At 43.4% G+C, this 280744-nt stretch overlaps 5 protein-coding genes and 1 long non-coding RNA gene across 12 annotated transcripts; 4 read left to right on the top strand and 2 right to left on the bottom strand.

Moving 5' to 3' along the window:
- The first annotated feature begins 2711 nt into the window (after positions 1-2711).
- RNF130 (ring finger protein 130) lies at positions 2712-84710 on the top strand. Of its 2 annotated transcripts, XM_045026980.1 has the most exons (9): positions 2725-3431; positions 21667-21861; positions 41627-41877; positions 52473-52544; positions 54533-54615; positions 67540-67636; positions 68705-68909; positions 71089-71182; positions 73458-73637. In XM_045026980.1, exons 1-9 carry the CDS (start codon positions 3170-3172, stop codon positions 73471-73473), a joined length of 1275 nt encoding a protein of 424 aa, XP_044882915.1. In that variant the 5' UTR covers positions 2725-3169; the 3' UTR covers positions 73474-73637. The 2 variants fall into 2 exon arrangements, with proteins under 2 accessions (XP_044882916.1, XP_044882915.1); XM_045026981.1 differs by lacking the exons at positions 71089-71182; positions 73458-73637 and adding an exon at positions 83460-84710 and having other exon boundaries at positions 2712-3431.
- An 18811-nt stretch (positions 84711-103521) lies between these two features.
- Positions 103522-149367, top strand: TBC1D9B (TBC1 domain family member 9B). Of its 2 annotated transcripts, XM_045027653.1 has the most exons (21): positions 103522-103681; positions 108931-109041; positions 113529-113647; positions 116022-116250; positions 118917-119175; positions 120042-120249; positions 122510-122722; positions 124025-124186; positions 125030-125180; positions 125689-125903; positions 126700-126817; positions 127784-128069; positions 129932-130061; positions 131685-131783; positions 132709-132777; positions 133598-133838; positions 134138-134203; positions 134627-134698; positions 144231-144284; positions 145942-146048; positions 146667-149367. In XM_045027653.1, exons 1-21 carry the CDS (start codon positions 103564-103566, stop codon positions 147363-147365), a joined length of 3726 nt encoding a protein of 1241 aa, XP_044883588.1. In that variant the 5' UTR covers positions 103522-103563; the 3' UTR covers positions 147366-149367. The 2 variants fall into 2 exon arrangements, with proteins under 2 accessions (XP_044883588.1, XP_044883589.1); XM_045027654.1 differs by lacking the exons at positions 103522-103681; positions 108931-109041 and adding an exon at positions 109984-110074.
- A 3436-nt stretch (positions 149368-152803) lies between these two features.
- LOC123375626 (MRN complex interacting protein) lies at positions 152804-161101 on the top strand. Its single transcript, XM_045026694.1, has 7 exons — positions 152804-152917; positions 156277-156336; positions 156435-156532; positions 157682-157754; positions 158150-158289; positions 158540-158642; positions 160424-161101. The coding sequence occupies exons 1-7, from the start codon at positions 152858-152860 to the stop codon at positions 161093-161095; spliced, it is 1206 nt and encodes a 401-aa protein (XP_044882629.1). The 5' UTR covers positions 152804-152857; the 3' UTR covers positions 161096-161101.
- Positions 161102-162474: 1373 nt separating this feature from the next.
- SQSTM1 (sequestosome 1) lies at positions 162475-171444 on the bottom strand. Of its 5 annotated transcripts, none has more exons than XM_045026691.1 (8): positions 171143-171444; positions 168224-168319; positions 166057-166301; positions 165694-165862; positions 165348-165431; positions 164187-164434; positions 163799-163880; positions 162475-162790 (listed from the first exon to the last, which is right to left on the bottom strand). In XM_045026691.1, exons 1-8 carry the CDS (start codon positions 171321-171323, stop codon positions 162633-162635), a joined length of 1263 nt encoding a protein of 420 aa, XP_044882626.1. In that variant the 5' UTR covers positions 171324-171444; the 3' UTR covers positions 162475-162632. The 5 variants fall into 5 exon arrangements, with proteins under 5 accessions (XP_044882626.1, XP_044882623.1, XP_044882625.1 ...); XM_045026688.1 differs by having other exon boundaries at positions 163673-163880; positions 171143-171428; XM_045026690.1 differs by having other exon boundaries at positions 163673-163880; positions 166183-166301; positions 171143-171428.
- A 12886-nt stretch (positions 171445-184330) lies between these two features.
- On the top strand, positions 184331-279551 carry MGAT4B (alpha-1,3-mannosyl-glycoprotein 4-beta-N-acetylglucosaminyltransferase B). The gene is made up of 15 exons (XM_045026128.1): positions 184331-184570; positions 249978-250157; positions 250766-250906; positions 251792-251925; positions 255045-255091; positions 258264-258377; positions 259907-259982; positions 260820-260934; positions 262024-262154; positions 266916-267023; positions 268470-268663; positions 270977-271055; positions 272837-272924; positions 275844-275956; positions 278326-279551. The coding sequence occupies exons 1-15, from the start codon at positions 184474-184476 to the stop codon at positions 278347-278349; spliced, it is 1641 nt and encodes a 546-aa protein (XP_044882063.1). The 5' UTR covers positions 184331-184473; the 3' UTR covers positions 278350-279551.
- Positions 198174-204068, bottom strand: LOC123375351. Its single transcript, XR_006581411.1, has 3 exons — positions 203651-204068; positions 202487-202610; positions 198174-198344 (listed from the first exon to the last, which is right to left on the bottom strand). It is a non-coding gene; the product is annotated as an uncharacterized LOC123375351 (long non-coding RNA).
- Positions 279552-280744: the final 1193 nt, after the last annotated feature.

Here is a 280744-nt window from a genome sequence, read left to right as displayed (position 1 = left end):
AGGGAAGGAGTAAATTGCCTCTCCTCCGTCCTGGGGCTGGTGCCTGCACCAGTGCCAAGATGAATCCAGCTGTTTACGAGGGCTGCTCTGTGAAAAGCGGTATTTCAACAGTAAAAGTGCTAGCTCTGAGTTTGCTTTAAACACCACAGAGCTGCTGGCCCATAAAATTAAACTGCCATCTGTATTCCAAGCATGATGAGACAGGGTTCTGGAACATTACCTATGAAGGCATTATTGAAATATAAGCATTTGTCATTACCGTTGCCTTGTGGTCCCTCCCCCTTGTATACAGGATGAAAGGTTTTGTAAAATGCTTAGAGGCCATTAGTGAAATCATTGTGGTTCTTCACCCAGCATTTCCCAAGCAGGAGAGGGGGAAAATATATGATGCGAAAGCAGAACATTCCACTGCTGCTTCAAAGACATTTCCTGCATTGTATTGACATTTCTATAGAGCTTTTCATAAGCAGCATCTCAGAGGATTTTACAGCTCCACAAGTTACATGCCTTTAGTGGGCCTCGTGGGCCAGTTTCTGCTCTCAGAGGCACACATCTGATTCCCACTACCTTTGTTGGAAATTACACGGACGTTTCCAAGGACCGAATTTAACCACTTGGTTACAGGTAAAAGAAAATACAGAACGTTCTTTCTCCTTGCTAGCTCACATGCATCTGTGACCAGGTGCATCACAACAGGATAAGCTGCAACTGTTATAGAGTGGAGCAGTTTAACCACAATATTTAAGGTTAATCACTACCCTTATCTTGAGGCCTTCCACAGCTGTTGGTAAAGTCATCAGGGAGTGCATATCTCAAAAGAACATCAGCACAATTATTTGCTCAGGAATTCAGAAAGTATTCTCAACAAAGGCCCTGTGAAGGCTGAAATACTGGATTACTAATTTTCCTTCCCATAAATAAGTTTCAGATACTTTGCCTATGTAAGACCTGGAAGGGTTTTTTTGGTGTTTTATTTTTGATTATTCCTGTGGCCATGCACAGACCCAGATCCTTGGAACTTCTATGATGTTATTTAACTGAAGAAATCTAATTATTCAAACCATGATATTACAGAATTCATAGGATTAACATTTTTTCATTTTACTACAGAAAACAAAGGCCAACTCATGCAGCAATGGCCAAATGTCCTGGCCAAATTCCAAATCAGGTTGTTATCCCGTAGTCCATACCTACTTAAATTCTCTCTTTAGTTTCAATTGGCTACATTATTTTTTACTTTCCCACATAACCCCTCCTTCCTCCCATGCATACAACACACATTTTTCCATTATAGACATGTGCTTTTAATCATGCTCACTGATCTGCTTGGTACTCAAGAGAACTCTGGATCTTAGAGGTAAAAAAGCTAAAAGAATAATGGAGACCCTCTAGGCACAGTATTTGTCCTTGTCTAAATCCCTGAATCAGAAAACTGAGTTAGTGAGCCAAGTATTTCTTCAATATAATAACTGTAAAGTATCTAAAATGGCCCAACCATTGTATTTAGGGCTCTTAATAGTCTATTGAATTCTAGTTTATGTCCTAGAGGCACTGACAGGGCTTCGGAGGAAGAATGGCAGCAGTTGTGTTTTGCAAATTCTTTTGTTAAGAAAATTGAGCCTGTCAAAGATCAGATGCCGTTTCAGATCAAAGTCTTGAGAGTCCAACCTGAGGGCATTGTTATGTCCTTCTGATTTTCCTTTCAGTACATTTAAGGCAGAGGTGGCAGTCTTGGAGACAGAGGGGCCATGTCCTGCTCATACATATCACACTATGAATCCTGACTGACTCTGGTGATTCACTGAAGTAACTGAGAGCAGAATCTGATCCTGTTGTCCAGAGACCATCCTCATGTGGTCCCAACCAGAAGAGACCTATCTCTCTAGGGGCGAAGGGCAGCTCTCTCCCCAAATCTACTCTTTCCCAGGCCCACTGACAAAGAGACCCATTGCACCTCCCTCCCTTAGGCCTTGCTCAGCTTTGTCATCCCTGCTCCCCTGGGGCAGCCAAATCTGTGGGTTCAGCCCCACCAGAAGGTGCAGCTCCCAGCACTTCCCAGCTGGGAAGGAGCCACTGCAACCCCTCAAAGGAAGTAGCTAGGATCCTAGTAGGAAGCACCCTTTCTCCCCAGCTCCTCCACTCCCTCTCCCTTGAGTGTGGGGTGCAGCAGACTGCTGCTAGCTCCACCCCTTTCCCTGACTAGCCCCGCCCCACCTGCAGGCACCTCCCCTCAGTGTAATAGCCATCCCCTTTCTAGGTAGCCTCGCCCCAGGGTGGGTGTGACTGCCTGAAGAACCGCCCCCTCCCCGTGTTAGCCACGCCCCCAAGCGGGTGTGACTCCTCAGAGCCCCGCCTCCCCCTCATGGCGATGGGCGGAGGTGGGGCCTAGCGCGCCTGCGCAGCAGGCGGGGAAGTAGGAGCTGGCTGTTGTCGGGCTCGGTGCGCCGAGCGCGGGCTCGGGGATTGCCTGAGAAGCGGGGGGCGGGTCAGCGCCTCCTGGAGCCCCGGCCCGGGGAGGGAGCTGCGGGGACGGGGACGGGCCCGGAGCCGGACATGGCGCGGTAGCCGTCAGCGGGAGCGGCCGGGCAGCCCCCGCGGCACCGAGCGGATCCCCGCCCGCGGGGGGTGGGGGAGGCTGCGAGCCTGAGGGGGCTCCTGAAGCGAGGGGGAGGGGCTGCGAGCTCCCGACGGAGTCCGAAGCGCGCGGGGAGGAGGGGGGGCGGGCGCCCCTGGCCGGTGCCGGCTGCGCGCCCAGCCCGGTGACCCGCAGCGGGGGCAGGCGGCTGGGGGCGCTGGCTGCCGCCCGCTCTCGGTAGCAGCGCGGGCACAGAGCGGGACTCCCCGCCCGCGGGAGGAGGGGGGAGCTGCTTCGAGCCGCGCCAGCCCTGCGCTGACCCCCGAGGCCGGGCTGTGGCGGGCTGCGCAGGAGCCGCCCGCGCCTGTGAGTCCAGTTTCGGGGGGGTTCCTCGGTAGCTCCCTGGGGCTCCCTGCAGGGCCGCTGGCCCCTGGATGGGCTGCCTGGGGCCCGAGGGCTTCCCTGCCGCCTCCCGAGCTGTGAGTCCGCGGCCCCTTCCTGCCTGCGGGGGGATAAACACGCGCGCTGGGCGGTAGGAGGCGCCTTGGCCTGTGGAGACGCTTCACGTCTGTGCTCGTTCGACTTCAGCTGAAGATGATGCTCGCGGAGTGGACTTCCCAGTATTGGAAGCGTCTCTCTTCCTTGCCCGTCTTGCTCCTGGTTCACTGTTGTGTCTTGCTGGCTAGCGCGGATAATACCAGCCAGGCGTATTACACAGCCCTCATCAATGTGACTGTATTGAACCCCGACCGAGTCAGCCCTACCTTACTGAGGATCGATCGTGGACGCTACGGGCAGGATTCCCCCAAAGTGGAGGTCAAAGGCCTGCTTCTGGCCCCAGTGCCTATCAACGGAGGTAAATATCGTTGACCACCTCTTTCCCTTTATTGTGAATGGAGGGGCTGTGCCTTGAAAGTGTCCCAGATCTTTGTATGGGTTTTGGATGGTATGCTTGATTATTGAGTAAGATGATGTTGGGTAGCGCACACAAAATAAACACACAGCTACGAACAAAATAAACTTGGCCGGATGCTGTCTTGTGCTGTGGTGACTAGTAGACGATCTAATCTGATCTCAGAGTAAATCATTCACTTGCTATCTGGTAACTGCTCTGTCAACAAGATATCTCTGTGTGTCAGGCTGGCAGATTTTCATTGTTATCTCTGGCAAAGAAGAGGAGGGAGGACTTTCCCTTGCTAGAATATTCATAATCTGTTTCTGAGTGTGCTAATACTGAGCAATTGTACAGGGGTTCAGCAAGTGTTAGTCATGTCGAGACTCATGCATTCTTTCTGAATTAATGGCAGTGTTTAGATATTAGGTATTTTTGATACATTACTTTGTTTAATGCACTATCCCCAATGTTAAAATTGCTAAATTGTCTCTTCTCAGAACTTCCATACTAGATATTTATCAGGAGAATTTTATGTGTCTAACTGCATGAAACTACTTGATTGCGTAGTCACTTATACGCTTAACCCTTATTTCTATGTATTTGCAGTTACAGGATGGTTGAAGTCACTAAACTTGCATCCTGGTGTGTCTCAGACACCCACAGTATGCTTGCATCTGATACAAGCAGTACACCATATATGTGGCTCTGTAATTACGCCTTACCCAGATTTCATCTCTTATTAATGTGTGCACTATTTTTGTAACTAGTATGATATTAGCATTTTAAATAAAATGTGAATGTAATAGCTTTAACTTTTTTGTTGGTTGCATTCTGATAAATAAAATGTGAGCTTCTTAGAATATTAACCTATTCATGTTGTTCTTTTAATGATACTCATTTTGTCAGGGCTGGAATTAAAGCCATTAACTAGGAGTACTTAAGCAAGTCAAAATAGTAAAAATTTTAAATGGTATTTCTTGAATTAAATGATGTATCACGTGGTTTGCAGGCCTGCTACCTTTCTTGGATAATGGGCTTACTTGATGGATCGAATCTGGCTCCTAGCATGTTTTCTGGATGCTGTACTTCTGCAGAGAGAGAGAGGGGAATATAAAATAAATTAATCTTCTACTGCTTGTAATGTAAACCCAGAAACTAACATCTAGTATTTTGGGGGAGGGGGGCAAAGTGTACATTTTTTAAATAATTGAAAACATCTTTTGAATTGTCATAATTACCTGTCTCAAATCCTAACATCACAATATTATGTTTTGATGTTGAAGGCCACTTATAGGGTTTGCCTTGACTAGGCTAAAATATGAGTGGATTTTTTGTCTTTGTTTTTTGGAATGTGGTAATATGTTTTAAAAGTCTAGTGTAGTGTCAAAGCAAGTTGTATTTTAGCCCATGCTAGCTGGTCTAGTTGAAGCCCTGAGCTTCACTAGAGTTTTTAGAAGTGTTACTTAGACCATGCTAGAATAACACATTCTGAAAAACACTTTTTTTTTATCATAGTCAAAATAAAACCATAGAATGATTGTTCCCAAAGGGCACTTGGGAGGGATGGATTTTGAATTCAAATAAAGGCCCTCCAGTGGTGGTTGACCTCTTTTTTTGAGTCTCTGTTCTCTCCCACTTTCCCCTCCTTCCTCACCCCCCGAAAACTTGACATGAAATTAAGATGCTGTCTTGGTGAAGTGGAAGGAGATGCAAAACAATGTCTTATAGATGGTATTGTATCTCTTTAACATATATTGTTTTTAGTATATGAAAGAGTCTAGCATCTGGATTTCCTTTACCGCAAAGTGCTGCATCTTTTATCAATAAAAATTATTGATGAAACAGTCCTTAATTCTATTTTAGCAGTCTTTTCCATTCTATTCTGATAGTCATCTCCAAATAGTTAATGAAAGTATTTGTCAAAGAATGATGGTATTTTCACTGGAATAACAAGAGAAAAGCTAAATAAAATCTTAGCAAGTCCATAAACAGCCTTAAAAGTATAACATGACAAATAATTTCAGCTAGGCAGCATGGTGAATCATGAAATTGCAGACCTGAATTATTGCGGTTTTGACATGCTGTAATAATTAATGTTTGATATGTCATCACTTGCTGAACAAGTTCAGTTCTGTCCTTCAGCTTGTCAAGAGAAATCTATAAAGGTAGACCCAACTGTCTTCCACTCTTCCTTTAATCTCTTTTATGAAGTGCTTTATACTCCTCTGTTAAAACCTTGCATATTTTGCTTTATTTGTGCAAAGACAATTTTCCCACAGGTAAAAATAATAGTATCGCACAATTCATTTAGTGTAGAGAAGATTGAAATATTTATTTCACAAGCTATAACTAACATACTTGTTTGCACACTTATAAATAGTCTTAAGGGTTTTTTTGTTGGTTGTATTGCTGTATTTGATAAGTGAGCCTTAATGCCTAACTGCTAATAGCAGTTGCCCTAATACCTTTATCATTGTCTGTTTAACTTGCTGTAAGAGTTTTAGAAGATAACTCTTAAACCAGAATAACTAGTGCAGTCCTTTGCTGAACTAGGACTGTACATCGACTCTTTACCTGCCACTTAGGCTGAGCAGAAAAGACCTTGTATTTGTGATATTATATATGCAGATTTACTGATAGTGAAGTTAGGGCTTGGTAGCAGCCCACTCAATCACTGTCTTGCATGGAATTTTCATGAACCTGGGTGCTCAGCATAATGACTTTGCTTATGCATATACTGAGAGCATCCATGTGTTGAGGACCTGAAATGCCCCTCTTTGTGTGCAAATGTTACTTCAGTGCACTGTAGTCTCTTGTTCATTGCATATAGAGAAGTAAATTACTTTACGTAAGTAAGTAAGTTAATGCCACATAGTGGCATTAGGACCAATCCTGAAGATATTTAACTGCCATAATGGGACTCCTCCTGGTACTAGGTAATTTTCATGACTTGGCTCTTTGTTTACTCAATATTTTTATATGCTATTAAAACAATTTTTTAAGATGCTGTAGTTCCCTGCAATTGTGTGGTGGTTTTCCCAGACATTAAAGATGTGATTGCATCATGCTGCAATTTTTTTTATACTTCTGCATTTTTCCCTTCTCTTCTGTCCACATATGTAGCTGAAATATTTCCGGTTTAATACTCTGTCCTGTTAGTATGCACATTAAGACAATTTGATTTCCCTATGCCTTACTAAAACTTGTGTGAGTTTGATATCTGGTTTCAAAAGCTGTATTCCACCCAAAGAAACTGTACTTGATTAGATGGTAATTTGCAAAAGTGATTCTGTGAACATAAATTGCTAGTGTAACTTGAATGATATGGCTATGTCACAGTTATCCCTAAAATGGAAATACAGCATAAATATATGTACACCTTTTGTAAGTATGATAATACAAAGGCTGAATAGCTCATCTGTTCTTGTGTTCTCCACTTACATATGTTTTGGGTCCTTTTCTCATTACTCCAAAAACTATAGTTGTTTTTTTAATTACTCAAAACCAAGTACTTAATTTTTATCCTGAGAATATGTAATTTCTAAATATAGAGATGATCATAAAATAAGTACTAATGGGGAAACCACAGATTACTTTGACATCAGTACTGAATAATTATGATGAAAGAATTTTTTTTATAGGTCTGTTACTAGCTTCTCTAGGACTATAGGTACAGTTGGTATTTACCATTTTAAAGATTATTCTGTCACTTTAAATGAGCAAAATTAACTCCTTATTTCAATATCGGTTAGACTCTGACAATGTAGTTTTCTAATAGATCTTTTTGTAATGATCCCAGTGATCATTACTGTGTTTAGAGTGGATTCTTATTGCTTGCTCTAACTTTGAAATTTTCTCTGGAAGATGTTTTTTTTTTATAAAGGAACTAAGTATTTTATGGAGTATATTTTTTTCAAAGTGAAAAATCTTGGGAATTGGGAACTTGTAGTGGTCAATATTAACCCATGATCACTTGTGTATGTGTACAATCCAGGGATTTAAAACAGACATAAAATAAACCAAGGAAACTAAACCATAGGAATTTGGCTGTTGTAACTTGTTTTTCCCAGAGATGCTTAGCATCAATGGTTAGAAATGGTGTACTCCCATCCTGCAATTTCCTTGGCTTAATATGTGAACACCTTGAAACCTCTTGTTTTTCAGCCATTTTCTGTTGGAGGCAGACGGGTGAGACTTATCTGAATACTTGTTCCTTCTTTGTGTGAAAAAGAAACTATTGAGCAAAATAAGGATGTCCTTTTCTAGGGGTTGAATATGCTATTTTTGCAAATCCCAGTCAACCACATACTGTTGCATAGTACTGTTTTATTATTTTTTATTATGACAGCACCTATGGAGCCTGTTTGGGCTCTGCTATACTAGGAGTTTACAAATAAAACACAATGCCTGCCCTAGATTGTTCACAATCTTGAGATTTAGACAATATGTGACTGGTGACTAAACCAACTAACTGGAGCAGGGAGAGCATTGTGAGGAAAGGGTTGTGGCAGAGATGGGTGTGGATGCATATAGCCTAAATCATGTCAGACAATAGGGATTAGGAGATATAGCTAGACTAAAACTGTACTGGGGTTTACAGTTGTAATTAAAGTTTTCTGTTGAGCCACCAAGAAAAAAAAACAGATTAATTCTCATTTCGAAGTGCTTCTCCTAATCAATTTAGTTAAATCCAAAACACTGCCTTTTGTAGCTAAAATGCTCTTTTATGTAAACTCTGATAGTTTTTTTAAAACTGTTGACTAGGTCAGATTTTGTACAAGCACTGCTTTTTAAAAGACTATCACACACATGACAAAACCGATACTGCCTCTTTTAAAATAGGAGGAAGTAAGGTGACTGCTGCTTTTCTGCCATTAATTCTTCCAGCTGGAGTTCTATCCTCTCAATTCTAATGTATAAGTCTTATTATATTTTTGCTGCACAAACCTGCATGTTTGAATGTTACCTAAGTTAGACAACTTTTGGAAGAGCTGCCAGGCATTGATGGCCCTGTGGCACAGCTTGTTTTGAACTTGCTCATGTTAACAAATCCATATTTCTGTAGCCCTGCAAATAGCAGGTATCCGTGGATATCCACTTCCAGGGATGAGGATATCTGTGGACCATTTATGAGGAACCAGCATGGATACAGGTACAAATTTTGTATCCACGCAGGGCTGTGACGGTAAGAGTAGGTGAGCAGCTGTGAGGAACCATGGCGCGGATCCTCCACCTGCCCTGGGCGGAGTGCCTGACGGGCAGGGACAGGAGCCAGGGGTTGCTCGAGTCCTCCACCCAGGGCAGGTGGAGGGTCCGCCATGGCTCCCCTCAGCTGCCTGCCGACTCCTACTGTAGCTGGGCTGCGGCTCTGAGCCACCCCCTTCCCGAGCCAGGTCAGGGAAAGCCGCGCTAGGAGCTGTGGGGAACCCGAGTATCTCCACCTGCCCTGGGTGAGCGGGCTAAGGGACAGGGAGGCTGGGGGCAGGGGCCGTGGGCTGCTCGGGCACCCTGCTCAGGGCAAGTGGAGGGTCCGCCGCGGCTCCCCACAGCTGCCAGCACATCTCTCCCCGACCGGCTTCAGAGGCGGGGGGTGCCTCGGAGTCTCAATCCAGCCCCCAGTGCCCTGCAAATCCACGAATATCCGCATCCGCAGATAATTTCTGCGGATTAGATGCGGATACACATTTGTGTATCCACACAGGACTCTACATATTTCTTCAAAGCAGATCCTTTTTCTTCTAGGTTGTTCAGTTTCTACAGCTTTCATAAAAGTTCTTGCATTCCTAGTAGCAGCCCTCAGATAGCAAAAGAGCCCTATCTCTCCCTTCCTGGACAACTTGTTAATGAGGGTCCCATTTACAGACAAAGCAACAATGGATACCCAGCATGCAACCTGGTTTCTGGAGGATTATGTCTTCATGTTGCATCTAAAGAGACAAATATTGATTGTGATTAAAAATTGAGACACCACCTACAGTATAAGGTATTAGTGTCATAGGAGAGGTGAGGTAAGTTAAGGGCACTCACATGAGAAGTGAAACTACAATGCATTGGTGACCTTCCAGAAAACACCATCCTAGCCACCATGGATGTAGAGGCTCTCTACACAAACATCCCACACACTGATGGAATACAAGCTGTCAGGAACAGTATCCCTGATGATGCCACAGCACAACTGGTTGCTGAGCTCTGTGCCTTTATCCTCACACACAACTATTTCAAATTTGATGACAATATATATCTCCAGATCAGTGGCACTGCTATGGGCACCCACATGGCCCCACAATATGCCAATATTTTTATGGCCGACCTGGAACAACGCTTCCTCAGCTCCCGTCCACTCACACCCCTTCTCTACCTACGCTACATTGATGACATCTTCATCATCTGGACCCATGGGAAGGAGACTCTGGAAAAATTCCACCACGATTTCAACAGCTTCCACCCCTCCATCAACCTCAGCCTGGACCAATCTACACGGGAGGTCCACTTCCTAGACACCACGGTGCTAATAAGTGATGGTCACATTAACACCACCCTATACCGAAAACCTACCGACCGCTATGCCTACCTTCATGCCTCCAGCTTCCATCCCGGACACAAGCACTGAGGTACAACCGTATCTGCTCTAACCCCGCAGACAGAGACCAACACCTAGAAAATCTCCACCAAGCATTCTCAAAACTACAGTACCCGCACGAGGAAATAAGGAAACGGATCAACAGAGCCAGACGTGTACCCAGAAGTCTCCTACTGCAAGACAAACCCAAGAAAGAAACCAACAGGACTCCACTGGCCATCACATACAGTCCCCAGCTAAAGCCCCTCCAACGCATCATCAGGGATCTACAACCCATCCTGGACAATGATCCCACACTTTCACAGGCCTTGGGTGGCAGGCCAGTCCTCGCCCACAGACAACCTGCCAACCTGAAGCATATTCTCACCAGTAACTGCACACCGCACCATAGTAACTCTAGCTCAGGAACCAATCCATGCAACAAACCTCGATGCCAACTCTGCCCACATATCTACACCAGCAACACCATCACAGGACCTAACCAGATCAGTCACACCATCACCGGTTCATTCACCTGCACATCCACCAATGTAATATATGCCATCATATGCCAGCAATGCCCTTCTGCTATGTACATCGGCCAAACTGGACAGTCTCTAAGGAAAAGGATAAATGGACACAAATCAGATATTAGGAATGGCAATATACAAAAACCTGTAGGAGAACACTTCAACCTCCCTGGCCACACAATAGCAGATCTTAAGGTGGCCATCCTCCAGCAAAAAAACTTCAGGACCAGACTTCAAAGAGAAACTGCTGAGCTTCAGTTCATTTGCAAATTTGACACCATCAGTTTAGGATTAAACAAAGACTGTGAATGGCTTGCCAACTACAGAACCAGTTTCTCCTCCCTTGGTTTTCACACCTCAACTGCTAGAACAGGGCCTCATCCTCCCTGATTGATCTAACCTCGTTATCTCTAGCTTGCTTCTTGCTTGCTTATATTTACCTGCCCTTGGAAATTTCCACTCTTGCATCCGACGAAGTGGGCATTCACCCACGAAAGCTCATGCTGCAAAACATCTGTTAGTCTATAAGGTGCCACTGGATTCTTTGCTGCTTTCACATGAGAAGTCTACAACTTCAGAGACCTCAGTCTCTGTCTCTCAAGAATGTCATGCATAGATATGCCAGTAAGGGCCTGAGTCCCCATGAGGCTTCTTCAAAGGTTCTGTCTTTTCCATACACTCTGCTGTCTTGTTTAGTAATGAATCTCTCTTCCCCCCCCCCCCCGAAACTGGCTACCATGTTCATCTTCTGGTGATTGAAGGACAGACTTATAAAAGGATTCCTTGTACGTGAGGCAGATGGAGCAGTCATAATGACCAGTGCCAATCTAGGAGAGTGGAGTACTTACTGAAGAGCAAAGATCAGAGACCTGATCCCAGGAAGAGAAGAGGCACAATATAACTGGCTAGAGGTCAGGGCCATCCAGTATGGGTTCACAGCATAGATTCCTTCTGTGCATTTTCCATAGTCTTGTAATGACAGACCACATCTCTGCCATGGCCTATGTAGACAAAATGAAGTATAACCACATCTTCATCTTTCCAGAAAGACGCAACTGTTGGTGTCTTGGGCAGAGCAAACCTGTTACCAGTATGCACCATACATAATAAGGGAAAGCTGAATACCACCACAGTGAGGCTTGGCACTAGGAAGAAAAACAAAGACCCATAACACCAAGGCAATGGACCTGTTAGCCTTTTCTTGCAACCACACAGTGTCTAGCTTTTCAGGAGGAGGGTTCATGAACTTGGCCAGCAGCCACTCCTCAAATAGTTAAGGGATTGGAAGGAAAACACACTTATACCTCTTCTAGGACCACTACTTGTTGAGGAGAACTATTCAACATGGCAAGTAGGTCTACCCGTATTTCTACTACAAAGGGACCTGCCTGTTGTCACAAGGGCCAATCTTGCACCAAGAGCTAGATAGGCTTGAACTAGCTGCCTGATATGAGAAGAATTGACTGTAAGAGGATAATCTGATATGGTCACTATGTGTTTGGTCTCAAGGAAGACATCCAATATGACTTATTTCATTATGTGGTCAAGCACTGGTTTAGGGATCTGTGATACTCTGTACCCCAAAGCAACACCCTGGCACCTCCATATTCACCACTGTCAATATAATTGATATATTTTGTACAAAGTATGCCTTGTGAGGTATCATTTTAATTTTTGATCTGTTTAATATTAATATCCTGTTGGATTGTATGTGCTATCATTGTTTGTGAAGTTATGAAGTTTGCTATGTGTGTGTTACTAAAATATGTTGTGACGTTGGAAACACCCACAACCAGCCTTTCAGGTACAGAAATGGTGCAGCCAGACACTGATAATGGCCCATTAAGGGGAATAATTCACACGAGGACTAACCCAGGAACTGTATACAATGGAGACCTCTCAGAGAAAGCACATAGACAATGGAGACTGCTTGACTCATGTCATAGCAAAAGATCTTTCCAGCAAGCTGGAGGAACCTATAAAGGAGGGGAAGTGACATCATCATTTGGCCTTATTTCTCCCCCACCCCCAAACTCAACATCTGGAAACACGTCTGGAGGACAAACAGTGAACTGGGGAGGTGGTTCCAGGCTAGAAAGGAGAATCCCAGCCTGTGTATTAAGGAATTATACCATCAGAGTGAGACACTGATTTAAATCCTGTCTAGTTTATAGAACTCAGATTTACTTTTATTTCTTAGGTAATCAACTTTGAGCTGCATGCTTATTACTTATTATCACTTTAAATCTATCTGTAGTTAATAAACCTATTTTTATATCTAAAATTGTGTTTTGCTTGAAGTTCTTGAGAAATCTGATCAGGAACAAAAACTGGTGCATGTCCATTGAGGGGGGGGCGGACTGGGTAATAAACTTACACTGGTCGGGCTTCTAACCAGGGCAGGACAGTACAACCCTGAGGTCCTAGGCTGGGGAGCTGTGGGGAGTCGGCTGGAGCCTCTGTATTGTTGGTTCATGAGTGGCTGGTGAAAGTATTCATGTAACTCAGCTGAGTGTGTCCCTGCCTGTGGATGGCTGTGTCAGTGCAGTATTTGGAGTGGTTTGCAGCTTGTCACAGCATCACAATGTGAGAGGGAGCCCAGGTTGGTGAGACAAAGGGCTCAGCGGTTCCCCAGTCCCAAGTTGCACCCTAGGGATCCCATCATAGGATCAAGGCATCATTTCATCAGAATTAGCCAAGGTTAGGGGAACTTGAAGGTGGTGGCCATGTAGTTGTCTTTTCACACATTTTCCAATTCTGTAACCAGGACATGGAAATGTCATCTGATCTTCCTTTTGAGAGGAGCTGTGCTGTGACCTTGTGTGCGTGTAAAAATGTGTACATAATTGTAATATATCTGCCTTCAACTGGGTTCACATTGCTAATAAAAGACCATTATAACCGATGTAGACCTTAGACAATGAAAAGGAATATTTCTTATCTGTACTTACTGGAAAAGTCCTTTTGTTCAAATAGTAAGTTCAGACTGGCCATTCCTTGGGTAGAGTATTTTCTGTTGTGAACTTGGATCAGAATTGATCTTGGTTGAAGGAAGTTTTGTTTTTATTATGTTCTGTATAAGGAGACAGAAGTGCCCATAGTTACACTTAATTCAAGAAAGTAATTTCCTTAATGGGGTAGTGAAGATCCTTATTTTTGGTTATGGAAATTGCTTATGGAGAGGGATGCACCCCTTTGTGCCAGTGACTGATGATCACTTCAGTCAATAGACTTGTTATATGCAGATTAATTGAAACAGAAGAGGAGAGATTTTTATGGCTAAACATTAGATTCCACTAGTTATGAAATGATAGTTTGCTAAATTGACTTTTGCTATTATCTGTGAGAAGGATGTCCAAACTGCATCACTCAACAAGTTCACAGTACAGCAGCAAATATAGGGAAGGGGATATGGGACAAATACTGATTGTGCCAGTCCTAAGATGGACCTATATGCTGGTAACAGATCACTTTGAGTTAGCCCACATAATTGCACTTGCATCTGTAGTGAAAAGTACAAAAATAGCTTTCTGTTTATTGATACTTTTTCTACAATAATGAAATGACATAAATGACTTCTGATCAGATCTCTTCATATGTAAGTGATTTGTATTAGCAATCATTTAAATTACTCTTAAATTGCTTTTCATTATGTCATGGAGACCATCCAGCTGATATATTCAAGTCCTAAGCTTGTGAAAAATATTGTACATTCCAAATGGCATCTGAATAACTGAGCATAGATGACGGATGATAATGGACAACTATTGACAATTAAACTTGCTGACTTAGTTCGGTTATCTGTCCCTTACAGTGCTGATTGATATGCTCAGCACTAGTGCATAGTAGATATTTTATAAATTCAGTAAGAAGGGGGAGTGATTCACTGTAAGGCTTAGATCCTCTGGAGTGTATTAAAAACCATAATAAAACAAAAAACCCACCAAAAAGTACTGACTCTCCATTAGTGTTCCCTGTACACTGTGCAGTTGTCAGCAATAACAGACTTTATGGAACTTATGCTACGTACATCAGATGGTAAATTTTAAAGATGTTATAATGAGTAGTGGTGCTGTATCTCAAACAAGGATATACCTATAATAAAATTCTGTTCTCATTTCTAAAATTTTTCAGACCCTGTCTTCTCACGATCAGTTTGAATACTATTCCTTAATATGTTTTGACTGCTACAGGAAACTGTGCACCTTAGTACAGTTTTTTTTTTTTTAATTTTTACCACTTGTAATTTCTGGTTTTGGTCATTAAGTGCTGCTTACAGGATTGCTATGCTACATTTTGTCCCCCTCTTTTGTATTTTGGATATTCTTGTACCTCTAAGTTTCATGACTTCAAAATTAATTTTTTGCTAGAGATTATACTTGTCTAATATTCGTAGGATATATATTGTCCAGGGCATAAGTAGCGTTTAAACAAATCAAGTTTCTGGTTAAACTCCTACAAGTGGAGTTTTTCTGCTGGTTTTAGGTCTTTTTCTTCAGGCTCCCTTTAATAGAGAATTTGGCTATAATCTTCCCACAGTTGCTTAGTAGGGGTTGGTAAAGGCTTTCACTCAATCTACTGTCCTTACCAACACAGATCTGATGTGGATGATTATATCTTCTCTACTTGATCAGAGCTTTTGTCAGATTTACTACAACTGACATGCCTGAAGTACTGTCTCAGATATCTGACTTAGATGTTTCCAATATTGGCCATAAAAACTTTTGTCAGGCTTGTTGCCTCTTCTGTAGGAAGGCCACCTAACTGAATCAGTAAGTTACAGCAGTTTATTCCAAGCTTCTAGCGAGAAATGCTACAACAGATTTTTGTAGTACTTAGTTGTCCCTCACATGGACTGCTGCATTTATTGTGCTGTCGTACCTTAGGTTCTCAGTTCTGGGAACTTTTGTATTTTTCCCCAGATTGCTTCTCCAGATTTCTGTGTTGCTGAAGTACAAAGTATAGAATAAAGCAACAAAGAGTCCTGTGGCACCTTATAGACTAACAGATGTATTGGAGCATGAGCTTTCGTGGGTGAATACCCACTTCGTCAGATGCATGGGACAGATCCAGACTAACACGGCTACCCCTCTGATACTTAAAGTCTAGAATGTCTCAGAAGCACTGGTTTACACAATTGGATTTCTGCTTCTAACATGCTCTTTCTCTTTGGAAAAAGTAGAGCTGTTTAGATTTCTTAAGGACACTGCATCAAGACCACATAATATTGTTTGACATTAAATAAATCAGTACTGCTTTTAGATGAATTCAAGACCTTGCTTATAGTTTGGCTCACTTGTGAATGAACACACAGCTGCCTCCCATTTCCTATTCATTGAGAAAATAGGGAAAAATCTAGAAAGAATATTTTTGTTCCGTACGTGAACAGCAAACTATGTTGTCTTTCACTGCTAGAGATCATAGCTAAACATGGTTTAAAAATCATAAGTGATACAAACATACTGAGACTACTACATAATTTCCTTTTTATGAAACTGGGATATTTCTTAACTCCACCATAATGCCAGACCTTTTATTATTCTAGTTACTCCATTTTTAGCTCTTAATTTCTATTTTATTTTGCCTTAAGTGCTCAAAGGCATCGGACCACTCTCTAAATTAGAGAACTACTTTGAAAAGTGAAATTTTTTTATGTTGTATACGTGAAATCATGACCTATTAATAAGGCTCAGATTTTTGTCACGGATATTTTCAGTAAAAATCACGGACAGGTCGTGGCAATAAACAAAAATTCACAGAAGCCTCTGACCTGTTCATGATTTTTACTAAAAATATCCCTGGCAAAATGGAGAGAGGATAGGGTCCAGCATCCAAAGTGGCTGGGAGCTTTGGGGTCCCGTCACCCCCCGCAGTGGCAGGGAGCTCTGGGGTCCCCACCACAGCTGAGCTGCCACAAGGGGTACCTCCCCTGTAGCTGGGCTGCCACAAGGGGTCCACCTGCTGCGACTGGGCTGCTGCAGGGAGCCCCGTGGCGAGTGGGAGCTCCAGGGGATCCCCGCTATCTGCCACAGCTGGGCTGCTGCGGGGAGGGGTTTGCCACCTGCCACGGCTGGGATGCTGCGGGGAGTCCTGCTGTCCATAGCTAATTGGGTGCTCTGGGGTCCCCCTGCTGCTAGGAGATGGTGGGGGCCTGCCAGCAGTGTCTGAGAGCTGCAGGGCTGCCTGCTGACTGACAGCTCCAGCCCCAGGGCAGAAAATGTCAGAGGTCCCCGGAACTCACGGATTCTGTGACTTCAATGACCTCCGTGAAATAATCGTAACCTTACCTATTAAGCATACTAACAAACATACCTTTACTAGACTAGTATACTTGCATTTCTTACTGTAAAAAGACATTGTGGTAGTTACAATGGATGATACATTTTATGCTACAGCCCATTAAAACTTTCTGCAGCTGGAAGAGGAAGATGATGGAAATGTGCACTAACCTTTGCTCTTATATGACTAAATCTGTCCATTTCAGTTTTCATTCTGATTTGAGACCAAACATTACTGCATACTCTGTTTCCTTTTGCTCTTTAGGAAGTTTAACAAAGATAACCTTATCACTTAATGAGTTAGTCATTCTAATTCTTTCAATGTAGTACTTTAAAACAAAACTAAAATTTTGGGGGAATATTTTCTCTCAAGTCCCAGTAGTTCCTCTCTTAGAATCATAGACTATCAGGGTTGGAAGGGACCTCAGGAGGTCATCTAGTCCAACCCCCTGCTCAAAGCAGGACCAATTCCCAACTAAATCATCCCAGCCAGGGCTTTGTCAAGCCTGACCTTAAAAACCTCTAAGGAAGGAGATTCCACCACCTCCCTAGGTAACCCATTCCAGTACTTCACCACCTTCCTAGTGAAAAAGTTTTTCCTAATATCCAACCTAAACCTCCCCCACTGCAACTTGAGACCATTACTCCTTGTTCTGTCATCAGGTACCACTGAGAACAGTCTAGATCCATCCTCTTTGGAACCCCCTTTCAGGTAGTTGAAAGCAGCTATCAAATCCCCCCTCATTCTTCTCTTCATAAAGCTTAGTCAGAAACATCTAGTGTGAGAGAGAGAGATCCTTTTCTTTCTCTCTTACGTAGCTCCGGTACCGGTAATAGATCCTGCATGAGTTACTCCTGGGGGAATTATGCACCAAAAAATTATAAATTCTGCGCACAATATTTTAAAATTCTGTATATTTTAAAATACCCGTCAGCAAATTTGTAACAATAAAGACAACACAAATTTAGGAAATATTTTTTGACAAATAGATTCCTTACTAGGCATATTGAAACAGAACTTTGAGTGATAATTCATTTAAACCAGGGGTTCTCAACCTTTTTCCTTCTGAAAACCCCACACCCCCAATGCTATAAAAACTCCACAGCCCACCTTTGCCACAACTAGTTTTCTGCATATGAAAGCTAGGGTCTGCACTAAGAGTAGCAAGCAGGGCGATTGCCCGGGGCCCCACACCACGAGGACGCACCGCAAAGCTAAGTTGCTCATATGGTGGCTCAATTTCCTTTCTGAATGTTCTATAATTACTGAGGGAATAACAAAATACAGTGATCCCATCAAACATTAATAAAGCAACATACAAATCAAATTGTTTTCTGACTTTTTTTTTCTTATCCTTATCCGAACAAAAGATAAAACTAGCCCTGAAGTGGTAACTAACAACAAATAGTATTTTCTATTGCTGTAGGTACTAGTTCTATTCCATTATAAAATAGTTTAAGGTTTATAATGCTTTTTTTTTGTGTGCTAAATTTGAGTGATGTGTGAAGGGATAGTGATTTGACTTAATGTAAAAGATGTATGGCTACAATTTTCACACAGTTTCAAAATTCTGGAATGAGGGTCTAACTATAAAACTTCTTGTAATAAGAAAACTTTTAGGCTTCCATTCTAGTTTCAGTGGGCCTGGCAGCACTGGGTGATCTTAACATCCTAGATAGTACAGTATCTAATTACAATGGAATGTATTAAAAATGGAGCAATTGTCAAACTTTCTTACCTCATCTATTTAATGTTAATCTTCTGATGTCTTTGTTTCCTATCATAATTACTTTGTCTTGCCTCTTGCATATTGCCCATCTTTGCTCCCAATACTTCTTAGCCTTGATAATGATTGCAATGAAAAAAGTAATCTCATAATCTGATTAAACTATTATCCCAGGATAAAATTTGCATGCATTTGCTTTTAAAAGAAAATGCAGACTTAATAATATTGGATATAGCTTCTGCTTTGAGCTGCAGTAGTTAAGTTAAAAATAGGAAATTAGAGAGAGTAAAATATCCTGTGTGTTCTCATTGTTAAGCCAAGGAGTTTGTGTGAAATTCTGGTTTTACATTGTGCTTCATCTTTGGATGTGTGTATGGTATGCCACAGTTATTGGAATCTGATTTTGCTGAAGAAAAATATATATGCCTTTGGCCCTGGGAATTTGAATGTTTTATTGCCCTGCTCATGATATTCTGTTTTTTCCAGTTCTTAGACTACTTCTCTGAACAAGTGGGAAGTATTTATTAAATAGCAAACAGCTTTATCTAAATGGAGATAGTCAAGGTTGGTATGTCCAAAGCTTGACATACTTTTTTGTCCCTTTTGCAGAGTGCAATGTAATTTGAGGGATTTTTAAAACAAATACATGTGCTACTTCTGCTTTTGTAACTGGTTTGTTGTACTTTTAAATAAAAACACGTGCAATACACAAAGTACTCTTATGATTATCGTAACCTGATACAGTATCAGTGCTCCTAAAATACTTTTTTGTGACTCAGTGCCAGTGATTAATGGTTACCATAAATCTTAAAATAGAGGGGTTATGTGTCAATGTAATGGAAGAAAACACCTGATTTTAAAGCAAGAGATTCCAGTTTCAAACTTCTAGATTTCAGAGTTTTGTTATATACAGAGTTCAGAAAAGAAATGAAATTCAGATTTAAGAATTTGGCTAAGTAGCTTTTATAACAATGCCTGAAGTATTCTAATCTAACCTTGCAGAACCACCATGAAGATGTATATAACTTACTTAACTAATTCTTACAATGTTGATGGGAAAACTTAATTTCCTGTCAAATTACTTGCCCCAGGCAAGTGATCAAACAATTTTTTGTAAAGATGTCCCTAATACAGGTTCGTCCACCCAAATGAAACAAGGATGGATGGTAATCTTTAAAATTTCAGAAGAGATCTTTTAACCATTTGAAAGCCCCATTTGTCACATTCTCCTGCTCTTGGAGAGAGTCGCCTCACTGCATGTTAAACAATGGGGACCTTTGTCTGGCTTGTTGAAGGTTGTGTTGCCCCTTTAATGGCAGCTAGAGAGTTACCTGCTGTGTGGAGACAGCTTCATACCAGGTCAGCGTGGGGACGCTAGGTGACCAGAAGAGAAGGGAACTGTTTATACCCACATCTATGCAGTAAAAGCCTCTTTTCACCTGGACCAGGCTAAGCAGTGCCCACCTTCCCACTCATGGAAGTAGTTGAAATGCCAGGTTTCATCATGATCAGCTGTGAGCATTATGCTAGTCTCCCCTTTTCTTGGGGGGTTAGGAAGGATCTTTTCCCTTACCACCAGATTGGCCAAGACAAGGTGGATTTGCTTGCCTTCCCCATAGCAGGTTGAGGGCTTAATGGGGGACAAAGAACAAAAAGGACAGGAGTTAGGCTGTGATTATGTAAGCTTGGGACGGATGTCCAATACAGGTGCTTCATAGGGAATGGATATGGTGATCAGATAAAATGGATTGGGAAAGCAGCTCCCTGGGTATATGTAGATGAGTATGGAATTACCTGCACTGAACAATTTTATCTGCCAGATTCTGCTAGTCATGTAGAAATAAAGTTTCAGCATAATTAAAGCATATCCAGTGTCTGCTGTCCTTCCAGCATAGCCGGACAATGCTTACAAAGGCCTTCTGTTTGGATTCTTTGTTACATGTAGTAGGCTAGATGGTGGTGTAGTAAATGTCACAAATAGACTTGTCTAGAAAATGCAGGTTGCCATGGAGAAGCACATTTTATTACCTTTTTAAAGGGCACAAAGTTATAGCATACTTGACTTAATTTTTTTTTATTAAGTGCTATCTGAAAAGCTTTCGGAAGCCTTACTGCGTTTAAACAAAACCACTGTTTTAACCTTATTGGTAGCTAGTGATATTTTTACTTTTTGGCAGTTGAAGAGCATAACATTGACTCTTTTTTAAATACTATAGATGTTACCACTTTGCTCTCTTGTAAGTTACTATTTAATAGTGCTACAGTTTCTTGAATAAAGCAAGCATTAGTTTCTCTGTCTAAGCAGTAAGTTTCCAGCCACATGCAAACAGAACCATTTTTCACTGGTGTCAGCTGTTGTACCACAAGTGATGTATTGTACCTTGATTTTTGTGGGCTGGTTTCTCAGTGTCCCAGGAGAAATTGTATGACACTTGCACTTTAACTATAGGCTAGGTGAGGGGTACTACAGGAAGGCTCTGACAGAGGTCTTGAAATTAAGTATAACTGATATTTTTTTATTCTGACAGTATATTAATTCTGTAGTAGAAACCTCTTAAGTTGGTTAATTAGTTGCTCCAAAATGTTCTTAAGATAGACCAGTGACAATTATTAACACTAACTAGTCTGTACTTGACCGAACTGGTTTAAAAGCTTGTTTTCACATCCTCCTTTGTTTAGCCATACTTCACACTGGAATGATATTTATAACTGCATTAAAAGGGAGAAAACCCTGTGTGGCTGAGAAACAGATGCTTGGTAATGCCTATGGCACATAAACCATATTTTAATGTTGTTTTTCCCCCTGAGCAAGTATTGATTCAAATATTAATTCATTGTGGAGTTAAAAATATCTTTGTGGTCACTAAATTAATTCTCAGGCATATGTATTCACAGCTCCTAATGAGTATGAGGTTTTAAAAATATTTTTTGAAGGGGACTTTCCCTTTAAGCATGCAACTTTGTTTTAGGCTTTGGTAGCCAGAGAGTAATAACTATCAAGTATAAGACAACTGAATTCTTTGACAAATGTTTTTTTGTTTTCCTTCTAACTTTTTTGCCAGTTTGAACAAATCCCTGATGTATAAATTTCTCCTGTTTTAGTGGTGGATCGTCTGGGCTGTGATCCTCGAACACGTTTCCATGTTCCTCCGAATACCAAGCAGTGGATTGCCTTGCTGCAACGAGGAAACTGTACATTTAGAGAGAAAATATTGCGAGCAGCTTCACATAATGCCACAGCTGTGGTCATTTACAACAATATATCCAGTGAGGAACCTGTCACTATGACTCATCAAGGTAAATAGTATGAAGTCAGTTTCCCTTTTGTCCCCTTTGCCCTCTGGATATTTTTCTGCCATATAAACTATTTTTAAAGCACTGTTGACCAGGGCTTTGGAGCTGTGCTCCGGCTCCGCTCCAGCTCCAGGCAAAAACCTGCAGCTCCATTGCTCCGGAGCTGCTCCGCGCTCCAGCTCCGGGCTCAGCTCCAAAGCCCTGTTGTTGACGTAGTATACAACTACTTCTTAAGTGTTTTTACCCTTGGTTCTTTGCAAATATGAGCAAGTACACAATATAGTGAAATACAATGAATACATCTGGAACTGTATTATTTTTTTTTAAACCTCCAGAGGGATACTCTTATCCACCGAGTAACATTTTTTCTTTCCCCTTTTTGGGATCTTAGAGCTATCACTTTTGTTTCAAATCTTAGAGCTATTGCTTATTGGAGAGGCAGAAAACAAAACAGTGTATAACAGAGAAGAGCTGTAACTTTATACAAAATATCTGAGAGTGAAGAATTTTTATAGTAATGAGACTTATAGTGGAGTTTTGAAGGCTCGGTGTGTGCCCCTGTTTTTTTGGCACAAGCATTCCTAAGTTGGTGTTGGGACCCATACCAGGCTGAGATCATGCATATGGCCCACAGGAGCACTTCATCCTGGGTAGCTTCTGTTTTCTTTGCTGTGCTTCCCTGGCAAAACAGAATACGCTGCTACCTGGTAAGCAATAGGAACAAGACCCACTGATCCATATTAACATGTGGAATTGGGACAGCATTGGCAAAATAGATACTACACATCAAAAAAACAGGGTTTGGGTCAAAATAAAAAGCATAGGTATATTCATGCTGTATATCTCAGGTTGTCAGCATCGTTTATGTAGTTATGTAACTTTATTAAAATACATCTCTACCTCGATATAACGCTGTCCTCAGGGGCCAAAAAATCTTACCGCGTTATAGGTGAAACCGTGTTACATCGAACTTGCTTTGATACACCGGAGTGCGCAGCCCCGCCCCTCCAGAGCGCTGCTTTACCGCATTATATCCGAATTCGTGTTATATTGGGTTGTGTTATATCGGGGTAGAGGTGTATTGTCCCATTTCCCACAGGGGTGCCACTTCAGATTTTGGGGTGGGGAGGTAACTTCCAACCAGGGGTTGAATCACTTGGATTTTTTTGAAAGAGAAAATGTCTATTTTTGGAGCATTTGTTTCGATTAGTTCCTGTATTTTTAACAGTACATATAGATTTATTACAACAAAATTAACAACATAGGGCAAATAGGCAACTTTTAAAGCTAAGCTAAGCACCTTTGCATGCAAACCCAGTACCAAATAAAACCTAATTTTCAAGTCTCTAAAGCAAAGTTCAGAACACCCAAGAGAAATACAATAAAATATTACTGATCCCACAGCCTTGATGTATAAATCTTTTAGCCTTTACACAGGTGGCAGTGCAGTCATATAGTATGATACATTGCTATTATGAAGCAAACTTGGACAAATTGCTAAGGAGTACAAAAGAATAGCACAGCCATGTAGGGGCAAAATCAGAAAGACTAAGGCATAAAATTAGTTAAATGTATCAGGGAACATAAAAGGTAATAAGAGGTTCTTTAAATACATTAAGAACAAGAGACAGACAAAGGAAGTATAGGTCCTCTACTTAGCAAGGAAGGAGAGCTAATAACTGGTGACATGAAGAAGGCCGTGGTGTTTAATGCCTATTTTGTTTCAGGTTCACTAGAAAGGTGACTAGATACTCAACTCAATTAATAGTAATAACAAGGGGGAAGGAATGCAAGCCAAAATAGGGAAAGAACAGAATTAAAGAATATTTAGAGATATGCACTTCAGCAGGACCTGATGAAATTCATTCTAGGGTACTTAAAGAACTAACTGAAGCAATCTTGCAACTGTTAGCCGTTATTTTTGAGAACTCATTGAAGTTGGGTAAGGTCTCAAAGGACTGGAAAAGGGCAAACACAGTATCTATAGTTAAAAAGGGGAACAAAGAAAACCCAGGGAACAGTAGTCCGGTCAGCTTAACTTCAATACCTGGAAAGATAGTGGAACAGATTATTAAACAATCAGTTTGTAAGCACCTAGAGGAAATAGGGTTATAAGGAATATCCAGTATGGATTTGAAAAAACAAATCTTGTCAAACCAATCTAATTTCCTTCTTTGACAGGATTACTGGCCTACTGGATTTGCAGGGAAGGAACCAGTAGATGTGAGATATCAAAAGCTGTACTAAAAAATCAAGATGATTCTTGGGGTACCCAGTACTGTGAATCACATCGTTACCCCCTACCTCCGTCATGAGGGAGTCTTGCCTATGCCTGGTTGGGTGTCAGCTCCTTAACACCACCAGCCTTTCTCAGGCTCTCGCTCGGACACTCTCCTCTAGGCGGGGCCAGCCCTGTTTTCATCTTGCAGGCTAACAATAGATGCACCCCTCTCCCTAAGTCCCTTTGAAGTGTTCCACTGAGATATCCAGCCCCTTTAATTGGCAACTTACAGAAATTCCAAATCCTCTGCTCCTGGAGGAGCAGTGTGCCCCAGTTTACTAGTTTTACCTTAAACCACAGCTCCTGTAAACCAGTGGTTCTCAACCAGGGGTACGCAGAGGTCTTCCAGGGGGGTACATCAACTCATCTAGATATTTGCTTAGTTTTACAACAGGGTACATAAAACGCACTAGTGAAGTCAGTACAAACTAAAATTTCATACAGGCAATGACTTGTTTATGCTGCTCTATATACTGTACACTGAAATGCATGTACAGTATAAAATAAATCAATCGGAATATAAATAATTATGTGGTAAAAATGAGAGTAAGCAATTTTTCAGTAATAGTGTGCTGCAACACATCTGTATTTTTATGACTCTTTTTGTAAGCAAGTAGTTTTTAAGTGAGATGTAACTTGGGGGTATGCAAGACAAATCAGACTCCTGAAAGGGGTACAGTAGTTTGGAAAGGTTGAGAACCACTGCTGTAAATCACACAGCACTGATAAGCCCTTATAATAAAACAAAAGTAGATTTAACAAAGACTAAAGATTTAACTAGAAATGAGTGGTGGCAACAAATGGTTACAATACAAAACAAAATCATAAAATGCAAAACGCTGTCTACCCTTAATAGTTACCTTCCCTATCTAATAAAGTACATCCCCTTCCCCTGCCCCAAACTCTGGCAGTTGCAGAACTGGCTGGCTTCACAAGAACCAGGATCTAGTTTTTCATGAGATCACAGTATTCCTCCAGGTGTCTCCTGAGTGAAAGGATCCACAGGACCTCACTCCTCTGTTACATTGAAAATCATTTGGTTCTATACACTGACAGGGTGAACCCCTGTCTTGTTTTAATCGTGTTTTTTTGTTTGTTTTTTACCTTTAAATTCAGTTATTTGCAGTTGCTACTCATGGCTTTCCACTGAAAGTCTTAGTATTGCACAAAACTATACAACTGAGCCTTGCATTGTGTCACGTCCCCTGGTGACTACTTTCTACTCCAAGTCCATAAAGCATACTTTCAGTATAAATAGATTATTCCTTAAATATTACCCATATATACAGCTTGCAACATTTATAAATCTTGAAAAGTTACAAGCTTTCTGTAGATATTTTACGTGTTACTCCTTATAGCTAAATATCCTGTAAGATGTGTTTGGTGTAGTGAATTCTTTGCAAAGGAGCATGTGTGTCATGGGACAGCTTACTTGACCGAAATGGTGCCCCTGATTCTCCAACTAGGCCCACAGACCTGTATCTTTCTAACTCATAATGGCAACTCTGAGTCCAGTTTGCCCTGTAGCCTCAATCATTACCATCTCCCTAAAACTCTTTCCAAAGAAAAGCCTTGACAAATATGTATAAAGAGACTAAATATGTAGGTCTAATAGCATGTACTGAAAATCACCACATCCAGTCACTGAAACAAATTCCATAGCAGCCAGGGGACCCTTTGCATTTCCCACCTCAGATTATCTCAACTACTGTGGTATCTTGTGGGGAGAGGTAGTTTCTTGGGTACTTGGGAACCAAACCATTTGAGGCTTGGATACACAAGTCTTACACATAAAAATAGAGTCCATAAAGATTTACCTTGAATGTTTTGGTGCTTTTTGAAGGGTACCTGTCCCCTTGTGGATTTCAGCAAACAATCATCCCTTAGGTTAGTTTCTTTTGGCATGGTGAAAAATATTTCATCCAACTCATTCTTTCCATTTCATAGCTGAATATAGATTTAAACATTTGAAATCTATGGAAACGCATGTATATGCACTTTCTCAATATACTTCTCCAGCAAAGAACAAATCTTTTTTGATGGCCAGATATCAATTGTCACTCTCCAATCAATATTTTCATCATATTAAATGAAAACAATTGGCATCTTTTACAGCAAAAGGTGTTTGATTTTATGTGCTCTGGTAGTATATTAAGTCTCTGATGTTCAGGTTTTAATGCTACACTGTCTCCCAGGGCCAACTAGCGAAATAGGTATTGACCTCAGTGAACTTGTATCCACTAACAAAAAACTGCTAAGCTTAGTTACAACGGGTGTTTTTGTTGTCTCTTCCCTATCTGTATCCCTATAGTAATATGTTTTTATATATATATATCTCCACATATTGTGGTAAATGACCTCTCTTGGGTAAATGAAGGACATCTTTCCCAGAGCAGTTTATATTAGAAAGGTTGGGACATTACTGGCAGGAAGGCAGCTTTATCAGTGGTTTTGCTTCCTTGCTTTTCTTTTATTCAAGCAGAACAAATAATATCTAATGCACAGAGAGAATATGTGGCAGGGGAAAATATTTAGTAGCTGTCTCTTTATAGTCAGTAATGGGAATAGGAAGGAAATGCAGGTAGAATAAAAGTAGTGTTAATATTAATTTTTAAAAAATGTGCTTGTGTAGTAGAAACTTAAATTTAAGTGTTACTAAATCACTGATTTATTCTCAAGTTCAGGTAAATCTTGAATTTTTTTGTAATTTTAAATCTATGTAAAAGTGCTGTAATCTTAAATTTGAGATTAGCACAGCTTCTGTCCTTTTCATCTACATTATCATCTTCGCCTTGTTAGTTGGGGAGGGTGGCTCTTTGTCTTGACAGGAACTATTGAAGACCAAGTGTTTCTTCCAAGCTGACATCGACATTCTTCATGTCCTCCTTTAGCACCTAGAAGCACATTTTTCTGGGTCTCTTTCATGGTCTCTGTCCTGTGACTACTAGATCTTGTACTCTGACCACCATCTCCTACATATCATTGTCTCATATGACCCAGCCATCTCAGTTGATGCTCCCTCAGCTTTTTCATGATGAGGGCTACCTGCAGCATGGCTCTTACTGTTTTGCGTCTTAAAATAAAATTTATTTAAATGAGAACTAAAGCACCAAAATAAAATTACTAAATTCCATTGATTACTGATTCATTGTTGTCAAAGTTACAGAAATTTTCTCCTTAAGTCTTAACACTACATCTAGCATTACATCTTTACATCCAATGTAGACTTGGATTAAGCCTTTAAAGTAATCAGAACAAGCTTACTGCTTCATTGCATCCTTGGATAAATAATGCATCCCTTTTTGAGAGAGAGAATATCCATTCAGTGATGTACGATTGACTCTTTTCATTCTGCTTTTAGAATTTTTAGAGGATTAATCTTACACCCCACCCCATCCCTCCCAAACCAGGAAAGTGTATATTACAGATAAAGGGGAAAATATATAAAAATCAGATTATATTCTCTGATAAAAGAATAATGGTTGATGGAGGAGAATTCATGCTTGTTTTGAAATGTGCTCAGAGAAGATGGGTGTGTTCTTGGTTACTGGTTCAAAGGCAAAACGGGCAGTGGATGTCAATGACTTCAGGTCACTAATGGCTGTTTAGGGATCTCAGTCAAGTTCAGAGTTGACAGGTCTCTAAAGTTCATGCTGCCACTGCAGTTGCCATGGTAATGCTTGTTGGCAGGCACTTGGACATCAAGAAGGGGAATGGATACAGAAGCAGAACTATCCTCTCTCCAAAAAAGTGGTGATTTCAAGTCAGGATTCAGGGATATTGGTGAAACAATTACGAGAAGCTTGAACCAAATCTGTTCTTGCTATACTATAGTTTATTATTCCAAGCAGGCATCAAAATTTATTCTTAAAAGGATGTGCAAACATGTTGGTAGAAAGCTGCATAGGTCTTAAGCACTCAAATTTATCTTATTGTAGATCTGGAGTATCCAAAGCCAGTAGAATAATGGCAGATCAACAAGAAAAATAAGTTTGGGGGTTGCTAATGCCCATTAAACCCACTTGAGCATAAACAGTCCATTGACTCAGACCAAAGCCTTTTTTTTACCCCCATGGATCATTGAGAATTCCACCCATGCATTCCCAAATTCAAAGTGAATTTTACTCTAGCCTGCCAGGCTTATGCAAAAATGAAACAAAAACGTAGTGGTACAGATTGTGTCATCTTAAAATTTAGCTCGCATCAACTTGTTTCTCCACTTGTGTTTTTACTTGTTGAAGTTAGATAACATGATTTTAAGGCCATGCGGTCGGTCTGACTTTCTTTATATAATCTTGAGTCTTAAATGATGCAGGATGACAGATCAGAGGTGTGGCTGGCTTTTCAGGCTGCCAGTGGAATATGAAGAATGGGATTGGGCGTTAAGATCAATAAACTGAGATAAAAAATAAACTTTTCTAGTAGTATGAACTCATATATATGGCGTTTAACATTTTATATATTGTGTGATTCTGATAATAAAAACTATTTTGGTAACACACAGCAACTGCATCATATTTAAAGCAGTCTTCTCACTGTATCTCCTAGAGGCACATAATCAAAGTCTATCATGCAGTAGATGGAGTTGTCTGACCAGATAATGGGTCCCAAACAGGAGTGTGTTTGAAGCACACACCTTGGAGCATAAGGGAGCTATTGTCTCATTCTAACACAAGCGAGAAAATCTGTTCCATAGTATTAGGGAGACTGGGAAAGCAATCTGGGACACTACCAAAGTGCTTTTCATGTGGTGTGTATTTCAGCCAACACTGAAATACCTGTAGCCACTGGTAGAACTGGCTTGTTTTCAGAGGATGGAGAAGTTACATCCTCTTACCATTGTGAAAAGGCCCAGGAGATTGTTAATAACCATAAGCAGTCAAATATTTTTTCTTAGCCACAAACTAAACCTCCAGCAATAGAGTGCCCCCAAGTTCCTTGGGTTTGTTTGTCACATGGTTTTGTAGCAATTTCAGATTCAGATAAGGTTGTTCTCTTGCCATTCCTATTGTAGACTTAGCTATACTTATTTGAGAGGACTCTTAGATTGAAGTTTCTCTGTAGGGATATATTGCCTACAAGCAAAAAATATCTCTTCAATAGGAATCCATTATTTTCTGGCTCCGAAATCATTTGGAGAAAATTGAATCCGCTATCCAGAAATAGCAAAGATGGAGTTGCCTGCTAGCATCACCTCACTGTTATGGGATGAATGAAATTAAATATTTGGTTATCAAACTAAAAACATCTTGGTAAGAATCTGTTCTCATATGGCCTGCATTAAGCTAATACTTTGATTTATCAAGATTATAGATTTTTTTTTAAAGCAGATTTTGGATGTAACAATAATTATAGGCCCCAAGGCTATAACTTTTGGACACTGTTCTATTGACAATTCTACCCAAATAAAAAGCTTTAAAATATGAATATGAACTTTCTATGAAATAGGAAAAAATATTTCACATAAAATATTGAAGTTAGTTGTTGAGGACAGAGGCATGAGTCTAACTGATAGTGATAGCTGCCTTATTTAGCTTCCTTATTCTGCCCAATGACAAGGTTATCTTCCTTCTTGGTTCAAAACTAAAGATCTTAACACTTTGTACTACCCTATGTCTGAACACAGATCCAGTTTTTAGAGTTTCATGGTACATTTAAAAAGTTTGTCTATTAATCTTGTCGTATCACTCTTCCTGCCCTTTGGCATTTCTTTAAAGACTGGTAAACTTTTACGACACAGAAGTGGTGATTATTAAGAAACAGAATGCAACTATTCATTGTGGTTTTATTTTTAAGATCTGTTTTTCTCCCCCATGCCTTATTTTCTGTGTTCATTATATTCTACCCTGGGTAACAAATAAGCTACATTAGGTCAGAATGTAGATTGTGATAAGCACAATACTGAAATCACTATTAGAAGACATCCAGAAAATGCTGTTGAACTAGTAAATACTTAACACTTAGTACTTTAAATGTATAAAGCACTTTACAAATCTTATAACTAATCCTTGCATTACTTGCATACCTGCCGAACAGGAGTATTATCCTTCTTTAACATATGTGGTTAAATGACTTGTCCAAGGCGCCACATACTCAATGGGAGTTCTAGGACTAGATCCCAGCTCTCCTGATTTGATCTTGTGCCATAAACACAAGACACTCCACTTCTTGTCTGGTGAGCACTGGGTTGGCTGGAAAATTCAACTATGTACAGCAAGGGATGTTGCTGTTAGTCACAGAAATGAAAGCTGAACAAGAAGTAATGCTAATGTAATAGAAAATGAAGAAGTGTGTGGGCTAGTGTGAGGAGACCCACTGATTATTCTCAATCTTTTGAAATGAGTTTTTGTAGTTGCTACTGAACTGCGGAGAGCATATAAAGCAAATATTGAAGATGTTCCTTGCAGTGATGGCCTGCTATTGTAGCTTATCTCCAGACGTGTTCTACTGTGCTGAAGTTAAAATTGTTTGTTTGAAATATTTGCTAATAACCTTTCAATTGAAGTCTTCTCTTGTGTTAGCTCATTTCTGTATCCGTAACCTTGTGGATCCAGACTACCATCTGTTTGCTCTAAATGCAAAATCTTAAGTGACCTCATACTCTCTTGTAATAACAGACGGTCATATCTGACTGGCACAAATTCTAGGCATTCAGTGAATTATTGTGCCTTAACATTGCTGAGGTCATGCTTAAATTTTTGTGTGTGTTTGAAATTGGGAGCTTATTTTCAGTATCTGTAGGAGATGGAGTTGTAGCATTATAACTAAGGCTACGAGTATGTCACGGAGGTCACAGAAGTCACGAAATCCGTGACTTCTTGAGATCTCTGTGACATTGGGGCGCTGCAGCAGCCCAGCCCCCACCGGCAGCAGGAGGGCCACAGCTCCCTGATGCTGCATGCAGTGGGGCAGGGGGCAGGACCCTCCTCCCTCTCCATTTTGTCAGGGATATTTTTACTAAAAGTCAGGGACAGGTCACAGCTTCAATGAATTTTTCTTCATTGCCCGTGACCTGTTCATAACTTTTACTAAAAATGTCCATGACAAAATCGTAGCCTTAATTATAACTTTTCCATTAACTTGTGTGTAAAAGGAGGTATGGTTGCTCACATTTGAGTGCTTTCTTGGGTAGGGGATTCCAGCCTTGATCAACAGAGGTGGTAAAATGCCTAGTAATTACTAGAAGTGAGATATGAACACAGGGTTTCCTCTTCTCCAACTCATGTAACTTGCTCTAGGATACAGGCTATTTGATTGATAGCTTTCTCTCTCCCCTCCCTCCCATCATGTTGGTGTATTTATAAGCAGTAACTTAACTGCAGGAACCACCCCCAAAAAAGAATGGGGACCCACTTCAAAGCGATATTGCCCTAATCAACATATACAGAAGCAAAAATCAGGTCCCAGATGTCAAAATGGATGCCAAAAAGGTGACTTCCCTTTCAAATATTTTTAAGTAGTCACGTCTGACATCTTATTATTCCATGTGTAATTAACCCAATCTATACCATACCATACCAAATCAACATGAAAAATTCTACTATGTGAATTTTAATTTGTTTGCCATTCTTGCAACATTTCTTAAAAATAAGTATAACATTCTTGTTGGATTGACTGCAACCTTAACTTTGGTATTGCTACTGTTCCCCTTTATCTAGGGAAGTGGAAGAGAGCTGTTTGTCCATTGAAGATAGACTGGTGAGCTGGACTGGTTCACCTACCATACTGTTGTATGATATAAATACCTAGATAATTAGAAACATAACGTTGAATGTGGTGGTCAGCTTGAAGAATATCTGTTTGTTTCTATTGCAGGATCCTTGCTCCTTGAAGGCATTATATAGAAATGTCCTGAGTGAGTACTAGTGTTTTCCTCAGGACCACCGAATCCCAAAATATTTTGATTTGCATGTCAATCAGTTAGGGCACACCACTTTTTTATTTTGTTTACTTTGTTGAGTTTTAAATAGGGTTAAGTAGTAAGTAGAGTAGATTTTTAGCATTGATCATTTTTCCATTTTCATTGCAGCTGACCGAAATGCATTCATTCTTAATAAGCTATTCTGACATAAAAAATTATATTTGCTCAGGGTTTTCTGTGTCATTAACATTTTTCATTCCCTGATTGTTAGCTTTGCTTACTTCCCAACAGTAGAAACTACATTTTCAGTCCCAATGCAAGTTCATTCCAAATGTTTTTGCTATGAAATATCCAATAAAATTTGTGCAAACAAAGGTGGTAAATATAGATGCAAAATGGGGGGAGGGAAAAAGAAAGATCTGTCTATCATGGATTTTTTTTCCCCTCTGAATAAGAGAGCAAAGTGAGAGCTGCTGCTTCTCCCAAGGCCAACCAGCTGTTCACTACATGAGCCAGCATGAATGATGCCTTGTTTGTAAATAAACATGCAAACTAGATCTCCTGAACCATTTCTTTTAGATTTATTAGCCTCTTTTCCTTTATCAGTTGCTTTAGTTAAGAAATGGAAAGTGTTCCTTTAACTTATACTTTTGTCATGGTAGCCACGTTAACTCACTTGATAAAAAAACGTGGTGTGCTACAATGCAAAAGTTCTTTAAATATGTTTCTTAAAAGGTGACCACTAGCTAAGATGCAAATGCTTAGAGGCAAGCTTTCAAATCACTACATGGATATTACTCACTGATGAGAGATGCATGATTAAATGGCATTGTCCTCCTATGAAACTTATCTTTTAGTTCCTTGTCTCCCTGGATGCATTTTCTTCTGATCACACCAGAGTTTGAGTTCCTTTTTATTCTGGAGGCAACCAGAGCTATCATTCAGACATCCTTGAAATGTTAATAGGGATGTTAGTGGTACTGGAGGAAGCAAGCATGGAAAGGGCTGTCAAAGTAGCTTTAGCTGCCTTCATATAAACATATATTAAAATCGACTTTGGAAGATCACAGGAAGTGAGTATATCTCCAGGGCTACAAAATTCCTAGGCAAAAGAGGTTTGAGCAACAGATAGGAAAAGAAATACTTCCTCTAAGAACTCTCCTCCATCTTCCATAGAGCACTCTCAACAATCTGTTTCAAACTTTTTTAAATGTATGCTCTTCTCAGAGAGACCTCATTCACTGTAAAAGTGATCTGCCTGACTTAAACTGGTTCTCAAAAAGGACAACCTAAAAAGGCAATGAATGCATCACTTGAAAGTCAGATGTTAACAGACTACTGTATATGTTTCAGAAAAAGAGCAATCACGTAAGATAAATGCCGTGGTAAAGTTAAAATCAGAGGTTCTCAAACTTTTTGTATTGATGACCCCTTTCGAACACCGAGCCTCTGAGTGTGACATTCCCCTTAAAAATTAAAAACACATTTTTGATATTTAACACTATGTTAAATACTAAATTTAAACCCTATTGCTTAAAATGAATTTACCTTTTCTCACTGCTTTTAAATTAAGACTAAAACACAGTGGGTGGCAGGGCTAGGGGCTGACAACCTTGTGTACAGGGGTTGGGGCTCACAGCATCCTGGATGCTCACAGCCCTGCTCCTGGTTGGGGTCAGGGCTCACAACCCCACATGGCAGTCAGAGTCGGGGATCGCAGCCCCGCTCCTGGCCAGGGTTGGGGTTGGGGCTCGCAGCCCCATGTGGGGGTCAAAGTTGGGGCTCACAGCCACGCACTGGGGTTGGGGCTCATAGCCCAGCGCAGGGGTCAGGGGTGGGGCTCACAGCCACACACAGGGGTCGGGGCTCGTAGCCCCGCAGCTCCACATAGGGGTCGGGGCTCACAGCCATGCATCGCGGTCGGGGCTTATAGCCTGGCACAGGGGTGGGGGCTCGCAACTTGCAGCCACACGCTGGGGTCAGGTCTCATGTCCCCTCACATAACCCAGTTTGAGAACCAATGCTCTACACCTAGAGGGAGGATGCACAGTACAAGCAAAATGATTGGTCACATCTGTTTGACTATCTGAATCTTAGAATAAGGCAGTAGGAGGAAGGTGGAAAAAGAGAAACTTTCCTTACCATTTTAACAAAATCAATTTCAGGTCTGAAGAGGATTTATAACTTTTTCTGTGGTACTCATCTTATCTGAGCACAGCACACCATGAATTTATCCTCCTGATACTCCAGTGAAAATTGTATTGAAAGCTTGAAGCTTAAAAAACACAGACACACAAGCTGTTCTGTTGGGAAGGGTATTCCTGTTTAAGGCTAGTAAATCTGCGGGGGATGTGAAAATGCCTCAATTTGTCACAGGCTTGTTAATCTGGAATGTAACACAATTTCTTTAATTTACTTTGAAGGTGATTTCCCAGTGCCATTCTTTGGAAAGCTGCATATACTTTCTGGATTTGTGTTCTTCTTAATCTCATCCCCTCCCTTCTTAAAGAAGAAAGAAAACAGGAACTGAATTAAGTGCTGACATTTACATTAGCAGTGTAATTGTGAACTTTAAACCCCAGTATAGTGAAGTCTGTAGGCCGATTTTCATAATACTGTCCAATGCCTGTTCTTGCTCTTATAAACTAAAATATTTGACATTTCCTTTTGCATTCTAATTGCACTATTGTGCTTACTTTTAAGTGTCTCTTTTGTTTTTGTAGGGCTCTAGAATTGACTATTGCAAACAGTATTAAGGAAGGGTTCTCGTTGCATTAGTACAGCTGAGTCAGTGAGCCTGGTTACATCCTGGTTCTGTGTATATCCATGTCGTCCTAGGTAGACAAGTCAAGAATTCAAGCTTTAGCATCAATATTGCTGATTTTTAGTTGTCAAATAGGTCTAAACTGCTATTAGAAATAGCAAATAGCTCCCTGTGTCTAGATGAGAAGCCTTCATATTGCAAGTCACTGTTGGGGAAGTTCTTCACATTTCCAAAGTTTTAGCCTGGTTATGGAACATGATCAAGATCCTATCTACACTAGAAACTGTGTGCTGCCCCAGCTCTGCGCAGATAGCTGACACAGCAGACCCCTGAGAGAACCCCCAATGACCACAGACTCTAATAAGGTATGAAGGCACCCGGCTAGGTTTATTGTCAAATGAAGCACAGTAATAGTTCCCCGCAGATTGTACAGGACATACTACAAATATGTGCCCCCTGACAATGGACCGGTTCAGTCAGTGGCGGGATACTCCACTGCCCCCTAGGCCAGACAAAGAGACTGCCTCAGGGATGCGTTCTTATACATAGATACAAATTACACATCACTCCTGACATATTGAGGCGCAACCCTTCTATGTAGTAAGGTACAACCCTTCTACACAGTAAGTTGCCGCTTCTCACCTTGTACATGTTGGTTCGAACAAAACAACTCTATCCATCATATTACCCTTTTGACCCTGTCTTTAGGATGGGTCAGCTTGTTCCTTGTCTGTGTGGAATGTGCAAGTATCCAAATGTTCTGATATCTAGTGTCCAGTACCTCTTAGGTATGTATCTTTTTGCAGCATCAGCCCTTTCCTTGCCAGCTTCTGTGAGCAGGGCCTGCCTCTGGCTCACGGCTTAACTTTGCTTTATGTTTAGTAAAGTCTTGACCATTATTTCCGGTCTTAGGCCTCATACCAGGTCTCTGATATAAGGGTTTGTTTCAGGGCCTCACCTTACTACACTATATATGTTTTCCTGCTCTGATAATTGAAATAAACTCTGCTCATCTTACAGTGGTGTAAGTGACAAATTTCCACCAGGTAGTTAGGGTGACAAGTAATGGCCACTCTTTAAAACTGTACAATGCTTATTTCAAAGAACAAGACTAAACAGATGAATGTTCCCCTTTTAAAATCCATTGTAACACACACTAACTTTACAGGTTTTTATTAAGTTACTGCCATGGAAGGACTGACACCATTTAAGTCTGGTGACAGCCTACTCTTTTTTTTTTTTCAGATGGGTTTTGCAAGAGTCAGATACTCACAAAACATTTATGTGCCTCTCATCATGTCCTCACCAGACACCGACTTGTTCAATCAGATGCTTGTGGACACTCCAGGATGTTAGCTGAGAATTTGTCAGACAGTAGACGTCTACTAGCTCTCCTTTGGTGTCAGAACTCTGTTATTGCTAGCACTAACATAGGGACATAAAAATTGCGATACTGGATTAAATTTGACCCATGGTCTGTCTTATACAATAGCCTGATTCCTGCAGTGGCCGATTCAATAAATTTCGAAAGAAGATTCAGTAGCCTTAGAAGAAAGTAAAAGTAGGAGGGAGTAAACCTGAGACTGCTACTGGGACAGTGGAATATATATGAGAGAAAATGAGGATTCTTCTTTGAAATAGCTGTCTGCCTTTTTCTTAATCTTGTTTAGATTAACTAGGAGTGAACACAGTCACTCTGTGATAATCCAGGGAGCTAACAAAATATAAAATTTTGGTAGTTGACAAAACTTAATCTCACATAATTTAGTATGGGGGGGAAATTCTTGGTCTGAGTTCCACTATTTATTCACTATCTTCTTTATCGCTTTTTCCTTCCTCCTTGCCCCATTGCTTTTCAGTTCTTCCCTTTCTTTAGTTCCTTTTATCACTTTTTGATTTGTTTCCCCTCTATCAAATAATAATTAAAAATTGTGTAATGATATTCAGCAGAGCATTAACCCCATACATTTACAGCGAGGCCTGCTGACTTGTATTTAATATAGGAAAAGCTACACTAATAGGAAATATGAGTCATTTAAATTAAATGTTAGCATCTGTGAATATTGCATCCTAGATCTAGTGTCTGTCCTTAGTTCACAGCCTGTGGCTGGTTTTAGTGAAAATCCAGTTGTCTTTTTCCTGGAGAATAGCTTTGTTCTTGGCTGACTGAAATGTTGGCTCTCATTAGCATTTTGGGATGTGACTTCACTGTTAATACATACTCTTATTTCTATAGATACTTTCAAAATTTTATGTTCGGTATTTCAGAGGTTTTTCTTCCTCTCTTTTGTAAGATGTGAAGCATTTGATAGACTTTTTCTCCCCTTCTCCATGGGTATTTGGTTAATTGGCTTTGTTAGTGTTAGCATACTAAAGAACTTTCCATCTTACAATTTCCACTGATTAAACATACAGAAAATTTTCACTCATAGGTATACAATCTGTTTTCCTTTTTTTCCTTAGTTTTTTTTTTCGGGGTGGGGGGGGGAGGCTTTGTAGAGTCAGAAGCAGTAGAAGAGGTTTCTGTCTGTTTACCTTTGAATTCTTCCAGGTGTAAATTATATTGCAGTAGTGGTGAGGAATCCCAGTCATGGACCAGACCCCTTGTGCTAGGCATTGTACAAACACATGACCAAGACAGATTGTCATAATTTTGGGGCAAAGACCAAGTAAAGGCTTCTGCAGTTGATTGAGAAAGAAACAGGCTAAGCTACTGAGATTTTAGTCAGTTGTGCTTTGCCGAGGCTCCATAAATAATTTTGTATTGGAACACTGATTTGGCTATTGCTGGATGATATTCTGATGCTGCTGACAAGCGGTGTCATCAAGAGGCGTCGCCCCCGAATTTCTGCGGCATTTCGGCGGCGATGCCTCTCGATGATGTCGCTTGTCGGCGGCAAGTGACATCATCGAGAGGCGTCGCCGCCAAAATGCCGCAGAAATTCGGCGGCATTTCGGCAGATGCTCCACTGCCGGCCAGGACACGGGCTCACTTAGATGCCCCCGTGGGCGCCAGGGCACCCACGGGCACAGCGTTGGGGACCCCTGCACTAAAGTGATTCCAGGATGGCAGTATGTAACTAATTGGGACTCATAGCAAGACAGGGTACTCGGGCAGGGGTTCCCAAATTGTGGTACATGAGTTTAATGTTCCGTCAACTCTCTTCACAACTCTTTATTGGTTCATATACCACCTTCTTAAAGTATGAGACCTGCTGTTCTAGGGAAAACACTGAGCATAAATAAATGGTCTGCTCTTGATCATCGCGTGACATCTATGAGCCATACTGTTCAGGGTTTCAGAAATACTTAGTATATGCAGCACTGATGTGTTAACAGAGGTTTCCTCAGCCAAGGGACAGATGGCTCTTGTCTTGTACTCTCAGCTGCAGGTATGGACTGGGCCACTCCTGTACAGGGTAGGAAGCCAACTAATGCCCTGTTCATAGAATTAAGGAGTTACGGTGCTGACTGAGAATGGAGATACTGAAATAGAGGGTTTGGGCTTTCTGCTCTCTTAATTTCTTCAACCCCTATCATCTAGTAAATATCACCGCAAATGGTTTGTACATTTTCATGTGAAACTGAAACACCCAACCTTCCCCAAGCATTGAGGGAATGCCTGTATAGGACAATCTACAGTGGATCTTCTGTGAATCTCTTGTGCTCTACTATTCAAATTAATTTTCTGTAACTTATGTTGGTTTCTGTTTGTTTAAAGCTTCAGATGAGTTATGTCTACATTTCTTTAAAAATACTCCGTTCCGAATGAATTACTGGATTTTGCCTATTTTGCGCTCGCTCTTTTAAATGTGATGGTTTTATTACATTCCTTCCATCCCTACTCATTTAAAATACCATAAACTGTTAAGCAATTAGGTCTTGTGGGTTTATGGGGTTTTTTTGGGGTTTTTTTTGGTGGGAAACCCCTCCTGTTTGTTCTTGATGGGCTACGGAATTTGTTTTCAAGTAATTACCATGTATATCAATTCTGATGGTAGGGCTTTTCTTCTCTACTGAAACTGGGGTCAGGTACCATTCTGTCAACTATGCTTATGACACTGAGAAGCTCATTAGGACAATTTCTTTGAGAGCTGTACACAGTGAGTCTAAGCATGAGCCATCATTACACTTCCCTGTTCAATGACTGGTTTTCATAATAGGGAGTTCAGGGTTTAGGAGAGTTGTTAAATGTGTTCTCTGTGCTCCATTCTATAGAGAAACATTACATGTTCTCTCTTCCAACCAGAAAGCAGGAGGTAAAAAGATTGCACTTTTCTTATCTAAGGCAAGCCCTTCCTCCTTCATACTGGTGTAAAAAACTGTTCCCCTGCTTTTCTCCTTTTCTACAAGAAGAAAGGGAGACAAAAAAGATATGGGTGAAGAGAAGCTGTTTGGAACATAAGAATGGCCATACTAGGCCAGACCAAAGGTCCATCCAGCCCAGTATCCTGTCTACCGACAGTGGCCAATGCCAGGTGCCCCGAGGGAGTGAACCTAACAGGTAATGATCGAGTGATCTCTCTCCTGCCATCCATCTCCACCCTCTGACAAACAGAGGCTAAGGGCAGTATTCCTTACCCATCCTGGCTAATAGCCATTAATGCACTTACCTCTGTGAATTTATCTAGTTCTCTTTTAAACACATGGCTCTCTCCATCTGAGCCATGTAGTCTCTCAATTTGTAGAGGTTCTTGACAGGTAAGTGTACTTCCCTCATGCTGTCCCTCTGGGCTCGCTAGCATTCCTCCCTCCCCCTGCCTCTTCCATCCTTTACACAGCTTCCCAGACTGTTGTTGGGGAGGCAATTTTGAGCCTCCTAGTTTACTTACTCTGACCCCCACCATCTTTTCTGCTGGGCTTTTTTCTTTACAGGAGCTCTGTTTCCTGCTCTTTCTTTAGCTGCTTCCACCACATCTAGGGGCACTGTCTAATCTGAGCCAGCAGCTCTGATTGTACAGCTGACAGGCCCTGCATTCAATCCTCTGCTTTCTGCTGAATCTTGGCATTTGTTCTTCCCCCACTCTCCATTCAAACTTATTCCTTGCTTTCCCTTACTCCAGAGTGACCTGGCCAGAAACTTACTTTTGCTACTTCACTAGTGGAGTCCCCGTCTTCCATAGCTCTCTGTCCTTCCTTTTGCAGTGGCTTACCTATGGTCACCAAGGAAGTCAGACCATTTTAGGGGAACCCTGCATCTTTCCAGAGCAGCTGGAATTCCTTAGGACTAATTCCTTAGCTGTCAACAGAAGCCTCATAGTACTGGATTCCCTAGACTAGTCAGAGTGATCCTAAAACTATCTCCAAAGGGCACACAGAGAAAAGGACTTGGTACCTCAAGGAAGTCAAGACCATTGAAGGGTAATTCTTTATTCCTTAGCTACTCCTTCAGATGGACCACACCAAGAATAATCCATCATTCCTAAAGATTCTCACCCCTCTTCTAAGGTCCCTTTTATGCAGATCACCAAACTGTTCCACACATTATGACGTTTGAAAGGTCATGGCTGATTTCCTAGGCTTTCTACCTGATGCTGTAACATGGCAAAGAGATAAAGCAGATGATGAGAAAATCTTGATCTGTCTTTCTCTTCTTCACTCCATGGCTTTTCCTGGTCTAGAAATATTCAGTCAGATTACAAAGAGACAGTGCTCTCTTTATGGGCAGTGGCGAATTGTGTAATTGTTTACCTCCTGCTTCCTGGTTGCTTAATTGTGAAAATCACTGTAATGGGTTATTCTGGGAAGAGATTGGAGCCAATGTTTTCATTAGTAGCCATGTGAGGTAGAATTTACGCACTAGCTACTGCAATCGCATTTTTTATTTGCATGGATAGAATTATTTCTTAGTTTTTGGTTCCTCTGTAGATAGAGATACAGGGGCAGAATTGTGGTTGTCCAAGTAACTTCAGTTACAAAATATGAAAATACACAATGTTTGGGTTGATTTAAGTATGACTTTAAATTTGAATTTCCAGGCTTTCTGACGTTTATCTTTTGATAACTATAGTAGTCTATTAAAGGCTTTCCCATGAGGTAACAGATCAACAGCTTCATATCTAGATTTAGTTCTTTGATTGGAAACTTTGTTGCTCATTTGAGCTGGGAGCTTACCTACTTCAGTCACTTAATCTGATTAATTGACACTGCAGGGGAAGTTTACCATATTCTGTGTTACTTAAATTTTATAGGGCTACAACTTGGTAGTTAATTGCATGTACTTTGTAGAAACCTATGCTGCTTCCCTCCCTCTTCAGATTGCTGCCCCACTTGACACTGTGGTGCCTCCTGAGGGGGAAAACAGAGAATAACTTTTTTTCTCCCTTAATTACCTGACTTCCTAAAAGATGTAATTATTCTTTAAACCACATTGCACTTTACATGGATGAGACCTATGAAGTTCTGTAACAAAACAAAAACCCTAATAAATGCCATTTATTTCCTGTAGAAGTGAAAATTTCTAGTGGGATTTCTGTGGAATAGTATTTAAGTTTCAGGAGAATAAATATCTGCTCTGGTCTCATGGCTGAAGTTTTCAGGGTATCATACGTAGATAAGAAATGTACCTTTTTACACTAGTTCAATACACACACAGTTTAAAAAAACAGCTCCCATTGACAATCTATAAATTGGTAGCATTCAAATACATGGTAGCACTGTGGAAACCTAGCATCACAGTTCAGAGATCTGTCTTCAGTACAAGCCATGAATGCTAAACAGCCACAACGTGTTGAGAAGGGCTAGGTGCATCCTTTAAGACAAATCATCAAACATCTGTGTAATAAAATTTTGGTGTGAACAGCATGCCATGTTAATTGTAGATGTAAAGAGTGGATTTTTCTTTTATCTGTCTTTTTTGTAGGAACTGGAGACATTGTTGCTGTCATGATTACAGAGTCCAAGGTAAAGGAGATCCTAAATTACTTGGAAAAGAACATCTCTGTCCTGATGGCAATAGCAGTTGGAGCCCGTGTTCCTCCAAAGAATTTTAGTCGTGGCTCTCTAGTCTTTGTGTCAATATCATTCATCGTTTTGATGATAATTTCATCAGCATGGTTAATATTTTACTTCATCCAGAAGATCAGATACACAAATGCACGTGACAGGAACCAGGTAAGATGCCCCTTGCTTCTCTCTATTTAGATGTTTTTATTTTTATATATTGCTGTAGTTAACTATCAGATCATATATGTAGTAATTATACTATGCTATTAACAATGAGCCCTGTATTCCGAAAGAGTGTATACCAATGGAGGAAAATTTTATCTAGCAGATGCTTGCTATGATGAGTAACAGTCATAGAAAATCTCCATACAAAAAACAGGAAGGAATACTATTTGATACTATAAGTTACTCTAGTTAATTGTCATAGCACGTTCTTTATTATTGGGCCACAAAGTGAAGTGTGATTGACTTTTTCAAATTATTAGTCTGAAAAAGTAGATCCTGGGTTTTTAGATATCCATCACTCTTAGCCTGAGAAATTTAAAGTTAACTGCTCAAGAGCTGTGTGTAATAGTATACAATGAAAATCCTAAAGAAAGAATGTATCTCCTTATGATTGTTCTTTAGTTTTTTGAATCTGCTCATTAATGTATGTGGGGTTATTTAAAGTGAGAAATTCCTTCCTTAAGAACTCTAAACAAAAATGACCCAGTGTTATAAACTGTTGTGCAGTGCAATAAAATATTTTCTGCTGTATCTTCAAGTAGTGTCCCTATGGATGCTCTACTGTAGTTGTATCTGCGACCCTGCACTGCTTATCGGAGAACTTTGGTAGCAGTGTCCGTTCAGCCTGCGCATGCGCTGCCCCCCCACGAGGCCAACCAGCACTGTGCAGGCAAATCCTCCTCTGTTCCTTTTCAACTGCCCCTGGCTAGAGATGGAGCTTTAGCTATTTGTTAGTGGATCATTAATCTCTTTAGAATTGCTAATCTTTAGCTTTTTTTTTAAGCTTCTTTTCTTTCTTTACTCCATTTATCTTTTATTTGGCTGTTGCCCAAAACAAAAAAGACTTCATTTTTTCCTCAACCCCCTGTCTGGGGACCCCGCCTTGGACAGGGTATTTCCGGCTCTCTAGGCTTCAAGAAGTGTCTCAGGTGCAAGGAATCTATTCCAGTGACTGATGGACACTCTCAGGGCATCTGCTGCCTGGGAGAGGCACACATCCCACAGAAGTGTGGATTGTGCCAGCAACTGAAGCCCAGATCCAGAAAGGATGGAGAACTGAGGCTGAAACTCCTACTCACAGAGGCAGCCCTTCAATCATCCGAGTACCCCAGATGCCTGAAAACCTCACCACAACTCTCTACTTCTAAGGGAGGTGAGCCCAAAGAGATGTCCAGGAGCCACTCACAGAAGGCCTCTAAGAAAAGGGCCATGAGTCCCCACAGTGACCCCTGATTGAGGCAAAGACTATCTCCGGCTTGATTGTCTGTACTGACTGCACCAAAGCTTTCTAAATCCAGTACCCAGGGCTCTCATGGTACTGCCCCAACAGAGCATGTGGGGTTGCCTAAGAACACAATGGGCACAAGCAAGGAACCATCAGTACTGTCTGGTGCGACAAACACAGAAAATCCGCCCTGGGGAAGGCTCCTGTGATATGGGCGTAAACATCGTACTGCCTGTGGCACGCCAGGCACAGACGGACCATACTACCAGGCCCACATTACTGACTCCTTTGGTGCAGGCATCTCAGTACCGACAAGCACTACTGGTTACCGATGCCTTCGGCACCATCAGACTTCTGCTATGCGATGGACCTCTTGGTGTCGCATGTGCTGGATTTGCCTCCGGTCAGTACTGGGGCCCCGCTGCCAAGTTCATCCAGAGCTCCTGACTCACTGACAACCTCATGTCATGCACTACCCTTCTCATCCACTGCATCAGAAAGTGAGCAAGAGGACTTGGTCTCCCATTGCTCCTCTCACCCTCCATATTGTGCCCAATTCCATCATGGACCACAACCATACCATCCACCTGATCCACAGCCTCCCTTGTATGGACAGCCTTGGTACCAACCACCTGGCCCCTCCCTGACAGGCTCAAAGACAAACATGCCTCCCATAGCTCTAGTGTGGCCTATCAGCAACTGAGGAAACATCCTCCTTCAGCTGATGCATCAAGGGCACCTGAGCCCTTGAACTGACGAGGGAGGAACAAGAGGCTGAAGCCAAGGAGGAAGTTACCCCTCAGACTAATTTCTCATTGTCATCACCAGATGAGATGGTGATGTTCCCTCCACCATCGATGGCAGATGACTTTAAACTATTTCAGGACCCGGCCCAGCAAGTGCCAGAGGCACTACAGGAGGTGAACGAGTCACACCACAAACTATTGGACATCTTACATTCTCCTGCCTTGTCCAGAGCAGTCCTCCCTATTAATGAGGCACTCTTGGACCCTGCCAAAATCATATGGCAGACCCCCACATCCGTCCTGCCAACATGTAAGCAGGCCAACAAAAAAATTTCCTTCCCAGCAAAAGACAGTTTCTCTTCTCCTACCCACCTCCCAATTCGATCATAGTGTATGTGGTTAACTCAGAAAGCCCCAGCACCATTTCACATCCAGCCCTACATTTGAGTCACCCTCTTGAAAGTGTGTGGCAATAGTAATGGTCTAATAATGTGGTCAGTCAAAAAGAGAAATAAAAATATTTGGCATGCTCTAAATAGGCCTCAGAATCATAGAAAGAAATATAGAACTGAAAGGGACCTAGAGAGATCATTAAGTCTAGTCCCCTGCATTGAGACAGGACCCAAGTATACCTAGACCATCCCAGACAGTTGTTTGTCTAACCTGTTCCTAAAAGTTTCCAGTGATAGGGATTCCACAGTCTCCCTTTGCATATGTCTACTTCGCATTGTAACACTAGGGTTAGTGGGACTGGAATCCGCTGACCTGTGTTAGAGAACCCAGGACTCGAGCATCTATGCTAATTGTTAACCCTGTGTTCAGAATTTTCTAACCCAGGCTCGAACCTGGGACTCTGGCATCCACACAGCAGCACGCATACCTGAGTCAAACCAACCATATCCCAGACTCCCAAATACTCTCCTGAAATGTGGCCATTCTAGCCCTTTGACCATGGTGCATAGTGGAAAACTTTACTGCCCACGCTGCATGTTTCAGGAAGTTTGAACAGCCTGCCAGCACATATTGCTGAGCAATCACTTTGCTGTGTGTGCTTCCAGCTACCAGAGCGAGCAACATAGAGGAGGTGCCTCTTGAAGAATTTTCCTTGATTGAGCTTTCACCCTTGTGTCATGAAACAGGCAGAGCTTCTGTGACATGCTATTGGATGTTTCCTCAGTGTTTTCTGACCCACTGAAGTCACTTGACATACCTTATGATGGAGAAGGAGGAGGCGTACCTAGGCATGGTAGACTCAAACTGTCTGATGCTGTTCATGACACACTATAGCTGCTGATGCCCCCTATGTAGACCAACACTTCTGGAACAGGGCCACAAGCACAGACTGGTGGGATCACATCATCATGCAGTTGGATGAAATGTGATCTAATCTAAGACACTAAGGGGTTAATTTTCATCAGATAGTCTCCATATATGCTTGAGCTCTTCTGGTGCACTAGAACCTGTGTATACACAGGATGGATTTTTCTCATCCAGTGTGTACAAGTGTTTGTGTACAAGTGTTAATGTACAAGGATGTGTACCTGCACTTACACATGCCTAAGCAGAAAATGAGTTGAGGTTCAGTTGAAAATCAAGCCCTGATACTTCCCCAAGAGCACTAGCTAATTTCATCTGATTTCAGTGCATCTCATCAAGTTAGTGTGGTGGTCTAGTACACATATGCTACATTTGACTGAAATAGAAGTTCCCAAGAAGTTCCTTGGTTCTAAGGATTGCTGGTCATCTGCTGAGCTATTGTAGGGTCATTTCAGGCCTGATAGTCACATAGCACACTCTCCTCATTTGCAACTACTAAATAGCTTTTTAAAAAAATAGCAAAACAGCATTGCTTTTCTAATATTATTCTTCCCTGTAAGCAATTGCTGGTGATGCCACAGAGCTGTTATTAGATTGCAAATAGAATGGTCGGTAATTCATGAGACACTGTAAGATGTTGTTCTTCTTATGAAAAAGTTTTGAGACCATAGTTCTACTGGACTTAAAAGTACAGTACCCTTGTGTGGGAAGGCAGAGATGCAGCTGGACAGAATTTTCTACATTAACGGCTACAGAGTGACTTGAAGAATGATGGCAGTTGCTAAATTAAAAACAGAATTTACTGCCCCCGTCATTGAGAGATGCGATTATGCAGGCTCAGTGTCTGGCTTGACATTCTGAAAGCTGCCTGAGGACATTCAGACCAAGAAATGAGTCATTAAAGGTCCAATCCTCTGGGGAGTTGAGTGCCTTCAGCTTTTACTAACTTCACTGGGCCCTGTACTCAGCACCTGACAGTGATTTTCTATAGTTCCAAAAAGCTGATCCTGAAACAGACCATTATTTTTAAGAAAATGTAGCCCTTATTTACTATCCTAGTTAGTGGACTGAGAACTGATTAAATTCATAATGCACTACACTTCTACAGTGTACTCTGTATAGATTGTCAAAGTGCACTCCAAACACTAAGGAATTAATCCTGTAATGCTCCTGTGAGTTAAATAAATATCCCCATTTTCTAGATTAAGAAACTGAAGCACAGAGAGACTAAGTGATTTGCAGTAACTTCTTGTGTGACCATTGGGAAAGCGTGAAGTAGTACACAAACCTCCTGACTCTCCCAGTCCTGTGCTTTAACCGCTATATTGTGCTGTCTGTTAGGGCTTCCTTATAGTGATGGGGATTCTAAAGAACCAAGGAAAATATTGCAAACCTGGCTGATGTCAATGCAGAGAAGGATTCTCATGTAGACTTCATGCCATTTAACTGTGCAGAACGCCTCTGACTCTTGGTACTACAAAACTTCATGAACCAACTTAGCCAGTCTTTGAACTTTATTGTGCTATTACTTTCTCTTTCACCAATATTTTGTCTATAGTTGTCTGTCTAAATATGGCTCCACTGTAAAAAAAATTCTTTAGTCACTCATGACACTTACTCAGATATTAATTGGACTCTGAAAGTGACAGCTTTGTTAAATGGACATGGGTCTAATGGCCTAATTTTTCTTCATTCTCTTCCTGCTTCTGTTCCCATATACTGTGCCATTTCTTTTATGGGGAAGGATTAACAAGCCTCAACAAATCCTGCGTGCATTCTTCTCGACATTCTCTTATTCTCCACGCGGAGGATAGAATTTGCAGTCTCTGTAGGTCCTCAGTTTGTTTTGAAACTCAAATTTGTTTGGCTATAGTCACTGCTTAAGTAATTATTTTCAAGAGTCATTAAAGTCCATCTGTGGTAACTTGCTCTGTGATGCCCCTTTGGATATGTTCCGTTAAAAAAATGACTCCTTATGGCTCCTTTTGAAGCTCTAACAGCTCTGCTAAATGCCACTTGAACAGTGCCTAACAAATGCAAAGCTTTTTAAAGCTTCAAAAGTGAGGCTGTCTACACTACACACCTTTTAGGGACACGGCTGTGTCACTACAGCCGTGCCGCTATAAGGCGCTGTTTGTTGGCAGGAAAGAGCTCTCCTGCTGACAAAAATCTTCCACACCCACCAAGTGGCGTTAGCGTTGTCGGCAGGAGAGCTCAAAGCGCTGTTCACACCGGCTCTTGTCGTCAACAAAACTTTTGTCTTTCGGGGTGGGGGGGGTGAGGTGTTTTTAACATCTCTGAACGACGAAAGTTTTGTCTTTCACTTGCAAGTGTAGACAAAGTCTGACTAAAGATTTCCTTCTCAGTTGTTCCCAGTAATAGTGGTTGGGGTGTGGTAAGCCCTATGCAGATCCTGCAAGTTTTCCTGGGATACATCATATTTAGGTGCCCACACTGTAACTGGTTACTCATCATGGTCCCTTTGGATGTTAAAAGTTTAAATATAATTAGTACTCCTTGGATATTCCTTGAGTGACAGATTATTCCCCCTGCATCCCATATATTGCTGTAGGCGTCTTCCCAATGCAGATGCTTTAAAACAGCTGCTCTGTGGGGAAAGTGCTCTTATGACCTTTTTTACTTTCTTTAGATTTTTTCAAAGGTCAGGAGAAACTTGATGAAATTTTTATGTGGTTTAAAAAGCGCAGCTTATTAAAGTTTAATAAGGAGGTGGCAGCAGCTAGAACTCAGTTTGAAGTGCTCAGATATATTGTAAAGGAGAAGCCAGAGCTTTTAGTGATGCACTAACAGCTAATTTCTGAACGGTGCAGGTTTTAAGCTATTGTGTGTAGAAGCACACTAGCCTTTCTACAGAAATCATTGAAAACAGATGCTGTGTTTCTTAAATAAAAGAAATAGGTAGAACTGTATGTTACAGGTGCCTTACTGTTAACCTCGTGCACTTCCACTGGGCCAAAATCATTAAACACCTTTTGTGGTTATTCAGTTTGCCAGTTAGTGATGTCTTTTTCCTTAAGCTAATATCAGTCATGAGTCTAAAAGCAAAAATTCCATCTACCCACGGTACAAATAGCAAGACTGAGGGACACAGGATATTGGTTCATCAGAGGGCTTGTCTACATTAGGGATTTTTGCATCAGTGTAAGTACATGAGTGAAAATCAAAAGTGTAAATACTCTGCACTGGTACTGTTTACACTGGTTTCAAACTGGAGTAAGTCCCACTAGTGCAGCACATTTATGCTGTTTATTTTCACATTGGTATAAACCCCTAAAGTATACAACCCCTGAAACTTAATGAGAGCTCCAAACAGCTATTAGAGTTACAAGATACCGTAGTTAAATGTGAAATGTTGTTAAAGATCAAGCTTGCTCTGTTAATTTTGTAGGTGTCCAAGTTAAATATTAACGTTTCCAAAAGAAAATGAACTCTTATGTGCCTGTGCTGAAAGTTATATTGTATGTATATGTTATTGTCACACAGTTTGAAGATCCAATACAGATCAGTGAGAGGTTGTCACTGCCTGCCCTGTAACCTTGGGTGCCTGAAATGCCCCACTGTTGTAGCTCACAACCTGGCACCAGCCGATAAGCCTTCAGGTCACATTCAAAGTGTCTGTGCACTAGACAGCCCTGTTTGAATAGCTTTGATCCACAGCCTATCTACAGCCCCTCTCTGGCTTCCACCAACCTTGGTTACAACCGGCAAGGTGACTCCAACACACTCCAGAAGTTTCCCAAAACTCTGTGCTCTGCAATGTCCAGCCCTCTCCTAGACAGTTCAGAGAAAAAATAAGGTTTGCTTGTTCCTTTAAAGAGACAAAAGCACATCAGTGTTTATTAACTTACCAGGGGTAAATACACCCTACCCAGAAAACACAGCACTGAGTTGGTTTATAGTAAAAATAAAACACATTTATTAACAGTATATAGGTTAAGTGATGCCAAGTAAAAGGAATAGGGTTAGAAAGGGAACACAAAAGTGAAAACACTCGTCTAAAACTTCATCTAGTAAGGTACAGGCTTTGTTCAAGATGCTTTCTCTCACCATTCATTCTTCTTTCCAGCCCTAGCTGACTTTCCCTTTCAGGACCTTCTACAGAAGTACAAGATGCTGGCTTCCTTTGTCTTCCTAGGTGAAAAATCTTTGTGTAGGCAGGTTTCTCTCCTATATTTAGTTTCCAGAGACTTCAAACCCTTCTGTGGCTGAAGGACCCATCTTTCTCAGCTAGCAAGAGCTCTGGCCTCTTGTCTGTCCAGTGATGGTTGCCAAATATGTCTTCTGCCCTTGCTTCTTTCCTCCAAAATGCAGTGACTTTGTTTCAAGAATAGGATGGCCTCATGTTCTTCTTCCCTTCCTGTGGACTTTCCATCCATCTGTATATAAATAGGGCTTCCATTGTTTTGACTTCACCATGCTTAATTTACATAGGAGTTAGGTACATAGCTGCTTTCTCTCCTTGTTGGGAGGAAACATGACTGGCCACAGATTTTAAAGCATAATATTTCCTCACTGTGTTAATACACCTCTATCTCGATATAATGCTGTCCTCAGGAGCCAAACAATCTTTCTGCATTATATTGAACTTGCTTTGATCCACTGGAGTGCGCAGCCCTGCCCCCCTGGAGCGCTGCTTTACCACATTATATCCGAATTTGTTATATCGGGTTGTGTTATATCGGGGTAGGAGGTGTACATACATTTCACAATATTAATCACCAGTGTCATTAGCTTTCAGAAAAGCCCTCACTCTGTACACTTTTATAATACAATAATATTGTACACAATCAGTTGATTGTTATTTATTACTTGAGGTTCAGCCCCACTTCTTTATAGACTGGTAACCCTCTGAAATTGATTCTTTTCAAGATCAACTCTTAAAGGTTTTTTTTCAAGCTCTGAGGAAGGTGACATGGAGTCTGGTGGTGAAGGAAACTCCATGCTCTTTCATCCCTAGCTGGTATTTGCTAAAATGCAAATCATTCTGTTTCCTGCAATCTACCCTCTCCTTGTTAGTGTGATAACCCAGTTTACTGCTTATATGTAAACGTACCTTCTTTATCTCTGCCTCCTGACCAGGCTGGGTAGAGCAGCAAACATATTCCTTTGTCCAGGGCAGACCTATTTACCAATTCCCCTTGACATGCCTGGTTTAAACACATTCTAGTTACAACCCCAGTATATATCCATAACTCTTAATGCACACTGTGTACGCACCTCATGCAAAAATATTAATCAGTGAGTTCATTTTCAAATGATACAAGGCATATTTTATACAAAGATTACAGTAGTGTGTAAGGTGTGAATACAGGGGTGCTTAGTCACAGTAATACCATAACACATAATTACATACAAAAGTCTAGATTCAAAGAAAGTTATTTAGGATGCAAAGTTACATGCATAATGGGACTGGACAAAGGTTTCCAGGGCAATATTAATTCTGGCACCTCCTAACTTTTGAGTGCTTGACTCTGCAATCTTAATGTCCCTTTAATGTAATTTTTCGGTGTAATGCCCAGTTAAAATAAAAAATTCTATAATGCAGGACCATATGGATCTCCAACACCAAACATGGGTCATAAAGTTGGCATTGGACCTTAAGATTTATAGCACAAGCTCTACCACTTGAGCTGATCAAAGTCATAAGCTGTTATCCTCTATATTGACCAGTCATTAGAAGGAAGATGGGAGACACACTCTGCCAGTGGGCTTCATAGTTATTTGCTGATAGCAGAGTAATATGGAGACCCAGGACTCCTGGGTTCATTTCCAGGTTCTGAAGGGGAGTGTTCTCTAGAAGAAAGACCCTTCTGCCCCTATGTCCCTGTGCTTCTGTCTGCAACACCCTGCCTCTTCTGGGTCAATCCTCACCCCAGATCCTATCCCCACCATATCTGACCCCTCTGCATTCCAGTCAGGTTACTTTCTACTCCTCTTCCCTGCCTGGTTTCCAGCAAGGGGAAGCATTGAAAATGGGGGAGTTCTCTCTGTTCCGTGTCAGAGCAGCAGCCAGGAGAAACAGCTGCAGTAAAGTCCTGCTCAGACCCTACCCCTGAGAGGAGCATGCTCAGTACATATTCAACAACTACTTTTGCTCAAGATTCAACTGTAAACAAGTCTCTCCTGAGCATGTGCAAACAGCAATTTTTCTAAGGTTTATAAATGGGCCAAATTTGGGTGGATTTTCACGGGGGTGGCTTAAGACACATCCCCAACACCAGTAGTAAAGGAAAGCTTGAAAATAAAATCTTTCCTTACAAGTTGTCCTTACAAGTGGTAACGGTACAATTACTGTGAACATTCTATGTGTGACTATAGACGTTTTTAAACGAAAAAATAAACTAACTTTTTTTCTCTCAATCCAATGTAAACCTCATCCTGTTTCTGTGGGGCGTTGTGGTTACTGAAACAAGGAAACATGAGCTTTGTTCAGCTCAAAGTGACCTGGCCCTGAAATCTGTGAACTAACTGGCAACTTGCCATTCTTAATTGGCTTGGATCAGAGCATTGCAGTTGGAATCAGCACTTTAAGCATAGAAATGGCTGTTTCCAACTAACGCTGATGCCCATTAAAAACAACTTGACCCTTTGCAACCAGATAAGTTTGTCTTGGAATCAGTATTCATGTGAGCTTTATTCAAGTATAGTCTGTATTGACTGAATTTTGATTTTATGGCCATTAAATTATTTTTTGGCATGTGTAGATACTGGTTGGTTTTATGTTGTATTGAGATAAATATTAGGCTTGGCTGTGAATCCTCTGCCTTTAGAGGTAATTTCAGGTTTATTCCCTACTCAAGGAAACCCCAAATAGAAAACTTATGAAGAGAACAAGTGATGATATACAGCTCATTGAATAAAAAGTAATTAGAACAGTGTACAGTGGGAATTAATGGAAGGGCATGAGCCTCTATTTATATCCCAGTGTATGTGTTTTAATGGCTTGTAGATGTGGCTTTAAAAAACAACTCAGACAGCGTATGAGACTTCTGCCATAGTAGATGATTACCCTGACTGCATGTACATGGTCTGCAGTTGAATTTTCTCTCCGATCTTGTGTGTAGGTTATCTGGTTGTCGTTGCTATATCCTCTGTACTTTGAATATTAGTCAATTATAGCAGAGTATTGTAGCCAAACTAAGTATTTAGTCAAACTAAGTCATTTTAAAAGAAAAATTGTTAGACTCTAAGCATTAATCCCTGTGTTCTTTTCTCTGTAAATTTAATAGCGTCGTCTTGGAGATGCTGCGAAGAAAGCCATCAGCAAATTGACAACCAGGACAGTAAAGAAGGGTGATAAGGTATAGTAATAAGACTTCAGCAAAGTATACTTGAATCTCATGGTTTATTTTGGTAGTAAAAACAATTCACTTATCTGATTTGTTTTTCTTTCTCCTCTCATCTTTGATGCTGGTTTACTTGCTGAGGAGTTCATCTTTTGCTACAGTATTTCAGTGTGACATCTAGAGCTTTTCTGTATACTGTAGCCTTTGCTCTCCCGAAGGAGAATTTCTCTTGCTTAGGGACTAGTTGAGCTCCATCTGGTAACTGTGATTGTGAGTGCTGTTCTGTGCTAGCTGGCTGAGTATTTCTGCAGGCAGGAGTGCAGAAGGCTTTGTATTGAGCCTTCATGACAACATTTCATTTGCTATGCTCCTAATAGCTCTGTATAAATTGTCATTACTAGAGAAAGGCAAGCTTAGTGTTAGTTATGTGGAACACTGTAAACTTGGAATGTTGCATATATGTTGTGCAAAATAAAAATAGAGGGGCTAAGAGGAAGAGTTCTTGTGAGAATTCACTTTTATAAATTAGTCTCTTGTGTTAGGGGAGAGGCATTTCATTTGAGTTGAAATACCTGAGTATGAAGTCTTGAGCTATGGGGAACTGTATTCGGCTGTCAGAGAATAATTGATCATGAACTGTGAATTAAAAAGCTACAAGTACTCATCAGTTCTTTATCAGTGCTGTAACATTTATTTATAGCCTTTCTTACTTTTCCCTTTCCTTTTGCAAAATGCACAGACCCGATTATAATTAAATGGTGTTCTGATTATGATTTTTCTTTTTAAAAAGAAAAACGTTTCCCTTTGGTTCTTCCACTGGCTCCCTCTCATCATCTTTCCTACCAACGAAACCGAAGTATGATAAGCCACCCCTGAATTTGCTTCTCTAAAGAGAAATATGAGAAAAAGGCTTTTCCCAAGCCTTTGCTTTTTTTGTTTCTAGGCAATTTTGTTATAAGAATCTTTTGCAGTAGATCTTTGCTGATGTGTGTATATTTAGAACTTATTAATACTACAAGGGAAGATGCTGCTTTCCTGACAACATAGACGCAAGATTAAGTGATATGGAGGTTGCAGAACAGGCAGCAGGGGACGTGTATGTAGTTGAAAGGAATACAGGAATAAACCTGCCATTCATCAGTGCAGCCCATCAGGATTCTCTGCATGAAATATTGACTGCCTGTTTCCAACAGTGGAGTTGTTAATTTTGTCTTGCTGTGGTTTTTGATGTCCTTGTCTCAGTACTTTGCTAGTGTTGAAAAGAATTGTATGATTTTGGAAGAAAGCACAGCCTGTGTGTCTGTGTAGCCCACATATTTTAGTGTATACCATCAATGCCATGGCTTTATCTACATGAAATCTGCCTTTCTCCAAAGGGAAACTTAAAATATGTGAAGTTATTTTTATCCCTTTAGAAACAGTAATCAGACTGTAACCTTTATAACAAAGTATAGCCAGCAAGTGATCCTGAGCTGCATGTCTGTATAGGAATGACATCAGTAATTCTTGGGTCTGAGGAGTGGGAAACACTGGACTTTCTGAAGTGTGAAATAAAGCAGGTTTTTAGCTCTGATTATAGGAAGAGATGAAAGAATTCTGCTTTATTATAATATAAATTATATTTTATGAAGTAATGATGTAGACTAGATCATAACTGAAATAAAGTCCTGTGGAAATAATATCTTTTGAGTCAATATGAAAAGTACTATTTATACAAATGAATTATGGCTGTCTTATTCTAGTTTAAATTTAAGATATACACAAATACTAGTTTTAAATGAGATGGTGACTTTGATATGCATATAAAGTGTGTGTTGTATCTTCTTTGTGAGGCATATTTGAATTTAATAACCTTTTCCCCCTTTTCTGCCTCTTCCTGTTCATAGCCACTTTGTATATTTGATCCTCACTGCCACAGTAGAATTCCTGTTTACTAATCATGTCTACTTTGCCTTTAATGTAGTCTTAACTCTTGACTTGAGTTTTCATGCTATTCATTTTAGGAAACAGACCCAGACTTTGATCATTGTGCTGTCTGTATCGAGTGTTACAAGCAGAACGATGTTGTCCGTATTCTGCCATGCAAGTAAGCTAGCAATTTCTCTTCCCTTGGTAATGGATTTTTTCCTAAGAAATGTTTATGCTGATTCTTGTTTACATCCCTTTGTTTTATTTTATCTAGCATTTGCTCTTTTCTGTTATATATCAACATAGGTGTGCATAATATTTTACACATACCTAGTTTAGACAGGTCCCTTGTCCTAGGAGCATGCAATCTAAATAAGGTTAATACAATACAATTAGGTGAGAAGGTGGGAACTGGCAGAGTTATTGATAATGGAGACTATGCAAGAAGAAGAGGGTCTGGAGGAATGGCAAGTGATTGGCATATGGGAAGTAGGAAGTGATTTTTTTAAGGGATGTGAAGACCATGAAAAAGGCACAAAATTGGGAGAGAGAGAGTGAGAGCTTTAAGGATTGAAGATTGGGCAGATCCAGTACTTGCATTAATTATAGTAAACTAAAGTATAGATGCAAAATTCCACACAGTGGATACTGCAACCTGGTATCCTGCTATGCCTGTGGGTCCCAACCCAAAATTATGCTGTCAGAATGTGTCAAAGGGTTAGATGGGAGACCTGTGGGGTAGGGCGGGAGGGATTCTGCCCACTGAAGTAAGGGGGGCTGGCAGGGGTTGCAGAGCCCACCCTGCATTCTGTGGCTCCAGTGCCATGAGGCTGGCTGGGCTTGGCTGTCTGCTCCAGGTGTTGCAACATGATGTACAGGGTCACAGCACTGCTTAGATTTGGCCCAGCTGCCTCTCCGTCATGATGATGAGGGACCAGACAGGCCAGATTTGACTGGATCAGTGACAGCATGCACCAGGTTACAACACCACTCTCTCAAATTTGACCTGTCTGGCCTCCACCAAACATGAGCAGTACTGCAACCCCAGAGATCACAACTCCCAGAGCATGGAGCTGAGCCCAGACAGCACGGTGGGACAGAAGCTGCAGGATTATGGTACTCATGGTGTACTTATTTAGTACTTATTATGTACGTGTGTATATTATGTGGGTAAGAAATATTTAGTAAGCCAGACATTTCTTTTACTAAAGGTATTTAGTGTTTTTGGGTTTGGGGTATTTGGGTTGTGATAGGCTGTCCTGAGACCAAAAAGGTGAGAACCAGAGGTCTAAGCAATTCCAGCTTGCTCAAGCATTTCCCAGTTACTAGAAATGCTGCCATCCCTCATCTCCACCTTAGTGTTGACATCAAGGATTATGTAAGAAAATTGTTTTGGCTATCCTGTACTGGCACTTAAAGTGTAGCAACCAAACTCTATCCTTGCGCTCTTGCCTCAGTCTTCTCATTTCCCCTCCATCCCAAAGATCTTGATTTAGAGCTATGTGACATTATTTCTGTAGCAGATTTTCAGTTGAACTGCTTTTTTTGTGTGGTGAATATTTTTGGAAGAATTATCTAATAATTTGTGGTAGCTTTGACTGTTACCAAGGATATCTTTCCCTTTCATTTTATAACACATTTTTCTTCTCCTCTTCCCCCCTTCAAAAGAGAAGTACTTGCATTACTATGCATACATGCAGCCAAGATCCAGCAACTTGGCCTATGTTTGGTATATAAATAGCTATATGCATGATACACTAAGAAACAACTAAGTCACAGTGTTGGAACCAGGCATCAGTCCCATGTTCCTGAGGGGCATATTGCAGCTCATTATCAGTCTTCTAAATCCTCCTGCAAGCTGTCCTAGATAGCTGGAAATTTTTTCTTCTAATGCATAATGAATTTTTGCTATTATAAGATTAAAGAAACAATCTCAAATTATAATTTATATATAGTAAATAAAAATGTCTTTACCATGGATGATTCTGTTAACACCTTTCTTTACTGGGGCAGGAAGATTTTATAAATCAATTCACTTTCCCTGTATTCTTCATTTACTTGCTTTTTTGTGTGTGTCTTGGACATTGAAAATCAATGAAATGTCTCATTTTTAGGCTTTCAGTGCTGCAGTGCTTGGGTAACAAACACTGCAGAGACGTGTTTGTTTAGAAACTATTTCCATTGAAATGTGGTGTTTAAAAAAACACCACTTGGGAGCATTTTTCTTGGTCTTTGATGTTGTAAAGGTTTGTTTTTACAAAGTCTAATTTTTTTACCCAAATTTGAATTACACTTTTAAAAATGCACTAGTTTTTATTTACTCTTATGCAACAATATTCTGTGCTCAAGGACCCTACAAATTATTATTAGCTGCTGGATAGAAATTTCAGAGACTGTTTGATTCTCTGTAATTTCAGGGTATAGTTCAAGAACCTTCAGTTACATCATAGAAACACAAATTTTGGGTCCAGGTTAGAGAAGATTATCTAGAGACTCCAGACTCTCCCACTTCTTTCCCTCTTGTCATTAAAATTTTTATTTAGCTGTTCTTTGAGTGATTCATGCTCATCTTCACATGTATGCCATTATCCTAGAAATTTTATGTTCTAACAGTTTTTCATGTGTAATTACCTTGATCTAAAGTCATCAAAGTTTTTGAGTACAAGTATTTTCAGCTTTCTTTTATATCAGTTTGCAATAATTAGATTATGGCTTAATACAGAGAGCCAAATGGTGTCAGATGATCTGTCCATGAAATGTGTTCTCTTATTTCACTGTAGAAGCAGGGATTTTTTTTGAGGTGTGCTTTTCTGAGACTTGTTTCTAGCTAGTCTTGAAAATCAACAGACTTCAACATATGGAATGTAAAGGGCATCTGAAGGGAATAAGGAGTACACCTAATTCTGAGAAGAACTTGCTTTTATTTATTGGGTTTCAAAATATAGGGTCTGTCAATTTAAATAAGTGTTAATGTGTTAAAATGAATATCAACCAATTTAGGCTTAACACCTGACCTCTTAAATGGTGATAAATTGTCTATGAATTTCCTAAATCTGCTTTGATCCCAGATAGGGGCAGCTCCAGGTTTTTTGCCGCCCCAAGCATGGCAGTCAGGCCGCCTTTGGCGGCATCCCTGCGGGCGGTTCGCTGGGGACGCAGATTCAGTGGCGTTTCTGTGGGTGATCTGCCGGTCTCGCGCCTTCAGCGTACCCACCGCCAAAGCCGCAGGACCGGCAAACCTCCTGCAGGCATGCTGCCGAACACTGCCTGACTGCCACCCTCACAGCAACCAGCAGGGTGCCCACCGCGGCTTGCTGCCCCAGGCACGCACTTGCTGTGCTGGTGCCTGGAGCCACCCCTGGTCCCAGAGAGAAATAAAAAAGTATCCACATTATTATTCACCTTAAGCAACTAACGAATCAATAATGTATCCCTTCTGCAGCAAGATGAAATACAATGAATGAAGTGTATGGCAGTTGTTTGAAACCGTGCAGGTTCAATTCCCAGAACTATTCCTGCTGACATTAACACTTAGAGCCCTAAAGAAAAGTAAACTTGACTAAGTTGGAGGGAGCAGAACAAAGTAAAATAGATTGTTTTCCCTCAACTTTGCTCTGCATCTCGAACTAAGTGCTTCCCAGCCTCCTTAGTCCTTCCCATCCCCAAACAATAAAGCAGGCATAGAGCACCGTGCCCCAAAAGCCTAATAGAGCTTCTGCTGGCTCCATGCCCATTCCTCCCAGATTGATCTCCACTCATAATTCATGTTTTCCTACTTCTGGATCCCAGCCTAACTGTGTGTATCAAGGATTATAGTAGTAGGCAGAAGAAAGGCCAGACAAGCTAAACTGTCTTTCACCAGTTTGGACTGCCTCTTTCAGCAGTCCCCAACTAGTTCTGCATCCCTGCCAGAATCCTACCCTCCTTTTCAGCTGAACACTGCACACGCATACACACGCTGAGTGAAACTCCTTCAAAATTGCTTCTAAAGTGTTAAAATAGCTACAGGTCAGCATAAAATCCTAGTGCACGGACAGAAGTAAATCATCGGTTACCATGTTGGCCTCTGAGGCACTAACAAAAAGATAACGCATGTTTACCAGATGGCAGAAGAAAAAATGATCATGGAAAAATTTATTTCTGAGCTTCTAAGACGTTTAACAATGGAGGGTAAAACATAATGTATTGTGGACATTTGGTAGTGACTCTTAATTAGAATCATATCAACTTCAAAAAAATATTAGTTTACCTCACCTACCATTGGTCCCCCTACAAATTTTTGTTGTCTTGCAACCCTAGCTTCTGTTTTTAAACATTTTTCTTCCCTGGAGCTATATGAAAACCTTAAATCCACATAAATGATACTATGAAACTGCTGTCGAATACACAAAGCAATCTGAAAGAATGTTTCACTGCCTTTTTCAGCTACAGTAATATAGATGTAATAATAGATACAAAAATTAGACTGGTTTCAGAGTAGCAGCTGTGTTAGTCTGTATCCGCAAAAAGAACAGGAGTACTTGTGGCACAAGTACTCCTGTTCTTTTTGCAAAAATTAGACTGACTGTTTCTAATTTTTTGCCTGAGAATATTTTGTATATTAATGGAGTATAAAATTGCCTGCTGATCAGCCAAACACAATTAGGATTCCCTGCAATTAAGTGGTTATCTTTGGAGGTCAGACTAAATGACCATAATGGTCCCTTCTGGCCTTATCTTTAAATCTCGCTTGTGCATCTCTCAGATCACTTAAGTATCTTGATTGGCTCATTTTTAATTTTTTCCTGATGGAACATTTTTTTAGTAAAAGATTGATCTCATATTAATCAGCTACGTGTAGTAACAAAAATTTTTTACTGATCTCTGGAAAAAAAGAGAGAGCATTACAAAGAATGGTATGTCAATGGCATAGTAATATTATTAGGGTACAGTTTTGCTTGCATTTTCCCCCTCATATCACTAACAAGATTGCACATTCTTTACATAGTACGTTCAAAAATTGTATTAAATTACAAAAGCAGTGAACAGAATTTCTTTAGATAATAGGCTTTTCTAGACTTGTTTGATATGAACAGGTAAGGAACTGGGTGTACTAGTAAATACCTTTATAAGATCTTAATCTCTCCCTTTCCACTCTCTTCTCCTGCCACTCCTCCTTCTAATTTTCATACCATATTTGTCATCGGTAAAAAAGCAATAAAAACAGTACAGTCAATAAGCCAGACATGAAGAAATATCTTGCAAGAGAATGTTGAGAAAAATGGATAGAGCTGTATTTTGACCAAGAGACACCAAATGAAAGAGTTGGCCTCTGTCTTTTAAGGAAGCTGTAATCATTGGACAGTGGGTTTCAATGACGTGACACAATGCAGTTTACTTCTTATAGCCCATTGTGAACGTAGCATTTCCTTTTGCTAGCTGCTAGAATTGTGCTCTCCTGTTTAAAGTCCTGGTCTGACAGTCTTATGCATTGGTACAATGAAATCTGGTGTGGCCCAATGTACAATATAAGCAAAGCCCTGTGTGCGCCGTAGCAAGTTGGACCTAAATTCTGTGGCAAAACTCTAGGTTTCTGGTGCACATTGGTGTTGAGCTTTGTGGCAGATAAAAGTACATTCAGTAAAATTCTCCTTTTTAATTAAATATGAAAATGACTAATATAAACAATATAGTATTACTTGTGCATATTGTAGTTAAAGGCAATGTCTCCTACACAGCCACCTCCGTGCTCCAGAAGCTGAAATGTTTTCAGTACTCAGAGCCTGTAAACATGGCTGCTGGAACTTTGTGCTAAGAGGACATAAGAGAGCCTCCATTTCTACCTAACCTCCCTCAACACAGGGTGACATCATTTTTAGACTTGTGAGCATTTATTTAAAATTTTTCTATTGTATTATCTTATTATATAAGTTTTAAAAACAAGTAATGAAACAAATGCATCAAAAAGACACTAACAAAAGACAAATCTCTTAAATAACCTCTTCACTTTTCTATCACAGCATTGAGGCTAGGAAAAAGAAGGGAGACCAGAGTGGCGATGGGGTGATGAGGAGGTAGCGAGTTGTCGGTGTAATGAGTGGTGTGGAAAAAAAGGAAGGAGAAGCTAAGGAAATGGTTTCAGAAGCGAGGAGAGAGGAGTTTGGGGAAATCAGATTGGAAAAGAAAATGAGAAAGGAAGACGGGAATTGAAAATGAGTCAGGAAGAGGGAGACACCAGAGGCAGGGAAAGAAAGAGTGGACAGAGGGAGAGAGGGAACAGATATTGAGAAACAGAGCAAAAAGAGAGGGAGGAAAGGAAGAACAAAAGCAACATAGCAAATTTTTAAAATGTATTATTATAAGGTTGAATGCCAAATTGATACAGTAAAATACAGCATGCATCCGACGAAGTGGGTATTCACCCACGAAAGCTCATGCTCCAATATGTCTTTTAGTCTATAAGGTGCCACAGGACTCTGCTGCTAAAATACAGTACATACAGATTTTGGGCCAGCTTCTTAATTTTCCTTTGCGCTAGGTGCAGGAATGGAGAGGGTGACAAAGATGACTAGCCATATCTGTGCCTGCCTTATTCTGGTGCTACTGTAAATTGAGATGGCTTGTATCAACCATCTATGGACTGTTATGCTGGAGCAACATCATTTGGAGTATACTGCATTCCACCCAACCTCCCTTTACTAGGGAATGGTAGGGAACCATTACACCAGCCAAAGAATCTCCCTATAATGGGGCTGTTTTGTGGGGGACATTTAGGCCTACTTCCTCTTTCTGGAATGGCATAAAGGGTGTGTCTATACAGCCTGTGGCAGCAAGCCTCCCAGCCCAGGTAAACAGTACAGTCCTTTGAAGTTGCAGTTCAGCCTGGAGCCTATGGCTTCAAAGCCTGAACTCTAGACGAACCGCAGCTTCAAATGCTGTCCATACAGCTATTTTTAGAGTGCTAACCTGAGCCCCACTAGCCTGAATCTGTCAACCGAGGCTGAGGCTCGCTGCCACCCAAAGAGGTCACGTTGTACAGTAGAATCCAGTCACTGTTTACATACCCACATGCAGAGGCTGATTGGCTCAGGCACTCTACGGAAAACAAAACTAATTAAAAGTCACTTGCTGGAAATTCTGCCAGCATGGGGGCGTCCTTTGCTGCCACAGAGCTGACGTCTGTGCCTCCTTTCCTGCAGCACCCTGTACAGGAGGAGGAACGGGGCTGGAGCACACTACACCCAGTTATCCCCTGCTGGTATAAGGTTTCTAGGAGACCATAGTAAGCTAATGTGAGTTAGAGCAGCTCCCTCAGAACTACTCAGGTTTGTCCCTTTGGAATGCTCCGTATTGGACTAATTCACATGTATTTTTGGGGGAGGAAAAGGTCTCTGTTGTGGATACAAGGACTTCCTCTTTCAAGCTCAACTTTATAAATTACTCATACTTGTGCATTATCGTCTTATCAGTTTTTGTATCTGCTGTTCAACCCCTGGAAATACAGAAAAACCTGGACAGATCAAGAGCCCCCATATCAAGGCCAGCAGGATATTTAAGGGAGGGAGAAATAGCAGGCAAAAATATGTTGATTAAAATTAAAATTTCGGAGAAGGGGGGGAGATTGTAAATTTTGGAAAACATTTATAAGGTTTCCCAGAGGTCAAGAGGTTTAAGAACCAATAGCAAAGAATGAAAATATCAGAAAAGTAGTTAGGTTTTAAATGCAGAGAAACACCTTATCAGACTGCTAATATCTCTTTAAAATAATCTCATAATATTTACTAGGTACACACTGGAATCCATATCATTCAGTGCCTGATTTGATCTGAGTGGTTTTATAGCACTGAGCTCTGATTAGCTGATAACAGCATATTAAAGCTGTTTTCATACTTATGTGGAGTCTTGATGTCTGCTGTTTCACAAAATATTAGATTGTTGTAAATGCATGTCCCACTCTAAAATCCAGACTACGGAGTTTTAAAAAGAAATACGAGTGACTAAAAGCATTAAAATGTGTAACACAACACAGTAACATAATTATATATACCATGGGATTCCAAGCTCACTTCTACCTCAGAGGACAGCTGAATAATCTTTTCTGTGCTCTCATGAGTGATACAAATAAAAAATTAATAACTATTGACAGCAGAAATAAGGAAATAGGGAGTGGAGGGGTTTTTTTTTGTATAGTTGCTCAAGAAGGATGAGCAGAGTACCTATCCCATTTTTCACACTTATGTTTATCCCACATTCATTGCCTTAATAAAGATTCTAGAATGAAGTAAGGACATCAGCAGGCTGGTTAATGGAGATTCTTACATTTTCTTGATTAAACAATCCAGCATATTCAGCAGTACATTTGTAGCTTGATTAATATAGCTCTCTGTGCCAGATAGCCGTGCCATGCCATGTCAAACCAGCCCATGAATGCAGGAGACTATAGTTCTGATGTCAAAAGTGACTGTAAAAATATGATCATAGAAGATTAGGCTTGGAAGAGACCTCAGGAGATCATCTAGTTCAACCCCACCAACACCAACTAAATCATCCCAGCCAGGGCTTTGTCAAGCCAGGCCTTAAAAACCTCTAAGGATGGTGTGACGCAGTAGGGAGCGAGGCGGATTGACCTGGGAATGTCGTTTGGTTTTGCTGGGACTGTCTGCATTGGGGATGGGATAGCAGGGGATGATTTTATTTGAGTTACCTGAGCTTGTAACCGAAGCCAGGAGGCGGGGGGTGCCAGGTGACACCTTTGCCTGGGAAACTGGACAAAGGGAGAGGAGGAGCTGGGGGAAGGGGGAGAGAGATAGCTAGAGGGGGTTTTTTTTTCTTTCAGTTTTGTGCTGGGTGGTGAAACGCAGGGAACCCCAAAGCTGGGGTCTAAGCTCCCTAACCCCCCCTCACCCCCCCAAGAAAGACTTGACTGAGGGGTCCTGGTTGTACCTACAAGTTCTGCTTGAGACTGCATTCCTGTTGTCTAATAAACCTTCTGTTTTACTGGCTGGCTGAGAGTCACGGTGAATCGCAGGAAAAGGGGTGCAGGGCCCTGATTTCCCCCACTCCGTGACAGATGGAGATTCCACCACCTCCCTAGGTAACCCATTCCAGTGCTTCACCACCCTCCTAGTGAAATAGTGTTTCCTAATATCCAGCCAAGACCTCCCCCACTGCATCTTGAGACCATTACTCCTTGTTCTGTCATCTGCCACCACTGAGAACAGCCAGCTCCATCCTCTTTGGAACCCCCCTTCAGGTAGTTGAAGGCTATCAAATCCCCCCCCCCCCACACTCTTCTTTTCTGCAGACTAAACAAGCCCAGTTCCCTCAGCCTCTCCTCTTAAGTCATGTGCCCCAACCCCTAATCATTTCCGTTGCCCTCCACTGGACTCTCCAATTTGTCCACATCCTTTCTGTAGTGACGGGACCAAAACTGGACGCAATACTCCATATGTGGCCTCACCAGTGCTGAATAGAAGGGAATAATCACGTCCCTCTATCTGCTGGCAATGCTCCTGCTAATGCAGCCCAATATGCCGTTAGCCTTCTTGGCAACAAGGGCACACTGCTGACTCATATCCAGCTTCTCGTCCACTGTAATCCCCAGGTCCTTTTCTGCAGAATTGCTGCCTAGCCAGTCGGTCCCAAGCCTTTAGCAGTGCATGGGATTCTTCTGTCCTAAGTGAAGGACTCTGCACTTGCCCTTGTTGAACCTCATCAGATTTCTTTTGGCCCAGTCTTCCAATTTGTCTAGTCACTCTGGATCCTATCCCTACCCTCCAGCGTATCTACCTCTCCCCCCAGCTTAGTGGAGTTCCATATTTCTCTTCATTTTTAAATGGCTTCCAATCCAATGATATATAAAATTATGTTGTTGTGTTGCTTTAGGATGGCAATTTATTGCTTTTCGTCTCTTAACTTTCTTTTTAAAACTCTAGTCTTGCTTTTAGAGTGAGACATGTTCACAATCTAATATTTTGGAAAATTGCGGATATCAGATGTACTCCTATTGCCAATAAAGTTATTTTTTCCTAACTGCCACCTGTGCAAACTCAACCTTGGTTATTAATGTCAAGCTGAAATCTTTCCTTGTGCATCATCACCAGTAGTAAAGGTTCTGCAGACCAGAGTAGACTCTTAGTTACACCTGTACATCCCCACTCACCTTAGTTGGTTTGAACAGGTACTACTGATTAAACCAGGGGTGGCTCTAGACATTTCGCCGCCCTAAGCATGGCGGCATGCCACGGGGGGCGCTATGCCGGCTGCCGGGAGGGCGGCAGGCAGCTCTGGTGGACGCTTGCGGGAGGGTCCGCTGGACCCACGGCTTTGGTGGACCTTCCGCAGGCATGCCTGTGGGAGGTCCACCGGAGCCGCCTGCCGCCCTTCCTGTGGCTGGCATAGCGCCCACCGCGGCATGCCGCCCCAAGCACACGCTTGGCATGCTGGGGCCTGGAGCCGCCCCTGGATTAAACATAATTACATTGATGCACTTGAATATTGCCACCAGCTTAATACCTGTGGACATAAAATTATTATTGTACATGCACTACTTCTTTCCTTTTTTACTGACAAACCTTTTCAGGAGCTGTTCTCCAGGAAGTCAACTTGGAGACTTAGTAACTTCCTGGTAACATGCCTCTTCTGTTCTGCTTTTAATGTCTCATATGGTAGAGAAGGAAGAATGAGCAATATTACTATGATTTTAGAACTCGGAGACACATGCCCTGCTCAGCATCTCAGGGGACACAGAATAGAAGGCAGAAGTAAAGGCAGCTATACAGTGCTGTTGCGCCTTCCTGATTCTGAGCTGCTCTGATGGCCAGCTATGGGTTGTTCTGTAGCCTGGAATAGATAGTGCACTTTACATTCTCTCGGGTATGTCAGAACAAAGCTGTTTCTCAACTAGCTATGCCCACCTAGCCTCACAGCCTACACCAAGAGGAGTTTTTCTTCTCAGGTAGGACCATCACCTTCCTGAATGATGTTAGCTACATCAGTGGAGGCTCTATTCCATCAACATAGCTGCATCTACATTGGAGATTTTGTTGGCATAACTGTTGGTCGGGGTGTGTGGTTTTTTTCACCCCTGACTGACATAGTTGTGTCAATACAGCTTTTCAGTGTGGACTAAGTATATTAGTGCATGGCTGTGTTGTATTAAGGTAGATAATCTGATACCATTTCCTTCCCCGACTACTCATTGTCAAAAATGTTCTACAAGTAAAGTGACATGTCAAGAAAGGCCAATCATCTTCCTTTGCCTGAGTGTGTTGTTACTATCCTTGTACAGTCCTTTCCTGTTAAGTTTATATCAAAATCAATGTTAATTACCTCTATATTAATCAATCTGTCTGAAAGCATGTCTTTGCAAGACACATGGGTGGCAATACAAATCTCTTGTCTAATTCAAATTAACATGCTGTGCAAGTAGAAGCCCATTTTGCTTTCTCATCTTTAGATTTGTTTTTACTATATAAGATGATTAACCTGTTTTTCTAGTTCTCAAAAGGTATGTATGATAGGGTAAAGCTTCTAAATGTTTCTCCTCCCTTTGACATACCTTTGCCAATTATAAAAGCCTGCAAAGAATTAATCCATAATAGGTTTGGTTTGCTTTTAATTGTAATATGGCAATTGATTTTTAGTTCAAACTTGACTTCTAATGGGACTGTGCTCTTGCCACTTAATTGAGAATAAGTCCTGGATGGAGCTTAGTGACATGGAAGGAGGAGGAGGAAAGCAGAAACTTGTGTGAAAGCAGCTGCTTCAGAGAGGTGCTACTGCTGCTCAGGGCTATATTTCAGAGACCCAGCTGTATTTAGGGGAGTCTCTCCCCTATCCCAAGAATCCAGCATGGAGAAGCCACAAAGTGTCCCAGCAGCTACAACTGCATGGGGAGGGAGACAGCCAATGTTGTTCAACCAGGAAAGGGAAGACACTGATGCTGCTGCAAGTTGTCACCTTCTGAACCTTCAAGAGAAAGCTCCCTTAAGGTGTCAGTGTCAGCAGGTTGGCCAGTGCCCGCACAAGCCATTTAAACTGATGAAAAGTAGAGGTGTGGCAGCTATCCCTCTTGACAAGCACAGAAGCACTAAAAACACTCTGCTTGGGAGAGGCAGCAGCAAAATCACCAAAGTTGATTACAGCACTATTATGTCAAGGTAGAGGAGATGGACACTCTCACCCCAACTTCCACCATTATTAGTTATTCTCAGTTGTAATGTTTCTGGCCCTGTTTTGACTACTTAATAACCCAGCTAGCATATTTGAACAATTTTAATGGGGCAGGTCCCTATTTGAGATAGAGCCAGTGCCTAAATACTGTTGCAATAGGTTCTTTTATAAATTGTTATACATATCCCCTTTTAAAATGTTTAAAATTAAGGATTATCGTGTGACACAGATACAGGACCTTAACTAGCACCGTGTACTAAAAGAAAACATACATGTAAATTTTACCCTGCAGTTTGTACTGTGGTTACATCCAGAAGCACCAAACTTAATATGCAGAAAATAATCCTGCAATGATCCAATTGTATACCTGATATTTAGCTAAATAATATATTATCAGTAATAAAAAATATATAAATATTGCAAAAATCTGAAGTATACTTAGAAGGCATCGCAGGTTATTTATTGCTACAGGTGTGTGTAAAGTTATTAGCACTGTTATTTGGTGGAATGCCTACATATTCAGTATGTCACAGTTTTACATCCATTAAGGACAAGGTTGTGTGGATCTATATAGATTCTGTAGTTCACATTATAAACTGATCCTGTTATTGGGGCTTCAGCAGGTGCCAAGGATCTGCGTGTGCAGAACCAGGGTTTTAAATCCTATTTTTCCTAAGTGAATCATAATTAACTGATAGCAAAGGAAAGCAGAACTTTAGATTTCCTTGGTCCAGACAGCACAGAACACTAAGAGGGATGAATTCTGCAGTTAGGTCCATGATGTTATTTTCTTTCTCTTTTAGTTTGTGTTGCAAGCTTCTAAATTGTTTTCATTGAAAGTTTCATTTCTGAAATCTCATCTGAGTGTGAGACTGTTCATGCTGTACACTATGAAACTCTCTGTGCAGGTTTATAAATTGTGTGCGCCCCTGTGTATTCTTTTTTTTAGGCACGTTTTCCACAAAGCCTGTGTGGATCCTTGGCTTAGCGAACACTGTACCTGTCCTATGTGTAAACTGAACATTTTGAAGGCTCTGGGAATTGTAGTAAGTTGCATATTTGTGACCTTTATTACATAACTGATACGGCCGTTCAAGTAACTTCTTCACACAAAGTAGCTCATAATAAGAAATCCATCACAGCAGGCATGGTGGGTTGGCAAGAACATATTGCTCAGCCATGTTGGAGCCCTTCTTCATGTGGTTTGAGTGTGGCCTCTGATCTCTGTCTTTTCAGCCAGAGGACCTCAAATGCATATAGAGAGGTTGAGTGCTCGGAGAATCCATTCTGCAAATACCAGCTGCTAGCTGATTCACAAAGAGACATTAGAGGATGGTCTCAAAGGAGATCTTTGTCCCATTTTCCTGTCTGGGGAGAAGTTCTGAGTGCAGTGGTGATTCTCAGGCAGATTATTTCCTGCATATAAAGGGGAAGGAAAAGCCTATGCCACGTCTGTAGTAACCATCAGGTCACGCACAGCAAGGGAGAAATCAGGCCCACATTCCTAGCTGTGTCAAACTGCGCAAACTTTCTAGAAATAACAGCAGATAACATATTGTGGGCAAGCTACTTTTGTAATTAACATACCTGAGTTGGTAAAGGAGGAAACAATGTAATTTGACATGCCTTGTCTAATACCTCTCACTATTGATGTAGAGTACAAAGAAATCTGCTTTTATGGCCCATGGTAACAAATTTCTTTACTGTTAAGAATATACTATCGTTGTGTATAGGCCACCAACATATTCAACTCCCTCTCCTGAATCATAATGATATTTTCTGATCTATGTACAGAAAGTTTTTAGCCTTGTTGTTGTAGCCTTATTGGTCCCAGGATATTAGAGAGACAAGGTGGGTGAGGTAAAAGTCATAAGCTTTTGAGCCACACACAGTGACCTGAAGAGCCAAACGTTTCTTTTCACCAACAGAAGTTGGTTAAATAAGATATTACCTCGCCCACCTTGTCGCTCTATGATAGAGATAGGCTTTTGTACATATTCAGTGTCGTCTTTATTTATTTTTATTTTTTTTAAACTTAAGCAAGGGAGACTTTTTTGCAGGCTGCCTGTGTATAGAATAATTAACATTTTAATATGGAAATAATGTTTTTCCAGCCAAGTGTGCCATGTACAGATAACGTAGCCTTTGATATGGAAAGGCTCACCAGAGGCCAGCCAGCCAATAGACGATCAGCACTTGGTGACTTTGCCAATGACAACTCACTCAGCCTGGAGCCCCTACGTACTTCTGGGATGTCACAGCTTCCACAGGACGGGGAAATAACTCCAAGGACAGGGGAGATCAACATTGCCGTAACAAGTAAGCATTATTTGTTTTTTATTATAGTTTCATGGTTTCCCTGTTGTGTGGTGTCTGGTTTGCTGTGGTTCTGCACAACAGGGCAGCGGTGAAAGCTTTCCCTATAGAGACAAAGGTGACCTCTCTCAGTGTAAGAAACTTACATTTTTTTTATTGAAACTGATAACTTCAGGGATTGTTGCAAACACTTTCATTATTAATGGTAAATTCATTTAGAACTGCATACAATTATTAGGTGAACTTCAAGAAGAAAATTAATTTGGTAACCAATGTGGGAAGCATGGTTGGCAAAAAGGCATCTACTATTTTTACACAGCAAAAATATACTGCAAGACTATTATTTAACTAATTAGTAGTTACTAAGTTGGTTATAGGTACTATCATGGTTACTTAGACGCTTTCTCAATTAGTGTGTTGCATTTGGAACCCCAAGGCCCAGGAGCAAGGATCTAAGAGATTAGCCCTAGTATTTGTCATGTCTGCCTTTATAACATACAGTTTTTGTGTTTGAGGTGAAGATCTTTGAACCCAGCGTAATCTGGATGTTTTGTGGTGGTATGATATTGTAGGACAGTGTAAGCAAACTATTTGCAAGGCTCTCGTCAAAGGAAAAACGGGAGGAAATTCCACTGAGTAGATTCCACCTGGGGTTTCTGGTGTATAAAGAGAGACTCTGAGAATACAGTATGCATGGCATTGCATCATTTTCTAAATGTTTTAGGGTAATGATTTGATGTATGGATAAGTGTTTGTTTCCCACTGCATCACAGAACTCAAATCCATGTTGGAGGCAGTCGATTTTCTCATATTTTCTTCATTCATATCTATTCACCCAATCTCATAAACTCAAGGGATACTGCTTATATTCTTACCTATGTTAATAAGCAGAGTTACTAAAAAAAGCTTCTAAATACAGTGCATTATGGAACATTTCTTATGATGCTACAACAAAGCAAACTTGTGATAGAAAACTTTCCTTTTTCCACTTTTCCCACCTTTCCTCCAAATTTACCAATATCCATTAGTGTGCTGGCCTGAGAAGGGCAAATCCAAACTCCAAATCTAATTCATTCACAAAACCAAGAAGTCACTTTGTTCAGCATCTGTCATTACTAATCCACCCCTTATTTAGCTCTCCCAAACACAGATTAAACCTGGTAACAATTTTTAATGTTCAAAGTGTTCCCGTCCAGGAGAGAGCCTGGTTTAGCTGCAAACTTCTAACTGCTCAACTTCCTTGAAGGCAGGTGTGTTGACTGTCTGTTCCATCTTTGAAAGGCAGGTACTACAACAGGGAATACCATGGTAAAGAAAAGAGAAATATAAGCACCAGTTCATTCTGATAGTGGTTATAAAATAAAGTTTCTTTAAAAAAGCTTTTCAGGTTTTAACTTTCCGTATAACACACATGTCTCTGGCACACTCAAGTAAAGCCTAAAATACATCTCAGTAAACCAGAATATTTGTAATTAAACCTATTTGCAAATGCAGAACTTCTCAGGAGGAGAGAGAGCATAGTGTCTGTTTAATAATACCTTTGATATTGAATGCTTTTTTTAAAAGGTCATAGCAAAATATTTCTTATTTTAAAGCATTTGTACATTTTTATAATCATTTGAAACTGAAATCTGTTTCTTTTCTAAATATCACATCCTTCCGTTATGTGGAAAATTTGTTAGTGTTGTGGTTTAGTGCTTGGCAACTGGCACTAACTTTGTTTAAATAAAAATAGCACTAAAGTATTTGCTTTTAAAAAATAATTTAATTTTTTATAAGTGTGTCTATATACACATGTATATGCAGTCACATTTTGGACTCCAGATCAACCCTGACAATATCCATATTAACCAGGAGGAGAGGAGAGCCTTCATTTACATTTTTCCTTGTCTTGCATTTCACTTTACTTCGTTAAATGCTCCTTCTTTATTGCTAGCCCTGGGGCTCAGCCAGGAGATATTGTTGTGCCAGGCTTTTTTTCCACACCTTCTCTCCACTTCTTCTTTGCTAGCCTTCTCCAACCAGTAACTCTGTGGCTAACTTCCTTCTGCTTTACTTCCTGGTGCCAGTCATGGCTTAGAACCCTGTAGCCTTCTGCCAGAGGCGTTTGAGGGAAATGTTCACATCGATTTGACATAAGCCTTCTCCCACGAGTGATTTCCTCCCTTTCCTTTATCAACAGAAGAATGGTTTATTATTGCCAGTTTTGGCCTCCTCAGCGCCCTCACACTCTGCTACATGATCATCAAAGCTACAGCTAGCTTGAATGCTGACGAGTAAGTAAATATTTAGATATGCGTCTATATATTTGTTTTTGGTGCTTGTGTCACAGGCAACACTGAGAAGAAGTGGCAGGAGGGGAAGAATGGGAGAAATGAGGTTTTTCAAAGTGTGAGTGCCTTCTCTATGTAAAAGTCTTTACTAGAAATTGTTAATGCACATGTAGCTAGATTTGCCTAAAATAGCTCCCCACAAAGGGGAAGTGCAAAAAAAGAGTGGGGTATCATAGAGCCTGGTTAGACCCTGTAGTTTTTGAATTAGCATTTAATCAGCTGATACCTTTAAATTGTAAGATTATATTTTTAGTCCACCAGGCCAGACTCTGCCTGATGGGGACCAGTAGTTGTTACCATCTGGTGGCTTTCTGGCAGCTTCAGTCTGTTTCTCAGATTTCAGCTCAGAAAGCCCATTTTCACTGTTGGAACTCCTTTTCACAGAGGAGGAAGGATATAAATGTTACATCACTAGAGGAGCTCCTTTCAGAGGATTTTGGGACTCAAGAGCAGTAATGGGAAGCTTGCACTGCTGCTTCTTGCTTTGTAGCTATCAAATTGCAGCTAGTTATCAGGGAGTTAGCAAAATTAGAGATGGTGACCTCCATACTTAAGACAGTCAGCTGCTGTGAAAAATAGCCAGAGAAACTGGCTAGGGAGGGAAGTTGTTAGGAGTTGTGTGCATGTGCCTGTGAAAAGCAATTTCTACATTTCTGGGCACTGCCACGTGCATTAGGAAGAGGCTAGAGAAAACTCAGACAGTGTACACTCAGAGAAGCAGAACCAGTTAAATTTCTGGCATTTCCCCTTCAGTTCCTCATCTTGTCTTCCTGTTGATGCTCTGTTGGTTGCGGTTCTTTCTTTTAGTAAGCAGCAGGAAGTATTGTGTTAAATTTCACACCAACTCTGCATCCAGCTACTGCATCCAGGGAATTTCTTCAGGACAGTATTTAAGTGAGACAGGCAAAGACTGCATCATTGTCATGTGAACTATCAGCAACAGTGGTAGAACTGAAAGCTTAGTCAGTATATTAAAAACACTATTTTAAAAAAAAAGAAAGTGAAATAGACTAGTGAAGATGGAAAGAGTGAAGTACAGAAAGAGGAGTGGCAAAAATTTGCCCCTTTCTCTCTTCATGTAACTTCAGGTACCTGCTGCAGCCTCCCAACCTCCGTGGCTTCCCCACTGGATTTCAGTGGAGTCTAAGCAACCTCTGACTCTGCTGTTAAGTTAGGCTACCTGGTTTAGGCCTGCCCTCTGTGTATGCATGCAACTATTTTTTGATTAATTGCTTCACTGCTGCCTAATGGGCAAAGTATGTCAGGCGAAAAGTTTCTCTTATGTTGGTCAATGTGCCAGATACGTCATGACTCTGTTGTGATTTCCATGAAATGCCACACTAGTATAGATACAAGAAAGGAGGAAAAGCAGAAAAGCTTTTTACTTCCCATTTCTCCCTATAAAAATGAATGTTGACAGTGTCCATGCAATCAGTGAACAATAATTAAACATGAAGGTAGGGATTTCATTTTCCTCTTGGAAGATGAAGCAAGCAGGAAGGAGGAGGAGTAGTAAACCAAGCAAGTGGAAGATGCTAAGCATTCTGTGATGGAATTCTCAGAGAGCATTTCTCAGTCAGTGAAACCCTTCCAAGGGACATTCCCTGCTGCTTGCTTCCTTGTCTGTCTCCCCAACTGTTCAAACAGATTGATTTAAGGCATTAGTTGCTGTGTTCATGTGCACGTACAAAAGATAAACAACGGCTCCAGACAACTATGACCATTTTTATAATAATGATAAGAAGGGAATAACGGTAAGGGGCACTTCATTAAATGGCTGCTTTCACTTGGCCTTAAAACACCTCATGATATTCCCAGGCTGGGGAGATGCTTCCAGGAACTGGTCTGACTTCACAACTGCCTTGCCTGTTAATTATTTAGATAATAAGCAAATTTTGCTCTATATCACCAGAAATAACCTGAGACTGGCCTCCCAAAAGCAACTGCACAACCACATTTCATAGTCCAGAGGCTCCTGGCATTGGGCAGTAATTTCCCAGTGGTTTAGAAGCAAGACTCAAACCTAAGGCAGTGTTGTGAAGAATTCTAGTAACAGATATTCTTCACTCATTATAGTAAGCAATGATGTGGGGAACACAGACTGCATTCACCATTTTTAGCTCTGTATAATTTTCACTGACTTTTGACAGTTTTTAGTTAAACATTCAGTATTAACTTTAACTAATATAAATATTTTGTCCTCTTTCTTACCCCACAGAGCAGAATGGTATTGAAGAAACACTTTGACAGATTTGCCTTGGAGAGACACCTATTTTTTGCATCATTTATTGATCATGCAGCATACGCAGTTATATTTAGTACATTTATTTTTCATTAAAGTTTGCTAATGCCAAAGCTTTGTACTAAGAAAAAAATGAAGAAATAAACTTTAATTATGAAAAAAAAATTCTGTAGTTGAATTTTATTTTCCATGAACCTTCTGCATTGAGTACTCTCTATCTTTAGTGTTTTGTGTGTGACATATTATTGCACTGTGTTTATTGTCTAACCTCCTGTCACAAATGGCTTCATCTTTGCTAGATTTTTATGCTTCTCTTTTTACTCTGGGACAGAAATAAGCATGACACCCACCACTTGTATGGTGATTAGTGACAGCATTACTGGAAACTGCAGTTTGTTATAGTTAGTCACATAACTGGTCCCAATGTTTGTAAATATCAGACTTTTTTCTTGACCTTTTTACATAATTGTTTTGAACTAAAATATTCTTTTGTGTTACCTTGGGACACATGTTACTTATGATCTCTTGTCTTCAGTCCGATCCCCACAGAAAGTTTGCAGTTCTGTTTTCCTTCTTCATAATGCATTGGAAGATTTATCTTCCTTGCCCTTCCCCCACCACCTCTTCCTGCCTAATGCTGCATGAAGAGGTGGTTTTTCCCTCCTCTTTCCGTTGCTGAATCTCCTCACAGATCAGTAAGCTTACTGAATAATGGTGCTGGTTCATGACACCTCATAGGTGATTATGCAAGATGGAAAGATTGATAATGATCTTTACTGTAATATGGTAACTCTCATCATGTCCTTTCCTGCCATTCTTGCTGGGGATTTTCATTTTCACGTAGGCTTATTTGTCCAACTAGACAGTAAGAAATAACCTAACATTCACTTCAAAAAGGCATACAGTCTTTGGTATTGGATGTACAGCTGCTGAACTCTGATTCCCAGCCAAAGGCTAATGTCAGAGTTAATGAGATTGGCTGGTGAAGTGGGCAGATCAGTTGAAGGGGGGAAAAAAGTCATAAGCTGATCAGAGTTAGAATCTGTTGTGGGTTTTCTCTGGTATCAAGATTTAACAGACATCCGAAATCTAACACTATAATTAAAATATACCAGTTATTTCCAGTTATCAGAGAGAACCATTTTATTAAACTATGATAGGATTTAGATTTTCAAATGTACTTGGAGTAGGGAAATTTTTTAGGTATAGGCGCTTTTGGAATTCAGGAAGGCAGCCAAAATCTGCATTAAAATACTTACTTAATTTGTAGCTGTCAAGGAGCCTTCAGCTGAGAAGGCAGCTTTTAGAAATGAAATGTATGTATGATAGTTTCAATAATGTTAATAGGGTTTTTGTTAGTGTCCTTGTGAAATTTTGAAAAAACATGAATGCAGTCAATGAAGAGAGCAGTGAATCTGTTTTGAAAAATCTGGGAAATCTTGTTGGATGGATTTGTGGAGGAAAAAACTCCTACGTGTTGTGCTCCAGGATTGGCTCATTTTAGAATCAGTGTTTTATCAGCTGAATGTTGTTGCCAAGATGGATGAATGATGTGCAGTATGATGTAAAGCACAGACTATACAGTAAGGGGATTACATTTTTCACCAACTTCCTAAAAGCATAAGGCAACTGAAATGGCTTTAAATCAAACAACACCTATACCTGCTGGGATCATGGTCTTAAACTTCTTTTCAAAGATACTGTGGAGAGCTAGCTGAGGAAAACCTGCGTGGCTCTAGAAAGCAGATTCTTCTTCGAGTGCTTGTTCACGTCGATTCCAATCAGGTATGCACGCGCCGCGTGCACCATCAACTGAAACTTTTTTCCTTAGCAGCTCCCGTTGGGTTGGCTGGGGAACCCCCTGGAGTGGCACCTTCATGGCGCTCAATATATGACCCTGCTGACCCAACCCCCTCCCTTCAATTGCTTCAGTTCCTTCTGTTGAAACTGCGTCTTGTTTGCCTTGCAAGTGCTCTCCTAGCTTAGTTATCTAGTTCTCTCTTTGTTTCTTGTATAGTAGTTGTCATTAGTGTAGTTTAGTATAGTCAGCATAGATGTTGGTGAGCAGGATTGTCCCTATCCCCTCACCCCTTCTTGGGCTCCGGGGCATGCTGCAAGCGCAAGGCTTTAAGTCATGCAATGTATGCTACAAGCCCATGCCAAATAGCAACCCCCACGACTCTTGCCTCAGGTGTCTGGGGAAGGTATATCAGTCCGAGTGCTGCAAGATCTGCAGGGCTTTCAAGCCCAGGACTAAAAAGGAGAGGGATTTCCATTTAAAGCAGCTGCTCATGGAAGCTGCGCTCCATCCAGCAGCCCCTGACCGCCAAGGCCCGAGCGCATTGGTGCAGAGCGCTCCTGCATCGATCTGTGAATTGGTGCCAAGGAAGGACTCTAGTGCAAGAGATCCTCGGCACCGGCGATGCCTGGCGCTGCTCTACTTATCCGGTGCCCCACAAGTGCAAAAGGGCTGACAGAGGGCACTCTCCTCAGAGAGCTACAGGACTGCCGGGAATGCCTTGCTACACCAGAGGAAGGACCCAGCTCCCAGGCAACAAGAGTCCATGCCATTGACTCTGGCGCCCCACAAGGCACCGTCGAATCCGGCTCACAGCGACTCTCCATCAGGGCAGTGCCAGATGGAGGTGTTGGAGCCACCCTCCACTCCAGACACTTTTGAGGCCGCAGGAAATCTCATTGAGATGACCATTAGAGACAAGCCTCCATACCGTCAAGACCGGTACCGTCCCGAGGCAAACCCGCCATGATGCAGAGCTCCCAGTCGCCAGACCGGCACCGCGCCAGGTCCCCATCGCCACACCACCGTTCCCTGGCACTGGCTTCACTGAGAACGTGCATGGCACCAGGGGCGTGGCGATCTATCTCCCCAGCAACGAGGGGTCGGCACTGTTCCATAATACCCTCACAGGACTGGCACCGGACCTACGGCACCGGTCTCTGTCACGAGATAGCTGCACTGATCCATGACACCAGTCCCCTACCTCCTCTACGCAGCACTGAGCACCAGCACAGGCGTCTTCGACACTGCCATCGTCATCGCCCTCGGGATCCTCAGAGTCTGATGCAGACTCATACTATTCAAGGCGCAGTCAGCATAGGCCTGGCAGGTGCTGAAGGGATGTGCAGGTGGCCTGGCAGCCATAGTGGCCACCCCCCACACAATGGCCCTTTTGGACCCCCTGGGCTTACCATCCGGCCCAGGGTACCCCTTCTAGGTCTGTGACCTCAGGATGCCATTTTTTCCCGGTCACCTAAAGATAGACCTGCCCCTCAGGGAGTGGAAGCTGCCCTCTCCAGACCGCCTTCTCAGACTACAGAGGTGTCGACGGTACCAGCCCGGGACTTACCCATAGCCCAGGAGACATCTGCCCCTGATGAGCTAGTAGAGGAGCCTAGTTCACCCCAGGAGCAACTTGGGCAGCCAGAGGGCCATGAGGACCCTGTACCTCCACTTGCCACATCATTGTCCTTGCCCGATGAGGAGGTGGCAGGAGTGTCAGTTTCAGGTCCCCCGCCCATCAACCACAGGATGCGCCAAGACCTGCTCCGCCGCATTGCCTGCAACGTGGGCCTGCAGGCAGAGGACCCAATGGTAGACATTCTTGCGCCAGAAAGTCCTTCCCGGGTGGTGTTACCTCTAATAAAGACCATACAAAATAATAAAACCCTGTGGCAGACTCCCTCAGATCTGCCCACCACCGGGGGCATGGAGAGGAAATACTTTGTCCCGTCTCAGGGATACGAGTACTTATTCTCTCACCCACACCTTTGCTCCCCGGTGGTCTCAGCAGTGAATGAAAAGGAGCGTTGGGGCAACAGGCGATGGCCCCCAAGGCTAAGGAGGCCAAATGCATGGCAGGAAAATCTATGCTGCAGGAGGCCTCCAGCTGAGGATAGCCAACCAGCAGGCTATCCTCAGCAGGTGTAACTTTAATTCTTGGGACTCTGTGTCCAAGGACAAGGAGTTGCTCCCCACAGAATCAAGGGTGGAATTTTCCGCCCTGGTTGAGGAAGGGAAGGCGGTAGCGAGGACCTCCCTTCAGGCCTCCCTCGACTTAGCTGATTTCAGTGGCCCATACCGTCTCCTCGGGGGTGGTCATGAGGAGAACTTCCAATCCTCTGGGTTACCTCTGGAAGTTCAGCAAACCTTGCAGGACCTTCCCTTCGAGGGCGCAGGGATGTTCTCGGACCAGACTGACTCTAGGCAGGGCAACTATGAAGTCACTGGGGATGCACATGTCGGCTACCCAGTGCAAGCATTTCAAGTCTCCACCCCACCCAAGGCAGGACTCCTATTGCCGTAGGAACAGAAATAACTGGGGCAGGCCTTCAACCCTGCCGTCAGGGCAGGGACAGGACCCGACCAAGCCACCATTGAGCTCCAAACAAGGCTTTTGAAGGGACGCCCGAAGATGGTGTACCCGCCACTATCCCAGATTCTTCCCCGTGCTTCCTGAACCATCTGTCCCACTTCTACTGTGCTTGGTCACAAATAACATCAGACTGCTGGATGCTTTGCACGGTAGAAGTGGGATATTCTCTCCAGTTCTGCTCCTCCCCTCCCTCTCGCCCTCCTTCCCCGTGCATCTCCAGGGACCCTTCCTCAGGAAGGTTCCTCAGGAGCTATGGGGCAAGGGATTCTACTCCCGATACTTCCTTATCCCCGAGGCAAAGGGGGGAGGAGGGGTCTCAAACCCATTCTAGACCTACGAAGACTCAACCAGTTCCTGGTGAAGTTGAAGTTCCACATGGTCTCCCTGAGCACGATCATACCTTCCTTGGATCCAGGACACTGTTACGCCGCCCTCGACACAAAAGATACGTACTTCCACATAGCCATTCGTCCAGCCCACAGACATTTCCTGAGATTTGTGGTCGACAACAAACACTATCAGTTCACAATGCTCCCATTCAGTCTGTTGCCAGCCCCCTGAGTGTTCACCAAGTGCATGTCGGTTGTTGCAGCTTTTCTCCACAAGAGGAAGGTACAGGTGAATCCTCACCTTGACAACTGGCTGCTGTGGGGGCACTCCAGGGAGCGGGTGGAGTCCCAGGTCTGGTTGGTCAGAGCCACCTTTGAGAGACTAGGACTCATCCTCAACGTTAACAAATTGATGCTGTCCCTGACCCAAAGAATAGAATTCATTGGGGCGGTGTTGGACTCTGTGTTTGCCAACCCCATGGTAGGGCATTTCCTGAAGGCCTTGGAAATTGAACCAACTGTTTGTATCAGCCGCAGACCGGATGAAAGGGCTTCCTGTCTCCTCACAACGCATTTCTTCCTGGATCACGGCCTGCATCCGTACCTGCTACGAGCTGGCCAAAGTCCCAGCCCCAGCTATTATGGCCCACTCAACAAGAGCACAAGCCTCATCAGCCACCTTCCTGGCCCAGGTGCCTACCCAGGAGATCTGCAGACCAGTAACCTGGTCTTCCGTGCACACGTTTACCATTCTCTATGCCATCACCCAGCATGCTAGAGAGGATGCAGCTTTCAGCAGAGTGGTTCTCCAGTCAATGATTCCTTAACTCCGACCCCACCTCCGGGGGAGAGCTTGGGAGTCACCTGATTGGAATTGACGTGAACAAGCACTTGAAATAAAACCGGTTACTCACCTTCTCATAACTTAACTGTTCTTCGAGATGTGTTCACGTCCATTCCAATACCCACCCACCTTCCCCTCTGTCGGAGTAGCCAGCAAGAAGGAACTGAAGGGGGGTTGGGTCGGCAGGGTCATATATTGAGCACCACTCCAAGAGGCTCCCCAGACGACCCGATGGGAGCTGCTAAGGGAAAAAATTTCCAACAACCATGCACACTGCACACGGACACCTGATTGGAATGGACATGAACAACACATCTCGAAGAACAACAATTACAAGAAGGTGAGTAAACTTTTTTCCCCAAAACAGGTCTGTTTCATGTCTCTTATACAGAGCAACAGCACAGTGGTGAAAAGTAACCTTTTAACTGTTACCAGGAGCAGTTTCTAGTTCCTGCCCCTCTGTTGGGAACTTTGGCCACCCAGGGTCCAGTTTCCTCCACACTTTGCATTGTTTTTGTGTCTTTTAACAATTTCATCCATTACATGCTCAAAAAATAGAGAAACTAGTAGACAGATGTCAATCAGAAATTAAAGGGGCGTCAACCCCAAGCTGAAATTAAAGATACAAATATCCTACTATTATCCCATCAAATGGACTTTACACCATCTTGTGAAGGTCGATACATTGCTTTACTCTGAACAAACAGGAGAAGCAAATTCCAGAGTTGTTCGCCGCCTTTTCCGGTGTAACTGTTTGGAGCAAGAGCACATCAGCTAATTTCATTGTTGGGACTGTGCACAAGTAAATAAAGAAGCATGCCCTTCAACAGCCTGTTTTCCTTTTTTCCAAATGTTGCCGCAGCGACTGGGAGACATAATGCTGTAATACTGTACTGCTCAGATGGGAACAACAACATGGTGTTAAACAGCCTACTTTGTGTAAAGGACCCTTTATGAAATAATTTCACTATTTAGAGTGGTTTTTTCCTCCGCTATGCTATATAAAACTCTAAGAGGTCTAAGCAAGAAAAAGGAAATATTTTGCTTTACACTGTCCCAGTATCCAAATAGATTACACCGTGGAAACAGCCTAGGGAGTACCTGACCTTATCTCAATGTCAAGAGAAAAGTCTCTGAAGGGATTGTAGAGTAGGCTCTTCAGAGCAGAGACCATGTATCCATATGTGTTTTCACAGCACCCAGCACAATGAAGCACTGATTAGTATCTCCGAGTGCTACTGTAGTATAAATATTTAATAAAAAGGGACTGCAGGGTAGCACTTGTTGTTTGTGCAACTAGTGTGTCAAAGCAACGCAGAGACTTTTCAATTGACCGTTTTGTACTGTACCCATTCCTGCAGCATACCCATAATGGTGGGGATGTTTTAGACTTCAGGCTGAGGTTCATGTAGAGTGGTTCAGTCTAACGAAATAATGAAAAATAATGGCAAGTATGACTTGTATACGTATTTTTGACCTGTTAAACCTGAAGTGTGTTTCTCCAGTTTGCTTTCCAAACCAAAAGTGCAGAAACCTCATTTCAGCCCATCTCCCCGATTTCATCAGTAGCTGCAGAATAGGGAGAGCAAGCTCATAAGTTTTCATTGGTGTGTGTCTGTAACTGTGCATGTTGCTGCTTGCTGCCAAGACACATTCGTGCCTGACATGGCAATGGGTTTATAAAGAATGTTTATGGCACAGTTGTAAACAAAGCTGGCAGTTTTCTGCACTGGGGGGGGAAAACCACATCTGTCAAGGTGCCGGTAATTCTTTTAAACCTCTAACACAACTAAGTATTCCTACAAACCAAAACAAGCCTGAGCATTGCTTTTCAAGCTCTGGTATCCTTACAGTATGTAAACATAGCTTGTCAAATTGAAGCCTCCAAAATAGCTTCTGACTGGAAGAAGATGCATTGCGGCATAGTGGACAGAGACTGGACTGGCACTCAGAAGACTGGAGTTCTATTTCTGGCTCTGCTACTAGCCTTCTGGGGGACCTGGGCAAGTCATTCAGCTCTCTGTGCTTCAGTTCCCCATCTGGAAAATGGAGATAATGATACTGACCTCCTTTTGTAAAGCACTTTCAGAGATACTGATGAAAGCACTATGTGAGAGCTGGGTGATATAAGATTGTTTGAGTATCTCCTCTGATATGACTTAGTGCAGAGTCTCTCTTTTAAGCACTCTTTTTATGTGTACTCTTTTGAACATTCCTTAGGCTCGTTTTCCAGGTGGAATGCTGCATAGTGCTATGTGGAAACACAGACTTCAGTTCTGAGACACGATTAACAATGAGATATGACTGGTGTGCTATTTTCTGGGGGGGTTGTGAAATTGTGGTAAACAGCAACAACTTCCAGCTTAAGGGACTGGTGAAAAGAGGAGGAAGGGAGCTCCCATCTAGTTGTGTGCATCTGAGGGAGAGAGTTTGCAATATTTGGTCTTTCAAAACAATGATATCCTTAGGGGCTGTATCTGGTGAACAAGCAATCCCACTAAGCAGGGAAGAATTTGAAAAATACTGTTTGGTGTAACTGATATTTGAATAGGAAGCATTAGAAAGAGAATGAATTATGAGTTCCAAGAGCGCTATTGAAGCTGAGCAGTCGGCTGTACCTGTATATATAAACACCACTTCTTTGGAGGAGGGCAGGTTAAATTCTTATCAAGAAGCAAGGAAACACAGAAAGTAGCAAAGAATTTTAGAGATGCTAAATGCAGTGTCTGCTTTCAGTTTACTGGTAATTAAAAAAGAAATCTGTTAGGTGAAACATTTATGGCCTTATGCCTGTTTAAAATTTCTCCATCAAATTTTGTATTGAAAAGGTTCGTTCTCTCTCTCTCGCACACTGATTGCCTAGGGTGTCTGCTTCCTAATTCCTTGTTTGATTTGGTGCAATAAAAACAAATAGGAGCAGCATTCAGTCTTTAGAGTCCCTTTGTGTTGCTTCTGCATTGCTTGTACAATATGTAACACTTCAGTGGGAGGAGAGAGGAAATGAAGCATTCATTACTCATTGCTCGTTTCAGCACCAGGGTAACATGGGATGCAGCATTCTCAAGATCTAAATGCACCTGATGCATAGTGACATTGGGCCAGGCATATAATGCAGGAGACTTCTGATATCAAATTTATCCCTAGTGGTTCCTAAGTAGGCGTTTCATAGTGGAGCTCAGGTTTGTTTGGAGAGTGATCTCTTTGGGAGTTGTCAGCCTATGCAGATCCATTTAAATAAATACATTTACATGTCTTTTTACTGTAGCATTGCACAGTTCCAGAAAGCTTAAGTGGGATAGGATTCAAATCCACAAACTGAGCACTAATAATTCAATAATCATATTGACTGGTCTGTCCCTATTCCAGCACAGTGTGGGGGGCGTTTTGTGTGTTTGTGTGGATATATGCTTTATTGGCAGAGTCAGCAACTTGACCCTGTGGAATTTAACAGTTTGTTTCACACTCACTGCAGCAGATTGAGGTATTAGATTATTCACAAACACTTTTTCCCCCCTTTATCAGGAGCATTCACCTTCAAATTGAATGGGTTAGTATACTGGCAAGTGAAGACCCGGGATTGACTGTGATTTAAGTCAGAAGTGGAGGGGAATGTTTGACAGTCTCAATGTGCTGTATTCCTTAGTAGATGTTTGTCTTTGTCACAAAACCACAGAGCAGTTCAGCACCATCGTCTCAGGACTAGAACTAGCAAGGCTGCTGCAGATCAAGATTGTGGTGTATTGTCAGAGCTGTGCAAGAGGAAGCTCACATGGCGCCAGTCCACGTTATTTCTGGCTCCAGCCAATACTGTTATTAGGCCTTCATTTTGATAAGCACACAATTCTTGCTCATTTCAGCTCTTAAAGAAAATGTCTTCCCAGATGAGCTTGCAAAACTAGCTTTTTCTTTTTAATACCAAAAGGAGGGGGAGGAGGGGAACTTGTTAAGAGGCCTGTTTGGTCTGTTATCTCCTAATGGAGAAAATTAGTTTGGCCATAGGCCAATCCTCAATAGACAGCTGTTTACCTTCTTACACACAGCATAGACCATGGTCCTGAGCAGAAGGAAAGTAGCATGAGAACACTTGAATTACAAGAGGACCACACCTGCAGTTCTGACACCTGAGGTATAAATATTTCCCTCCCTATCCACATGCATCCCTAAAATAATAATGATGCAGCAAAGGTTGGGTTTCCTCACACTTGTCTCCTCTGCCACTTCATACTACAAACTGTTACAGGTTACTTTAAAAGGAAAGTTAATTTTTAGGAGTATATATGTTTTTTATTAGAACTGGGGCAGGTGCAAGAGAATAGGTAACCACAAACAAGACCTTGCATGCTCAATCGCCCCGTTTTATAGCCATATGTACAAATTCCTAACAGGGTTGTTTTTGTTCTGCTTCCTGTAGGTGGTCACTTCTTTCACCACAATTCTTTGTCTCCTCGGAGCCTGGTCTATGAGAGTGAATTCTCAACAATCCAACCTGCCTTGGACATGTACGATGAGAACAAAACCTGAAAGGAATGTGTGTTGTGGTGTTGGTTTCTTCCTTTTTTGTTTCTCATTCCTGTTGTTGTGTACTCCTTCCATGGGTGTCCTTTTGTCTAAAGAAGAGCTGCTTTTCCCAGAATACAAGCCTGGTTCCAAGTGACAAAGATGAAGCTCAACTATGGTTGTCTCCAAGGACGACATCTCTGGGACAACAATGTGCATACACAAAATGGGCTGTTATAAATTGCAGAATTGAAGTGCAAGTTAGGTTTGTCAGTCCAGCCGAGTCTGTACAAAAGAGGGCTTGCCCTGATCCAGAGTACTTTTGTATTGAAAAGGTGCGTCTTAAATAAGCACATGATCTTTCCATTGTTTTAATCATGCACATGTTTGCTGGACTGTCAGACAAGATACCTGGTGGTTGAGGCGATTCCAAGTTCCAGTGGGGTAAAGGAACACCATTTTTTTTCAGTCTCCCCATGAGCTTATTGTGACATGTCCCCTTTCTGAGGGGAACCCGTAGAAATGCATTGACTTTCCTATTGTCCATTTAACTCTGGGTAATGGCAAAACAGGTTGGTACTAGAGCTACAGACAGGAGCTGTGTCTGGAGTATCCAGGAAAGGTTTCAAGTAACCCAATGCTTCAATTTTTCAGTTTCCACCGAAGCTGGACAAAGGTTTCCTACAACTTCAGCCATTCCTAGCCCTCCTGCCAAGTGAATCTCTTGACAACAGGGATGCTGCTGATGTTCATGGACCCACCATTTGATCTTCCTTAAAATCATTAGACTTCTTGAGAAATGTGCAGGTATCTAGCTAGCTATCTTCGTTTGATTTTTTTTTAAAATCCACCAGTGGGTTTTTTTTTTCACGGAGATTTTTTGAGAAGCCAACATGTTGGTATTGTACACGGAACAAAATGTAAATTTCCTACCCTGTTCTCCCAATGATACCTGCAGCAGTTAAGTAACAAACACTTTCTCAATGCTGTGCCCTTTCCTGCTGCCATCAGTAATGTGAATGCAGAAAGCAGAAGAATTAAGGAAAGCACCCATGCTTTGACACTTGGAGAAAAAACAGTTTTTTGTGACAAAGTGGCTGAGAAATGAATATTGTCCTAAAGCTTCTAAAAGGGTAATGTCGAAATAGAAAACAAGATTTTTTTTTAAGGACTCAACAGTGTTCCTTTAAAAAGCAGCTCTGGAGAGTAAGTCAGTGTGTCTAATGCACCTTTTCCTACTGAATGCTGTGTAATTGTTTAAGTTTAACAAATGTCAATATTTTCTCCATTGCAGTCTGAGTAACTGTAGATGTAGAAATGCATTTGTGTCCTTTGTAATGTGAACAAAATCTTCACTCTATATAGAAATTGTGATTTAGAACAAATGGCAAACTGAAAAGAAACATAAGAAATGTCCTGCTAATTTTGAATCTAAACAGCTTCTGCTGTAGATGGGGAAACTTGCCTTCTTTTTATAAAGCAATCAGTCTTCTTGGCATGTATTCTGACTTGAAATGTGTGCAGCTGTGACATTAACGCAGATGTTAAAAACAAAAGAGAACTCTAAAGTGAGGAAGTGAGCTTCTAGCAGAACAAACTTTGGCTGTTGCTGAGTCGTATTTAATTTGATAATTCTAGACTGGGTGGTGCAGAGTTTAAAGTGTTTTACCTTTTACAGCACTTTGTTTATATTTGACAGATTTTACTGTAGTCAGCTAACTTTAGAAACATTTTTTAAAAACTTTTTAAGAAGCACAGTTTTAACACACACACACAGCATTGAGGATATGAAACTGAAGGTTGGTGGACGATGTCAGCACTGTTATTCAAGTAAAAGAGGCCCACAATCAGCATTTGTTCCTCTTTTAAATCTGAGAAGTAGAGCAGATATTTAGTGTGTGAACAGTCCTGAAGCTGGTCACCTGAGCCCCAAACTCCTTGAACTAAGGGTATATCTACACTACCCGCCAGATCGGCGGGCAGCAATCGATCCAGTGGGGGTCGATTTATCGCGTCTAGTCCAGACGCAATAAATCAACCCCCGAGCGCTCTCCCATCGACTCCTGTACTCCAGTGCCATGAGAGACGCAGGCAGAGTCAACAGAGGAGCGGCAGCAGTTGACTCACGGCAGTGAAGACCCCACGGTGAGTAGGTCTAAGTACATCGACTTCAGCTACGTTATTCATGTAGCTGATTTGCGTAACTTAGATCGATTTCACCCCCTCCCCTACCAGTGTAGACCAGGCCTAAGACTCTTTCGAGTCTGACTGAGTTCAGGCACAGTGGAGCGAGAAGGGCTGATTGCCCAATCCCAGTTTTCATCATTATAGCTGAGTGATCGTTACATGCAGATCTGCAAAAACGGCGAGCTTCCCAAACCAGACAAAGAAATAAAATTCCCATCTTTCAAGGACAGAGAGACTTTTAGCAGAGCTTGTAATAGCAAAGCAGGGCAGGCAGGTTACAATTGGCTCTAACTAGGCACTCTCACAAGCTGTAATATTCTTTACTTGCATCTAAGGTCTTTGACTATGCAGGAGAGTCCAGCCCAGTGTAGCTGCAGCAGTACAAAACGTAGGCAGGCAAAGCTGCTATGAACTATTATTTGCACTGGTGCAATTTACTCTGATTTTAAGCAGGATTAAAATCCACTGTGCAAATCCTAGTTTATACAGCTTCTTTGCCTGTCTTGCTCTAGGGGTTGCCTCAGTGCAGCTGTATCAGAGCTGGTCACTGACAGCTGTAACTGGGGCAAATTTCCTGTGTAGACAAAGCAGCCTGAGCAGCACTCAAGAGAGGTAACAACTCCTTAGATTTGAAAACAATTCTATTTCCAATTCTAGCTTTTAAAACCCAGTGCCCCAGTGAACAATAAAGCAAGAGGCAAATCCATCAGCACTCACAGGAACAGGTTTTTTTTCCAAAGTAATATTGATCCTCTGAGCCCAGTGATCACTAATTCTGAATTCCAATCAGTGCTATCTTTCCTTCTGCTAAGTCAGTTTCTTTGCTCCGATTCCATAGATTAATTAAAACTTGCACTAACTTTTTATGTTTTGGATAAATTTGACAATGTTGCCAACTCTTGTGATATTTGCTGCTTTTTCTTAAAGCTCCAGCTGCTGGAGTCATGTGAGTATGTGAAAAATCTCAGCTTACTCTTTTTTAAATGAAGGAAGCAGATCCTTTGCTCCAGCTATGACTGTTTACACCAGCCAAGGATCTGCTTCTAATGTTTCTAAGCCTCATGGTTGTGGAGAAAATCTGGCAAAAATAAATCCTAAAGGCTCGGGGGGCAAATAAAAACTTCAGTACAATTTTAAAAATTATATTACTAAATCTCTTGATTTTTGTTTAAGCCAATCTCATGATTTTTGGGGGGCCTGGTTCATGATCTTTGAAAACTTGGGGATGGCAATACTACTGTAAGAATCTACTGGTGCTGTAGCTAGTAAATAAGTGAGTTGAGGGATGTGTTGGAGTTTTAACACTTGTAAATGACACTTCCTCATTTGGAAACTCCAGTGATGTGAGGAAAGCTAAATGTCAGTTCAAACTGATCCATGAATGCATGCTCTGACATGTGGTATTGGGAGTCCTTGTACTTGGTCGTATTAAGGATGTGAAAGAGACAGTGTAGGGAACATGGCTGATTTTTCAGAGACGCATTCTTAGTTTTGGGGTTTTCCTTTTAATATTAAAAGGAACTAGATGCCAGCATCATTGTCCTTTTTCTACTGTAGTGACACCGCAGGTGGTTGTCACTTTGCAGAAGTAAAATGTAGCACTGTGAGTGCCAGTTACTTGAAATAATATTTTTAAAGCAAATAAAGGGTTGATAGCTACTCCACCAATTTTAAAGCAAATAAAGGGTTGATAACTACACCAATTTTAAAGCAAATAAAGGGTTGATAACTACTCCACCAATTTTATGAATTTTATTAAAATCCTTTTTATCCCAAATCCTACATCTCCCCAGTTACGCTATAGTATTCCCCTCAATTTTTACCCAGTTCCTAATTATATGGAAGTTTTGCATCCCCCAAGATGTTTGTAAAATTAGGATTTACTTGTGTTCTCCAAGGGATATTCTCAAGTTAAAAACAACTTCTCAGCATGTTTCTTACCTATGCTACCAACAATAAAATAAATTATTACAAGTGAAAACATCTTAAAATCTAATGTACTTTGCAACATCCATGTTTACTTGCTTCATTAAGCTTGGACAATGAAAACTTTAACATTTATATTGTGGTTGCACCTAAAAGCCACAATCAGGTTGGGTCATACTGTGTTAGGCGCTTTATGAACACAATATGACAGTTCCTACCTTAAAGAGCTGATTTGTCAGTTTCACTTTCACCTCCCCTTCTAGCATAATGTTACAAGGTTTACATTCAAATAGAAAACTGAAAAGAAATCATTAAAATAATGGGTTTTATAAATGTGTATTAAAAAACAAATCCTGAGTTTTAGGCCCAAACTACTGGACAATGTCACTCTTATAAAAATATAATCAGCATGCCTATGAAATAATTACAAACATTCTTTCAAAGGACAAGTGGCAGGAATCAAATTCTTCATGTACAAGATTCTGTATATGGAAAATAATATCAACCCTTGCTAAAGAAAGTCTATAAAATAAGACACCAGGTAAACAGAACAGCTTTTATGGTGTGTGCTTTCCCTTGAGGTGCTGGGCTTCGACAACTACTTGTTACTCTTCCTAAGGAGAGCTTTGTGTCTGAGTCGTTGTCTATACAATTGAGAATATGCCCCTCAAATTCTCCCCCTAGGGTATTCAATCACTTTAATGCTGCAGCAGGACTGGGGTAGAAAAGACAAGTAGGAAATGCTTATGCAGCGAGTTCTGACTGGAGCCTAAAATTGAATACAGTGAGTCAGTGGTAATAAAAGGGTGCTAAGCATCTCATAGGATCAGACCCTAGGAGAGGGTACATTTTACTACTTTAGGGTAGAATTATAGTAGGCAAAATATTTCATTGTTTTATTACCATTGTAAGAGAAATGCAATGATCAGAAGCCTTTTCAACAACACTTTTGCAGGCTTTCAGTGCAAAGCTGCACAAATGCCAAGAAGAGAATATTACAGATAAAGCAAGCTAATGCATTACTGATCATCAATAAATAGACTCCACTGGCCTTTCCCCACCAAGATTTTTAGAGTCTCACTGATAAGGGAATATGAGGTTACCAGACTAGGATTTGTATGCATAAAACCTGTTGTGAGGGGAAAAAAAGAGCCTTTGAATTTTAATATCTGACCTCACTATTTCTTGCTTTTAAAAAGGAGTGTCAGTATTAGTATAATACTTGTGGGTTAATTGTGACCAGCTACTTAACACAATTAATATTAACAACAAAGTAAAAGAATCACAAGTCAAAATGGGGAAAGAAAAGGTTAAAAAAATTTAATAGGGTTGTCAAGCGATTAAAAAAAACTAATTGCGATGAATCGCATGATTAATTGCACTGTCAATAATAGAATACCATTTATTTAAATCTTTTAGATATACTGATTTCAATTACAACAGAATAAAAAGTGTATAGTGCTCGCTTTATATTTATTTTTTATTACAAGTATTTGCACTGTAAAAAAACAAAATAAATAGTTTTTTTTTCAATTCACCTAATACAAGTAATGTAGTGCAATCTCTTTATCATGAAAGTTGAACTTGCAAATGTAGAATTAGGTACAAAAAAACTGCATTCAAAAACAAAACAACGTAAAATTTTAGCGCCTGCAAGTCCACTCAGTCCTACTTCTTATTCAGCCAATCGCTAAGACAAACAAGTTTGTTAACATTTGCAGGAGATAATGCGGCCCACTTCTTGTTTACAGTGTCACCTGAAAGTGAGAACAGGTGTTCACATGGCACTGTTGTAGCTGGCGTCGCAAGGTTTTTATGTGCCAGATGCGCTAAAGATTCAGATGTCCCTTCATGCTTCAACCACCATTCCAGGGAACATGTGTCCATGCTGATGACTGGTTCTACTCAATAACAATCCAAAGTAATGTGAACCGAAGCACATTCATTTTGAGTCAGATGCCACCAGCAGAAGGTTGGTTTTCTTTTTTGGTGGTTCGGGTTCTGTAGTTTCCACATCAGAGTGTTGCTCTTTTAAGACTTCTGAAAGCATGCTCCACACCTCATCTCTCTCAGATTTTGGATGGCACTTCAGATTCTTAAACCTTGGATCAGTTAGAAATCTCACATTGGTACCTTCTTTTCATTTTGTCAAATCTGCCTTGAAAGTGTTCTTAAAACAAACATGTGCTGGGTCATAATCCGAGACTGCTATAACATGAAATATATTGCAGAATGTGGGTAAAACAGAGCAGGGGACATACAATTCTCCCCCAAGAATTCAGTGACAAATTTAATTAACACATTATTTTTTTAACAAGCATCATCAGCATGGAAGCATGTCCTTTCGAATGGTGGCCGAAGCATAAAGGGCCATACGTTTGTTTAGCATATCTGGCACGTAAATGTCTTGCAACGCCTGCTACAAAAGTGCCATGCAAATGCCTGTTCTTACTTTCTGGTGACGTTGTAAATAAGAAGAGGGCAGCATTATCTCCTGTCAGTGTAAACAAACTTGTTTGTCTTAGTGATTGGCTGAACAAGAAGTAGGACTGAGTGGATTTGTAGACTCTGAAGTTTTACATTGTTTTCTTTGAGTGCAGTTATGTAACAAAAAATCTACATATGTAAATTGCACTTTCACGACAAAGAAAATTGGATTTGTTTAACATCATTTCACTTAAATGCATTTTTCAGGAACATAACTACGTTAAGTGAGGAGTTACTGTAGTTATCAATGGGGCTCTGTCAAACGGGGGGGATTTATCTAGTGCGATCCTGCAGGGGTCTGTCCTGGGTTTGGTAGTACTCAATATTTCCGTTAATGACTTGGATAGTGCAGGGGAGAGTATGCTTATAAAATTTGCAGATGACATCAAGTTGGGAGGGGTTGCAAGCACTGTGGAGAACAGGATTAGAATTTAAAATCATTTTGACAAATTGGAGAATTAGTTTGACATCAACAAGATGAAATTCACTAAAGCCAAGTGCAAAGTACTACACGCAGGAAGGAAAAATCAAATGCATAATTAAACTGGGGAATAACTGACTATGGCAGTACTGCTGAAAAGGATCTGAGGATTATAGTGGATCACAAACTGAGAATGAGTCACCTGTGTGCTGCATTTACAAAAAAGGCTAATACCATGGGATGTATTAACAGGAGTGTTATATACAAGACCGGGGAGCTAATTGTCCTGCTCTACTTGGCACTTGTGTGAGGCCAGTATTGTGTCCAGTTTGGGCACCACACTTTTAAAAAACTGTAGATACATTTAAGAGTCTCCAGAGGACAGCAACAAAAATTATAAAAGGTTAGAAAACGTGTACTATGAGGAAAAACTAAAAACTGGGCAGGTTTCGTCTTGAGAGAAGACGACTGACAACAGTCTTCAAATATGTTAAGGGCTGTTACAAAGAGAATGGTGATTGATTGTTCTGCACATCCACCCAAGGGTAGGACAAGAAGTAATGGGCTTAATCTGCAGCAAGGGAGATTTAGGTTAGATGTTAGGAAAAACTTCAGAACTGAAAGGGGAGTTCAGCTCTGGAATAGGCTTCCAAGGGAGGTTGTGGAATCCCCATCACTGGAGGTTTCTAAGAACAGGTTGAACAAACACCTATCAGGGATGGTCTAGGTTTACTTGGTCCTTCCTCAGAGCAGGAGGCTGGACTAGATGACCTTTTGAAGTCCCTTCCAGCCCTACATTTCTATGATTCTGTAATGTCAGAAGATTGCACCGCCTTGGCTAAGTGGAAACTGAAACAATTGTGTAATAGTGAAAGAAATGCCCACTGTGCTTATGAATATATTATGAAACACTTATGTGTTTTCTTCCTTGTTTAAACAACACTGGAGTAATCTGACCCATTCCATTGGGCAAGTCAACATCTCTCTTCAGTACCGAAGACTTAGCTAAGTGATCTGACTGGCTGTCTGATCATCCCCATGTGCTTTATAAAAAATGAATGTAACCTACACTTCTGCAAGAAGCATCTGATAAAACGAGGTGATCAAAACAGCAGTGCTCATTTAAACCATTTCAAAAGCGTGGGAGAACAAATGTCTTTAACCACAAAGTTAGACACAGGGACAGCTACTCTAATATGCTGCAGCAAGAGTGCTCCAGAGGCAAAGTTAACGCTCTGGTATGCCCTTAACCACATTTTGAGGCTATATCACCACTCTGTGCCTGAGGATGGAGTTGGGGTGCAAGGGCAGAGAAATCTAGCTGGAGTTTCCCTAAGGCAGCTCTGTGCAATCTGCTTGCTGGTGAGTGGGTACAGTTAGTGGTGGGACTTGTGAATTTTTTGCTTAGAGAGTACTTCGTGTGCTTTTAAAACCAAAGAAGTCATGTGGCATCTCAGAAACCAAGTCATTCGGTGCCAAATAATGAATGTATATGCTAGGCTCTAATCCACCGTGGGTGGGGTTCTCTGCCCCTGCTGATGTGTTTACAGAAAGAGAGGAAAGTATTTAGAGCTAGGGAGGTAAGAAAACTACTTTCCCACAGAAAAGTGGAGGGGGGAATGTGTTCTGTCAAAACTTTCCTTAGATGTTACTTATTCATATAGTCGATCAGCTTGCGGGGCAGTTTGTAGCCTTTGAACTTGAGTAAATAAACAATGTGTTCCTCTGAACTACACGTCCTGGTAAAATGGAAATTAAACATACCAGGTGAAGCTTTAACTAGGTTTTTACCCTCTCTGTTATAACTCCCTTGTGTTTCTTAATTTCCAACCTATTAGTACAGAAGAATCAGTGGTATCTGAAAAGAGAGTTTACACACACGTATTTTTTTTTAAATAACTTTGCCATTTTTCTTCAATGCTGGGCTTAGTAAAGTGGGGACTACTATTGTATGAGAGGGAATTGAGGAAATACAGCTTTTAAATACATTCAGGGTGAAACCTTGGCCCCATGGGCTTTGATCACCATATACCAGGTGTGTTATTTTTTCACTGCAAGTGTTTTAAAGAGGAATATAAAAGATTAAGCTTTGTGCATATGTATAATGCTCCTATTTAATAAATGCAGAGAATGTCAGATTATAAAGAAACAATAACGTTTGTAGGGTAGGGAGTGAGTGTGATGCAGAGCCAATATGTCTTGTAAAATCAAAAGAAAACAAAGTATCCAACTCCTCTCTCATACTTACTAATGGCTAGATGAGGGGCCAGGGACTGGATTTGTCCTTAGTTCTGCCGCTGTGTCTCCATGGGAAGAATCAAGAATGCATAAGCTCTCTGTCGGTTGCCACATGCTTCCTCCTCCTCTTCAGAGAAATTGGTAAAGTTTTTAAAAAGTGCCAAAGAGACTAGACTTTCAATGGGACTTAAGCCTCCTGAGGCACTTTTGAAAATGTTACCCATAGTCTCTTTTCTCCTGCAAAATGGAGAAGTCTGTAATGAAGCTGTGACAAGTAGAAGAACTAGTAAGGGACTGGACTTCACTTCCTGGCCCCCCGTCATCTGTCATGGGTTAAGGTTACAAAAGATGACTACCCCATCACATGGCAGTGGTCAATATCAACTGATTCCAGTGGCTGCTGTTTCACTGTGTTTTGTCAGAAGGAAATAAAACCTAATACAACTAAACCTAAAACCTAATACAACTAAAAATAACCCCAAACTAAAGAGAGAATTAATAGAGTGGAGAAAGACATCCAAGATGGAAGTCTGGAGAGGAAACCTGACCTCTCTGACAGATGAGAGGATCATTCTGCCTCCTTTTGGACATCTGTCAGCTGCTACAGTCTCTGACCCTAAATGACTTTCTGATGACAGAGCCACTTCTTGTGCTCAGAACATGTACTGCCTATTTGGCAGCTGAAGTGGGTCTGGATCTGCCTCCTGGAGCCTGTGCTTGCTGCTCCTGGGGTATTTCATGCAGTGACTGGACAAGTATGTTACTTCTGCCAGGGCTACAGTAACAAAGGCTGCTAGGTCTGGATACCTGAGCTTCCCATCGTCATTCTGAGAAACCCTTTACTGTCAGCAAGGCTGCTTTCTTTTACTGCTATCTGAGCAGCCTGCAGGATGATTCAAAAGGAGAGAAAAGACAATTGCAGCCTCTCCCTGACCTGTGGGGTCTGGCTCACCAAATGAAGCTGTGGTGAATTTTCAGTTGCATGCAGTGACATCTAGTGGGGAAGGCAGAGTGGGTCAACTCCCAAGGTCAGATAAGAAGCTTCTCTATTGTCTTTTTATTTATTTATATTTCTCCCCTGCTTGTTAGGACAATAAAGGCACCATTCACTCAGTTCTCTGTCAGTCTGATGCCAGGACTGTTCAGATCTGACAAACAGATTTAGCCATGTCTGACATTGGGTATTTAGTGAAACAATCCATGTGCATTCCTCTGAATCAGCTATTTTATCTAACAAGCTTTGTCAGGTTTCTCTCAGCCTGGCTTATTCCCTGCTGACTCCCTTCCCCACACTGCCTGCTCTCTCTAAAGAAAATTAACCCTCCATGTGGAAACAGCAATACTGGTGCAGTGGAAGGTAGAGTGATCCCTTGTCATTCTCTGTTAAGTTATTAAATGGATAATGTGACCCCGATTTGCAAGACACTCATTTATGCAGATTATTACCCTTTCATTTTTCCTTCTGATCTCAGAGGAACCCAAAACGAATACTACAATAGAATGGGATTTGAAGTTTAAGATTGCAAAATTTTCAAATGTATTATTTGTATTGTGGTAGTACCTGCCAGCCCTACTCCTGGAGCAGGACCCTATTTTGCTAGGCACTATACAAACAGAGCAGAAAGGTAGTCTCTGCCCCAAAGAGTTTACAATGTAAGAATGAACTTTTAATTTTGATGTATTCAATTGTGACTGTTTAGAGACTGCAGAGGGGTTTTGTTGCATAGCTGAGTTAATATTTTATTTGTATTATTGTAGTATCCGGAATAGTGCCCAGCTGTGAGTGGGGCTCCATTGTGCTAGGTACTGGACATGTATGTAATACAAGAGAGTTCCTGCCCCCAGACGATTATAATCTAAATAGAGTAGGCGTGGCTCTTGTGCAGAAACTTTCCCTAGCGGCAAGCACAGTTGAGGGCTCTGTAGTGAACCATCAGATAGCATCTGGAACCTTGCAACTAAAAAAAAGGCTCCTCAAACCAAAGTTTAATAATAATCCACCTGGAATAGAACTTCCTGTGTACTGAGACTGCTAATGTTGGCACCATTTGTATTGGCACGTTGCCCTGCAGTACACCAGTCCGGTTGTAAGGTGTGAGGTATGGTAGGGACCTAGATTCTTTTCATCAATGAGAAACAAGAAGATAGTCATATGATTAGGGCATCAGCCTAGAAGCCAAGAGTTGTGTAAGCAGAAATTCCTGACTCTCTCTCAGACTTCGGGGGCAAATCAGACTCAGTATCTCAGTTTCCCTATCTGTAAAATGGGGGTGATAGCTACCTCACGGGACGGTGTGAGGCTTATTTCAGTAATATCTGTAAAGTGCATTGAACTCCTTGCATGGAAGGTGCTGTATAAGTGCATAGATTTATTTGTCATTTGCGCTTGGTGGAGCAGGTCACAACCTATTTGCTTATCTTTTTCCATCTGTCCTCAGCCTACTTTACACTTTGGCCACTCAGGAGCTGTGATCTGTTTTAGCTATGACTTGTGATCTGTTTTATCTGTTTACTCGGATGTAAAGTTTGCCTTTCTTTGCTGCTTTCTGCGTGTTCTGTCACTTTTGTTGCTTGGCTCTGGTTGTTCTAGACTAACTCTTTTGGAATATTCACAACACTGGACGCAGTAGAACCTCACCCAAGACTGGAAGCCGATTTGCTAATTACTGAACTTTGTCAACAGTTGAATGATGCTAAATGTAATTAATTAATTGATTGCAAAAAAAAAAATCCTCTTCTGTATCCTGAGGATGAACCGGGGACAATGCCAGGATGTGTCAGACAGTAAACGGAGCATTGATCCAAAGTCATTGCAGACTGTCAAGTTTGCAAATGACCAGCATGTGAATTAATGAGGTTGCACTGTGTTAGGGAATATAGACTCCGCTTAGCCAGCTGAGTGTCTTGGCAACTGCTTCATACTCCAGCACTGGAAAGTGAGGTTTGGAAATGACCTTGGCTCACTTGCTTCCAAGGCCAGTAAAGGTTAGCACAGTACATATGGGTAACAGCATCCCTGCAGTTCTGGGAAAGAGAGGCTTGATATGTGCAGATTCTTGGAATACTATAATAGCATCTGCCTCAGAGATGGCTGGCTAGATGATAATGGCCAGTGGAAGAAGTGCTCTCCCCATCCTTCCCTGACAAATGATCCAGATCCTTGCGTGTATGCAGACTGGAAGGAACATGTGGAAAGCCCATGCTTGGATGCCAAAAGAGAAATGTCACAACCAAAACAGAAACATCCCACCTGGTGATTATCTTATGCATTTATACGTAAGTCACGATGGCGATGAGACCGTCATGTTAGCCATGTACACAAGTGAAGTGAAATGATTTCTAATCTGATTGTCTAGTCGGACCTGCAGCAGTTAGAAGTAAAATAATAAAAAATAATTAATAACTTTTGTGTCCCTGTCTCTATCGGGATCACCTGTTATAGGCCAGGGCTAACTATGCACAGAACCAGCTGAGTGGGAATTATTTCATTGTAACAACAGAGAGGAAAACTCTTTTGGATCTGGGGACTGAAAGTAGTAAGAAAAAAATCTAATGATTTGTGTATGCGTGAAATAAAAAGGCAGGTTCTATGCATGTCAATTTGTTTGCCACAGAGTGGTCTGTATCGGTATGGATATATATTCTAAAACTGCAAGCAAACTACCACAGGTTTTGCAAAGTGAAATGGACGATGGCCTTGTTTAGAACCTTGTCATGATGAGGTGGTATGTTAGCCTCTTGACAATCAGATCCTTCAAGCCCTTGTGAAATTGTAGCTCAACAGCAGCAAAACCTTTTGGTCTACATATTTTGATGCAAATATAATACCGTATTGTAGCTATGTGGTATATGCCAATATGTTAATAGTGTATACCTATAATTTAGGATTTGCTAATGTAATACATTTAAATAAAAAGCTATTTAAAATACAAATGGTGTCAGCTTAGCGTCTTTCAAAAAGGTGTGTACATATGCATGTTGGGAGGATGAGATCGTTACCCTTGGACAGGAGTCCCAGAAGTCTATGGAACAGTCTGGCACATCTTTGTTGAAGATCCACTGGCAGAACTGGTTTTATTCTCTATATAGGAAATTATTGTTTTGTTATATTGTGATTGTGCTATAAGTCTCAAGCTCCACTGGTCTAAGTGAAGTATGAATATATAGAAATGGTAGTCCCTATCCCCAAAGAGTTTACAATTTAAAAGACTAGACATTACAGGTTGATGAGGCAAATAAGCAGGCAGTGAGGGGGAAAGCTGAAAGTAACAAATATGGGATGTTTTAGCACAGACTAGCTGTGCATGCAATTTTAAGCTAATCAGTGCCAGTAATCACAGTTCACCACTTGTCTAGTCATTATCAGACCACGTAGAGCCCCTGCACAAAATTGCTCTGTGATTGAAATTAGCTGATCCAGAGTGCAAGGAAAGTTTCTCTGCCCATTGTGGGCAGCACTGTGTTAGTCGTATGATGTTAATAGTCTGTATTACAGCAATTGGCTGCCAAGGCAATAGGTGCTGAAAAGGTAATAAAATGTCACTGTCAAACAATTGATGGTTTCACATTTTTTCTAGTAAATTTTACTTTGGTCCCTGTGAACCAAGTTTAAAAACCCTGGCACATCTGCTAATGTAGGGCTTGTTTTGGTTTTCACCATTTTGTTTGCATTGTTGTTGTTTCTCCCTGTCCCCCCCTTCCCTTCTTGTTCATCAACTTTTTCAGTTAGAGCGGGAAAATTGTGTCATGTGACTTAGGGATAGTCTGCCTAGTAATAGGGGAGTATAAAATCCCTGCGTGCCCTGTGAAGATCGCTATCCGCCCCAGTGGCAGCCCAGTGCCTGCCATACCATTAAGAAGATTGACTTATCTGTTCCCGAATGTGGTCCTGATTCTGTTCCTGGTTGTTCTTGATCCTCGTAATCCTGTCTGTGGTGTTCCCAATCAGTGTCTTCTCCTGTTCCTGGTCCAGTCATGATCCCAGTCATGTTGGTGTCTCTGTTCCCTTGTGTCTTTGTGAACATGGTGATGTACAGTTTTATCTTTTTAATCCACTTATAGTTTGGGGCCCTGACTTTATGCCAAATTTGTGTTAATTACTGAGTCATTCTAATAAATCCTACTGTTGTTTAGACCCCATTTATTTCTCCATTCTTTACTTGGTGGGGGTTTGAGGTGAGGGATCACTGCTGGTGATTGAGATACAGATCAAGGGGTACCTGTAGTAAGGAGGGAAGGGGAATTAGTTCTTGCTTTCATCTCCAAAACTTCTCAGTTGCATGTTGGTTGGAAGTTTAACAGTACAGTTGAATCAGCATAGTCATTTGTGTATTTCCCCATTTTTAAAAGGAACATAACTCTTGCTGATGGTGCTTCCTGCACTCTCAGGTGCCACAGCTCCTAAAACTAGCAGTCTCCACTGCATAGCAGCTTGGACTGTGTCATTTTAAAAAGCATCTTCCTGACTGTTCTCTGTAGCTAAATGGCAGAGTATGAAATTGGCGCTACTGGTTCTAGATTAGTTAGGGCTTCTGTAAATCCTGCTTATATATATTCTGCCAGTGAATATAGCTGTCATTAACCATTACCATTGGCTGTCCAGCATGAAAAGTGGATTACAATGCAATGTTCCAAGAAAAGCAAACATTCTTTATAAATGGAGGTCCTTTTTCCTTTCGCGGGGGAGGGGGAGGAGGAGGAGGTTACTTTGAGCAACTTTAAAAGTAAATCAAACCTTTACAGTCTCGTATTTGACCACATTTTTGGCAGTTCTGATCCAAAGTTAACACAAGACAATGGAAAGACTCCCATTGACTTGCATGGGCTTTGGATCAGGCCCTTATAGTCCAAACTTTCCTAAGACTTACAGGCAAAGTGGGTTTTTAAAATATATTTAATATATCCATATACCTAAATATATAATCTTTTAGAATCAGAACAGTTTAAAAGTGGCCTAACCAAAATCACCTGCTTTAAGGGCCAGTGAACACTCAATCTCTCTGGGCAATGGGGCAAGGCACTAAACTTCTCCTATGAAGCACTGAGTGGCCCCAACTTGTAAAATCTACACATGTTCTGCTAGGTGTTTGGGACCTTAAATCTTGTTTTTGTTTAAATGTCAACAGAATGTTTCCTTTGAAAGGGCTCTCCTGAACTGCCTGTTAGCTTCTATTTTATTTTAATCCTTTCATGGCTTCTGTAAATCCTGCTCCAATACAAAAATCTCTATGGGGTTGACTGTGAAACAGGCTGCTGATCCCTAGCCACTTCACAAAGCCATTTCATTTGTCACAAATTGCTGACATTTTTAGTAGAGGCTAAGGACTAAATGAGAGAATGAACCCTCCATTCACACCAAGATTTTATCTGCTTTTTTGGCCAGAAATTTCCCTCTATTGCTATCACAGGTTCAGCTCTGTTAGTAACAGCAGCAGTGAGAGCACTAGTGTAGACAAGGTGCCAGAGCAGGTGGTTAGAAGTGTTATCAATAAGCAGGGTTAGAAGATGTGGTTAAATGCTGGCTGCAAGACTACCCATCCCACCATTGCTTGCACTGATGGAACTGCATCCTTATTAACCCAAGAGCTTATCCTTCTAGGTCAGGGTTGAAGCAGTTTGGTGGGGCAGGGTGGGAGAAGCCTGCACTGACCTTGTGCATGCAGTACCAGTGCTGTGAATAAATAGAGGATTTTGGTTTCTAGCATCATCGATTTGGCACCTTTCACCCAAAAATAAAGGAATTGAGGCAAAACAGGTTACTTAATGTACTCATGCACATGCCAACATCCAGAATCCTCTTCATTCTATTCCAGTGCAATACTAGGGTCTAGGCTTAGGCTAGCTTGTTTGTAATATTAATAAATATTTTTTGTCATGAGTAGCTATATGAACACAGAAAATAAATGATCCCTGCCTTGAAGACATGCCACTGCCTAAAGAAGGTATGCCACTGCCTTCTTCCTGTGCATTTTGCTAGTGAGAATGTGATTGTCAATATTTTTCCTTCATGCCACTTTTGGAATCTGAAGAAATTCTCTCAAGTAACAGTTATAAAAATATGAAGGGAAACTCAACTGAGCATGAAAGTTCTCTGCAGATAACAGAGGGGAAATAGTCTATCCTAATCACCTTTCCTGCTTTGAAACAAAGATTGTCCTTCACAGTGTTGTTGCCAGAAATGCCTTAACACATGAAAATGTTTGGAGTTAGGATGAAAGCTCCACAGGCCTGACCAGGTGCGTAACAGTTCTAAAAAGGTTGGCGTGTCAAAGTTGAAGGGCTAGAGTGGAGGTGGTATGTGTACCTTTCAGATAGAAGTATAAAATATCTTCCTAAATCCTCAGCGGGGCAGATAAAGGCTGATACAGGAATAATCTAGACCTGTATAATAAATTCTAAGAAAGGCCCACACAATGTGAACACTGAGTTTCTGGGTTACATATTGCAATGGGAACGCTGGCTGCCCTAGAGTCCAGGTTTTGCAGTGGCTCTGAGCCCATTCCACACAGCCAAGAAGAAACTGAACATGCTCCTGTTTACTACGGACTGTAGCTGCTCTATGAAAACAAGAGAAGGGACCAGAATAAATGCTGGGAGTGGGAGTTTGACAAGAAGGCCTTTGCCACTTACAACACTGCTTTTGATGTTCCCTGCCATTAAGTAGCGGTGCGGACGATGGGAAAGAGCATTTAAACCAGTGGTAGTTAATGTCAGCTTCAGTGGACCCCAAGGGGGCTGCCGGAAATTTTACCATAGAAGTGCATTACTCTGGCAAATTATAGTTCTGATGGAAAGGACATTCAAGTGCAAAAGAGGAAATCAACACGAGTTCAGCAAATACCTTTTGTAAAGTAACTTGCTGCAACCACATTGTGTAGGCTGACTCCATAAATGAACGGAACAAGACTGAGGGGGGGGAAGGGCACCCATGTTTTCAGAATTAGCTTGCCAAAATATGAATATAAAATAACCTCACTCTAGCTATGAAGCTGCTGTTGGTTCCTTCCCTGAGGGCTGTAGCTGATAGCTCTGGGGGTCAGCAGAGCAAAGAGGCTGATCCTGGTTCCTCCAGGGGAGACATGACTGGAGAGAAAAATGAGGGCAATGATTCCTGTTCCTCTGGGCTGAAGGGCTTATTGTTCCTATCCCTGTTCTTCCAGTTACTGTATGAGGGAGCTATAATAGGAGACAATCCTTGCTCTAGATGGTAGATGTGAGGGGAAGGAGGCCAGGAACCAGGGACACTGAGTGATGAAAAACCTTCCCTCGGTCCCTCTTGTCTCTCCCTCAGCAGATGTCAGCCTTTTGGTCTCCACACTGCCCCAACAGGTTGTCCCTCTAGTCCATGGTAGCTGTGCTTTATCAATTCTGGGCCTCCTTCCAGGCACTCAGTTAAATCATCTCAAACCAGTTTGGGGCTGCTCCCTCCTATCCCACACAACCTGTTCGGCCATCTCCTCTTTGACCCCTTCCTTCAAACGCACATAAGGAGTTATCACCATCTTTGTGCCTCTCTATGCATCATCCTCAGACTACCCTCATGAGCCATTAGCCTGAAAACAGAAGTCCAAAATAGAATCATAGCACTGGAAGGGACCTTGAGAGGTCATCTAGTCCAGTCCCGTGCACTCCTGGCAGGACTAAGTATTATCTAGACCAGGCGTCGGCAACCTTTCAGAAGTGGTGTGCCAAGTCTTCAGTTATTCACTGTAATTTAAGGTTTTGTGTGCCAGTAATACATTTTAACATTTTTAGAAGGTCTCTTTCTATAAGTCTATAATATATAACTAAACTATTGTTGTAAATTAAATTAAAATGCAGAGTCTCCTGGCCAGTGTGAGTGCCACTGAAAGTTAGCTTGAGTGCCGCCTTCGGCACGCGTGCCATAGGTTGCCTACCCCTGATCTAGACCATTCCTGACAGGTGTTTGTCTAATCTGCTCTTAAAAATCTCCAATGATGGAGATACCACAACCTCCCTAGGGGGAACAGGGGAGAGCTGCTTCCTGTTTCCTCAGGGGCACAGGAGATGTTTGGGGAAATACTGTTTCATGTTCCTAAGGGCCTGGGCATGGATGGCATGGGGGAAGATGCATACTCTCCATAATCTGGCAAATGCTGGAAGGAACACCACAACCTGTCCCCACAGGAAGATGAGGCTTTTGTTTGTTTTGGGAGGAAGCACACTTTCTGTGGCCCATCTGGGTGAAGGCAGCATGAGGAGGAGCCCTCCCTAATCCCTTTGTAGGGGTAGGTGGAATGCAGAGGGTTCCCTTCCAAGCTACGTTCTCAGGGGTTCCTTTACCAAAGAGGGCTGGGATGTGGGAACTGTTTCTTGTTGCCCAAAGGCTGCAAGTGGCATAAAAGTGATGCTCCTTGTCTGTGGTAGGGAGCATTACCCCCATTCCCAGAGGGTCACTCCCTGGGAGTAGGGTTATATTTGGTGCAGAGCATACTCCCGTTTCCCCAGGAGGGAAAGGCTGTACCTGCTCTCTGGCAGGGGGAGTGGAGGGAGCACTGGGAAGGAGGGTGTGTCCTATTCCAGTGGTGCCAACTCTCATGTTGTCACGAGTCTCACAATATTTGGTGTTTTGCTTGAAGCCCCAGCTCCAGGAGTTGGGATTGCAATCTCAGCTTTTGTTTCACAGCTTTTGTTTCACAGAAAGTAAGTTTTTAATCCTCATGGTTAGGGAGAAAAGCCTGAAAACATGACCTGAGTTCACCCTACAGGTTCAGGCACCAGAATGCAAATACTGTATAAAGGACCCTGATTATTTTATTAACATTAATTATTGGGGGGGCGGTAAATAATAATATTTGAGTGCTTAGGCAACATTAAGCAGGGGAGGAAGGAGGGAGTTTAGGAGCTGGAGGCTGCGGAGGGGACTCCCTATTCTTGGGGGGTGGAGCTGGCACAACCATGGTGACCTCTGTTGTGGCACGGGCAGAAGGGCTATTCCCCTATAAGGGGATGGAGGCAGGAGGGGGCAATCTCTGTGTGGCACGCTGGAGCCTATTCCTCTGGGGGTGATCTCTGTCTTGGCATTAGGGACAGGGGCCATTCCCCCCAAGGGGTGGGAGGATGGTGTCTGTGTCACAGGGCGGAAGGGCTGTTCCCTGCAGGAGAGTCTCTGTGGCAATGGGGTGGGGGTCTGTTTCCTGGGGGTGGGGAAGGGTCTCTGCGGCACGGGGGTCCGTTCCCCGGGGGGTCTCTGTGGCATGGGGGGTCCGTTCCCTGGGGTGGGGGCTTTCTGCAGCACCGGGGGGGGGATCTGTTCCCCGAGGTTGAGGGTTTCTGCAGAACCGGGGGGGTCTGTTCCCCGGGGTTGGGGGTCTCTGCGGCACGGGGGGGTCCGATCCTCGGGGGGATCTCTGCGGCACGGGGGTCCGTTCCGGGGGCGGGTCTCTGCGGCACGGGGGGGGTCCGTTCCTCGGGGGCGGGGGCGGGTCTCTGCGGCACGGGGGGGGGGTCCGTTCCTCGGGCGGGGGAGCTGTTCCCCGGGGCTGAGGGATGGAGGCGGCCCTGAGGGGGACAACTCCCTTCCCGTCCCCCGGCGGAGACGCGGTGGCGGCCGCTGCCGTGAGCCGGCCGGGCCGCCAGAGGGCGCCGCCCCCTCGGTTGCCCGGGCTGAGCTGAGTCGGCTCGGGCCGCGCGCGCGGCCCCCGTGACTCGCCCGCGCGCTGCCCGGCCCGGCCCGGCCCAGCCCGCTCCCCCTGCCCGAAGCCGGCGGCCTGGCCCAGCGCGGAGCGGAGCCGGCGCCATGTGGCTGGGCCCCGAGGAGGTGCTGCTGGCCAACGCGCTCTGGGTTACCGAGCGCGCCAACCCCTTCTTCCTGCTGCAGCGGCGGCGGGGCCACGGCAAGGGCGGCGGCCTGACGGGTGAGGGGCCGGCCGGGGCCGGGGCCGGGACCGGGACCGAGGCCGGGGCGGCCCTAGGGTTGCTTGTAGCTGAGGGGGCGGGGCGGGAGCCGGGCCCGGGCCTGGCCTGACAGGTGAAGGGAACCCAGGGCGCCCCAGACGGGGGGAGGGTCCCCATGGGGCGGGGTCCCGCTGCCTTATTGGTGGCCATAAGCATCCCAGGTCTGGCTCCCCTCGCGTGCAAGGTGCGTGGGTTTGGTGAGCGACAAGGCTGACGTGCAAATAGTGACATGACCTGAGCTCGGCAGTGATCCCCAGTGTGCATTTAGGGGCTGTTCCCCGTCCCCAGTTAGGTAGGGCAGGTAGGCCAAGGTGCATGGATAGCTTGTTACATTTCTAAACGGGCCCCTTCCTGCATTCTCTTTTGCTGCCCTGCCTCACGCTTGGGAGACCTGACCTTAGACCTCAGTCCGTCCCCTGCTTTGCTGCACATTGGGCGACCCACATTTCCCATCCTTGCCTGTCAACTGCCCTTCTCTCCAAATTTTCCCATTTCATGTTGAGGTACTTGATGTCGTTCAGAACTGTTCGTTTCCATGTTATTCGCCATCTTCCTCTCTTTCTTCTTGCATTTTCTGGCTTCCATTCAAGGGTGGTATTTGGTAAGCGCGCTTTTTCCATGCTCAGTATATGTCCCAGCCACTGATGTCTTCTTTTGTAGATTGTTTGAGAGGGTACCTTGTTCAGTAATTTTTCCGACTTCTTCATTTGACTTCTTATGCCTATATGTTATTCACAATATTCTTCTCAGACATTTGTGATGAAATGCATCCAGCTTTTGTATATCTTTTTGGTAAGTTGTGATGGCGATAACGCTTGGGAGAAGATCCCTGTAAAGATCTGCCAAGCCATTTCATTGCCCTTCTTCCTCCTTAAAACTCTCCTTTGCACTAACCCCTACAAAAATCATGATAAAGGTTATGCCACTGGTTTGCTGTGACCCCTGCCAGTCATGCTGACCAATATTGTCTCATTGTTTCCTTGTGCTGCTCTGTCTGTATCCACGCATTGTCTCTTATACTTGGATTAGAAGCTCTCTGGGGCAGGGACCATCCTTTTGTTTTGTTTGTACACGGCCTTAGTGCAATGGGGTCATGACTGGGGCTTCTAGACGCTACCACAATATAAATAATAATAGAAGTAGATGGAATTTTTTTTCTGTATGGGAAACGGTAGTTATTTGTATGATATTCATATAGTCTTGACTTGCTAAAGTATCTTCCTTTTTGTGGATTTGTATGATTGGCAACCTTTGTATGAGTATGAGAAAGGTATTATAGTTTTAATGTGCACGTATGAGAGAGTGTTTTGTGATGGATGCAGTTGGGTTAGACTTTATAATTATGAATATTTTGTTACAGTGGCAAAATTGAAGTTGTTTGCTGGTCAGTGAGAATTATTCACTTTATTTGTGTGTGGCAGATTTAGGTATAAAACGTAGTGAGGGAAGTGATCATAAAGGGTTTAACTGATCAGAAACCAGTGTTTGCAATCACTTTCAAAACATCTCTCAGTAGAATACATACAACTTTCATTATGTGAAATGCAGAATTAGTTATGTAAATATTGCAAAATGTATAGGTCACATTTAAGCTAGTTTGTGAAATGTACAGTATAGTCAGTTTTTATATGTCAACACTTGTTAATCAAATGTACTCAATATAAGATGATGTAATATTTACATACATTGCTGTAGTTGTGCATTTTTCCACAATTTTTAAAGGCAAGGGGTTTTTATTCTGTTTATGTAGTGTATATCAGTTATTTGAAGAATCTTAATTATAATTTTTTTTATGCTGGAATTTCCTGTTTTCAAAAAGAAGGTATAAGAAGAGATGATTCTCTGGTGCTGTGGATCTCCTGAAAGTTTTAACATTTACATTAGAGAAATTAAGTGACTGAACCTACAAGCCAATTTGGTTCCAGTGCAAACTTTTTTTTAACATCTAAAAAGGATAGTGGCTGTCTTTGAAGTCCTAGACCTCTAGAAGCTACCGATAGGCACTGTCCTTGTTCAGTGTGTCTTAATGTTTTGGGGGAGTAGAAGAACATAGGGTTATGACTGAGTCAGTTAAGTACTTGCACCCTTAAAAGTTTGAGCACAATAGCATTTAATGTTTTCAGTCCAATATGCCATGTGTAAATCGTACACACTTGGCACTCAATCATGGCAAGTATTTAGAGAAAGTACTCTCTTATTTTAAAAACTAATATTCTGTTAACCAATTTGTACAAATATGTGCAAAGCATCTACACCAAAATCAGGCACCCATTGTGCTAGGTACTGTATGTATGCACTGTAAGAAACTGACCATGCCCCAAAGAGCTTATAGGATAAGGCTCTAATCTTGCAGTTGATAACATGTGTGAACCTAATGTCACTTGCAGGATCAGGGCCTCAATAGATAAGACAGACAAAGGGTAGGAGAAGGGAAGTATTGTTATCTACATTTTACAGATGGGGAACTGAGACAAGAGATTAAACAAGGAGGAGTCCTTGTGGCACCTTAGAAACTAACAAATTTATTTGGACATAAGCTTTCGTGGGCTAAAACCCACTTCAGCAGATGCACAGAGTGAAAAATACAGTAAGCAGTATATATATGAAAAGATGGGAGTTGTTTTACCAAGTGGGGGGTCAGTGCTAACGAGGCCAATTCAGTTAAGGTGGAAGTGGCCTATTCTCAACAGTTGATTACTTTTGTAGTGCTAACAAGGCCAGTGCAATCAAAGGTGGACATCACCCATTTCCTACAGTTGACAAGAAGGTGTGAGTATCAGCAGAGGGAAAATTACTTTTTGTAGTAATCCATCCACTCCCAATACATGCACTGCCATGTACATTGGCCAAACCAGCCAAAGTCTCTACGCAAAAAGAATAAATGGACACACATCAGACATCAAGAATTGTAACATTCAAAAACCAGTAGGAGAGCACTTCAATCTCCCTGGACATGCAATAACAGACTTAAAAGTGGCAATTCTTCAACAAAAAAACTTCAAAAACAGACTTCAATGAGAAACTACAGAACTGGAATTAATTTGCAAACTGGACACCATCAAATTAGGCCTGAATAAAGACTGAAAGTGGATGGGTCATTACAAAAAGTAATTTTTCCTCTGCTGATATTCACATCTTCTTGTCAACTGTTGGAAATGGGTGATGTCCACCTTGATTCCATTGGCCTCGTTAGCACTACAAATTTGTATCTAACGATCAGCAGATTAAAAAATTACCCAAAACAATTTCCATTAACTGTGTTTTCAAATATAGAGCTTGCAGGCTCTAATTTAGAATTTGTGTTTAAATGATCCTTCTCTCTAGTTTTTTGGGGTTTTTTTTATATTTCTTTCTGTACTCTTGTAGTACACCTCTACATCGATATAATACTGTCCTCGAGAGCCAAAAAATCTTACCACGTTATAGGTGAAACCATGTTATATTGAACTTGATTTGATCCGCCGGAGCACGCAGCCCCGCCCCCCCGGAGCGCTGCTTTACCGCGTTATATCCAAATTCGTGTTATATCAGGTGGCATTATAATGGGGTAGAGGTGTATATATTGCTTGGGAGACTGACAGCTATCAAAAATGAATAGTATAAAAATACAAACTCTGAAGCTTCTTGTACCGGTTATATGTAATAGAATAAGTGATAAACCAGCTTAGTGATATTTAGTAGCATTGAAGGAGATAAAATTTAACCATTATCCAATCTTTTGAATCAGTATCAAAGTTCTCAGAGTTTCAATTTATCCTCTTCAGTCATTTTCAAAAAAAATGATTTGCTGATTTTTATATCCCAGAAGATAAATGTTTTGGCTTGAAATTTCACTCTGAAGTTAGGAGGAAATGAAAATTCCATAAAATCTCTTTTGATCAGCATAAAGTCACCAATTCAGGAAAGCATCCATATTCAGGACAACACTGCAGCAAGAACTTAACTTTAAACATGTGCTTAAGTGTTCTAAATAGTGATGGAAACTAAGCATGTGCTTATGTGCTTTTTTGAATTGTGGCAAAGTCCTTCCACATCCTTTGGGTGGGAGTTTGTAAGTCAAGAAAAGGAAGTTTTCTTTTGCCTTGCAGCCTGAGGATTCATTCTTTCTTTGTGATAGGAGAGAGGGAAGTTGTTAGGCTTCTGATCCCTCTGTAACCTGCAAGGGAATTCTGTAACATCTTCTGATAGAAAGAGGATTACCCTTAACATTTAGATTTAGCATCAGTTAAACAACCAAACCACAAAAACAAACAGGTTTCATTTCCCCCCTTTCTGGCTGCTATCCCCAGTATTATCAATATTTAGTTCCAAAAGTACTTTCCTTATTTTAGTACAGTTTCATACTGTTCAGACCAAAGACTTCTCTGCTTGTGGCTCTGACCCCACTCCCATCTAAATTGCTAATTTAAGAAGTGATTAAATCAAATTTGCCTTCTAGAAATGTCACAGAGCTGCGAACATCAGCTTTTGCTAGTATTTGCTCAGATATTTCTCTCTATTTGGTTCTGCTCTGGTTGAGGGTATCATTTTACCTGCTCTTTGCAAAGGTGGCACTGAAAGCTGTGGCCTACAAAAATCCTCTGCTGTATTATTTTTGGATTTTGTCATAGTTAAAATCTCTCCTGATTTTATAAGAATATGAAATCTATAGGGTCTATAACTTTCGGTTCTTTTAATAATGTTTTAGGTACATCAATGAAAACTCCCCGGAACTACCCAAAAGCATTATCTGTCTTGGGAACTGGTCTCTACCCCTAAAAACTTTATTTATATTTTTCAAAGAAGGCTTATGGTTTGAGTGCTTGCCATTTGAAAAGTATTTATCTTAGACTTGAATATCTCCAGAAAAACTCTTTCCTGTGTGTTCATTACAAACACTTGCATAGGAACATCTCCTTCCAAAGAAAGTTTAAAGGGAGAGTGTCACCTTGAGGCTTATAATGGACATCTGATTGCAGCATTAACAATGAAGTTATTAACAGTGAGCTGTAGCTATTCAGTACAGATAGTTTGTTTGCTCCTATGACTGGATGTTCACCACACCCTCTTCCAAAGTTCCAAGACTGAGACACCATTGCTCACCTGTCCCCTAGGAATGCCAAGGGGCCATGCATATTGCTTCCACCATCCATTTGAGGCTACATTTCTCCTTATCCCAACTCTCTTATCAATGGCTCACTTTGTTTATCTCAAATCTTTTGTTTTCTAGGTCTGCTTGTGGGAACCCTCGATGTGGTTTTGGATTCCAGTGCTAGAGTCGCCCCTTACCGGATCCTGCACCAGACTCAGGACTCGCAAATCTATTGGGCAGTGGCATGTGGTAGGTACTACTGTGATTACTGGCAGGTGGCTATATATATATTATTGCACCATTCAAACGGTCAGTTACACTAAGGCTGAATGTTACAACTCTCACAGGAGTTATGGATTTTTAATGTGTCCACAACTTTTTTGTGATGATAATAGGTGAACCAATTTAATTAAGAACCTTGACAGCTCTTAAATCAAACTTCCAAGCAATATGGGTTGCTAAAACTGTCTGAGCTCCAAAATCTGAGGTCCAGTGAACTCTCAGCAAGAGCTTTAAATTCTGCAGGGGTTGTGCGGATTCTCCCCCCTCTGAGGTGTGCGTGTATGTATGCAGGAGCAATAATTTGGAGAATTTAACTGGGTTTACTAAGGACTCCTGTGGCAGAGCAACTACTGTGCTCTGATATACTCATTAGTAGCAAAGCACAAAATGGGAACATGTACAAAAATGTGAAAATGAAGGTTATTCAGGGTGCTGATCAATACCCATGATTATCTCTTTACTATATTGTCATGGCTTAGTCCTTTCCAGCCTAATTACTGCGTGATTTTTCCTTTAACAAAATGTAATGAGAACTCCAGCCCCACATATCTTTTGCATCCCTTGTATTTGTAAAGCACCATTGCTGTACTGGAATCTTAGCATTCCTTACTGCACAAGGCCAGGTGTGAGTTGGGTAATATGCCCTTTTAATATCTGATAGAGAAGTTTGGTCACTGGGAGGATTTCGGTCCTACTCACTAATGAGGAGAAAATTGTATTCAATTCAACCTTATGGGTCAGAGTGACCAGTGTATGATGGGAAATCTTTGCTGAAGGGAGGTAAAATGTGAGCCTAAAAATAATCTCCCTCTGATCCCACAAATATCAGTTTCTGCCCCTGTTCCCCTCCTTCCTCCAGATGGCCACGCAGTCTCTCCTGTAGAGCTGCTTAAAGCCTACAGGAGAGGAGAAGCTTAGAACTGCTGCGTTCCTCCACAGAAACCCATCAACTCCCATTTGTGGGGAAGAAGACACAGGAAGAAAGCAGGAAAGCAGAATGGTGGGTGAGAAACTCAGAGCAGAAGGAAGCAGCATTTTTATGGATGTACATGATGCAAATTGGGATTTATATAGCAATGTGACAACAGTAAATGGTGCAACTAGCCTCAGAATCTCATTATGCATGGAGCCCTGCACCTAAGGAAGAATGTAAAGTGCATGGGCAACAACATTAGTATCACGCTGTCAGGGGTGCCTAACCACTGTGAGTGACTATCTCAGGGCAGACTGTCAGAAAACAAGGGCAGACACACCAACCCTGGTGGTATGTTCTAGAATTAGATTTCACCAAGCTAAAAAATGTGAACTCCTGGATCATTGTAGCAGTCTTACAGAGGAGTCACAGTGAGTCCCCTTAGCCTCTCCAGCCTATCTTGCATGCAGGCAAACTGAACTTTGTGATAAAAGGTTATTAAAACCAAAAATCACACCACATCGGGTTTCTCCTAGTCCCAAAGTCACTTACCCTCAGATCAATTGATAGTCTGGATCTTACACCAGAGACAACACTGGCAGCCAATTCCTTAGAAAACTAACTAAAGGTTTATTGGCTAAGAAAAGGAATTAGAGTTATTGAGAGCTTAAAGCAGGTAAACCATAGTTTGTAACTCCAAATGGTGGCAGTGATGTAATAGACTGCCAGTTTCCCAAAAGTCGTTTCCAGGGCTACCCAGAATAATTCTGGGGATCTCAGTCTTCTCGTTCAGTTATTCTGCCCTGTTCTGCCTAAATATATACTAATCCATTTAACTCCTTTGATATTCACACACAAGTGAATTGGCCTATGGCTCTGGCCTGAGGTGGTCTGTCAGGGTCAAAATTAGCTTCTTAGTTAACTACTTTAATCCTTGAATTATGTCTAAGGCAGTGTTTCCCAAACTTGGGATGCCGCTTGTGTAGGGAAAGCCTCTGGTTGGCCGGGCCAGTTTGTGTACCTGCCGCGTCTGCAGGTCCGGCCATTCATGGCTCCCGCTGGCCGCGGTTCGCTGCTCCAGGCCAATGGGATGTGCTGGAAGTGGCGACCAGTATGTCCCTCGGCCCACACACTTCCAGCAGCTCCCATTGGCCTGGAGCAGTGAACCGCAGCCAGTGGGAGCCACGATCGGCCGAACCTGCAGACGCGGCGGGTAAACAAACCGGCCCGGCCCGCCACGGGCTTTCCCTACACAAGCGGCATCCCAAGTTCGGGAAACACTGCTCTAAGGAATGCAGTTTTGTGCACTAAAAGGAAATATATAGCAAGGATTTGGTTGCTTATAAAATTATTAAAATATATACTTTAGAGAGAACACTTATCTTTATTTACTGGGTTTTTATATTGATGTAAGAAAAAAGAATGAACAAAATTACAAAATGTTATTACATATGTATATTGAAGGTTGTAAAAATAGTATGTATAAGGTGCTCCAGTTGAGATTGAAATACCATGTGATTGTGCGTTTACAGCTTGTGTTATATGGTATAAGTATGAGTGGATAGAGTTATAGTTGCATATGCAGCCTCAACTTTTGTCCTTCTTGACTATTGAGTGATTAACTGTAAAGTCCTAACATTCTTGTAACATAGTGGTACGTATGGAACAATAATACTCTGCATGACTCTAGTGTCTTTCATAGAAAGATCTCAAACAATAATTAAGGGAAAAAAACAGAATTCCAGATTCATTCCCATGCTGTAAAACACTATGCTTCCTCCAAGTCCAAAGCACCAAGCAGATACTTAGGTGCCTTTAGAATAAGTCATTTAAGATTATCTGATCCTTGTAGTTTGAAAACATGTATCAATGGCTAAAGTTAGGCTACAGGTAAACTACGTCTTTCTTCCTGACTTTGAGTATATTTGTCTATACTCCATTGACCTAGTGAAGACACAATTCATGGTCCCCTGAGGCAGAAATATTTATTGCTGATTCTAGTTTCTGGTTTCAGATCTTGGGGTTATTTTGGTTTGTGTAACCACAGACGAGCTGGGGTAGTTTCATTGTTAGGTGTCAACTATAGACCTTTCAGCTGTGACTCATTTGTTGCCGAGGTTGCCTCTTAACAAGGCAAGAAATAAACCTTGTGTAGAGTAAGAGCTTCAAGGAGCTTTGTATCTTCCCTTGTCTCCCCTTCTCCTCCTTTCTTTCATCAGTCCTGGTGCAGGGGCTTCTATGCCTGCATAGAAATTGCTTGGTAGGATGGATGCCGTGTCATTAAAGCAATTGAAATGTTCACCTACACATTTTTAGGAAGCCCATTTCTATACTGTTTTCAATTGGGAGTGAGTCCTGTACATAGTTGAAGTAGGATTTTAGAACTTACTGGAATTTAATTGAGGAGGAAGTTTACAACATTTTAGACTTAAACATAAATGGATTCATCTTTCAGTTGCGTTTCATTATATTTCTTACTTTATCTGCTAACTACCAAAGTTCTTAGTTTTTCGGTAAAGGTTTTCGTCTATCTTCTGTGCTTTCATACTGCTCTGAAGTTATAACAATGAATATCTGATATAACCATTTCCATTACTCCATGGTTCTGACTTGAATGCAAAGTTGAGCCTGGGTGGAAAGGGAGAAATCTCTTACTAAAATGTAAATTTCTGAAATAAATAGCTAAAGGAACAAAACCACAGGCCAGCAACCCTTTCTGTAGAAATGTCCCCTCCTCCTAATTTGCTCCAGCATGAAAGGGGATTTTAAGACTTGAAACTTGCTGATGTAGTATTAAAGTGATTGACAAGTAAGCTTCTTTTGAAAGAGAGAAATTGTGCCAAACGTCCCAAATAAACAGCACAGCAGCATTTCAAATGTGAATGTTTCACGTTTGCCTTGTTTGTTTATTTCAGGTCCATCTGCTCTCTCCTGGCAGTCATGCACAGTATTGGAGAATAGCCTCAAACTGCAGGGATCCAGCAAGTCCTGTTTTTCTGAAATTAGTTTGTAGAAAGTTTTCCTAATATTCTATGGGGTGTAAAATACTAATTAAGAATTAAGAAAACCTTTCCAAGATGTGTGATTAAGGGGGGAGGGATAGCACAGTGGTTTGAGCATTGGCCTGCTAAACCCAGGGTTGTGAGTTCAGTCCTTGAGGGGGCCATTTAGGGATCTGGGGTTAAAAAAAAAAAAATGTGTCTGGTGATTGGTCCTGCTTTGAGCAGGGGGTTGGACTAGATGACCTCCTGAGGCCTCTTCCAACCCTGATATTCTATGATTTGGGGAAAAATAGGACTTATTGTACACTTGCAGGCAGGCTGACCTATAGTGTGCATGGCTGTCAATAGGAGGACCTGGCAGTGTCAACAGTTTGACTTTCAATATATTATTTTTTTAAATGACTCCATAGCATGGGTGTAGTTGACTGGTTACAGGTGCCCTGCCCACTGTTTTCTGCAGTGATGCTTTTATTGATTTTCTACTGTGAACTTGCAAGAAGAATGGTGTTCTGACTATTTCCTGTTTGTCCCCCTGTTAGGCTCATCGCGTAAGGAGATCACAAAGCATTGGGAATGGCTAGAGAATAACTTGCTGCAGACTCTCTCCATCTTTGATAATGAGGACGACATCACCACTTTTGTCAAGGGCAAGATACATGTAAGGGGCACATGTTTCCCTGCAGGTCATGGGGAGGTGGTGTTGAGATTTTTCCCCTTTTGGAGGGGGAAAAAAATTTCCTATAGATATTTCCATCTTCACCCTTCTCTGGACATAGGTATGCTTCAGATCTTCATATAACTTATGCTGTTTTTATCAGTACTATGTTATTGCTGGAATAGCTCAGGATTAATACATTCTGCAGTAGAAATCATGTGAAAAGAGCAGATCTCAAAGAGCAACCTGCCTTTGAGAATTCTCCTGGTGCAATAACTCACTAAAACCTTCTTCCCGTCTGATATCATCCCAGTGAGCTGTATCTTTGGCAGAGAGAAACAAGAGGACCACATTGCACTGCTGTGACCTCCCCCATGTTTGTCACCAGATAATTTAGCCTGTAAACAATGCACTTTCCCCTGCTAGGACTTTCCAGAATCTGTCTCTGGTGTAAGGTGACTGTATCCTAATTCTCACGGTGCTCTGTTTCAAACAAACACTAGCAACTCTGCTGGTTGAGAGGTTAACTAAGAAAGAATCAGTCTGAACTGTAAGTGGGTGGGGCCTTTGATTTTTTTGGGAACACTGAGTAAGTAATCTTGCCCCCCTGGTGTGATGAGGGTAGAGTCAGCTGTTGCCCAGTTAGTAGAGACAGTGAAGGAGGTGGATGGACCAGGTCTCTGAATGCTTGACAGTTTCTCACTAGGAATATTATAGTAGTAAAGACAGCCTGAGAATGTCAGAAACAGTGCTTTTGTCTCAGCATGTTGATATAGATTATTAATTCCCTAGATGATCTGGGTGCTCATTTTCTGAGACTTACTCTTCTCTTGTGTTTTATAGCAACAGTTGAACTTGGCTGATGTACCTTCACTGTCAGTCCCTAGATCCAAATGACCATGGGTTGCTGGCATTTTTGGTGAAGGGCCTTTAACTCTGGATTTTGCTATCCTGGTAGTGCCCAAAGCTAAGCTTTGGAAGCGGTGCAAAGCTCCCCTGACATATTTCAGCCTTTGCCTGAAGTCTAGGGTGGAATATGTTATCCATACTTTGGTTTGGTAGATGGAGGCATAGTTGTAGGTGCAGCCATAGATACAGTTGTGTCCACACTTCTAAAAATTGAAAATCAAGCTGTTTATAAACTAGACTGTAGATTTGAGAATGATGCTAAGAGCTAATGTGATGATCCATCCTCTAGAGAGATGGAGGTGATAAGAGCAAGAAATAACTAAAGTGGGCAGCTTGGAAACAGTAGCACTACCCACGCAGTGGCTCTGCCATCAAGGCTGCTGGCTCTAACAGAGAAGGGCATCTGTGCTTGCTGAAAAGGACACTCTATGCACTGATAAGCTAAGAAACTGATCTATTTTTAAAGGCCTCCTAGCCTTAAAATAGATCTGTGAATGTTCCAAAAAAATCCTTCTAATAGAAATATGATAATAGCACACATTTTTGAGTCACAAATTGATGTATGCTCCTGGATATTGGTAACACAGAGGCAGCTTCTTTTTCAGCGTCTTAGCTGTTGAATTTGAATTTTTTAAAGGGGGGGAATACTTGATTTTCAGGGTAGGAATTGCAAGTTGTGGACCATTGTCAAGGAGAAATCTTTATATTTTAACCTATCAAGGCTGATAGGGTCTATTTTTCTGAGGTCCTGAGGACATGCAACTCCCATTGAAGTTATGTAAGTTGTAGTTGCTTGTTGTCTCTGAAAATCAGACCCACAGTGTCACTGTAAGTCAGTGGTAGTTTTTTTAGATGGTATTGAAAGGGGAGATAAAAATCTCCATAAAGTAGGAGTGACTTGTTATTGTAATCTAGAAAACAAAACATTAAGACATCATTGTGAGTTGTGACTGTGAAAAATTGTTTTTCTTGAGTCTCCTTTGTATCTCTGTCAACTTCCTTGCCTGTTTCCCACAACTCTTGGGTTACTGGCAGTCCTTTCCTTCTGGTTAAACAGAATAGGACAGAGCTCTCTCTAGCATCCATTGGTGCTGTCTGCGGAACTCCAAGCCCTCTAGGAAGCATGCTCACTCTTCAGCAGTACGAGGAATTGACCTCAGGTCTCCTGCATGGCAGTATAGAGTGCTAACTCTGAGTTACCAGGCCAGTCAGGAGAAGATCACTGAAATGTTGTTTATGGAGGCTAGCTTTAAGTGTGTGTTCAGGCATAGGTTCACCTTTAACAGGATTCCAGGCTGTCTGATTTGTTGTTCTTATTAACCGTCTCTGTTTTGCCTTTAACCTGGATCTGGTGTGGATTCTCTTGCCATGTTCTTCCTCCCTATCTCTGAGATTGTGCTACTTTAACGCTGTAAGTGAAGGCAGCACTAATGTTTCCACTTTCTATGATCCTCTCCTCTCCCTTCAGGGCATTATTGCTGAAGAGAACAAGAATCAGCAGCCCCAGGGTGAAGAGGATCCAGGTAAATTTAAGGAGGCTGAACTCAAGATGCGGAAACAGTTTGGAATGCCTGAGGTGGAGAAGCTAGTCAATTACTATTCTTGCAGCTATTGGAAAGGGCGTGTTCCAAGGCAGGGCTGGCTGTATCTGACTGTCAATCACCTCTGTTTCTACTCCTTCCTGCTGGGCAAAGAAGGTAAGTTACCAGCTTGCTACGTGCTCTTGTCTGCCACTTCCCCCTTGATATAGTTGATCGTTGGTGTGCATGGGCGCCAACTTATATGGGCTCCTGGGGCTTTAGCCCCAGGAATATTCACAGACAGGGGCTCTGCTCCAGCAATATTTGGAGCTAGGTTTCTCCCCTGCTCTGCGCTGCCGGCAGCCCAGAGCCCTTTAAATCCCAGCCGCGGCCGGGAATCAGAGGGCTCTGGGCTGCCCGCTGCGGCGGGGAGCCCAGAGCCCTTTAAATCTCAGCCGCGGCCGGGAATCAGAGGGCTTTGGGCTACCCGCTGCAGCGGGGAGCCCAGAGCCCTTTAAATCTCAGCCGCGGCTGGGATTTAAAAGGCTCTGGGCTCCCCGCCGCAGCGGGCAGCTCAGAGCCCTCTGATTCCCGGCCGTGGCTGGGATTTAAAAGGCTCTGGGCTCCCCGTGGTTGCAGGCAGCCCAGAGCCCTCTGACTCCCAGCCGGGGCTGGGATTTAAAGGGCTCTGGGATCCCCGCGGCTGCCAGCAGCCCAGAGCCCTTTTGAATCCCAGCCCCTGGCCGCTGATTGCCCCCTCCCCAGACCCCTGCCCCAACTGCCCCCCAGGACCTCCACCCCCTATCTAAGCACCACTGGTCCTTGTTCCCCGATTACCCCCTCCCGAGACCCCTGCCCCTAACTGCCCCTTGGGACCTCAGCCCCTATCTAAGCCTCCCTTCTCCTTGTCCCCAACTGCCCCCTCCTGAGACCCCACCCAACTCCCCCCCCCCCCCGGGACCGCACCCCCTACCTGTCCCCTGATAAACCTCCTGGACTCCGATGCCTATCCAATTGCTGCCTGTCCCCTGACTGCCCCTTCGAACCTCTGCCCCATCCAACCCCCCCTGCTCCTTGTCCCATGACTGCCCCCCGGAACTCCCTACCTCTTCTCCAGCCCCCAAACCGCTTACTGTGCCACTCAGACCAGCGTATCTGGCTCCGTGCAGCTCCAGACAGTTGCTGCCATGCTCCCCCATGGAGCCCACAGCCTTCTCCCACCCCCAGCACCTGCCTTCCAGATTTGAACACCTCAAAATTCAGGAGTGCTCAAGCTCGGTTTGGGCAGCTTTTACTTCATTTCTCCCAAATCAGTTTCCCCTGCAAGGTGCCAACTGAAGGTGTTGGAGAACAGAGAGATCGGGTGGCCTCCTAATGCCTGGAAAAGATACAAAGGCCGGAGGAGGGAGTGTCAGTGCCTGTGCGGACTTCTGGGAAGTGCACGGTGTGGAAGGGGATGCTGTGATGCTTTGGAACAACTCCATACAAAGCCAGTCAGGACTCTGGGGGAGCCTCCTCTCTCGGAGCAGACTGTCTCCAGGGCAAGAAGCTTACACCTTCCTGGGTCTGACCTCGGAGCATTCAGCATGCCCTTCCACACCATGCGCTTTCTGCAGCGAGTCTGTCCAGGCGGGTCCTGGGGCAACCAGAGGGCCCTGCACCCCAACTCCGCAGTCAGATGTGACTCTCAGCCAGACAGTAAAACAGAAGGTTTATTAGATGACAGGAACACAGTTTAAACAGAGCTTGTTGGTACAGAAAACAGAACCCCTCTGTCAGGTCCATCTTGGGGGGTGGGGAGCCCAGAACCAAGTTCTGGGTCTCTCCCCGTTTCCCCAGCCAGCTCCAAACTGACACTCCCTCCTCTGGCCTGTGTCTCTTCCGGACAAGGAGGCCACCTGATCTCTTTGTCCCCAACACCTTCAGTTGGCATCTTGCAGGGGAAACTGAGGCACCCACACAGTATTCAGAGAAAATATTAAGAACATTCCCACTTCATCACAACAGGTGCAACAAAATATAATACTGTATATTGAAGTAGGCAAGTGCTGCTTCTGACTTTCCACTTTTAATTGACCCTTGTAATCTTGTGGCACTGACGCGTTGTAGCTTCATTTTATATCGGCTTACAGGGCGGGAGCGGGGGGGCACCACCATTTTGGGCCCCACCAAAAATTATACAAACCTGCCGCCTATGTTGGTGTGGGGTTTTTTGGCTGTTTTAATTTTTTTTCCCCATGGAAATCCTCTTTTAGCCCCAGCACACAGCCTTCAGGTCCCACTTTCACTTGTCATCTAGCTTTCTCATGACTTTATGGGTAGAATTCTCAAAAGCAACCAAAGTGATCTAGACGCCTGTGGCTATGTTTGCACTGCCCTGCAGTTCAGAATATGGGGGTATGAACAGTGCACATACAAATGCTGCACTGTAACTCCCCCATGTGGATGCTGCGAGCGAAAACTAAAAGGTTCCTCGTTCGCATTAATGTAGTCCTGTGTGGAGTTCTTTATTGGAGTTTTCAGATCTTGATGGCATTTGTCTCAGGAGTTACTCCGTTCTCCGTAGTTATCTGCTATGGATGAGATATGAAAACCTGAGAAGATATAATTAGGAGTATGCACTGATTCAGCAATATTCAGGCGGGATCCAGTATTGTTTCATAGACCAGTTATTCTCAGACGGTGCTTCCTTTATGGTGAAGCACTTGGGAAGAAAAAAAAAATTGCCCAACAATGGGGAAAGAAATAGCAAGTCTTGCTTGCTACTTTGTCTTCTCTCCTATTGGCTGTGTGTGTTTTGCATCACATTGTAATTGGTGGGTTTACTTTGGGTGCTTCCTTAGTGACCCTGGTAGTCCAGTGGGTGGATGTGACACAGCTGGAAAAAAACGCCACGCTACTGTTCCCTGAGTGCATTAAAGTGAGTACCAGGGATAGCGAGCTTTACTTCTCCATGTTCCTCAACATCAATGAGACCTTCAAGCTGATGGAACAGCTGGCTAATATCGCCATGCGACAGCTACTGGACAACGAGGGCTTCCTGGAGGACAAGTCCCTTCCCAAGCCTAGCAAGCCTCTAAAGAACATCTCTGCACTCAAAAGGTGTGTGTCTTTTCCAGCAGTGGAAATGGGGACAGGGGAAGGGGGGGAGCAGGAGAGTCAAAGAATAGGTGTACATTATTTGGTAATATTGATTAGCCCAAATCTTAATCAAGGCTTGATTACTTTAGGTGCTACATAATCTCTGACGTTCCCCCCTTGTAGCTATGCTCGTTTTTGTCCTGAGTACAATTCATCTATTTTTAGACAAGTTCAGTTTTCCTCGTGTGCTTGAAGGCATAGACTGAACTTTCAATGATCCCTATCTGAAAATAATCATGTAAGCAGAATTTGCTTCTATTGGAGATGACTTAATCTACGATGCCTTCTGCTTTGGTACAGTAATGCATGCCTTCCCCAAGTGCAACTATTTAGAAGCATGCTTTCAGGATCCCTATATTTCCCCCCAATCCTCTGCTTTGATCTCCTTTTATTAAAAGGTGAGAGTCTTTTAAAAAATCATAGTACGCTTCTAGCATTTTACATCTTCAAAGTACTGTACACATTTTAATAGTACCACTGTTTTGGGATGGAAGGTTGCACAGTCATTTAAATCCATCTGTTTCAACCTTGTGATGATTTCCCTCAAAGTATTTATCTAGAGAGTAAGGTATATTTTATGTTTATGAGATGCACCCGAGAGAAACCTTGTTTTATCTTTTAAGTACTTGTGCTCCAGAGAATGTGTGAGTGTTGTGGTATATCTCAGTTTGAGAAGTGAACAGTGAGAAGATGAGAGGCATTCCTGCATGCTGTGACTGGAATGAACCTTTGGTTGTGGTGTTTCCTTCTTAGGATTTTGAGGATGGAGGGTGAGGCCATTCATGCCTCCCAGTGTGGGGATTACCCTTCTCTCTTTTTTCCCCCAGAGATCTGGATGCTCGAGCCAAAAATGATTGGTACCGTGCCACCTTCCGGCTGCCCAAGGATGAACGCCTGGATGGACATACAGACTGCACCTTGTGGACTCCATTTAACAAGATGCACATCCCTGGCCAGATGTTTGTTTCCAACAATTACATCTGTTTTGCCAGCAAGGCAGAGGAGGCCTGTCACCTCATCATTCCACTCAGGGAGGTGGGAACCTGTTAGAATGAAAAGCCACTTATCCATCAGGACTGCAAGCTTTCAGTCTTTAGCTTTTGGGTGTTTTTGGTGCTTACAGGTTGTGAATCCTGACTCTTGACCACAGTAGGTTAATCCATAGGCTAAGAACATAAGAACAGCCATACTGGGTCAGACCAATAGTCCATCTAGCCTAGTATCCTGTCTTCCAACAGTGGCCAATGACAGGTGCTTCAGAGGGAATGAACAGAAAAGGTAATCATCAAGTGATCCATCCCCTGTCGCTCATTCTCAGCGTCTGGCAAACAAAGGCTAAGGACACCTCAGAGCATGGTTTTGCATCCCTGCTCATCTTGGCTCATAGCCATTGATGGACCTATCCTCCATGAATTTAACTAGTTCTTTTTTGAACCTTATTATAGTCTTGGCCTTCACAACATCCTCTGGCAAAAAGTTCCACAGGTCGACTGCGAGAGACTTGTGAAGAAATACTTCATTTTGTTTTGTTTTAAACCTGCTGCCTATAAATTTAATTTGGTGACCCCTGGTTTTTGTGTTATGAGGAGTAAATAACACTTCCTTATTTACTTTCTCCATACCAGTCATGATTTTATAGACCTCAATCATATCCCCCCTTAGTTATCTCTTTTTTCCAAGCTGAAAAGTCCCATTCTTATTAATATCTCCTCATATGGAAGCTGTTCCATAACCCTAATAATTTTTGTTGCCCTTTTCTGTACCTTTTCTAATTCCAGTTTATCTTTTTTGAGATGGGGTGACCACATCTGCACACAGTATTCAAGATGTGGGCGTACCATGGATTTAGAGAGAGGCAATATGATGTATTCTGTCTTCTTATCTATCTATCTAATGATTCCCAAACAGTTTCAAAAGAAATGGCAGTTTATTTAGGTACTGGGGGATTCTTCCGTAATGGGCAATGATTCTAGCAAAAGACTGAGATCAGTTCCTATTGAAAGAGAAATCTCTCTCCAAAACCCGAGTAACAGGGAAGGAAGCAAAGGTAGAAAACACAGAGAGACAAGTCAGACTTTCAGTGTTTAACAAAGTCTGTGGAGGAATAGCTCAGTGGTTTGAGCATTGGCCTGCTAAACCTAGGGTTTTGAGTTCAATCCTTGAGGAGGCCATTTAGGGAACGGGGTTAAAATTCTGTGTGGGGATAGGCCCTGCTTGGAGCAGGGGGGTTGGACTAGATGACCTCCTGAGGTCCCTTCCAATTCTAAGACATTGTGACTGTTGGCTTTCTGGTGCTTTGGTTTTTGTTTTCTTTTACATTTTAGATTTTGTTTTTTGTCTCCTGCTTGTAAAAGAAAGACCTCTTAGCAGCTTGAAAGTAGCATTTTCCCCTGTGCTACCTCGTCCGTTCCCATTTGGCAAACAGATTTTTTTCTTCTATTTTTAATTAAGCTGAAATGCATTTTGCTTGTGTGCCATCATTAATTAAATCTGCGCAGCTCCTTCAATAGCACTTGTTAACTACCTGTACCAGAGGGAAGGGGGAACACACAAAAAATATTTTGTTGTTCGCTCTTATGAAAATAAAAAAGCTTCCAGGGTGTCTTGCTCTGTTCTGTAGTAGTGGAGATAGGGCTACTGTTAGAGAATCAGGCACAGCTGTTTGCGCACAGTGCCGGTGAGCACGCTTTTCTGCCTTGGCATTTTCTCTCCTATTCTAGACAAGTAGCATTTTTTTAAACAAGCTCTTGTATTTTCTTATTTTGTTTATTCGCTCAATTTTGTAAATAGGAAAAAAGGTAAAATCTTATTCACACTGCATATGTTTTTATTCTTTCAATTTAAAAGGGGACTCAGCAGCTTGATGAGGGGCAGTGAAAAGTCTGTCCTTCAGCTGAGGAAACTGAGGAAAGCCCTCTGATCTTTCTGTATAAACCAGAGCACATGGCAGGCATGAGGAAGCAGGTGTTTAAAAAGCAAAGTAAACTCCTCTTTGTGGGGGTACTCCATCAGTTTTCTCCCCCTTCTTTCCACACCAGCTACCACTATCATTCCTGTAAAAACCACATCAGCTACAGCACAGGCTGCTGACTGAGACCAGTTTGCATGTGTCTTGTTAAATGTCTTGATGATGGAGTTGATGTGTTGGCAAAAATTAATACCGGAAGGATAATCCAGGTTATAAATGTTTTATAGCAAGTTAAATTTGGCCCTGGATCTCGGAGTCCCTTTTAATGATCAAATGGAAATGATGGAGTCCTGCTATATTCAAATTGCCTGTGACTGTCTTTTCCAGGTGGCAGTTGTTGAGAAAGCAGACAGCTCCAGTGTCTTGCCCCGCCCTCTCTCCATCAGCACCAAAAGTAAAATGACCTTCCTCTTCGCCAACCTGAAGGACCGAGATTTCCTGGTACAGAGAATCTCTGACTTCTTGCAGAGAACGCCATCAAAGAAATCGGATGGCTGTGGCAGAAAGTGGAAGGGGAGCTTCAGTGACACTGGATGTGAGGTACTAGGGCAGAGTTCTGGAGGGGGCTTTCCACCTTTCCAAAGAGACGTTTGTTGCATTGTCTACTCCAGCAAATGGCATCTTCCTATCAGACTGCTACTCTGAAAGCTGGAGGCTGACTAAGCTCAGACATTTCAGGTCTTTATAATGAGGAACAGTAGGAATAAGACGTATTTACATCAATTTCTCATTTGTGTCACCGTTCTCTGCAGATTAGGGAAGTTACCCATTTCATTGGTTAGAGCTGAATTATAATTTCTCAAGATAAAGAAAGCTAGTTCCTGTGAGCCTGAGCCTCACAGAGAAAATGGTGTTTATGCTGGGGGAGTGCTGTTGGCAAGGGGAAAGGAAGTAGGCAGCATCTATTGCTTTGAAAGGCAGGGGAAGAGATATAGAGGCTGAAATATCAGACTAGATTCTCTGGTCCGCTGTGCCCTTCTGCACAGTCAATCGGGGTACAGGGAGCAGAAACTTCCTCCTAAATCCCGTGCCGGGGATACCCTCAGCATGGGACAATCCCCAGGAAGTGTAAAGCGTCCCTTTCCACAACCCCTGGTGTGGGGGACATGTCAGGGTGGGCAGGGGAAGTGGCCAGAGCTAAATATGCTCTGGTAATCCCCAGCTGGCAGAGTTTGGAGCAGCCTCTGGTGACTCCTGTTTGTTACAGTCAGTGAGATCTGGACACAGCAGAGGATCAGAGGGGTAGCCGTGTTAGTCCGTATCCACGAAAACAATGAGGAGTCTGGTGGCACCTTAAAGACTAACCGATCTGTTAGTATTTAAGGTGCCACCGGACTCCTCATTGTTACAGCAGAGGATGTGGCCCAATAGGTCGCCTAAGGATGCACAAGACAATAAATCTTAATACATTCATGGATTATGGGTGCAGATCGTAGACTAGTTTTTAGAGCTAAGTAATGGATAGCTCTGGGGACTGGTAATGAGATACAGAAGTTTTTACTTTTAGGTTAGTAGCCAGAAGTGGCATTACTATTGTTCGGTAGCCTGTTGGCCATCTCCATCTAATCTTTGTTGGCAGGTGTCCACATCACAGCTGGCACCTTTGTTAGTCTAGGTAGAAAGTGGAAATATAGAATGAGCTTGGAGACTGAGCTCCTTTTTACTCTAGGCAGCAGTCCTGCAAGGGCTGGGTTGCGGTGTATTGGTTGGGCAACAGGGAGAAGTCAGCATGTTTTGTGGAGAGATCTTCAGTGTAGTATTTGACCACACAAAATGTGCTTGCAAAATAAACAGTAGAAGCTTATTATGCTTTTTTTCAGATTATATATTTTTGTTCTTCAGGAGTTTCCAGAGCTCTCTTCCTGCAGTCCACCTGCAGTCAGCCCAACCTCTACTCTCACCAACCAGTTGGTCAGCTTCTGTGCAGGGGAGGTGCCAACGGCCTCCCAGGGGCTACTCAAACTCTTCAGGAGAGACTCAGAGGAGAACTTGGGACCCAAAGGGGTATGCAGGCTGCTTACATATAATGTAAAATAACTATTGCAATGAGTTTGGTGTTAAAGTGAAGTGCTGACTAGAACAGGCAGGGATAGTGAAAGCTTCTTCATTCTATACTCCAAAGCTCCATCAGTGCATCTCCCCACTGACCTGTGTCACCAACAGCAGTTCCATTGCTAGGCTCCCATACAGCTCAGGAAATGCATCTTAGCTGTAACCCAAGCACTATCTTGATTTTCCAGTCGTGGGCCACTTGAGCAAAGACTGCCAATTGTGCTAAATTCTTGTGCTTTTGCGATATTGACAAGTACCCATTGAGTCAGTTTCACTTTCACTTGAGATTTCCAAGAACTTTAGCCTGGGTATGGGGACCTGGTAATTTTAACCATGTAGTAAGAGAACGCCCTGAGTTGGTTACATTTGTGTTGTAGATGAGACATTAAATGTTGATTGAGGCCACCAAACTCATTTCACTTGTGATCTATTTAAAATCAGATTTTTGAGATGAAGGGTGATGTGTCATGACTGCAGTGCCATCCGTCACCTCCTCAACTGGTGCCTCTTTTTATTCAAGTGAAAGCTGTGTCAATGTCACGTTTCAACCTACTTGCTTGCACATTTTGGCAGTGAATACTTAGAAACTTGATACAGATGATCAATTGTTCATAAATTATGTACATAGTGAATGTAGCACATCCTAGAGTAAGAAAGAAGGAACAGTTTAAATGTGGCACTGTATTTCCTTTGTCAAGTACAGGCTTGAGTATTATGAAACCTGCCATTCTGTAGGTGAACTTGATGAAAATGTTTTAGTCCATCCAAATGGCTCTGTTTGTTTTCCCCTCTTAGGCAAAGGAGAAGATGAAGGAAGAGTCATGGAATATTCATTTCTTTGAGTATGGGCGAGGAATGTGTATGTATCGCACAGCCAAGACCCGTGAACTGGTATTAAAAGGGATCCCAGAGAATCTTCGTGGAGAGATGTGGCTCTTGTTCTCAGGTAAAAGGCTCTACTGTACACTCAAGACAGTTCCCAGTTAACAGGTAGCCCTTCTGCAGTTAACAAATATCAGGCCCTCTGCAAATTTCCGAGGTTGGGAGAGTTAAATGGTCATATCTAAATGGATCACATTTATTTCTAAATTAATCATGTACTCCCAGGTGTACTCCATCTGCATGAAGCTTTAGAGAGACCCAATTTCTCTCACAATTTGTATTTAATATGCCAGCAGGTGCTTTCTGAAGAGATTATGATCTGTTGCCTGCTAGGATTGAATGACAGTATAGTGACAGGATATTCTAAATTCCCTCTTCTCCCAGGTGCTACATAGTCATCTTTGTCAGGATTGTGACATTCAGAAGCTGGGGAATTATCTGATTTAACTGCAGATTTGTTTCTGAACCTTGAGATCTGCTTGTATTCATTTGAGTCTGTGTACCATCCCCTATCTGCCCCTTCACTGAAACTTTGGGAACAAGCGAGTGAAGCAATGCCTTTGTCATTGTAGGGGCCTGGAATGAGATGGTGACGCTTCCTGGGTACTATGCAGAGCTGGTGGAAAAGTCAATGGGGAAATACAGCCTTGCCACAGAGGAAATTGAGCGAGACCTGCACCGTTCCATGCCAGAGCACCCTGCCTTTCAGAATGAGCTGGGGATCGCTGCCCTTCGGAGGGTCCTGACAGCTTACGCATTCCGAAACCCCACAATTGGGTACTGTCAGGTAAGAGGGGAGTTATAAATTAGCCACCCCACGTTTTGGACATTACTGAAAGCCAAACCCCCATTTTAAAGACGTTTCATACTGGAATTTGGGATCCTCCTTGATGATGCCCTTGTACTCTAGCAATAAGGCAGAGGCTGCTGTATTGTAAAACTGTAGCTGTCCTTTGGATGTGATGATAAATCACTTTGTTCAGCCTATCTCTAGTGACTGTGAGCCACAGAATATTTTATTAGATTGGGGAGGGGCCCAGTGTCCTGGCTAACTTTCCCTCACTCAGTAAAAGCACCTTCTAGTTTCCTAAGTAGTGCATGAGAACTGGCTGAGATTATGAAGACAGCTGTATTGACCGTGCACAGCCTGCATCAAATTCATTAATTTGTAAACTGCTATAGAATATCCAGAGTATGTAGAAACTGAATAGTTTTGTGTATCCTTTGGATATTTACAGCCTCCTTCACACTACTCTATTCTCTGCATTTTCAGTATAAATACCATTTTCAAGGTTTTTAGTAACCTGGTTAATACTAATATTTTGCATCCATGGATCAAACTGCTTTACAAGGATGCGTGGAGTTATCCCCATTTCACAGCTGCAGGAGCTGAGGCCTAGAGTGGTTAGCTGGAAACGGAACATAGATCGTCTGACTCCTAGTCCCCTACCTTATCCATAGGAGCATAGTATTTTAACCACATTTATCTCACATTTATAGTGTCCCATTACCTTCCTGAACATCCTCAGCTAATGTGGTATTTTCCTCTCCATGCATGTTTGTGTCGCTCTACCTTCTTGTAGGCCATGAACATCGTGACATCGGTACTGTTGCTGTACTGCAATGAGGAAGAGGCTTTCTGGCTCCTGGTGGCCTTGTGTGAGCGGATGCTGCCAGATTACTACAATTCCAGGGTAGTGGGTGAGTCTGTCAAATTCATCATGGGGGCTGGCATTTCCTTCTACTATACAATCAGCAGGAAAGAAGGACAGTCGTATTTATTAATAGACCACTAAACACAGCGCATTTGAAAGAGTGTGGGACACGAGCCGATGAAAGCTTTGTCCTCATTAGTGATGTGTAAAGAATTTCCTGCAAATTCTAAATATCCAGTTCTCCCTGGAATAATTCAGTTCTTAACCCTTCAGGACCAGACAACTATTAATTGGAGGGAAGACAGAGAAGAGAATCAGAAACGGGAGGGAGCTGGAGGGCTAGACTTATAGGGAAAGATTTAAAAGAGCTAAATGTGTACATGACTAGAGGGTGGGGAGGGCCATAACAGTCTACCAAGTATTTGAAGGGTGTAAACACAAAGGAATGATGGCAGGAGTTATTTAGGTTGGTACACGGGGGTATAAATAGGAATGATGGGATGAAATTAGGGGAAAAAAAATAGCCTATTAAATACTTCCTCATTGTGAGATCAGTTCAGTTTTAGAATAGTCTCCCAAGGGAAGTTGTGGAACCCCATTGGTTGGCACTTCTAAAATTAGACTGGATAAAGCTAAAGTATGTGCTGTAGGCGATTGTCCCACACAGTTCTTCAATTTTAATCTCTCTGCTTCTGTGACATTATTTTTTAGAATAATAATCATTCACCCCACTGCTCTTTTGTCTGGTGGGATATACAGATCAGTTAATGACTTGCTCACTCAGGCTCTACAGTAGCAGATCACATGATATTCACATGTGTATGCAGAATTCTTCAGTTATATTAAAGAGAGAACCAGGAAATACATATGACCAAGCCTTACTTGATTTCAGTTCTGTTGAAAACTGGCTGGTTTGTGACTAGAATCAATATTTATCCAACTAGCATAGATTTACATTACTTTATGCTCAGTCCCGTGATACCAAATTGTCACTTCCCCCTTGTCTTTTCAGGTGCATTAGTGGACCAAGGCATTTTTGAGGAGCTCACGCGAGACTACCTTCCACAGCTGTCAGAGAAGATGCAGGAGCTGGGAGTGATTTCCACCATTTCTCTCTCCTGGTTCCTCACCCTCTTCCTCAGCGTCATGCCCTTTGAGAGTGCTGTGGTCATTGTTGACTGCTTCTTCTACGAGGGTATCAAGCTTATCTTGCAGGTGTCTCTGGCCATCCTGGATGCCAACATGGAGAAGCTGCTAAACTGCTGTGATGAAGGCGAAGCCATGACTGTCCTGGGCAGGTAGCCCTCATTTCTCTTCTTTATAATTAAATGAACAGCAGGGGTACTCGCCCTTCCACTCTGGTGTAAAATCCTTAATATTTTTCGTGCTCTCACAATCTTCATTGCTTAACAGTTCGAACTGTCTTTACTAGATGTCACTGTGTCTCAGTGGGTCACAGCTGAGGATGCCAAATTCAGGACAAACTGCTGAGAAATAAGGCAGACTCCCCAAACTGCTGTTTATTCTAACATTAGATTACTTTTATTACTGGATTGGTATAAACTTCTGTCTCACCACACTCGTTAACAGGAAGTCAAAAATTCAGTCTCCTTAGGCATTCCATCCCTTGTCTCCCCACCCAGACACCGTCTAATGAGTAGTTACTGAAAACCAATTTAATAAAGTATGGGATTCTTCTAATCTCAAGTAATCAGCCATTTAGCCAGGTCAATATATAACTCAGATCTTTCAACCCAATAATCACACTGATACCAATCCTTTATTAACTAAAACTAAAGGTTTAATAATAAAAGAGAAAAAGAAGAGAATTGTTAACATTAATTGATCATATGCATACAAATAATTGCAAAATCCTTATATCAGGTTTGTAGCAGTGATGGAATAGACTGCTGGTTTGTAAAATCTCTCTGATAACTTCCAAAAGATTGGAAGGTCTTCAGTCCATAGTTCAAAATGCTCCTTTTAGTTGTAAATCCACAGTCCAGAGAATCAAGGCAGGAAAGAGGCAAAATGGAGCTAGCTCGGGGTCTTTGATCTCCTTTGCCATGTGCCTGGAAATTTACTCTCTGTTTTGGAAAGTTACTGGCCTAAGATGGAGTCCAGGGTCACATGAGCATATCGTATGTCCTTACATGGCTTGATGACTCTCAGGGAGTAGCCATTGCCCGTATTCTTGCTGAGGTGTCCACAGAAAGAGCTACCTGGGCAGAGTGAGTTTCTTCTGTGGCCCATTGGGAGAGCTACATGTCCTTGATGGGCCATCAATACATAGCTGTTTGGCCTTAATGTAAGTTTTACCTGGTGGGTGTTACCCAGGAATACAACACATATATAAGATGCCAGTGCATAGCCAATATTCATAACTTACAAAAATGATACGTGCATGTAAACAGGATAATCATACTTAGCAAATCATAATTTTTCCATCGACACCTTACATGACATACTTTGTACAAGATTTGTTGCAGTTGTATAACAGTGGCAATATCAATTATATAAATAGTCATATTCAATCATACAGCATCACACTATAAAGAAAGACCCATTCTGTCCTACCCTCAGGAATCCAAAAGCATTCAGTTGACTTTCTGCTACTGCATCCAAAAAATGGGGTCTTACGATAGAAAGCTAAAATCTGAAGAGTTCCATCATATTTCCCAAAGCCCATCCTGTCTTGATGCATCCCTGCTGTCTAGCTTGAGTTTGAAATCTGAAGGGTTGCTGCTACCAAATCTAGGGAGAATTCTGATTCACTGTCAGTACAGCTTCTAACGGAAGGAGTCTCCTAAAACCTGGTGAGGCAAATCTTCCTGTAATGTAGCAAATGTAAGAAGGTTTCCTGTAGCAAAGTGAAATGTTGATCAATTCCAAACATGTCACCACCTGCACCTTATTTTTCTGAGACTTCATTAAAAACAGGTGCTCTGAAGAATGAAATGAAAACTGATTGTACTAGAGTGAAAGAGACATTAGTGGAGGTAGGCAGGCTAGTTGGGAAGAAATAAATTATTCTAGCCAATGATATTGTCTGTCCAAATGAAGTGGAAATAGTATGTTTAAGATCTTACTTGCTTTTTTGTTAATTCTTGAGATTGTGTTAACCCAGAGCCTTGCCTTTGTTCTTTGTTTATCCCCACAGGTACCTGGACAATGTAATTAATCGACAAAGTATTTCCCCACCTATTCCACACCTGCATGCCTTACTCACAAGTGGAGATGAGCCACCGCTTGAAATTGACATCTTTGAACTCATCAAAACATCTTATGAGGTTAGTGGCGAGATTAATATTTACTTGAGTGATCTTTGCCGCATACGGCCCAGTCCTGAATTCCTTGTTCAGCCAAGACTCATTGGCTTTACTAGGGGCTTGTCTACACTTAACAGAGGATTGACACTGCAGCGATCGATGCATTGGCGGTCGATTTAGCGGGTCTAGTGAAGACCCACTAAATCAACCACAGATTGCACTCCCGTTGACTCCTGTACTCCACTGGATCAAGGAGAGTAGGGGGAGTCAACGGGAGACGCTCTCCTGTTGACATCACTTAGTGTGGACCCTGCAGTAAGTAGATCTAAGCTACATTGATTTGAATTACGCTATTCACATAACTCAAATTGCGGAGCTTAGATTGAATTTTCCCTGTGGTGTAGAGAGAGCCTAGGAATATGGATTATGCAAGGAATGCAGGATTGGGTCACTAGTCTTCATGTTAAATATGAGGGGACTTCAACTCTGTTGTTCTTTTCAGATTCCATGAAATCTCACCAACCATGCTAACTAAAATTGAAAATTGATTCTCAGTGCCTACTAAAGCTGATAGGTCAGAGATTCCCTCCACTCTGTGGAGAAAAGCTTTAGACTGTTGTTTTGCATATGAGGTTAGCCAATGCCAGGGAATTGTGGAGGTAACTTAATTACTGAATATTGGAATGAAAAAGGAATATTTGGGGGATAAACTTTTGGAGAGTTGTGAGTAATGTATCTGCACCAAACTCACAGTGCCAGCTTTGGCATGCCCATGAATCTTATTCTGTGGTGTCTGTGTTGTGATGAAAGCTGGATGACCTGAAGTCTCCTAACTTGGGAGTGGTGGCAGCAGCAGCCATGAATACAATATGCCATATTACAGAAATAGGAGGAGTTCTCCCTGGTTCCCAACTACACTTTTTCCAGAAGTAACTCTTCATGGATGATGACAACAGTATATTTGCATGGGAGAAAATAGCTTATTTTTATGTTTAATTACCAGGGCAGTCATCAGTGCAGACTTGACACGTCTTCTCCCTCAATGTAGTGAGGAAAATTGGGAAAAGACTTAGTTTTTCAGGTGGATTTCTTTTCTCTGCTACTCTCTTTCTCTCTGTCTTCTGTCATTGTCCTTTTTCCTCTCCCTTCAGCTCACCCGTATGCTATTCTTCCCATGCACCTTACATTGCTTTCTAATCTTGGTTTCTCACTAACTTGTGCCTGTTTGTCTCCTCAAGGAAATTCTGTTTCTGTCATTGCACTCTCTTCCTTCAAAGCACTACTCTTTCTGACTGTTCATTCCTTCTTTTTCCTTCCTTGTTAAAGCAGTATCATCCAAATCATTTTACTTGTCTGATTAGTGCTGTTGAGAAAAAGCCCGGCCTCCTTACAGGTACATCACTCAATTTGAACATGGATTCCTAAGGAGTGCTAGCACATCTCATCACATGTTCTTATACTTCCCACCCACCATTAACAAAAGAGTCTTAGCAGACCATCTCTATTGACAAAAAGGCATTTTTTCCCCTTTCAGGCCACTTCTAAGGTGATTCCTGATTTGCTGAACAATATGTCACTGAATGTGAGACTTGTCTCATTGGTAGATGGGGGGGTAACCCATGGTGCTTTTCTTCCTTACTATAGAAATTCAGCAACTTGAGGTCAGATGACATTGAGCAGATGCGCTTTAAGCAAAGATTGAAGGTGATCCAGTCCCTGGAGGACACAGCCAAGAGGAGCGTGGTATGTAACACCCAGATTAAATGAGCTACCAATTGGCATGTTAATGCAGCACATTTTGCTTTGAGTCCTCTGAAAATCTGCTCTGTAGCAAACCCAGGATGTGGTGACTAAAGGGATGATGGTTAATGTGGAAAATGTATCTGCTGACTTGAATAACTTCAATTTAGCTCTCATTGATCTAGTCTAACAAGTTGGGTTGAAGAGCAGAGGAAACAGTTGAAGTGCTAAGACATGATCCTGGTAGAATTATAGGCAAACCATTGCCAGTATGAACCACAACAGGCCTTGTAACACTTTCCACTGGTTAGAGCTGCCTGTATTTGTTACTTCTCATATTGGCTCTTTGAGGGTTGCAAGATGGCAGATACTAATGTCCTTCCCACCCAGAGTGTGTGCTATGATGTTGGGAACCCACAGAGGACTGGGGCAGAGGAGAAGCATCTGCATCTTACTGCCACTTTACTCTTCTATTTGTGCCAGTTGTGAAACCTGTTCCCTTTGCCCCTCTCACTGTAGCACCCGAGATAGATGTCTGATAATAAGTGCATTGGAAAGCCACAAAGTGAAACAAAGGCACTGAGGTGATATGTTACTTGTTCTCACTTCCAATTACAGTGCAGTCAGAGCAGGAAACATTTAATACTTTGAGCAGCTTTTTATTGTGTTTACCCTCCTTATTCAAGGCGGGTAAACAACTGTTCTCTGTGTTAGCAATTGCTGGCATCTTCCTGTCCTAGCAACTCAGAGATGTGAGACTGTTTTCCTTCAGTTCAAAATCACAACACTCCTTCCTCCCCTATACCTTAGTCAAGTCTCTTAGCCTTTTTCATGGTTTATAAAATATTGTTTCATATAGTAAGTGAATAAATTTTACAGTTTAGGAGTAATAAATAAATGTTCATTCTGTTTCTCTCCCTTACTTTAGGTCCGAGCTATATCTGGTGACATTGGTTTTTCTATGGAAGAACTAGAAGAGCTTTATATGGTGTTCAAGGTAGGAACCTGGCATGGGGAAGAATGTGTCCTAGTCACTCTGCCTCTGATACACAGAAAGATATTCAAGATTGAGTGGATGGGGAAGTAATAGCATTGTGTTTCTATCCAGAATCTGATAGAAGCAGAAGTGGGGCTCTGGCTACTGACTCTAGTATGTCTGATTATTTTTTTACAAAGATGATGGAAAACTGTTGACAGCATTTAAATTATATTCCTCAGGGAGAGATGCTGGCAATGTTGGAAAAGAATGTTTAGTGGATAGAGTAGGGGACTGGGATTCAGACGTCCTTGGTTTGATTCCTAGCTCCGCCACTGACTTGCTCTGTAATCTTGGGCAAGTCACTTAACCCTTCCATGCCTCAGTTTGCCCATATTTAATAATGGGATGATAGTTCCCTACCTCAGAGAGCAATCAGACTCAATGTTTGTGATGCCTTTGAAATACTCAGTTGCAAGATGTAGACTTACCAAAGTAAGATGGTATGACTTATTCATAAAACTTTCATTCTCGCTCTGTGACAAGTCTTGTGTACTCAAATCTCTGCCTGAGTCTTCATCCAAATCTGATAGTGCCTTTTGTTCTCCTTGAAATTAGTCTTTTTCTAGTTTGATCAAATCCTCTTCCTTCATTTCTCAGAGTTCAGCCATGATCACATATGACCTTAGGAATAAATAAGGGGAGGAGAAAAATAGATGTATGAGCAAAAGTTTCTTCTCTGGCTATGCAGTATCTTTGTTGTGAGGTATAACTGAGTCTCTAAGCATGAAGGTTTGTGTAACTATTAATGGTTTGACCTATTAACTCTTTCCCCTCAAAGGCAAAACACTTGACGAGCTGTTATTGGGGGAGCAGCCGCACTGCAGCCGCCCACCGAGATCAGAGCTTGCCCTACCTGGAGCAGTATCGCATTGACCTGGAGCAGTTCAGAGAGCTGTTTGACAGTCTAACCCTCTGGTCCTGTGGCCTCCACACACCTGTGCTGGCAGGGCGAATGTTCCGGCTTCTAGATGAGAACAGGGACTCTCTCATTAACTTCAAGGAGTTTGTTACAGGGATGAGTAAGTGTCTTTTCTAGAGATGCTATGGAATGTTTTAGCAAAGTTTTCCACCGTTCCGAGCACATAACCATAGAGAGACAATGGAATTCATCCAGGAGGGAGGACGATGTCATTACAGAATGAGAAATGCCTTCTTGCTAAACACAGCACAGATTTCATTCTGTACAGGAGCTGTAGCTGCAGAACTTTTCAGCTTCCCCTTGCTTGTATGGGAACTCTAGGGGTCTGTTTGATGGATCCTGTCAGCTATCAGTGACTCTTAACACTAAGGGCTGTGTATCTCATCCTTTCCCGCACAGGTGGGATGTACCATGGTGACCTGACTGAGAAGCTTAAACTACTTTACAAATTGCACCTGCCTCCCGGTGAGTGATCTCTTCTCCCTCCTTCTCTCAGACACCCAATGGTAGCTATCACACTGGCTGAGGAGGATCCTTATGCGTTTTGCTAGATATTTCAATAAAGCTTTTTTGTGTATTCCCACCTACTGAGGGGAATGAGTGGATATCCTACCTCAGTAGTTCTCAAACTGATCTATGAAGAATTTGCGGATGATCTGCAGAAAGCTGGTTACATAACCAGCCTCATTTCCAGCTACTAAATTGCACTGAAGGACAGGTAAATATTTTAAAAAACCAAAAACATTGATATATCTGAATTATCACTGTAAGTAATTGCTGTAGTTTCCACAGGGATGTTACATGATGGCAGATGGGAAGGGGGAGGTGCCTCAGTAACCTAATCATCTCTTTTTCTCTCTCTCTCTCTCTCTCTCTCTGCATGTACAGCTCTGATCTCAGAAGAGGCTGAGTCTGCTCTGGAGGCCACAAGTTATTTCACAGAGGATATCTCGACAGAAGGTAACATAACACCTGCTCTACCCTAAGAGATGAAGGCTGCAAGTGTTGCACAAGTCTGTGCAGTTTGAATGGTGACCCTCCAAAGCAGGGTTGATCAGTAGAAGTGTTTTAGGGTTGCTTCTCATTGTTGCTTGGGGGAGATGAGTTAGTTGATGTGCTGTTTAATCTCTGCTTTTGTAGAAGAGAATTCAGCATGCTGTGAAACACTCTCACAGAGACTGCTGAGTAGGAACGTTAATGATGCTATCTGCTTTTATCAACCCATCTTTCCTGTTTCTAAGTTCAGGGAGTCTCACTGTGTCTTTTTTTTTTTTGTTTTTTTTCCTCCTTTATGTGTGTCTCTGTGTCTGGCCCACTCTCTCTGTTTTCCCTTGGATTTACCCTGCCCTCAAACCCTCTCTCTGCTGCTCCAGTATCTCCTTTTGTCTCAGAGCTGGATTTCTTCTTGCACTGTGAGTCTCAAGGTCAGTCTCTAGGGTGTGTGTACGCACTGAGCTCTTTGTTATTATGCTAAAATAATCTGCCAGCACTGAAGCTCCATTTTAAAATACCATGAAACTATTTTATTGCTGCTTTCCGCTTGCACTCCCTCTATGCATGCAATGCTATACCTAGCACTTTGTTTGTTGGTCTCATGTGCATTTTAGATGCCTTTCAGTACCTGTGTTTATTCTGTCTACTGCGTTACATCTCTGTTATAGCCAAAGATGACTAATTTTAATTACAGGCTTTGGCCTTGAGAAAAAGTTTGACCTATAGTTCCTCCAGTGGAGTTTGGTAATGGCTATTCCCAGACATTGAAAAATTTACTTGACACCTACTAGACTGAGAACGAAGTCTACTAGCCAATGTAAAGATAGCAGTGCCTTCACTAGGGCTTCTCCAGAGCCTTGCAGCTTAAAGGAAAGAAGATTTGCTTACTATTTAATGTGTACTATAGCATTGTCAATCAACTTTCTATTCAATACGCTTTTTAAAATTAACTTACTACTATGGCTGATCAAATAGCAGATTAAAAGGATTAAGTATATTATTTGATAAATTTCACTAATTTATTAGCCAAATAAGGTATAACCCTCTACAGAGCTGGTTGAATAACCGTGTCAAATAAATTACTCAAATAACATTGCTGACATTTGAATAATCTATTTATCTAATAATGTTCCATCATCTTTGTGTGTTTAATTTCTCTTGCTTTTGTTGTATCTTCTTTCCTTTCCAGGGCTCATTCCACTTTTTCTTTCCTATAATAGATCATGGGGCTTAGTTAACTTCCATGTCTATTTCATCTCATCCTTCTCTCTCTCTCTCTTCCTTTCCCCATATTGTGCTCTTTTCTTACCTATCCCTCTGTACCATATTTCTCTTTGCCCACTTATCCCATCAATCTCTCCTTCTCTCTCTTTCCTTTCCTTTCCCTGCTCACCCCTATTCATTCACAGGCTGTGTATATGCTAACACTTTTCTTCAAACTTCTACCATTGCTAATGTCACGCTGTCCTGTGGTAACTCAAGCACATGGATAACAAGCTCAGGGCAGACTGTTAAGAAGCAGGGCACAAACCCCAAATTGGTTGTGAGTTCTGCACTTAGATTTCACTAACCTATTATCAAGTGTGAACTCCTCAAGCACTATACAGCCTTAACCTGGAGTCACAGACAGTCCCCTTGGGTACCCCGATCTGTCTTGTCACCCAGGTAAGCTTACTTTGTGATAGATGGTCCCTTACACCAAGTGCTACAGCAATATTCAGGTTATTCCCAGTCCCAAAGGACCAGTCAGTTACCCCAGGTCAATTGCACCTTAGATCTCCCACCAAAGACAACACTTGTAGCCAATCCTATAATAAACCATCTAAGGATTTCTTAACTAGGAAAAGGAAACGAGAGTTATTTACAAGCTTAAAGCAGGTAAACACATGCACACAAATGAGTTCCACTGTTTCAAAAGATAATTGAAGCTTCTATAATATGCAAGTTCTATATGTCCCGTAGGGCTAACCTAGGCCAAGCACTGGGGATCTTTTGCTTATGCTTACTAGTACTTGCTCCCTCAGAGTCTAAGGGTACGTCTATACTTACCGTCCGGGTCGGTGGCTAGCGTTCGACTTCTCGGAGTTTGATATATCGCGTCTAATCTAGACGCGATATATCGAACTCCGAACGCGCTCCCGTCGACTCCGGAACTCCACCACCGCAAACGGCGGTGGCGGAGTCGACGGGGGAGCCGCGGACTTCGATCCCGCGGAGTCTGGACGGGTGAGTACTTCGAACTAAGGTAGTTCGAGTTCAGCTACGCTATTCGCGTAGCTGAACTTGCGTACCTTAGTTCTTCTTCGAGTGATTGCTCCTATGCATTCCATTGTAGGTGTGCGCGCCGCGCGTGCACGGTTCTTCGGAACATTTTTACCCTAGCAACACCGGCTGGGCGCCCCCTGGAGTGGCGCCGCCATGGCGCTGTATATATACCCCAGCCGGACCGTCCGCTCCTCAGTTCCTTCTTTCCGCCCGTGACGGCTAGTAGGAACAGTGGAGTGCTCCTTTACCTCCACAGCCCTAGCGTTCTCAATAGTTTCCTGTATATAGTTGTTAATAGTTTGTTAGTTTCTTGTTAAAGTTGATAGTTAGTTGTATAGCATAGTAGTTAGGGAATTAGAGGGGCTAGCCCTCTTCTTCCGCCCCGGTGCGGGCTTATGCCCGGGGCACCGGGATTCAAGCCCTGCGTGGCTTGCCAACGGTCCATGCCGGTGAGTGACCCGCATGACTCTTGCCTCCGCTGCCTGGGGGAGTCGCACCGGTCAGATAAGTGGCCCATTTGTGTGGCTTTCAAGCCGCGTACGAGGAAGGAGCGGGACTCTCGATTAAAACAGCTCCTGATGGAGTCGGCTCTCCAACCTCCGGCACCAGCTCCGTCGGCGCCGAAACCGGCCTCAGTGAGCAGCGCACCGGCAGCACCGAGCCACTCCGGTGCCGGCGCATCTCGGCACCCGGCACCGAAGACCCGGCACCGCTCCCTCTCCCCGAGGAAGAAGCAAAAGGTGCCGAAAACGGCAGCTGCTAAACAACAGCACAAGCCGTCAGCCCAGCCGCCGACGACTACAACGGTACAGGCTGAGGCAGTGCACAAGAAGTGCACCGGGCCGTTGACTCCGGCGCCGCAAGGGCCGTCGAGTCCGGCACCGCCCGGCTCCCCGGTGCCAACCGAGGAAGAGCTGAGGCTCCCGTCTACGCCGGAGGCGTTCGCAACGGCAAGGGAGCTAATTGACCTCACGGACCAGGGCCATCAGCTACCGGCGCCGCCGGTACGGACTCTAAAATCCATGGGAAAGCCTCTGATGATGCGCCCTCCTTCTCTCGGCCGAGGTGATCGGAGCACCGTGATCCGCTCTCGCTCCCGTTCTCCTTCGAGGGGCCGATCACCACCGCACCGGGCCCGCTCCGCACGGCGGTCGACGTCGAGACGCCGCTCTCCATCTCATCGCCGCTCGCAGTCCCGGTACCGCTCGCAATCGCGGTACCGGTCGCACTCCCGGCGGCGTTCCAGGTCCCGGTCGCCGAGTCGCCGGCACCGCACCAGGTCCGGCTCCAGACATCGCGGACGTTATCGCGATTCGCGCAGCCGCTCAAGGCGCCGCCGATCGCGCTCGAGGTCAGTCTCCCGGCGCCGCCGGTCAAGCTCTCGGCGCCGCCGGTCGAGCTCCCGGCGCCGCCGGTCGAGCTCTCGGCGCCGCAGGTCGAGCTCCCGGCACCGCCGGTCGAGCTCCCGGTACCGCGCTTCACGAAGATCTCGTTCGCCGATCAAGCATGACGACCGGTACCATCCACCGGCACCGGAGAGACAGTTTATCCCGGCACCGGATGTTCACCCGGGTACCGCTACGGCCCCTCCCTGGCCTTCGAGGGAGCCCTCTGTTGCTTCTCCGGAGGGCAGCGCGGTGGACTTCAGAGCGGGGTCTATTCCGCAAGACCATGGACCTCAGCAATGGGGGTTTTGGGTACCCTGGGCCCAACATGAGCGGGGGCCTCCCCTTCCACCGAGGCAGCCTGGTTCGGTGCGTTCGGTGCCGGAGGCCACGGTGAGCAGGCCACCCCCGTCTCCCACGCCGCAGTCTGCCCCCCGTGATACTCCGTTGGGGCATGAGACGCTGGCACCGGACAGACCAGATGCGCAGCCAGCTCCTGAAGAGGTGCTGCCTGGTCACTCCTCGTCCTCCTCTCCCGACGAGGCGGTGGCGGGAGCGTCACCAGCAGAGCCCCCGCCGATAGACCTCAAAGCGCACCAGGACCTTCTTCGGCGGGTGGCGAAAGCCATCAACCTGCCAATCGAGGAGGTCCAGGAGGTCGATGATCCCATCACGGACGTAGTGGGAGCAGACGCCCCCGTAAGAGTAGCGCTGCCATTCATCCGCACAATCCAGCGGAACAATGCCGCCATCTGGCAGTCGCCCTCCTCCGTCCCTCCCACGGCACGCGGCGTGGAGAGGAAGTATTCGGTACCACCAACAGGGTACGAATACCTTTATGTCCACCCGGCTCCGGACTCGTTGGTGGTCCAATCCGTTAACGACCGGGAGCGTAACGGACAGCCTGCCGCTGCGCCGAAGTCTAAGGAGTCCAGGCGCATGGACTTACTGGGACGAAAGATTTACTCCGCGGGCGGTCTCCAACTCCGCATCGCTAATCAAATGGCCCTGCTCTCCCGGTATACCTTTAACATCCTGGGTTGCCTGGGAAAGTTCGCGGAGCTAACCCCGCAAGACTCCCGCCGGGAATTCTCGGCGCTTCTAGAAGAAGGCAAGTTGGCCTCCAGGACCTTGATTAAGGCTGCGGTCGACTCAGCGGACTCGGGGGCCAGGACTGTGGCGTCCGGTGTAACCATGCGACGCATCGCGTGGCTACAGTCATCCACTCTGCCACCGGAGGTCCAATATACCCTCCAGGACCTCCCCTTTGAAACACAGGGCCTGTTCTCGGAAAAAACTGATACGAGAATTCAGACCCTCAAGGACGGACGAGTGGCAATCCGTACTTTGGGGATGCATACACCAGCCACTCAGAGGCGCCCGTTCCGCCAACAGCTCTATCGGCCCGGACCGCAGGCCAGGTCTCGGCCATTTAACAATCGCAGGGCCCCATTCCGCCGCAGACCGTCGGGCGGGCGGCGTAACCAATCTCAAGGCTCGTCCAAGGCTCCTCAAGGTCCCAAGCCGGCCTTTTGACGGGACGCCCGAGGACGGCGCACCACTCTCCCCTCAGGATCCATCCCCGTTATTTTCGAATCGCCTTTCCCGCTTCCTCCAGGCGTGGTATTCGGTAACATCAGACGGCTGGGTGCTCAACACCATCCAGCACGGCTACCACCTACAGTTTACTTCGCCCCCTCCCTCCCACCCACCCTCCCAGTCCCTCTTCAGGGACCCCTCTCACGAGCAAGTCCTCTTACAGGAGGTCCAGACTCTGTTGAGCGTGGGTGCCATCGAGGAGGTGCCTCCCAACAGGCGGGGCAGGGGATTCTACTCCAGATATTTTCTTATCCCCAAGGCGAAAGGGGGTCTTCGTCCCATCTTGGACCTCCGAGAGCTGAACAAATACCTCTGCAAGCTCAAGTTTCGGATGGTAACTTTGGGGACCATTATCCCTTCTTTGGATCCAGGAGACTGGTTTGCCGCCCTCGACATGAAGGATGCTTACTTTCATGTGGCAATTTACCCCCCCCACAGACGCTACCTGCGCTTTATGGTCAACGAGGCCCACTACCAGTTTGCGGTGTTACCCTTCGGCCTCTCCACCGCACCACGGGTATTCACCAAATGCATGGCGGTCGTAGCTGCGGCCCTCCGTCGTCGTCGGATTCACGTGTACCCATACCTCGACGACTGGCTGATTCGTGGCCGTACCCAAGAGCAGGTGGCGGCTCAGGTATCCGAGATACTGTGTCTGTTTCGATCTCTCGGCCTGCTTGTCAACACCGACAAGTCCCACCTAGTTCCAACGCAAAGAGTGGAATTCATAGGAGCCGTCCTCGACTCCACTCTGGCCAGGGCCTGCCTCCCTCGGGGCCGACACGACACGTTGGCATCCCTGATACGAACACTTCAGGCCTTTCCGACAACAACAGTGCGGTGCTGCCTTCGTCTTCTGGGCCACATGGCAGCGTGTACGTTTGTGACCGCGCACGCAAGGCTGCGACTGCGCCCGTTCCAAATGTGGCTGGCTTCGGTGTACCGCCCTCAGCGCGACCCACTGGACATGGTGGTGGTGGTACCGAGTCCCGCTCTTCGGTCACACACCTGGTGGCTGGATCCGGAGACAGTCTGCGCAGGGGTTCCCTTCCGCCCTCCTCGCCCGTCGATCACCCTGACCACAGACGCGTCGGCGCTGGGTTGGGGGGCTCACATAGGAGACCTGCACACCCAAGGTCTTTGGTCAGCCCAGGAGCTCTCCCTCCATATCAACGTCCGGGAGCTGAGAGCGATCCGTCTGGCGTGTCTCGCCTTTCGGACCCACCTTCAGGGCCGCTGTGCAGCGGTGTACACGGACAACACCACAGCCATGTTCTATGTCAACAAGCAGGGCGGAGCTCGGTCCTCCCCGCTTTGCAAGGAGGCGATGCTCCTCTGGGACCTTTGCGTGACCCACTCGATTCGCCTCGAAGCGTTTTTTCTACCGGGGGTACAGAACACGTTGGCGGACCGTTTGAGCAGGTCCTTCGCCTCCCACGAGTGGTCCCTTCGCCCAGATGTGGCTTACGCAATCTTCCAGAGGTGGGGGTTTCCCCAGATAGACCTCTTCGCCTCCCGGGCCAACAGGAAGTGCCACAGGTTTTGCTCCTTCCAGGGTCAAGCTCCAGGCTCCCTCCCGGATGCGTTTCTCCTGCCATGGACGGAGCCTCTCCTCTACGCGTTCCCCCCGTTTCCGCTCATCCACCGAGTATTACTCAAGCTTCAGAGAGACAGGGCCCGCATAATACTCGTCGCTCCGGCCTGGCCGAGGCAGCATTGGTATACCCTGCTGCTCGAGCTGTCGGTTCGGGAACCCATTCCCCTTCCGCTATGGCCGGACCTCATCACTCAGGACCTCGGCAGGCTTTGTCACCCGAACCTGCAGTCGCTGCATCTTACAGCTTGGTTCCTGAGTGGTTGACCGACACAGAGAGGGTATGTTCGGCAGCGGTGCAGCAAGTTCTGCTGGAAAGCAGGAAGCCGTCGACGCGGTCTACCTACCTCGCAAAGTGGAAACGCTTTGCGCTATGGTGCGACCAGCGCAGTTTTAACCCATTCTCGGCCCCCATCCAGACCGTCCTCGATTACCTCTGGTACCTGAAAGGTCAAGGTCTCGCGATCTCGTCCCTGAGGGTGCACCTGGCGGCTCTGTCAGCCTTCCGGCCCGCTGTCGGAGGGCGCTCCGTCTTCTCTAACCCGATGGTAGCCCGCTTCCTTAAAGGATTAGACCGTCTCTACCCTCAGGTGCGTCCGCCTGCTCCGACTTGGGACCTGAACCTGGTTCTCGCCCAGATGATGGGCCCACCCTTCGAGCCCATGGCCACGTGCTCTCTGCTACATCTTACCTGGAAGACGGCCTTCCTCGTGGCGATCACATCCGCCAGACGAGTCTCGGAACTCCGCGCCCTGACAACGGGTCCCCCATATACCGTCTTCCACGGGGACAAAGTGCAGCTCCGACCGCATCCGGCCTTCCTCCCCAAGGTGGTGTCGGCCTTCCATCTTAATCAGGAGATCTTCCTCCCGGTTTTCTTTCCAAAGCCGCACGCCTCACCTCGTGAGCAGCAGCTCCACTCTCTGGATGTCCGTAGGGCCCTCGCCTTTTACATCGACCGGACAAAGTCCTTCCGGCGTTCCTCGCAGCTCTTTGTGGCAATTGCTGAGCGTATGAAAGGCGAGCCGGTCTCCTCGCAACGGATTTCGTCCTGGGTGACGGCCTGCATATGAACATGCTACGAGCTTGCTCGCGTCCCCCCGTGCCGCCTCACCGCACACTCGACGAGGGCGCACGCCTCGTCGGCCGCCTTCCTGGCCCACATTCCCATCCAGGACATCTGCAGAGCGGCTACCTGGTCTTCAGTCCACACCTTCGCTTCCCACTATGCGTTGGTGCAGCAGTCTCGGGATGACGCAGCCTTCGGCCATGCGGTATTACGCTCCGCCACGTCTCATTCCGACCCCACCGCCTAGGTAAGGCTTGGGAATCACCTACAATGGAATGCATAGGAGCAATCACTCGAAGAAGAAAAGACGGTTACTCACCTGTAGTAACTGGTGTTCTTCGAGATGTGTTGCTCCTATCCATTCCAGACCCGCCCTCCTTCCCCACTGTCGGAATAGCCGGCAAGAAGGAACTGAGGAGCGGACGGGCCGGCTGGGGTATATATACAGCGCCATGGCGGCGCCACTCCAGGGGGCGCCCAGCCGGCCCGCCGGTGTTGCTAGGGTAAAAATGTTCCGAAGAACCGTGCACGCGCGGCGCGCACACCTACAATGGAATGGATAGGAGCAACACATCTCGAAGAACACCAGTTACTACAGGTGAGTAACCGTCTTTTCAACCCCCCCCCTTAGTGTAGACCAGGCCTAGGCAGCATAAAAGATACAGTTGCTCCTTGTTACCACCTTTTATTGCTTCCCCCACCATCTGCCTCATGTTGCAAGTTCAGCTGTTGGGAGGAATTCAGTTGCATGTCTCCTCTTCAGATGGGGATGAGGAGAGCAATCAACAGTGTTTTGTCCTCTGATGTTCCACAGTGGTTTGTCTAGTGTTTATGGGCCTTCTTTTGTTGGACGGGAGATAACACCTCCTGTGGCAAGCTAGTATTTCACACTTGGTAATGCTTCTCTCCTGACTGGTGATGTACAGTTACATATGTATTATCTTATGACATAGGATATAGATATTATAAGTGAGATTAATGCATGCAGCAGTTTACAAGCATTCCATAAAGTCTAAACACCTTTTTATAACTAAGGCCTATTTTAACTCACTAACACATGGGTGAGCCAGGCTGGTTCCAGTTATGTATTTGTCAGTGTTCAGTTGAAACCTAGGGACCTTGACATGAACTGGCACCTAGCCTGCCAGTGTCACATCTACCACCTGTTGAGCTGCACCAGTGGAAAAAATTAAGAAAACTGCTATTTTAGACAATGTCATAAGGCTTGGAAATTTTAGGAGACACCTCACACGACCCAAGGACTTGACTTTCCAAATATGAGTAACAAGTAACCTTTGGAACCACCGGGCTTATGAACTTTTTAAAATGTAAACTCACATTCTGCAAACTTGATACGCACCTGGAAAAGCTTCTTACTTATTGTGTGCAAGTATATTTTTCAAGTTGTGACTCTTTCAGCCCTGCTGTCTGCTATAGGGGAATGGTGTAGGAAAGCTAGCCCTAATTTTATTAAAAATACTCAGTCGAGTACCATAGTGGACATGTAAGTTGTCTTGTATTCATTGCACACTGTGCAGTAAATAGGATATTTGCTGAGTCACTTTTCTAATATCAATGTTTGTTTAGAAGCAGATACTCAGGAAGACAGAGGAGGGAGAAATGAGGATTCCAAAGAAAAAGGTAACTAACTATTCCCTTATATGGACAAGTAGTAGCCTCCCTGGCATTTCCCAGTTTTGTCATACATGTAATGTCAAGTTTTTTAGCTCCTCCCCCTTTACCCTAGCATGGGAAACCTCTCAAGACTTCGCTTATGGCAAGAGGCACAATGTAATGTGGTCAAGGGAATTTTTATGCCTTGCTGATTCTGGTATTGTAACAGCCTCCCTGAAAGGGTCTTGATGTGCTAGGGAGGCCTTAACTCACCAGCCATGAACTGCAGAACTGCAAAATTTACAGAAGAGCAGAGTTTATTTCATAACTGCCAAGCTGATTGCAGCAGTGTTAGTTGTGCTCCTCTGCATCACATCAGAAAAACTGTCTAAAAGCAGAGTGCTCTTTCCTGTAGGTCTCATCTCCCGAGTCCTGTCAGTGAAACCTTCTAAAACAGTATTCTTGCCAACACAGAATCATGGAAATGTAGGGCTGGAAGGGACATCAAGAGGTCATCGAGTTCAGCCCCCTTGCACGGAGGCACAACCAAGTAAACCTAGACAATGCCTGACGCGTGTGTGTCCAACCTGTTCTTAAAAACTTCCAGTGATTCTACAACGTCCCTTAGAAGCCTCTTCCAGTGCTGAACTACTCTTATCATTAGAATATTTTTCCTAACTTCTAACCTAAATCTCTCTTGCTGCGGATTAAACTGATCACTTTTTGTCCATCCTTCAGTGAACATGGAGAGTCAACGTTTTTTTAGGCCTTAACATATTTGAAAACGGTTATCAGGGCTCCACTCAGTCTTCTTTTTTCAAACACTCAGTTTTTTTAACCTTTCCTCATAAATCAGGTTTTCTAAACTTTTTTATCATGTTTGTCCTCTCTCCAGTTTGTCCACATCTTTCTCAAAGTGCAGCCCCCAGAATTGGACACAGTATTCCAGCTGAGGCTACCAGTGCCAAGTAGAGCAGGACAGTTATCTCCTGTCTTACATGTGACACTCCTGTTGTGTGCAAGAATGATGTCCGCCTTTTCCACAACTGCATCACATTATTTACTCTCATTCAATTTGCACTCCACTATAACCCCCAGATCCTTTTCAGCAGGACTATCACCTACTCAGTTATTCCCCATTTCGTATTTGGACGCTTTATTTTTCCTTGCTAAGTGTGGTACTTTGCACTTGGCTGTTTTAAATTTCATCTTGTTGATTTGGGACCAATTCTCCAATTTGTCAAGGTTGTTTTGAATTGTAATCCTATCCTGTAAAGTGTTTGCAAGCTTGGTGTCATAAGCAAATTTGAAAAGCATACACTCCACGCCATTATCCAAGACCGTCATGAAAATATTGAATAGTACTGGGCCCACCTGTAGGACTGAACTAGATATGTCTCACCAGTTTGACAGGAAACCATTGAGAGCTACTCTTTGAGTACAGTATTACAACCAGTTGTGCCCCCATCTTATAGTAATTTCATCTAGACTGCATTTCCCTAGTTTGCATATGAGAATGTCACATGGGATAGTGTCAAAAGCCTTACTAAAATCAAGGTATATCATGTCTGCTGCCTCTCCCCCATCCACTAGGTCAGTAACCTTGTCAGAGAAGGAAACTAGGTTGGTTTGGCATCTCAATCCATTAAACCCCTGACTCTAATGATCCGGCTTTGCCTTGCAGAGGAGAAGGGTACCAGCCCCCAGGATTACAGATACTACCTGCGAATGTGGGCCAAGGAAAAGTATTCCAAGAAAGAAACCATCAAGGATCTCCCCAAAATGAACCAGGTAGGAAGTGAACTGAGAATGTGTTTCCAGTTGAGCGATTTGCAGCAGGGATGGAGTAAGGCAGGATACAGCAGGCTCGGAGTTCTGCCAAGACACTTTAATCCTTACTTGCAGCATTGCTGCTTGTTTCAATATTTAGAGTTCTAATAATGTCAGACTCTAGTGGTTCCATTATATGGACGTGCATCCGATGGGGAACTAGTTTGAGATTTTTACTTATAAACTAAACTAATTTTGTTTCAATCTTAAGACACATTTCCAGTGGTGAAAATCAGGTACATTTAACCCTCCTTCTCCTATTAGAACTCTAAACAAAGGCTCCCCTCTAGTGCAGTGTGTTTCAAACATCCCCTCAGTGCCATTCCCCTGATTTACACACTGCCTAGGGTTTCCACTACCTTTAGAAGATGGAGCACTATGCAAAATATTGGGCTACATATTAGTAAGTGTCCTGCCTCATGAAAACATAAGCTACTACTTGGAGGGCATGATCTAATACAGGATGATCTCTAATAGGAGTCATTGCTTCTTAGCAGGTGACTCATAGTTTCATCCACCATTGTAGATTTAGTGGAGGTTTTATAGTCTAACCTGTGGTGTCGTTTTCTGTTTTTCAAGGAGCAGTTTATAGAGTTATGCAAGACCCTTTACAACATGTTCAGTGAGGACCCAGTGGAACAAGAGCTGTACCATGCCATTGCCACTGTCGCCAGCCTCCTCCTACGAATTGGGGAGGTTGGAAAAAAATTCTCCAACCGACCCATGAAGGAGACTGATGACTGCAAAGCAAATAATACCCAGGATGCTGTGAGTGAAGAGGAGTCACCAATGTCTGAACACAGTCAGAATTCAGCAGTGGAGCAGCAACCCCAAGCTGACCCAGGAGACGCAGCTTCTGTCAATATCCAGGCTGGAAAAACCCAGCAGGAAAAACAAACTCCAGGAGATGGGGATGGTGGAGAAGGACTAGGATCTCCTATACAGCTCTTGTCAGATGATGAAACCAAAGACGATATGTCCATGTCTTCCTACTCCATGGTCAGCACGGGTTCCCTGCAGTGTGAAGATATTGCAGATGACACAGTCCTGGTTGGTTGTGAAGCTAGCAGTTCAGCTGCAAGGTATGGCAGCACCATTGACACTGACTGGTCTATCTCCTTTGAGCAGGTCTTGGCTTCCATGCTTACAGAAACAGCCCTGGTAAACTACTTTGAGAAGAAGGTTGACATTGGCCTGAAGATAAAGGAGCAGAAGAAAGTAGAGAGGCAGTTCAGCTCATCCAGTGACTATGATCTCTCCTCCTCAGTGTCAGGCTGAACTCAAGGAAAGCAGTAATGTCTCAGGTGATAAAGGGTGAGGCTATAGACATTGGGCAGATGGCAGGAGTTTTTTACCGAGACCAATAACTACACAACAACTACAGTAGATTCTGCTGAATAAGTGGCTTGTCACAGTGGCTGTTTAACATAGACACCTCTCTGGAGACCCTGCTTGGTGGAATTAAGTTACATTCTCAAGAGCATGAAAGCTATTAGAACCTAATAGCCCCTAAGGCTTGCAATTACCACTGTAAATTATGCATGTCTGCCTCTGGCTATCTTTTTTTAATTAAGTTTTATTTCAAAAATAGGCACTCCATGCCCTGCCCTCATTTGCTGTAGGTTCCTGGGTAGTTTTGTACAGAAGATGCAGCCCAGCTTGAAACTCTGTACGTCTTTGGCTGCCACTCTGTGATCTAAGCAGTATGTCTAAGCGCTCTAGGTCCTTGGCCTACAAAATAGTCTTATTAGGTTCTTAGATACTGTGCTGTACCTTGGCAGATGTATTGCAATTGTATCCCATTGATCCCAGCATCCGGAGATTTGAATGCAGTAGTTTCTCAGATCTGGAGGCTTCTATTGGATGTGATTTGCCATCCCAGTAGCATGTGGTTTTTCAGCATTTTACAAGAAGGTTTCATGTAAACACTGTTTTCTAAGCCTCTGTTTTTAACGCTTTGATGTAAGGAATTGGTGGTTTTGAATTGTGTCTGAAGCCACAAGCTCCTTGACATTGATTCATAAGAAGCAGTAGCTCTGTAATAGATATTGGGTCTGCCAAGGGGTTAGATCATGGATGCAATGAGGAGGCAAGTCCTGAACTGGAAATCAACTTATTGGATCTTAGTTGTTACAAGCTGTCGGTAGACAGATCTGTTTTTCTTACTCTTGTTGCTTCTGACATTAGTTTGTTGACAACCTTTCTGTCGTCACAGCCATTAGCTTTTAAAAGAAATATATCTATGTAATTATATTGCCAGGAAATTATTTACTTAATTTTAATATACTAGTGATGGATCCAATTTTTAATAAGATCCATAGTAAATTTGTCATAAATCAGTCGAATATCAATGTATGACCCAGGTTTACAGAGCCCATGTCAATCACTCAGTTATCACAGAGCAAACGTATCCCTTAGTAGAACCTTAGCAGATCAGTTTCTCACTGTGGACAGAAAATTTACATGAGCACCTGGTGCCACCTGTGACTGTTCCTTGTAGCCTCTCTGAAGTACAGTGCTTTCCAGGAGCTTGTGCATCTCCAGGCTGCCTGTACAACAGGAGTCCAAAGAGCTGTTTACACCTCAGTTCTGAAAAGTAAAGCAGCAGTGGGAGGAAAGTTGTGGTGTTCTCCTCTGAGCCATCACTCTAATAGCTGAAATCTGAACAGACTAGCTCACCTGCAAGTTTAAAAGCTTATATAGCTGGAGGGAGTGCAGCTACAGATTACTCTCTGCAAATTAACTGTGGACCAGTGGAAAGTAGATGCTCCATTTGGGAATGGTAACCGCCCTGTGGGAGGGCCTCGCCTCCCAGGAAGCATTATTTCTTTTCATACAGACATGTTCATCTCATTACAAAAGCATCTGTGTTCCAGTGGCATGTGCCTCACTGGCAGAGAGCGAGAATGTTGACATGTGGCTGGTGCAGAGCCAGTACTGAGGGTGAGCCACATTGATGCATCAGGCTGGTGTTCAGAACAGATTGGGATGACAAAGACTGGAGCCAGCTGATGGATGTTCCCAAGTAAGGTACCATTTTATGCAATGTTCAGTGTTACTTCCTTTTGTGGTGGTCTCTCTGTATTCACATTCACATGCGTATTTCTTAATTCTCTGCCTCCTCTGTCATGTACCTTTGGAGAGCAGCTCTAGTAAAATTGCTTTTACTAATTCTTCAGTAATTTATTGTAATTTTTTTTAAGTACAGATAATACATGTGATTTTACATTGTCTGTCTGATCTGTCATGTGCTCAATAAATGAACCAGAATACACACAGAGCCCTGGACTGGCTTTCACTTTATCAGCTGAACACTGCTTACCCTGAGGGTGTCTGAGTGTATTATTTTTCCTCACTCCATAGCTAGGTTGTATGTCTGTGATTGTTGCCTAAGGCAGCAGACCCAATGGCTGACCCGTGTCAGCTGACTCGGGCTCAGGGGTCTCAGGCTGTGGGGCTATAAAATTGCAGTGTAGATGTTCTGACTCAAGGGAGCCTCCTGGGGGTTGGGAGAAGAGTCCCAGTGTGAGAAGGGTCTCACTTTTCTCTCCCTATCCCTTCCACACAATTCCCATCTCCCTCACAGTATCAGTGCCAGGAGACTGCAGTTGCACACAGATTAATCATTATGGGGATGCAAAAACATGTCCCTTCTCTCTGGATTGCAGTGGTCACCTTTCACGGTCTGAGGCTTCTGTGGAAAAGCCTTTGCCAACTGTTACAGCAGTCCTGGGGCACGGAACAACTTAAACATTTGTTTTTGGTTTTTATTGACTTAGGAATATTAATACATCAGATGTTTCCACATGGAAGCAAGCTTTTTGAGTTAAGCGTACACCAAGAATTTTGGCGAATAATCCAGACGATACAATTTAGGAGGTGATTATTTTACAACTCCAAGGAACCACCATCAAGTATAAGAGATGCACTGTATTGTGCCAGACACTGTCCGGACAAGTTACAAATGATGGTCCCTGTCCCAGAAAGCTCACAAGTCTAGATTTTGGACATACTTCAGAAAGTGAATAGAACAAACAAATAGGATGGGGTGGGTTGGGAGGACATGATCACATGAACAGCAGAAACACAAAAATTGCAGTTTGCACTTGCCTAATTCAGCCAGCAGTGATTTGTATGTTTTAGGGCAGAAGCAGGTTTTAAGGAGGGACTTAAGAGGATAAAGTTCAGATGTTTTGATGGGAAGATTTTCAATACACAGCTAGTGGCGTAGTAGAAAGTATGGAGGTGCCTTAAAGATACATGGGCAATTGATGTTGGCAATGCAAGAGCAAAGGTGGGGTAATTGACAGCTCAGTACTTTAGATCTGATAGGGTGGGTGGGCTACATGGTAAAGGCAAGAATATCTAATACAGTAGAGCTTGCAAGCCATTTAAGACTGGTCAAAGAGAAGAGCCAGCAGCATTTTGAATGGACTTGGGAAAAATATAACTGGTATCAAGCGCAGAGAGGAGGAGATGGCAGCAACCAAGGGATGAGGAAAGGGCCTGACTCAAGACAGACAGAAGAGGCAGAGAGGAGAGATCAAGACAGATCTTGTTGTTTTTCTGTTTGAAAAGGTCAGAGAGATTCTGTGCAGAAAGGTTTTTGGACGCTTTTTGGTACTTAGGCAAATTTATGGCTGATTTTTAGAAATAAAAAAAAGTTTCTCTCCCGCTCCCCACCCCCCTTACATTAAAAAAAAAAAAATCTTCCAAAGTCACATGAAATAAGCTGCCAGCAACTCTGGGTGGCCTTATGTGCCCTCTAGCCCACTCCTGCTGGGTTTTCTCCTAAAACTGGAAATTCTAGTAATAACTCCTTGTAAGTACTATAGAAAGATTCCTTGTTGCCTATATCTATATTTAAGGATTTGATTGACCAAGGAAGCTATAGTTATCTTGCATGTACTCCTGTGTGATCTGAAATGGGAGAATAGAAGAGCTTAAAATCCTGAATATTTTTTTTCTGGTTAAAATCTTTAAAATGTCAGCTGCTTCTATGAAACAAATACACTTCTGGGTACATAGATTCTGGGCATTTAAACTCCTAGTGTGCTCATGAGTAATAGAGGTAATTACGTGGTGAGGAAGGGAAATAGCTTTGAAACACCCACAAGTGGTTGTCTTCAAAAAAGCTGGGAGTGAGGAAGAGCTGGGGGGGGGGGGGGGATTGATTAAAAAACAGATCTGGGGCTTCTTGAAAAATTTACACCAACCAACAAACCAGCCTGGAGGAGAGACATGCTGGGATATGAAGGAAATTAATGTTGGTGTGCAGCACCTAGCACAGTGGGGTGCTGCTCTATGGTGGGTTTCAAGATGCTGCAGCAGTACAAATACTAAAAAATAGCAAATAAACTTACTTTACTACTGCTGACTGCATTTGAAAAGTCAAGGAGCTGTGCTAATAGTAAAGGCAGTTTTAAGAACTGCTTTTAGGAAGAAAATTGTACTGATTAATCCCATAAAGTAACCAAACATCTAGAGCGAGGTCATTGGACCCATCAACACTGAACTGCATGGAATACTGCCTAATTACAAACTAAATCAGGGGTAGGCAACCTATGGCACGTGTGCCGAAGGCGGCATGCGAGCTGATTTTCAGTGGCACTCACACTGCCCAGGTCCTGGTCACTGGTCCGGGGAACTCTGCATTTTAATTTAATTTTAAATGAAGCTTCTTAAATATTTTTAAAAACATATTTACTTTACATACAACAATAGTTTAGTTATATATTATAGCCTTATAGAAAGACCTTCTAAAAATGTTAAATTGTATTACTGGCACGCCAAATCTTAAATTAGAGTGAATAAATGAAGAGTTGGCACAGCACTTCTGAAAGGTTGCCGACCCCTGAACTAAATGGATGAAGACAGATTCCATTTAGCCAAGCACTTGATACTCAATGTCTCACATTATATACCCAAAAGCAAATGTAAGATCTGCTTGCTTGTGAACACTAAAATTTCTGGATGAACCTTGAAGGTGTAATGACATATCAGTCTGAGTTGGGGAAGGCTTCTTGTGAGGTACCAAAGGTATCTGATTGATTATAGAATGGTAGAATTTGGGGCTAACCTAGAATAGGGCCAGTTAGTGCTAGGCCCTGTACAAAGTTAAACAGCCCCTGCCCCCAAAGAGTGCCCAGTGTAAATAGACTAAAGGGACACAGAGAAAGGGATGCAACATGCAAGCAGAGCGATGGCAAACGTTAGAGTGGAATTCAGTGTGGAGGGTGTGCTGAGCAGAAAGACGTGGCAAGGAAGGGGAGTGGGTAAGGGCCAGGGCAGGGGGAAGGAAGCAGAAAGCCTGCAGAGCAGCTGGAGTGGGGAAGAGGTGAAATGACACGGGGGCGGAGGTAGAAGCATCAAGAGGCGGTTTTACAAATAGACCTAAGCAGTGAAAACCACCCCGGCTTTCAGGCTGGTGCTAAGCTGCAGTTCCTCAGTCAGCCGCTGGGCGGCATGACAGTACAGCGGGGAGACAGACCAGTACCAACAAAACAGCGGTGGGGGGGGCCGAGCGCAGCCCTCTCCGCCGCGCCGCCGCCATTCCCCGGGCGGGGCTCTGCGCGAGAGGCGCCTCAGCAGCTCCGCCAGGGGGCGGGGTTGGAGGACTGGGCCGCAGAGCGCCCAGCTGGCAGGGGGACGGTCTCTCCGCCGGAAGTAGAGGCCAGTGTGTGTGTGACCGGAAGCCGGGAGTGGGGGGAGGTTCGGCGCGCGCGCTGGAGGGGTCTGCGGAGCGGGGCTCCGGGCGGCCGCTCCACGGGATGGGGCAGCGGTTCCAGGTGCTGAGGTGCTTCTCCTGCGGCACCTTCCAGGTCCAGCAGGTGGGGCAGCGTGGGGAGGTACGGGGGTGGGGGAGGGGTGCTTGGGGAGGTACGGGGGCTGGCCTGGGGCGGGGCGGGGCGGGGCGGGGCGGGGGGGGGGGTCGGTCCTTACTCCTGGGGGGATTCCCCGCCACAGATTTACAGTTCCTCTCACACAACCTTATAAAATTACATGTTTTATTTGTAAAACTCGTACAATACAGTCACACGAGTTTCAGTTAATTTGGTGATTTTTTTCAAAATACCCGTCAGCAAGTGTGTCCGTAACAATACAGACAACAAAATAAATGTTTTTTGGCAACTAGATTCCTTACTAGGTATATTAATACTAGGGCTGCCAAACGATTTCAATAATTAATCACGATTAGTCACATGATTAAAAAAAATTAAGTGCGGTTAATCACGTTGGTTAAATAATGATAGAATACCATTGATTTTAACTTTTTGGATGTTTTCAAATACTGATTTCAATTACAAAGCAGAAAACAAAGTGTACAGTGCTCACTTTATATTTATTTTTTATGACAAATATTTGTGCTATACACAAAAGAAATAGTATTTTTCATTTCAGCTCATACAAGTACTGTAATACAATTTCTTTATCATGAAAGTTGAACTTACAAATGTACAATTATGTACAAAAAATAACTATTCATAAGTAAAACAATATAGCCTACAAGTCCTCTCAGTCCTACTACTTGTTCAATCAGTTACTCAGACAAACAAGTTTGTTTAAATATATGGAGATATACCTATTTCATAGAACTGGAAGGGACCCTGAAAGGCCATCAATTCCAGCCCACTGCCTTCATTAGCAGGACCAAGTACTGATTTTTGCCCCAGATCCGTAAGTGGCCCCCTCATGGACTGAACTCACAATCCTGGGTTTAGCAGGCGAACGCTCAAACCACTGAGCGATCCTCTCCAATTGTCAGGAGATAATGCTGACTGCTTCGTGTTTACAGTGTCACCTGAAAGTAAGAACAGATGTTCTCATGGCACTGTTGTAGCCGGCGTCGCAAGATATTTACATGCCAGATGTGTTAAAGATTCATATGTCCCTTCATGCTTCAACCACCATTCTAGAGGACATGCGTCCATGCTAATGAGGGGTTTCTAGAACGATCTAAAGCAGTTCAGACTGACGCATGTTCACTTTCATCATCTGAGTCAGATGCCGCCAGCAGAAGGTTGATTTTCTTTTTTGATGGTTCGGGTTCTGTAGTTTCCGCATCGGAGTGTTGCTCTTTTAAGACTTCTGAAAGCATGCTCCACACCTCATCCCTCTCAGATTTTGGAAGGCACTTCGGATTCTTAAACCTTGGGTCAAGTGCTGTAGCTATCTTTAGAAATCTCACATTGGTACCTTCTTTGCATTTTGTCAAATCTGCAAAGAAAGCGTTCTTAAAATGAACAATGTGTGCGGTCATCATCATCCAAGACTACTATAACTTGAAATATATGGCAGAATGCGGGTAAAATGGAACTGGAGAAATACAACTCCCCCAAGGAGTTCAGTCAGAGATTTAATTAACGCATTATTTTTTTAACAAGCGTCATCAGCATGGAAGCATGTCCTCTGGAACAGTGGCCGAAGCCTGAAGGGACATACGAATGTTTAGCATATCTGTCACATAAATACCTTGCAGTGCTGGCTACACAATGCCATGCAAAGGCCTGTTCTCACTTTCAGATGACATTGTAAATAAGAAACCGGCAGCATTATCTCCCGTAAATGTAAATAAACTTGTTTGTCTTAGTGATTGATTGAACAAGAAGTAGAACTGAGTGGACTTGTAGGCTATAAAGTTTTATATTGTTTTGTTTTTGAGTGCAGTTACCTAACCAAAAAAATCTACATTTGTAAGTTGCATTTTCACGATAAAGAGATTGCATTATGATATTGTCTGAGATTAATTGAAAAATACTATTTCATTTATCTTTTTATAGTGCAAATCTTTGTAATAAAATAATATAAAGTGATCACTGTACACTTTGTATTCTGTGTTGTAATTGAAATCAATATATTTTAAAATATAGAAAAACATCTAAAAATATTTAATACATATGAATTGATATTCTATTGTTTAACAGTGCGATTAAAACTGATTAATCTTGATTAATCTTTTTGAGTTAATTGTGTGAGTTAAGTGCAATAATTAGGGTTGTAGATTAAATACAGAATTTGAGTAATTATTTTAAACTACAATACAGTAGCTTATTTACTGCACCCCTCAGAAGCAATACAAAGGTTTGGGGAAGTCAGGGTAATGGAGGAGCTGAGGGAGAGGGAAGTAATTGCTGGGAAGGATCCTAGGAGTGAACCTGGAGAGTTGTTGGGTGTGGGTGGAAGAAGTATAGAACAGTTGGGGTTTTTAGGTGGGGGATTGTTAGGGAGTTGGGAGCCTCCCCCATGCAAACTCTGGCTGACCCCTAGCCTCTCTTTCAGTCAGGTACATCTGCCCCCAACCCCATGTGTCCCTGCACCCTTACTCAGATGCCCCTTGTGTCACTGAGCTCTGCTCAGCTACCCTCATCCCCTTGTATCCCTGCACCCCCATCCCCTTGTGTCCCTGCAACCCCGCTGAGCCACCCCCGTTCCCATGTGTCCTGCACCTATTCAGCCCCCCACTCCAGTCTGTCCTCCCACACTAGCCCATCTGAACCCCAGTCTGTGACCCTCCCAGTAGCCCTGTGCACCCTGCTCTGTCTGCCCACCTCATATCCCATGCCTCCTGACCTGGCCCCGCATGCAGGGAGCTGTGAGGAACGTAGCCTCTTCTCCCTATTGCCTGCTGGCTGCAATGGCCGGTGAGCCAGCTGCCCTCTGTTCTGGTGCCAGAGCAGCCCCTGGTGGGAGAAAGGCGTAACTGCAGCGCCTCTCCAACATAATGTATTTTCTGCAGAGGAAAGAAAAAAATCTGCGGGGAATGTGAATTCTGCGTGTGCGCAGTGGCGCAGAATTCCTCCAGGTGTTGGTGCTTGTGGGAGGGGGTGATCTTGGCATGGGGGTCCTGCATGAGACTCTGGCCTGAGGGCTGGTGAGGTCTTGGGTTACAGGATGGTTAGGGTGTGGGGTTGAGGTCTTGGGGGTGTCCTGCAGCGGCTCTGGCCAAGGGGGTCTATAAGGGTGCTCTGGCCTCAGGGAGCTGAGGCCTGGGGAGGTCTGTTGAGGGCACTGCAGGGGCTCAGAGATCTGTCCAGCTGAAGGGAGACAAGCCGCAGCAGCCAGTGTTGGCCTGGAGCAGTACAGGTGGGTGATGTGTCCCTGTGTGCTGGGCAGTTGGGGCCTGAAGGCAAATGGCACATCCCTGCTATTAGACTCAGTGCTGATTGCTCTCCTCAAATCATTCTCTTAGGTTAAAAAGAGCAGAAAATGGAGCTGCAAAGTGTGTGGTGAGAAGCAGATGCTGCTAAAGGTGAGTGTGGGGAGACTGTTTCTTTGTGTCATGCTAGAGCTGGCGCGAGGCCTTCTCTCCAGCATCTCAGCCCTCATCTGTCTTAATTTCCTTTTTAGGCCTATGGCCAAGGCTCTGGGTCTGACTGTAGACGCCATGTCCAAAAATTAAACTTGCTGCGGGCTGGGACGGAGGTGGCAGCTGAGGGAACATCTTGGTAGAGTATTGAGTATTTCTTATCTGTTCCTTTGTTTTAATATGCAAGTCTCAGTGAATGCACTCAACGTATCAGACCTCTCAATGGAAACTACCTATGCTGATCTCTGGAGGGAGTGATTTTTTTACAGTTGCAAAGATGTGGAACACAGTCATGTCAAGCAGATCTTAGGGGCAAATTATCCATGGAACATATTGTCCTAACCTTGTTTTTTCACTAGAAGTCCTGTCAGATAAGTTCAGTTGATAAATTGCACAAATTGTGTTTATATAGTTCACATGCAAAAATGCAGTGGATGATCTTTGAAACTGGCCCTTCTTGTTTACTTCCTGACTGACTGTGGGAGTGGTGACCTATTGCCGACTCTGTTAAGCAGTGTTGCAATAGTGCAAGGGTGAGTCCCAGTACTGTCAGGTTGGGAGGCTAAATGAAAATCCCCACCTCCTTGTTTGCAGTGTTGGAATTCAAGTAGTTTCCATTAAGAATCAGTGGGCATTCCCCACCGCTAGTGCTGAGAGGTTTGTTTAATGTCAGCAGCTTGGGTGTAATGGCCACTGTGCTGGAAAAACTGACTGGTTTTCTGTTTCCATCACCATAGAATTCAGTTGTGGGAGACTGATCTCAAATTTCCTAGCTGTCAGTAGAACCTTCTGCTTGTTTGCAGTAGTCAGTCAAAACTAGCTGAAGTATGTGTAGTGCTTCAGCATTAGGCTTTTCTATATTTTTCTGTGTGGGGAGGAGATGATTTCTGATCTCAATGGGCTTTAAGAAGAATTTGACTTTTTCCCTGATTAGTGTAGAATCTGTGGGATTAAGCAGGCTGCCCTGAAAGACACACTCCCATATCACTCATGATGATTAAAAATGAATGGGTCATTTGAGCATTGACAGTTGTAAAGGAGCCTTACTACTCTGACTGGGTAGGAAAAAGGAGTCCTTCCGCCAACCACCCAGTCCACTTGCAAATATCTGGGAAATAGGGTTTGCCAGTGGAAACAGTAACGCCTATCGTTCGCATCTGTTCTTCTGTGGACTTGTTTTCCCACATATTTTTGTTCCTGCTCTCTGTCCCTGGTGCTAATGGTTAGGTGCATATAGATATAAGACAAATATCCTAGGAACCCTAGACTAACTCTTTTTTATTTTTAGGTGTATACAGGAACCAGTGAATAATGACAAAGAGAACACAGGAGTTCCACAGGAAGAAAATGTGGGCGGGCAGGTAAGACACTATGAGACAAATGGTATCTACAAAGCTAAATCAATTGTAAAGTAGCAAGGAGGGTGCCATGTAGTGCAGAGGCCAGTGTTCCCTCTACATTGTTCTGAAGACTGTGTGCTAGCTATAAAACAAATGGAGGAACTAGCCTTGTGAGTGGGGAGGCTCCAGGACAGTGTGTGAATGGAAAAGGATGTGTGGAAGCTCTGCTCCATGATGATGATGTTTTGGAACATAACCACTAATACAGCTCAGTTTGGGATCTCTTCCCATGACATGCTGAGCACACTCAATTCTTATTGAAGCCAATGAAAGTTAGGGCTTTTAGTATCTCTGTGGTGACTCCACCTGTGGGGGCTCCTTGGAGGAGTCATTCTGAGTCATCTACAACATTGTAGGAAGAAGACGTGGAATTCAGTCCCTTGGTCAGCCGGTGGAATAAGTATCTGCACAAGGACAGTGAAGATCAGGAGGAGGAGGTGTATACAGACAGAGAGCAGATGTACTCCCATAAAAGGAACATTGTGGAAGAACAAAGGTGCAAAAATAACTTCTTCCATAATGCTTATTTTAGCTTGATGGTGAGGATTTGTTGGGCGGTATTTTGGGCATGTTCACTGAACTTCGCTGAGACTGCAGTGATCAATCCAAACTGACCTGAGGAGTGTTGGGTACTTGGAGATGAGAACCTCACCTCTTGGCAGATCTGCACTTTTTTAATCTATGAAATTTCCCATCTGAGCTAATCTAACATCTCTATGAATTCCCATTTCCTGCTCCCCCACCAGGAAACGCAAGACCAGCTTCTGCCACAACGATGCTCAGGAGTGCTTTGAGGAAAAGGGAATTTATGGGCTCACTGGCCAAGCCAAGAAAGTCAAAACCTTTGAGGTATTTTGTTGCAGCAAATGCTTCCTACCTCTAAGTTATTTTCTTTAGCCTTGTGTGTGTGCTTCATTCAAAGGTTGTTACAAGTCATTTCCCCTCCTTCCCCCCACCCTTCCTTGTAACCATCTGTTTCCGGGGGAGGCAAGAGGCAAATCTGCATAACAGTAGTTTATCTTTGAAGGTTATAGTTAGTCAAATGTAGTGCTGTTTCTGTGTAAACTAACCCGCTCTGCCTGACTCTCCCATCAGTACAGCATGCAGTGAGTGCATGCTCCTCACCAGTAAGTTGGCTATAGCGTAGGGCTGCTGTCAAAATCTCCTGTTAGCTCAGCTTTTCCCTATTGACCTTGTATACTATGGTAATGGGCGGGGGGTCATGTACGTATCCTAGCACCTCACAACCTTATGTATTTATCCCTTGTTCAGAATGGGGATGTGCTAACCATCCCCAGTTTACAGATGGGGAACTGAGACACTAGGTGACTTGCCCAAGGTTACACAGGAAGTCTGTGGTGGAGCATGGAATTGAACCTGGGTCTCCAAATTCCCAGGCTAGCACTGGACTTGGCAGGCCTTCCTCACTGCTCCTGGTATCATGCTTTCCTTGCTCTGGCCACAATTGGGCAGTGACTGCTTGTTGTATCAAGCAGTAACAGTGTAGTGGGTGGCTTTGGCCCTGTGGTGCAGGAGTCAGTCAGAGGGTGGTGGTAATGAATATCAAGTTTGCTGAATATGCAGTCAGTGAAGAGATTTCACAAATAATTCTTTACTCTTCCCCTTTCTTAGTTTAGTTTCATTTGTCCTCTGGTTGAGAGGAGTGAAATACAACTTCAGTAAATAAAGAGCCAACCTCCAGCCCGTAATTCTTACAAGCAGGCCTCCTTTTACAAACCAGGGATTGGATGAAACTGCACCCTGGGCAGCTGACTAAAGAAGAGTTGCTGAGCTACACCCAAATACCAGATGTCCTGGTTTTCTAAGCTTTCCCAGTCTGAGCCCTGGTTGTAAACAATTTTATACCAGTATATTGTAGTTAGTGATGTGAATTTTTTTTAACCAAAATAATGAAATCAGTACAACTGCTAGTGTGGACCCCAGTTTAATAGGTGCAACTTATTCCCTCATTGAGGGGAGGAGAAAGAGGCTGGACATGGGAGACCCAGGTTCAGTGTCCTGCTCCGCTAGACTTCCTGTGGTACCGTGGGGTAAGTCACTTAGTGTCCATGCTCTCCAGCTGTAAAATGGGGTTAATAGCAGTGCCCTGACCCTGGGGGTATTGTGAGGGTAAATACATTAAAGATTGTGAGGCACTCAGATACTACAGTGATGGGGCAAGATGAATACCTAGAAAGATAATGTATGGACAGCCCAATAGAGGTCAGGAAATCAACCAGCAGGGTTCCCCTTTCATCTGCATATTTAGGATTATATGCTGGTGACTAATTAAGTGATGTGTATTTTTATGATCTTTGTGTAAGTGAAATGAAATATTTGGATATACTCAACCTCTAGTGAAATACAATTTCAAAACACCTCCTATTCTTTGGACAGTAGAGCTGAGCTGGGCAGAGTGGGTTCTGCTTCATGACTGTTCTTTTTCACCATACGTCAGAATAGCTGGCTCTGTACCAATTTCACCTCTCACTGGAAAGTGAAGTGATCAGGAATAGCAGTGAGGCTGGTTGGAAGAACAGGATTACTTCTTGTCAGTTCTGTGTTCACCAGGCTCACTGTAGTTAGGCTGTAGCACCAGCAAGCACAGCCCTTTTGTTTTCTTGTTACAGAGCAGGAAAGATTCAACAACGGTAGCTGACCAGGACGGTGGAGATTATATATGTAACAGCGTTGTGGTTCCTGCTATCAATGAGTTTTGGGTACCTGAGAATACACAAGCTCCAGAGTCAGCTAATGTCACCATGTCCAAGTGGGAAAAATTTCTCCCGTCTCCCAGCAGCTGTCATAATGGTAACATAACTCCTGCAGCACAGAAGAGCAGTTGGAAGTTAGATACACAGAGGGCCTCTGCAGGAAACTTTCTAATGCCTCATGGATATCCACAGCAGGAGGAAGATTCTGAATCTCCAGGCCCAGGTGCCCAAACTGAAAAGAGCTTCACCAACAGTAAGCAAACAGCACAGAAATATGCCTCAAAGCTTCATAGCACCACACTGGCTGCCGGGGGGCAGACTGCCTTTGATGTCAGCCATGCAGTTATTGGGGGCGTGCTTTCTGGAAAATATAAAGACTGCCTGAGTAGGGCAGGGTCTGGTGTTGCAGAGAACCATGAAGGCAGCTTATGCTTGGCAGGCACTGTGATGCCAGCAAACTGTCTATCCAAGGATGCTGTGACCTTTAGTTCTACAGATCCTTTTGCTAGCTCTAGTGGGGTGTCTCAGCGTCTTACTGCTCCAAGTACCAGCTTCTTTTGCACAGATGATGATTTTGATGATCTTTGAAAAGTTCCAGGCTCTGCACTTTGACTTTCTTGCACCGCCGCCCTCCCCCGGTGCCTGTTGGTGTTCCTAGTTTAACAACTCTCTAGCTGCCTATTGAAATGTTATTGGGAAGGACAGAATCTCAATTCCTCACCTTCTTCCAAAGTTAGAATTAACATGGAATGAATTTCCTGAGGGAAATATCCATGATCTTTCTCTGACATTTCTGTTTGAAGAAAAACTGACCTGAGATTTTTTCCTTTCAGGTAACTGACTGTTCAGAGCAATTATTGTGGGGTTTTACTGTTCACAAGTAACAGATTTTGTTTTCAATACAATAGGTTCCTCTGGTAGTGCCTTGTACTCTCCTAGCAGGTGTGTTTGAGGAGGAAGTTGAAAGGTGGGCTCTTGCCTGGCCATAAGCACTAGCTGTGCTTTTCCCCATACGGCCCGAGGCAAAGCCCTGCTGCTGCATAACTGTCACTGGCTGTAGTGTTGCTTAGGAGAGCCAGTACTTCACTAAGTGCACTGCTAGTCCCTGCTCAGGGAGGCCTGGGTGCTTTTCCCCTCTTGTATGGGTGATCTAATGTTTTGAAAAGTTAATTCCAGAGCCATGTGAACTAAGTGCTTCTGTGTCATTACCCCAATTGCTGCTCTTCCATTACAAATTAACAAAGAGAACATGTGTGTGCAGAAACAGTCTCAGCTTCTACTACACTTCTCTACAACTCAAGTAGGAGCCCTCACTCCTGCACTGACTGTTTTAATTGTAGGGCAGACATGATTCAAGCTAGTCATTCCTCCTAGGGGGAGTAAGGAATTTACTAAATGAGTGGGAAGTGTAGCTATTCTCTCCAAGGGCTTGGAATTTCCTTTGAACTAGTAGGTGCTATTGGGTTGCTGGCAAAATAAGGCAAAACCCCCCCTCTGATACTTGTGTAAACAGATATGCTAAGGTAGAGGAGTTGCTAGAGCCCTGAGAGCTGAAGCTGGGTTAGTCTAGGGATCAATTTTTTATGAGACAACCTCCTGAGTGTAAGCGTCTGCCAATCCAGGGCTGCTGTGTGTTCTGGAGTAGGTACCAACCCAGTTGTCTACTCTCTAAAGAGAAGTTAATCCTACTCTTTTCTAGAATTCTTGTCCTCCACTCCTTATCTAGGATTAGATCAAGCACCCAGCACTGCTGTAGATATAGAACAGTTGCTGTAGCATGAGAAGCAGTTCCAGTCACAGCTTCTAGAGCCCATTGATTAACTTCTTTACTTTGCCCAAGACACTGAGTTCTTCCAGGTTAGGTATTCTTCCTAAACTAAATTCCAGCCCAGATGTATTAGTGTGTTGTAGTTTGTCCCTGGAGTGGCTAGGTTACCATGCAGATTTTACAGTCAAGTAATCTGATATTTCACAAACAAAGACAGGAAATATTTATTTTTCCCCCCCAAACATGGAAACAGAGACAGACAGTGACCCCTCTGATAGGGAGACATGCATCAGTGTAGAACTGCTGTTCAGTTTTTCATCGGTTCAGAGGAAAGTGCTCTAGCCTACACAAATGCCATTAGGAATGAGGTGGTTGCTTGGAATACTGGATGGTATCCAGTGCTGCCCCAATGTCATATTTCTTTGCCTGTAGGAGACGGGTCAGCCATCCACCATCATCAGAAAAACCCATGGAGAGCATCTGAGACAGAGATTCAATCAGGCGGGGGTCTGCTTCTGTTAAATCAAGAGTTATGAGTACAAAGTGGGATTATAGTTACAGTTTAACAAACACAGCCAGAAGCTGAGGGAACTTGTTCTGTACCCACAAAACAGCAATTGTACTGTGTTATACAGCTAGTTAGTTACTTATCAAGGCTATATCCTTTGACCTGGTTTCCTAAAGAACTTAATTCTTGATGCCATATAGTTCAACAGCACATGCCTTATTGTAAATGCATGATGAAACTTGACTCTAGCTATTCTTCATGTAAGGATGCTGGAGATCAGGCAGTGGCTATTATGGCCCAGCATTCCATTACTGGCTCACCCTAGAAAGGGCCATCTTACTCTTATGAGCTGCTCCTTAATATCTCTGCCCCTAAGAAATGCTGTCCTTGCTTTCTGTTAATTAACTGCCTTTTTCAGGTTGGCTGAATGAACCATAGTTTAATTAGCTAACTGCTTATAGTTAGTAGTGGTGGAATATCTTTCCTAAGAGTCTCTTAATTGCACACACCCCACTATTTAATTTACTACTTCCCCATAAATCTTGGGTGTTCTCCAATTTTATTTAGTGCATGTGGCAGCATTGGTCAGTTTGTCTAGTAATTTTTCATACAAACTGAAGTGAGGTGAAAGTGACAAGCTACATGTCATCCAGAGCAATACAAAACACTCACCCTGAAGTTAACTAGCTTCTACCACCACTCCAATGAAATGCTGCAAGAGGTGGCAACAAGGTAGTCTTAGCTGTAGTGTAGACTTAGACAAGGTTTTCTGCTCTTTGTCCTTACAACCCATATGATGGACAGTGTTAAGGTCCTTCGGCTAGCAACCCAAGAAACAATAGGCTTCATTGGAAAGGGACAAGTGGTTGACCAAAATAAAGCTACTAACCTAGTGGGAGATGTGGATAGAGTGCAGCTTCTCGCAGTCCTGTAGGTCCTGGTCTAGGGGGAACCTGAAATGGGTCTAAAGAGCTAGGACCCTGTGTCTCTGGAATTTGGAGAGACTGTAGTTCACCTGTGGAGGGATCCACTTCTTTTGAAGTTAAGTGGGTCCAGTCCTCATCACCCCCTGCAGAACTACTGGATTCACCCTGTTCCTGTAAGTGTAAAGAAAAAAAGAGCCAATGTCTTGCACAGTTCTCCAGAGTAAGATGCAGGCTCTGCTATTATCTACCATCAACATGAAACAGGTTCATTCCTTTCCTTTAGTGAGAGGAGTTTATGGGATTGAATGCTAAGATCCCAACAGAAGTAGCTACTCACAGATCTATCTACACTGATTTGTGCTATTAAAATCCATTCCAATGATGCTACTTGGGTTCTTACTACTATAAACTGTTATGGCTGTGCCTAGTGGCAAAAAGGAACTTGTCATGTCTCATCTAGTAAAGGAATTCACGTACCTGTAACAGGAAATTGCTGACTTCCATATCTGTGGAAGGAGGCTCTATCACCATCTCCTGCATCTGCTCAGTAATAGAATCTTCTCTCTCAGTGACAGGTTCTTTACTACTCCCTTCTGGTTTGGTCTGGCCATTCTGGCTAGTGGAACTGCCTCCAGGCTCAGAATCACTCTTCTGTGAACTTGGAAAAGGGGGAGTCACTTTGCTTTTTTGTCCCCCATGTTCCACATCAATATCTACTTCAATGCCTAGGAAAAAAACAGTTGAGGGGAAGAAGAGTCAGTACATTTGTCTCCAAAGTACAGTCCTGGAAGTTCCTTCAGTAATCTCATATTAATCCTAGTTATTTTAAATGGGGGGAGGGGGAGTGGAGAGAGAGGAGAGGAGACCGTTCTGTTTTCATCTACAGCTTCTCATCCCCTCCGGGATACTTCAAGGTAGAAATCTAGCACTTAAAGTGCCAAGTTGAGCACCAACTCGGTGCACATTTTCATGTATACTGTTGTACACATGCTTCATCTGCTCATGTCAGAGAGCGCTGCTCACTACATTTAGAGCAGGGGTTGGCACACCACCTCTGAAAGGTGGCCAAGTCTTTAAATTAAAGTGAATAAATAAGGTTTTGCATGCCAGTAACACATTAATGTTTAGAAGGTCTCTTTCGAAAAGTCTAATATATAAACTATTGTTGTATGTAAAGTAAATAAGGTTTTTAAAATGTTTAAGAAGCTTCATTTAAAATTAAATTAAAATGCAGAGCCCCCCAGACTGGTGGCCAGGACCCGGGCAATGTGAGTGCCACTGAAAATCAGCTCGCGTGCCACCGGTTGTCTACCCCTGATTTAGAGGATGACAGAGGGAACTATTATTTACACTCAGAGGAGCCCGATGAGTCACTTGAGTCACCACTGATTCTTCCCAGTTAAATACTGACATTACACAGTAAAGTAGCATATGCCTCATCTTTTGCTTCAGTCTGAAGAATGACACTCAATGTCTCTAGTATGTTTGTTGGAGAACAGACCACATCTCAGTGAAGCAGCTGAGTGGCCAGAAATGGCTCAGGTCTCCTGTGAGGCAAAAGTAAGCCACTGTTCCTGTTGATACAAGCTATAGTAAAATGCTGGATTTGGGATAGCAGATTAAAATAAAGTCACTTACCAAGAGGACTCAGCATGGCTGCAACACTCTCCCCAACATTCTTCAAAAAGGTGACGTGGTCCTGTGGCTGACTGTTAAAGGCATCTTAAACAAAACCAATCACTGCATGTTAACAAAAATTAAGAGTACACTATGCATCTATTCTTTCCTCAAGTTCAAAGAGGGGTTTTGGTAATTCTACCAGACAATCCAATCACACACCCCTTTCAATAGTCATTACATTCCAGCAAATCTAGTTTAAAAATACTTAAAAGTATAAAACAATCTAAAGACTCCATACTACTATGCAAAAGTGATCTGTTATTTTACCGTGACTACTTCATTGACCAAGTCATTCCATCCTTACCTTGCTCAGGGTTTGGATTTTCGGGTGCAGCACTGCCTTGTGCCTGCCCAGAGTCCTGCTCAGGGTTTCCACATGGAGTGGCAGGGCCAGGGTGCCCCCAGCCATGTATCCATGCAAAGGGTGGAACCCCATGTCTCATCTTACGAAGCCAGCGACCTCTAGGAAGCCACTGGGGGGGGGGGGGGGGGGGGGGGGGGGGAAAGAGAGAAGAAGAAAGTTATGAGTCCACATATTTAGACAGAATATTTTAAGTATAAATCACAAGATACAGCTGCCTGTTACCTACAGTTTTACATTTAGCTGTCCTCTACAGGCTCCCCTCTAGACCAGTCTTTCCCCATGCTAGAAGTTAGTTTTGCTCACCTCAAATGGATTGAGCAGCGGGCTTTGAAACATGATCATGTTGTGCTCCTTGTGGATGCCTTTCCCCTCACAGGTGCTGCATAGGTCATAGTCTGGGCAAATAGTGCATTTGAATCGAGCACCTACCACTGGTCCTTCACAGCCATCACAGATCACATTGGGGTGCACCACATTGGGGGGACGCTCCTGGTTGCACTGTGAACGGTGCTCACGTCTGCACTCCCTTTTCTCTAAAAAGAAAATGCCTTTATAGTGCAAAAGAAACAGGTAGATTTCCATTTTAATTATTTAAAGGAATAGGATCGGTTGAAAGTTTCTATTTTAGTACAGAATATGCACACACTAGCTTTTGTCACTGAAGCCCTACTAATCAGAGGTGCCCGTGATGCCTACTTATGCCCTATTCATAGGAATCATATTGAATAGGAGGATTATAAGTGGAAAGTGATGGAAGGAGCTGTCTGCACTACGATAGTTTAAGAATCCCTGCATTAGTGTGTGTATGTATGTTACTTACAATACTGTTTAGAGGTTACAGAAACAACTGGATTTTAGGGGATTACTACTTCTGAAATAGATGAGCATTTGTTTGAGTCACATTCCCAATTATTTTAATTGATGCCTTATACCTCTCAATCTTCAAGCCATTATTTTTAGAGTAAAGTTCTCCATTTGCTTTCATCTTTCCATTAGCTTATCTGCACTCAGGCAAGAGTGCCGCTTTTAAAATTTAAGTGTAGTCCTAGTTTTAGGAAACTATGTGATTCCCTCCTGAGTCTGGCAAACCTTTTCTAGAACTCCATCTTAGACTACTGCATTAGAGGTTTGGCTCAGACAAGAATTGATGATCTTGCCCTCAACTTTTGCTGCATACCACAACCTCTAGTCTGTAAGAGCAATTATTTTTCTTTTGGTATTTTTCTCTTCCTTCATTAGTCAAGATACTGCTTCTACCATGCTGTTCGTTGTATGATTTAGACTAAAGTCATATGCGGGAAAAACCCAGCATAAATCTGGATCAGAGTATGATATTGAGACCAGTCTAGTCAATAGTTCATAACTAGTTCTCATGTGAATGGGTATTAAAAAACCAAACACGCAAGAGTCCTAGAATAAGAGGCCTGCATTGCTGAATGTATTGCAATTGCTAGTGTCCCGCTCTTAAAATCAGAGCCAGATGTCAGCAATGCCCCTCAAGTGTTATGGACCAGCTTCTCCAGATTGGATTTTTACATTGTTGCTCATATCACTCCAGTGCAAGAATCATTAGAGTACTGGTCCTCAGAATTAAGTTGTGCATTAAGGAAGTAGTTTTACATCCCATACCTACGCTTGAGAAACAGATTGTGTTTACATTACATTAAGGCTGAGAATGGATAACCTTTTTTTCCCCCACTTCATCAGCCTTATAACTTCCACAGTCTATTCCATTCCTTAACTTGTACCATCCCAGTACAAAGATCCATCAAGTTTGTGCCCCATTGTTCCAGGCATCATGCAAACATCAATATAAACTTTTCAGAGAAGTTAAGAGAAAACAAGCAGGTTTAACAGATAGGAAGGGACGGACCAGTGATCTGTAAATCTGCAAACTGTGCATGTGTCAGTCTTTGAAGCTATGTGACAAGAGTGAAAAAGTACATGTAAGCACTGACTCCAACCATCAGAGTGCTACTATAAAGGTATGTTAAAATGCTAGTAAAACCAGAGAGGAGTACTAAATGAGTCATGATTAAGAATGAAACTGCACACCCCTTCTCACTGGTGGATAGTGCTAGTGAAGGTCCAGCCATGTTATTTTTTTCTTAAAGTAACTATCCAATAGTGTGAATTTTGTAGTAGAGTAGAATCTGACAGTGGATTTGCTAGTTTATTCCCTGCTCAGCAAAATGGAATAGAGTTCCTCCAAGCCCATAAACACCCTTTATGCTTTGTTCACCCTTCGCTCAAGGGACCCATATCACAGTGCCATCCTTGTAGCAAAGGAGGGCAAGTGTGGTTCCTTGCCTATTGCTCCTGAAGCAGCCAGTGTGTGATACAGAGTACCCGAGGAAGGGTGAGCTCTGAGTACTACCTCTGCCATACTCAGTAACTCATGACAGAAGCACAAGCCCAACCATGTGTCTCTTTGTGGTGGTATAGAGGCTGTCAAGACCAAAAAGGTTACCTTTGATGTAAATACGAAAAATGCCATCCTTCACATATGGCAATGCCATCTTGAGTTCATCATCACTGGAGAAGGCAATCATGTCCCCATCTTCATCTGGAGAAAACAGAGATTAATAAACTGGATAGAAGTGATAATCAGGAAGAGATGCAAGTAAATCCTTGTTTTCATACAGTGACTTATGCTCAGTAGTCTTAAGTATTTTGCTAAGAATGGATACTAACAATCAAGCAACACCTCACTGCTTTGAATGTTAGAATCTGTTAGACTAAAACAGTGTTGATTATCTACCCTCACTTCACCAATGGCCCTTGGTTCTTACTCACAGAACCCAGATTAGGCAAAAGAGGACAGTCAAATCAGTTCCAGAAAAAGCTTTGTTATGTCATGTTGGGGAAATGCAGGGGTGCTGGTAAAGCAAAAATTCCTGTTAACTAAGAGGGAGGGAGTTTGGGTGCAGGAGGCAGCTTGAGGCAGGAGATGGGGGTGCAGGAGAAACTTTGGGTGCCAGATCCAGGCTGCACTCACCTTGAGGGGCTCCCCACAAGCAGCAACCTATTCTGTCTGCTCCTAGACGGAGGCACAGTAGGCGGCTCTGCACGCTGCCTCTGCCCACAGGTGCCACCCCCACAGCTCTCATGGGCCATGGTTCCCAGCTATTGGGCACTGCTGAGCCAGAGCTCAGGGCAGGGGCTGCGCGCAGAGCTGCCTAGCCACACCTCCGCCTAGTAGTAGCCAGGACATGTCGCCACTTGTGGGGAACCACCCGAGGTGAGCACTGCCTGGATCCAGCACCCCAAAGCCCCTCCTATGCCCCAACCTCTTGCCCCAAGCCCCTTCCTGCACTCAAACTCCCTCTCAGAGCCTGTGCTCCCTCCCGCACTCCAAACCCCTTGTGGCCGTTCCTCTGTATAGGAGCAGCAGAGATGCGTCGCTGCTTCTGTGGCACCACATGGAGCCAGGTACGGAGCCAACCGGACTTTCAATGAAGATCAGAAATGCTGGTTTATAGAACTTTCCGGTTGATAAAGTGCCAAATAAAACAGCTTTTACTGTACTTAGACCCAAAGTTTGACCTACTTGACTATATAGTGTTGTAGCCAAGTCAGTCCCAGGATATCAGGACCAACTTCTGTTGGTGAGAGACAAGCTTTCAAAAGCTCTGTCACCAACAGAAGTTGGTCCAATAAAAGGTATTACCTCACCCACCCTGCCTCCCTACTTGAGAGTACTGTAGTTCGTTTGGTGGAAGTATCTTCTGTTTACACACCCACCACACTGGCATAGTTTTAAAGACACACGCACTACAGCAATAGTATTTAAATAAGTCTCACTGTGTCTGCAGTACTACGTTGCCACAGCAGCAACTCCCAGGAAGAAGCTAGGTTGCAGAACGGTATGTGTTCTTAAGAACTGGCAGTGGTGGGAACTGAGAAAAATCTTACAAGGAAGCCATTTCACAATAAATGAGTTAAATATCATCTAAAGAAAACAGGCTTCTGAGTATAAGATACTTAAGAACTAAGTAGTTAGCACTGAAATATATGTGCTCTTTGATCTGCATAAAATCACTGTATGAATAATACTTTAAAGGAAGTTTGATACATCTCACAGAGAGAAGTGGGCAAGTCTCAATGCTTTGCCGACTTGCTAAGAGCTGGTCTAGAGGCTAAAGACATGGATAAGAAAGTGTGAGATGGATATTGTGTGAACTGAACTTCAGTTCATGTTAGTGAAGGGTTGGCAGAACAGCAGCAAGAGCTTTTCCTTCTGTATTTGAGCTAAGACAAGTCTCATTTTATGTACTTTCCTTCTAAGGCTGGTCTTCACCCACAGTGCTACAGCAGTGCAGCTATGCCATTGCAGCACTTTAGTGAAGACGCTACTATACTCCTGTCAGCATGGTTAATCCACCTTCCTGAGAAACGGTAGCAATATCAACAGTCCACATAAGGCTGTCCACACATCAGGGAGGGATGGGGTGTTAGATCACTATAACCAAGTAGCTCGGGGTGGAAAATCCACACCCCTGAGCGATGCAGTTATACAGACATAAGTTTGTAGTGTAGACCAAGCCTTAGGGTGACCAGGCAGCAAGTGTGAAAAATCAGGACGGGGGTGGGAGGTAATAGGAGTCTATATAAGAAAAAGACCCAAAAAATCAGGACTGTCCCTATAAAGTCAGGACATCTGACCACCCTACAAGCCTTAAGCATTTACAGAGGTACAAAAAAAGCTTATGGAACTGGTGTAAGGAAGTTAAGCTCTTAAGGCAAGACTGCAGCACAAAGCATTGTTCCAAGAGCTATTTGGTGTGCCTGTTTTCCTTCAGGGGAGCAGCCAGCTCCCCTCTGGGGCATATCGTATCGGATAGAAATTATATCAAGCTCTTAGTGATATACAGTGGCGTCCTGCCTTCCTCGTTGAGACATTCAACCTAGACTAGAACTGAAACTCTTATTTATCAAGAAGCCTGTGACGTTTCATTACTGCGTGTGTGATCTCTGCCGAAAACAACAGAGCCTGACAAGCCACGCCCCAGGCCTAAAATCAGCTGTGCCGCCGCCGCCGGGATCTGAGTGTAGACACACCCGAAGTCACGCCACCGGGTCGGCTCAGCCCCCGGGGTTACTGTTCAATCACAAGCACTCGCTACGGTGCGACCAAACCGGGGGGGGGGAGGAAATCGAGGCTTTTCTGCCCCCGCATCCGTGACCCCAGCGCTCTGGAGACAAGCCTCCTGCGCAGGGCTCGCTCCCGGCGGGTCAGGGGAGTTCGGGGGGCCCAGCCCGCTCCGGGCAGCGGCGGCCCCAAGGCGAACCCTGCAGGTGTCCCTCTGCCGCCTCCTGTCACCACACCGGAGACCCCGGGCCTCGGTCACTGGGACCCCCCCCCCCGCCGCGGCCGCGGGGCGCTCACCCTTGTAGTTCATCTGGAAGGTGCCGGGGGCCGCGCCGGCCCGCAGCAGCCCCGGGAAGAGCTCGCAGACCTTGTCGCGCACGGCCTGGTAGCGGGCGGGCGGCTCGAGGGCGAAGCGGCGGATCTCGCGGACCGTCTCCTCCTTGCCCAGCAGGTAGGCCTTCACCGTCAGCGCGGCCATGGCGGGGCTGTGGCGCAGCAGGAATTATTGGCGGCGGTGGCGGGCTGCTGAGGCTGTAGCGAGAGCGCGGCTCGGACCCGTCAGCTCCCTCCGCCCGCCCGGCCGCCTTATAGCCCGGTGGCGGGAGGCCGGGCCTGAGCCGGGAAAGTCCCCACCCCTCGGCGCCCCGCTAGGGGGAAGGCAGGGCGGGACCCAGCGCGACTCGGGCACCTTCTCAGCGCCCGGGCTCGGCTCGAAGCTGAGGAGCCCGCCCTTGGGGGGGGGGGTGTTTAGATTCGGGGGCGTGGTCTGGAGCCTGAGGAGACGGGGGTCTAGAGCGGAGGGGTCTGGACTCTGGAGCCTGAGGAGACGGGGGTCTAGAGCGGAGGGGGCTGGACTCTGGAGCCTGAGGAGACGGGGGTCTAGAGCGGAGGGGGCTGGACTCTGGAGCCTGAGGAGACGGGGGTCTAGAGCGGAGGGGGCTGGACTCTGGAGCCTGAGGAGACGGGGGTCTAGAGCGGAGGGGGCTGGACTCTGGAGCCTGAGGAGACGGGGGTCTAGAGCGGAGGGGGCTGGACTCTGGAGCCTGAGGAGACGGGGGTCTAGAGCGGAGGGGGCTGGACTCTGGGGCGGGGGCGGGCGAGTGAAAAGACGGGTAGGGGAGGACAGGCGGCTAGAGCCTGGCGTGGGGGGTGGGGGTTGGCTCTTGGTGCTGGGAGGAAGCGATACCCGATCCCCCGTGGGTGGCGACAGCCCACAGGGAACTCGCCTTGTGAAAGCCATAGGTAACTGTGACTCAGCACTTTCCCCTCTGCTCCAGTCAGAGGAGATGGAGGTGAGGAAGGCCTGCCTGGCACTAGCTGCCCATGCCCACCTGATGTTTTGGGTGGGGTTCAGGCCCCCCAAGAGCAATCGGTAACGCAAAGGTCTTGCTTGCAAGTGGCTCCATAGGTGATCAGAAAGACCACAGGATTTGGGACTGAATTAAACTGATGTTCACTCTAAGGCCAACAGTTTATCTTTACTGTAAAACCACTGAAGGTAATACAGATATAGTGGGGATGAATTTGGCCCATTGAATCTAAAGCACAATTTAGAAAGATGCAATTAGATTTAAAAGAATATTTTAGAAAAAGAAGTTTTTATCTACAACATCAATAACAAAGAGTTAATACAGTATTTGTGTTCTGGCAGCATCCACAGAACCAGGTCAGGACTGGGGCCCCATTGTGCTAGGTAATATACAAATACAATATAGATGGTACTGCTCTGAAAAAATGCATTTTAAACACCTGTTGTATGCCTCACTCTTTACACTATTTGTTTACCTTTTGTGACGCTATCTTATTGTTTTACTTGTACTAGTACAAATTACGAACCATCCATCGTAAGTCTATTGTTGATGAAACAGGAGACAGTTATAATGAAGGACAGTTTGTGTTTGCTATTTAATCCACTGTGCTCACCCCAAAAAGTAATATCATACAGATTCTGCTGTGTGTTGGACTCTTGCCCCTCCCTGAAGTGTTTTGAATACCAACAGGGAGTGAGATAAGTTGCAAGATACAGAAATCTGTACATTAGAACTGTATTCATATTATTCTTCCTTCAGTGCCTTTTTATCCTTGTATGCCTCTTGTGTGTTCTCCTCTTTCTGGTTTTCTCTTATCTTTCTTCCTTTTATTCTCTTTCCAGATCCCAGTCTTTTTTGCCTCTTCTCAACAAAGCCAGCAGATTCTTTTTACTTGACTCTGCTTTAACAGGGCTATTTAACTCCATGCTACCTTCAGATTTCAACTAGTCCACTTTTGGCAATAGATGTGCTGAGGAAATCTGTCTCCCAGCACAAAAGAATTAATGGTTCCAAGTGTAGGAGACAAGCAAGAGGGTGTTGGGTTCTTTTAATCAAAATATAAAACTCTAAAGCTCTATATAAGAGCTTCAAATGAATGAGTGACTACAGATAATATTTAATGTCTTCAGGTCTCAGTGTAATGGAAATATGATTCAGTTCACCTGAAAGTGATTTAACAAATCTTCAGCACCCTCCAGCAGCTGCCAGTTGGTTTTGATATCCAAGGCTTGTCAGTGGTTTTAAACTTGGTTAGTTAAATACAACAACATCTGTGCATCATTCAAGAACTTACAACACTGAGGAATGAAAATGAAATTGATGCTTCTGTCATTTTACAACACAGCATCCAAGAACCTCTGGTGTGGAGACATGACTGCCTGCATAACTTCTGCTATGCCACAGTATGATATCCAAGGACCTTCAGCACTGAGACACAGTAGTGTTACTGTACCTCACTCTATGGTAGATATGGCATCTGAGACCCTTTAGCCCTGACTGGTTGTGTTGCTTCCATAATGTTATTGAGCAATGATAGGCAGGACGGAGTGGTTGGTGGAATGGGGCTCCAAAATCCATACTCTTTGATAATCAGAAGGTGAATGTGTTAATAAGATCTGCCTCAGATTCAATAGGTAGCATATACCTGTCCTCCTCTTAGTAAATGTAGCTAAGTAATTATTCTAATCATCTCTCCTGGATCTGGATTTTTGGGACCTAAAAATAGCTGCTTGCTGACATCAAGAAGGATGTTTGCAAGCTTTCCAAGTTTGTTGGCAGCAATATTTGCAGATCAGATACAGTTGACAGGATCTTTAATCAGGTCAGATAAGAGTCCAGCTGGCAGAAGAAGCTGTCTGAACCTTCCAAGTATAATTAAAGCTGGATCAATGAGTATTAGGTTCCCAGTTGGTGTTAATTTTGTTTCGCCTTAAGGGCCTGCTTCCCTGATTTTTAGTGACACATACTTAACCTAATGGGAAATCTTGAGTGGCCTTGTCATGAATTAAATGCTCTTTAAAGTTAAGAGAAAGATTTATTTCTTTTTTAGGATGAAGAATTAAAAAAAAACCAAAGACATATTTTAGACTCATCAGTATATTCAGCCTCCCCAGTTAATCAATGAAATGTTTGAAGACACAAGTTGATTTTAAATTAATTATTACATGTTTTTTATTTTAAGTATATTTATTTTTATATTAGACAGATTTGCTCTTTTTTGCCTTAGGAAGAACCACTTGAGTTGCTTGGTAATAATGTTTTATGGCCATTGATCTGGCTTGAAATGATGAGTTACTGTTTAAACACATGAGCAGGTAAATAGTGCTGTGTCTGTAATGAAACATTTTACTAGGCTTGTAAACACAGGTTCATGGGGATAATGATCCTAAACATGAAAGAGTTTGTGGTCAAAACAGAGACATAATCCACTAGCCCTCCCTTTTTTTCATCTCATTTAAATTTGGGATTATTTCAAAATGTTGGTGAAAGTTATTGAGTTGACAAGTCATCTGTTTATCCACAAAATAGAAACGGCATATCCACCAGCAATGCAAAGATCCCCCTCCCCACACTGTCTTTGCCAGTGTACCTCAGTCATGTCCTGGCAGGCTCACCTCTAGGCCTATATGTACTTTCTGTCCTTTGTCTCTGTGCTGACACTGCCAGTAGCACCAATTAGTGTTATTTGTGAAGGTGGACCTTTGTCCCTACTAGGAAATGGTCTCAGAACATCAATTCACTTTCTATTGGCACTAACCTGGCCTCAGACACAGAAACACTAACAATTTTTGGTATTAAAAACCTGGGTAGTATTTAGACAAGTGAAAGAGAGGTGTATTCCATTCCTATTCACCCTCCACAAATGTTTGTCCTATAGAGTTCTTTTGGGATGTTAGGACTTCTCCATCCCTCTCACAGATGTGCTAAATACTGTTGCTCCAGTCTCCCAGATTAATTTATACATCCATAAAAAGCAAGAGCTGCACCAAATTAAAAACAGAAGCAGATCTAAAATTTGGCTAGTGTGAACTTTAACTCAGTTAGCAAATATGAAAGGTGGCCAAAAGCCAGAGGAAGTTTGCCTATCCTGATTGGTGTGTATTGAGTCATGCTAGGTCTTCTGTTTATGACATCATGCTCCTTCCAGAAGTTTCCTAGCTGAAACATGACAACAAAGGTAAGTATTTAGAATTTGCACTCTGGGGCCTCATAAAGGGTACTGTTATTTGCCTATCTTATCTGTCTGTAATTCACCTATGTCCCATATCACTGTCCTTTCTCCTCAAAGTCTGCAGAGCTTCTCATACGGAATCTGATCCAGCTAAAGCTCCCTTTCCCTGCACATAATTGTTGCCACAGGAACAGAAGTGTATGTGTGGAGAACTTCGCAGCTAACTGAAGATGACATCTAAGAATCTAAACTGAGTTTGACACATTCACTTATTACTGTGAATAATCCTCATGTTCTCTATAATAGAAGGTCCTCTCTCCCTCTAGACTATTCTCCTTTTGGAGAACAAGAGTGTTTCAGAAAAATAAGTGGATGTGAGAGAGATGAAATCTCTTTGGAAGTTAAACTAGGCTTCATCTAACATTTGTCTTGTTCTGCCTGTCCACTTCATATTGTTATTTAACTGAACAACTTCCAAAGAGCTTTTAAAGTAGTGATCCTTCTAGGGTCTTTGTCATGTTTGGCCAGAGACAGGAAAATGTTAAGGTTTGTGCACTTTTTGATTGTATCTCTGAAGTATGGAAACTCATTTAGAAAGTATTTTGTAGGGAACAATCCTGCATTGGGACTAGACTGAATTATGATAAAAATGGAAAAGATCTTATGTCTATGCGTCTATGATTAACCTTGGCCTTACATTTCTGGCTTCACAGCTTGCATATTTTTTCCTTGAGCTTTTGGGGTAACACATGGCTAAAGTTGGCCTGGAGATCTTAGGGTTCATATGAGCTTTGATAATTTTTCTTATGTTTGCTTATGGATGCTATTTTTGGCATTTCTATCATGAAAGCTTTCAGTGGAGAAGCCCAGGAAGAAAGTGTAATTAAATAAGGTTGACACCTGCCCTGAAAATTGCTGCAGTTTTCATTTTTGAACAAGCATTAACTCTAACAGAAAACAATAAAAGATACAGAGGGAGCTTTTAAAAGTCTTAAAGAGGTTACAGTCAATCAGATGATGAGTAAAGTACTGTATATATGTGTACAAGACTGGGGTTAATAGGACAGAATTTTGTGATACACTTGTTTTGTTTAGAAGCCTTTGTAAAAGACTGCTCTGACTGCTGATTTCCCATTCAAAGAGGATCACTATCTGATTCCACGAAAATCTACAATTCTGGAGCTATGTGAAGGAGAGAAGGGGCTCAGCATTTCAAAAAAAGCATTTCAGCTTTCCTACAATCTTCCTCTTTTCTTCCCTCAAATCCCGCTTAAAAACTGTCTTCTACTTTAAAGTGATCAGTCAATTCCTATACCACAGGCTCATTCGCCATGTACTGTGTGTGTCCAGACTGTTTTGTTTGTCTGTACAAAACTATAAACTCCTTGGCTCAGGTACTATCTCTTCTTTGTAAAGCACTAAGCAGAATGCTTATGCTCATGGAATAATGATACTTTTTCAGCTGAGCAGGGACTCTTGTATCAAAACAATCCTGCCCCAAAGGGTTTATGTGCACAGAAGGATGATGACATGATGTATTCTGCATGGTGTTGAGCTAGTGTTTGGGGTACCAGTTCCACCTACGTTAGTTTAATGCGGGGAAGGGGGGGTTTCAAATGTGGGAACTGCAGATAGCTTGGAAGTAGAGTTGAGATCAGCTGCAGCAGGAACTGTGCATAAAGCCAAAAACTACCTAGGCTGAGTCACTGTCTTTCTTCTTTATGTCAACATGCTCCTCTAGAGTTTTCCTAACTGAAATATATACACATAAAATCTTCCCACAATTTTCTGTCGGCCGTCTGGAACCCCCCCGCGGAACCCCCTTGGACTACTTAAAGGAACTCAGTCAGATGCCTGTGACTCAGCTGAGTCCCGTGATGATCACTTTCCTTTCTCCCCAAGGTTGGGGAAGGAACTGTAGACTGGGGATTAGATAATGCTTGGGATCAGTGATCTAACATTCCCCTCCCGCAGACATACACACAGACATTTTGCTTCGTCATTGGCACAAGAGCAGGTCAGTATAGGGTGATTTGCAGCCTGCAAAATCCAGGCTCGAATCAGAGTTCTTCAGCTCCTGTGTCTAAGAAATACTTACTGTGCTCCGTGGGGGGAGGCAGTCCTTTCTCCTAACCCTAGAGTATTCATAATTTCACAGAGAGACTATTTCAGGCTGGGATAGCAGGGAGTTTAGATCTGAAACGTTTACTTATTGCTGTGTTAGGTTGGGTTGTGTCAGAGCTTTTCTTCCTGCTTTCTTCTTATCAGTGTCAGCTCTCATGCAGTGATCTGCTTCTGCATGCCTTCTGGGGTCCTACAGGTAAATGGCCATAATCAGAAAAAATCTCTATGTAAGATTGGATGTAGAAGGATTTTCTTTCTCTCTCAAGGTCACAGGCAAGAGAGAAAGCAGCAGCCAGCTTTATTTTCATATTTTGAGGTTAACCTATCCTGAAGGATAGCTGTGAAATATCAGGATTCTTACATGGGACATGTCATCAGTCAACACCAATTTTAATTGGAGTATCATAAAATGTTTTTTAAGCACAAAGCTTTCTTCACGCTACATAGAAGATACAAAAGAATGTGCATGAGGGGGGACACCACACACCTAGCACACTCTTAGTGTTATACAAATATAAGAACTTAAGAACCAGAGAGCGAGAAATATATATATATATATACACACACACACACCAAAGTGTGTTCTTTAGGAAATGTTACCTGTGGCCAGCTCCTTAAATCAAAGAATTCAAATGTGGCTAGTTTTAAGTGCCTTATTTACAATATTGTTTTTGCTTTTCTAAAGATCATTCAAGAACCTTTATACAGTGGTAAAACAGTCTGTGGAACCCGCCTCTCAAGCACACTGACATGCAAAATAAACAGGAAGTGAGGTCACTTGTCATGGGAAAGTTATACAACAGCAAATAAACTAGCTGGAACAGCCCTGAACTGGAATGGGGGATGGGCCAAAGCAAAACCAGGGAGGGACCCAAAAGCCTTTGAGGTTTGAGGAAGTTAAACTCTGGATATAAATTGCTGCTCAAATCTATCTCTAGATTTAATAGATCTTTTCCATCCCTAATTTATACGATACCTTTATAACAGCCTCTAGATTTAAACCTCTCTTGGCTGCTGAGAATAGGGTTGCCAACTTTCTAATCACAAAACTGAACACCCTTGCCCTGCCCCAAGGCCCCACCGCTGCTCACTCCACCCCCCCCTCCCTCCATTGCTCTCTCCCCCCCCCTCACTTTCACCGGGCTGGGGCGGGGGTTGAGGTGGGCTCCGGCTGCGGGTGCAGGATCTGGGGTGGGGCCAGAAATGAGTGGTTTGGAATAGAGGAGGGGGCTCAGGGCTGGGGCAGGGGGTTGGGATTGGGGAGGGGGTGTGGTGTGCAGGCTCTGGGAGGGAGTTTCGGTGTGGGAGGGGGTTCAGGGCTGGGGCAGGAGGTTGGGATGAGGGAGAGGGTTCGGGGTGCAGGCTCCAATCGGGCAGTGCTTACCTCAGGCGGCTCCAGGAGGCAGCCAGCATGTCTGGCTCCTAGGCAGAGGGGCAGGCCATGGGGCTCTGCATGCTGCCTGCAGCCGTCCCACAGGTGCCACCCTTGCAGCTCCCATTGGCCACAGTTCAGGAGTTGCAGAGCTGGTGCTTGGGGCAAGGGCAGCACACAGAGCCCCTATGTCTAGGAGCCAGACATGCTGGCTGTTTCCAAGAGCCAGGGCAGGCAGGGTAGGGAGCCTGCCATAGCCCCGCTGCACCACCGATCAGACTTTTAGCAGCCTGGTTAGCACACACCAGGGTCCTTTTTTGACTGGGCGTTCCAGTCGAAAACTGGACGCCTGACAACCTACCTGACAAGGTGTTTTCAGTTGCAGGCTTGGGTCTGAAATGTATTCTGTATTGCCAACCCCAAGTGTTCAGAAATCATTAGACTGGCTTAAAAATCATGCTGATTTTTAAAAAAATATTATTTTTATTTGCCTTTAGGAGTTTGAGCCTTTGCAGTTCATATTTTCAAGCTTTTCTCTTAATTCACGAGAGTTAGAATCTTCCTTTTAAGAAAAATTAAAGCTGATTGTCTCATATAATCACATGACTTCAGGAGCATGAGGGGAAAGGGCTTTAAGAAAAACACCAAATATTGCAAGACTCATGATAAAATTGCAAGAGTTGGCAACACTGTTTTTTTGACAGGCTAAGTGTTGTTGACCTGCATTGTATGGTATAAATACCATCCATTTATTCAGGCCTTTATGAGGGAAAAGTGTGATTATGGAAATTATAAAGACCTATATCCTAGGGTGAGACCCTAATTAATTTGTCTATTAGTAATGTTTGTATATATACCCACAAAACAGGTAATAGGTGAATTTTACAAAAGTAAAAATAAACAGATTAGATATGATGCACTAAATAGTATTAAGTATTTTTTCTTGATCTCTCAGATGGCAACAAAATCTCAAGTGACATGTGCACGACCAGACCTTACCTGCTTTCTTCCCATCAAGTTTTCCCCCTTGGCCCTAGCTAAACATATTTACTGCTTCCTGTTTACCAGGTTTAACATGTATATTTAAATACAGGAGACAGGACCTGGTATGGCTTAAGGTTTCAACTATTTTCTGAAGGTGAAAACGCTGCTGCTGGTGTGTGGTTCCTGGCTATACCAGCTGTTATGATTTCACATGATAGGTTGAAGGTATCTGTATGGCATTGTCGTCTTTGGTATGAGATTAGCTCTTATCACATTCCTGTAAAGCACATTTCACTAAATGGCAATGTGGACTGGATTTGAACTTGCAACACAGAGATGACAGAATTCAGGGGTTAATGTCTCAATTGTCTTACAAGAGCAATCTTTATTCACTAGAATAGTACCAATTAAGTCAATTGGTAAGTAAGCATTATGTGTGTGAATAAGGTATTCAGGATCAGGCTTCTTTTGTTTAGCCTTGTTTACAAACAAACAAAATCAGTTTCAATATATTCATTTGCTCCTCGGCAGTAAAGAAAATGGGACAAATTAATTCTTTGTGTAACTCTCCTGACTGATTTAAATATAATAAAAATGACCATATGAACAGACAAAAACAGACCAAATCATTTAAAAATCTGATTACTATTGGTCAACAGCTTGGCAAACAACTTGAGGTTATAACCTTCTAGTTTCAAGTCCTTTACAAATTATGTTGCTTTTCCAGGCAATAGCTTCCCTTTGCCATGTTCATCCATCATTGTTTTATTCTCCGTAGACATTAGATGCCATTTCCTTTAACTAAGATTAAATGCCTTTGCTAAAATGACATAAAATGTGCACTGCAAAGCCACATTGATCAGGACATATTTGCATATTAAAATTTTCATAAAACTCTGCCAAGCACACCTGCAGGGACTTCAGTGGCTACATATATCTGGGCTGCTTGCTTGACATAGAATGGTCATTCTATTAAACTTACCTATTCTTAGAACCCACTAAATCAGTGGTTCTCAAACTTTTGTACTGGTGACCCCTTTCATATAGCAAGCCCCTGAGTGTGTCCCTCTTATAAATTAAAAACACCTTTTTATATACTTAACACCATTATAAATGCTGGAGGCAAAGTGGGGTTTGGAGTGGAGGCTGATGAAATCAGGCTGGTGGAATCAGGTAAGTTTTAAACTAGGGTAAACTGCACCAGTCCAAAACACACTGACTCAGTCATATCTACACAAAGGTGTTTGGCTAGAAATGCAGAGTAGACAAGGCCTCAGTAAGGACTATGGAATGGTAGTTTTATCACTCTGTAAACAAGCACATCACAGAGTACCTGTTGAGGAATCAGTAGTTTAGAAATAGGAAAGCTACATTTACACAGAAGTATCTTGGTAAAAGTCAATGTTGGGAAAGGAAATATGGGGAAAAACCAGTACATAACCATCTCATAAAATTTTAATGAAATATATTTTTTGAGAATCTGTCCAAGTGTAGCAATGCTCCCATGATGAAAATTTCATGACCATATTGTGTACCTTGGGGGAATTGCTGTGACTGAGCGCTAGCTTCTTGTGACATAATTCCAATTCCAGTTATGGAACAACTATAAACCAGTGCAGAATGTCATGAATCAATGCAGATATTCCATCATGCTCCATAACAAAGACTGCCAATCTACTCCCCCCACTTTGTTGTCAAACACTGCCTTCTTAAATCCTTGGCATATTTATTTATAATGATTTAGTTATTCTTCCTGTAATAAAACATCTTTCTGGTGTGCAGGGCCTTTGTCAATGACAGGCTGTTTTGTTCTGCACTGCTGCAGTGTATTTTCAGTTTCATACTAAGTGCAATGAGCTATGGAGAAAGCTAGAGAAAGCACTCAGAAATGTGCTTTGGATGATAAGGGTGACATATTGTGTGGGTGGGAGGGGTGATAAATTAGGTTATGACACAGAGGGTTTAATCCTACTTCTCTGGAATATTTAGTATTTCCTATGATGGAAAATAACATTACAAAATGAGAACATTAGAATTGAGAACTAAACCTATTGGAAAACACAGGATTGAACCATTATATATTGTGCTGTCTTTATTGCACATTGTTCCTCCATTTCCTCTCCTTCATCCCAGTGGAGACACATGTGTGTTGTGTCACCAGTGCTTTGTGAATATAAATCTAGAGAAGGACCAGAGAGAGATACACAATTCAGATCTGAAATCTGTATTTTGATACCCCCTTTCTCTGACAAAGTATGGGGCTGTCTGGATCCAGGGTTTTGGTTTGGCCCATTACAGAGGTGGGGATCAGCTTCAAAATTCAATTTTAGATCTGGATTTAGATTCCAAATCCCTCAAGTGTTGGGAATGTTTGATTATGGGGTTATAGTTGAAAGCCACTTCCTTACAAAAGAGCCCACAGGCATTCTCCCTTTCTCCTCCTCAGACCCCATCCATCAGCATAGCCAGGTAGCGCAAGGCCACCTCTTAACTTCCGTTTCCGAAATAGAATAGTCAGTGACTCCCCAAATACCACTCACTCTCTTCTCTCCCTCCGGTGCTCAAAGCCATGGAGGAAACAGCAGGTGGCGCTGCTGGCTTGGCTGAACCCAGTGCCGGCCATCCGGACACATCACTTCCATTCCATTGCATTTTGTGTCTGCAATCAAACTTTAGAAATATCAGGAAGAGGAAAAATCCATGCTGGTTTTTGTGCGGCTGCTTCTTCAGATTAACACAGAACGCAACCAATGATGCAATGTTTTTACTTTAATGTATCTTCTTTGCCTTCTGCTAGCAGGTACGAACCACTGTGAGGCTTTCAGGTGTATACTAATGATACAGGTGTATCCGCAAAAAGAACAGGAGTCCTTGTGGCACCTTAGAGACTAACAAATTTATTTCAGCATGAGCTTTCGTGAGCTACAGCCCACTTCATCGGATGCAAGTGAGCTGTAGCCCAGGAAAGCTTATGCTGAAATAAATTTGTTAGTCTCTAAGGTGCCACAAGGACTCCTGTTCTTTTTACTAATGATACAGTATTTTTTCTTGTATAGTGTTGCTTGCTACTAGCACTATTCCAGCTAAACGTATGTCTGTGTTTGTATTATAAACATTTCCCGCCCCTAAAATGACGTTTTAAATTTTGTCACGTAAAATGTTTCCCCAAAACTTTTAAGTACAACAGAAAAAATAATCCCCCTCACTCCGAAAGCTTCTCTATCAAGGACATGTTATCACTGATGAATTGAGGGGGCAATTTAATGTAGATGATACAGTCTTTTCCGTTATACAGTGGGGCTGAAAAAATCTGTAGGATATAACCCTGTTCCCCCCTCCCCAACATGTAGCACGTTTTAGTTGCCACAAAAGTGAGCATGCCTTCGCGTTCTCTAATGAAAAGTAAGGCTACACTTTTTAATATAATATCCCCAGCATCTGTGCAGCTTCACACCCTGAAAATTACATCGATGTTAAAGCTGACACCAAGTAAAAATATTGACATACTGACTATACTAATAAAGATGAAGAATGAGGCACTATAAAGTGATTTAAGGCAGTAAATAAGATGCTTGCAACTTAGATGTATGGTTTATTTACCCGCTAGCTGTGAAAGTATTTGCTTTCATTGTTTTGGGTGTTTCATAATTTTCCTTTTTATATTTAAATGTAAGTGTTAAAAGGCTATTGCAGAGTGAATATAATTTCATACAGCTATTTAAAAACCACTATTATATAAATAATCAAAAGGAAAAACAAACAGGACAGCGACTAATGAATAAGAGTTAGCAGTCTTATCCAATGTTGCATTACTTAATACAAGGAATCATATTTAGAATTAATCATAAAAGAGTGAGAGAGAAAATACCCCAAATGGGATTATTGCAGGGAAGCTCCCGTTTGCATATGGGAGAAGACGCTGTGTATTAATATTATTCTTGTTTTCGTTATTCAGACAGTGAAGTAAATCCCCAAAGCCGGTCGCCTGCCCCCGTGCATTCACCTGCCTTGCTGTGATTAGGTATCGCAACGGGCAAGGGCTTTGCCTGCCTTTTGTGGGGCAGCGTTAGAAGTTACCATCCCGCTATTTATTGTGTATCAGTAACACACACACACACACATCAGCACGTAGATTTCCGTGCACACTTACCCACACATCATGCACACGGTTGCCCTCGCACGCTCATATGAGCCCCGGAGCTTGCACAAGCACAGGGCCCCGTTTACACGAGCACGCCCTGGCACACTCACGAGGCCCTGTCTACGCGTGAATACGCCGCCACCTGTTCACGGAAAGGCGCGCGGCGCCCCTTGCACACGCACATCGGCCCCCCGCCTCCCTTGCACGTCCGCCCGGCCGCAGCATGTGCGCGGCTCCTTTAACTCGGTGCCATCTCCGCCCCTTCCCCTCCCCGGCGGCAGCCCCCTCCCTGCTCCGGGGGCCGCGCGCGGCAGCCCCATCCCGCTGGAGCTGGCGGCCCGGCCGGGCGCGGCCAGTGCATGAGGGCAGCGGGCGGAGGCGGAGGAGGAGGAGGCGAGTCCCTCCCGCCCACCGCGGCTGCCCCCGCCGCCTCCGCTCCTCGCCGGGGCCGGGGCCCGGGAGGCTGAGGCCGCGCCGCGCCCGGGACATGCGGCCTCCCCCCCCGCCGCCGCGGAGGAGGAGGAGATGAGGCTCCGCAATGGCACCTTCCTCACCCTGCTGCTCGGCTGCCTCTGCGCCCTGCTCTCGCTCTCCTGGTACGGGGCCTTCAGCGGGCACAAAGGTAAGGGGCGGCCGGGCATCGCCGGGGGGGGGGGTCTCTCCCCTCCCGCCCGCCCGCGGCCCCCCGGGCCCTCGCCGTGCACCCGTGGGCAGGGCCTTCAGTGAGCGCAGACCCCGAGCCCTCCCCCGCCGCTCTCTGGGCACCCAAGCTCCTGCCCCTCCAGCCTGGCACCCGGGACCAGGGTCCCCCCCCGCTTGCTCCTCCTAAGGCAGCCAGCCCCTTGCGAGCCCTCTTCCGCAGTGAAGCGATGTCTAAGGCTCACCCGTTCTGCTCCTCCGCAGTAAGGGGCTGGCGAACATTTCCTTTCTCCAGGGTGTGCATCCCAGATCCCTCCCCAGTACTCGGGGTCTGGGTCAGGCAGAAAGGCAAGAGGGACCTGGGCGCTGAATAGCTCCCTGGAGCTGCCCGCCTTCCTTCTACCCCCTCTGTGTCCAGCTGTGCCTGTCCTCTTCTTTCTGCTGCAGAGTGTGAAGTTCCCTCTCCGCCCTCCCCAGGGGTACCCAGGCACCCCCTAGGTGCAGTGCTGTATGCCTACACGCTCCAGGAGGCTTTCCTCTCTCGGGATTCCTTCTGCAGCCCGAAGTTCGTTCTCTGTTTGCAACCAATTCCGCAGCCTAGACTTGAGCTGTAAAGGTGCATCCCGTGGGCCAACGCTTCCCAACCAATGATAATTCAGGCTTTTTAAACTGGTACCCTGGGTCAGTGGTTCTCCACCAGGGGTCCAGGGCCTGCTGGGGGGGGCCGTGAGCTGGTTTCAGGGGGTCTGCCAAGCAGGGCCGGCATTACACTTGCTGGGGCCCAGGGCAGAAAGCTGAAGCCCCACTGCATGGGGCTGAAGCCCGGGCACCTGAGCCCTGCTACTTGAGGCTGATACTGAAGCCTGAGCAACTTAGCTGTGCAGGAGCCCCTGGGCAATTGCCCTGATTACTACTCTTCAACATGGGCCCTGGCATTTATATGCAGAAAAATAGTTGTGGCACAGTTGGGCCGTAGAGTTTTTAAATAGCATGTGGGGGGGAGGGACTGAGAAAGAAAAAGGTTGAGAACCCCTGCTCTAGGTTCCCCTTCCTCCCCTCTGAACTAGACTCTTGTTCTCCCCCATTGTGAACTTCCCATTGTTTATGTGTGCTCTGACCTGCGAGGATAAGACTGGTGTTTCGAGTAGCAAAAGCTCCTGTTTGGGGTTAGATCCCACATTCTGAATGACAAGCAGCAGTTAATGCTCGGTACAGCCAAGTTCTTAGTCTGGTAAACTGATAGCTTCCTGAACTCGCTGGGAGCCCGTTATCATAGGCTGTACTTAATTCTCTCGTTCCTGAGTAGCCTTGGCTGGAGACTGGATTTTCCTTTGCTTTGCTACCTTGTCGTCATCCTGAGCTGCTTTATTTCTCCTGTAGCTGAGTTCTGAGTGTGTCCATCTGTGGGTTAGCTGGTCTGGGGATTTCTTTTTCGTTGTAGCATGTAAGTATTTTTCAGTCATGGCTCACCCCTCTTTCAAACATTTCTGCTCCTCATCATGGCCACAATTCACGGACTGAGGAAGTGGATGCAGAGCTCTGTGGAGCTGATTTGATGAGAGGAGTCTTTGCAAAGTGATGTAAATCAAGTGCCTGTTGGTCAGGACCTGGATGAACAAATGAAGACATCTTTACCAAGGCTGTATGTGCTCTGTGGCAAGCATGACCTAAATTCTGTGGCACGGCCCTTGAGTTTCACAGCACTCCAGTGCAACAGACTGTAGATACTGCAGCAGCTGCAGAAAATTTAAAAAAGGAGTTTTGTATTGAATTAAATATGAAAATGAATAATAAAACCAGTGCAGTAATCCCTGTGTTATTTAATATGATATCAAATTAAATTTATTTTACACTTCCCTTAAATATTTAATTTTCAAGTGTGCTGAAATTTGCATTGAGAACACGTAACTGTATTGTTTAAATAATTGGGGGTGAGGGGGAGCTGGAGATTTTGGAAATGGAAAAGAGACATCTGGAGCTTTTGGCATGTGGAAAGGTGCAGGAAGCAGTTTGGGATAAGCACACTAGCTGAATGTTTGCTAAAATGATCAGCAGTGAAATAGTTAACAGTATTAGACACTTAATTGTCATCACTAGGTTTCAAAATTAACACCCTATTCACTTTCTCTTTGAACACATATTTCAGATTGTTTTAAAAGCCAGTCAGGTAATACACTGTTGATTTACAGCTCCAGTCAAATGTAGAACATTTTCTTAAGTATAAGGGCTAGAAATATAACTTAAAAAAATTAAAGCTTAGCTGATGGAGCACAATTCTGCAGAATACACAGGGTCCTGCTTTTAAGTTAGATTCCATTTACCACAGGCACCCCCCTCTGCCTGCAGTCACATATATACATATATACGAGAGATTCCTTACGTTTTTCTAGCAGCGTAATAGCCACCTTTCCCCAGCCTGTCAGTCACAGCTACAAAGTCCTGTTTTTTACTTGGCTAGTGAAAAATTACTGTAGTTGCTTCTGAATTGCAGATGTCTGTTTCTGGTTTGAGTTAGTTAGTGGGTACTGCACCTTCCTTACTCAGTTGACCCTTCGTTCAGTTAGTGTCTCTACTCTTTTCTAATTTTTGCTCTTCTAAAAGTCCTTAAGTCTGCACTATCCATCTGTCTAAGGTAATGGTTGCCCTGCTTCCTCTCATCCTCCATTTAAACGACGATTCTTTTTTATTGTTGTAAAATTGATTTTGGCTTTTTATGAAACATTATTCGGTTTTCCCGCATTACTCATCAACTAAAAGGTTCTGCTAACTGTTTCTAGCATGGTTTAAATCCCATTATAGCCACCTCCCTACAGAGCTTCAGATAGCAAGATTGCTGAGAATGATTTTAGGGCAGAAGTGTCTATAACTGTCTCATTGGCTGAATATTACTTTTGAGATTTTCCCCTTTAAAAATCCATGACCTGCTTTGTTATATTCTTTCAACCGAAAATGCCAAACCCTGAGGTAACTTGCCCATATGTATGTGTACAGGAATGGTCTGGAAAGCTGCTTTCCTCTGATGGACACAGATGTTGTTCGCTATTTTAAAAGAACCTCAAACACCTCACTGTATGAGCAGAATGGCTAATTAGTAACTGGAGTTTCCTGAAGTGTGGTTGCCAAGTTTAAAGAAGCAGATGTTTTCTGCAGTATTCTAACCTTTCATTTAAGGGATTATTTAGGGTGACCAGATAGAAAGTGTAAAAATTCGGACAGGGGGTGAGGGGTAATAGGTGCCTATATAAGAAAAAGCCCCTATATTCGGGACTGTCCCTATAAAATCTGGACATCTGGTCACCCTAGGATAATACATTTAGCCTTGGCACTGTTTTAGTTTGTCGTGGCATGTTAAAAGGATGCCTGCTTTTTCCCTCCTTCCCAGTCCTTGATAAGGTGCTAAACTGACCACACGAGACATAAAAGTACAGTAGAACCTCAGAGTTACGAACACCAGAGTTATGAACTGACCAGTCAACCACACACCTCATTTGGAACTGGAAGTACACAATCAGGCAACAGCCGAGACAAAACAAACAAAAGCAAATACACTACAGTACTGTGTGAAACGTAAAGTACTGGAGGGGGGAAAAAAAAGGGAAAGCAGCATTTTTTCTGCATAGTAAAGTTTCAAAGCTGTATTAAGTCAATGTTCAGTTTTTGAAAGAACCACCACTGCATTTTGTTCAGAGTTACAAACAACCTCCGTTCCTGAGGGCTCATAACTCAGAGGTTCTACTGTATCCCCATTGTATCTCAGTGCTGTTTTGGAACAACCATCTCTAGTGACCTGTTGATGCTCCAGCTGGAACTGTGATTTTGTTACTCAGTAGTGTCATGGCCACCAACTGATTACATGTAATAGGGTTCAGTGTGTGTCTATGCAGCAGCTTTCCTGCTATTGCAGTGGCATTTGCTCGGGTTGGGCCCGGCCATTACCTGTGATGGTCCCAAATACAGCATTGTCTAGGCAGAAACAGAGTGGCACCGCAGAGCCCCAGTTCCTGGGGGACTGGGGGCTTGATACTCCAGAAGGCCTGAAAGCCACAGATCATGGGGTGCAATGTCTCAGAGCAGGAACAAACCCTCCAGCCTCCTCCAGCCGCCCTGGGAGCTGCTGCTTCTCAGGGTTGGCCCCTTCTCCTTGCCCTCCACCCGTTCGCTCCGCTTTCTCCTCCTCTGCCAAGGTGCTGGTCTCCTCCGGCCATGAGTGGGGGCCATTGACAACCACCACTCCGCCAGCAGGGGGCTGGCGTCCAGCTCCTCGGCACTGTCTGCTTCCCAGTCAGACAGGGTGGTGCCAGGTGCTCTGCGGGTGGGAGCGGGACTTCCTGGGGTAGAGCCATGACTCAAGCTGTTCGGGGGGTGGCTGAACTTTTAAATTGTCCCTCCCTACTATCAATGTACACAGTTTGGGAGGGGGCGTTGCCTTCCCAAACTTCACCTATGGTTGTGCCGGCAGACCACCTTTGGGCCATAGCCCACAGTTTGGGAACTTCTGCCCTAGTGTATAATGAAAGAAGCATTTATGGTGATCTCTTAGGGGCATCCTCTCATACTCTTCTGGAGGAGAGAGTAGTCATGGTATCAAAAAGATTGAGAAACGCTGCCCTAAGCTATGTAAAAGAACCCTTGTGACTAAATAGTGGGAGCCACACCCCTGAGTTGGTAATGAGAGAAGTAGTTGGTCTTCCATTTCTTGTTTCTCTAAGTGAAATATTTTAGTAATTTTTAAAACAAAATTACTTGGCGCCCAACAATTTAAAATTACCCTTTTCAACTCCTGTCTTGGTCTTTTGAGTGACTGTCTGTGTGGCTCATAAGCTTAAAGTGAAGAGGATCTCTCATGAGGTTAGATGTTAATTGATACCATTGATATTTATTACAACTTAGCTCACTGTATCACAAACATTGCAATGATTCCAACTGTAACTTTCTAATGAGGTTTCAGTGGGGCAGGTTTAGAGACCATGTAAGGGGGCAAAATGGTGTTTACTTGACTAAAACTGGATTTAGACGTCACACTTGTATTGTTTTGAAGTGCTTGCTTGGTAGGTGATTCTGAAGAATAAGGCTCACTGGGTGCAGCTTCAATCCCTAAAGAAAATGACAGTCTGTAACAAAATCTCTGTATAAATATGCAAGCCAGTCTCTCCTCTATAGGCAGGAGGATCAGAGCTTGCTGTACTGCTAAATAAGGGGGTTTATCTTTTATTCCAATATGCAGGACTTTCCTCATTTCCCATGTGTGTTTCCAAAACTGTATGCTGATTTCCTTTCATGTAAATTGTGAATGCTCTTCTGAGGCCTTGTCTGTGCTGGGGATTTGCTCCAATTACAGTTGTTGTTGGCCAGTCACAGGTGTAGCTGCACCAGTGCAACCCACAATGTAGACAAGATAAATTAAGACTTGTACTGGTGTAGCTTTATCCCACTTGAAACTGGTGAATACAAAGCCTAAGAGTTCACCAATGTAAATGGTTCCACAGAACAACAATGGCAACACAAAAGTCACATAAAGTCAACACATAAAGTCCCAGAGAGCCAGATCCATACTGATTATCTACTAGAGGCCAACTCCTTCCTGGAGACTGCAGAATGTAGAAGGATATCATTCAAATGCGTGACAAACAAGCTGTGCGTGAGCAGATCTGACAACCATCTCTTGCACGGTATGTTGCTTATCATAACTCGTGTGATCGATGGCTTGAATGCAGCACGATTTGCAAATTGTTTTGCATACGATTTGCAAATTGTTTTGCATACTATTTGATGAGACTTAGCCTTGGACTGATACATTGCAGTCTGAGAAGACCTGAAGAACTTTTTGTAAGCTCAAAAGCTTGTCTCTCCGACTAACAGAAGTTGGTTGGGTAAAAATGTTGTCTCAACCACCTTGTCTCTCTAATATCCTGGCACCAGCATGGCTACAACAACACTAAGTGCAACATTGTGGCATTCACACACACTTATCAGAATGGATCCCTCTCTGTTTGGGGTCAGCTATACTTCTGTAACTTGTTTTGTTTCTAAGTTGGACATTCTTGTTTGTACTTCATTTACACCTTTTTGTATGAATTATAGGTACAGCTATTACTCCTATAGTGATATTCTGATGAGCTTGAGAATTTTTGGGGCAAGAAAGGATGGTCCAATGATTAGGGTACCTGTACTGAATTCCCTGCTCTGTCTCAGATTTTCTGGATAAGTCACTTAGGGAACTGAGGCACAGAGATACTATCTGTAAAAGGGAAAATAGGGCAGTGCTATCTCACAGGGGTATTGTGAGGAGAAATATTGAGGCACTCAGATACTGTGATGATAGGGGCCAGAAATGTATCTAAGATGGAAAGGTCATAACATACAGAAAGGAGGTGATAAACTGACCAAGATATATTTAATATTTTCCCTGTACTTGTATACTATGAGTCGGCCAATTTCTCATTCATTTGATTCAGTTGGATTCATTTAAAAGAAAACATTGATTTATGCTTATATCTAAACATACATTGATTATTTACTTGGTTTCAGCTAGCAAACAAGGGATTTGTTTTACATTAAAGTAACGCTACCAGTCATCTGTAGAAGGCTTTGAAGTCTGCAGAGCTGTGAACTAACTGCTTTAGTAATAAAACTGGTAAATGATTGATCTATCCCAAAATGTAACTACTAGTGAGTAAGTGGATGAAAATTGATTTAAAAAAAAAATAATCAAGGAAACTGGATTTTTAATTTAAAGTGGATTCTTTGATTTTATTTAAATCATAGTTTTTTTTCTTTTTAAAAATCTGTTCAAAATGAAATCTGAATTTAATACAAAATATGTTAAGGCCTAAATTTATTATAATCTCTTAAAACATTTAAATACAAAATAAATGGTAAATCCATGAGCCTCTATCAAAAACTTTGCATTAAAGGCTGCTGTTTTATATAAAGAAAAATGTTTTTCTCCTGATTCTAACTTTTGAGGTCACAGCTTTATAAATATGGCACAACAGTCACCCCAAGTAACTTCGGAGACTCGTTTTCAAGAGAATTAGGTGAGTAGGAACTTAAGCTCCAGTCACTTTCACTTAGGCATATTTAAATATTTTTCCCCGGGCTGAACTGAAATCATCAGTTTAGTTCACTGACTACAGTTAATCCCTCTCTTTAATAAATCATTTAATTGTAAATGTGAAACATAAACTTCTCATCAAAATATGTATCTAAAATATTTGTTTTATTAGTTTAATAAAATAAATTTTATATCCTGTTTTGTGTGTTTAATTAAAATCTGGTTACCATCCTAATACAGCTTGACACAAATCATAAGCAAAAAGTTATCTAGTAAATAAGCAATATCTCATTCACCATTTTCTAACGTACTAAAAAGCTACAATTAATAAGAATCTGAAAATATTATGAGATATAATTGCTTAAACAAATGTATATAGTCCTAGCGTACCTTCCTACGTAGCAAAAAGATGCACCAAATCTAGTGTAAAGGCTCTCATTAGTTGTAAATCAGCATGTTTTGGATATTAAGCAGTGAAGCCTCATTAAAAGAGAACAGAAATATAAATGGAAAGTTGATTAAAATGGGCGATTTAAATCGAGGCTTTCCACATGGTGATTTAAGTCACCTTAATTTAAACGAATCCACCCTGTCAGTACATTACCACAGATAGACTTTTGTTTGTCCATTAAATTTACCACAGTTCATTACAGTGACTTTTTTAACCTTTGCACCAATTCTCTTTTTATAGTAAAACCTTCAGTTAATCTAAATACTTAGATAAGGAAAATATGGCAAATACCAATTCTTAGTATTTGCATTACAGTAGTTCTTGGGGGGCCTTGAAAGGGTTTTAAGGGCTTGTCTACACTTGAAAGGCTACAGCTGCAGTGCTTCAGTGTAGACAGTCACTCCTGTGACAGGAGGGATTCTTCTGTTGGCATCGTTAATCCACCTCTCCAAGAGGCAGTACCTAGGTTGATAGAGGAATTCTTCCATCAACCTAATGCTGACAACACCAGGAGTTAGGTCAGCTTAACTACATCACTCGGGGTGTGGATTTTTCACATCCCTGAGTGACGTTTGACTTAACTTTTGAGTGTAAACCTGGCCTAAGATGAGATGCAGCAGGTGGTGTAATAAGCAATGAGAAGGAACATGGGAGTGGGGAGGATGAGGGAAAGGATGATAAGTAATGTAAAGCTTGTGATAAGATTACTCAGTTCCTCTTTTTCTGCGGTATTTTTTCAGCTATAGAAAATCAGTGCTGTGTAGAGGAATTAATTTCAAGCTGAAACCTGTAGAAGTTGGAGATTTGAAATTGCAGAGGGGTTCCTGTACAGGTGTTTTGCCTTGGCTTTGATATGAAATGAGTTCCAAGATACAGTAAATCTGTGTGGTGACAAAATTCCCTGGAGACACTTCTTGTTAAAAATTAAAAATCTTTATAATCCTCTTCTGCAAAGTGAGAGTGTAGTTGAGCTGTTCTGGAGTGTTAGCGAACTAAGATAGAAATGGGCTAAAAAAGTGTGAGTGTGTTTGAAGGGGAAAGCAGGTATGGTTTTTTTTGTTTTGTTTTTTTTAAAGATGTGGGAGAAGAAAATAGAATTTTTTTATATACTCTGTCTTCCCCCTTCTCTTCCTGTGAACAGACAATGTTTTGAAAGGCTTCTTCTCCTACCACTTTCCTTGCATATTGTGTAAAGTATACACCTGATACTGGGAAGAAGGAGAGAGCTAATTGTAGGGTTGGCGCCTTTTTCCCCCCCTCTTATCTCCACACTCCACAGTTTCCATCACAGAAGAGACTGCTCAGAGAGGGAAGGAAGAATGGTATAAATGTGAAGACACGTCCCATTACAAGTTGTGGATTTTTATTGTAGATGGATGAATAGCTAATAATTCCTGCTTTGGAGGTGTACCCAACATAATGCCATGAAGAAGACAGGAGAGCAAGGAAGTGTGGTGAATTTTCCCCTTTAGAAGCTGGTATTGGCGGATCACAAAATAATTTTAATTTGAGGTGGGATTTAAATAAATTTAATTTGAGGAGAGAAGATCTGTTTATAGTGGTCCCACCTGCATATCTAGCGAACTTCTCCGTAGGCCTGGACATTGGGAACCATTGGCCAATGTGTTACTACACAGATGGCTTTTAGAAGAAAATGTGTTTTAAGTATAAGTGATCACAAACCACATCCTCAACCCAGTAGTGATGTCACCAATACAAAGTTTTGGAAATTTGATGCAACCTCCTACTTTTCTTCTTTTTCCGAATCAACACCCTATCCTCCAGCCCTGTTGATTTAGAAGTAAAAGGAAAGTGTGTGTGTGGCGGGGGGGGGGGTATTTTTTCTTCCATGGAGAGCAAATATGATAAGAAAATGCACCACTTTTTACACGTTAAGATGAGAGATTCTAGCTCTGAATCTTAGAGGTTACAATGCAGACAAAAGGACTGGAACTGCAAAGTTATTTTTGGAATGAGAATGGGGAAGAAAATCATTAGATAAATCAAAACACCAATTTGGCAGAACCGCTACAGAAAAAAAGACGTAACCTGTTTATACACTTCTTTCCATTACAGGCAAACAGTGGAAGTTAAATATTGGGCAGCAGCCTAAACGGTTGTGTTGTGAACATGTTGAGCATTCTTTTGCTTTAAAATGCTAAACTTTAATCCTCAAGTAGTAACTGGCCAAATGTTTATTCACCATTGTTGTTATTTCCGGTGAGGTAAATGTGAGAGTCGGTTAGCATGTTTTAAATTCAAGGGTAAACAAACTCTAGGGTGTTCTAGAAAGCTCATTTTTGAATTTGGTGTCTGAGCAGACAACAAAACATTGGAGCAGGAAGCTTTATTACAGGTGTAGCATCAAAATCAGCTGCTTACCTCTTTGAGTTCCATTTGCAGTCGACTGCAAGTTTCTTTGCTGGTATCCCTTGGTGACATGCTATGTATGTGGAGGTATTGGAAAACCAAGGTTTTAATTTTTTTTTAAGCTGCTATTTGTTAAGGTCAGTTAGTTTTGGATTTCACTTTTTAACAAATAGAAGTCCATTAGGTCAGCTAGGCTTGGTGAGGGGCAATAAGGTTGCCACATAGGCAGAAGTTACTGATCAGATTAAAAGATTATGGAAACTGTTAAAATAAACAAAGGGAGCTTTGCAGCTGGGGCTGGAAGGTTAGCTGTGTTGTTAAAGAGACAAGGGTGCCCAGAAGTTACCAAACACAACTCTTAAATTTAAAAAAACCCCAAACGATGTATTATAGATTTCTGTTCCAATTTCTTTTTAACGGAGGCAAATGCAATTTATTTTCTGCCTCGTGGTTTTTGTATTTGACAAGGACAAAAATTTTTATTAAAAAGGTCAGTTTGATGTCTTTTTAAACTACCATTAAAAGACAATTTGTACCAGGCCTCAGACTTGAAGCGAGAATGTCCATAGAACAAAAAATCTCCTTAAGCAGTCATTTTCTGTTAGCTTTATTATGATAACCTGTCTGTTCATTCCCTTGGGGCATCTGCCATTGACCACTGTCAGAGGACAGGATACTGGGCTAGATGGACCTTTGGTCTGACCCAGTATGGCCGTTCTTATGTTCTTATGACATCAGTGCATTGCTATAGAAATGACTGTGCTGTCACAAAGGCAGCATTGTGACTTCATAATAGGATCAAATAAAATGGGATTATTGTGGTATCAGCTGCCTTGTTGTGCTAGGCACTGTACAAACATAAAAAGACGGTCAATGCTCTGAAGAGGAGAACACACTTCAGTAGAAGTAAAATATCTTAAAGTGGGCAAAATTAGGAAAAAAAATTCATACGAGTAGATTTGGGCTTTAATTCTAATATATGGAACCTTCTCCAGTCTCCTCACTTCATTTTTTTTGTTTTTATTTTATTTTGCTGAAATGCGTAATCAAGCCTGGTCATTGCTTTTCGTCCCTGTCCCTTGTATTAGCAACTGGTTAAGCATTGCTGTTTTGCTGCTAAGTCCTACCATGGTTACCTTGACCATAAGGAACAGGGAAGGGATGGCCAGCATGATTTCGGCTACAGAGTAGGCATAGCAGAAGATAAGTTACCTGCATTTCTTAAATTTGTTCTCAAGACTTTATGAATCACAAGTCAAAATGTTGCCTTGAAATTGCTGTTCTAGAGGTCTCTGTAGTGCTAAGAGCTTTCCGGAACTGGGGTCTGACCTGGAGATTTATACTGGGACAGTCTGACACCCAGTATTTGTAGGTGGACATGAACAGCCTTCTGTCACTGGTTCAGCTGACTACCCGTATGCCATGATACAGCAGTTTTCATAAGAACAACTTCACAATACTAACCAGAATGCATAAGTTGTACAGATATAGTCCCCAAATTGTCATACCTTTGTACTGTATAAATTACTTGTTGCAGCTCTCAAGAGTTTCACGCCTTGATATATTTGCTGTGAGGGCTAATGGGACCAAGGAATTTGCACAACCTGTAAATGCTGTTATATGTGTTCATAGAAGCAATAGCAACAATGTGAGATGCCTTGCTTGAAATAGGCAGGTTAATAATAGTACTTAGAGCAGGGATGGGCAAACTATGGCCCACGGGCCACATCTGGCCCATCATACATTTTAATCCGTCCCTTGAGCTCCATTGCCCCACTCACGCTGGTGCTTGCGCTCTGCCTGCCCGGCGCTCCAGCTGGAGAATGGGGTTGGGAGCTTGGCCCGCTCCGCCCGCCTGCCGGGAAGCGGGGTCAGGGGCTTGCCCTGCTCCAGCTGCCCAGTGCTCCTGTGTTACGGGCGTGAGGACATGCACGTTACTCCGGCTGCACAACCCAAACGCACCTCATATGCAATCAGAGCCTGGAATGTGCTAGCCCAGGTGCTTGCTATTTGTTGGCTTAGGTGACTTTCCTAGCACCCAGAGGCGACTTGATTGTGGGCTGTTGCGACCTACGTGGGAGGAGATTTCTGAGAGCAAGAGGCTGGTGAATCTCAATGAGTTCCAATGACTGGAAGTTGACGCCCGACCAATCCAGGCTAATATACAATTTGTGTTCAGACAGGAGCAACATTGTGTGGTAAAATCAACAAACAGCCCAGTAATGTAATTTTCTAACACTGCATTGTTCAACAGAATTATTTAATAGTGTTGATTTTGAAACAAACTTGTGTTGTCCCTGTTTGAACATGAATTGTTAATTGCATGAGCATTCATGGTCCGCCATACAATTTCCATACCCAGATGCGGCCCTCAGGCCAAAAAGCTTGCCCACCCCGACCTAGTGCATACATAGCGCTGTACCAATATCAGCTCGTCCTCTCAGTACTCATGTATGTGGCTTGGAAAATTTTTCTGACTCCTACTCAAGAGAGTGAAACAGACCAGTACTACAATCCCCTGCTCCCCAAAAGCTACACTCCCTACAGTTTTAAAGAATAAAACAATTGTACAATGTATTGAATGTAACGTTTGTCATTGACTTTCTATTATATTTTTAAAGATGCATTATATACTACTAATAGCAGAAGATGTATTTCTTTAATATCTTATTCCGTGTTTTTCACATGTATTTGCTGAGCAGTATTTGACTCTCTCATAGAGATGCGTGAACACCACGTACAAACGTACTTGTCAAACTATTCAGCTAATATATTGGTGAAATCTGAACAGTATTTTTGCCACCGTCTGTGTGACTGTTCCTGCTTACTTGAACTTCCTTGCTTTTGTTTGAGCTCCATCCTTTTCCTGCCTCAACTCTGCTCATTTTCCTGCCACAGATCATAGTGTATTTTTTTCTGGAGCTGTCTTTGGTGTCTGTTTCCTCTTTCCTTCTCTCTCCCTCCATCTTTGTACTCCCCCGGCCATCTCCTTCCCTCCGTTTCCCTTGTTGTCCCACTTCTGCTCCACAAAATCACTCTATTTTGTTGAATTTATTACAATAATCTTTCCCTCGCTCATCATCCCACCCACTCTCATCTACTCACCCACTCTGGAAACTTTACCAGACACTTAATAGAGAAGTAAACCTGTTAGCCCATAAGTCATACCAAAAACGGTGTGAGGATGGAACACTGCCCAAGAGGGACACTAATCCCAGCCTTTATGTTTCTGGGAAAGGGAAGGGCGTTAGGATTGCTTTCTAGACTGTTTACAAGAGCTCCATCTTTTGTATCCTCTTCCAGCTAGTAAGTTTGTGATGGATTTGAAGGGTACATGTGCATTTCACTCAGGGTACATGTGCATTTCAGCTGGAGCTGTAATTTCCAGCTCAAATAGATGTATATATGCTAGCTTTGACTGAGCGAGTATGCTAAAACTAGCAGTGTAGCCATGGTGGCGCAGGTGGCAGCGTGAGCTAGCTGTCTGAGTACAGTTTGGTGCGAGATCCTGGGTAAGTATTTGGACAGCTGGCCCGTGCCACTGCCCCTTCTGTTACACCTCCACTGCTATTTTGTAGCACACTCACTTGATCAAAGCTAGCATGTGTACCTCTACCTGAGCTGGAAATTACACATCCAACTGCAGTAGATGTGTACTCCTAGACTCCTCCAGCAATGATCCCAGTTTTTCCCCATGATTCTTCAGCAGCCAGGAAGGACATGAGAGTTCCCAAGTGCAGGCTGGTAAAGTGTGTACAACACTCTCAGTACTTAGTGAGTGACAGTAGGTAAGATTCAGGCAAAGATGACACTGGTCCCCTTAAAATATTTCCTTTCATCCCACTGGAAGCAGGTGACTCTTCAGGAACAAGTGTGACTTATCTGCAAAATAAGAAGAAACATCTTCCCAATGGGAGGAACTCGATTTGGGCACCACACATAGCCAGTCCTTGCTGCCTGTGCTGTGTGCCAGCCCCAAAACAAAGCTGCTGATTGAGTCTCTGCAGATGCTGTGGGGGGAGTCAGTTAAGCATTTCTGTGCCTCCTGCAGAACTGTAGTGAAAGAATTTGTCTCAATCAGCTTTGCTCCGAGATTTCTGCCCCCAGTACTTCAGCGGTCTTCCTTCATGTTTCAATTGTCATAGGCCATCCATAATTTAAGATGATCTTTTGAGGCTCAAGCCAGGAAAGGAGGAGTGGAGCGTGCATGGGCGGGGATGTGGGCACCTTATCAATGGCTGACTACAAAGAGCATTATAAAATTCCACCAAACCATTGATAGAGAGGCTGCTGGCAGGGCAGCATTTTCTCTCAGATCCCTCTGGAAACATTCAGGGTCCATTAGTTTCCTAGGGCAGTCTAACAAAACAGGTCAATTGCTCCAACTGATGAGTGCTCCTCACCCTTAAACTGAAGGAGGTAACAGCCCATTTGTGACATGAATATACATTGTCCAATCTCTGACTCCAGTCCCAACCCAAATGCTCAAACAAGAGTGAAGCGATCAACCTCTTGGGATAGCCGTTGCGGTAGCTGTGAAATCCTGAATCCAGTTGACTCATCCTCTTTATGGGCGTTTAAAGTCACCGCATAGTATCAGCTATGCACCCTCAGCGCCTCAGTGGTGAGGAACATCAACAGCTGACGCAGGGACTATGCAGTACAGTGGAACGGTTGATGTGCCAAAACCGTCCAACTGCCTTTATTCACTTTTTGTCTCTTGTCTTACATTTAGAATGTAATCTTCTCATGTCTGGGATTGTCTTTCTACAGGGCCCAGCAAAATGGAGCCCTACCGCAGTACAAATAAATAACTTAACTCCGTCAAGGGATTCTCATCAGAGATGGACACACCTGATCAATAGTGGAGTAGGACTATAGTAGCTCTCTGATATTGAGTATGTTAATAACTTCGAGCAAACCTCTACAGCAGCTCATCTGATTGAGTTTGCCTTTGTGAGAAAGCTCTGATGTCAGTGGAGAGAAGTTGGTCTTTATGAACATGATGAAGCTAGGGCAGGGAGTGTGGGGTGCTGGCACTACATCCCAGCTTATAGAATGACAGGTGGCTCTGAGGAGTAGGGTTTCCCATAACTCGAGGATTGTGGCTGAGGTAAATAGTGGGGGCGAGGGAATAGCACTTCCAGCAAATGACAGGAGAAGTCATTTGGTGCTAATGGCAGATACATTTGCAGATATCTGGAAACAGGATTAACAGAGTAAAGTAAAATATCCATTTAGAAAAAAATTTGGAAGTGCAAACTTCTTGGTTTGTATCTTTAAAATCTTGTCTGCTTTATTGTTCCAGTAAACTTGCATGAAGTAGCTATTCTGGCTGAGTATTATAATAGGCAAAAGCTGATGAGGGTGGAATGTGTTATATAGGGAGGGAACATAACAACAAGAATAAGGGCTTTGGGTTTGCTGCTTATAGGTCAGTTTGTGTACCATTAATATCTGGTTCTGCCCTGCCTGCTGGCTTACTAGATTCATTTATTACTTTTAAAAGTACCTCTCCAGTGAGTTGCTAAAATACCTAGACTCACTAGAAATGTTTAGATTATTTGGCATGTGCATGGCAAGCATTAACTATCTTGTGTTTATTTTGTGATTAAACAATCTTTTTACCTTGGCTGTTGATAAGGTCACCTATGGCCTTGATAATTATTTGCTAATTTTGAAAATAATGATTTAAGAGATCAAATTCCATTTACTTATTTTACAAGTTTCTTGGTGTGTTTTCCTGATAGAATGGAAGCTGTACTGCATCGTTAGAACTAGTTGTGAATATTTGGCATCTTAAAAAGCTCTCATGTCTTGAGAGAATAACAACCATTGCTGGTATCTTCATCTTAAAACGGAACACAAAATTATAGACAGATTTTTCTAACATTTTTATCAGTAGGAATGGCTAGACTCTATACCACCAAAATAAGAGGGGGAATAAAATGCTGATAGATGGGTGTTTTGTTTTTAATGTTCCACCTTATGTCCTTTGAAGAATTGTTTGCTGGTTGAGACTCATGGGGTAAATCTGTGAAATGGACTGCAGATATGTGGTGGTTATGAAGCAGCATAGCATCTTTATTTGGACGGGGGAGAGATGAGACATCTTCTGCAATATTTGTATGTTATCAAAGAAGTGTGTTAGAGTAGTGACGTATCTTGCTTTGGGGGAAACTGAGGAATGAAAAATCCTTCACTGGGAGTTAAGAGAACTGGCACCAGCTATCACTGTATCTCTTGTCTTTATAACTTGGTGTAAATACAGCTATGTAAGGCAGCTCTCCCATGGAAACAGTTGCAGAGCTATAAAGCATACCTGTTAAGGACTTGCGCTTGTTAATATGAGGTCTCATACATAACTTCTCAAGTTTCTAATAACTCTGATGGAGAAAAAGACAGATTTTTTTTTCCTGTTGTTCAGGAACACTTTCTTCACTATTACACTTACTTTAGTTTTGCCCTCTAGTTTTTCCTGCAGTGCATAGCCATAGTGAGATGAGATCTGTCATTAGGATAGGAGAATGAACATACCGTCTCACGCAGAGGCCAGTACCTGGAACAACGCTTAATCTCTGTACTAGAGACCTGGCCATTTGTGTGTTGAGGTAGTTGGGTGAGGAATCTCTTCCTGATCGCTACAGGTCTCTTAGGCTCTGAAGCAGGGGATTTTGTTGACTGTTGAATTATCTTGGTGTTATCACTTCCTTATCCGGAATGAGGTCCATAGATCCATGATGTTGGGCACTATGCTTTATGCAGCCTTGAAGGCAAACCAGACTTGTAAATCAGAGGCTTTACCTCTGGAGAAACCACTAGTTTTTGTTCCCTCTCCAGCTGTAGGAATGTTGATCAGCACCTCCCTGCTGCAGATCAAATTTAAAAAAGAAAAACAAGAGGGGAAGAAAGATTTGAAATCTCCAGGCTGTCAGGGTCTGCCTTTATTGGCAGAGAGAATTCCCTTTCTCTTCAGTTGCTAGGACTCTCTCTGCTCCCCGCTCACCGATGCAGAGTGCAGCATGGCAGAGAAGGCTCAGAACATATCTATGCTACAAACATCTGGTGATTCAAGCTGTGTCTGCATACAGCTGCTGAATTTTGTATATCAGTTATGCGTGTGCATACTTGGCTGCTTGGATTAGGATTGTGCATGCTTACCAGGAGGCTTGCTTTGGTGTAAATAGTGTGGTGCACCATCGTAGGTATCCCGATGTGCCACGTGCTGCCATCTGGCACAATGCCCTTTTGGGTATTTTCTCAGTGTTTTGTGGGATAGTAACAATTTGTGTGGAGCCAGCATGGCTGTTGGACACAAACGACAAAGGTAAGGAGGTAGGTGTGCTCACCAAGGTGGGCAATCGGGAGCAGGCATTTAAAAAACACATAGCGTTTTTAAAGGGGTGGGGAGGCGGCAGGGTTCTGGTCTCTGACCCATAGGCAGTGGAGCTCAAAATTGTGACCAGAGCAGTCACTATTATGGAGACTGAGGGCATTATGGGACGGTGACTGGAGGACTGTTAAGGTCAACACAGGCCATGCAGTGTTATACACGTACTGTGTATAGTCTTTATGGTGGTTTTACTATGGGATCGTAACAGAATGCTTACAGTGGCCAGATATGGGAGCAGAGCATTGACTTGCGTCAAGTGCCGATCATGACAGACAACACTTCAGCTGTGTCATATGTCAACAGACATAGAGAACAAGATCTACAGTCCTTCAAAGAGAAACCCACCTTCTGATGACTTGGATAAAGGAGAATCTGTAGTCAATGTTCACTCTTTACGTCCAAAGCAAAATTGAATGTTACAGCTGATTGGCTCAGCAGGCAAAAGTTAGATCATCCAGAATGGGAAGTACACAAAAAGGTGTTTGTTTAGACGTGTTCACTTTTCACCTGAATCACACGGTGTCAGTGTTACTCTCTTGCTGGTGGGATCACAGAGGCTATGCAACAAATTCCTTGTTTCAAAGATGGCCAAAATGGACTCTTAGTCTTCCCTCCCATTCCCTCTCCTCACCAGAATGCTGGAGAAGGTCAGGAGAGAAGCAGCACTCGTAATTCTTGTATCCCCGTTCTGGCCAAGGGGGCCTGGATTATCTGATCTCCTTGACAGGGTGCAAAGAGCTCCATCTGCTTTCCCTCTAGAAGAGATATTATTTTACAAGGACCAATCATGCATCAAAATCCAGACGCTCTGAGCCTAGCTGCCTTGTTTTGAACAGAGCCTCTTAAACCAAAGAGGTTATTCAGAGAGGTAATAGCCACAGTTTTAGCTTCCAGAAATGAATCTACTAACTCAGCATATTCAGTGGCCTGGTTGAGCTGTAAACATTAGTGCCAGGACAAGGGTTTCACCCCCCACCCTCCCCGCCCCATCCGCAATGATATCACCAATTCTTGAATATCTTCAAAAAGGACTCAGGTTAGGCCTGGCAGTTCAGACTCTCAAAGGTCAAGCATCCTTTGTACAGTAGACAAGAATGAATTTTATCTTGCCCAGATAATGCAGCATTTTTCTTATGAGAGCAGCTTCTCTTCTATATCCTCCCAACCAACATGCATACATTTCTGTTATGGGATCTTATCTGCCATAACAGGCCCTCCATTTGAACCACCGTGAGGATGCCTCATTACTTTCTAACTGCTAAATGCCTTTTTTTGGGGGGCGGGGGGGGAGGGAAGGGAAGGGAGCAGGAGGGGAAATCCGGTCTGTTCACAGGGTGTTTGTGTTGGGAGGTTTTTTTCCTGGAACCTCCATACTGCATGTTCCATAATGCTAAAGTGGTACTCAGAATTGACCCTGCCTTCATACTCAAGATTAACTGCAGCCTCCACAGAGCACAGGAAACTGTTCTTCCATCCTTCTCTCCAGTCCCAAAGAGAAATTGTGGGATGTCTTACTTGGGATGTCTGCAGAGCCCTCAAAATGTATATTCACCACCCAGCTCAGGTCAGATAGAAAATGCTTTTATTTGTGCTTTATCCAGTGTCAAAGGGAGAAAAAAGGGTTTGAAATCCTCCGTTTCCCTGTGGCTCAGAGATATTGTCTGACACAAATCAAAAAGCCTAACTCCATCTTCCAATATCACAGCTCACTCCCACAGAGCCGTGTCGGCCTAATGGGCAGAAAGATTATATGCCTTTATACAAGAAAATCAGTATAGCAGACATCTGATCATACCACCTTCAAAATTCTACAAGCTGAACATCCAGTCATCATCTGATGGTGCCTTCAGCAGATGGGTGCTCCTTGCTGTAGCATCTCAGTAATTATTAGGAAAGGGTTATCCATTTTTGCATCTGTACATAGTATCTTTATGTAGATCTCCCTCTGAATGGATACTGCTATAAAAATCCCAGTGTCATGGTGTCACGGAGTGGGGGGAAGTCAAGGCCCTGCACCCCCGGCTTCCTGCAATTCACCATGACTCTCAGCCAGCCAGTAAAACAGAAGGTTTATTTAGATGACAGGAACACAGTCCAAGACAGGTCTTGCAGGTACAGACAACAGGACCCCCCTCAGTTAGGCCCATCTGGGGGGCCAGGGAGGCCAGAGCCGCATTGGGAGACCAGAGCCCTATCTGAGCTCCCCTCCATTCTCTCAGCGAGCTCCAAACTGAAACTCCCTCCAGCCGTCTCACTCAGCCTCCCCCGGCTCCTCCCCAACCCTTTGTCCAGTTTCCCAGGCAGAGGTGTCACCTGGCCTCCATCCCCCTTCCTGGGTTCTCATGTTACGTGCTCAGGTATCCTCCCTCAAGGAAAGTCTCCCATCCCCAATGCAGACAGTACCAGGAAAACTCCCCTGCAACCTTCCCAGGCCAACACTTCCCACTCAGCATTCAAAGAACACATTAAGAACATTCCCAGTTCATCATACATGGATCTGTGGACCTCATTACAAATAAGAATAGGAAAAGGTATTCATGACTCGCCTGAAAAATTTCTTTCTTGTAGTAAGGAGGGTCACAGAACCCTGAATGCGTTGTTAATTGGGAAAATATATTTAATCATTAATAGGCACTCGATATTTGTTGTTTATTGCATTCCTTGCTCTGTAGAATGATTGTTCTATTTAGTCTTAATGCTTAATTTTCTTTACTGCTATAAAGTGATTAGTTTTTCCTAGGCTATGGAAGGGTCTCAAGTGGTGGTTTCTCGGAGGTAGAGCCGCTCCTTCCCTGCCTTTGACAGGTTTGGTCTGCCTCAATGCTGCATAGAGCTTAGTACTCAGTGTCATGGAGCTCTGAAAGTTGTGTCAAAGCAAGAGCAACCTACTAGAAGGCCACAAGTTAATGCAGCTGAGATAATTATTTGGAACCCAGGTGATAAAAGAATCTCAGAAAAGAGGGCACTGCAGCTAGTCTTGGAAAGTGTGTAATCTGTTCTTGATACCAGAGTATAAAGATAATTCCAATTGGGATTGAAACAACAGAGGGCAAATAATAGTTGAGGAATCCGCTTATAGTATTCCAGGGCATGGATAAAACCCACTAATGGGATAAAGAGGGATCCAAATAATTATCTCAGCTGCATTAACTTGTGGCCTTCTAGTAGATTGCTCTTGCTTTGACACAACTTTCAAGTATATAGAAAGTTAAAGCTGTCAAGATACTTTCAGGATCTAACTGGTTATTTTTTCTAAAATGGGGTATTTTCCCTTCAGGATCTGTATCTCTTTCCTTGGTGACCATCTGCATTACCCGTGCTTGTTGGTCCCAGTGAATCTGAATATGTTCTTGTCATGTATGTCTTGTCTTTGTATTGAGGATGGGTCATGCAAAGCCAAAGTTTTTGAGTCAATGTTTGTTCCTTATCTAAACAAAGGTTGAACAAATAATTACTCAAATAAAGCAATTGATCTGTAGAGTTGAGGTTACATTTTTGGCACTGTTGGTGCATTGCTCAAAGATTTGGCGGTGAGTAGTCAGAGATGGAAGATATCTCTATCCTAGTCCTCTTTTCTACAGGAGATTAAAATTAGGTGATGTGGATTTCATATAGGCCAGTTTTGGAAACCTTCTTTGTATCTTTGCTGTGATTATTTAAAAAAAAAAAGAGTAAAAACTTGTAGTTGAAGAGCTGCTTGTAACTTTAAAGTATATGAACACTCTTTAATTACATAATCACATTATTTTTTCCAAAGGACCCCTGCCTCATTTATTGCACAGGGTGGACTGTGCTCAGAGAATTTATCAGGGTTGTGTAGTTGATGGGATTGTTGTCTGTAGGACTCCTGTTTGATTTGTTGCTGAAGCTGTAAGGTGAGTAGGAACGTGGCAGGGAGTTGCAGGAAGAGAAAGGATGTCCTTGTAGTTAAGGCATTTGAATGTTGCCCTAGAGAACAGGATTGTATACCTGCCATAGAGTTCCTGTGTCAAGCTGGGCAAGTCACCTAAACTTTTTGCAGATTGACGCAGTCTGTATGTTCTTCATTTTCTGGGCGTCAATCTTGAGGCAGCTATTGTCTGATTCGCTGAAGTGCTAATCACTCACAGTGCAACTGAATCCGTGAAAGCTATTTTCTGAATCAGTAATATCTTATAAAATGCTAAATTCTCTGAAAAATCAGACAATCGGCATCTCAAATTGGGCACCCAAAATTCATTAATATTTGCAAAGCACTCAGATGCTATAGTGATGAGCATCATAGTCTCTTCTATGAAGAATTTAAAAATTCAGCCTTCAGAGGAGGGTTTGAATAGTGTGTGGAAAATAAGGCATGGGATTGCTCGCTGAACAATGAAGATGAAATAAAATATTGAGTAGCTGCTCATCAGTGAGTTCCACCCACCCAGTGCAATGAATGAAGCTGGAGTCCTGTGGACTAAACAATATGTGATGGTGCAACTACAGACTGTATCATAATGCATAGGCACAAGGTTGCACAAGCAGCCTTAGTTCTGCCATTTCCAAACTTCTGAGTGCTTGACTTCGTAATCTTAACGTTCTATTAATCTAGTTTTTATGTAATTATGTAGATTGTGACTGCATCTAAAACAGAAGTGCTTTCCAAACAGAAAGCCACAGTCCCTGTCCACAAAAGCATATCTGTTAACTTCTTATAATATTAAAAATGATTTTTTTTAAATGTAATGCATTTCTCACCATTCTTGTGATCTGCCTTATGAATTCTCTGTTGAACAGTTCGTATTAGGCTAGTCAGTTTAGCAGTGTGGATTCCAGCACATGCACTGTACCTGAGGTGTTGAGATACTAACATTGAAGGGGACTGTTTTATATCTAAGCAGACTTTGTTTAAACTTCATTTAATTAAAAAGAAATTCCAGTGTATCTTTTAATACTGTGTTGTAAATCTTTAAGCAAAGCCTACGTTTTGACCCTAAATTACCTAACAGTTTCTCTTCAATAGTCCTGAATTAGCAGCCTAGAGTGTTATAATATTTTCTATTTAGGGCTACCCTTGAAATCTATCTACAGAGAACCTCAGAGTTACGAACACCTTGGGAATGGAGGTTGTTCATAACTCTGAAACGTTTGTAACTCTGAACAAATATTATGGTTGATCTTTCAAAAGTTTACAACTGAACATTGACTTAATACAGCTTTGAAACTTTACTATGCAGAAGAAAAATACTGCTTTCCCTTTATTTGTAAGTAGTTTATATTTAACAAAGCACTGCACTGTATTTGCTTGTGTTTTGTTTTGTTGTTGTTTTTTTTTGCTGCTGCCTGATTGTGTACTTCTGGTTCCAAACGAGGTGTTGTTGACTGCTCAGTTCGTAACTCTGGTGTTCGTAAGTGAGGTTCTACTGTAGAGCATAGTAGCTCCACCTAGCACAGCTAGCTGCCCAGCTCCTGAGTGGTTTGGTCCAAGATGAGTCTTTGTATTGGCTATTTGTTAACTTCCAGATACAGTTCAAAGTGTTGGTGATGATCTTCAGCGGTCAGGTAAGATGATGACCCTGTAGTCCTTCATGGCAGTTGTGTTTACTGCTGGAATCTAAGTGTAAACACTCTATATGAGGGATTTCTTAATCAAGACTCTCCATCTTTTGCAGTTCATTCTCCTTAAAACATCAGAACCAAAGATAGCAGCCTTCTTATTTGTGTATCACAGTAACTAACGAGTGCCCTATTGTGCTAGGAGCTGCAGGTACACACAGTGTTAAAAAAGTAAGTCTCAAGACTGATGAGTTTCTAATCTAAATACAGTAAATAAGACTGACAAGGTTTGGAAGGAGAAACAGAGGCAGAAAGGGGAGATGTTACGTGACCAAGGAAATGTAGCAGATCTGTGACTGAACTGGAAATAAAACTTAGATCTGCCAACTTCCATTCCAGTGCCCTCTCCACTGGACTTCGCTGCAGTGATGCACACATCTTAAGTTTTGCATCATCAGAGCAAAATGTGTGTTGCTCAGTTCTTTGTTCTTGGTTTTTATGTCTTAATGAACCAGAGGTTTTCCCTGGGCTGCTTAAAGTTTTTTTTTCATTCTTTTGAATATCTTTGTCATGCTGGAGTACTTACATGAGCATAACAGTATTTGAAAGACTTTAGATGCTAGAAGCACAGGGCTGTAATTTCACTCTGAATACAAACTTCATTCTAAAAAGTTAAAAGGAAAGTAATGAGGTAGCAAGGCTCTTATTAGACCTACTAGACTTATCAGGAAACTTCTAGAATTGACTGGAAGCATAGACAAGAAAGGGAAATGAGTGAATTCATTGATGATTGGAGAGTGGGATGAGGCAAGGGCTAGTGGGTGAAATCAACTCTCATGAGATGCTAAACAGAGCAGAACGGATGACTTTTCCCCCAGCCCACCATGAAAATAGAAGTTTCTGTTTTTCTTTCCCCTCCAATTTCCAATTCATTCTCTCATGGGCAATTATCTGCCTGCCTAAATTTCCTCCAGCACTTTGTTGGATATAGTATTCTTTTCTCCTAAAATGCTCTAAACTGTAGCTGTCTCTGTAAAACACCTGCCACTTTCCAAACCTAGATGTGTCTGGACTTCACTGATAAGTGAAGTGATCTCTGTTTATAACATTTTGTAAAGCACCTTGGGATTCTTCAAGATGAAAAACGCTGTATAAGGGTAAGATTACAACCTGTTCTTACATTACACAGGATTTTGATTTCGGGTGGGGAAATAATGATCCCTTTATTAAGAGACCACTACAGGTAATATGAAAAGTGAGGCAGAATTGTCTTTCAGTGGAATATTAAAGCTTTTCATGAAACCTTAGTAGTCTTTTAATGGGGACATATCTTGCTGTCAGTTACATCAATATAAATCCTGAGCGACTCCATTAACGTCAATAAAGTTACCTTTAGGTTTATGTGATTGTAACTGAGAGCACAAACCATACCTAGATCTTATCTGCTGAAGTAATGCAGTCTTATCAAGGTTCAGTCTCAGTGCAGAACCAAATTCAGAGAAACTACTAAATTGGACAGTTGAACCTGCCCGTTTAGTAGTAATGTCACTGCTGCCCTTTTTTCCTGTACAAAGTTAATAATTGGGCAATAGTTGGGCAATAAACCAAAAGTATTTTTGGCCTTTTTTCCTCAATTGCTAACTTGTAGGGCTGTCAATTAATCGCAGTTAATTCATGCGATTAACACTTTTTTTTTTTTAACAAGTGTTAATTGCACACCTCTGGAGACGGGATTCAGTGGCAGCCAGGTGGGGAGGGAGGCACCAGCAGCAAGCAGGAGATGGCCAGGGACAAAAGACTCCATAATACCCCGATGAAATGCGCAGATTACTGAAATGCCTGCCAACTTCTCGGAGCTGGTTTCGTGCCTACTCCCCCCCTCCCCCCGGTGATAATCTAGTGATTTGTTTTACATGAGGGGAGAGGGCTAAAGGCAATGGCCAGTAGCCACGAGGACATGAAGCAGGGAAAGGGTGCTTTGGAGCCACCGTCGCAGGACCCCACCTACCCTGGGTGACTTCAGCAGTTTTCTTCACCCCATCCCCCTCCGCTCCGCTAATGAATCTTGATCCTGTCTGGTAGTCTGTAAATAAGAAGTGGGCAGTATTATCTCCTGTAAATGTAAACAAACTTGTTTGTCTTAGTGATGGTTGACAAGAAGTAGGACTGAGTGGACTTGTAGGGCTCTAAAATGTTACATTGTTTTTATTTTTGAGTGCAGTTATGTAAAAAAATCTACATTTGTAAATTGCACTTTCATGATAAAGAGATTGCACTATAGTACTTGCATGAGGAGATTTGAAAAATACTATTTCTTTTGTTTATATTTTTAAAGTACAAACATTTGTAATAAAAATAATATAAAGTGAGCACTGTACACTTCTGTATTCTGTGTTGTAATTGAAATCAATATACTTGAAAGTGTAGGAAACGTTCTATTATTGTTTAACAGTTTGGTTAAAACTGTGATTATTCACAATTAATTTTTAAAATTGCTTGACAGCCCTACTAATGTGCTAAAGCTGAATGAACTCTTCCATTATACTGGAGAAACGTCTCTTATGGTCTAAATTGGATTTAATGAGGTTGGAATTAAAGCATGGCTAACAGTTTAATGGTGAACAACGAATATACAAATCCTGGTTTGCAAAATGATTTTCTTGTACCTGTGTCTCTTATCAGAATGTGAAATAGCACAATTTATCTAAGGAAGTGATTTTTTTTTTTTAAGATGGAAGTGGCTTAATACAATCAATTTGAAATCTAATTTATTTCTCATTTCAAGCCTATTTTTTTTGCATTCCTTCACAAGACTTCCTGAATTGCTGATCAATAGTCCTTTCTGTATGTGCAGTAATGTGTAATATTGCATTCCTGGTAAATCTGTGTCAAAGGTCAATATTTATGGTAATACAAATAATAATATGTGGGATTGTTATATGAAGAACGTGCCCTCTTTGTGGCTCAGCCATTTAACAGATTGGAGTAATTTTATAAGAGAAGTATCTTAGGTTTGAGGAGCATTCCAAATAAACTCCTCAAGGACTCTGAATACAATATAAAAGTGCTTGTGGAGGCATATAACAAATCACAAGAGTGGTATTGACCAATGACCTAAAATAATCTTAGTTTCACCCTGTTCAGTAAAGTAAACATGGAAGTTGTAACTTTCTGGGCATTGGACAGTAATTTGTTATTCAAAGTACCTAATTTGATGTTGCTTATGCTTCTTGGCACCTTCCTACTTTTGAGTCTTTAGGAACTGAGCTATCATAGACTGAATGTGCTGACTTGCTGTGAGATAAAACTGTTTCCTAAGGTGGAGGAACTGTCACTTGGGGCATGTGACCTGTTATTTCCTGTGTTTCCTTAGGAAATGTCAGTTCCTTTGCTGGTATCTTAGAAGTGGTTTGTTTGGAAAAACTAAATCTTGTTTGTAAAAGTTGAGAGGGGTTGGGATTGAAGCTCCATCACTAAAGTACTGGGGCAGAGCAACTGTCCCAGCCATCACTGGTGTTGGTGATGGTGCCATGTACAACTCTAAAGAGAATTGACATGTGAGCATTTAGGACAGGGGTGGGCAAGCTTTTTGGCCTGAGGGCCACATCGGGGTTCCAAAACTGTATAGAGGGCCGGCTGTGCCTCCCCAAACCCTAACCCTATCCGCCCCCTCCCACTTCCCACCCCCTGACTGCCCCCTCAAACTTCCTGACCCATCCAACTCCACCTTCTCCTTGTCTCCTGACACCCCCTCCTGGGACCTCTTGCCCCTAACCGCCCCCCCCAGGACCCCACCCCCATCCAAGCCCCTCCCTCCGTCCCTGACTGCCCTGACCCCTATCCACACCCACACTCCCGACAGGGCGCCCCCCGGACACCACGCCCTATCCAACCCCCCTGTTAAAACCCCTTTCAGAATGCGAACATGGGGAGGAACAGGGGCAGCCGCGCAGCTGGAGAGAGGCGGCGGTTTCCCCTTCAAAGCGCCGCTTCTCTCCGCCCGGCTGTGCAGCCACCCAGTGCTCCTCCTGAGCCCTCTGCCCGTGTTCGCCGTGCTCCTGCCGCCCGCCTGCTACCCTGAGGCTGCAGGTGAGCCTCACCCCCTACTCTCTCCTGCCCCCACATGGCAGCCCCCTCCCGTGCTCGTGGTGCGGTGAGGCTGCGGGGGGGCAGCAGGGGAGGGGCTGGGGGCTGGCCTCCCTGGCTGGGAACTGAAGGGCCGGGCAGGACGGTCCCGCAGGCCGGATGTGGCCCGCAGGCCATAGTTTGCCTACCTCTGATTAGGACCAGATTTTCAAAAGCACCAAAGTAGGTTAGGTCCCTAATTTATTGATTTCAGTGGGAGCTAGGCATCTAACCTGTTTAGGCGCTTTTGAAAATCCCACTAGGTGCCTGTCTTCATCTTTAGACACTTAAATACCTTTGAAAACGTGGCACGTAGCTCTTATTGGCAGGGAGAGCTGCAGAAGCAGGTCGCTCAGATTGTTTAGGAGTGCCTTGCATCACTCTGTAGTGACTCTGTTCACTGACTGGGAAATGGCATTATTGGATTAAGAGGGGGCTGTGTGCATCCTTCTTGGCCTTGAAAGATTGTCTGACAGTGCAGGACTCTTGAGAGTTGGGGAGAGCAAAAGAGAGGCATGTCCTTGGAGTAACAGTAGAAGCTGCATGGGATCCCTGCAGAAGACATCAGTGTTTCTTGGTGCTGAGATGCTGCGGGTGGATTTGGATGTCAGGATCTTATTCCGTTCCCCTACATTTTGTACAACTAGACTATTGCTTTGGCAACTACTTCTTATTGCATAGATGTTACTGGAAAACAGCAGTTAACTATTAATTCACTCTAAGGTTGGGATGAGTAAATTGATTCTGTTTCCACAACAGGAGATACATTCTATATATAGGTCCCCCTAGAATCTGCTGCCGTTGCAAAAGATTGGGATAGTTTTTCTTTACATCTTTATAATACCTCTCGTTATCTCCATGTTTACAACCTTGTGAGTATTTGGTAGCCTGGACACTGTAACGTCAAACGATTCCTTGGTAGCCAGGAATGAACTGTTCTAATCATTATAGAAGGTGTTTATAATTCTTGGGCATTCCTCTTGCCTCAGAAGAGACACTGTCAACTTGAAATCTAGACAACTAAAAAAACTCCAAAAACTATGTCTGCCCTTGAGCAACTCTGTCAATTTCTGTAGTCTTCCAACCACACACTCCTATTTTTTTAAATAATGCATCTGCCATCCTTATTGCTTCGTGAAAGATCCACACAAATTGATTAACTTGTTCGCTGTGGAAAACATGGGAGACTTCTGTATTATTTCTATGACTATTATAGGTGCTTCAGTTTACTCGCTCAGTTTTGTAGTGCTGCGTATTTGGACTCACCAAGGGTTCTCCTATCTGAGCCATGGTCTGTCTATATGGGGAAGGTTCAGATAATGACTTGAGATAAGCCTAGTCACCATATTCAAAAGACAATACACATGTGAATTCCTTTGAAGGCCCACGTCTGATAGAAATCTGCCTGGGCTGGTAACACCAAGAGAGGAGTAAAATTCCTGGGGAGAGGCATAAACCGGTTCTGTCTAGACCAAGGGTTGGCAACCTTTCAGAAGTGGTGTGCCGAGTCTTTATTCATTCACTCTAATTTAAGGTTTTGCGTGCCAGTAATACATTTTAAGGTTCGTAGAAGGTATTTCTCTATAAGTCTATAATATAGAAACTAAACTATTGTTGTATGTAAAGTAAATAAGGGTTTTAAAATATTTAAGAAGCTTCATTTAAAATTTAAATAAAATGCAGAGCCCCCCCGGACCGGTGGCCAGGACCCAGGCAGTGTGAGTGCCACTGAAAATCGGCTCACGTGCCGCCTTCGGCACCCGTGCCATAGGTTGCCTACCCCTGCTCTAGACTGAGAGCAAATGAAAAGACTTGGAAGATGGCGACATGGGGGAAAATCTGGAACAAAGACCTTTGAACTGGACCCCTGTCACCGGTGTTTGTGTGTGTGTGTGTGTGTGTGTGTGGAGTAGGACTGTGGGAAATGCTGACTGGGAGTCAGAGGTAGAAGCGGCAGGCACGCGAGCTCTCTCCCCCAGCCCAAGGCTAATGGTTGCCTGGGCTAAGCAAGGCCTATGTAACTGAGGAAGGTCAGAGTCGTGCATACATTTCTCTGACTAGTGTTGACTAATAAATAATACTTCTTTTTTAAAAGGCTGAATGGTGCCTCTGCATACACTTTCTGGCTACAGAGCTCCCAGGAGAGAAGACTCCTGCAGGTCACCAAGCCCAATTGTCTCTGCTAAAGGAGCCACAGTGAGAAATCTGGGGTGCTGAAGCCCTGGGGCACAGCCTAAGAGTGCAGAGTTGCAGGACTCCCTCTTGAGTGAAGTGGAGGCTGAGAGAATGTCACTGGGAAGGGTGCGCTCATGGAAACTGCAGAGAGGTACAAGACACGGCATGTTCTGCCATCCATGACGTTATAAAGGGTAACTGGATAAACTGATCATAAACAAAGTGCTGTCAAATGCAATGTAAACAAAATGGGGACAACAATATTTATTCTCTTATCTCCGTTACAGGAATGCTATGGGGTTAGAAACTGTAGGAAGGAAACATTTTTAAGTAGAAATGATTTTTTTTCTTAAAATGACCTTTTGATTTCTAGGCACTGGCTGATGCATAGTTCTTTGTCTCTTGTTGCAGTGCTTGCTTTGTTTCTTCTCCATTACAATCAAGATAATCCAATAAAATACTGCACTAAGAATTTCAGCTATTCAGTTACTTTTCAGAAGTTGTCTTAATTGTCTCTTGCTTTGTTAAATGATAGCTCTCTACTGTACATAATCAGACAGACTGAATGAGGGAGCATTAAGCAGATAAAGGATTTGTTTCTGATAAGTAAATAAAGGCTTTTGAAATATTACTACTTACAATTGTAAATAGGGTAAATTACACAGAGAAGAATGGTCCTAGCATTCTTTTGGGCATAGCTGTATAACAAAGCAAGAACTCTTTGTTGCAAGCAGACATTGATTTTACTGTGCATTTCAAAGAAATCCAATCCTTTTCCTCTCGGATGTTTTCCTATATAGAAGACCAAAAAAGTCTGTGCTGCTGAGCTTAGTACACATAGTTTGGAAGATCCTAAAATACAGGGATTGATCAATTAGTTTACACCTCAGAAATTATGCAAATGAATGTGACATATGATGAATAATTCAAAATGAAGATGTGAGGCAAAGGGAGATTCCTTGGTTCTAAATGGCATATATATGAAAAATGAAGTTCTCCAATGGCAGATACTCTACAAATTGGTAAAGCAGGGAGCTCCCAAATTATGAGAGAATGCTAGCATTCTTTAGTCCTTTTATTTTTATTAGTCAGTAGTTCAAGACACTTAATAATTTATAGCAATTGAGGGGTCTTACTTCCTATTTACATGTAGGGAGGACTCTAGTCCATTGCTACTTATACATTGATAAGAAAACTCCCTATATTGTGAGGTGCAATACTAGGAGTGATGGAGGGCCGTAAGCCATGTTCAATGAGAAAGAATTAGAGTGTACTGGAAGTCAATGCACATTGTCTCCGTGTAGAAACTGGGCATGGGAGGTGAGTGGTTCCACAGTGGATGAAAGAGGCCACCAGGTGCTTGGACAGACAGACTCCATTGTGTTAAAGCGGAACAGTTCTGCACATGGTTTTATCCATGCAACCTCCTGACTTATAATGTTAACTAGTGTGCAATGGTAGTGGTTTTGCATTTATTATATTTGTTTCTGCCGCTGCTGTTTTATACTGGTGTTCATGATGCAAAGTACCCTTTTTTGAATCTGCCACATTCCTAGTTCACCTGAATAATGTATATTTTTTAAATAAAGTTCCCAAGCTCCGTATTTCGTAGTGAAATTAGATAGTGATTAATTTGAAGGGATGGAAGTAAGGAATATGTCCCCCAGCCTCTTCCCTCATCTCACCCCTCCCCCCCCCAAATCTGTTTCTGGGGCTAAAAACTCAGCACATTCACAGGAACGGAATGCGTATTCTCTCATTTCTCCACCCCCCACTATTTTTTCTGTGGTTTGTGTTACTATTTGTTAGCTCTGCCTTGCAACATTCCGCATGTCCATTAACCTGGGGTAAGTCACTTTGCAGTGCAAAATTGGTGGGTAAAATAATAAATACTAGGACTGTCAAGCAATTTAAAAAAAGAATTGCGCTTTATCACGCTGTTAAACAGTAATAGAATACCGTTTATTTAAATATTTTTGGATGGTTTTCAACATTTTCAAATATATTTATTTCAGTTATAACAAAGTGTACAGTGCTCACTTTATATTTATTTTTTATTACAAATATTTGCCCTATAAAAAAACAAAAGAAATACTGTATATTCTCGCTCATTAGCCCGTTCATTTATAAGCCAACCCCTCCCAACATGGTTAGGTCAAAATAGCAAAAACTATATGACCCTTTCATAAGCCTATCCTATATTTCAGGGGTTGGCAAACTTTGGCTCCTGGCCTGTTAGGGTAAGCCACTAGCTGGCCTGGACGTTTTGTGTACCTGGAGCGTTCACAGGCATGGAGCCCCTCAGCTCCCAGTGGCCGCGGTTTGCCGTTCTCGGCCACTTCCCGCAGCTCCCATTGGTTCAGAAAGGCAAACCGGCCACAGAGAGCTTCAGGGGCTCCATGCCTGCAGATGCTCCAGGCAGGGGTGGCGCAATCACTCAGTTTTGTGAGATCTTTTTGAAGTTCTTCACAGTCTGCTTTGGTCTTAACTATCTTGAGCAATTTAGTATCATCTGCAAACTTTGCCACCTCACTGTTTACCCCTTTCTCCAGATCATTTATGAATAAGTTGAATAGGATTGGTCCTAGGACTGACCCTTGGGGAACACCACTGGTTACCCCTCTCCATTCTGAGAATTTACCATTAATTCCTACGTTTTGTTCTCTGTCTTTTAACCAGTTCTCAGTCCATGAAAGGACCTTCCCTTTTATCCCATGACAGCTTAATTTACATAAGAGCCTTTGGTGAGGGACCTTGTCAAAGGCTTTCTGGAAATCTAAGTACGCTATGTCCACTGGATCCCCCTTGTCCACATGTTTGTTGACCCCTTCAAAGAACTCTAATAGATTAGTAAGACATGATTTCCCTTTACAGAAACCATGTATGTTGTTATGCACCTTAGGCTGCAGATTCAGGACTATTTTATGTACCTGTTCCCTTCTAGGAGTTTAATAAATAAATCAGTGAACCAAATCTTAGATTTGGCATAGAAGTGTGCATGTGTATGAAGCCTTGTCTCTCTTACTATACTTAATTGAAAACAGTCTAGAAATCGTGTTTGCCAAAGTGCCCCGATACACTGTTTTAAATGTGTTATTTTTTAAATTTCTGATAGTTTTCTTTGTGTAGCCATTGAATGGTGGTGTTTCCATACTATATCAAATAACCTAGATTTAATAATTTTACAAAGAGTTGTTCCATAGTAGTCTAGTATAGTCCTGCACCGGCAGACAGAGAGAGGACTAGAGACGATCTAACATAATTTTGTACACTTTCAATTCATTTTTGCCACAGTGGAGTTTTGCTGATCACTTTAAATACAGGATTACCGCCATGTTTACCACGCAGAAAACCATTTGATATGCAACACTTTTTGGTTAACATTCCTGTAACACTTTAGTTGCTGTATTGTTCGTAGCTTTCTCTGTATAGTGCAGGCTGGGGTGATGGGAGAAAACATTTTCTCGTGAGCCCATTTTGGGGTTTCCTTTGCTCTCAGGAGAGGGTATTAGGATGGAAAGCCTTGTACATTTTACCATCTGCACAGAAAGAGTGGAACATTTATTTTTCAAATGAAATTTTGTGTCTGCTGCATTACCAACAATGTTATTGAGTCGCTATTTTAGTGAAATATAACCTGAGAATTTGTATTGACCTAGCACTTAAAATGTAGCCAAAAGAAGGTGGAATATTCATCTTTATGATATTAGTTTTCCCCATAATGAGTTTTACTTCCTTTGTGATAGGAGTCATCTTGGGCCCAAACCTACTGTGTGCATATTCAGTCATTTCTTCCTGCTCTATTAATTTGTTCAGAGTCCTTTTATATGTGTGGATGCCTTTCAACTCATTTATAATCCCTGCCAACTGCTCTTCCCCTTTATGAAATCCATTTCTCTAATGCTGGGTATGACCCAAATTTGCTGGAGCTCTTAATGCAGATAATGTGGGTGTGAATCAATCTTGCCCACTCATTGCATTGCGACTTTCTAGTTTTCATCAGAATTACACAACTGGCTTTATTTCTCACTGAAGGAATAACATGTCTGCAGTAAAGAAAAATAAAATTGGAAGGAGCAACCAGAGTACAATAATAGCACTTACATACTGCTTTGTAAAGTCAAAACACTGTGAAAATGCTACTGCCCAATGTACACTAAGGAAATATTTTGAAATTTTTCCACAATTGCTAATGCTGAGGTAGCAATATTGAGAGCCCTTCTGTAAATAGACCACTGGCTATTATTGCTATTTTAACTACTCTGCCATATAAAACTTTTTGGGGCGGGTCTCATTGACATGGCTAAAATGGTGATGGGAGCTGGCAGCTTGGCTGCTGATTGTTATTATGAATAGACTTATGAATCATTTTATTATGTAGGTTGTAAAAGGGCAGACCATTGTGTTGCAGACTGACTGTTTTTTGTTGTGTGCATTGGGTGGTGAAGTATTGTTGGACTCTATGTTGCATGTGGAGGAGGATGTGTATCATGATGGTAGTGGGCTACTGCTTGGAAACTAGAATTGTGCTGAGTGTGGACTGTTCTTAATTTGATTTCTCTGATTTGCAGTATCTGTGTAGAAGTGTCTAGTAGAAATTATGATGCTCCTGACTGTTGTGCCATTCTTTCCCAGCTGTTTTAATCTATTGAATTTACCCATAATACTATGACCAACAGAAATTACTACCTGCCAATACCAACAGTACTAATACCCGTCTGTGCTTTTTCTTTTCCATTGAAGTATTGTGGAGTTCATTCAGGCTCTTATTCCTCAAAATAATTAAGCACATGCCTAACCTTAAGCATATAGATAGTCCCATTGAAGTGCGTGGGACAACTTGCATGCTTAAAATTAGATATGAGATTAAATACCTTTCTGAATCTAGGCCTTAATATCCCACTTCCATGAATAACAAAAGGCATCAGTGCTTTGTGGCACATTTTGATAACTTGCATTGGGAAACTTCATTTTATAGGTTGTTTTTTTTTCTTTCGGATTTCTTTCCTAATTCTTTATTACTAAGAATACTTGCAGAATCTGCTTTTAATCCTTTGACCACATCATCATTTCCACAGTGACCTACTTTGATGCCACAAACAGGATTATGACATTAAATGGGGAATAAGTTGCAGGACCAGATGAAGCTTCAAAAAAGATGCTTTTATGGCAAAAGCCTAAACAGATAAACTTTTAAACAAAGATCTATAGTTATGCAAGCAATAAATACCACATAGTAGAACAGCGCAGTCAGAAAAAGCTTAGGGGAAGAAAGTTCTTTTGTCTTATGGGTTTTGTTCTGTTCCTGTTGGTTAAAATAGTAAAACTTGTACTTCTGTCTCAATGGCTGTCTTTAAAAGATGGTGTTGGCCATTTTTTTTAATATATATATTTTTTTTGACTGGGCTTTTCTAAGTAGCCTAAGGGGAAATGTATTGAGATTTGGGAACCCAACTCCTTAATGCTTCTTTGAAATTCCCAGCTTATATTTTTTGTACTCAGATAAGAGGACATGACAAGGCTATATTGCTTTCTTGCTTGGTTTTTTCTTTTTCTTTCATTGTTTTTTTAAGGACATGACACATTTCACAAGCATGGAGTTTCATCCCTGTAGTAATTTCTCTTAGCTACAGAATCTGTAGAGCAGAGCCCATGACAGTGCAAGGTGCCTCAAATTGCCCCGCCAAAGTGTTTCAACCACAACCTTCAGGGACCACTTCTATCAGCGAGAGGGATTGGTTGGATTAACAGATCTTTCCTCAGTGCCTGGATTTGGTTTATCTACAAAGTCTCTTCTGACTGTTTAAGGTAAATTAGCCAATTAGGCCATACTGCTTATGTAGCTTTTTAATTTAGGAAGGAAGCTAAAGGTATGTCTACACTACCCGCCGGATCGGCGGGTAGTGATCAATCTGTCGGGGATCGATGTATTGCATCCAGACAAGACACAATGCATCGATTCCCGAATGCGCTCCCCGTCGACTCCAGAACTTCACCAGGGCGAGAGGCAGAAGCAGAGTCGACGGGAGAGTGGCAGCCGTCGATCCCGCGCCCCGTGAACACGAAATAAGTCAATCTAAGTCGATCTAAGATAAGTTGACTTCAGCTACGCTATTCTCGTAGCTGAAATTGCATATCTTAGGTCGATCCCCCCCAGTGTAGACCAGGCCTAACTGAATAGGATACAACACACATCTGGAAATAGTGTACCAAACATGCTACCACCATCTGAGCCAAGGAAACTTGAACAAAGTTATTTACACACACAAGATGCCCTTGGAACAGCAAGCCATAGGTAAATTTAGTCTTATTCCTGAAAAGGTTTCAGTCTGGAGCTTGTTCCTCTTCATAAATCAGGGCCCTGTCTAAAAACTCTTTGCACAAAAATTGGCTAGTAGCCTGTCCCTTAAGCTACATATTCATCTTCAAATGATCTTCCAGGAGCTTTGGGGAAGCATCTTATGTGAGTACATCCAGAGTACAGCTCAAGAGGTTACCTGATGTCTTAAATGTGAATTTAATTGTGCGTCTCATTCATGTGTGAATCGTAACAGATAGGTGTATGTTACTACTAAAATTGCAACAATTATTTTTCCTTGAACAGAATTCATGAATTGTAGGGAGGAAAACTAGACCAGAGGAGCTAATCAATGCTTTAGAAAGTTAATGGGATCTGTCACTTTGCTGGTCTTGGTAATGTAATTCTTTAATGTCTGTGTAGTAAATAACAAATGGATGTTGTAATGGGTAGAGTTATATAGTACAGCAATTCTGTGCTTCAAGAAACTTGGCCAAAACAGATTTCTAAGAAATCATTGCAAGTTTTAGGGAAACTGTCTTAGGTGTCTGTTCTGCCATTGATGCATATTATTCTCAGTAAAGGAGTTATGAGCATTAACAGCAAAATAGATTTCCCTTAATGTATAATGTTACAATATAACAGCACTTCCTCCCTTTCATAGTCTTGTAATCGGATGCTGAAGTCGAGAATGAATTTCCGTTAACATGTATAGTGAAACAGCTCAGTATGCAAGATGATGTATATTTCTATCTATGTATTGATCATAAAGGCTCCATCAATATACCACAGTGGAAAATCACATTTTAATGAATTCTTGAGTTGGAACTTATTATGTTGACAATTTAACAGAAGTGTCCTCTGTAAACCCATTCTCATTCATAAATGATCATGTACCAGGTGGTGGTGATATGCAGTTATTCTTGCCTGGCTATAAAATGTTTATGAATTCAACAGGGAAGGCCTCAGGGAATGCCAGCACCGCCACCATTGCTGCAACACCCACTCCCAAAAAGGATGCCACATCGCAGCACTTCATCCTTGCAGCCATTGGGCATATCTTCCATCTGTAGCCCCTCCACGTTACTCCAACAGATAGGGCTGCATTTTGAAAGCATTTTGAGTCACTTTATCTCCATTTCCCTACCTTGCCAGTAGGAATTAGGCAAGCTGCCTCCACGGTTCTGCCAGCTTCTGCTTTCCTCCAGAGCAGAGGGCCCCAGCTTCAGTCCCCCACAAAAGCATAGTATTCTATCATTAGACCACCAAGTTGATCTCCATGAGTGATGATCTTCAGGTATCCAAGGTAATTAATCTCTAAGTGCTATAGTGAGGACTCAGTGGGAAGTTTAGGTTACAGGGGGCAGGAGGTATAAAATAATGGCCCCTCCCAATAAATAAAATATTTGGTACCCCCCTGCCCAAAGGGAGAGGTTACATCTGTATTCCAGTATAGTTGAAGAGACTTGACAGGCAGTGAGTGTATAAACAATTTCCCCCGGCCATTGCAGTTCATTTGAATCTAACAAATCCTGCTTTCTCAGCACAGTAGGGGCTCAAATTGGAGAATCAAACCGTTCGTGTCTCGGGTTCCAAGCATGAGGCCCGTTTTTAATCTGTGTGTATTAAATTTGGTTTCTTGTCCTGCTCTATTTACTTGTTGTCTATTTTGATTATGGTGCTCTCTTCCCACTGGGGGATTTGCTCCGATTTCACCCATCAGTGCTCACTAAGTAAGCAGAACCAGCGCAAACCCCCAGTGTAGACAGGGTACAGTGCCATAAACCATAATTCGCAACAATGTAGCTTACTGTGGTTTCAAGCAGAGGTTAGCTTCAGCAGTACAAATAGTGCCCTTGGTTATCTAGACGAGGAGCTTTTGTTGTGCAGCTGCCCCAGTTACAGCTGTTTGGTAGAATATCCAAAGTATAGAACGTCTGAGTCTCTTTTTTTTACCTTTCCAGAAACTATCTGGACTAACCTCCCACCCCTCAACAGCTGAGTCCCCTTTATCAGTGGTGCAAGTAGAATTTCTTTCTTTCTCGTTTGCTATGCATGGGAGGGACACAAAGAGGGGGCACATGACCTCCCCATGTGACTCCTCCCTGCCCTGTCCTCAGCCTGTGGCCCCCACGCTCTCCCCATCCCACGTTACCTGGAGTGAGGGCCCTGTTCTCCCACTGTGCCGGATACCAACTTCTGAACCACAGCAGCAAAAGGAGCAGAACATGGGGCCACCGGGTGGCCCCATGCCAGCAGCTCCTCCAGCACAGCTGTCCTCCGGCGGGGCTGCACAGACCCCAGACAGGAGACGCAGCTGCATGGAAGGGCTGGGGACGGTGCAGCCGTGCCAGAGGAGCTGCCGGCCTGGGTCCGCCCGGCAGCCCCACTTCGGCTCCTGTGTCTTTCTGGCATGGCGTACCGGCAATACATGTCTGAATGGCACGGTGAACCGGACCGGACTGCCCTGCTCACACCACTGCCTTTACTTCGTCTTTTGTCTGTTTCCCAGCCCCAAGTTCTTTCCCTCACTGTCACTTTGACTCTCATCTCTTTCTGTTCCCCAAATTAAAAATATGTTTCCTCTTGTCAGAGCTTTAGAGCAAGTCTCACTGTCTCCAGTAGAATATAAAATTGATTGCAGTTTGTGTTTTTGATTATTTCTGAGATGTGGTTGACAGTGCACCAGGTTCATCCACGTGAAACTCAACTATACATGAAAGAGTGCATCCTCCTCCCATTGTCTGGATGTTTCCTTTTAACTTTGCCTTGGAATGAAAATGTCCTCTTTAAGTATTCATAGCTGTGCTGGTGCTTCCTGTGCTGAAGTCAGTCATAAGATGCAATTGTTGTTTGTCATATAAAAATCCTTTATGGGCTCTGACATTGATTGTTGGCGTCCATTTTGTGAACTCCTGTAAGAAGCTGGGTTTTTTTCTTCTTGAATGAAGAAAGCTCTTCTTGCATTTTCCTTGCAGCAACTAAATGTGTCAAATTGAATCTTGTTTTTAACATGACTTCCCTCTGGGTGTAAAGTTTGGAAAATTGAGTCATGGCACCACGTATAGTAATTAGCACCAGTAAAAGGGAACCATGTGTGAAATACTGAAAATCCAACTTTATGTACTTAACTAATTTAAAAGGGCTTGTCCTAGCCAAGTGGAATATCTGAAGAGAGTATTTTTGTAGATTTTTTTTCTTTGCAAAATGTCTTTGTTCTGATTTGATCTTCGTCCAGCGCTGATTCCAGTACTCTACTTACACTAGCCATGGGAAAACAGCGTTTTAGGGACTTGAGTGAAATAATGTATTGTGGCCTTGAATTTTGCAGGGCTTGTTGTATGATATAGATAGTGTAAAGGTAAGAACTGGTTGAAAAATGCACCAAACATCTGCTAGTTGGAGGTAGACACAAAAGAGTGAGAAGCACCAATAAGGTCTATCTTCCCAACCCTTGCCCTATCTGCCCACTTGAATTGGGAAGAGTGAGATTTCTAAGAGGATGATGTCACTGGACACTGGTTAGGAGCTCCATCTTTTTGTACATACCTGAGGCTACAAGGTGTCTGTTAAGATTTATTCAAGTTTTTCTTCTGCCATTTCTAAAACTGCCTGGCTGCTGTGAGATGGGAGGCTCTCCATTACTCTCTATCCCTTTCCCACATCATCTTGGGCGCAGGGTGGAAGGGAGAAAGGTCTTGCTAATGTACTACTCCAGCAGTCTGTATTTTGGGGTCTTTCTCCCCAGGAATTATCCCTGTCCTTGCTTCTGTCAAATAAGTTTCCACCACATGAAATTAGTTTTACTGCCCAAAAGGTTTTGAAACTGACTAGTCTTACTAATTACATTCTGCTGCTACTTGTAAATGCTTTGAACCAGCGGTCCCCAACCTTTTCGTCTGGCAGGCGCCAGACAAAGGACCGTGGCGGCGGTCGAGCATCCGCTGACATGCCGCCAAATTTCGGCGGCATTTCGACGGCGGCGCCTCTCGATGATGTCGCTTGTCGGCAAGTGGCATCATCAAGAGGCAATGCCGCAGCGGCATTTCAGCGGCTGCTCAACCGCCGGCCAGGATGCAGGCACATTTAGATGCCCCCACGGGCACCGCGTTGGGTACCGCTGCTTTGAACAGAAACAAGATACTAACGCTGTCTGTCTGCAGTTTCAGAAAGGAAAAAAAACAGAATTATTTGGTGGTCAGATTTGGAAGGTTCTCTTTGCAATCGTAAAGACTAAAAACTTTTAAAAAACCAACTTAAATTCTGAAGAAATCAGTAGTGTTTGGCCCCCTAGTTGTTAGGGAAAACTTTCCACTTGCTACGAGCCAGTGGATTTTTCAAGTCCTGATTATGTGAATTCTGTGTATAGGGTTTTATACTGTGCTCACCACGGTAGTATCTGAGCACCTTCCAATAGTGCAGTAAGCAAGGTGACTAAGGAGCCATAAGGTGCTGGGTTGACAACCTTGCAGTCAGGCCAATGGATAGTCCATATCTTAGTACCATGTATATTTATTTTATTTTTTATTTAGAATTAATAAGTCCCCACAAAGGCTCTCTAAGCACCCTGCCAGTTACTTAAAATTATGAAAACAAAGTGCAATTCTATCAGCTCACCTCATAATCTGTATGTGGTGGTTAAAAAGATGATTTTTTTCTACGCACTAGTACATCTTGTGCATCTGATCAGACATAGTACAAAAAAGGAATTGTAATTTGTTTGCCTAGGTAGAGAAGAAATACAGCTCATGGGCACAGCCAGCGGAGTTGATGTTTGGAGGGTACATGCTGAACACTCCTCCACTGTGATACAGTCTTCAGTGCATGATAAATGAGCTAAGAACCAGGGGTGAAATCCTGATTCCACTGAAGTCAGCGCCCATTAACTTCAGTGGAGCCAGCATTTCCCCTTAGATTTCGTGATCTGCCAAAGCCTTGCTGTATGACCTAGGGCAAGTCACTTAACGATTCTGTGCCTTTTTTTCCCATTTGTAAAATCATATATAAAGTGCTTTGAGATTCTCAAATGTGCTGAAGATCTATTATGCTGTTAGCTAAAAAAATTCCAACATTTCTGCTTGTTTCTGTTAATAGCTTCAGTGTGTAACACAAGCACTAAAAGGCCTTTTTGATGAAAAGGAACAATATCTGCATGTATTTTTTTGCAGGGATTATGATGAATTCAAGGTACTTTTTAAGGTGAAAAATACCACACTACTTAGAAGTATTTGAATATTCCAGAATTCCACTCTTGGAATAATTGGTGCTGCTTTCTTTAACTTGTTCCTCTGTGAGTTTATTGGAAAGGGGTGATAATAGCTTATTCCATACAATAAATTTACCAGTAAGTCTACAGATTTGGGGGGTTTTCCTCCCACTAATTCTCCATCTGTTCTGGATGCTGGTCTAGCTAATTCATCACTTACTATCCTAAAGTGTCAGTGATATGTCGTAGTTTGAAAATATTGTTGTTGGATCACAGTAATGTTACAAGAAGGATTAACAAGAATTTTATTTTAACTCCATCACAGGTAATTAGCTGCAGCTGCTGTTAGGGAGAAGGGAAAAGATGATTAACGGAGTGACATTTCCAAAGATCAGCTTGTCTTCCTGAAGGAATTCCTTTCTAGTCAAGCTTATGGGGGAGGTAGATTGATGTGGTGGTTCAGCAAAAACAAGATCCCTTTTCCTATATAATAAAGTTTAATTTCAAATTAAACACCAAAGTGCTGTAGAATTCTGGCATTGACTAGGCTTGAAGTGCTTTTTTTGAAAAGAAACATGTTCACTTTTCCAGTAAGCTATCTTTGTAGTACCATTGGAGCAGAGCAGTGCTGCAAATTCCAGACATTTGTACTAATGTCTTTATCTTAGGTTACACAGTTCATAAAATTCTGACTACTAATTTATTTTGGAACCCACTGTGAGCACTGTATTAAGAGGAAGGGGAGGACACAGGATTTGGAGGCTTGGAAGACCCATGTTGAGAGCAGAGTGAACTCTTGATTTAGCTTCGGGTAAACTAGCATTTGCAGGGACATGCAATAAACCCTAAAGCTGGTATCCGTAGGCATGTCATGGAGCGTGCCACTTATTAGATTCCAAGACCAGAAGAGGCCATTGTGATTATCTGATTTGTTCTACTGTATAACACAGGCCAGAGAACTAGATAATTCCTAGAACATGTCTTAGAAAAACTTCCAATTTTGATTTAAAAATTGTTAATGATAGAGAATCCACCACAACCCTTGGTAAATTGTTCCAATGACTGACAACTCTCACCGCTAAAAATGCTTCTTTCCAGTCTGAATTTGTCTAGTTTCAACTTTCAGCCATTGGCTCATGTTACACCTTTCTCTGCTAGATTGAAGAGCCCATTATTAAATATTTGTTTCCTGTGTAGATACATATAGATTGTAATCAAGTGACCCCCTTAGCAGTCTCTTTAAGTTAAATAGATTTAGCTCGTTGAGTCTATCACTAATCCTTTAATCATTTTCGTGGCTCTTCTCTGAAGCCTCTCTAGTTTATCAATATCCTTCTTGAATTGTGGGCTCTAGAACTGGACACAGTATTCTGGCAGCTGTCACACCAGTGCCAAATACAGAGGTGAAAGGACTTCTCTACTCCTACTCAAGATTCCCATGTTTATCCATCCCAGGATCTCATTAACTCTTTTGGCAACATTGTCACATTGGAAGCTCATGTTCAGCTGATTATCCACCATGACCCCCAAATCTCTTTCAGTTACCGTATTTATCGGCATATAACACGCACTTTTTTCCCCTGAAAATAGGGGACAAATGATGTGTGCGTGTTATACGCCGATATAACCTTAAGAAGCCATGTAATTTTCAATATATTATCAAGTATAGCAAAATACATGTGCATACCGTATGGCGGCGGCGGCGAGTGGATTAGTAGCGGCGAGTGGATCAGTAGCCGCCATTGGTAACTGCTCAGGCAACCCGCGCCTTCCTCTTCACGTCTAATTCTCGCGGCCGGCGGAGCGTAACCACGGTAACGCTCTGCACGGTTCGCGAGAGTTTTCAGCCTCGCGAGAGTTTGCAGCCTCGCGAGAGTTGTCTGAGGCAGGAGAGCTTGTACCCGTCAGGTACAGTTGTTTTTACTGTCCTTTTACATTATTTACCTTATAAGTGGTAATAATATTAATAAAACAAGTTCTGAGCTACCCTTATTTTGCTTCAAAGTCCTTTATTTGAAATTTAAGTTTTTTTCCTGAAATTTCCCCCTTAAAATGAAGGTGCGTGTTATACGCCTGTGCGTGTTATACGCCGATAAATACGGTACTTCTTTCCAGGAAAGAGTCCCCTGCTGTGTAAGTGTGGCCTACATTCTTTGTTCCTAGATGTATACATTTACATTTAGCTGTATTAAAACACACTTTTTTTTTTGCACCCAGTTTACCAAGTGATCCAGTTCACTCTGAATTAGTGACCTGTCATCTTTATTATTTACCAGTCCGCCAATTTTTGTGTCTTGTGCAAATTTTATCAGTGATGTTTTTATGTTTTTTCCAGGGTCATTGATAAAAATACAAAATAGCATAGGACCAAGAACTGATACCCCTTTGGAAACACAGCCATTTGATGATGATTCCCTGTTTTCAGTTACATTTTGAGACCTATCTGTTAGCCAGTTTTTAATCCATTTCATGTATGCCATGTTAATTTTGTAGTATTCTAGTTTTTTAATCAAAATGTCATTCAGCACTAAGTCAAACTATATTATGTGAACACTATTACCTTTATCAACAAAACTGATAATCCCATCAAAAATATCAAAGTTAATTTGACAGGATCTGTTTTCCATAAACCCATGTTGATTTGCATTAGTTACATTACCCTCCTTTAATTCTTTATCAGTCAAGTTCGGTATCAGCCTCTCCATTATCTTGCCTGGGATTGATGTCAAGCTGACAGGCCTATAATTACCCAAGCCTGTTTATCTTTTTAAAAAACTTTCTTCTAGTTGTCTTAAACTTCCCCAGTAATCCAAGATTTATTGAAAAGCAACATTAATCGTCCAGCAAGCTCCTCAGCCAGCTCTTTTAAAACTCTTAGATGCAAGTTATGTGGATCTGCTGATTTAAAAATGTCTAACTTTAGTAGCTTCAGTTTAACATTCTCCAGAGATACTAGTGGATTTAATGGAGACTATAGGCTGACAGGCCCAGATTTAACTATTTGAAATATCTCAGTTAATATCTCTGTTAATCCCTGAAAATGTGTATTGTTCCCCCAAATAAGGCTGCAAAATAAGTAAAATCTGTAGGATTTCCCTCAGAATATCTAGTAGCATATTTAGGGTGTTGCGATTTATGCACACCTAGCTAAGGCTAAGTGTGTTGTTTGGCAATTTGATAACTAGTGATTTATTAAAACAGACAAATCATTCATTTCCTGGCTTTTCTTGAAGGCAAGATCTTCCCAAAGGGCAGGTATCAAGTTAGACCAAATTCTAGGCCTCAGCTTTGTGTGCCCTCTTTAAAAATCCTGTAGAGCTATGCTTATTTTTAGGTTTAATGGCCCAGGGTTTCTGTAATATGTTGTTCACTTCCAGCACGTTTTTATTCCCCAACCAAATAAGAGCTTAAAAAAAAACAACAAAGCAAAAGGCTTTGCATGTGAGAAAATGCTTAGAGAGCTTTATTTGTGCTGCACAGATAGAATAATTAGATGGCTAATGAAGTTCTGCTTTGGAAAAAAAAATCACATTGCATTTGCAATATCCATGTAAACTTGTAATACTTGTAGGAACTTTCTGGCCCTGTTTACAAATGTTGGGAGCATAGGAATTGCTGCACTGTATAAGACCAGAGGACCATGTAGTCCATTATCCTGTCTCCAATGGAGGTCATTTCCGGGTGCTTCAGAGGAAGGTGTAAGAACTCCGTGGTAGGCATGTGTGGGATAATCTGCCCCCACATTACATCTTAATCTGATCTCTAAGGGTATGTCTACACAGCAATTAAACACCCGCAGCTGGACCAGGTCAACTGACTCGGGCTTTCAGGGCTCAGGCTGCAGGGCTGTAAAATTTCTGTGTAGATGATCAGGCTCAGTCTGGAGTCCAGGATCCTTCTCTCTCGCAGCGTCCCAGAGCCTGGGCTTCAGCCCGTACCCACATGTTTACACAGCAGTTTTTAGCTCAAGTCCCATGAGCCTGAGTGAGTGACCCAGGCAAGCCACAGCCATGCCATGGGTCTGTTACTCCAGTGTAGCTATACCCTCATCTATGGAGTTAAGCCCTGAAGCATGAGTTTTTTAATCCTTAAAAAAATGTTGTTAGCATTAATTATGATAACTCTGCATGTACTTTGTATCAGTGAAAATGTACAGCTCCTTTTGGAATCTTGCAAAGCTCTTGCCCTCAGTGACTTCCTGTGGCAATGTGTTCCACGGTATAATTACATATCATTTGGAAAAAGTGTTTCCTTTTTATCAATTTTGAATTTGCAGCCTTTTAATTTAATTGAAAGCCCCCCCCCTTGTTCTTATGTCGAGACAGAGGGGACAGAAGTGCGTGATCTACCTTCCCCAGACCATTCATTCTTGTATGTACTTTCTATCGTGATCCCTGTTGTTCATCCCCTTTCTAAGGTAAACAATCCCAGTCTTTTCAATTTCTCCATCGTTTTTGAGGCCCTTGACCATTCTTGTTGCCCTTCTCTGAATCATCTCTCATTCTGCAACTATCCTTTTTGAGATGGGTAACCAGTATTTCACATGGTATTCCAGATTAGGCCACATCATTGATTAATATAATGATGTCGTCCGTATTATTCTTCATCCCATCTCTTTATGCATCCTGACATCCTGTTTGTTTTTTCAGCTCCAATTGCACATTGAACAGAGCTCTTAATTCAGCTGTCTACAATGACTGCCAGATCCCTTTTCTGAGCTGGTAGTTAATTTTGAATCTTGTAGGGTGTATGAATATCTTAAATTTTTCTCTCCACCATGCATTACTTTGCATTTATTGACATTCAGCTTCATGTGCCTTCATGTTGCCTATTTCCTGTGCTTGTCTAGCTCTCTAAAGTTCGTCTCAGTCCCCTCTGGTCTTGACTAACCTAAATAACCTTGTTTCGTCTGTAAATTTTTGCAACTCACCCCTCAGATCATTAATAAATATATTAAACATTGGACTTGGTATATAGAAACTTGAGGCCTTCGTTGTTAACTGTGTGCCAGGGTGAAAATTAGTCATTTAATTCTATACTTTTTCTATCTCCTAGTCAGTTTTTGATCCATGGTGATACTTTGCATCTCACTTATTCATGAGAATACTTTGCTACTTAGTTCCTTTAGTGCCGTCTTGTGAGGGACCTTGCTGAAGGACTTTTGCAAATCTAAATAATAGGACTGTCAAGCGATTAAAAAAATTAATCACGGTTAATTGCGCGATTAAACAATAATAGAATACCATTTATTTCAATATTTTTGGATGTTTTCTACATTTTAAAATATATTGATTTTAATTACAACACAGAATACAAAGTGTACAGTGCTCACTTAATATTTATTTTTTATTACAAATATTTGCACTGTAAAAAAACAAAAGAAATTGTATATTTTGATTCACCTAATACAAGTACTGAAGTGCAATCTCTTCATAATGAAAGTTGAATTTACAAATGTAGAATTATGTTTTAAAAACAAAACAAAACACCTGCATTCAAAAATAAAACAATGTAAAACTTTAGAACGCTCAGTCCTACTTCAGCCAATCGCTTAGACAAACAAGTTTGGTTACAATTTGCAGGAGATAATGCTGCCCACGTCCTGTTCTCACATTCAGGTGACATTGCAAACAGGCATTCACATGGCACTGTTGTAGCCAGCATCGAAAGATATTTAAATGCCAGATGGTCTAAACATTCATATGTCCCTTCGTGCTTCAACCACCATTCCAGAAGATATGCATCCATGCTGATGATGGGTTCTGCTCGATAACAATCCAAAGCAGAGCGGACCGACGCATGTTCATTTTCATCATTTGAGTCAGATGCCACCACCAGAGGGCTGATTTCTTTTTTGGTGGTTTGGGTTCTGTAGTTTCCACATCCAAGTGTTTCTTTTTAAGACATCTGAAAGCATTCTCTACACCTCATCCCTCTCAGATTTTGGAAGGCACTTTAGATTCTTAAACCTTGGGTCGAGTGCTTTACCTATCCTTAGAAATCTCACATTGGTACCTTCTTTGCATTTTGTCAGATCTGCTGTGAAAGTGTTCTTAAAATGAACATGTGCTGGGTCATCATCCAAGACTGCTATAACATGAAATATATGGCAGAATATGGGTAAAACAGAACAGGAGACATACAATTATCCCTCAAGGAATTCAATCACAAATTTAATTAACGCATTATTTTTTTAACTAGCATCATCAGCATGGAAGAATGTCCTCTGGAATGGTGGCCAAAGCATGAAGAGGCATATGAATGTTTAGCATATCTGGCACGTAAATACCATGCAGCACCGGCTACAAAAGTGCCTGTTCTCACTTTCAAGTGACTTTGTAAATAAGAGGCAGTCAGCAGTATCTCCCATAAATGTAAACAAACTTGTTTGAGTTAGCAATTGGTTGAACAAGAGGGAGGACTGAATGGTCTTGTAGGCGCCAAAGTTTTAAATTTTTTTGGTTTTGAGTGCAGTTATGTAACAAACAAAAAAAATCTACATTTGTAAGTTACACTTTCAGGATAAAGGGATTGCTCTACAGTACTTGTATGAGGTGAATTGAAAAATACTGTTTCTTTTGTTTATCATTTTTACAGTGCAAATATTTGTAATATAATACTATGAAGTGATCACTCTACACTTAGTTTTCTGTGTTGTAATAGAAATCAATATATTTGAAAATGTAGAAAAATATCCAAAAATATTTAATAAATTTAAATTGGTATTCTATTGTTTAACAGTGCAATTAATCGCGATTAATTTTTTTAATGATTGATTTTTTTGAGTTAATCGCGTGAGTTAACTGCGATTAATCGACAACCCTACTAAATAAATTGTCAATTGCTTCTCTTTTATCCACTAATGTATTGACACATTCAAAGAATTCTAAGAGTTTAATTAGAGATGATTTTCGTTGACAGAAACTGCTGGTGGGACCCCATCATGACGTTTTCTTGTTCTTCAGCAATTTTCTGCAATTTAAATGCTAAAGCTAGAAGTGCAGGTTGAGGCTCAGCCCATTCAATCTGATTCACCCCCTTGGATCTGATTGAAGATTTGTCACCTAAAACCTGTTCTGGGAGTGGGTGATGACAATTTCATTGTTTCAAGTTCTCTCCCTTCTCTAAAACTGGAAGCGTCAGGCAGGCATGATGGATTCATCACCTCATTTTTCAAACAGTGAGTCATAGATTGCATGGATTATTATCCATCAGAATGTTACATCTGTCAACTGTATGCTCCAGCAAGCCTCTGCATCACAGCACTGAGCACTGCTTTGGGCCGTGGATCTAGGCGTTATCTCTGCAGACTGATTCTAGTCCCTCCCTTCCCATAGGGCATGGGATATGAGCGTTTATCTCCGGTATTCATATATATAGGGGTGTGTGCACCCATGATGGCAGTGCTGCCAGTCTCTGAAATAGAACGTGCTAAAGGTGTGTTTTTAATGTTTTCAGAAAGTGTGGCTTGCATAGTTTCTGAACGTAGATTTGAAATGCCAGCACCCACTCCTACTCTGGAATTTTGGAAGTACAATATGGGGTACTCATATAGTTCTATATATATATTTTCCCTTCCTTTGAGTGAGTGTGTGGTGGGATGAAACTGAAATCAATAAGGAGATGGATTAGAATATCATTGCACATTTTGCTGTAAAAATGGTAACTGTGTTATTGAGTGTTCCTCTAATTGGTGGTTCTTCAGCATCTAATCACACATTGCATTTCTAGTTCAGTCTGTGGCGTTGTTGCAGGTTGAAATGTTAAATATACCACAGGCTCTTACTAAATGACTAAATAAAAAATCCATACAGATTGCAGTCTGTGGGAGTGTTTCCTGCACTTTTTTTTTCTTTCTAACAGTCTGACATTTAATAAATCTCCTATGAAGACTGACATGTTGGCTCAGCACAATAGTGGTGTAGTAAGTGTGCTGATTTGTCTTTCAAATCCAAGAGCTACTGTCAACACTGGGGCTGGAAGAAGTGCTGTGAATCAGGGATCAACATGCTAGTAACATCAATAAGGTGCTGAGCCAGCATGTTGGCCCTTGGGAAGGCTTACTAAAAATCTGCTTGTTCTCTAAAAGGCTGAATTATATTTCTGACAATCTCTGCAGCCAGACTGTGTTTTGTGGGGTGAGGAGCTTACTACTACTTACCAATTTGATAAATCTACTAAGTAAGTACTCTAAACTCCACCTATGTGGAAATGCAGTCTCTCTTAAGCCATATGGCCCCAAAGCAGGAAAGCACTTAAGCATGTGCTTAAAGTTAAGTGTCATTGATGTCAGTGGTGCTTACGTGCTTTTTTAATTAGTGGATGCTTTCCTGAATCTGGGCCTTATGTGTTCAAAAAATTCACAAACATAAATAATCCCTGTTAAGGAAACTTGGAAAATTAGAAAACTCTCTAGAGTTCTTAGTCAATGACAACTTCTATGTCAAGGCAGTTGTTTAGTGAGAATGTGCCATACTGCATCAGCCAGGAGTTATTTGAAAATGGCTCACAAGAGGAAGTAACTTCCTGAGTTGTACAAACGGTGCCTTTGTATATAACTGCTCTTGTATAAAATAAGATTCCAGCCAAGTTAGGGTTTTTAATCCCATCTCTCTTCACCTCTTTGACAGGCTATTTCATAGACCTAGTTAGAGCCCTGCCCAGATACAAAATTTGTATCTGCATCTGATCCACGATTCACAAAAATGGTCCACAGATGGTCCATATCCATGGATATAAAGTGGTTATCTGTGAATTTGCAGGATTCTAGACATTGTAGTTACTTTGTTTAAATAATAAACCCCAATCAAATTTTGAGACCAGTGTCACTGCTCAGAATAGGGGAGGGTGGCAGCTTGACCTGCTACACGCTACATCTGAGCTGAACACGTGTGTGTTACAGTGATTTGGAAAATCTCCTGCCTTTTTTTTGTTGTTGTTGTTTTACTTAGTTTTGGATCTCCTAACTCCATATGAGCCTAGCAGTATTTTCCAATGATAAACAAAAATGAGCTTCCCAGTATTACCAGTGATTGTTGTCCATATTGCTTTACTATTGTGGCATAAGGTCTTCTAACACTGTAAAATGGGACAGGACATATCCCTTCTTTGGCTTTTGATTAACAATCTGGGATTCCTTGAGGAATCAGATGGGTGGTGAGCATGGAGTAATGATCACTTGGGATATTTACAAAGTGGGAGTGCAGATATCTTGTGAACAAATAATGGAAATGTGTCTCTTACTTAAATAACATTTATCCAGCTTTTGCAAATACAACATTTATTTAAGGGAGGCAATTAACTCAAGGTTACTCAGAGCTTTTAATTCTCTTAAATGTGGTGGTGATTATGGATAAATCAAAATAAAACTGAATTTAAAAAAAAAAATTATTTATTTATTTTTGTTAGGGGAAGCACGACAGGCTGTGATTGGGGGGCATAGGGAGCTGACAGGCAAATTACCTACTAGGCCATGAATAGTCTCACGGATGTGCAGACATTGGAAACAGAATCAGCTTCTGTGTGGCATAAAATGAGGGTTTTTTTTTTTAATTTTATTAATTGTTCCATAGAACGTGCATGGACCCAGGATAAATTGTTATAGTGCTAAATGTACATATTATAAGGTAGGTATAGAATCATAGACGATTAAGGTTGGAAGAGACCTCAGGAGGTATCTAGTCCAACCCCTTGCTCAAAGCAGGACCAACCCCAAATAAATCATCCGAGCAAGGACTTTGTCAAGCCGGGCCTTAAAAATCTCTAAGGATGGAGATTCCGCCACCTCCTTAGGTAACCTATTCCAGTGCTTTGCCACCCTCTTAGTGAAATAGTTTTTCCTAATATCCAACCAAGACCTCCCCTACTGCAACTTGAGACCATTGCTCCTTGTTCTGTCATCTGCCACCACTGAGAATAGCCGAGCTCCATCCTCTTTGGAACCTTCCTTCAGGTAGTTGAAGGCTGCTATCAAATCCCCACTCACTCTTCTCTTCAGCAGACTAAATAAAACCAGTTCCCTCAGCCTCTCCTCATAAGCCATGTGCCCCAGCCCCCTAATAGTTTTCGTTGCCCTCTGATGGACTCTCTCCAATTTGTCCACATCCTTTCTGTAGTGGGGGGCCCAAAACTGGATGCAATACTCCAGATGTGGCCTCACCAGTGCCAAATAGAGGGGAATAATCACTTCCCTTGATCTGCTGGCCATGCTCCTACTAATGCAGCCCAATATGCCGTTAGTCTTCTTGGCAACAGGGCACACTGCTGACTCATATCCAGCTTCTTGTCCACTGTAATCCCCAGGTCCTTTTCTGCAGAGAATTGCCACTTAGCCAGTCGGTCCCCAGCCTGTAGCAGTGCATGGGATTCTTCCATCCTAAGTGCAGGACTCTGCACTTGTCCTTGTTGAACCTCATCTGATTTCTTTTGTCCCAATCCTCCAATTGGTCTAGGTCACTCTGAACTCTATCCCTACCCTCCAGCGTATCTACCTCACCCCCAGCTTAGTGTCATCCTCGAACTTGCTCAAGGTGCAAACCATCCCATCATCCAGATCATTAATGAAGATGTTGAACAAAACCAACCTCAGGATAGACCCCCTGGGGCACTCTGCTTGATACCGGCTGCCAACTAGACATTGAGCTGTTGATCACTACCCATTGAACCCGATGATCTAGCCAGCTTTCTATCCACCTTATAGTCCACTCATCCACTGGTAAAGAAATAAGTATAGGAAACTTAAGTTACATTTTATGTCAGATTATTATGAAATGTCTATTTTGGACCAAGATCTTGTAATATCCAGATGATTCAGAATATTTTCAGCATATTATATGTTTACACAACGGTTCAGCTGATCTTTCTCTGAGCAGACACAACAAGAGCGTTAAATCTAATGTTGGCACTCCCTAGCATCTATCTTACCTGACATGGGGGAGAAGACTATTCGTTCTGTGGCTGAATGGTGTTGATGCTTGTCTTTGTCTGGACACTCAAGTTCTCGAAGAAAATGTGGTACTTGTATATGGGCCTGTTATATGGACTAGCTTCATGACTGTTAATGATTGGATGCTTTTTTCTCTTGTTTTGTTGTCTCCTGAATTTTACCTAAATACTGAAATATAAAGCAACTGATTCCAATTTGGGATTTCTAGTAGCGGTTGGGTGCCAGATTTTCTAAAAAGCTCAGTTTGCATTTAGGCACCAAATGAAGCAGCCGGATCCTCAAATGAAAGCAGCACTCCCTTGAAAATCCAGCTTCCGTTTTGGATGTTGTGCATTCCTGAAAATCTGGCCTTGAGTCATGATTAATTAGTTACATAGTTTGCTTCTTTACTGACTTTGAAGTGAGTTAGGGAGTTCTCTGTGGTTTTTGTATGAGTATACCTATCCCATTAAATTAAAATAGTTCAGTAATAAGATATAGTTCCCCAGTCTGTCTCTAGACTTTATGCATCAAGGAAGACACCTTGTCAATCAAGAATCTTCCTGGTGAGGGTAGTTACTGTGTTGTTGTGCTGAATTGGGCATTCAGCTAAGTGAAGGGGACAACTAACTATTTTGATTTCCTGGTAAATCAGTGCTTTCTTGAACTCACTCCGAATGCTACAGGCTGTCACAAGCATGATCTGTAGCTCCAGATGGTCCAGCAGAATTGCCTTCTGCTCAGGTTCCTTGTGGGATACATCTAAAATTGTGTTTCATGCAGCAGTTTTCCTCCTTCCAGGAACAAATTAGCAGATGGGAGGTCTTATTTAAAGACACAAACTTATTCTTGGTGGCATGAACAGTTTATTATGTAGTCATTACTGATACCTGTGTAATCCGTGCAGGGGTTTTCACGCTCATAGTTCTGGTTGCAATGAGGTTTGCATTTACAAAGAACTAACATTCCTCTTTTTCACACTTAAGTAATCGAATTCAGTCCCCAAATTTGGGACAATAATTTCACACACACACACACTCATTGGTTCTATGGAACTTGTTGAACCAGAACAATATACAGTGAGTGTAACTTAAGAAACCTACACGGACCCATTCATAACTCACTTAACTACCAGAACACGCAACCAGTAAATGTAGTCTGCGTTCAAGGGTACCTGGTTGGCTTACTTAGGATGAGGTTGGTGAGATGTGAGTGGCAGCAGGGAGGTAGCCAAAGTTGAGAAGGGGACTGAGGAGTGGCGTATTCTGGGATGTTGAATTACTTAGAAGCTTGTTTTTCTGCTTTCTGCAGTTTGCATTGGTGGACAATGCTGTCTAGCAACCTTTACTCAACCTCACCGTTTTTGTGAGAATTTTAAAGTACTGGCCTTTGCATTCCAGACAGGTCCACCTTGTGATACTAATGCAAAAGTGTCTGGAATTAGTAAATTGTATTGCAAGGTCTGCCATATGTAATTTGAGTTGTAATATTAGCTAATTTAGTGCCCATATCTGCATTATTTATGTCCATGAGCAAGGCCTCAGGATCAGATGCTTGCATATTAGAGCTACAGTGTGTTGGAGGCAAATATAACCTATTCTAGCTTGATGATAAGCATTTTACCCATATTTGAAGTAAAACCAGAAGGGGTGATCCTCTCAGATTAGGATTAAATTCCTTGTTAGAGAGTTCGCAGTTACCTGCACTAACTAGGCTTGGCTTGTAAGCAGAGATCTGGAACTTCTTTTCCAGCTAATTGTATTTGTTTCCTTACCTTTCTGCTCTTAGGAATGAGCATTTGCTTCACAAGACTGGAGAACTTGAAACAAAATAATCAAAATATACAGTTGCCCTCCCAAAACCAAGATTTTATAAAGACAAAAAGTCTGGGTTTTTTTAATTTTATAAAATTTTATTGAGTGGCAAATGCAGTTTGCAAAGACTTGGTATTCATTTGCTGAAAGACTAAGGTGGAGAAATCTCAGGCTTTGGACATCAATATGCTCTGCTGGGAAAAGTTATCTTCAAAGAACAAAAACAAAGCTAATTGGTCCTGAAATGCTGACTTATTTAAAATGCACAAAGGGCTTTCTGGGAGATTATGATGCGGTTTTAAAGACTAATACAGACCGAAGACATAAAACTCCTGACAAATGTGGATGTGGACTGGTCTCAGAGGCTCACAGGCCTGGAATTGTAATTGCACTTGTGATACTGTGACTCCCCTGCTTAATTCTAAAGTTATATCTCTGCTTCAACATTGAAACTGAAAACCTATGAGGAAGTGGTAACCTTGCTTCCTCCCCTCCCCAGCTAGCAAACATGGTCATTGTTTTTACAGTAATTTAAGAAGAGCAGAGCCACAGAGACTTCTCTGTGGTGGTGAAGTATTTGCACGTTAAGTGGGCACTGTCTTAGCTGGCCCAAAATTTTATCTGCTTCAGTGTTTCTGGTCTGTTTGCAGAGTCCATATAAAGCTTATTTTATTTCCCCAAACAAATGTTTCAATCTTCTTAAGTGAGTCAAGAAAGACACGTGGGTGGGTCCCACCACAACCAAGAAAACCATGATTGTATGCATGCCATTGATTTCAGTGGGGGCTGCTCAGCATCTCTGAAAATCAGGCCGCTTGTACAGGTGTCTAAATATGGACTTGGAACACTAACTTTAGGCACACTTTTAAAACAAATCTTGGCCATTGTTTTAAAGAGCAACCCAGTGCAGGGAAGGAAGCCAGAGAGAAGAGCCTTCTGTGTGAGATTGTAAACTATTAAAGTGATTCTGAAAGATGTCACTCTAGCTTTTCTAGTGCAGTTATCCTGACCGCCAGCCTCGTTGTGCTCCAATAAACTTTGTTTGTAAGATAATGAGCGACACCTTTTGAGAACTAGCTGACTGTCTGGGACTCAGTTGCTAGTCTGTAAACAGAGCCATCCCCTGTGTAGACTGTACAGCTGTACGGCCAACTGTGTTGTAGAATAACTTTTCTCAATTCTGACTTTGATTCCTGAATGGGGGTAGGTTTCAAGATAGACTGTCGCTAATGGCTAAGGACCAAACATAGCAACGTGTGAAACCTGGCATTCTCCCCAGGCCTGAGATTTTCATTTTGGCACAGAATGTTCACTGGGTAGCAGAATACCATGTCTGAGATATTCTGGTATCCCATTTGTTATCATCAACTCTCTCACCCAGCACAGACATGTACTACGTCACAGGTCAATTTATGTTATGTTTGCTTTCTTTGCAGCAATATATTGTATATTAAGAAAAGGGAAACCACAAAGTAACAGACACACTTTTGGTTTTTTGATATGTACTGTGAGAATTTGTATCTGGATCTTAGTGTGCTTGATTCTCCGGATACTTTACGAGAACTACCATTGCGATTATTTTTACACCTGGAGGCCATGGAAGAAAAAAATGTATTTTTTCAGAATCTGTCTATTTGAGAGGTGTAGCTAGGAGCTATTTTGAACAGACACTAGCACAGAAATTTGTTCAGCCTAATTAGAAGCAAGTCCTGTCTTCTGTGTTTTGAACTTGCTTTTATGTGTCGGAGCTAATTCTGTTTTTCCTAATGGCTTTTCAAAAGATACCTTCTGTCACTCAGGAATTGGGTTCTTCTTTTGTGAGGGCAAGGGTTGGAATCTTCCAACTACACATTATGTGCTGACATTTACAAAATTGCATGATTTGTAATCCAGAAGAAATAAAATCATTCTGTAGTTGCTTTAATGCTTGGTCCTCACTTGTCCAAGCAGGAGGCACTGTAATTAAATCACAACATCATGTGTAACTTCACAGGGAAGTGAAAAGCCTCCTATAGACATTATAGAATAGAAGCATTAAAGTTAGATACAATTTCACTTTTTCTACTGTTAGTTGGAAATGCAGCAAATTGCTACAATTGGGCATCAGCACTCCGGTTTAATGAAAAGTACTGCAGTCTGCTTGAGCAAGCAGGTCATTAGTGAATGAATAATCAGTGACATTTTCCATTTAACTCTGACATGAGCAGAGTGTAGTGCTCTAGAAAAAGCCATTAAGCAATGCCTTAACCCTGTTGCCAGTCTTTGCAGACCAGGCCCCAATATCCATCTTTAGTTATTAGGAGAGGAAAAAAAAATAGATGATGTTGTTTGGTTTGTTAGTACTTACGTTGCTACTGCAGTTGCCCCAACCATACTGAGAACCCATTGCACTAGGCACTGTACAAATATAGTAAATGACAATTCTTGCACAAAAATATTCAGTTTAAATAGCTCTTGTTTTTACTCCTTACTGGATGCTCTGTGTGTATTGCTTGGCTCTGTTAAAAGACATAGATTCATAGACTTAAGGTCAGAAGGGACCATTATGGTCATCTAGTCTGACCTCCTGCAGTTTGCAGGCCACAGAATCTCACCTCCCACTCCTGGAACAAACCCCTAACCTATGTCTGAGTTATTGAAGTCCTCAAATTGTGATTTAAAGACCTCAAGGTGCAGAGAATCCTCCAGCAAGTGACCTGTGCCCCACACTGCAGAGGAAGGCGAAAAACCTCCAGGGCCTCTGCCAATCTTCCCTGGAGGCAAATTCCTTCCTGACCCCAAAGATGGCGATCAGTTAAACCCTGAGCATGTGGGCAAGACTCACCAGCCAGCACCGAGGAAAGAATTCTCTGTAGTAACTCAGATCCCACCCCATCTAACATCCCCTCACAGACCATTGGGCATATTTACCTGATAATAATCAAAGATGAATTAATTGCCAAAATTAGGCTATCCCGTCATACCATCCCCTCCATTAAGCTTGATAAGTTTGTCTTGAAGCCAGATATATGCTCACCAGGTACAAAGCTCTGCATAGGTTTTCAGTAGAATTTTAACAAACCCTTGGATTCAGAGACCACAAAGTTGGGACCAAAACACTGATCTGAAGTGAAGCACACAGCAAAAGCAGATGCAACCATGAAGTGGAAGACCACAAATTTATACAACGCATAAATGGTATAAAAGCAATACTCTAGAGCATTTGGGAGTTCATGGGCGTCTGCTTGTATTTGAGTTAGACACCATCAACCTAAAAAAAGAACAAATGTTTCAGGTGCTACACCCTCCTCTGAATCCCCCTGCCAGTTTTTTGTGGTTTTCAGAATTTTTTAATGTATCTCTAAATAGTTCTCTCTCTTTTTGCAACATTGCAGTGTGAAAACCTCAAACACAAAAACCAGAGAAAACTAACTTTGGGGCGGGGGGGGGAGTAGAATGGCTTATGCATAAAGTGCTGTCAAATGCACAAAGTAAACAGGGAGGTGGAGGGGGTAAGTAATTTTTCAGTAATTTTAGCGGTTGCTTGTAAAAATAGATAAAACTTTTTTAAAGCAGGAATGTAATTTTTAAGTGAACGAGGTTTCTTTAACCATGCAGCACAGCCTTAATCCGAGTAGAGAGGATAGTCTGTTTTATATGAATGAGAGCTTCACAACTTGGAACAAATTTGAAGCCCTGGTTTCATCTGCTTAAATTATTAAACCTTTTAAAGTGTGTGTGTGTGTGTGTGTGTGTGTGAGAGAGAGAGAGAAAGAAAGAAAGAAAGAAAGAAAGAAAGAAAGAAAGAAAGAAAGAAAGAAATGGGTTGGGGGAAATTGGGAGTGAAAATTAACTTTCCCCTAGCTGGAATTTGCAGGGAAAGGATTAATTACAGAATTCACTGAAAACATGTCATGCCTTGGAAACAGCATTTTATAAGTTTCAGAGTAGCAGCCGTGTTAGTCTGTATCCGCAAAAAGAACAGGAGTATCTTGTGGCTGTAGCTCACGAAAGCTCATGCTAAAATAAATTTGTTAGTCTTTAAGGTGCCACAAGCATTTTATAAGTTATTTTCCACAGTTTTATGCAAGCTGCGTCTTATTTTATCATCTAAACTCTCTCTTATGAACCCCAAAACTGAGAATGCTCATGGAATCTTCTCTCTCATTAAGGGGCCTAAGCTTATACAGTATTTAGAATTGTATTTGGAACTTTAATTGTAATGTTTCAGTCCAGCCAGTTTGCAAAACTGCAGAGTGGTAAACTATCCGCAGAACCAAACTAAGCCTCTGGAGTCAACGAGAAGCTTACATAGCCGGTGCCACAGTCAGCAAGGTAAAAACAGAGCTCTTTTTCCTCTTTAATTCATTCTCAGACAGAAGTGCAGATTATATGTGATAGTGTTTTAGTTGTGTGTGACACTCTTGTTCTAAGTTAACGTTTTTGGGGCATTCATAACTTCTAAAAAAGAAAACCCATATTTAGCTTCGCTAGCTGTTCTCTTGCCTTCAGTCCAGGGTGACTGTGTGTAAAAGTTTGTTAAAATCCCATTTTTCCACTGCAGATATTGAAATGGGGAAAATGTGCTTTTCATGCTTCTAATAAACTTCCTATCATTTTGTGCATTAAACTTAGATGGTTTCATTTTTTAAATTAAAACTTTGCAATGCCTGCCTCCCTTATTAAGAAATCTGTGTAAAATAGGGGATAGTTTCGGTCAGGAATAGATAATAGAAAATCTGTACTTGTGGAGCACCCGTTGTTTATCAGTCTATTTTAAAGCCTGCACAGAATAGTATATCTGCACTCAGAAATAAAGGTAACTGCTGTTAAATCTATGCCTAGAAATACTTGTATGAGAACACAAGACACAGAACAAACGTTGCAGACTCAAAGCATACCAAATAGTGGTTTCTTGCAATCCTCTTCTTGTCAGTATAGACAGAGCCCTCATCCCATGTCCGTGTTTGCTTAACAGATATGCACTAATTCATTGTCTTTATTATGAAAACTGGCATGGCCTCTTGCATGAGTTAGATTTAGTAGTCTAATATTAGTTGAATAAATTTGCCTTGGGCTAGGGTCTAGTGATTCATTCTGTAGCTTCTAACTGTGGTCAGTCACACATGTGTAATACTGAATTGCCCAGTTTCATGAATAATAGAGTAAGAAGAAATACAGGAAAATTAGAAATGGTTAATTTATTAAAGTTTCTAGTCTGTTGTACGTGTGTAGTCAAATACTACTGAAAACAATTCTCTTTCCATGTCTGCTTTAAGAGAAAAAAAAAAAAAAGGCAGGTTGACATGTAGTTTTGCTTTGAAATAAGATTCCCTGTGTGTTTGTAGTGCACCCTTCACCATCGTATGAGGGGATCTATGGTTATATAAGCAACTAGGCAGTTTGTTGCAGGAGTCACTCTGTGGAATTCTTGGCCCTGCGTTACACAGGATGTTGGATTAGATTATCGTAATGATCCTTTCTGGCCTTAAAATCTATTAATGTGAACATACGAATGGATCCCTTCTTACGCACTGCGGTAGAGTGTGCTTGGTTGGTTTGTTTCTCCTCCCACCTCACCCTACTTCTCTTCCTTTCTTCTCACATTCTGTCTGTCCTCATTGAGCTATTCTAAAATTGTTGCAAAGAGAGAACTGAGGTTTACTGTTAGTTCCTGAGCATGGAAAGCTTCATGGCTATTCACATGCCTCATGGACAGGGGATCCTTCACCTCTTAGGGCCAACTACCATGAAGGCCTGTTTCCCAACTCCTGTTAGCCTTGTTCTTGGCATTGTTACCTTGATCGTTACTGATGACCACAGCTATGGTCTCAGAGGTAGCCAGGCCCAGTCTTATGTGAAAGCCTTGAAGATTAGGGTCTTGTGTTGAATCTCTTTTTGGAAAAGAGACTCAGTGCAGCATGAGGCATGCTGCGGTGATGTGTCTTAGTTGGCTTGTGTTGCTTAGAAGAGGGTCTACTGTGTGTTGGACTTGGGTCTGTTTTGTGAGAGTTTGTGTGAGTTCAATCCTTGAGGAGGCCTCTTAGGGATCTGAGGCAAAAAAATCTGTCTGGGGATTGGTCTTGCTTTGAGCAGGGGGTTGGACTATATGACCTCCTGAGGTCCCTTCCAACCCTGATATTCTATGATATTAAGTGTCAACCACAGGTTCTGTGCATTGCAGTAATTGATCTTGGAGGAGATGAGCATGTGGATCAGTCGCAGCTACATCTTATAGCAAGGAATGCAGCTTCCTGGCCAGTTAAATATGATAAAAGGCATTTCTGATTATTGGTGTCCTTTGGGTCCCTAGGAAATCCCTAAGACTGAGTACCACCTCAGCAACTGGAGGCAGATTTCCTGAATAGAGAATGTTTATAATGTTTTCCTCCTCCTAACAGTATTGCCTCTGTCTCTACAGGTTTTCATTTGCACCATCTAGTTGTTATTCAGGTGCTTATCTTCCTCAAACACCAGGGCAGCTGAGTTACTGGGTTCTGTGTCTGATGTGCATGTGGTATAGAGCGGTGTTTCACGTGTTCACTGGTGTAAAAGTCCATGTCCTCTCACAAGCTCCAGTAGCAGTTTTATTAAGTTGTTGGAGCAGTTTCTTAAGTTGAGGGGGAGAAGAGAAGGCTAGAATTGAGCCATGTGGGACTCTGCAGGAGAAAGCTATCAAGGCATAGGAGCAGCTTTTTCTCCATCACCACCTTTTGGGTAAGCCCTGTCTCAGTTACTGTGAAGCTGACTGCCTCCGGGTAAGTTCTAAAGCTTGTCTCTGTCACCAACAGAAGTTGGTCCAAGAAAAGAAATTACCTCACCTTCCTTGTCTCGCTAATACCTCTAATCAGAAACATAACTTACAAAATACTTTAAAAAAAGGCTGTTTATTAATAAAGTGTATTTCTTTAAATGCCCACTCCACCCACAAGTTTTTTGGGTGGTTGTTTTTTATCATCCCAAGAGCCTTCTTGTGCCATCTGACAAAGAACACAATCTGTGCAGGCTGAGGTCCTGCACCCTGTCCTTAATTATTCACACTGATCCACTTGAAGCAGCTGGGACCATGGACACAGCTGGAGATTTGGCTTTTGGTCCTGGCTGTGATTTCCATACCCCATCCTGGAGTGGGTCGGAGTGATGGTTGCACTATTTCTAGCTGTATGTCCAAGTAGTTCATATTTATGAAGCGAGGAAGCAATGTTATTACTGAGCTTTTAAACTAGAATTTTAATCTAACCAGTCTGTTTTTCCTTCTTACCAGCTTCCCCACTTCTTGGATGCCACACTGCAGTTGGTACATAGTACTATCTGGAGAGTGGAAAATAAACTGGAGAGTTTCATGCAGGAGACAGGCTATTTTTTGTGTCTTTTCTGGCTGCTGTTCTGAGTTGCCATAGTAAAAACAATAACATCGTCTTGTGTGGCGGCATCCCCTTTTGCAAAGTGATTTGAAAGCCGGTTCAAAGAAGTCCTGATAACTTCACCCTCACTTGGACATAGCTCTGTCGTTTTCAGAAGCTTCTGGTGCTGCTTCATATACGGAAATCACTCAGGGCAGCATGAACAAAAGATGAAAGTGCTGCCCTGAGGGACTCTTAAAGCTGTGACCTACAAAGGATTTTTTTTTTTAATTGGGCTCGTGCCTTCTTTGGTTCCCCTGTGATGTATAAGAGAGACCCAGGATGTGCTGTGCTGTGTTTTGTTTAAATGAAGTTCAAAAGTTTAAAAAAAAAAAAAAAAAAAGGGTGGAGGGAAGAGGGAAGGGAAAGAGAAGCCAAGGCTATCAGGAGCATCAAGCTGGTCTTCTCTAGTTTTGCTGGAGGAGCAAAGCATGTGTATCATGAGCACTCATGGCTTAATTCAGCCTTGCAGAACTACCAAGATTTGACAGGCAAAAATCTGGTAGCCCACCCTTCCCATCCACCCCACATACCACCCATGAACGCTCATTTGCATGTGCACACCCCCTCTTCTCTGACTCATAAACATCCCTTGGACATGTGCTCTCAAACTTGCACAGTCTTGGAGGCATGCGTATTGTAATTCAGACTCTCGTGTGCTGTCAGGTACACACACCTGGACATGCTTTCCATTTCACACACACTTGGAATGTCTCTTTGCTTTGTTTTTAAACCCAGCGTACAGGTCACCTTTACACCGTGCATTATAAAGAAGCGGAGAAGGGCAAATGCCCAATTTCTTTTCCCTTGTAGGAAATCTTTAACAACATGGGCAATTTTTATATAGCACATTTTCAACCCAAGGTGACTTTAAAATCAGCCAGGTTATATATTAACCCCCTGGAAAACTGAGTCGAAAAGAGAAATCGAGGTTGTGCTTTAACTATAGCTTTGCTACTATAATTGCCTGTAGATTCTGGACTCTTGCTCCAGGGTATAGACTTGAGGCAGAACTGTAAATATTTAACGTTCTAAATGGGATTACACACACAAACCAATCTTCAAAGAACACTATTAAGGTCACAAAGTCAAGCACTCAGTACCAGCATTAATGGTGCCTGTGCTAGACCAGGGGCTCTAAGGGCTTTCAGGCTCCCAGCTCCATGGTAGGAAGCCTGGGAACCCCTGGCATGGCAGAATGGCCCTGGAGCTGCTGGTCCCCAGCGGCCCACCAGGCGAGCTGATAGGGAACCTGGGCAGGTATCTGACAGAATCCTGCCTGTGTTTCAACAAAATTTCTTCAAACCTGAACTGTTTTCACAAGACATTTCCAGTTTAGAGTAGCATTTTCCAACAAAACTTGGTTTCATGGGAAAATTTCCAGCCAGCTCTATTCTAGATGTGAGTGCTCAGCACTTCTACAAGTCAGACTGCAGCGTCTCAAGTTGGGCATATAGAAATTGATGGACATACAATTAATGGGCACCTGTGAACAGTTTGATATAAGTGACTTGACCAGGATCATATAAGAGCTCTGTGGCAAAGGTAAGGATAGAATGTAATGATCCAGGACAGCACTATAAGACCATCCTTTCTATTTCTCACCCACTCTCTACATCCTTTCCAACTTCCTCAACAAATGAGGCAGGGATCTTACAGACCACAGTCTCCTTTACTACACAGTCCTGATTCAGCCATCCTGTGCACTAAATGAGCCAGGGGTCCTTTGGAAAAAATAGTAATTAAAGCATATCATAACACACATGCACAAGGTTGCAGAGACAGTCTTAATTCTGCATTTCCAAACTTTTGAGTGCTTGACTTTGCAATTTTAATGTTTTAAGCTAGGTTTCTTATACGTAATTTCCTAAGTTTCTAAAAAAGCAAACTGCAAAAATAAAAATTCCCTTATGTGGTGGCATATTGACAAACACATGGGTCATCCATAGGGTTGGAAGTTTTAGATCCACTGCATAGATCTCTGCCGCTGGAGATAACAGAGTAACTGATAGGAGCGGTAGTTTGTAATGGGCTCCTCCGCTCTGTTGCATCAAACATAAATTAGGCTGTGGCTACACTTAGCACTTCAAAGCGCTGCCGCGGTAGCGCTTTGAAGCGCTAAGTGTAGTCAAAGCGCCAGCGCTGGGAGAGAGCTCTCCCAGCGCTGTCCGTACTCCACCTCCCTGTGGGGAATAACGGACAGGCTTTGACCACACTGGCGCTTTGCAGCGCCGCAATTTGCAGCGCTGGAGAGGGTGTGTTTTCACACCCTGCTGCAGCGCTGCAAATTTGTAAGTGTAGCCAAGCCCTTACTTGTCTTCACTTTCAGGGCTCTTCTCTTCACTAGGGATCACTATCGAGATGTCAGCTTTTGCCACCAATCAGCCCACGATACCTGCTTCCATTATTCCCTTGTTAAACTTTCAAACAAACACCTTTGTGCTTTATCTTATGCTGCCACTTGCACTTGGGAGGACCTCCCCTCAACCATCTGCAGAGTTATCTCCTTAGCCTCTTTCAAACTCTGTCACAGGGTCCACTCAGGTTTCCTCCTTCTCGCCCTGTGCTTAGGCTGATAAAATAAGAGTTCTCGCGCCTTCTTCCGGTGTTTCACCCTTGTGCTTTATTTTACAGTGCCACCATGCAGTCCCCTTTATCCCCAAACAGTTATCCCCTTTCTAACCCATTCCAGGGTCTCTTGGCCCTCCAGGCTCCCGTCCTGTGGTGAGGAGACAGAGCTGTAGCCTCCTGTCCTCTCCCAGGCCAGCCTCCTGACTGAGTTCAGTACAGGGCTTTTATATCCCTCCCAGCCTTCAGCCCAGCTGTCCCTGGTTAGCTCAGTCTATCGCAGTGAGCCAGCCCTCGTTAGGGCCTGCGGCTGGGCTCCCTGCTGGCTGCTTTGAGCCTCTGCCCCTGGCCTCTGTGCCCGAAAGCAGGGCAATCAAGGGGTTTTACCCCTGCCCTGCCACACTCTCCTTTTCCATGGAGCCCACAAAAACTTACCAGCTGAGCTGCTACTGTGCTGAAATCTCTGCCTGTCGTGCTGACCCAATATTGTCTCACTGTTTCCTTTATACTCCCCCATCTGTCTGTATGGTATCATCTGTTGTCTTATATTTACACTGTAACTTCTCTGGGGCAGGGACCATCTTTTTGTTCTGTTTGTACAGTCCCCAGCACCGTGGAGTCCTGGTCCGTGACTGGGGATTGTACCTGCTATGGTAATTCAAATAATGATGATGAAGGGGGTGAGACACCCACTCTGCCAGTGTGTTTCACAAGGTTTTGCTGACCGCGGAGGAATGTTGAGACAAGAATCTTGGGTTCCGTTCCAAGCTCTGCAGGGGCGCGTGCTCTCATGGGCACAGATTCTTCTCCAAGCGTGACCCTTTCTGTACTGTCTCCTGCAGCCTGTCCCTACCCTGGCTCTTCTCAACCCCTGGCTCCTTGTCCCAGTCTCCACTTCCTCAGGCTAATCTTCCCAGTCCCAGTTTCCTTGACCGTGCAATCCTGGTCTCCCCATCTGTCAGAGCCCCAATTCCCACCTCTCCCCAGTGTCTCCCCCTCCACAGTCCAGTCCCAGTTCTCCCACTCCTGCCCCAACTCCTTGTCCCCAGTCTCCTCACCCAACCAGTTCCACTTCCCCACCTGCTGACATCTCATCTGGCCACCTCCCTAGTCACTGGCTCCCAGTCCGTGTCTTCCTTTTGGGGCTGCTCATCCGATCTCAATCCTCATCCCTTAGCTTCTTCCCCAGCCTCACCCCTCACTGGCTCCTTCACTCATCTCATTGCCCAGGCAGTCCAGGGGTTTTCCTCCCACACCCCAGCTCATGGGTGGCCGGTGACCCAGCCACCCGCGGAGGCTAACCTCCAGCCCCTCCCCTTGTGCCCGAGACCCTGCTCCCCTTCTACTTTCCGCTCCCCCGCAGGAACCCAAAGCACCCCCACCATGGCCCCACTGCTTCCAGGTGTGGGAGGGGGGCGAGGCCCCAGCCTGGGTGCGCCACAGCCCTTGGGCGGCACGGTCACTGCGTCCCCAGCCTTGGGGCTCCAGGCGGCCAGCGCGGCCCAGCACCAGCCACCCTGGCGGCCCCGAGTTGCTGGAGGGGGCACACTGGCCTCGGGGTGAGGCCACGGCAGGCTGTTTGGGAAGGCAAAGCCTCCCCTTGCTTACAATACTCACCGCCCAGGCCCCAGCTCCTTGTCAGATCTGTCTCCCCTGCCCTCATTCCTTCACTGGATCCTTGTCCAGCCACTCCCAGTCTTCCCCCCAAGCCTCGTCAAATCTGTGTCTCCCCCAAGGCAACTGGGTCCCAGTCCTGTTCTCCCCCTCCGCCACTGCCAGTTTCCTTCACAGTAGGAGGGAAAGTTTTATAAGCAACTGACAACAGGGTGTTTTAACAGGAAGGGCCAGGCAACACTAGTAAGTGGTGCTACCTGCTCTGCCTGTGTTATAGAGCCCTCAGGTAAAATGGCCAGTGCTCTGACAGTTTTACTTGCTGTGAAGCACACATGGGTGAGCCGTTACCTCAGTGATTTGGCAATACTTCTCCCTCCCTCTGTTTTAGGTTTGGTGCCTAGGGCTGCGGAGTGGGAGAATGGCTGATTAATGACACTTTGCCTTTTGGAACTGTCACAGCAGGGGAAAAACGTCTTTCCTCTCTCTTCTCTCTCCACAGGTGAGGTGGTGGATATCTATCAGCGAGAGTTCCTAGCGCTCAGAGACCGTCTGCATGCTGCTGAACAGGAGAGCCTAAAGCGCTCCAAGGAGTTGAACCTGGTCCTAGACGAGATAAAGAGAGCGATCTCTGAGAAGCAGGCCCTACGGGACGTAAACCGGACATGGAGCAGTTTATCTGGTGAATCAGACTTTTAACAGAGAGAAGCTCTTGCTATAGAGGAGGTAGTGAGGTGTGTGTTTGTGTAGGGCTGCAGATAGGATGGGCAAGCATAGGCCAAGGTCCAGATCGTCTCTGATTTAGCATGAGGGGCCTTAAGAGGTTCAGAAAATCTATGTGAATGGAGATGGCCATTAGACGTGCACCGTTAGACATTGAATCAAGCCTCTGCAGATAATATACGCTAACTTGCTTGCTCGTGAGCTTTTACCACCAACTGTATGCTCAGTGTTGAACGTTTATGAAAAGCAGGTCACAGTGGAGGGTTTAGATTTGCTCTCTTATTTCAAAGTGCGAAAGTTGATTGGATGGGAAAATTGGATCTTTTTGATAAAATCTGATCTTCGTTCTCCTCCCCTCAAAGATTTTGGACCTTATTCAGTGCCTTTACACACAGCTCCCACTGACGTTAGTGGGAGTTGTGGGTGCACACTGAGGAGGCTGGGTGGATTAATCTAGTGATAGTCTAAAATGGCCAGATTGCCCTGTGAGGGGGTTTTATTGCTTGAAGCCTTGTGATCTCTTCCTGTATGTTATCCTGCATATTGACTTCCTTTTCCTCCTTTAAGATGAAACCAAATTAAAACTCTGGAATATCACCAACAAGAATGTGCTGCATCTTCCCACCATCTTTCATCATTTGCCACATTTGCTGTCCAAGGAGAACAGTCTACAACCAGCTGTGCATGTGGGACAGGGACGCACTGGAGGTAAAAGCAGCTGCATCAGCACCAAGATCCAATGTCTCTTCCCTTCACTTTACGTGTGCCCTTCTCCTCCCCTCCATTCCTGGCTCGAGATGAGCAGGACTGGAAGTAGGGGACCACATTCCATGCAGGCTTCCTCACTGCATCAGTGCCTTAGGGTGGATGCACACAGTGTAACCCTTGTAAGTTAAGAGATGCAGGGAGATACAGTCTGTGCTTTAACCAGACCTAAAGTGATATTTGACGTGTCTGTCGGTTGGTCAGTCTTACTGCCACCCCTCAGTATTGTATCTGAGCCGCTCCCATGTAAAGTCAGTGGAATGGCAAAGCCCCTAGTGGACTTCATGGAGTCCCTGGAACTTTTCCTCTTCTTGGGATAAAAACTCTGCTTGGGATAGGGGTTTTTGTTTGATTGTTTTTTTTAACTTTTATTAATTTACTTTTTTTTTAATGTTGATTTGTTAAGGGTTTTGTTGGTTGGCCTGTTCTGGGCAGAAGAGAGCTCAGTGTTGAGTGTCTTTTTAGGGTTGAAAGGCCTTTCTGAAGAGGAACACTGCAGCATTTCCTAAATATCAGTCTTAAAGCTGTAATAACTGTACTGAATGCTTCAAAGGGAGGCCCTGCATGCTAGCATACCGTTCCTTTTTGTTTCCTGGCCAAACTGTTCATCAGAAAAAAGTTAACCTGCTGATAGGGATAATTCAGTGAATTAGCCCTGGGTAGCCACAGGGGTTTTGGTCCCTAGCCCATTTTCCTATTGATGGAACATAGTGCTAAAAGCCAGTAGAAAGTGAGACTTCGGGGGCTGAGTGAACAGTCTTGTTTGTTTTCCTGGCCCATTGCCCTGTGTTCGTCTTTCTGAAAACACTTTGCTTTGGTTCTGAGCAGTGTCCATAGTGATGGGAATCCCCAGCGTGAAGCGAGAGGTGCATTCATACCTTACGGACACCCTGAACTCCCTGATCTCAGAGCTCACCCAGCAGGAAAAGGAGGACACTGTGATTGTTGTTATGATTGCTGAGGTAACGTGACCCTTGTATCTATTTATCCCGCTTCATCAGCTCTTCATCCCCTTTCTCCGTCTGACAAGGACTTGGTGCTGGTCCAGGAGGCTGAATGCAGCCATAAAACAGCAGGATGTCTTCTCATGGATGAGGGCCAGATCCACCACTGTAGAGGCAGATAAGCCCAACCTTGGGCTGTTGTCTGACAAGGTTCATCAGGCACATCCCCCTGATGGGGGCCAGCCGCCTGTTTTTAATGTGAAATAGTGCTTGGATGTGCTCTTCTACAGAGGGTCAATATGTTAGCAGATGATTACATTATAGCCGCCAACATGGCCCATGCATTCATCTTTTTCATTTAAGTTGTGCTCATTAACCTCACTCCTACAAACTCCAAAGCAGCTGTTGACTGAAGCCCTGCAAACACCACTCCACTGGTTCATGCTGCCCTCCCAAGACTCCATCATGTTTTCTCTGCAATCCCCCAGCCCATTTCTCCAAGGCTGAGACTAGCCTATTTTGTTGCACTGATGCCTGGGGCCAGAATCAGTTGCTAAATTCAGGAGCTACAAAGCCTTGGTGTGTTAATCCACTAGAGCTGCTTTTATCTAGGGGTTTATATGGTTATTTTTCACCACCACTTTCCCCTCTGGATTATTTTCTCAAGCCTAAAATGCATTTGTCTTAGTTTTCAGAAATCCACTGAGCAAGCAAAACCTCAGTAGTGTGTTGCTGGGAGCAGAGTGAAGATAAATACCTGTTTTCTACCTGTTTACCAGCAATTAGATGGTTTGAGTGGCGTTATGCTTACAGGTCTCTAGCTTGCGTTTTTTATACAAAAGGAAAGCGTTCTCTTGAGGAGCGAGTGGCTGCTATCCAAAGTGCTAAGGGTGGGGGTTGGATTAGTAGGTTCCTCCTGGGACTGGGGGGCATGGGTTTGATTCTCTCCTAATCTGCCTGATTGGCAGGCTGCAATTTTGGGCAAGTCACTTAATGCCTTTGTGCTTTAATGTACATGTCTGAAATGGACCTCACAGGAATCGTGTGAGGATTTAAAGGGAAGCATCAATGTGAAATTACCTTTTTTTTTTTTTTTTTAATTGATTTGCAAGAATTTTCAGGTACTGAGTTCCCCCTGCAAAATATTTTTTCCCCTCACTATAATTTAAAAATGTTTTTCCTTCTTTTGAAGTATGACAGATTGTCTCAGATAGGGAAAACTGATTGTGGAGAAACAGTTAAATTAATGCTTAAATAAACTGCCAAATGCACAAAAACAGAGGAAATCTTTCTCATGTCTCAGTTACAGTCATAGTAGATGTTACAGGTAACAATAGAAGGTAAAACTACTTCAGACAGAAGGAGTCAGTAGACTCTATCCTTTTAACTGTCAGGTGTTGCAGATCTGCAGGAGGGTGCTATAGAAGTGTGAACTATTGCTATGCTTGTTACACACCCAATCCAGACAGTGCATTTCTTCATACATCACGGCCTGTGGGTCACGAGCCTTCAGGCCTAGGGTAGAAAATGATATAAAAGATGGTCTGAGATTTGAACGGTCATCAGATAGCTTGACGAATCCAGGCAACATCAAGCTGCCACTGTAGTCTTGGGAGGAGCAGGGGCAAAGATAAGAGAACTGACATCATCGTGGTGATATGGGCTCCATCCTGAGGGGTTTTAATGGCTGCCTCTAAAATGTAGAGTATTTCAGAAACTGAGAACCAACTCCCAATTCAACAGTATCTGGCTGTGGCAGCTAACTTCCTTCCTATGAGTTGTGAAAAATATTCCACTGGGTCACCAAGGGAAGCAGCCTGCTAATTATGTTGTAGGACTCCAGCCTGCATCCTCTAGCTGCGTTGGCACTGGGACAGCTGTCCCTGTCAGAGCAGTTAGACACAGCTGTAATAGGAAGAGTCCTCTTGGAGTGGGTTTGCTACATTGCAATTTGCTGTCATGGTGGGGAGGAGCCCCATTCCTCCCCTACATCATAATTTAAAGCAGGCTGGCATGTGTGGGCAGATGTGGTGTTTGGTATCCGATGCCAAGTGCTGAGGCAGTTATAGTGATAGATGGGAGTTGTGTGTTCGCTCCCAGAATATAAGGCCATCTTCTTTCCTTTTTGTAGCTGTTTTCCCGGCTCTGCCAGGGTAAGAAATCAGTCTCTTGCGGTGGTTCTGAGAACCCCTGGAGAAGAGGAGCTTGTCTCTCTAGAAAAACTTGACTTGTCGTTTTTCTGGGTAAAGCACTGGCCTTGGCTTCTGTCATAAACCCCTGACAGCTCACTCCTCACCCCAACATGGCACCAAATCTGACACCATCTGGGACCGAACAGGACATTGCAAGCAATTGTTTAGCACTTACTCCTGGTGATGGTAAAAGTCGTCGTCTCTCCTTTGCAGATCCCAGCCTAGGACTTGTGTTCGCTGTTTCAAAAGCAGTGGAACCACTCAGAGCAGTAAAATCTTAGGAGGCCTCTTGATCCAGCATTCTGGAATAGGGGGCATGGGATCTTATTTTCTCTCCACTGGTCCCCTGCATGAGTCTTTGCATTTATATCTTTTCTATTGGTGTCATGAAGCATGATTAGCCTTCTCCCCTGAGCTGCTGAGAGTGACCAGGTCAAATCTTAGGACCAACTGAGAGATTCAGGTTTGCAGCTGAAATTAACCCAAAATATAAATACATGTTATAATAGAAACCCCTCTGTTTTGCTGACAAAGGTAGAATTCCTTGTCTGTCAGGGACTGTTCATTTAGTTAAATGCCAACAGCCTGCTTGGCACCGTACAGAAAATAGAGGAGGATGTGATCCTTGGCCCCAGACACTTAGTATTTTTATTTGATTTAACACTGGCCAAACCAGAGGGATTTGAAGAAGAGTTCGGTTTTGATCCACCAAAATGGGGAGGGGATTTCAGGCACAGGGGCCATACAGAAGATGGCCTGGAGATGGATGAATGAATTAATGGAGTATGGAAGTGTTGACAGTGCAGACTAGGGAGTACTAGCAGTGGCTTCTGAGATGCAGGCCCAGGCAGAGAATAAATCCGGATGAGGCATTTAAAGTATTGATGGTTGGTTTCTCTGAAACTGAATGATCTCTTCTTACAATGTTTAACTTTTTATTTTCAGACAGATGAACAGTATTCAACTGGAGTGGCAGAAAACATCAAAACCTTGTAAGCAATTCCCATTCATTACACTGAGGTGAACTAGGCGTGTAACAATGTAAGAGCCTCGTTAAAGAAAATAAATGTCTTTCTTTGCTTGATTTTTCCGTTATAAATTCTAGAGTCTCATCCGGTCTCTTAATTAAGCTGATCTCAAATTCATCTCCGTCTAAATCAATACATGGTATTGTAACTTTAATTTTTTTCTGATCGTATCCAACCAGTCTTGTGCTTTCATGTGATCTTGCCATCTGAGTCGCTCTTCCTGTCCGGTGTTGTTATGAGAAGATGGATTATTTATATTTACAGTCATCCTGTGGGAGGTCCTGTTCTCATATAGTTCAGCATCCTGCCTGCTCATAGAGTCAGAGCAAGTGAACTGCATGACTGGCACACATGATCTCAAACCAAAATAAGGCTGTTACCGCCTAAGTGTCCATTTCCCTGCTTCTTTTTGCTACACCAGGTTAGGTTGCATTCTTTCTCTGGCACTGTTACTGTGATCTCTCTGGAATTACATGTTAGTGTAACAAACTTCTGCCCCAGAGATACAGTGGCTGCCGCAGCTTTATGATTGCCAAGTGTGGGAGAGACACCTGTGGTAGATGGTTATTAGAGAGCTGGTCTAGGCATTAGCAGCATCAGCGCTCAAAGAGGAAGAAGAAAGCAATTGTAACAACAGAGGCTCTGAATCCAGTCCAGCTTCCGTGTCTGCATGTTTCCAAAGAACCCCAGTAACCTTAAGAGCAAGACTTTTAAAAGGACGATGTGACCTAATGGCTCAATTCAATTCCTGAGCTGATGATGGGAGAGGGCTTGGGACATGCTTCCAATAATAGAAAAGCAGAAGAGCATTGTATTCCTACTGCACTTGTAGAAGAGCTGAAACAGAGCCCTCTGTCTTGCTGTGCAAAGTGAGGCAGATCCACCCTTCCGCCTTTTGTGGCAGGAGTGTGTACTTAGCAGGGGATAATGAGCTGATTGTCTGATGTACCCTGATGGAATTACCAGGCACTATCCAAGGAAGGGCTCCTCTGTGAAAGGTCTAAAACTTTCATTAACTTAGTGATTTGATTTCCCCCCCCGCCAAATAAATTCATAAATTATCTCTAAAATTCAATTGGAGGGGGAAAGCCTACAGTCTAAGCATGTGTTGCTCAGGGAAAGTGCAAGTGCTCCTTCATCAGTGTCCCAGCATTTGTAATGAGAAGCCATGTTTCAGATATCGCTTGAGGAACGGTAATTTAAAGGGACACCATGATGTCAGCTGGAAATGTTATCAATTAAAAAAACAAGTTAAAAGTAGTTTTGGGAACTACTGTCTTGGAGTCTCTGTCAGTCGTGTCTGTTCCGCCCCTTGCTGCGTAAATGCTCACACATAAATAAGGGAGACTGACTGACTGACTGACTATAGGGGTTAAACAATGAAACTGGTGATTAAGGCTACGATTATGTCATGGAAGTCATGGAATCTGTGACTTCCATTGACCTCCTTGACATTTTCTGCCCTGGGGCTGGAGCTCCCAGCCAGCCCCGCCCTTGGAGCTCCCAGCCCCCAACCTGGTGGGCGGACCCCATGCCGCAATAAGCAGGTGAGGGACCCTGCGCCACTGCCCAGCTGTGGCAGGCAGGCGGGGGGACCCTGTAGCTACCAGCTGCCCGGGGCGAGGGGACCCCACGCTAGCCCTGCCCCAGGGGCAGGGGGACCCCAGAGCTCCCCCAGATATTTTTAGTAAAAGTCAGGGACAGACCACGGGCTGCCATTAATTTTTGTTTATTTCCCGTGACCTGTCCCTGACTTTTACTAAAAATATCTGTGACAAAAACTTAGCCTTACTGATGATACACAAAGTGCTGTCAAAATGTACAGTGTAAAACACTGGAGGAAAGCTGCCTTTCTGTCTAATCCCTTGCAGTTACAGTAATACTGTATTTGGATATTGTTTGTAACAATAATGGGTACACATTTTTCAGACAAGTGACTTTTTTTTTAATTGACAGTGACCCTTTAAATTGTTCTTAACCATATCACAGAAAATATACTTTGGTAGCTTTGTTTGGCACGACAGGAAATCAGATCAGCAGTAGAAAACAGGCAACATTCCTGGTGGTCTTCTAATAACCACGAAGACCAACTACAATGGTTTTGATAACCTATCAAATAAGCATAATATAATCTCTGCAAACTGGCATTTCCTGTGACGCTTTGCAAACACCTGCATATTCACCTTATATTAGCAAATCAGACTTTGGGTCCCCCAGATTTGCTGGGGTCAAGCTAATTGTCTGTAGGGCTTGACCTGTAAATAAATGTTTGTTTTTCTTCAAAACAGACTAATATTTTTAAGGGGTTAAATACAGAAGTGGTAGGTGGGACACTTAGACATCAGTGGATCCAAATTGCTTCTTCAGGTTCCTCCACCTCTGAAGTGGCAGCTGTTCTGCTCCCACTCTGCTGCCTCACAGGAACCCACTGGAGTGAGTTTGTGGGGGATGTTCTCATAAGTGACCTTTTTTTAAAGCATGTGCTGGGGCTTTGCCATGTTACCTTTAAAATATTCTAGAATCTCTGCAAAACCTCATCATATGCTTATTAACGCCCCTGATGGTATTCCCCTCCTCTCCCAATGTGCCAACTTGGTGCTCCTGCAGGGATGCCACCTTATAGCCATGTTGACTATCGTAGCACAGTGGGAACTGGACAGTGTGACTTGAGGGGAGGAACCTAAAAGGAAGAAATCAGGCTTAGATTCCCTTATGTGGTGAGTGTCGTTCCTCCTGCCAGTGTTTGAGGCATTCCACACACAACACTCATGGATCACTTAAAAAAGAAAATCTATGCTATCAGCCCAGCATCCCTGAGCAGCCTACCATAACAAATCCACATGTTTGCATGTAGTAGAGAGACAAATACTGGTATACAACAGATGGCAGTTCCAGGCTTACATGGGGCTGTTAGAAACAGTTGGGGGAAGAGGAGATTTAAAATCCCATGACAAGTACCCTGTTGGTGTCCTTTTGTTAGAACTAAGCCTGCAAATGCATTCACTACTACAGAGGTTTTATCTTGGAGATTAATTTTGTTTGGCTCCACGGTCTGGTGTTTTCCAAGTGACTTCAGTTTGAATCTGTCATGTTACGCCTGGTACAGCAATTGCCTGCTTCCACCTTTCTCTCTCAGGTTCCCCAAGGAAATACACTCTGGTCTCCTGGAAGTCATTTCCCCCTCTCCACATTTCTATCCAGACTTTTCTCGCCTCCGGGAATCTTTTGGCGACCCTAAGGAAAGAGTCAGGTAATACCAGATGATTTAAAAATCTGAATAAGTAATACTTACATTCTCTGTACTCCTGACTCAGAAGGGATAAACACTTCTGTGGATTTATGCAGGGCCCTTAAATTTGCTTTTTGTGAGAATTAAGGACCTAGTGAATATGCATTGTTATTTTCTTCATTTGGCTTGGCTTGCTGTGCTGTGTTACCCATGTCTATTTTCTACAAGTCAAACTGAGACAATGCTGCTAAGCTACAGGATACTTACCTCGAGAAACCACTTGTTTTCCAGTTAACTCCAAACTAATCATACTGTAAAGAACAGGCTTTCTTTATCCCATCTTCTCCTATGGTGAAAGTGAAAGGTGTATTGTGTTGGCTCCCTGTGACGTTACCCAGGGTACAATCTGGACTGATTAACAGCTCTGTCCCCTCAGTTCTCCAATCCGGGATGCCTTTTAACACTGCTTCGCTGTGAGAGCAGCCACTCCTGGTCTGCTCTCACACAATCTCCAGCATGTAAATTACTCCCAGTTATAGTATGAGAGTGCTATAGCCAGCCACTCATGTGTTACACTGCAGAGCAACACCAGCAAATTCCCAGTCCCAGACTTTCCCCCAGAAATGTGTGTCTTGTACTGGCCAGCTCTCTCCTGGACAATGCAAGCTCATATAAAGTCTGTCATTTTATTAATATCCCAAATGAAGTGTTACTTTTACTTACACACACACACACACACACACACACACAGGTTTAGATAAAACAAGTGTATTATTTACAGAAGATAGATTTTAAGTGACTACAAGTAATGAGGCATAAAAGTCAGAATTGGGTTACAAGAAAATAAAAGTAAAATGCAACTAATGCCTAATTTAACAAGCTAAGTGAATTCAAAGCAAAGTCTCTCTCACCGCATGTTCTAGCAGTTTTACTGGCTGAATTCCTTTTAGTCAGGATCCCTTCCCCCATCCAAAGCTTTTTCCTTTGTCCTTCAGGTGTTGTGGATGCCGTTGAGAGAAAAGGAGGGATAATTTGTGATGTCTCCTCTCTCATAGTTGTTTCTCTTATTCAGGAGTCATCTCCAACTGAGATTTAGGAGACAGTCTGTGTGGATGGGAACCCCCAGCTATTTCTTTGTCAAGATGTAGATTTTTCACCCACATCCTCTTTCCTGCCAAAGAATGGCCACTTAACCAAGCGGTGGTTCATTTGATTTTGTAGACACCTGGCTGAGGCGTTGGCTAGCCTTTTGTCTCTGGGGAACTGGTCTGTGGCTGCTCCCCTAGACTTGGAACATGTCTTAATAATACCATACGGAGGAATCTTGTAAATTTACATGCAGTGTTGCCACACATACTTTACTAGGACAATAATGATCAGCAAATTATGAGTTTTAAAATGACACCTTACAAGGCATACTTTGTACAGAATTTATCATAGTCCTGTAAAAGGGGTGAAGATAAGGGTACAGAGACTGTCACACTCCCCAAATGAAGCATCTGCCGGCTGATAGTAGGGCAGTGGTCTCATCACATTTGTCTGGTTTGCAGGTGGAGAACTAAACAGAACCTAGATTACTGCTTTTTAATGATGTATGCCCAGTCCAAAGGCATTTACTATGTGCAGGTAAGTTTCATGGTGAGGTGGGAATGTATGAATTCACTGAGACACATATCTTGTACCAGTGAATGTGGGGAGGGGTGTGTGTGTAAAACATAAAGTGAAGTCTTTGATGTGGGGGAGGGGAAGAAGGGAGAGGTTAATTCAAATGCTGTTGGAGTGTTTCTGGTGTTGACTGTTCTCCAAATGTGATACCCATAGGATATGCTTTCCCTTTCACATCCAGTCCTCCCAAGTCTGATTCAGGAACTTCTCTGCATTTCTCCTTCAACCATCTCTCTCTTTGTCTCTCTCTCTCTCTCTCTCTCTCTCTGCGCGTCCACAGATATTTACTTTGGGCCAGGTTAGATTAACCCTTTGCAAGCCAAAATGTAAGTCTTCATTGTAGTGTGAAGTAGATTCTCCTGAAAACAAAGCATATTAGCTCTACATTATGGGCAGCATGCGACTGTGGGAGGGATGACTCACTTTGAAATTTGCCGACCTCTGGTGCCACACTGCAGAAAAACTTTACAATGGAACCTGGTCTAATGGCTAGAAAAGTAGCAGTGCCTTTGCTGTCATGTATGAGCTGCAGCTTACCCAACACAGCTGTTAAAGTTCCCTTTGGCCAAACAGGCTAAAGAATTTTGCCCAGGAATGGAAGAGGTGGAGATTCACAAAGAGTAGGAGTCAGTTTTCCTTTAGCCTGTTGGATTAGATTAGAAGTGTATGTTCCCACAACAAACTCTGCCTTTGCCAAAACCTTCTCCTGCCTTCCTGTGTCAAATGTTGTGCAGCGGAGAGACTGGAACAGAACATGTGTTTTTGTTGCATGTGCTAAGTTTCCTTTTCCCCTTGCAGCTCGAGGACGACATTGTAGCCAAACCAAACTATCTCAGCACAATGAAGAACTTTGCTCTGCAGCAGCCATCTGAGGAGTGGATGATCCTGGAATTCTCGCAGCTTGGGTTTATTGGTAACTGACTCTTCCCCCCCACCCCACCCCAGCACCTTCCAAATGTGGCTATCACACAGCTGGCTAGATCTTACAAACAGCAACCCCCTTGCTTAGAGACGTTTTCCCATAGTAAAGGTAAATTCCATATGCTTGGCTTCTTCTAACACTTTTATAGTGAGCCTTTGACTTGCTCAGGAAATAAACTACCTCCAAGTTTTCTGTCCTGAGCCTCCTGGTCCTGGGATAGTTACACAGCTGGAATGAAAACCTGTGGGTCAGTCACCTTCCTGTTGACGCAGTTCAGATAAAACACAGAGCAACTGTCTCTAGCTTCTTGTTGCCTTTTATGTGGCGTAATGTTTTACTGATGTGCTGTGTTAAACAGGCAAAGCTTCCTACGAGACTTAGCTTACAAGTGGGTAGGGACGGTGCTTGTCCATGTTGCATCTTCCACAAGTATTAAACTACTGCTATTCTGATTAATTTTTAATAAAAAAATTAATCTGCCCAGTGGCCCAGCAGAGAGGCTTGCTTCCTGGATGTGACTGGTTGCTTCTTCTAGAAGCACCTGCGATAACACGCTCAGTCTGTGGGCCGGAGGAAGTTTTACATCAGCTGAGAACTATTTCAGGAGCAGCACCGTATGGTTATGCAAGCAGTTTGGATATTCCTCTGCTGGGTGTTGGCTACATTCATTTAACGGGGTTTGAAGTTTCCCTGAAGTCTCAGGGCAGGGCAATAATATGTGCTAGAACTGTGCATGAATCCCATTTTCACCCATACCTCTCTGGTGTCCCCTCCCCACCCGGTGTGAATGTTCCTCGCTATTGATCTTGACTTCAGTGGGACTCATAACGCTGTGTGTTGCTAACTCGCTAGCAACAGTTCTATAACGAATGCTAATTTTAGAACTGTACAGGCAGCGTCAGTGATGCTGATGCATAAGCTCCAACTGCGCAAATCCATGGTTACTTGAAACTCCGTTAGAGATGCAGGGAGAGAAACCAGTTTTTCCCCTGAGGAACTTGTAATTCTTTTCAGTTGCTGGATCTTGCTTGTTTCATACTGTATCTGCTTTGTCTCTTCTCCATCCAAATGTGCTTTCAGGAAAGATGTTCAAATCGCTGGATCTCAGCCTGATTGTGGAGTTTATACTCATGTTCTACAAGGACAAGCCCATTGACTGGCTCCTTGATCACATCCTTTGGGTGAAAGTATGCAATCCAGAAAAAGATGCGGTGAGTAAACAATCCCCACAGAGATCACGGAGAATCTTTCCACTCTGCACTTCCTCTGAATTTCCCAGAACTTGCTGGGAAAGATGGGAAGATCTCTTTTTATAAGAAGTAGTAGTGATGAAATTTTGTTCTGAATCTTTGTTAATCTCATTTAGCCAGGAAAGCTTTGTTAGGATCTTACCTAGGAAAAAATGTTTGGAAAATTCAATATGTTGCCTTCCAGATGAGCATGTGGCTAAGAGATGCTTTATGGGGATTCTTTGTGATGGGTAGAAAAGTCAGAACCTCCCTTCTGTAGAAGGATACTTCCCATTCTGGGCAATAATCTCTCCGATGCTAGGGGAAATTGAGACCGGCTGCTTGTTTAACTCCATTATTAGAGGATTTTCCCATAAACCTTCAGGAGAGTGGTCTCTTCCCCTCCATGCTTTTATCTGATCTTTTTTTAACTGTGTGTTCCCTTCCTTGAAGCCTGCCTCCCCTCACCCCCTTCACTTATTGTAACAGGAAAATAACTCTTTGGAATTGCACTTGAGTGTCCCTCTCAATTTGGAGCACACGTGCATGCTGACTTGTGTGTTTCAACTTAACCAGAGCAGATCGAGGATCCCATTGCAGCTCCCCGAGCTTCTCCACAGCCAGAGGGTGGTAGCCATGTAGAGACGTGGAGGGAGTCTAGGAGAATCCTTATTGCTGTCTTGTGGTCATTGTGATCTGTTGTTTATCCTGCTATGTGTGTCTGATGCTTTACAGATGACAGTAAAAAAGGGACATCCTTTCTGGTGTTCTAAACTAAACTAAAATAGCAACAAGAGATCAGAGTAACCGGGGTGGAGTGGAGTGGAGGGTATGGGAGGATGGGGGTTGCAGCCGTGAGTGTGAGATGAACTCATTGCCAGATGCACACCCTGGTCTTGTATTTGAATACATTTAAATCTGAGGCAGAGGTCAGTGCCGCAGAGACTCCCAGAGAAGCAGGGCTAGTATCTGCCTCTAGTTAGGTTTTTATCTTTTCTCCTCTATTCGCTCTAAGAGCGATAGGTAGCAGTATCCATTAGATCCTCTTGCGTGTAGGGTGATTTGTGTTCCGAACACCGTTTGTTTGTTCTTCAGGCAGTTTTGGCCCGGTGTGCTCTTGGGTGACAGACCCATTCTCAATCAACATATCCTACAGAACCTCTTCTCCTGGTCTGGGCAAGATTGGGATTTGTTTGTGCATCTGCTCCATGCAGGAGTGATGAGATGCAGCTGGTGCTTCCCCTCCCCCACCCACCATATTTAGCTTGAGTGGTGTTTTAATGCAGTTCCCACTGCGCAGCCAGTTTAGCTCATACTCTCCTACCTGACTGCTTCCCCTCCGCTGTCTTCTCAGGGGATGCGGCAAACCTCTGAATTGTTGCTTTTTTACAACTTTAACCTAATTCTAGTGTGGATTTCTGGCTCCTTCTCCCACTGTGTGCATGATAAACTCTCTGCAGCGCCCCTTTAAATGTGACTTGTAAATCAGATTGGTAGCTGCTAGGATTTGCTTTCTTGATTGAAAGTTTGCTTGACCTGAGCTCTTTGGAAAATGCTTTGCCTGATCTGGATACATCCTGTTCTCTTTACATTTGAAAACTAATTGTAGATTTACCTGGGATAAAGTTGCATATGAAGAGCTGACCTTGCTGTGACTAGCAGAGCAGTTCCCCACCCTAATGTGCCTAGAACAATGTTGCTTTCATTAAATGTGTCCTTAACAAAATGAGTAAATGGGGGGGAGGGGTGTTAAGGGCACTAACAAACACCCTAACCTGTTTTTCCCATCTAGGTTAAAATAAGGACCTGAAATGAGCTGGTTTTTTTTGCGGGCAGTGCAAAGAGATTCTCCCATTAACATGGCCAGTTTTAATTTTATAGTGTAATGAGAGTTGGATTAAGGGATTAGCTCAAATGCAGCCTGCAGAGAATACCCCTGGAATGTCCAGGTTCCGGGGAGGCACAGCAGACATGCCAACTCTCGCGGATTAATCATGAGTGTCACAATTGCTGAGTAAAATTATTTCACAATAGAACTCTCAAATGTCAGGATTGTGGGCTGGGGGGTTTCCAGCTTGGGGGCGGGGAGGGAATCCTGACATCTGAGAGCTCTAAAAGTGAGGCTTAATTTTACTTAGCAATTCTGTCAGCCACAGCGGGGGCTCCCCGTCAAGCCTCGGGTGTGGGGCGGGGGGGCCAGGCTCCTGCTGTCAAGCGCAGGCGGCTGCTCCCCTGCCAGCCTGGGAAATGGGAGAGGCCCCCCCCACACACACACACACATGCCTGGGGAGGGTGAAGAAACCCTAAGAGGAGCAGAAGTGAGGCTGGGAGGGCTGAACCATGGCCTGAGGGCTGCAGGGGGACTGAAGTGAGGAGGGTGGGGGCTGATGGGGTTGGGGGCCTGCACTGATGGTGAGTTCTGAGCAGATGGGGTGAGTTCTGGGAGGGTGAACTGAGGGCAGTGGGGGTTGATGGGGTGAGGGGCTGAACTGATGGGGTGGTGATGATGGGGGTAGGAGGACTGAATGGGGGGGGATGGGTGAGGACAAACTGATGGGGGGGCTGGGGAACAGGATTAATTGCTGGGCAGAAGACAGGCAGATGTGGGGGGTGAGAGCTCCTGCAGCAGGGGCCAAAGTCACCTCATCCAGTACATATGGGAGAGTGGGCAGCACTACCATGCGCACACCTGGGGATGGGCGGGGGGGGTTCAAACATCAAGAGACCGAGCTAAAAAACACGTCATGGGGCCAATCTCATGATTTCTTGGAGTCAAACATGAGTTTTGGTCTCTTGAATTTAGCTGTTCTGCACAGGTAACGGGGGCTGTGCCAAGGGCTTGCTTAGCAGGAAAGGCTTGAGCACCACTGATGGGCTTCTATGCAGCTTGTTCCCCTTTGTAGGTCTTAGTATAGTGCAGGGACTGCATTCAGAGAGCCCGTCATAAAGGGTACGTAGACAGACCTCACTGAGTTTGGTACTTTGCAAACATCCCCATAAGTGAGGTCACACAAATTGTTGTACCCTGTCTTTCCCTGTGCTTAAATCCTTATTTGCATCCCATTGCCCTCCCCACAAGGAAAACTGAATTAAATTTCTAGCTAATGCGACTCCTGTGCAATGTACTGTGGATAAATCCCCACAAGCCAGAGGCTTCTAATAAGTGTCCTGGATACGATATAACAGGAGGCAGCCGTCATTCTGGTCATTCTATAACAGATTTTAAAGTCACTATTCTTGAACAAAAAAACTTCAGAAACAGACTTCAAAGAGCAGGCATCCGCCGAAGTGGGTATTCACCCACGAAAGCTCATGCTGCAAAACGTCTGTTAGTCTATAAGGTGCCACAGGATTCTTTGCTGCTTTTACAGATCCAGACTAACACGTCTACCCCTCTGATATTAGACTTCAAAGAGAAACAGCAGAACTAAAATTCATTTGCAAATTTAACATAATTAATCTAGGCTTGAATAGGGACTGGGAGTGGCTGGCTCATTACAGAAGCAGCTTTGCCTCTCCTGGAATTGACACCTCCTCATCTATTGTTGGGAGTGGACTACATCCACCCTGACTGAATTGGCCCTGTGAACACCCTTCTCTTCATGTCTCATTCTATAATGCCTGCAGCTGTCATGCATCTGATGAAGTGGATTTTTTACCCACGAAAGCTTATGCCCAAATAAATCTGTTAATCTTTAAGGTGCCACCGGACTCCTTGTTGTTTTTATGATATAGCTAGACTGTCTTTTCCCTAGGACTCCTCTCTGCTCCTTTCCCCAATCTCTCTCTGCCTGGTTTCCTCTCTGCTCAGGGCCAGCTCTACCATTTTTGCCACCCCAAGCAAAAATAAAAAAAAAGCCGCTTGGACTGTCGCCCGAACTGCTGAAGCGCAAAAAAAAAAGGCCACTTGGACTGTGCTGCCCTAAGAATGGATGGAATGCCACCCCTTAGCATGTGCCACCCCTTAGCATGTGCCGCCCCAGGCACATGCTTCCTCTCCTGGTGCTGGCCCTGTCTCTGTTCCACGTTGCACAATATTTTTCTCACTCTTTTTTTCCTTTGTCCCTTTCTGCTCTCTCTCCCCTCTGTAGAATGTGAACCTGATAACAGTAGTTCAGATTAGAGTTGAACTTTCAACCTCACCTTGTTGGGGTGGTTTGAAATCAGGCCAAACAGCTTTGCCAGAGGAACCAGCAAACTAATAAAAACCCTATCGGAGCTTGTACCCAACTTGCCCAAAGAGAGAGGAGCATTGTTTGGGAGGAAGAGCTAAACCAGCTGAGCGCTCTGCTCTTCAGTCAATGAAGATCCAGGGATTGAAGAAGGGAGGAGCGAAATGAGTTTCCTGGCAAACCAGAGAGGCTGATCTATTTTGTTCCTTTGATATTAACAGCTGAGAATTTAGGGAGGAAAGGCACTGATTAGGCAGACGGTAGAACACACTCGGCAGTGTTGGGTGAGGAGGAGGAGTTTGAAATTTAGGCACTTGGAATTAATAAGAGCATAGGTGCCATTGCTCCTGCTGGTGGACCAGCTCACCGAATCCTTCTGCATAATGAGCTGAAAGTCACTGACAGATTCATCTTACTTGCAAATCAAAAGCAGAGTAAAGGGTGTTTCCCACGGTTCTCTCCCCCATGACCTGACCTGACCTGACCTTTGCTTTCCCCCACTCCTGGTGATCCAGGCGCTCTGCACGACAAAGGCAGAAGCCAGAGTTCTCACAGTGCTTTCTCGTTTCAGAAACATTGTGACAGGCAGAAGGCAAACCTGAGAATCCGCTTCAAGCCCTCACTCTTCCAGCATGTGGGAACCCACTCCTCCTTGGCTGGGAAGATACAGAAATTGAAAGTGAGTATCTGACACCACGGCATCGCATTCTTCCCCCACCCATAAAGATCTCCCTGATGTCAGGCCCTTCTTGCACTCTGGATTCATGTGCACATTTGGAAATCAGATGTGGTGCTTGGAGTTTCATATCTTAATGGCCAGGTTTCCATTTGGGGGTGGAGTAATGCAGCATCTCTGCTCCCCCTTTTGTCTTTTCAACAAGGGACACCTTCAAGCTCAGCAAATTTAAATGAATATTTTAGACACCTGTATTAAACTTCCCCGTCCCTCCTTTCTCCTCCTGTCATCCCTGGACTGCTGGTTGCTAGGTAATCTGTACTAAAAGCTGCTTGTTAATGCTGTGGTGGTTGGTGTAATGCAAATTCAGAGATTCCATTGCATTTCAGTTTTCTAACTTTTTGAGCAGGGGAAGCAGATGCTTCATTCGGGGCATTACAGGCGGAAGGGAGGCACCAGACAGAAGAGGAATGTTTTACTTCCCGAGATAATGACGTTTTTTTAAATGTGTTGGAAGGAAATTGGAATTCAGTCAGGAAACCAGGTCTTGAAGCAGGGCACGTGCCATGACTAAAGAGGTTAGGACACATTCACTAGCCAGGTTTCCCTAATTCCGTTTGTTTGAGTGCATCAGAGCTGCAATGCACTTGAAGAGAGGTTGAGGTTGACTGGTGTTTCCACCCTTCTCCAGAGGCTGGAGGTACTTACTTCACCTTCAGTCTTGAGCATCACAACACAGCGGAGCTTGTAGTGTAACAGCCCTTCTTGTCATGCCGTCGTCATTCCGGGTTGCTGTGTTTTACCTGATCCTTGGTGTTTGTTTTTAGGCAAATTAAGGCTCACTTCTTAACCGTGTAAATTGTATGGCGGGGGAGGGGGACTATTTAAATTTCAACAAAATCCAACTACAAAGGAGTGACACTAATTTTTTTCGTAAAGTATATTATGCAATTAAAAATGTGAGAAGCATGATTTGTACTCAAGTATGGCTCTGTAACTGATACAAAATATCACTTTATATAAATATATGGTATAACCCAGTCATTCTCTGATATAACTCAATCACTGACAAATACTTTGACTCAGGTTAATGAAGACTTTCCTTAGCTTGTGAGATGCTTCAGGCAGGGTTCTGTGTTTGTATGGCACCTACCATTAAGGGGCCTCGGTCCTAATTGGGGCTCCAGTGTGCTACCACAGTGCATATGATGATTTCCCCTTTGCTCCTGGGAATCAGCTCCCCAAAAGAACCCGAGGGCTCTGCTGTTCCCCATGCCCTTTGCAAACCAGCTTCCATCTCACATTCTGTAAATGGTCCATTGATACTTCGGCATTGGGATGGTGGAGCCTTTAATCTGTGTCTCCCTAAAGCTAGAAACCCTATTTATTTCTCATTCAATGAAAGCCGTGTGTGAGACTTCACTCTTGCTTTGCATTGTATGTGTTGAGGACAAAGACTTTGGAAAGCAAGCCCTGCGAAAAGAACATGTCAACCCTCCCGCAGAGGTGAGCACCAGTCTGAAAACCTACCAACACTTTACCTTGGAGAAAGCCTACCTGAGAGAGGACTTCTTCTGGGCATTCACCCCCATGGCAGGAGACTTCATCCGATTCCGATTCTTTAAACCACTCCGCATCGAAAGGTCAGTGTGTTGGGGTGTGCTCAGCGGTGGGGGAAATATACAAAGCTAGGGGCTGAGATGTGCTTCCCTTTTTCTCTCCCCATATTACCCTGATGTTTATCCCAAGTGGTGCAGGCTGCTTCTCTGACTCCATTTTACTTTCCTTTGCATTTAACTAGTTGCTGCCCCGCCCCTCCTTGCAAAGGCAACCCTTTGTCATTTCACTCCTTATCTTAGATGCCTTGATTTTCCTCTCTGGAGTGTTGTCCCTTGTGCCCAAACAGGTGTCTCATCCTGCTGGGTGCAGGGCAGAAACTTGCACACCCTGATTCTAGACTTGGCTTTGCATAGCTCTGACCAATGCCAGGGAAGAGCAGCACAATAATAAAAACAGCTGTAGTCAATACCCTTTTCTGTGTTGCTGGCAGATAACACAGCTCTGTGAATGCATCCTGTCTAAAGGGCGGAGGGTCTCCTGACTCAGTGCAGTTCCCTTGGGGGGCCTTTATAGGAGAATAAAATTGGAACTGAACTGGGGAGAGTAGTTTATGGGTCAGATTTCTTGCTGCCTTGATAGTCAGTAGGAGGAGCCTGACCTTTCTGGGAAACAGTCCTGCCTGGGTTTTTCGTCTCTAAGCATGCCCCAGAGTAAGGCCTTGCTCAACCCCCCGACCACCCTTTCAATCTTCCAGTACCCTGGTAGCAGGTGTTGCAGAAACCCTCTCTCTTTTTGAGGACAAGTAGTGGTATCAATGCTGCTCCTTGGCTTTGCCTACAATATACTTCCCAAATGGTAAGCAAACGTCCATCCCAGAGCCTCCCCTCCCCCGTGAGGCAGGTGTGCACTGTTGTCGCTCTCCCACTTTTGCAGATGAGGGGAAGCTGTGCCAGAGGGCAGGGGTCTAGAGGGACCTGTTTTTCCCGAGAAAGGAACAACTCCTCATCTTCACCTAGCTCTTGTTCAGGCCCAGGATGTGACGGTGTGTGCAGATGTCACTTCACCAAGCCTGGCAGTTTTGTCTTGATCTGGGGTTGAGGCATCTCATCTCTGAGACTCCCAATACACCTGCAGCAATGGTGACATGAAAAACCCCGTATCCAGAAAGTTCATTTTATGAAGCCTGCCCAGAACTCCCGCAGCCCTCCCTCACCCAGAGTTCACTCTGTTACCTCTCAAGTTCATAGACTCAGAGACTTTGTCAGCAGGGACCATTATGATGATCTAGTCTGACCTCCTGCACAACGCAGGCCACAGAATCTCACCCACCCACCCCTGCAACAAACCCCCTAATCTATGTCTGAGCTATTGAAGTCCTCAAATTGTGGTTTGAAGACCTCAAGCTGCAGAGAATCCTCCAGCAAGTGACCCATGCCCCACGCTGCAGAGGAAGGTGAGCCTGACCCCAAATATGGCGATCAGTTAAACCCTGAGCATGTGGGCAAGACTCACCAGCCAGCACCGAGGAAAGAATTCTCTGTAGTAACTCAGATCCCACCCCATCTAACATCCCCTCACAGACCATTGGGCATATTTACCTGCTAATAATCAAAGATCAATTAATTGCCAAAATTAGGCTATCCCATCATACCATCCCCTCCATAAATTTATCAAGCTTAGTCTTGAAGCCAGATATGTCTTTTGCCCCCACTACTCCCCTTGGAAGGCTGTTCCAGAACTTCGCTCCTCTAATGGTTATAAACCTTCTAATTTCAAGTCTAAACTTCCCAATGTCCAGTTTATATCCATTTGTTCTTGTGTCCATGTTGGTACTAAGCTTAAATAATTCCTCTCCCTCCCTGATATTTATCCCTCTGATATATTTATAGAGAGCAATCAGATCTCCCCTCAGCCTTCTTTTGGTTAGGCTAAACACACCAAGCTCTTTGAGTCTCCTTTCATAAGACAGGTTTTCCATTCCTCGGATCATCCTAGTAGCCCGTCTCTGAACCTATTCCAGTTTGAATTAATCCTTCTTAAACATGGGAGACCAGAACTGCACACAACATTCCAGATGAGGTCTCACCAGTGCCTTGTATAACGGTACTAACACCTCCTTATCTTTACTGGAAATACCTCTCATTGGGATGACAACTGCTCCCATACACACTGGAACCCTTCACTTGTAAATGCAATGAAACAATAATCCATAATTAGCTGTTTTTGCATAAAGAGCCATCTCAGTGTCCTCATCGCAATGAAAGCGGCTCTCCATGAGGGTAAAGCTGCCTATTTAGTTCAGACATTCGATAAATCACTCCTGGAAGGAGACATGATGGTCCCCCCACACCTCTAAATCCAGTCAGATTCTTACAGTTTTGGTCTCTGTTACACAGATTCTTCTTCCGCAGTGGCAACATTGAACACCCTGAAGACAAACTCTTCAATACGACTGTGGAGGTTTTGCCCTTCGATGTAAGTTTTGGGGGATCGGGCAGGTGGTTGAGAGTAGAGAGAAGTGGAAGTTTTGCAGGGGGGAATTTAAAATTCTACGGGAAATGTTTAGTAAGTGCACGTGATCTATTGGCTGTGACGTGTTTGCTGGTCCTGCTAGTATCAGACTATTCTGACTTTGCTATTAATAATCATGCCTATTACGGGGGTGCCTTTGGTGCCTATGGTTTGTGTTAGGCGCGCCACAAACACAGAGCAGCAGACAGTCTCTGCAGAGCTTACAGTCTAAACAGATGAGACAGACACCAGTGGGGGGGAAAAGGTCTGGCATGCAAGCAGAGTGATTGCAGCAAATGTCATGTTTGTCCCATGACTTTTTTGCTGGGCATTTGATTTAGTTCCGAGGGGATCAGCTAAACAGACAGACAGATGAAGAGAAAGGAGATGCTGAAGGGAAGTGGGGTGAGGGGGACAGCGCAGGGGAGAAGAGGGTAAGAGGGGCAGGTATTGAATGAAGCTGAAGGGAGGGGCAGGGAGAGGGTTGGAGTAAACAGCCAATCAGCACAGGGTAGAGAAAGTCCCATCAAAACTGTAGAAAGTTTTCTGAGTGTCCAGCGGTCCCTGCTGTGCAGGGGCGGCTCTAGGTATTTTTCCGCCCCAAGCACGGCAGGCAGGCTGCCTTCGGCGGCTTCCCTGCGGGAGGTCCCCGGTCCCGCAGATTCGGCGGCACGCCTGCAGGACCAGCGGACCCTCCACAGGCATGCTGCCGAAGGCAACCTGCCTGCCACCCTCGCGGCGACCGGCAGAGCGCCCCCAGTGGCTTGCCGCCCCAGGCACGCGCTTGGCGTGCTGGTGCCTGGAGCCGCCCCTGCTGCTGTGGCTACTTCTGCAGCTGATCCTACTGCCTGGAGTCTCTGGCTGGCTCCGTTCTGCAGTTTTCCCCCCCAGCCACATGGGGAGGGGAGGCTCTGTCTGAGTTCTAGTGCCGACAGAGAGGGGTAGGGGTCTCCCTTGCATGCTTCTGAGTTGGGGCAAGAGGTGACCCAAGCAGGGCCCCAGTTTATGCTCTTCAGTCCCTGCTTTGGTTGCATCTGCAGCTGCTCCTACCAGCAGGACTTCTGGCTGGTTTCTTGCTGCAGTTGTCCTCAAAGTCACATGGCGGCCTGGTGTTGGATATGTAACTTCTATATAGGTTAAAATTAGACCAGGACCTGCAATCCAAAACCAATCAAATTACAAAGTGGGTGGGAGGGCAGGTAGATTCAGATTTCCCCTATGGTTTTTGTTCCAATTCAGATCAGAAACCATTAGGTACATACTTTCCAGTCCAGATGCCAATGGAATCTTGCAGAACACCTGTTCTCTTGTGATTGTAATCCAGGATCTCATTAGGCTCAGAACAGATGATCTTGTCAGATTTCCACCACTTTGGGATAAAATCTTTCAAGAAGAGCATGTAAAACTACTGTGCTATCTAATCAGAACCCAAAACTTAGTCCTGGCTCATACCCAAAGCCATGGGGTAATCTCCAGGTGCTGCTGCTGCCTGTCTGTAGTGAAGACATAAGCACATGGCAGTAGAGAGACCTCATGGTTTAATACCTCCCCTGTATGTTTTAATATACTATACTTGTGCTTGAAAGGAAAGACCTTACAACAAGTCTACATGTTGCTACAGTGATTTCCTTTGAAAGTTGCAATGCTGTTTGCTTTATGGCTCTGGCTATTAATGCTGTACCCACAGCAGGCTTCCTAAATTCTTGCCACTGGCTTTCTGCAATGACTGTCTGTTTCCCGCGCAGAGTCTCCAGTCAGATAAGGAAGCCCTGCAGGAGGGAAGAGGGACAGCGTTCAAGTACCACAGGACATCAGATGGCTACATACAGATAGGTAAATTACTGGTTCAAGGCGAAAGCTGGCCTGCTGTTTGCTGATAATGCACCACATTTGTTGATCTTCAAATGAATAAAGACCACTAAAAACCTTGCTTGGAATTGATTTGCCTGGAAATGAGATTGAAAGTCAGTCATGTAGAGCAAGTTAGGCTTTTTTTCTCTCCATGAGCCAAAACTTGGATGGGTTTTAATCACAATTCTCCTTTCTGCAGGACGCGCGCTCTCTCTCTCTCTCTCATGTAACAATATAGCAGGATTGAAGCTGATTCCTAGGGCAGGGAAAGAGGAATTGAACAGACCTGAAGGGAATGAACAAAGTTGGTTTTCAGTTAAGCAAAATGCTGTCATGGTGCATTCATTAGTAACTTCCAGCAAGTTTCCTCTCAGCACCAACAGGAGTAGTGTTCAGAGGCCTTGTGCTAGGATCCTTGCTGCTGCTATGTGGCTTTGAGGGTTCCCAAGTGGGGCATTGTTGGAGAGAGCAAAGATTTCACCATGAGGCGAAAATTATAGATGTGATTTTTTTTAAGTCAATTGCACCTTCTTTTTTCTGGTTCTGCTCTGCAGAGCAGACAGTACTGTGGGCTCATGCATACATTGGTGTGGACACCTGGATCAAATACAGCACCTAGGGAGATCCTAGGGCTGGAAAGGTCCCTACAAGAACGATTTCTTCATCACACCTTAAAGAGCAGAAGAAAATCTCTGGAGATGGAGCTCCTTTCTCACAAAGTACAGGCTCCAACTTGTGGTTCAGGGTAGCCAGTGCTGTGTGGGGAATTCCTGTGCTGCTGTTTGCATTCTCGTGGCCTTTGCCACCATACAGACGTGCTCAGGAAAATAAAGGGGCTAAATATTCTCCTTACAGTGTCCTCTTCTCCACGACCCTGTTCAACTTCACACGGTTTAGGTAGATGAATTAAGTCGGGGGTCGGCAACCTATGGCACACGAGTCGATTTTTAATGGCACGCTGCTGCCAGCCAGAGTCCCAGCAGGCAGCAGCCTGTCATTAAAAATCCTGCCCTGCCCAGCCCAGCCTGGCCCGCTCTTCTCCACCCTCCGCTCCTCCCCCAACGTGGGTTCAAGGGACAAGGGGCAGAAGCTTGGTCCTGCCGGCTCCCCTGCCTCTTCCTGTAGTGTGCTGGGTTCCTGCCCTCCTCTGCCTCCCCGTCCCTCCCTCCCTGCCGATCAGCTGATGTCCCTTGTGAGGGAGGGGGTCAGGAAGGAGCAGAGTCAGCGTGCTCGCTGCTCCTGGCGGAGGCAGAGAAGAAGCGGGGGCAGGGCCTTGGGGAAGGGGGTGTGTTGAATAGGAGCATATCCCCTCCGGCCCCCTGCCCTGACACCCCCCGCAGCCCTGCGCACCCCCATGCCCATGCCCTGACCCCTGTGCCCCGCATACACCCAAGCCCCTGCCCTGACCCCTGTACCTCCCTCATACACACCCAGCCCTCTGCTTGACTCCTTCTCACACACCCCATGACCCCAGCCCTGACTCTGGCACCCCCACACATACCCAGCCCCTCCCACCCCCTGCCCTGCCCCGCCCCGCCCCCTGCATCCCCCCTCACATGGCCCCAGCCCTCTGCCCTGACTCTTGCACCCCCACACATACCCAGCCCTCCCTTCACCCTATGCACTCCCCACATCCCCACCCCCACCCTGAGCACCAAATGGGAGCTCCTGCACCCTCACTCACATTCCCACCTGCACCCCTCACACCAAATGGGAGCTGCCCAGGTAAGTGCCCCACACGCAAACCTCCTGCCTCAACCCTGAGCCCCCTCCCTCATTCTAGCTCCTGGCCAGACCCTTCCCCCCCCCAGCCCTGTGCTCGGTTCGCTCCCACCCTCAGCTCAGTGCAGAGAGAGGAAGAGAATGGGCCAGAACCAGGGAGAAGGTAGGTACCCACTGTATGTGGGCAGGGCCGGGATCCCAGAACGGCAGCCGGGATCCCAGCTGGCAGGAGCCGGCGGATGGAACCCTGAGGGGCTCAGCCCGCTGCCGATCTGGGGTCCCAGCCGCTGGCCCCACACAGCCCGCTGCCGGTCTGGGGTTCTGGCTGCTGGACCCTTGCCAGCCGCGGTCCCGGTCGCAGGTCCTGCTCAGCCCGCTGCCAGCCTAGGTGAACAGAACCCCAGACCAGCAGCAGGCTGTGCGGGCTGGTGGCATAAGATCAACATTTTAATTTAATTTTAAATGAAGCTTCTTAAACATTTTGAAAACCTTGTTTATTTTACAACACAACACTAGTTTAGTTATATAATATATAGACTTATAGAGAGAGACCGTCTAAAAAACATTAAAATGTATGACTGGCACGCGACACCTTAAATGAGAGTGACTAAATGAAGACTCGGCACAGCACTGCTGAAAGGTTGCTGACCCCTGCATTAAATGTTAACTTATGAAACACTGCCACCTACTGGCCATGTAGGGCTCTGCATTTCTAGACTTCTGAATCCAGTTTCTTTGGTTGTGAGATGCATCACTTTTTTTTTTAAAGATATTGCTATTCTGGGAAGGGCTTATATTTGACTTCACAATGCCCTGAGTCCCTTTCATTTGAGAGAGTGCAGTGGATCAGTCAGGTAGTTTGGTGCTCTGTGCAAACTAAAAACAATGAGCATGTGCAGTTACCCTCTCACAGGTTCAGTGGTAAGCAACACTTAAATGTTGCAGCTGCTTAAAGAGTAAGAGTGGTTTGTTTGTACAGGGCCATAATCTGTCAAAGGCTCCCAGCGAAGGCCTGGGTTGGTGCTCTGTTAACAGCTACTGGAAAACAAGACTGAAAATGAGACTGCTTGATGCTGAGGGAGCCCTCAGGGGACCGTGTGCTTAGCAGTCTGTCTAAGTTCAGTTCAGCTGCTCTTGGGAGGATATTCTACCCCAGACCTGTCTGCTTTTCTCCATCAGGCTCCTTTTCTAAGGGTGTTGCAGAAGGAGAAGTGGACCCTTCATTTGGGCCTCTAGAAGCCATCCGTCTGGTCATCCAGACTGATTCTCCAGTGTGGATCATCTTGAGTGAGGTAACCTGTTTTTCTGGCTTAAAAAAAGCAACTTCGGTCTGGACAGTGCCTTCCGCCAGCCTGGAACAGACAGAACCCCTCTCCGCCCCCTGAATTCTTCCCACGCAGGCGGAATAGATATCAGGGTAAAATGGGTGGGGGGGATTTTGAGTTCTCCTTGAAGGGAGAGGGGAGAAGAATGAAAAGGCCACTCACCCTGTTGAATCCAGAGTCCCTGGTCTTAGCAGCACAATCCTGCTCCCATGAAAGCTAATGGAAAAGCTCCCCTGGATGTCCATGGGGAGCAGAATAGGCCGCTAAGTGGCAATGCATTTTGTATAGAACTTTTAATATAAAGCTGAACCTTGGGGTTCTAGTGAGTTGCACAGAGGGACTGTTACTTGAGTTGGGGCGAGTGCTCTCCTGGCAATGTGACTGTTGTTAAAACCAGTCCTTTGGAGAAAGGAATAGGTGCTTACCCCTTACTACTGGCCAGACAGCTGAGAAGGGAGAAAATGGGCTTGTACAAGGAATGTTTAAACATCACAAGTATTTTTTTAAACATTAATTAAATTCTTGATAGTGTCCTTTCAAACCCACCACAGTTCTAATAGCCCAGGGGTCGACAACCAATGGCACACGTGCCGATTTTTTAATGGCACGCTGCTGCCTGCCGGGGTCCCGGCCGCCAGCCCTGCTCAGCCCGCTGCTGAACTCAGGCCGGCAGCAGGCAGCAGCGTGCCATTAAAAATCCTGCCCGGCCCAGCCTGCTCTTCTCCGTCCCCCACCCCCCGCTCTCTCCTGCAGGGGCAGGAGGCAGAAGCTTGGTCCTGCCGGCTGCTGCTGCAGGGCAGCCTCCACCAGCTGAAAGCTCCCTCCTCCCCCACCTCTTCCCCCAGTGTGCTGGGTTCCTGCCCCTCCTCCTCTCCCTCCCTGCGGCAGAACAGCTGATGGCCCTGGAGACGGAGGGGGAGAAGCGGAGTCGGAACCGCAGCCGCAGCGTGCTCGCTGCTCCGGAGGAAGAGGCGGGGACGGGGACTTGGGGAAGGAGGGTGGAATCAGGGCATATCCCCTCCAGCCCCCTGCTGTGACCTGCTCAGGCCAGGGGGTTGGGAGCATCCCCATGACTCCATCCCACCCCCGAACCTCCTGCCCTGACCCCCTCACACACACACAGCCCCCTGCCCTGACTCCTGAACCCCCAGCCCTCTGCCCTGACCCCTTCCCCCTCACACACAGCCCACTGCCCTGACCCCTGCACCCCCGCCACGACCCCAGCCCTGATTCTAGCACCCCACACTCCATGCCCTGACTCCTTCACCCCCCCACATCGCCACCCCCACCCTGAGCACCAAACAGAAGCTCCTGCACCCACCCCCCCATTCCCACCTGCACCCCTCACACCAAATGGGAGCTGCTTCAGACCTAAACCTCCTGCCCCAACCCTGAGCCCCAGCCCTCATTCTGGCTCCTGGCCAGACCCTACACCCTATGCTCAATGCACTCCCACCCTCCGCTCAGTGCAGAGAGAGGAAGAGAATGGGCCAGAACCAGGGCGAAGGTAGGTACCCACTGTATGTGGGCAGGGCCGGGACCCCAGACTGGCCGCGGACTGAGCGGGGCCGGGACCCTGGCTGGCAGGACCTGGCGGATGGAACCCCAGACCGGCAGCAGGCTGAGCCCCCCACTGCCAGTCTGGGGTTCTGGCTGCCGGACCCTTGCCAGCCGGGGTCCTGGCCGCAGGCCCCGCTCAGCCCGCTGCCAGCCTAGGTGAACTGAACTCCAGGCCGGCAGCGGGCATAAGCTGAGCATTTTAATTTAATTTTAAATGAAGCTTCTTAAACATTTTTAAAACCTTGTTTACTTTACATACGACAATAGTTTAGTTATATAATATATAGACTTATAAAGAGAGACCTTCTAAAAAACATTAAAATGTATGACTGGCACGCGAAACCTTAAAGTGAATAAATGAAGACTCGGCACAGCACTGCTGAAAGGCTGCCGACCCCTGTAATAGCCCGAGGGTCAGGGGATTTGGCTTTTTCTGCCCTCTAACATCATTTGTGTCCTGCAAATGGGGCTGTCCCCTTGCTTGCTGGTCCCCACACTAGCATCGTTAAGTAAGGGGTGTGTGTGCACTGCCCTTTGAAGACTAGTCGCGGGCTGCAGTCACGTGATCTGGAATCACCTCAAGATGGTGTCTTGTCAGCAACAAGTTAGCAAAAGAAACCCACCCTCATTCTAATACCCTTCATAGGCGTCTTCACCTTTGTGTCCTCTCTCCCTGCTAGCGTGGGAACTGCCTGGAAGTTTTGTACCTGAGGAAGTGCCCTACCCTGAGGCCTTTTGCTTCCTGTCTCTTATTCTCCCCCATTCTATCTTTTCAGATTTTTCTGAAAAAAGCAGAATGAAATTCCCAGGACGAAGGGTGGATGCACAAAGGAGTTGCTCAGTCTCTTTCCCTAATCTTCCGCTCCTTTTTATTCCCTTCCCCCAGTCTGCAAACAGTGTGAAAGTGTTGCATGCAGAGCACCACCACTTGCTGCAAGCCAGGAAGAAAAAAAAATCTGTGGTCAAAATACACAGATCCTGGCAAGCTCTGCGACAGACTACATGGAGGGGAAACCTTTCCGTAGGTGGGTGCTGGCTGGAATTAAACAGGATAACACCAGTGCCCGCACTGGCACATGTTGGCTGCAGCTGACTTTGCGGGGGGTGGTCATACTGTCCGCTCTTGCTGTATAGAGACCAAGGGAAAATGATCCTAGTTTAAAGGTTTGGTTTGTTCCCCTGGGCGAGGACCACACTCTCACTCATCCTCTCAGGGATGTGGCTCCCTGAATGTAGCGGTTGGGTCAGACTACAGCACGGTTTGGCATGCTTACAGAACGAAGGATCTAACGAGCAAGAAGGCCAAACGTATCTTCAGCCCAGGAAAGGGCAGACCCTGGCTATGGTGGGTGGGTGGGGGGCATGGTAGCCCTATTGCCAGAGCAGTGGAGAGGGACAGTTTTTTGGCTCTGAGCGACTGAATTCCCCTTACCAACTGCAGAGCAGGGTTGAGGTGTATTGGGGAAAACAATCACAGCTTGAATCACTTCATTTCCCCTTGCCCCAGCAAAAGGCAGTTCCTCCAGGACTACAGCTGAGGATTAAGAGAGCAGGAAGATGGAGATCTCCTCTTGGTCCAGGAAGGGTCATGGTTCTGCCAGAGGGGATTACGTATATCGGAATGGCAGGGAAATACTAAACCACACTGTGCCTGCCAGGGTTGAACATGGCCCCTGAATAAAACTTATGTTGAAGGCCCCAGAGTCTTCACGCCTTGAGATTTTGAGTGCAAAATCCATCTTTTTAATAAATATTTCAGTTACTGGTTGATGTGAATTTTGAAAATAAGTAGCCCAGTTCTAAAATGGTAGGGAGTCATGTAATTTCTCAGAAGTTTTTTCTGAAATCCCAATGTCTCTTCAGCTATACACTGGAATGCATAATACTACTTTAATGTGCTGTATTTTTTATTATTGGATACATTTGATTTTTCAAGTACATCTCTATATAAATATATATTAAAAATAATGTGCACTGTAATAAAGTTTAATTAAATTTAAAAGCCTTGCCCTTGTCTTCGCTCAGGTTTCAACTTTCTAGCAAGAGGCTCTTCATATTTAACTTGCAGATTGTAAAATTGCTTTCCCTTTCCATGGCTAAGCAGTGTAACTGTTGAATAGGGTTATAAATTAACCAAGGCAGTGCTGCTCGTGGCACCGGTGCCAGATCCAGGGGCCCTGCTTTTACTGGCAGGTTGCTGTAATTGCATAACTGAACAGACTGTACTGCAGCTCTGCATATACTAGGAAAAGGAACCATTGCTAAACTCACTCATTGTAATATATGACACGTAAAATGTGCCTTTTTTTTTCCTTAATAGTCTACTATTGACAAGGACCACCTGATGCTGAAAATCTCCTCAGTGGCTCTGTATCCAAGTAGAGGGGCTTAATTCCTCCCTCCTCAATTCCTTTTTTAAAACCAATGCAAGTTTCTGTTGGGTTAGGAGAGAGCCTTTCTTTGAATGGCCTTTGCATTTAAAGTGTGGTTATAAAAGAAGAAAATTGCTAAAGTTCTGTGTGTTCCTCCCCTCCAAACCAGTATATCTAAAGCTGTACGTTTGGGAAAGTCTCTCTCCACCTTTTCTGGCTATTTTCTGTCTCCACTCACCAACTGTGTATGCAGTGCACCCTTGGACTGTCCTATGACAAATGCATTGACTCTTAGAGCAGAAAACCTGTGTATGATTCCCATTGCACAGGTAAGTGCAGCAACAAGTAACTACAACGGAGTAAAAATGTTAAATTTTTGAGGCAGCTTGTAGTTCAGCAAAGGTCAGCAACATTAGGTGGATGAAAAATTTGACAAGGCCATGTCTGCAGGTGCAAGTTCTGAGCAGTGTTAACTGAGACTTGCTTAATCCAACCCACCAGCATAATTAAAGTCTATCTTCAGAGGACCCAAAGGAGGGTAGAACTGTCACAGGCTCTTTCCTGAGATATGGTGGGTACTGCTCATTTAGCAGCTTTCTCACTCCATAGGTTGTACCGAAAGATCCACAATTCTGTCAGACAAAGTTTAGGTTCTTGCAAACATCAGATCTACCTCAGTCCAGGGCTATGCAATATTAGCAAGATAGACTCTCTAGGCCAGTGCTCACCAACCCGTCGATTGCGCTCGACTGGTCCGTCCTGGAGCCTCTCCCAGTCAGTTGTGAGCGCCGGAATCCGCCAAGCGTGGCCCCGGGGTAGGGGG

This window comes from Mauremys mutica, chromosome 8, assembly GCF_020497125.1.
Source record: "Mauremys mutica isolate MM-2020 ecotype Southern chromosome 8, ASM2049712v1, whole genome shotgun sequence".
Classification (NCBI taxonomy): Eukaryota; Metazoa; Chordata; order Testudines; family Geoemydidae; genus Mauremys; species Mauremys mutica.
The sequence above is the reverse complement of the archived record's forward strand: the minus strand, read 5'-3'. Positions and strand labels throughout refer to the sequence as shown.

Bases quoted from the DNA above. Each gene is read 5' to 3' on its own strand.
- RNF130 (XM_045026981.1), top strand. From the start codon at position 3,170: ATGATGCTCGCGGAGTGGACTTCCCAGTATTGGAAGCGTCTCTCTTCC. The intron at 3,432-21,666 runs GTAAATATCGTT...CTCCTGTTTTAG, and splicing joins CCCAGTGCCTATCAACGGAG to TGGTGGATCGTCTGGGCTGT. The intron at 67,637-68,704 runs GTAAGTTGCATA...ATGTTTTTCCAG, and splicing joins TGAAGGCTCTGGGAATTGTA to CCAAGTGTGCCATGTACAGA.
- TBC1D9B (XM_045027653.1), top strand. From the start codon at position 103,564: ATGTGGCTGGGCCCCGAGGAGGTGCTGCTGGCCAACGCGCTCTGGGTT. The intron at 113,648-116,021 runs GTAAGGGGCACA...CTCTCCCTTCAG, and splicing joins TTGTCAAGGGCAAGATACAT to GGCATTATTGCTGAAGAGAA. The intron at 124,187-125,029 runs GTATGCAGGCTG...TTCCCCTCTTAG, and splicing joins AGAACTTGGGACCCAAAGGG to GCAAAGGAGAAGATGAAGGA.
- LOC123375626 (XM_045026694.1), top strand. From the start codon at position 152,858: ATGGGGCAGCGGTTCCAGGTGCTGAGGTGCTTCTCCTGCGGCACCTTC. The intron at 156,337-156,434 runs GTGAGTGTGGGG...TTTCCTTTTTAG, and splicing joins AGAAGCAGATGCTGCTAAAG to GCCTATGGCCAAGGCTCTGG. The intron at 157,755-158,149 runs GTAAGACACTAT...ACAACATTGTAG, and splicing joins AAGAAAATGTGGGCGGGCAG to GAAGAAGACGTGGAATTCAG.
- SQSTM1 (XM_045026688.1), bottom strand. From the start codon at position 171,323: ATGGCCGCGCTGACGGTGAAGGCCTACCTGCTGGGCAAGGAGGAGACG. The intron at 165,432-165,693 runs GTAAGGATGGAA...GTTTTGTTTAAG, and splicing joins AAATCCAAACCCTGAGCAAG to ATGCCTTTAACAGTCAGCCA. The intron at 162,791-163,672 runs GTTAGTAGCTTT...TTGATTTAACAG, and splicing joins CTATCCACATCTCCCACTAG to AAGCAGACCCCCGCCTGATT.
- MGAT4B (XM_045026128.1), top strand. From the start codon at position 184,474: ATGAGGCTCCGCAATGGCACCTTCCTCACCCTGCTGCTCGGCTGCCTC. The intron at 251,926-255,044 runs GTAACGTGACCC...TTTTATTTTCAG, and splicing joins TTGTTGTTATGATTGCTGAG to ACAGATGAACAGTATTCAAC. The intron at 267,024-268,469 runs GTGAGTATCTGA...GTATGTGTTGAG, and splicing joins GGAAGATACAGAAATTGAAA to GACAAAGACTTTGGAAAGCA.